The sequence below is a fragment of the Phyllobates terribilis genome, unplaced genomic scaffold (genome assembly GCF_046119375.1).
Source record: "Phyllobates terribilis strain yellow unplaced genomic scaffold, ASM4611937v1 Scaffold_83__1_contigs__length_6671269, whole genome shotgun sequence".
Taxonomy (NCBI): Eukaryota; Metazoa; Chordata; class Amphibia; order Anura; family Dendrobatidae; genus Phyllobates; species Phyllobates terribilis.
This window is the reverse complement of record NW_027362843.1, coordinates 1,735,686-2,024,043: the sequence shown is the minus strand read 5'-3', so window position 1 is coordinate 2,024,043 and position 288,358 is coordinate 1,735,686.

The window sequence follows — 288,358 nt, the reverse complement described above, 5'->3', positions numbered from 1 at the left end:
TCTCGGAATTCTGCTGACGTTTATAAATGCTTTGGAACTCTTCCATTGTTCTCGGAATTCTGCTGACGTTTAAAAATGCTTCAGAACACTCCCATTGTTCTCGGAATTGCACTGAAGTGTAAAAATGCTTCGGAACTCTTCCATTGTTCTCGGAATTCCGCTGTAGTGTAAAAATACTTCGGAACTCTTCCATTTTTCTCGGTATTCCGCTGAAGTTTAAAAATGCTTCCGAACTCTTCCATTGTTCTCGGAATTCCGCTGAAGTTTAAAAATGCTTCGGAACTCTTCCATTGTTCTCGGAATTCTGCTGGCGTTTAAAAATGGTTCCGAACTCTTCCATTGTTCTCAGAATTCTGCAGACATTTAAAAATGGTTCAGAATTCCGCTGAAGTTTAAAAATGCTTCGGAACTCTTCCATTGTTCTCGAAATTCCGCTGACATTTAATAATGCTTCGGAACTTTTCCTTTGTTCTCGGAATTCTGCTGACGTTTATTAATGCTTTGGAACTATTCCATTGTTCTCGGAATTCTGCTGACGTTTAAAAATGCTTCAGAATACTCCCATTGCTCTCGGAATTCCGCTGTAGTGTAAAAATGCTTCTGAACTCTTCCATTTTTCTTGGTATTCCGCTGAAGTTTAAAAATGCTTCGGACCTCTTCCAATGTTCTCGGAATTCTGCTGACATTTAAAAATGCTTCGGAACTCTTCCATTGTTCTCGGAATTCTGCTGGCGTTTAAAAATGGTTCCGAACTCTTCCATTGTTCTCGGAATTCTGCAGACATTTAAAAATGGTTCCGAACTCTTCCATTGTTCTCGGAATTCTGCTGACGTTTAAAAATGGTTCGGAACTCTTCCATTGTTCTCGGAATTCCGCTGACATTTAAAAATGCTTCGGAACTTTTCCATTGTTCTCGAAATTCTGCTGACGTTTATAAATGCTTTGGAACTCTTGCATTGTTCTCGGAATTCTGCTGACGTTTAAAAATACTTCAGAACAATCCCATTGTTCTCGGAATTCCACTGAAGTTTAAAAATGCTTCGGAACTCTTCCATTGTTCTTGGTATTCCGCTGAAGTTTAAAAATGCTTTTGAACTTTTCCATTGCTCTCGGAATTCTGTTGAAGTTTAAAAATGCTTTGGAACGTTTCTATTGTTCTCGGAATTCTGCTGAAGTGTAAAAATGCTTCGGAACTCTTCCATTGTTCTCGGAATTCTGCTGACATTTAAAAATGCTTCCGAACTCTTCCATTGTTCTCGGAATTCCGCTGAAGTTTAAAAATGCTTCGGAACTCTTCCATTGTTCTCGGAATTCTGCTGGCGTTTAAAAATGGTTCCGAACTCTTCCATTGTTCTCGGAATTCTGCAGACATTTAAAAATGGTTCAGAACTCTTCAATAATTCTCAGAATTCTGCTGTAGTTTAAAAATGCTTTGGAACTCTTCCATTGTTCTCGGAATTCTGCTGAAGTTTAAAAATGCTTCCAAACTCGTCCATTGTTCTCGGAATTCCGCTGAAGTTTAAAAATGCTTCGGAACTCTCCCATTGTTCTCGGAATTAAGCTGACATTTAAAAATGCTTTGGAACTTTTCCATTGCTCTCGGAATTCTGGTGAATTTTAAAAATGCTTTGGAACTTTTCCATTGTACTCAGAATTCTGCTGAAGTTTAAAAATGCTTCGGAACTTTTCCATTGTTCTCGGAATTTTGCTGGCATTTAAAAATGGTTCCGAACTCTTCCATTGTTTTCAGAATTCTGCTGACGTTTAAAAATCGTTCGGAACTCTTCAATAATTCTCAGAATTCTGCTGTAGTTTAAAAATGCTTTGGAACTCTTCCATTGTTCTCGGAATTCTGCTGAAGTTTAAAAATGCTTCCGAACTCGTCCACTGTTCCTGGAATTCCGCTGAAGTTGAAAAATGCTTCGGAATTCTTCCATTGTTCTCGGAATTAAGCTGACATTTAAAAATGCTTTGGAACTTTCCCATTGTTCTCGGAATTCTGCTGACGTTTATAAATGCTTTGGAACTCTTCCATTGTTCTCGGAATTCTGCTGACGTTTAAAAATACTTCAGCGCAATCCCATTGTTCTCGGAATTCCACTGAAGTTTAAAAATGCTTCGGAACTCTTCCATTGTTCTTGGTATTCCGCTGAAGTTTAAAAATGCTTTTGAACTTTTCCATTGCTCTCGGAATTCTGGTGAAGTTTAAAAATGCTTTGGAACTTTTCTATTGTACTCGGAAATCTGCTGAAGTTTAAAAATGCTTAGGAACTCTTCCATTGTTCTCGGAATTCTGCTGTCGTTTAAAAATGCTTCCGAACTCTTCCATTGTTCTCGGAATTCCACTGAAGTTTAAAAATGCTTCGGAACTCTTCCATTGTTCTCGGAATTCTGCTGGCGTTTAAAAATGGTTCCGAACTCTTCCATTGTTTTCGGAATTCTGCAGACATTTAAAAATGGTTCAGAACTCTTCATTAATTTTCAGAATTCTGCTGTAGTTTAAAAATGCTTTGGAACTCTTCCATTGTTCTCGGAATTCTGCTGAAGTTTAAAAATGCTTCCAAACTCGTCCATTGTTCTCGGAATTCCGCTGAAGTTTAAAAATGCTTCGGAACTCTTCCATTGTTCTCGGAAATAAGCTGACATTTAAAAATGCTTTGGAGCTTTCCCATTGTTCTCGGAATTCTGCTGAAGTATATAAATTCTTTGGAACTCTTCCAGTGTTCTCGGAATTCTTCTGACGTTTAAAAATGCTTCAGAACACTCCCATTGTTCTTGGAATTCCGCTGAAGTGTAAAAATGCTTCGGAACTCTTCCATTTTTCTCGGTATTCCGCTGAAGTTTAAAAATGCTTCGGATCTCTTCTATTGTTCTCGGAATTCTGCTGACATTGAAAAATGCTTCCGAACTCTTCCATTGTTCTCGGAATTCCGCTGAAGTTTAAAAATGCTTCGGAACTCTTCCATTGTTCTCAGAATTCTGCTGGCATTTAAAAATGGTTCCGAAAGCTTCCATTGTTTTCGGAATTCTGCAGACATTTAAAAATGGTTCAGAACTCTTCAATAATTCTCAGAATTCCGCTGAAGTTTAAAAATGCTTCGGAACTCTTCCATTGTTCTCGGAATTAAGCTGACATTTAAAAATGCTTTGGAACTTTCCCATTGTTCTCGGAATTCTGCCGACGTTTATAAATGCTTTGGAACTCTTCCATTGTTCTCGGAATTCTGCTGACGTTTAAAAATGCTTCAGAACACTCCCATTGTTCTCGGAATTCCACTGAAGTGTAAAAATGCTTCGGAACTCTTCCATTGTTCTCGGAATTCCGCTGATGTTTAAAAATGCTTTGGAACTCTTCCATTTTTCTCAGAATTCTGCTGACGTTTAAAAATGCTTCAGAACACTCCCATTATTCTCGGAATTCCACTGAAGTTTAAAAATGCTTCGGAACTCTTCCATTGTTCTCGGAATTCTGCTGGCGTTTAAAAATGGTTCCGAACTCTTCCATTGTTCTCGGAATTCTGCTGACATTTAAAAATATTTCGGAACTCTTCAATAATTCTCAGAATTCTGCTGTAGTTTAAAAATGCTTTGGAACTCTTCCATTGTTCTGAAATTCTGCTGACAATTAAAAATGCTTCGGAACTTTTCCTTTGTTCTCGAAATTCTGCTGACGTTTATTTATGCTTTGGAACTCTTCCATTGTTCTCGGAAATCTGATGACGTTTAAAAATGCTTCAGAACACTCCCATTGCTCTCGGAATTCCGCTGAAGTGTAAAAATGCTTCGGAACTCTTCCATTTTTCTCGGTATTCCGCTGAAGTTTAAAAATGCTTCGAACCTCTTCCATTGTTCTCGGAATATTGCTGATGTTTAAAAATGCTTCGGAACTCTTCCATTGTTCTCGGAATTCTGCTGGCGTTTAAAAATGGTTCCGAACTCTTCCATTGTTCTCGGTATTCTGCTGACGTTTAAAAATGGTTCGGAACTATTCAATTATTCTCAGAATTCTGCTGTAGTTTAAAAATGCTTTGGAACTCTTCCATAGTTCTTGGAATTCCGCTGAAGTTTAGAAATGCTTTTGAACTTTTCCATTGCTATCTGAATTCTGCTGAAGTTTAAAAATGCTTTGGAACTCTTCCATTGTTCTCAGAATTCTGCTGAAGTTTAAAAATGCTTCCGAACCCTTCCATTGTTCTCAGAATTCCGCTGAAGTTTAAAAATGCTTCGGAACTCTTCCATTGTTCTCGAAATTCCGCTGACATTTAATAATGCTTCGGAACTTTTCCTTTGTTCTCGGAATTCTGCTGACGTTTATTAATGCTTTGGTACTCTTCCATTGTTCTCGGAATTCTGCTGATGTTTAAAAATGCTTCAGAATACTCCCATTGCTCTCGGAATTCCGCTGTAGTGTAAAAATGCTTCGGACCTCTTCCATTGTTCTCGGAATTCTGCTGGCGTTTAAAAATGGTTCCGAACTCTTCCATTGTTCTCGGATTTCTGCTGACGTTTAAAAATGGTTCGGAACTCTTCCATTGTTCTCGGAATTCCGCTGATATTTAAAAATGCTTCGAAACTTTTCCATTGTTCTCGGAATTCTGCTGACGTTTATAAATGCTTTGGAACTCTTCCATTGTTCTCGGAATTCTGCTGACGGTTAAAAATACTTCAGAACAATCCCATTGTCCTCGGAATTCCACTGAAGCTTAAAAATGCTTCGGAACTCTTCCATTGTTCTTGGTATTGCGCTGAAGTTTAAAAATGCTTTGGAACTATTCCATTGTTCTCGGAATTCTGCTGACGTTTAAAACTGCTTCAGAATACTCCCATTGCTCTCGGAATTCCGCTGTAGTGTAAAAATACTTCCGAACTCTTCCATTGTTCTCGGAATTCTGCAGACATTTAAAAATGGTTCAGAATTCCGCTGAAGTTTAAAAATGCTTCAGAACTCTTCCATTGTTCTCGAAATTCCGCTGACATTTAATAATGCTTCGGAACTTTTCCTTTGTTCTCGGAATTCTGCTGACGTTTATTAATGCTTTGGAACTATTCCATTGTTCTCGGAATTCTGCTGACGTTTAAAAATGCTTCAGAATACTCCCATTGCTCTCGGAATTCCGCTGTAGTGTAAAAATGCTTCTGAACTCTTCCATTTTTCTTGGTATTCCGCTGAAGTTTAAAAATGCTTCGGACCTCTTCCAATGTTCTCGGAATTCTGCTGACATTTAAAAATGCTTCGGAACTCTTCCATTGTTCTCGGAATTCTGCTGGCGTTTAAAAATGGTTCCGAACTCTTCCATTGTTCTCGGAATTCTGCAGACATTTAAAAATGCTTCGGAACTCTTCCATTGTTCTCGGAATTCTGCTGACATTTAAAAATGCTTCCGAACTCTTCCATTGTTCTCGGAATTCCGCTGAAGTTTAAAAATGCTTCGGAACTCTTCCATTATTCTCGGAATTCTGCTGGCGTTTAAAAATGGTTCTGAACTCTTCCATTGTTATCGGAATTCTGCAGACATTTAAAAATGGTTCAGAACTCTTCAATAATTCTCAGAATTCTGCTGTAGTTTAAAAATGCTTTGGAACTCTTCCATTGTTCTCGGAATTCTGCTGAAGTTTAAAAATGCTTCCAAACTCGTCCATTGTTCTCGGAATTCCGCTGAAGTTTAAAAATGCTTCGGAACTCTCCCATTGTTCTCGGAATTAAGCTGACATTTAAAAATGCTTTGGAACTTTCCCATTGTTCTCGGAATTCTGCTGACGTTTATAAATGCTTTGGAACTGTTCCATTGTTCTTGGAATTCTGCTGACGTTTAAAAATACTTCAGCGCAATCCCATTGTTCTCGGAATTCCACTGAAGTTTAAAAATGCTTCGGAACTCCTCCATTGTTCTTGGTATTCCACTGAAGTTTAAAAATGCTTTTGAACTTTTCCATTGCTCTCGGAATTCTGGTGAAGTTTAAAAATGCTTTGGAACTTTTCTATTGTACTCGGAATTCTGCTGAAGTTTAAAAATGCTTAGGAACTCTTCCATTGTTCTCGGAATTCTGCTGTCGTTTAAAAATGCTTCCGAACTCTTCCATTGTTCTCGGAATTCCGCTGAAGTTTAAAAATGCTTCGGAACTCTTCCATTGTTCTCGGAATTCTGCTGGCGTTTAAAAATGGTTCCGAACTCTTCCATTGTTTTCGGAATTCTGCAGACATTTAAAAATGGTTCAGAACTCTTCAATAATTCTCAGAATTCTGCTGTAGTTTTAAAATGCTTTGGAACTCTTCCATTGTTCTCGGAATTCTGCTGAAGTTTAAAAATGCTTCCAAACTCGTCCATTGTTCTCGGAATTCCGCTGAAGTTTAAAAATGCTTCGGAACTCTTCCATTGTTCTCGGAAATAAGCTGACATTTAAAAATGCTTTGGAACTTTCCCATTGTTCTCGGAATTCTGCTGAAGTATATAAATTCTTTGGAACTCTTCCAGTGTTCTCGGAATTCTTCTGACGTTTAAAAATGCTTCAGAACACTCCCATTGTTCTTGGAATTCCGCTGAAGTGTAAAAATGCTTCGGAACTCTTCCATTTTTCTCGGTATTCCGCTGAAGTTTAAAAATGCTTCGGAACTCTTCCATTGTTCTCGGAATTCTGCTGACATTGAAAAATGCTTCCGAACTCTTCCATTGTTTTCGGAATTCCGCTGAAGTTTAAAAATGCTTCGGAACTCTTCCATTGTTCTCAGAATTCTGCTGGCATTTAAAAATGGTTCCGAAATCTTCCATTGTTTTCGGAATTCTGCAGACATTTAAAAATGGTTCAGAATTCTTCAATAATTCTCAGAATTCTGCTGAAGTTTAAAAATGCTTCGGAACTCTTCCATTGTTCTCGGAATTAAGCTGACATTTAAAAATGCTTTGGAACTTTCCCATTGTTCTCGGAATTCTGCTGACGTTTATAAATGCTTTGGAACTCTTCCATTGTTCTCGGAATTCCGCTGATGTTTAAAAATGCTTTGGAACTCTTCCATTTTTCTCAGAATTCTGCTGACGTTTAAAAATGCTTTAGAACACTCCCATTGTTCTCGGAATTCCACTGAAGTTTAAAAATGCTTCGGAACTCTTCCATTGTTCTCGGAATTCTGCTCGCGTTTAAAAATGGTTCCGAACTCTTCCATTGTTCTCGGAATTCTGCTGACATTTAAAAATGGTTCGGAACTCTTCAATAATTCTCAGAATTCTGCTGTAGTTTAAAAATGCTTTGGAACTCTTCCATTGTTCTGAAATTCTGCTGACATTTAAAAATGCTTCGGAACTTTTCCTTTGTTCTCGAAATTTTGCTGACGTTTATTTATGCTTTGGAACTCTTCCATTGTTCTCGGAAATCTGATGACGTTTAAAAATGCTTCAGAACACTCCCATTTCTCTCGGAATTCCGCTGAAGTGTAAAAATGCTTCGGAACTCTTCCATTGTTCTTGGTATTGCGCTGAAGTTTAAAAATGCTTTGGAACTATTCCATTGTTCTCAGAATTCTGCTGACGTTTAAAACTGCTTCAGAATACTCCCATTGCTCTCGGAATTCCGCTGTAGTGTAAAAATACTTCCGAACTCTTCCATTGTTCTCGGAATTCTGCAGACATTTAAAAATGGTTCAGAATTCCGCTGAAGTTTAAAAATGCTTCAGAACTCTTCCATTGTTCTCGAAATTCCGCTGACATTTAATAATGCTTCGGAACTTTTCCTTTGTTCTCGGAATTCTGCTGACGTTTATTAATGCTTTGTAACTATTCCATTGTTCTCGGAATTCTGCTGACGTTTAAAAATGCTTCAGAATACTCCCATTGCTCTCGGAATTCCGCTGTAGTGTAAAAATGCTTCTGAACTCTTCCATTTTTCTTGGTATTCCGGTGAAGTTTAAAAATGCTTCGGACCTCTTCCAATGTTCTCGGAATTCTGCTGACATTTAAAAATGCTTCGGAACTCTTCCATTGTTCTCGGAATTCTGCTGGCGTTTAAAAATGGTTCCGAACTCTTCCATTGTTCTCGGAATTCTGCAGACATTTAAAAATGGTTCCGAACTCTTCCATTGTTCTCGGAATTCTGCTGACGTTTAAAAATGGTTCGGAACTCTTCCATTGTTCTCGGAATTCCGCTGACATTTAAAAATGCTTCGGAACTTTTCCATTGTTCTCGAAATTCTGCTGACGTTTATAAATGCTTTGGAACACTTCCATTGTTCTCGGAATTCTGCTGACGTTTAAAAATACTTCAGAACAATCCCATTGTTCTCGGAATTCCACTGAAGTTTAAAAATGCTTCGGAACTCTTACATTGTTCTTGGTATTCCGCTGAAGTTTAAAAATGCTTTTGAACTTTTCCATTGCTCTCGGAATTCTGTTGAAGTTTAAAAATGCTTTGGAACGTTTCTATTGTTCTCGGAATTCTGCTGAAGTGTAAAAATGCTTCGGAACTCTTCCATTGTTCTCGGAATTCTGCTGACATTTAAACATGCTTCCGAACTCTTCCATTGTTCTCGGAATTCCGCTGAAGTTTAAAAATGCTTCGGATCTCTCCCATTGTTCTCGGAATTAAGCTGACATTTAAAAATGCTTTGGAACTTTTCCATTGCTCTCGGAATTCTGGTGAAGTTTAAAAATGCTTTGGAACTTTTCCATTGTACTCAGAATTCTGCTGAAGTTTAAAAATGCTTCGAACTTTTCCATTGTTCTCGGAATTTTGCTGGCATTTAAAAATGGTTCCGAACTCTTCCATTGTTCTCAGAATTCTGCTGACGTTTAAAAATCGTTCGGAACTCTTCAATAATTCTCAGAATTCTGCTGTAGTTTAAAAATGCTTTGGAACTCTTCCATTGTTCTCCGAATTCTGCTGAAGTTTAAAAATGCTTCCGAACTCGTCCACTGTTCCTGGAATTCCGCTGAAGTTGAAAAATGCTTCGGAACTCTTCCATTGTTCTCGGAATTAAGCTGACATTTAAAAATGCTTTGGAACTTTCCCATTGTTCTCGGAATTCTGCTGACGTTTATAAATGCTTTGGAACTCTTCCATTGTTCTTGGAATTCTGCTGACGTTTAAAAATACTTCAGCGCAATCCCATTGTTCTCGGAATTCCACTGAAGTTTAAAAATGCTTCGGAACTCTTCCATTGTTCTTGGTATTCCGCTGAAGTTTAAAAATGCTTTTGAACTTTTCCATTGCTCTCGGAATTCTGGTGAAGTTTAAAAATGCTTTGGAACTTTTCTATTGTACTCGGAATTCTGCTGAAGTTTAAAAATGCTTAGGAACTCTTCCATTGTTCTCGGAATTCTGCTGTCGTTTAAAAATGCTTCCGAACTCTTCCATTGTTCTCGGAATTCCGCTGAAGTTTAAAAATGCTTCGGAACTCTTCCATTGTTCTCGGAATTCTGCTGGCGTTTAAAAATGGTTCCGAACTCTTCCATTGTTTTCGGAATTCTGCAGACATTTAAAAATGGTTCAGAACTCTTCAATAATTCTCAGAATTCTGCTGTAGTTTAAAAATGCTTTGGAACTCTTCCATTGTTCTCGGAATTCTGCTGAAGTTTAAAAATGCTTCCAAACTCGTCCATTGTTCTCGGAATTCCGCTGAAGTTTAAAAATGCTTCGGAACTCTTCCATTGTTCTCGGAAATAAGCTGACATTTAAAAATGCTTTGGAACTTTCCCATTGTTCTCGGAATTCTGCTGAAGTATATAAATTCTTTGGAACTCTTCCAGTGTTCTCGGAATTCTTCTGACGTTTAAAAATGCTTCAGAACACTCCCATTGTTCTTGGAATTCCGCTGAAGTGTAAAAATGCTTCGGAACTCTTCCATTTTTCTCGGTATTCCGCTGAAGTTTAAAAATGCTTCGGAACTCTTCCATTGTTCTCGGAATTCTGCTGACATTGAAAAATTCTTCCGAACTCTTCCATTGTTTTCGGAATTCCGCTGAAGTTTAAAAATGCTTCGGAACTCTTCCATTGTTCTCAGAATTCTGCTGGCATTTAAAAATGGTTCCGAAATCTTCCATTGTTTTCGGAATTCTGCAGACATTTAAAAATGGTTCAGAACTCTTCAATAATTCTCAGAATTCCGCTGAAGTTTAAAAATGCTTCGGAACTCTTCCATTGTTCTCGGAATTAAGCTGACATTTAAAAATGCTTTGGAACTTTCCCATTGTTCTCGGAATTCAGCTGACGTTTATAAATGCTTTGGAACTCTTCCATTGTTCTCGGAATTCTGCTGGCGTTTAAAAATGGTTCCGAACTCTTCCATTGTTCTCGGATTTCTGCTGACGTTTAAAAATGGTTCGGAACTCTTCCATTGTTCTCGGAATTCCGCTGATATTTAAAAATGCTTCGGAACTTTTACATTGTTCTCGGAATTCTGCTGACGTTTATAAATGCTTTGGAACTCTTCCATTGTTCTCGGAATTCTGCTGACGGTTAAAAATACTTCAGAACAATCCCATTGTCCTCGGAATTCCAATGAAGCTTAAAAATGCTTCGGAACTCTTCCATTTTTCTTGGTATTGCGCTGAAGTTTAAAAATGCTTTGGAACTATTCCATTGTTCTCGGAATTCTGCTGACGTTTAAAACTGCTTCAGAATACTCCCGTTGCTCTCGGAATTCCGCTGTAGTGTAAAAATACTTCGGAACTCTTCCATTTTTCTCGGTATTCCGCTGAAGTTTAAAAATGCTTCCGAACTCTTCCATTGTTCTCGGAATTCCGCTGAAGTTTAAAAATGCTTCGGAACTCTTCCATTGTTCTCGGAATTCTGCTGGCGTTTAAAAATGGTTCCGAACTCTTCCATTGTTCTCGGAATTCTGCAGACATTTAAAAATGGTTCAGAATTCTGCTGAAGTTTAAAAATGCTTCGGAACTCTTCCATTGTTCTCGAAATTCCGCTGACATTTAATAATGCTTCGGAACTTTTCCTTTGTTCTCGGAATTCTGCTGACGTTTATTAATGCTTTGGAACTATTCCATTGTTCTCGCAATTCTGCTGACGTTTAAAAATGCTTCAGAATACTCCCATTGCTCTCGGAATTCCGATGTAGTGTAAAAATGCTTCTGAACTCTTCCATTTTTCTTGGCATTCCACTGAAGTTTAAAAATGCTTCGGACCTCTTCCATTGTTCTCGGAATTCCGCTGAAGTTTAAAAATGCTTCGGAACTCTTCCATTGTTCTCGGAATTCTGCTGGCGTTTAAAAATGGTTCCGAACTCTTCCATTGTTCTCGGAATTCTGCAGACATTTAAAAATGGTTCCGAACTCTTCCATTGTTCTCGGAATTCCGCTGACATTTAAAAATGCTTCGGAACTTTTCCATTGTTCTCGGAATTCTGCTGACGTTTATAAATGCTTTGGAACTCTTCCATTGTTCTCGGAATTCTGCTAACGTTTAAAAATACTTCAGAACAATCCCATTGTTCTCGGAATTCCACTGAAGTTTAAAAATGCTTCGGAACTCTTCCATTGCTCTCGGAATTCTGTTGAAGTTTAAAAATGCTTTGGAACGTTTCTATTGTTCTCGGAATTCTGCTGAAGTTTAAAAATGCTTCGGAACTCTTCCATTGTTCTCGGAATTCTGCTGCCGTTTAAAAATGCTTCCGAACTCTTCCATTGTTTTCGGAATTCCGCTGAAGTTTAAAAATGCTTCGGAACTCTTCCATTGTTCTCAGAATTCTGCTGGCGTTTAAAAATGGTTCCGAACTCTTCCATTGTTCTCGGAATTCTGCAGACATTTAAAAATGGTTCAGAACTCTTCAATAATTCTCAGAATTCTGCTGTAGTTTAAAAATGCTTTGGAACTCTTCCATTGTTCTCGGAATTCTGCTGAAGTTTAAAAATGCTTCCAAACTCGTCCATTGTTCTCGGAATTCCGCTGTAGTTTAAAAATGCTTCGGAACTCTCCCATTGTTCTCGGAATTAAGCTGACATTTAAAAATGCTTTGGAACTTTTCCATTGCTCTCGGAATTCTGGTGAAGTTTAAAAATGCTTTGGAACTTTTCCATTGTACTCAGAATTCTGCTGAAGTTTAAAAATGCTTCGGAACTTTTCCATTGTTCTCGGATTTTTGCTGGCGTTTAAAAATGGTTCCGAACTCTTCCATTGTTCTCGGAATTCTGCTGACGTTTAAAAATACTTCAGAGCAATCCCATTGTTCTCGGAATTCCACTGAAGTTTAAAAATGCTTCGGAACTCTTCCATTGTTCTTGGTATTCCGCTGAAGTTTAAAAATGCTTTTGAACTTTTCCATTGCTCTCGGAATTCTGGTGAAGTTTAAAAATGCTTTGGAACTTTTCTATTGTACTCGGAATTCTGCTGAAGTTTAAAAATGCTTAGGAACTCTTCCATTGCTCTCGGAATTCTGCTGTCGTTTAAAAATGCTTCCGAACTCTTCCATTGTTCTCGGAATTCCGTTGAAGTTTAAAAATGCTTCGGAACTCTTCCATTGTTCTCGGAATTCTGCTGGCGTTTAAATATGGTTCCGAACTCTTCCATTGTTTTCGGAATTCTGCAGACATTTAAAAATGGTTCAGAACTCTTCAATAATTCTCAGAATTCTGCTGTAGTTTAAAAATGCTTTGGAACTCTTCCATTGTTCTCGGAATTCTGCTGAAGATTAAAAATGCTTCCAAACTCGTCCATTGTTCTCGGAATTCCGCTGAAGTTTAAAAATGCTTCGGAACTCTTCCATTGTTCTCGGAAATAAGCTGACATTTAGAAATGCTTTGGAACTTTCCCATTGTTCTCGGAATTCTGCTGAAATTTAAAAATTCTTTGGAACTCTTCCAGTGTTCTCGGAATTCTGCTGATGTTTAAAAATGCTTCAGAACACTCCCATTGTTCTCGGAATTCCGCTGAAGTGTAAAAATGCTTCGGAACTCTTCCATTTTTCTCGGTATTCCGCTGAAGTTTAAAAATGCTTTGGAACACTTCCATTGTTCTCGGAATTCTGCTGACATTGAAAAATGCTTCCGAACTCTTCCATTGTTCTCGGAATTCCGCTGAAGTTTAAAAATGCTTCGGAACTCTTCCATTGTTCTCAGAATTCTGCTGGCATTTAAAAATGGTTCCGAACTCTTCCATTGTTCTCGGAATTCTGCAGACATTTAAAAATGGTTCAGAACTCTTCATTAATTCTCAGAATTCTGCTGTAGTTTAAAAATGCTTTGGAACTCTTCCATTGTTCTCGGAATTCTGCTGGAGTTTAAAAATGCTTCCAAACTCGTCCATTGTTCTCGGAATTCCGCTGTAGTTTAAAAATGCTTCGGAACTCTCCCATTGTTCTCGGAATTAAGCTGACATTTAAAAATGCTTTGGAACTTTTCCATTGCTCTCGGAATTCTGGTGAAGTTTAAAAATGCTTTGGAACTTTTCCATTGTACTCAGAATTCTGCTGAAGTTTAAAAATGCTTCGGAACTTTTCCATTGTTCTCGGATTTTTGCTGGCGTTTAAAAATGGTTCCGAACTCTTCCATTGTTCTCGGAATTCTGCTGACGTTTAAAAATACTTCAGAGCAATCCCATTGTTCTCGGAATTCCACTGAAGTTTAAAAATGCTTCGGAACTCTTCCATTGTTCTTGGTATTCCGCTGAAGTTTAAAAATGCTTTTGAACTTTTCCATTGCTCTCGGAATTCTGGTGAAGTTTAAAAATGCTTCGGAACTTTTCTATTGTACTCGGAATTCTGCTGAAGTTTAAAAATGCTTAGGAACTCTTCCATTGTTCTCGGAATTCTGCTGTCGTTTAAAAATGCTTCCGAACTCTTCCATTGTTCTCGGAATTCCGCTGAAGTTTAAAAATGCTTCGGAACTCTTCCATTGTTCTCGGAATTCTGCTGGCGTTTAAATATGGTTCCGAACTCTTCCATTGTTTTCGGAATTCTGCAGACATTTAAAAATGGTTCAGAACTCTTCAATAATTCTCAGAATTCTGCTGTAGTTTAAAAATGCTTTGGAACTCTTCCGTTGTTCTCGGAATTCTGCTGAAGATTAAAAATGCTTCCAAACTCGTCCATTGTTCTCGGAATTCCGCTGAAGTTTAAAAATGCTTCGGAACTCTTCCATTGTTCTCGGAAATAAGCTGACATTTAGAAATGCTTTGGAACTTTCCCATTGTTCTCGGAATTCTGCTGAAATTTAAAAATTCTTTGGAACTCTTCCAGTGTTCTCGGAATTCTGCTGATGTTTAAAAATGCTTCAGAACACTCCCATTGTTCTCGGAATTCCGCTGAAGTGTAAAAATGCTTCGGAACTCTTCCATTTTTCTCGGTATTCCGCTGAAGTTTAAAAATGCTTTGGAACACTTCCATTGTTCTCGGAATTCTGCTGACATTGAAAAATGCTTCCGAACTCTTCCATTGTTCTCGGAATTCCGCTGAAGTTTAAAAATGCTTCGGAACTCTTCCATTGTTCTCAGAATTCTGCTGGCATTTAAAAATGGTTCCGAAATCTTCCATTGTTTTCGGAATTCTGCAGACATTTAAAAATGGTTCAGAACTCTTCAATAATTCTCAGAATTCTGCTGTAGTTTAAAAATGCTTTGGAACTTTTCCATTGTTCTCGGAATTTTCTTGAAGTTTAAAAATGCTTCCAAACTCGTCATTTGTTCTCAGAATTCCCCTCAAGTTTAATAATGCTTTGGAACTCTTCCATTGTTCTCGGAAATAAGCTGACATTTAAAAATGCTTTGGAACTTTCCCATTGTTCTCGGAATTCTGCTGAAGTTTATAAATTCTTTGGAACTCTTCCAGTGTTCTCGGAATTCTGCTGACGTTTAAAAATGCTTCAGAAGACTCCCATTGTTCTCGGAATTCCGCTGAAGTGTAAAAATGCTTCGGAACTCTTCCATTTTTCTCGGTATTCCGCTGAAGTTTAAAAATGCTTCGGACCTCTTCCATTGTTCTCGGAATTTTGCTAATGTATAAAAATGCTTCAGAACTCTTCTATTGTTCTCGGAATTCCGCTGACATTTAAAAAAGCTTTGGAGCTTTTCCATTGTTCTCGGAATTCTGCTGACATTTAAAAATGGTTCGGAACTCTTCAATAATTCTCAGAATTCTGCTGTAGTTTAAAAATGCTTTGGAACTCTTCCATTGTTCTGAAATTCTGCTGAAGTTTAAAAATGCTTCCGAACGCATCCATTGTTCTCGGAATTCCGCTGAAGTTTAAAAATGCTTCGGAACTCTTCCATTGTTCTCGGAATTCCGCTGAAGTTTAAAGATGCTTCGGAACTCTTCCATTGTTCTCGGAATTCCGCTGACATTTAAAAATGGTTCGGAACTAATCAATTATTCTCAGAATTCTGCTGTAGTTTAAAAATGCTTTGGAACTCTTCCATAGTTCTTGGAATTCCGCTGAAGTTTAGAAATGCTTTTGAACTTTTCCATTGCTATCTGAATTCTGCTGAAGTTTAAAAATGCTTTGGAACTCTTCCATTGTTCTCAGAATTCCGCTGAAGTTTAAAAATGCTTCGGAACTCTTCCATTGTTCTCGAAATTCCGCTGACATTTAATAATGCTTCGGAACTTTTCCTTTGTTCTCGCAATTCTGCTGACGTTTAATAATGCTTTGGAACTCTTCCATTGTTCTCGGAATTCTGCTGATGTTTAAAAATGCTTCAGAATACTCCCATTGCTCTCGGAATTCCGCTATAGTGTAAAAATGCTTTGGAACTCTTCCATTTTTCTCGGTATTCCACTGAAGTTTAAAAATGCTTCGGACCTCTTCCATTGTTCTCGGAATTTCGCTGATGTTTAAAAATCCTTCAGAACTCTTCCATTGTTCTCGGAATTCTGCTGGCGTTTAAAAATGGTTCCGAACTCTTCCATTGTTCTCGGATTTCTGCTGACGTTTAAAAATGGTTCGGAACTCTTCCATTGTTCTCGGAATTCCGCTGAAATTTAAAAATGCTTCGGAACTTTTCCATTGTTCTCGGAATTCTGCTGATGTTTATAAATGCTTTGGAACTCTTCCATTTTTCTCGGAATTCTGCTGACCTTTAAAAATACTTCAGAACAATCCCATTGTTCTCGGAATTCCACTGAAGTTTAAAAATGCTTCTGAACTCTTCCATTGTTCTTGGTATTGCGCTGAAGTTTAAAAATGCTTTGGAACTATTCCATTGTTCTCGGAATTCTGCTGACGTTTAAAAATGCTTCAGAATACTCCCATTGCTCTCGGAATTCCGCTGTAGTGTAAGAATACTTCGGAACTCTTCCATTTTTCTCGGTATTCCGCTGAAGTTTAAAAATGCTTCCGAACTCTTCCATTGTTCTCGGAATTCCGCTGAAGTTTAAAAATGCTTCGGAACTCTTCCATTGTTCTCGGAATTCTGCTGGCGTTTAAAAATGGTTCCGAACTCTTCCATTGTTCTCGGAATTCTGCAGACATTTAAAAATGGTTCCGAACTCTTCCCTTGTTCTCGGAATTCTGCTGACGTTTAAAAATGGTTCGGAACTCTTCCATTGTTCTCGGAATTCCGCTGACATTTAAAAATGCTTCTGAACTTTTCCATTGTTCTCGGAATTCTGCTGACGTTTATAAATGCTTTGGAACTCTTCCATTGTTCTCGGAATTCTGCTGACTTTTAAAAATACTTCAGAACAATCCCATTGTTCTCGGAATTCCACTGAAGTTTAAAAATGCTTCGGAACTCTTCCATTGTTCTTGGTATTCCGCTGAAGTTTAAAAATGCTTTTGAACTTTTCCATTGCTCTCGGAATTCTGTTGAAGTTTAAAAATGCTTTGGAACATTTCTATTGTTCTCGGAAATCTGCTGAAGTTTAAAAATGCTTCAGAACTCTTCCATTGTTCTCGGAATTCTGCTGATGTTTAAAAATGCTTCCGAACTCTTCCATTGTTCTCGGAATTCCGCTGAAGTTTAAAAATGCTTCGGAACTCTTCCATTGTTCTCGGAATTCTGCTGGCGTTTAAAAATGGTTCCGAACTCTTCCATTGTTTTCGGAATTCTGCAGACATTTAAAAATGGTTCAGAACTCTTCAATAATTCTCAGAATTCTGCTGTAGTTTAAAAATGCTTTGGAACTCTTCCATTGTTCTCGGAATTCTGCTGAAGTTTAAAAATGCTTCCAAACTCGTCCATTGTTCTCGGAATTCCGCTGAAGTTTAAAAATGCTTCGGAACTCTTCCATTGTTCTCGGAAATAAGCTGACTTTTAAAAATGCTTTGGAACTTTCCCATTGTTCTCGGAATTCTGCTGAAGTTTATAAATTCTTTGGAACTCTTCCAGTGTTCTCGGAATTCTGCTGACGTTTAAAAATGCTTCAGAACACTCCCATTGTTCTCGGAATTCCGCTGAAGTGTAAAAATGCTTCGGAACTCTTCCATTTTTCTCGGTATTCCGCTGAAGTTTAAAAATGCTTCGGAACTCTTCCATTGTTCTCGGAATTCTGCTGACATTGAAAAATGCTTCCGAACTCTTCCATTGTTCTCGGAATTCCGCTGAAGTTTAAAAATGCTTGGGATCTCTTCCATTGTTCTCAGAATTCTGCTGGCATTTAAAAATGGTTCCGAAATCTTCCATTGTTTTCGGAATTCTGCAGACATTTAAAAATGGTTCAGAACTCTTCAATAATTCTAAGAATTCTGCTGTAGTTTAAAAATGCTTTGGAACTCTTCCATTGTTCTCGGAATTTTCTTGAAGTTTAAAAATGCTTCCAAACTCGTCCTTTGTTCTCGGAATTCCCCTCAAGTTTAATAATGCTTCGGAACTCTTCCATTGTTCTCGGAAATAAGCTGACATTTAAAAATGCTTTGGAACTTTCCCATTGTTCTCGGAATTCTGCTGAAGTTTATAAATTCTTTGGAACTCTTCCAGTGTTCTCGGAATTCTGCTGACGTTTAAAAATGCTTCAGAAGACTCCCATTGTTCTCGGAATTCCGCTGAAGTGTAAAAATGCTTCGGAACTCTTCCATTTTTCTCGGTATTCCGCTGAAGTTTAAAAATGCTTCGGACCTCTTCCATTGTTCTCGGAATTTTGCTAATGTATAAAAATGCTTCAGAACTCTTCTATTGTTCTCGGAATTCCGCTGACATTTAAAAAAGCTTTGGAGCTTTTCCATTGTTCTCGGAATTCTGCTGACGTTTATAAATGCTTTGGAACTCTTCCATTGTTCTCAGAATTCTGCTGATGTTTAAAAATGCTTCCGAACTCTTCCATTGTTCTCGGAATTCCGCTGAAGTTTAAAAATGCTTCGGAACTCTTCCATTGTTCTCGGAATTCTGCTGGCGTTTAAAAATGGTTCCGAACTCTTCCATTGTTCTCGGAATTCTGCTGACATTTAAAAATGGTTCGGAACTCTTCAATAATTCTCAGAATTCTGCTGTAGTTTAAAAATGCTTTGGAACTCTTCCATTGTTCTCGAAATTCTGCTGAAGTTTAAAAATGCTTCCGAACGCTTCCATTGTTCTCGGAATTCCGCTGAAGTTTAAAAATGCTTCGGAACTCTTCCATTGTTCTCGGAATTAAGCTGACATTTAAAAATGCTTTGGAACTTTCCCATTGTTCTCGGAATTCTGCTGATGTTTATAAATGCTTTGGAACTCTTCCATTGTTCTCGGAATTCTGCTGACGTTTAAAAATGTTTCAGAACACTCCCATTGTTCTCGGAATTCCACTGAAGTGTAAAAATGCTTCGGAACTCTTCCATTGTTCTTGGAATTCCGCTGATGTTTAAAAATGCTTTGGAACTCTTCCATTTTTCTCAGAAATCTGCTGACGTTTAAAAATGCTTTAGAACACTCCCATTGTTCTCGGAATTCCACTGAAGTTTAAAAATGCTTCGGAACTCTTCCATTGTTCCCGGAATTCTGCTGGCGTTTAAAAATGGTTCCGAACTCTTCCATTGTTCTCGGAATTCTGCTGACATTTAAAAATGGTTCGGAACTATTCAATAATTCTCAGAATTCTGCTGTAGTTTAAAAATGCTTTGGAACTCTTCCATTGTTCTGAAATTCTGCTGAAGTTTAAAAATGCTTCCGAACGCATCCATTGTTCTCGGAATTCCGCTGAAGTTTAAAAATGCTTCGGAACTCTTCCATTGTTCTCGGAATTCCGCTGAAGTTTAAAAATGCTTCGGAACTCTTCCATTGTTCTTGGAATTCCGCTGACATTTAAAAATGGTTGGGAACTATTCAATTATTCTCAGAATTCTGCTGTAGTTTAAAAATGCTTTGGAACTCTTCCATAGTTCTTGGAATTCCGCTGAAGTTTAGAAATGCTTTTGAACTTTTCCATTGCTATCTGAATTCTGCTGAAGTTTAAAAATGCTTTGGAACTCTTCCATTGTTCTCAGAATTCCGCTGAAGTTTAAAAATGCTTCAGAACTCTTCCATTGTTCTCGAAATTCCGCTGACATTTAATAATGCTTCGGAACTTTTCCTTTGTTCTCGCAATTCTGCTGACGTTTATTAATGCTTTGGAACTCTTCCATTGTTCTCGGAATTCTGCTGATGTTTAAAAATGCTTCAGAATACTCCCATTGCTCTCGGAATTCCGCTGTAGTGTAAAAATGCTTCGGAACTCTTCCATTTTTCTCGGTATTCCACTGAAGTTTAAAAATGCTTCGGACCTCTTCCATTGTTCTCGGAATTTTGCTGATGTTTAAAAATGCTTCAGAACTCTTCCATTGTTCTCGGATTTCTGCTGACGTTTAAAAATGTTTCGGAACTCTTCCATTGTTCTCGGAATTCCGCTGAAATTTAAAAATGCTTCGGAACTTTTCCATTGTTCTCGGAATTCTGCTGATGTTTATAAATGCTTTGGAACTCTTCCATTGTTCTCGGAATTCTGCTGACCTTTAAAAATACTTCAGAACAATCCCATTGTTCTCGGAATTCCACTGAAGTTTAAAAATGCTTCTGAACTCTTCCATTGTTCTTGGTATTGCGCTGAAGTTTAAAAATGCTTTGGAACTATTCCATTGTTCTCGGAATTCTGCTGACGTTTAAAAATGCTTCAGAATACTCCCATTACTCTCGGAATTCCGCTGTAGTGTAAGAATACTTCGGAACTCTTCCATTTTTCTCGGTATTCCGCTGAAGTTTAAAAATGCTTCCGAACTCTTCCATTGTTCTCGGAATTCCGCTGAAGTTTAAAAATGCTTCGGAACTCTTCCATTGTTCTCGGAATTCTGCTGGCGTTTAAAAATGGTTCCGAACTCTTCCATTGTTCTCGGAATTCTGCAGACATTTAAAAATGGTTCCGAACTCTTCCCTTGTTCTCGGAATTCTGCTGTCGTTTAAAAATGGTTCGGAACTCTTCCATTGTTCTCGGAATTCCGCTGACATTTAAAAATGCTTCGGAACTTTTCCATTGTTCTCGGAATTCTGCTGACGTTTATAAATGCTTTGGAACTCTTCCATTGTTCTCGGAATTCTGCTGACTTTTAAAAATACTTCAGAACAATCCCATTGTTCTCGGAATTTCACTGAAGTTTAAAAATGCTTCGGAACTCTTCCATTGTTCTTGGTATTCCGCTGAAGTTTAAAAATGCTTTTGAACTTTTCCATTGCTCTCGGAATTCTGTTGAAGTTTAAAAATGCTTTGGAACATTTCTATTGTTCTCGGAATTCTGCTGACGTTTAAAAATGCTTCCGAACTCTTCCATTGTTCTCGGAATTCCGCTGAAGTTTAAAAATGCTTCGGAACTCTTCCATTGTTCTCGGAATTCTGCTGGTGTTTAAAAATGTTTCCGAACTCTTCGATTGTTCTCGGAATTCTGCAGACATTTAAAAATGGTTCAGAACTCTTCAATAATTCTCAGAATTCTGCTGTAGTTTAAAAATGCTTTGGAACTCTTCCATTGTTCTCGGAATTCTGCTGAAGTTTAAAAATGCTTCCAAACTCGTCCATTGTTCTCGGAATTCCGCTGAAGTTTAAAAATGCTTCGGAACTCTCCCATTGTTCTCGGAATTAAGCTGACATTTAAAAATGCTTTGGAACGTTTCCATTGCTCTCGGAATTCTGGTGAAGTTTAAAAATGCTTTGGAACTTTTCCATTGTACTCAGAATTCTGCCGAAGTTTAAAAATGCTTCGGAACTTTTCCATTGTTCTCGGAAGTTTGCTGGCATTTAAAAATGGTACCGAACTCTTCCATTGTTCTTGGAATTCTGCTGACGTTTAAAAATGGTTCGGAACTCTTCAATAATTCTCAGAATTCTGCTGTAGTTTAAAAATGCTTTGGAACTCTTCCATTGTTCTCGGAATTCTGCTGAAGTTTAAAAATGTTCCGAACTCGTCCACTGTTCCCGGAATTCCGCTGAAGTTGAAAAATGCTTCGGAACTCTTCCATTGTTCTCGGATTTAAGCTGACATTTAAAAATGCTTTGGAACTTTCCCATTGTTCTCGGAATTCTGCTGACGTTTATAAATGCTTTGGAACTCTTCCATTGTTCTCGGAATTCTGCTGACGTTTAAAAATACTACAGAACAATCCAATTGTTCTCGGAATTCCACTGAAGTTTAAAAATGCTTCGGAACTCTTCCATTGTTCTTGGTATTCCACTGAAGTTTAAAAATGCTTTTGAACTTTTTCATTGCTCTCGGAATTCTGGTGAAGTTTAAAAATGCTTTGGAACTTTTCTATTGTACTCGGAATTCTGCTGAAGTTTAAAAATGCTTCGGAACTCTTCCATTGTTCTCGGAATTCTGCTGTCGTTTAAAAATGCTTCCGAACTCTTCCATTGTTCTCGGAATTCCGCTGAAGTTGAAAAATGCTTCGGAACTCTTCCATTGTTCTCGGAAATAAGCTGACTTTTAAAAATGCTTTGGAACTTTCCCATTGTTCTCGGAATTCTGCTGAAGTTTATAAATTCTTTGGAACTCTTCCAGTGTTCTCGGAATTCTGCTGACGTTTAAAAATGCTTCAGAACACTCCCATTGTTCTCGGAATTCCGCTGAAGTGTAAAAATGCTTCGGAACTCTTCCATTTTTCTCGGTATTCCGCTGAAGTTTAAAAATGCTTCGGAACTCTTCCATTGTTCTCGGAATTCTGCTGACATTGAAAAATGCTTCCGAACTCTTCCATTGTTCTCGGAATTCCGCTGAAGTTTAAAAATGCTTGGGAACTCTTCCATTGTTCTCAGAATTCTGCTGGCATTTAAAAATGGTTCCGAAATCTTCCATTGTTTTCGGAATTCTGCAGACATTTAAAAATGGTTCAGAACTCTTCAATAATTCTAAGAATTCTGCTGTAGTTTAAAAATGCTTTGGAACTCTTCCATTGTTCTCGGAATTTTCTTGAAGTTTAAAAATGCTTCCAAACTCGTCCTTTGTTCTCGGAATTCCCCTCAAGTTTAATAATGATTCGGAACTCTTCCATTGTTCTCGGAAATAAGCTGACATTTAAAAATGCTTTGGAACTTTCCCATTGTTCTCGGAATTCTGCTGAAGTTTATAAATTCTTTGGAACTCTTCCAGTGTTCTCGGAATTCTGCTGACATTTAAAAATGCTTCAGAACACTCCCATTGTTCTCGGAATTCCGCTGAAGTGTAAAAATGCTTCGGAACTCTTCCATTTTTCTCGGTATTCCGCTGAAGTTTAAAAATGCTTCGGAACACTTCCATTGTTCTCGGAATTCTGCTGACATTGAAAAATGCTTCCGAACTCTTCCATTGTTCTCGGAATTCCACTGAAGTTTAAAAATGCTTCGGAACTCTTCCATTGTTCTCAGAATTCTGCTGGCATTTAAAAATGGTTCCGAAATCTTCCATTGTTTTCGGAATTCTGCAGACATTTAAAAATGGTTCAGATCTCTTCAATAATTCTCAGAATTCTGCTGTAGTTTAAAAATGCTTTGGAACTTTTCCATTGTTCTCGGAATTTTCTTGAAGTTTAAAAATGCTTCCAAACTCGTCATTTGTTCTCGGAATTCCCCTCAAGTTTAATAATGCTTCGGAACTCTTCCATTGTTCTCGGAAATAAGCTGACATTTAAAAATGCTTTGGAACTTTCCCATTGTTCTCGGAATTCTGCTGAAGTTTATAAATTCTTTGGAACTCTTCCAGTGTTCTCGGAATTCTGCTGACGTTTAAAAATGCTTCAGAAGACTCCCATTGTTCTCGGAATTCCGCTGAAGTGTAAAAATGCTTCGGAACTCTTCCATTTTTCTCGGTATTCCGCTGAAGTTTAAAAATGCTTCGGACCTCTTCCATTGTTCTCGGAATTTTGCTAATGTATAAAAATGCTTCAGAACTCTTCTATTGTTCTCGGAATTCCGCTGACATTTAAAAAAGCTTTGGAGCTTTTCCATTGTTCTCGGAATTCTGCTGACGTTTATAAATGCTTTGGAACTCTTCCATTGTTCTCAGAATTCTGCTGATGTTTAAAAATGCTTCCGAACTCTTCCATTGTTCTCGGAATTCCGCTGAAGTTTAAAAATGCTTCGGAACTCTTCCATTGTTCTCGGAATTCTGCTGGCGTTTAAAAATGGTTCCAAACTCTTCCATTGTTCTCGGAATTCTGCTGACATTTAAAAATGGTTCGGAACTCCTCAATAATTCTCAGAATTCTGCTGTAGTTTAAAAATGCTTTGGAACTTTTCCATTGTTCTCGGAATTTTCTTGAAGTTTAAAAATGCTTCCAAACTCGTCATTTGTTCTCGGAATTCCCCTCAAGTTTAATAATGCTTCGGAACTCTTCCATTGTTCTCGGAAATAAGCTGACATTTAAAAATGCTTTGGAACTTTCCCATTGTTCTCGGAATTCTGCTGAAGTTTATAAATTCTTTGGAACTCTTCCAGTGTTCTCGGAATTCTGCTGACGTTTAAAAATGCTTCAGAAGACTCCCATTGTTCTCGGAATTCCGCTGAAGTGTAAAAATGCTTCGGAACTCTTCCATTTTTCTCGGTATTCCGCTGAAGTTTAAAAATGCTTCGGACCTCTTCCATTGTTCTCGGAATTTTGCTAATGTATAAAAATGCTTCAGAACTCTTCTATTGTTCTCGGAATTCCGCTGACATTTAAAAAAGCTTTGGAGCTTTTCCATTGTTCTCGGAATTCTGCTGACATTTATAAATGCTTTGGAACTCTTCCATTGTTCTCAGAATTCTGCTGATGTTTAAAAATGCTTCCGAACTCTTCCATTGTTCTCGGAATTCCGCTGAAGTTTAAAAATGCTTCGGAACTCTTCCATTGTTCTCGGAATTCTGCTGGCGTTTAAAAATGGTTCCGAACTCTTCCATTGTTCTCGGAATTCTGCTGACATTTAAAAATGGTTCGGAACTCTTCAATAATTCTCAGAATTCTGCTGTAGTTTAAAAATGCTTTGGAACTCTTCCATTGTTCTCGAAATTCTGCTGAAGTTTAAAAATGCTTCCGAACGCTTCCATTGTTCTCGGAATTCCGCTGAAGTTTAAAAATGCTTCGGAACTCTTCCATTGTTCTCGGAATTAAGCTGACATTTAAAAATGCTTTGGAACTTTCCCATTGTTCTCGGAATTCTGCTGATGTTTATAAATGCTTTGGAACTCTTCCATTGTTCTCGGAATTCTGCTGACATTTAAAAATGTTTCAGAACACTCCCATTGTTCTCGGAATTCCACTGAAGTGTAAAATGCTTCGGAACTCTTCCATTGTTCTCGGAATTCCGCTGCTGTTTAAAAATGCTTTGGAACTCTTCCATTTTTCTCAGAATTCTGCTGACGTTTAAAAATGCTTTAGAACACTCCCATTGTTCTCGGAATTCCACTGAAGTTTAAAAATGCTTCGGAACTCTTCCATTGTTCCCGGAATTCTGCTGGCGTTTAAAAATGGTTCCGAACTCTTCCATTGTTCTCGGAATTCTGCTGACATTTAAAAATGGTTCGGAACTCTTCAATAATTCTCAGAATTCTGCTGTAGTTTAAAAATGCTTTGGAACTCTTCCATTGTTCTGAAATTCTGCTGAAGTTTAAAAATGCTTCCGAACGCATCCATTGTTCTCGGAATTCCGCTGAAGTTTAAAAATGCTTCGGAACTCTTCCATTGTTCTCGGAATTCCGCTGAAGTTTAAAAATGCTTCGGAACTCTTCCATTGTTCTTGGAATTCCGCTGACATTTAAAAATGGTTCGGAACTATTCAATTATTCTCAGAATTCTGCTGTAGTTTAAAAATGCTTTGGAACTCTTCCATAGTTCTTGGAATTCCGCTGAAGTTTAGAAATGCTTTTGAACTTTTCCATTGCTATCTGAATTCTGCTGAAGTTTAAAAATGCTTTGGAACTCTTCCATTGTTCAAAGAATTCCGCTGAAGTTTAAAAATGCTTCAGAACTCTTCCATTGTTCTCGAAATTCCGCTGACATTTAATAATGCTTCGGAACTTTTCCTTTGTTCTCGCAATTCTGCTGACGTTTATTAATGCTTTGGAACTCTTCCATTGTTCTCGGAATTCTGCTGATGTTTAAAAATGCTTCAGAATACTCCCATTGCTCTCGGAATTCCGCTGTAGTGTAAAAATGCTTCGGAACTCTTCCATTTTTCTCGGTATTCCACTGAAGTTTAAAAATGCTTCGGACCTCTTCCATTGTTCTCGGAATTTTGCTGATGTTTAAAAATGCTTCAGAACTCTTCCATTTTTCTCGGAATTCTGCTGGCGTTTAAAAATGGTTCCGAACTCTTCCATTGTTCTCGGATTTCTGCTGACGTTTAAAAATGTTTCGGAACTCTTCCATTGTTCTCGGAATTCCGCTGAAATTTAAAAATGCTTCGGAACTTTTCCATTGTTCTCGGAATTCTGCTGATGTTTATAAATGCTTTGGAACTCTTCCATTGTTCTCGGAATTCTGCTGACCTTTAAAAATACTTCAGAACAATCCCATTGTTCTCGGAATTCCACTGAAGTTTAAAAATGCTTCTGAACTCTACCATTGTTCTTGGTATTGCGCTGAAGTTTAAAAATGCTTTGGAACTATTCAATTGTTCTCGGAATTCTGCTGACGTTTAAAAATGCTTCAGAATACTCCCATTGCTCTCGGAATTCCGCTGTAGTGTAAGAATACTTCGGAACTCTTCCATTTTTCTCGGTATTCCGCTGAAGTTTAAAAATGCTTCCGAACTCTTCCATTGTTCTCGGAATTCCGCTGAAGTTTAAAAATGCTTCGGAACTCTTCCATTGTTCTCGGAATTCTGCTGGCGTTTAAAAATGGTTCCGAACTCTTCCATTGTTCTCGGAATTCTGCAGACATTTAAAAATGGTTCCGAACTCTTCCCTTGTTCTCGGAATTCTGCTGACGTTTAAAAATGGTTCGGAACTCTTCCATTGTTCTCGGAATTCCGCTGACATTTAAAAATGCTTCGGAACTTTTCCATTGTTCTCGGAATTCTGCTGACGTTTATAAATGCTTTGGAACTCTTCCATTGTTCTCGGAATTCTGCTGACTTTTAAAAATACTTCAGAACAATCCCATTGTTCTCGGAATTTCACTGAAGTTTAAAAATGCTTCGGAACTCTTCCATTGCTCTTGGTATTCCACTGAAGTTTAAAAATGCTTTTGAACTTTTCCATTGCTCTCGGAATTCTGTTGAAGTTTAAAAATGCTTTGGAACATTTCTATTGTTCTCGGAAATCTGCTGAAGTTTAAAAATGCTTCGGAACTCTTCCATTGTTCTCGGAATTCTGCTGACGTTTAAAAATGCTTCCGAACTCTTCCATTGTTCTCGGAATTCCGCTGAAGTTTAAAAATGCTTCGGAACTCTTCCATTGTTCTCGGAATTCTGCTGGCGTTTAAAAATGGTTCCGAACTCTTCCATTGTTCTCGGAATTCTGCAGACATTTAAAAATGGTTCAGAACTCTTCAATAATTCTCAGAATTCTGCTGTAGTTTAAAAATGCTTTGGAACTCTTCCATTGTTCTCGGAATTCTGCTGAAGTTTTAAAATGCTTCCAAACTCGTCCATTGTTCTCGGAATTCCGCTGAAGTTTAAAAATGCTTCGGAACTCTCCCATTGTTCTCGGAATTAAGCTGACATTTAAAAATGCTTTGGAACGTTTCCATTGCTCTCGGAATTCTGGTGAAGTTTAAAAATGCTTTGGAACTTTTCCATTGTTCTCGGAATTTTCTTGAAGTTTAAAAATGCTTCCAAACTCGTCATTTGTTCTCGGAATTCCCCTCAAGTTTAATAATGCTTCGGAACTCTTCCATTGTTCTCGGAAATAAGCTGACATTTAAAAATGCTTTGGAACTTTCCCATTGTTCTCGGAATTCTGCTGAAGTTTATAAATTCTTTGGAACTCTTCCAGTGTTCTCGGAATTCTGCTGACGTTTAAAAATGCTTCAGAAGACTCCCATTGTTCTCGGAATTCCGCTGAAGTGTAAAAATGCTTCGGAACTCTTCCATTTTTCTCGGTATTCCGCTGAAGTTTAAAAATGCTTCGGACCTCTTCCATTGTTCTCGGAATTTTGCTAATGTATAAAAATGCTTCAGAACTCTTCTATTGTTCTCGGAATTCCGCTGACATTTAAAAAAGCTTTGGAGCTTTTCCATTGTTCTCGGAATTCTGCTGACATTTATAAATGCTTTGGAACTCTTCCATTGTTCTCAGAATTCTGCTGATGTTTAAAAATGCTTCCGAACTCTTCCATTGTTCTCGGAATTCCGCTGAAGTTTAAAAATGCTTCGGAACTCTTCCATTGTTCTCGGAATTCTGCTGGCGTTTAAAAATGGTTCCGAACTCTTCCATTGTTCTCGGAATTCTGCTGACATTTAAAAATGGTTCGGAACTCTTCAATAATTCTCAGAATTCTGCTGTAGTTTAAAAATGCTTTGGAACTCTTCCATTGTTCTCGAAATTCTGCTGAAGTTTAAAAATGCTTCCGAACGCTTCCATTGTTCTCGGAATTCCGCTGAAGTTTAAAAATGCTTCGGAACTCTTCCATTGTTCTCGGAATTAAGCTGACATTTAAAAATGCTTTGGAACTTTCCCATTGTTCTCGGAATTCTGCTGATGTTTATAAATGCTTTGGAACTCTTCCATTGTTCTCGGAATTCTGCTGACATTTAAAAATGTTTCAGAACACTCCCATTGTTCTCGGAATTCCACTGAAGTGTAAAATGCTTCGGAACTCTTCCATTGTTCTCGGAATTCCGCTGCTGTTTAAAAATGCTTTGGAACTCTTCCATTTTTCTCAGAATTCTGCTGACGTTTAAAAATGCTTTAGAACACTCCCATTGTTCTCGGAATTCCACTGAAGTTTAAAAATGCTTCGGAACTCTTCCATTGTTCCCGGAATTCTGCTGGCGTTTAAAAATGGTTCCGAACTCTTCCATTGTTCTCGGAATTCTGCTGACATTTAAAAATGGTTCGGAACTCTTCAATAATTCTCAGAATTCTGCTGTAGTTTAAAAATGCTTTGGAACTCTTCCATTGTTCTGAAATTCTGCTGAAGTTTAAAAATGCTTCCGAACGCATCCATTGTTCTCGGAATTCCGCTGAAGTTTAAAAATGCTTCGGAACTCTTCCATTGTTCTCGGAATTCCGCTGAAGTTTAAAAATGCTTCGGAACTCTTCCATTGTTCTTGGAATTCCGCTGACATTTAAAAATGGTTCGGAACTATTCAATTATTCTCAGAATTCTGCTGTAGTTTAAAAATGCTTTGGAACTCTTCCATAGTTCTTGGAATTCCGCTGAAGTTTAGAAATGCTTTTGAACTTTTCCATTGCTATCTGAATTCTGCTGAAGTTTAAAAATGCTTTGGAACTCTTCCATTGTTCAAAGAATTCCGCTGAAGTTTAAAAATGCTTCAGAACTCTTCCATTGTTCTCGAAATTCCGCTGACATTTAATAATGCTTCGGAACTTTTCCTTTGTTCTCGCAATTCTGCTGACGTTTATTAATGCTTTGGAACTCTTCCATTGTTCTCGGAATTCTGCTGATGTTTAAAAATGCTTCAGAATACTCCCATTGCTCTCGGAATTCCGCTGTAGTGTAAAAATGCTTCGGAACTCTTCCATTTTTCTCGGTATTCCACTGAAGTTTAAAAATGCTTCGGACCTCTTCCATTGTTCTCGGAATTTTGCTGATGTTTAAAAATGCTTCAGAACTCTTCCATTTTTCTCGGAATTCTGCTGGCGTTTAAAAATGGTTCCGAACTCTTCCATTGTTCTCGGATTTCTGCTGACGTTTAAAAATGTTTCGGAACTCTTCCATTGTTCTCGGAATTCCGCTGAAATTTAAAAATGCTTCGGAACTTTTCCATTGTTCTCGGAATTCTGCTGATGTTTATAAATGCTTTGGAACTCTTCCATTGTTCTCGGAATTCTGCTGACCTTTAAAAATACTTCAGAACAATCCCATTGTTCTCGGAATTCCACTGAAGTTTAAAAATGCTTCTGAACTCTACCATTGTTCTTGGTATTGCGCTGAAGTTTAAAAATGCTTTGGAACTATTCAATTGTTCTCGGAATTCTGCTGACGTTTAAAAATGCTTCAGAATACTCCCATTGCTCTCGGAATTCCGCTGTAGTGTAAGAATACTTCGGAACTCTTCCATTTTTCTCGGTATTCCGCTGAAGTTTAAAAATGCTTCCGAACTCTTCCATTGTTCTCGGAATTCCGCTGAAGTTTAAAAATGCTTCGGAACTCTTCCATTGTTCTCGGAATTCTGCTGGCGTTTAAAAATGGTTCCGAACTCTTCCATTGTTCTCGGAATTCTGCAGACATTTAAAAATGGTTCCGAACTCTTCCCTTGTTCTCGGAATTCTGCTGACGTTTAAAAATGGTTCGGAACTCTTCCATTGTTCTCGGAATTCCGCTGACATTTAAAAATGCTTCGGAACTTTTCCATTGTTCTCGGAATTCTGCTGACGTTTATAAATGCTTTGGAACTCTTCCATTGTTCTCGGAATTCTGCTGACTTTTAAAAATACTTCAGAACAATCCCATTGTTCTCGGAATTTCACTGAAGTTTAAAAATGCTTCGGAACTCTTCCATTGCTCTTGGTATTCCGCTGAAGTTTAAAAATGCTTTTGAACTTTTCCATTGCTCTCGGAATTCTGTTGAAGTTTAAAAATGCTTTGGAACATTTCTATTGTTCTCGGAAATCTGCTGAAGTTTAAAAATGCTTCGGAACTCTTCCATTGTTCTCGGAATTCTGCTGACGTTTAAAAATGCTTCCGAACTCTTCCATTGTTCTCGGAATTCCGCTGAAGTTTAAAAATGCTTCGGAACTCTTCCATTGTTCTCGGAATTCTGCTGGCGTTTAAAAATGGTTCCGAACTCTTCCATTGTTCTCGGAATTCTGCAGACATTTAAAAATGGTTCAGAACTCTTCAATAATTCTCAGAATTCTGCTGTAGTTTAAAAATGCTTTGGAACTCTTCCATTGTTCTCGGAATTCTGCTGAAGTTTTAAAATGCTTCCAAACTCGTCCATTGTTCTCGGAATTCCGCTGAAGTTTAAAAATGCTTCGGAACTCTCCCATTGTTCTCGGAATTAAGCTGACATTTAAAAATGCTTTGGAACGTTTCCATTGCTCTCGGAATTCTGGTGAAGTTTAAAAATGCTTTGGAACTTTTCCATTGTACTCAGAATTCTGCTGAAGTTTAAAAATGCTTCGGAACTTTTCCATTGTTCTCGGAATTTTGCTGGCGTTTAAAAATGGTACCGAACTCTTCCATTGTTCTTGGAATTCTGCTGACGTTTAAAAATCGTTCGGAACTCTTCAATAATTCTCAGAATTCTGCTGTAGTTTAAAAATGCTTTGGAACTCTTCCATTGTTCTCGGAATTCTGCTGGCGTTTAAAAATGGTTCCGAACTCTTCCATTGTTCTCGGAATTCTGCTGACATTTAAAAATGGTTCGGAACTCTTCAATAATTCTCAGAATTCTGCTGTAGTTTAAAAATGCTTTGGAACTCTTCCATTGTTCTTGAAATTCTGCTGAAGTTTAAAAATGCTTCCGAACGCTTCCATTGTTCTCGGAATTCCGCTGAAGTTTAAAAATGCTTCGGAACTCTTCCATTGTTCTCGGAATTAAGCTGACATTTAAAAATGCTTTGGAACTTTCCCATTGTTCTCGGAATTCTGCTGATGTTTATAAATGCTTTGGAACTCTTCCATTGTTCTCGGAATTCTGCTGACGTTTAAAAATGTTTCAGAACACTCCCATTGTTCTCGGAATTCCACTGAAGTGTAAAAATGCTTCGGAACTCTTCCATTGTTCTCGGAATTCCGCTGATGTTTAAAAATGCTTTGGAACTCTTCCATTTTTCTCAGAATTCTGCTGACGTTTAAAAATGCTTTAGAACACTCCCATTGTTCTCGGAATTCCACTGAAGTTTAAAAATGCTTCCGAACTCTTCCATTGTTCCCGGAATTCTGCTGGCGTTTAAAAATGGTTCCGAACTCTTCCATTGTTCTCGGAATTCTGCTGACATTTAAAAATGGTTCGGAACTCTTCAATAATTCTCAGAATTCTGCTGTAGTTTAAAAATGCTTTGGAACTCTTCCATTGTTCTGAAATTCTGCTGAAGTTTAAAAATGCTTCCGAACGCATCCATTGTTCTCGGAATTCCGCTGAAGTTTAAAAATGCTTCGGAACTCTTCCATTGTTCTCGGAATTCCGCTGAAGTTTAAAAATGCTTCGGAACTCTTCCATTGTTCTTGGAATTCCGCTGACATTTAAAAATGGTTCGGAACAATTCAATTATTCTCAGAATTCTGCTGTAGTTTAAAAATGCTTTGGAACTCTTCCATAGTTCTTGGAATTCCGCTGAAGTTTAGAAATGCTTTTGAACTTTTCCATTGCTATCTGAATTCTGCTGAAGTTTAAAAATGCTTTGGAACTCTTCCATTGTTCTCAGAATTCCGCTGAAGTTTAAAAATGCTTCAGAACTCTTCCATTGTTCTCGAAATTCCGCTGACATTTAATAATGCTTCGGAACTTTTCCTTTGTTCTCGCAATTCTGCTGACGTTTATTAATGCTTTGGAACTCTTCCATTGTTCTCGGAATTCTGCTGATGTTTAAAAATGCTTCAGAATACTCCCATTGCTCTCGGAATTCCGCTGTAGTGTAAAAATGCTTCGGAACTCTTCCATTTTTCTCGGTATTCCACTGAAGTTTAAAAATGCTTCGGACCTCTTCCATTGTTCTCGGAATTTTGCTGATGTTTAAAAATGCTTCAGAACTCTTCCATTGTTCTCGGAATTCTGCTGGCGTTTAAAAATGGTTCCGAACTCTTCCATTGTTCTCGGATTTCTGCTGACGTTTAAAAATGTTTCGGAACTCTTCCATTGTTCTCGGAATTCCGCTGAAATTTAAAAATGCTTCGGAACTTTTCCATTGTTCTCGGAATTCTGCTGATGTTTATAAATGCTTTGGAACTCTTCCATTGTTCTCGGAATTCTGCTGACCTTTAAAAATACTTCAGAACAATCCCATTGTTCTCGGAATTCCACTGAAGTTTAAAAATGCTTCTGAACTCTACCACTGTTCTTGGTATTGCGCTGAAGTTTAAAAATGCTTTGGAACTATTCAATTGTTCTCGTAATTCTGCTGACGTTTAAAAATGCTTCAGAATACTCCCATTGCTCTCGGAATTCCGCTGTAGTGTAAGAATACTTCGGAACTCTTCCATTTTTCTCGGTATTCCGCTGAAGTTTAAAAATGCTTCCGAACTCTTCCATTGTTCTCGGAATTCCGCTGAAGTTTAAAAATGCTTCGGAACTCTTCCATTGTTCTCGGAATTCTGCTGGCGTTTAAAAATGGTTCCGAACTCTTCCATTGTTCTCGGAATTCTGCAGACATTTAAAAATGGTTCCGAACTCTTCCCTTGTTCTCGGAATTCTGCTGACGTTTAAAAATGGTTCGGAACTCTTCCATTGTTCTCGGAATTCCGCTGACATTTAAAAATGCTTCGGAACTTTTCCATTGTTCTCGGAATTCTGCTGACGTTTATAAATGCTTTGGAACTCTTCCATTGTTCTCGGAATTCTGCTGACTTTTAAAAATACTTCAGAACAATCCCATTGTTCTCGGAATTTCACTGAAGTTTAAAAATGCTTCGGAACTCTTCCATTGCTCTTGGTATTCCGCTGAAGTTTAAAAATGCTTTTGAACTTTTCCATTGCTCTCGGAATTCTGTTGAAGTTTAAAAATGCTTTGGAACATTTCTATTGTTCTCGGAAATCTGCTGAAGTTTAAAAATGCTTCGGAACTCTTCCATTGTTCTCGGAATTCTGCTGACGTTTAAAAATGCTTCCGAACTCTTCCATTGTTCTCGGAATTCCACTGAAGTTTAAAAATGCTTCGGAACTCTTCCATTGTTCTCGGAATTCTGCTGGCGTTTAAAAATGGTTCCGAACTCTTCCATTGTTCTCGGAATTCTGCAGACATTTAAAAATGGTTCAGAACTCTTCAATAATTCTCAGAATTCTGCTGTAGTTTAAAAATGCTTTGGAACTCTTCCATTGTTCTCGGAATTCTGCTGAAGTTTTAAAATGCTTCCAAACTCGTCCATTGTTCTCGGAATTCCGCTGAAGTTTAAAAATGCTTCGGAACTCTCCCATTGTTCTCGCAATTAAGCTGACATTTAAAAATGCTTTGGAACGTTTCCATTGCTCTCGATATTCTGGTGAAGTTTAAAAATGCTTTGGAACTTTTCCATTGTACTCAGAATTCTGCTGAAGTTTAAAAATGCTTCGGAACTTTTCCATTGTTCTCGGAATTTTGCTGGCGTTTAAAAATGGTACCGAACTCTTCCATTGTTCTTGGAATTCTGCTGACGTTTAAAAATGGTTCGCAACTCTTCAATAATTCTCAGAATTCTGCTGTAGTTTAAAAATGCTTTGGAACTCTTCCATTGTTCTCGGAATTCTGCTGGCGTTTAAAAATGGTTCCGAACTCTTCCATTGTTCTCGGAATTCTGCTGACATTTAAAAATGGTTCGGAACTCTTCAATAATTCTCAGAATTCTGCTGTAGTTTAAAAATGCTTTGGAACTCTTCCATTGTTCTCGAAATTCTGCTGAAGTTTAAAAATGCTTCCGAACGCTTCCATTGTTCTCGGAATTCCGCTGAAGTTTAAAAATGCTTCGGAACTCTTCCATTGTTCTCGGAATTAAGCTGACATTTAAAAATGCTTTGGAACTTTCCCATTTTTCTCGGAATTCTGCTGATGTTTATAAATGCTTTGGAACTCTTCCATTGTTCTCGGAATTCTGCTGACGTTTAAAAATGTTTCAGAACACTCCCATTGTTCTCGGAATTCCAATGAAGTGTAAAAATGCTTCGGAACTCTTCCATTGTTCTCGGAATTCCGCTGATGTTTAAAAATGCTTTGGAACTCTTCCATTTTTCTCAGAATTCTGCTGACGTTTAAAAATGCTTTAGAACACTCCCATTGTTCTCGGAATTCCACTGAAGTTTAAAAATGCTTCGGAACTCTTCCATTGTTCCCGGAATTCTGCTGGCGTTTAAAAATGGTTCCGAACTCTTCCATTGTTCTCGGAATTCTGCTGACATTTAAAAATGGTTCGGAACTCTTCAATAATTCTCAGAATTCTGCTGTAGTTTAAAAATGCTTTGGAACTCTTCCATTGTTCTGAAATTCTGCTGAAGTTTAAAAATGCTTCCGAACGCATCCATTGTTCTCGGAATTCCGCTGAAGTTTAAAAATGCTTCGGAACTCTTCCATTGTTCTCGGAATTCCGCTGAAGTTTAAAAATGCTTCGGAACTCTTCCATTGTTCTTGGAATTCCGCTGACATTTAAAAATGGTTCGGAACAATTCAATTATTCTCAGAATTCTGCTGTAGTTTAAAAATGCTTTGGAACTCTTCCATAGTTCTTGGAATTCCGCTGAAGTTTAGAAATGCTTTTGAACTTTTCCATTGCTATCTGAATTCTGCTGAAGTTTAAAAATGCTTTGGAACTCTTCCATTGTTCTCAGAATTCCGCTGAAGTTTAAAAATGCTTCAGAACTCTTCCATTGTTCTCGAAATTCCGCTGACATTTAATAATGCTTCGGAACTTTTCCTTTGTTCTCGCAATTCTGCTGACGTTTATTAATGCTTTGGAACTCTTCCATTGTTCTCGGAATTCTGCTGATGTTTAAAAATGCTTCAGAATACTCCCATTGCTCTCGGAATTCCGCTGTAGTGTAAAAATGCTTCGGAACTCTTCCATTTTTCTCGGTATTCCACTGAAGTTTAAAAATGCTTCGGACCTCTTCCATTGTTCTCGGAATTTTGCTGATGTTTAAAAATGCTTCAGAACTCTTCCATTGTTCTCGGAATTCTGCTGGCGTTTAAAAATGGTTCCGAACTCTTCCATTGTTCTCGGATTTCTGCTGACGTTTAAAAATGTTTCGGAACTCTTCCATTGTTCTCGGAATTCCGCTGAAATTTAAAAATGCTTCGGAACCTTTCCATTGTTCTCGGAATTCTGCTGATGTTTATAAATGCTTTGGAACTCTTCCATTGTTCTCGGAATTCTGCTGACCTTTAAAAATACTTCAGAACAATCCCATTGTTCTCGGAATTCCACTGAAGTTTAAAAATGCTTCTGAACTCTACCATTGTTCTTGGTATTGCGCTGAAGTTTAAAAATGCTTTGGAACTATTCAATTGTTCTCGGAATTCTGCTGACGTTTAAAAATGCTTCAGAATACTCCCATTGCTCTCGGAATTCCGCTGTAGTGTAAGAATACTTCGGAACTCTTCCATTTTTCTCGGTATTCCGCTGAAGTTTAAAAATGCTTCCGAACTCTTCCATTGTTCTCGGAATTCCGCTGAAGTTTAAAAATGCTTCGGAACTCTTCCATTGTTCTCGGAATTCTGCTGGCGTTTAAAAATGGTTCCGAACTCTTCCATTGTTCTCGGAATTCTGCAGACATTTAAAAATGGTTCCGAACTCTTCCCTTGTTCTCGGAATTCTGCTGACGTTTAAAAATGGTTCGGAACTCTTCCATTGTTCTCGGAATTCCGCTGACATTTAAAAATGCTTCGGAACTTTTCCATTGTTCTCGGAATTCTGCTGACGTTTATAAATGCTTTGGAACTCTTCCATTGTTCTCGGAATTCTGCTGACTTTTAAAAATACTTCAGAACAATCCCATTGTTCTCGGAATTTCACTGAAGTTTAAAAATGCTTCGGAACTCTTCCATTGCTCTTGGTATTCCGCTGAAGTTTAAAAATGCTTTTGAACTTTTCCATTGCTCTCGGAATTCTGTTGAAGTTTAAAAATGCTTTGGAACATTTCTATTGTTCTCGGAAATCTGCTGAAGTTTAAAAATGCTTCGGAACTCTTCCATTGTTCTCGGAATTCTGCTGACGTTTAAAAATGCTTCGGAACTCTTCCATTGTTCTCGGAATTCCGCTGAAGTTTAAAAATGCTTCGGAACTCTTCCATTGTTCTCGGAATTCTGCTGGCGTTTAAAAATGGTTCCGAACTCTTCCATTGTTCTCGGAATTCTGCAGACATTTAAAAATGGTTCAGAACTCTTCAATAATTCTCAGAATTCTGCTGTAGTTTAAAAATGCTTTGGAACTCTTCCATTGTTCTCGGAATTCTGCTGGCGTTTAAAAATGGTTCCGAACTCTTCCATTGTTCTCGGAATTCTGCTGACATTTAAAAATGGTTCGGAACTCTTCAATAATTCTCAGAATTCTGCTGTAGTTTAAAAATGCTTTGGAACTCTTCCATTGTTCTCGAAATTCTGCTGAAGTTTAAAAATGCTTCCGAACGCTTCCATTGTTCTCGGAATTCCGCTGAAGTTTAAAAATGCTTCGGAACTCTTCCATTGTTCTCGGAATTAAGCTGACATTTAAAAATGCTTTGGAACTTTCCCATTTTTCTCGGAATTCTGCTGATGTTTATAAATGCTTTGGAACTCTTCCATTGTTCTCGGAATTCTGCTGACGTTTAAAAATGTTTCAGAACACTCCCATTGTTCTCGGAATTCCAATGAAGTGTAAAAATGCTTCGGAACTCTTCCATTGTTCTCGGAATTCCGCTGATGTTTAAAAATGCTTTGGAACTCTTCCATTTTTCTCAGAATTCTGCTGACGTTTAAAAATGCTTTAGAACACTCCCATTGTTCTCGGAATTCCACTGAAGTTTAAAAATGCTTCGGAACTCTTCCATTGTTCCCGGAATTCTGCTGGCGTTTAAAAATGGTTCCGAACTCTTCCATTGTTCTCGGAATTCTGCTGACATTTAAAAATGGTTCTGAACTCTTCAATAATTCTCAGAATTCTGCTGTAGTTTAAAAATGCTTTGGAACTCTTCCATTGTTCTGAAATTCTGCTGAAGTTTAAAAATGCTTCCGAACGCATCCATTGTTCTCGGAATTCCGCTGAAGTTTAAAAATGCTTCGGAACTCTTCCATTGTTCTCGGAATTCCGCTGAAGTTTAAAAATGCTTCGGAACTCTTCCATTGTTCTTGGAATTCCGCTGACATTTAAAAATGGTTCGGAACAATTCAATTATTCTCAGAATTCTGCTGTAGTTTAAAAATGCTTTGGAACTCTTCCATAGTTCTTGGAATTCCGCTGAAGTTTAGAAATGCTTTTGAACTTTTCCATTGCTATCTGAATTCTGCTGAAGTTTAAAAATGCTTTGGAACTCTTCCATTGTTCTCAGAATTCCGCTGAAGTTTAAAAATGCTTCAGAACTCTTCCATTGTTCTCGAAATTCCGCTGACATTTAATAATGCTTCGGAACTTTTCCTTTGTTCTCGCAATTCTGCTGACGTTTATTAATGCTTTGGAACTCTTCCATTGTTCTCGGAATTCTGCTGATGTTTAAAAATGCTTCAGAATACTCCCATTGCTCTCGGAATTCCGCTGTAGTGTAAAAATGCTTCGGAACTCTTCCATTTTTCTCGGTATTCCACTGAAGTTTAAAAATGCTTCGGACCTCTTCCATTGTTCTCGGAATTTTGCTGATGTTTAAAAATGCTTCAGAACTCTTCCATTGTTCTCGGAATTCTGCTGGCGTTTAAAAATGGTTCCGAACTCTTCCATTGTTCTCGGATTTCTGCTGACGTTTAAAAATGTTTCGGAACTCTTCCATTGTTCTCGGAATTCCGCTGAAATTTAAAAATGCTTCGGAACTTTTCCATTGTTCTCGGAATTCTGCTGATGTTTATAAATGCTTTGGAACTCTTCCATTGTTCTCGGAATTCTGCTGACCTTTAAAAATACTTCAGAACAATCCCATTGTTCTCGGAATTCCACTGAAGTTTAAAAATGCTTCTGAACTCTACCATTGTTCTTGGTATTGCGCTGAAGTTTAAAAATGCTTTGGAACTATTCAATTGTTCTCGGAATTCTGCTGACGTTTAAAAATGCTTCAGAATACTCCCATTGCTCTCGGAATTCCGCTGTAGTGTAAGAATACTTCGGAACTCTTCCATTTTTCTCGGTATTCCGCTGAAGTTTAAAAATGCTTCCGAACTCTTCCATTGTTCTCGGAATTCCGCTGAAGTTTAAAAATGCTTCGGAACTCTTCCATTGTTCTCGGAATTCTGCTGGCGTTTAAAAATGGTTCCGAACTCTTCCATTGTTCTCGGAATTCTGCAGACATTTAAAAATGGTTCCGAACTCTTCCCTTGTTCTCGGAATTCTGCTGACGTTTAAAAATGGTTCGGAACTCTTCCATTGTTCTCGGAATTCCGCTGACATTTAAAAATGCTTCGGAACTTTTCCATTGTTCTCGGAATTCTGCTGACGTTTATAAATGCTTTGGAACTCTTCCATTGTTCTCGGAATTCTGCTGACTTTTAAAAATACTTCAGAACAATCCCATTGTTCTCGGAATTTCACTGAAGTTTAAAAATGCTTCGGAACTCTTCCATTGCTCTTGGTATTCCGCTGAAGTTTAAAAATGCTTTTGAACTTTTCCATTGCTCTCGGAATTCTGTTGAAGTTTAAAAATGCTTTGGAACATTTCTATTGTTCTCGGAAATCTGCTGAAGTTTAAAAATGCTTCGGAACTCTTCCATTGTTCTCGGAATTCTGCTGACGTTTAAAAATGCTTCCGAACTCTTCCATTGTTCTCGGAATTCCGCTGAAGTTTAAAAATGCTTCGGAACTCTTCCATTGTTCTCGGAATTCTGCTGGCGTTTAAAAATGGTTCCGAACTCTTCCATTGTTCTCGGAATTCTGCAGACATTTAAAAATGGTTCAGAACTCTTCAATAATTCTCAGAATTCTGCTGTAGTTTAAAAATGCTTTGGAACTCTTCCATTGTACTCGGAATTCTGCTGGCGTTTAAAAATGGTTCCGAACTCTTCCATTGTTCTCGGAATTCTGCTGACATTTAAAAATGGTTCGGAACTCTTCAATAATTCTCAGAATTCTGCTGTAGTTTAAAAATGCTTTGGAACTCTTCCATTGTTCTCGAAATTCTGCTGAAGTTTAAAAATGCTTCCGAACGCTTCCATTGTTCTCGGAATTCCGCTGAAGTTTAAAAATGCTTCGGAACTCTTCCATTGTTCTCGGAATTAAGCTGACATTTAAAAATGCTTTGGAACTTTCCCATTTTTCTCGGAATTCTGCTGATGTTTATAAATGCTTTGGAACTCTTCCATTGTTCTCGGAATTCTGCTGACGTTTAAAAATGTTTCAGAACACTCCCATTGTTCTCGGAATTCCAATGAAGTGTAAAAATGCTTCGGAACTCTTCCATTGTTCTCGGAATTCCGCTGATGTTTAAAAATGCTTTGGAACTCTTCCATTTTTCTCAGAATTCTGCTGATGTTTAAAAATGCTTTAGAACACTCCCATTGTTCTCGGAATTCCACTGAAGTTTAAAAATGCTTCGGAACTCTTCCATTGTTCCCGGAATTCTGCTGGCGTTTAAAAATGGTTCCGAACTCTTCCATTGTTCTCGGAATTCTGCTGACATTTAAAAATGGTTCGGAACTCTTCAATAATTCTCAGAATTCTGCTGTAGTTTAAAAATGCTTTGGAACTCTTCCATTGTTCTGAAATTCTGCTGAAGTTTAAAAATGCTTCCGAACGCATCCATTGTTCTCGGAATTCCGCTGAAGTTTAAAAATGCTTCGGAACTCTTCCATTGTTCTCGGAATTCCGCTGAAGTTTAAAAATGCTTCGGAACTCTTCCATTGTTCTTGGAATTCCGCTGACATTTAAAAATGGTTCGGAACAATTCAATTATTCTCAGAATTCTGCTGTAGTTTAAAAATGCTTTGGAACTCTTCCATAGTTCTTGGAATTCCGCTGAAGTTTAGAAATGCTTTTGAACTTTTCCATTGCTATCTGAATTCTGCTGAAGTTTAAAAATGCTTTGGAACTCTTCCATTGTTCTCAGAATTCCGCTGAAGTTTAAAAATGCTTCAGAACTCTTCCATTGTTCTCGAAATTCCGCTGACATTTAATAATGCTTCGGAACTTTTCCTTTGTTCTCGCAATTCTGCTGACGTTTATTAATGCTTTGGAACTCTTCCATTGTTCTCGGAATTCTGCTGATGTTTAAAAATGCTTCAGAATACTCCCATTGCTCTCGGAATTCCGCTGTAGTGTAAAAATGCTTTGGAACTCTTCCATTTTTCTCGGTATTCCACTGAAGTTTAAAAATGCTTCGGACCTCTTCCATTGTTCTCGGAATTTTGCTGATGTTTAAAAATGCTTCAGAACTCTTCCATTGTTCTCGGAATTCTGCTGGCGTTTAAAAATGGTTCCGAACTCTTCCATTGTTCTCGGATTTCTGCTGACGTTTAAAAATGTTTCGGAACTCTTCCATTGTTCTCGGAATTCCGCTGAAATTTAAAAATGCTTCGGAACTTTTCCATTGTTCTCGGAATTCTGCTGATGTTTATAAATGCTTTGGAACTCTTCCATTGTTCTCGGAATTCTGCTGACCTTTAAAAATACTTCAGAACAATCCCATTGTTCTCGGAATTCCACTGAAGTTTAAAAATGCTTCTGAACTCTACCATTGTTCTTGGTATTGCGCTGAAGTTTAAAAATGCTTTGGAACTATTCAATTGTTCTCGGAATTCTGCTGACGTTTAAAAATGCTTCAGAATACTCCCATTGCTCTCGGAATTCCGCTGTAGTGTAAGAATACTTCGGAACTCTTCCATTTTTCTCGGTATTCCGCTGAAGTTTAAAAATGCTTCCGAACTCTTCCATTGTTCTCGGAATTCCGCTGAAGTTTAAAAATGCTTCGGAACTCTTCCATTGTTCTCGGAATTCTGCTGGCGTTTAAAAATGGTTCCGAACTCTTCCATTGTTCTCGGAATTCTGCAGACATTTAAAAATGGTTCCGAACTCTTCCCTTGTTCTCGGAATTCTGCTGACGTTTAAAAATGGTTCGGAACTCTTCCATTGTTCTCGGAATTCCGCTGACATTTAAAAATGCTTCGGAACTTTTCCATTGTTCTCGGAATTCTGCTGACGTTTATAAATGCTTTGGAACTCTTCCATTGTTCTCGGAATTCTGCTGACTTTTAAAAATACTTCAGAACAATCCCATTGTTCTCGGAATTTCACTGAAGTTTAAAAATGCTTCGGAACTCTTCCATTGCTCTTGGTATTCCGCTGAAGTTTAAAAATGCTTTTGAACTTTTCCATTGCTCTCGGAATTCTGTTGAAGTTTAAAAATGCTTTGGAACATTTCTATTGTTCTCGGAAATCTGCTGAAGTTTAAAAATGCTTCGGAACTCTTCCATTGTTCTCGGAATTCTGCTGACGTTTAAAAATGCTTCCGAACTCTTCCATTGTTCTCGGAATTCCGCTGAAGTTTAAAAATGCTTCGGAACTCTTCCATTGTTCTCGGAATTCTGCTGGCGTTTAAAAATGGTTCCGAACTCTTCCATTGTTCTCGGAATTCTGCAGACATTTAAAAATGGTTCAGAACTCTTCAATAATTCTCAGAATTCTGCTGTAGTTTAAAAATGCTTTGGAACTCTTCCATTGTTCTCGGAATTCTGCTGAAGTTTTAAAATGCTTCCAAACTCGTCCATTGTTCTCGGAATTCCGCTGAAGTTTAAAAATGCTTCGGAACTCTCCCATTGTTCTCGGAATTAAGCTGACATTTAAAAATGCTTTGGAACGTTTCCATTGCTCTCGGAATTCTGGTGAAGTTTAAAAATGCTTCGGAACTTTTCCATTGTTCTCGGAATTTTGCTGGCGTTTAAAAATGGTACCGAACTCTTCCATTGTTCTTGGAATTCTGCTGACGTTTAAAAATGGTTCGGAACTCTTCAATAATTCTCAGAATTCTGCTGTAGTTTAAAAATGCTTTGGAACTCTTCCATTGTTCTCGGAATTCTGCTGGCGTTTAAAAATGGTTCCGAACTCTTCCATTGTTCTCGGAATTCTGCTGACATTTAAAAATGGTTCGGAACTCTTCAATAATTCTCAGAATTCTGCTGTAGTTTAAAAATGCTTTGGAACTCTTCCATTGTTCTCGAAATTCTGCTGAAGTTTAAAAATGCTTCCGAACGCTTCTATTGTTCTCGGAATTCCGCTGAAGTTTAAAAATGCTTCGGAACTCTTCCATTGTTCTCGGAATTAAGCTGACATTTAAAAATGCTTTGGAACTTTCCCATTGTTCTCGGAATTCTGCTGATGTTTATAAATGCTTTGGAACTCTTCCATTGTTCTCGGAATTCTGCTGACGTTTAAAAATGTTTCAGAACACTCCCATTGTTCTCGGAATTCCACTGAAGTGTAAAAATGCTTCGGAACTCTTCCATTGTTCTCGGAATTCCGCTGATGTTTAAAAATGCTTTGGAACTCTTCCATTTTTCTCAGAATTCTGCTGACGTTTAAAAATGCTTTAGAACACTCCCATTGTTCTCGGAATTCCACTGAAGTTTAAAAATGCTTCGGAACTCTTCCATTGTTCCCGGAATTCTGCTGGCGTTTAAAAATGGTTCCGAACTCTTCCATTGTTCTCGGAATTCTGCTGACATTTAAAAATGGTTCGGAACTCTTCAATAATTCTCAGAATTCTGCTGTAGTTTAAAAATGCTTTGGAACTCTTCCATTGTTCTGAAATTCTGCTGAAGTTTAAAAATGCTTCCGAACGCATCCATTGTTCTCGGAATTCCGCTGAAGTTTAAAAATGCTTCGGAACTCTTCCATTGTTCTCGGAATTCCGCTGAAGTTTAAAAATGCTTCGGAACTCTTCCATTGTTCTTGGAATTCCGCTGACATTTAAAAATGGTTCGGAACAATTCAATTATTCTCAGAATTCTGCTGTAGTTTAAAAATGCTTTGGAACTCTTCCATAGTTCTTGGAATTCCGCTGAAGTTTAGAAATGCTTTTGAACTTTTCCATTGCTATCTGAATTCTGCTGAAGTTTAAAAATGCTTTGGAACTCTTCCATTGTTCTCAGAATTCCGCTGAAGTTTAAAAATGCTTCAGAACTCTTCCATTGTTCTCGAAATTCCGCTGACATTTAATAATGCTTCGGAACTTTTCCTTTGTTCTCGCAATTCTGCTGACGTTTATTAATGCTTTGGAACTCTTCCATTGTTCTCGGAATTCTGCTGATGTTTAAAAATGCTTCAGAATACTCCCATTGCTCTCGGAATTCCGCTGTAGTGTAAAAATGCTTCGGAACTCTTCCATTTTTCTCGGTATTCCACTGAAGTTTAAAAATGCTTCGGACCTCTTCCATTGTTCTCGGAATTTTGCTGATGTTTAAAAATGCTTCAGAACTCTTCCATTGTTCTCGGAATTCTGCTGGCGTTTAAAAATGGTTCCGAACTCTTCCATTGTTCTCGGATTTCTGCTGACGTTTAAAAATGTTTCGGAACTCTTCCATTGTTCTCGGAATTCCGCTGAAATTTAAAAATGCTTCGGAACTTTTCCATTGTTCTCGGAATTCTGCTGATGTTTATAAATGCTTTGGAACTCTTCCATTGTTCTCGGAATTCTGCTGACCTTTAAAAATACTTCAGAACAATCCCATTGTTCTCGGAATTCCACTGAAGTTTAAAAATGCTTCTGAACTCTACCATTGTTCTTGGTATTGCGCTGAAGTTTAAAAATGCTTTGGAACTATTCAATTGTTCTCGGAATTCTGCTGACGTTTAAAAATGCTTCAGAATACTCCCATTGCTCTCGGAATTCCGCTGTAGTGTAAGAATACTTCGGAACTCTTCCATTTTTCTCGGTATTCCGCTGAAGTTTAAAAATGCTTCCGAACTCTTCCATTGTTCTCGGAATTCCGCTGAAGTTTAAAAATGCTTCGGAACTCTTCCATTGTTCTCGGAATTCTGCTGGCGTTTAAAAATGGTTCCGAACTCTTCCATTGTTCTCGGAATTCTGCAGACATTTAAAAATGGTTCCGAACTCTTCCCTTGTTCTCGGAATTCTGCTGACGTTTAAAAATGGTTCGGAACTCTTCCATTGTTCTCGGAATTCCGCTGACATTTAAAAATGCTTCGGAACTTTTCCATTGTTCTCGGAATTCTGCTGACGTTTATAAATGCTTTGGAACTCTTCCATTGTTCTCGGAATTCTGCTGACTTTTAAAAATACTTCAGAACAATCCCATTGTTCTCGGAATTTCACTGAAGTTTAAAAATGCTTCGGAACTCTTCCATTGCTCTTGGTATTCCGCTGAAGTTTAAAAATGCTTTTGAACTTTTCCATTGCTCTCGGAATTCTGTTGAAGTTTAAAAATGCTTTGGAACATTTCTATTGTTCTCGGAAATCTGCTGAAGTTTAAAAATGCTTCGGAACTCTTCCATTGTTCTCGGAATTCTGCTGACGTTTAAAAATGCTTCCGAACTCTTCCATTGTTCTCGGAATTCCGCTGAAGTTTAAAAATGCTTCGGAACTCTTCCATTGTTCTTGGAATTCCGCTGACATTTAAAAATGGTTCGGAACAATTCAATTATTCTCAGAATTCTGCTGTAGTTTAAAAATGCTTTGGAACTCTTCCATAGTTCTTGGAATTCCGCTGAAGTTTAGAAATGCTTTTGAACTTTTCCATTGCTATCTGAATTCTGCTGAAGTTTAAAAATGCTTTGGAACTCTTCCATTGTTCTCAGAATTCCGCTGAAGTTTAAAAATGCTTCAGAACTCTTCCATTGTTCTCGAAATTCCGCTGACATTTAATAATGCTTCGGAACTTTTCCTTTGTTCTCGCAATTCTGCTGACGTTTATTAATGCTTTGGAACTCTTCCATTGTTCTCGGAATTCTGCTGATGTTTAAAAATGCTTCAGAATACTCCCATTGCTCTCGGAATTCCGCTGTAGTGTAAAAATGCTTCGGAACTCTTCCATTTTTCTCGGTATTCCACTGAAGTTTAAAAATGCTTCGGACCTCTTCCATTGTTCTCGGAATTTTGCTGATGTTTAAAAATGCTTCAGAACTCTTCCATTGTTCTCGGAATTCTGCTGGCGTTTAAAAATGGTTCCGAACTCTTCCATTGTTCTCGGATTTCTGCTGACGTTTAAAAATGTTTCGGAACTCTTCCATTGTTCTCGGAATTCCGCTGAAATTTAAAAATGCTTCGGAACTTTTCCATTGTTCTCGGAATTCTGCTGATGTTTATAAATGCTTTGGAACTCTTCCATTGTTCTCGGAATTCTGCTGACCTTTAAAAATACTTCAGAACAATCCCATTGTTCTCGGAATTCCACTGAAGTTTAAAAATGCTTCTGAACTCTACCATTGTTCTTGGTATTGCGCTGAAGTTTAAAAATGCTTTGGAACTATTCAATTGTTCTCGGAATTCTGCTGACGTTTAAAAATGCTTCAGAATACTCCCATTGCTCTCGGAATTCCACTGTAGTGTAAGAATACTTCGGAACTCTTCCATTTTTCTCGGTATTCCGCTGAAGTTTAAAAATGCTTCCGAACTCTTCCATTGTTCTCGGAATTCCGCTGAAGTTTAAAAATGCTTCGGAACTCTTCCATTGTTCTCGGAATTCTGCTGGCGTTTAAAAATGGTTCCGAACTCTTCCATTGTTCTCGGAATTCTGCAGACATTTAAAAATGGTTCCGAACTCTTCCCTTGTTCTCGGAATTCTGCTGACGTTTAAAAATGGTTCGGAACTCTTCCATTGTTCTCGGAATTCCGCTGACATTTAAAAATGCTTCGGAACTTTTCCATTGTTCTCGGAATTCTGCTGACGTTTATAAATGCTTTGGAACTCTTCCATTGTTCTCGGAATTCTGCTGACTTTTAAAAATACTTCAGAACAATCCCATTGTTCTCGGAATTTCACTGAAGTTTAAAAATGCTTCGGAACTCTTCCATTGCTCTTGGTATTCCGCTGAAGTTTAAAAATGCTTTTGAACTTTTCCATTGCTCTCGGAATTCTGGTGAAGTTTAAAAATGCTTTGGAACTTTTCCATTGTACTCAGAATTCTGCTGAAGTTTAAAAATGCTTCGGAACTTTTCCATTGTTCTCGGAATTTTGCTGGCGTTTAAAAATTGTACCGAACTCTTCCATTGTTCTTGGAATTCTGCTGACGTTTAAAAATGGTTCTGAACTCTTCAATAATTCTCAGAATTCTGCTGTAGTATAAAAATGCTTTGGAACTCTTCCATTGTTCTCGGAATTCTGCTGAAGTTTAAAAATGCTTCCGAACTCGTCCACTGTTCCCGGAATTCCGCTGAAGTTGAAAAATGCTTCGGAACTCTTCCATTGTTCTCGGATTTAAGCTGACATTTAAAAATGATTTGGAACTTTCCCATTGTTCTCGGAATTCTGCTGACGTTTATAAATGCTTTGGAACTCTTCCATTGTTCTCGGAATTCTGCTGACGTTTAAAAATACTTCAGAACAATCCAATTGTTCTCCGAATTCCACTGAAGTTTAAAAATGCTTCGGAACTCTTCCATTGTTCTTGGTATTCCACTGAAGTTTAAAAATGCTTTTGAACTTTTCCATTGCTCTCGGAATTCTGGTGAAGTTTAAAAATGCTTTGGAACTTTTCTATTGTACTCGGAATTCTGCTGAAGTTTAAAAATGCTTCGGAACTCTTCCATTGTTCTCGGAATTCTGCTGTCGTTTAAAAATGCTTCCGAACTCTTCCATTGTTCTCGGAATTCTGCAGACATTTAAAAATGGTTCAGAACTCTTCAATAATTCTCAGAATTCTGCTGTAGTTTAAAAATGCTTTGGAACTCTTCCATTGTTCTCGGAATTCTGCTGAAGTTTAAAAATGCTTCCAAACTCGTCCATTGTTCTCGGAATTCCGCTGAAGTTTAAAAATGCTTCGGAACTATTCCATTGTTCTCGGAAATAAGCTGACTTTTAAAAATGCTTTAGAACTTTCCCATTGTTCTCGGAATTCTGCTGAAGTTTATAAATTCTTTGGAACTCTTCCAGTGTTCTCGGAATTCTGCTGACGTTTAAAAATGCTTCAGAACACTCCCATTGTTCTCGGAATTCCGCTGAAGTGTAAAAATGCTTCGGAACTCTTCCATTTTTCTCGGTATTCCGCTGAAGTTTAAAAATGCTTCGGAACTCTTCCATTGTTCTCGGAATTCTGCTGACATTAAAAAATGCTTCCGAACTCTTCCATTGTTCTCGGAATTCCGCTGAAGTTTAAAAATGCTTGGGAACTCTTCCATTGTTCTCAGAATTCTGCTGGCATTTAAAAATGGTTCCGAAATCTTCCATTGTTTTCGGAATTCTGCAGACATTTAAAAATGGTTCAGAACTCTTCAATAATTCTAAGAATTCTGCTGTAGTTTAAAAATGCTTTGGAACTCTTCCATTGTTCTCGGAATTTTCTTGAAGTTTAAAAATGCTTCCAAACTCGTCCTTTGTTCTCGGAATTCCCCTCAAGTTTAATAATGCTTCGGAACTCTTCCATTGTTCTCGGAAATAAGCTGACATTTAAAAATGCTTTGAAACTTTCCCATTGTTCTCGGAATTCTGCTGAAGTTTATAAATTCTTTGGAACTCTTCCAGTGTTCTCGGAATTCTGCTGACGTTTAAAAATGCTTCAGAACACTCCCATTGTTCTCGGAATTCCGCTGAAGTGTAAAAATGCTTCGGAACTCTTCCATTTTTCTCGGTATTCCGCTGAAGTTTAAAAATGCTTCGGACCTCTTCCATTGTTCTCGGAATTTTGCTGATGTTTAAAAATGCTTCGGAACTCTTCCATTGTTCTCGGAATTATGCTGGCGTTTAAAAATCGTTCCGAACTCTTCCATTGTTCTCGGTATTCTGCTGACGTTTAAAAATGGTTCGGAACTATTCAATTATTCTCAGAATTCTGCTGTAGTTTAAAAATGCTTTGGAACTCTTCCATTGTTCCTGGAATTCCGCTGAAGTTTAGAAATGCTTTTGAACTTTTCCATTGCTATCTGAATTCTGCTGAAGATTAAAAATGCTTTGGAACTCTTCCATTGTTCTCAGAATTCTGCTGAAGTTTAAAAATGCTTCCGAACCCTTCCATTGTTCTCAGAATTCCGCTGAAGTTTAAAAATGCTTCGGAACTCTTCCATTGTTCTCGAAATTCCGCTGACATTTAATAATGCTTCGGAACTTTTCCTTTGTTCTCGGAATTCTGCTGACGTTTATTAATGCTTTGGAACTCTTCCATTGTTCTCGGAATTCTGCTGATGTTTAAAAATGCTTCAGAATACTCCCATTGCTCTTGGAATTCCGCTGTAGTGTAAAAATGCTTTGGAACTCTTCCATTGTTCTCGGAATTCTGCTGAAGTTTAAAAATGCTTCCAAACTCGTCCATTGTTCTCGGAATTCCGCTGAAGTTTAAAAATGCTTCGGAACTATTCCATTGTTCTCGGAAATAAGCTGACTTTTAAAAATGCTTTGGAACTTTCCCATTATTCTCGGAATTCTGCTGAAGTTTATAAATTCTTTGGAACTCTTCCAGTGTTCTCGGAATTCTGCTGACGTTTAAAAATGCTTCAGAACACTCCCATTGTTCTCGGAATTCCGCTGAAGTGTAAAAATGCTTCGGAACTCTTCCATTTTTCTCGGTATTCCGCTGAAGTTTAAAAATGCTTCGGAACTCTTCCATTGTTCTCGGAATTCTGCTGACATTAAAAAATGCTTCCGAACTCTTCCATTGTTCTCGGAATTCCGCTGAAGTTTAAAAATGCTTGGGTACTCTTCCATTGTTCTCAGAATTCTGCTGGCATTTAAAAATGGTTCCGAAATCTTCCATTGTTTTCGGAATTCTGCAGACATTTAAAAATGGTTCAGAACTCTTCAATAATTCTAAGAATTCTGCTGTAGTTTAAAAATGCTTTGGAACTCTTCCATTGTTCTCGGAATTTTCTTGAAGTTTAAAAATGCTTCCAAACTCGTCCTTTGTTCTCGGAATTCCCCTCAAGTTTAATAATGCTTCGGAACTCTTCCATTGTTCTCGGAAATAAGCTGACATTTAAAAATGCTTTGAAACTTTCCCATTGTTCTCGGAATTCTGCTGAAGTTTATAAATTCTTTGGAACTCTTCCAGTGTTCTCGGAATTCTGCTGACGTTTAAAAATGCTTCAGAACACTCCCATTGTTCTCGGAATTCCGCTGAAGTGTAAAAATGCTTCGGAACTCTTCCATTTTTCTCGGTATTCCGCTGAAGTTTAAAAATGCTTCGGACCTCTTCCATTGTTCTCGGAATTTTGCTGATGTTTAAAAATGCTTCGGAACTCTTCCATTGTTCTCGGAATTATGCTGGCGTTTAAAAATGGTTCCGAACTCTTCCATTGTTCTCGGTATTCTGCTGACGTTTAAAAATGGTTCGGAACTATTCAATTATTCTCAGAATTCTGCTGTAGTTTAAAAATGCTTTGGAACTCTTCCATTGTTCTTGGAATTCCGCTGAAGTTTAGAAATGCTTTTGAACTTTTCCATTGCTATCTGAATTCTGCTGAAGTTTAAAAATGCTTTGGAACTCTTCCATTGTTCTCAGAATTCTGCTGAAGTTTAAAAATGCTTCCGAACCCTTCCATTGTTCTCAGAATTCCGCTGAAGTTTAAAAATGCTTCGGAACTCTTCCATTGTTCTCGAAATTCCGCTGACATTTAATAATGCTTCGGAACTTTTCCTTTGTTCTCGGAATTCTGCTGACGTTTATTAATGCTTTGGAACTCTTCCATTGTTCTCGGAATTCTGCTGATGTTTAAAAATGCTTCAGAATACTCCCATTGCTCTTGGAATTCCGCTGTAGTGTAAAAATGCTTTGGAACTCTTCCATTGTTCTCGGAATTCTGCTGAAGTTTAAAAATGCTTCCAAACTCGTCCATTGTTCTCGGAATTCCGCTGAAGTTTAAAAATGCTTCGGAACTCTCCCATTGTTCTCGGAATTAAGCTGACATTTAAAAATGCTTTGGAACTTTTCCATTGCTCTCGGAATTCTGGTGAAGTTTAAAAATGCTTTGGAACTTTTCCATTGTACTCAGAATTCTGCTGAAGTTTAAAAATGCTTCGGAACTTTTCCATTGTTCTCGGAATTTTGCTGGCATTTAAAAATGGTTCCGAACTCTTCCAATGTTCTCGGAATTCTGCTGACGTTTAAAAATGGTTCGTAACTCTTCAATAATTCTCAGAATTCTGCTGTAGTTTAAAAATGCTTTGGAACTCTTCCATTGTTCTCGGAATTCTGCTGAAGTTTAAAAATGCTTCCGAACTCGTCCACTGTTCCCGGAATTCCGCTGAAGTTGAAAAATGCTTCGGAACTCTTCCATTGTTCTCGGAATTAAGCTGACATTTAAAAATGCTTTGGAACTTTCCCATTGTTCTCGGAATTCTGCTGACGTTTATAAATGCTTTGGAACTCTTCCATTGTTCTCGGAATTCTGCTGACGTTTAAAAATACTTCAGAACAATCCCATTGTTCTCGGAATTCCACTGAAGTTTAAAAATGCTTCGGAACTCTTCCATTGTTCTTGGTATTCCGCTGAAGTTTAAAAATGCTTTTGAACTTTTCCATTGCTCTCGGAATTCTGTTGAAGTTTAAAAATGCTTTGGAACGTTTCTATTGTTCTCGGAATTCTGCTGAAGTTTAAAAATGCTTCGGAACTCTTCCATTGTTCTCGGAATTCTGCTGACGTTTAAAAATGCTTCCGAACTCTTCCATTGTTCTCGGTATTCCGCTGAAGTTTAAAAATGCTTCGGAACTCTTCCATTGTTCTCGGAATTCTGCTGGCGTTTAAAAATGGTTCCGAACTCTTCCATTGTTCTCGGAATTCTGCAGACATTTAAAAATAGCTCAGAACTCTTCAATAATTCTCAGAATTCTGCTGTAGTTTAAAAATGCTTTGGAACTCTTCCATTGTTCTCGGAATTCTGCTGAAGTTTAAAAATGCTTCCAAACTCGTCCATTGTTCCCGGAATTCCGCTGAAGTTTAAAAATGCTTCGGAACTCTCCCATTGTTCTCGGAATTAAGCTGACATTTAAAAATGCTTTGGAACTTTTCCATTGCTCTCGGAATTCTGGTGAAGTTTAAAAATGCTTTGGAACTTTTCCATTGTACTCAGAATTCTGCTGAAGTTTAAAAATGCTTCGGAACTTTTCCATTGTTCTCGGAATTTTGCTGGCGTTTAAAAATGGTTCCGAACTCTTCCATTGTTCTCGGAATTCTGCTGACGTTTAAAAATGGTTCGGAACTCTTCAATAATTCTCAGAATTCTGCTGTAGTTTAAAAATGCTTTGGAACTCTTCCATTGTTCTCGGAATTCTGCTGAAGTTTAAAAATCCTTCCGAACTCGTCCACTGTTCCCGGAATTCCGCTGAAGTTGAAAAATGATTCGGAACTCTTCCATTGTTCTCGGAATTAAGCTGACATTTAAAAATGCTTTGGAACTTTCCCATTGTTCTCGGAATTCTGCTGACATTTATAAATGCTTTGGAACTCTTCCATTGTTCTCGGAATTCTGCTGACGTTTAAAAATACTTCAGAACAATCCCATTGTTCTCGGAATTCCACTGAAGATTAAAAATGCTTCGGAACTCTTCCATTGTTCTTGGTATTCCGCTGAAGTTTAAAAATGCTTTTGAGCTTTTCCATTGCTCGCAGAATTCTGGTGAAGTTTAAAAATGCTTTGGAACTTTTCTATTGTACTCGGAATTCTGCTGAAGTTTAAAAATGCTTCGGAACTCTTCCATTGTTCTCGGAATTCTGCTGTCGTTTAAAAATGCTTCCGAACTATTCCATTGTTCTCGGAATTCCGCTGAAGTTTAAAAATGCTTCGGAACTCTTCCATTGTTCTCGGAATTCTGCTGGCATTAAAAAATGGTTCCGAACTCTTCCATTGTTCTCGGAATTCCGCTGAAGTTTAAAAATGCTTCGGAACTCTTCCATTGTTCTCGGAAATAAGCTGACATTTAAAAATGCTTTGGAACTTTCCCATTGTTCTCGGAATTCTGCTGAAGTTTATAAATTCTTTGGAACTCTTCCAGTGTTCTCGGAATTCTGCTGACGTTTAAAAATGCTTCAGAACACTCCCATTGTTCTCGGAATTCCGCTGAAGTGTAAAAATGCTTCGGAACTCTTCCATTTTTCTCGGTATTCCGCTGAAGTTTAAAAATGCTTCGGACCTCTTCCATTGTTCTCGGAATTTTGCTGATGTATAAAAATGCTTCAGAATTCTTCCATTGTTCTCGGAATTCCGCTAACATTTAAAAATGCTTCGGAGCTTTTCCATTGTTCTCGGAATTCTGCTGACGTTTATAAATGCTTTGGAACTCTTCCATTGTTCTCGGAATTCTGCTGATGTTTAAAAATGATTCCGAACTCTTCCATTGTTCTCGGAATACCGCTGAAGTTTAAAAATGCTTCGGAACTCTTCCATTGTTCTCGGAATTCTGCTGGCATTTAAAAATGGTTCCGAACTCTTCCATTGTTCTCGGAATTCTGCAGACATTTAAAAATGGTTCAGAACTCTTCAATAATTCTCAGAATTCTGCTGTAGTTTAAAAATGCTTTGGAACTCTTCCATTGTTCTCGGAATTCTGCTGAAGTTTAAAAATGCTTCCAAACTCGTCCATTGTTCTCGGAATTCCGCTGAAGTTTAAAAATGCTTCGGAACTCTTCCATTGTTCTCGGAATTCTGCTGAAGTTTAAAAATACTTCCGAACTCGTCCACTGTTCCCGGAATTCCGCTGAAGTTGAAAAATGATTCGGAACTCTTCCATTGTTCTCGGAATTAAGCTGACATTTAAAAATGCTTTGGAACTTTCCCATTGTTCTCGGAATTCTGCTGACATTTATAAATGCTTTGGAACTCTTCCATTGTTCTCGGAATTCTGCTGACGTTTAAAAATACTTCAGAACAATCCCATTGTTCTCGGAATTCCACTGAAGATTAAAAATGCTTCGGAACTCTTCCATTGTTCTTGGTATTCCGCTGAAGTTTAAAAATGCTTTTGAGCTTTTCCATTGCTCTCAGAATTCTGGTGAAGTTTAAAAATGCTTTGGAACTTTACTATTGTACTCGGAATTCTGCTGAAGTTTAAAAATGCTTCGGAACTCTTCCATTGTTCTCGGAATTCTGCTGTCGTTTAAAAATGCTTCCGAACTATTCCATTGTTCTCGGAATTCCGCTGAAGTTTAAAAATGCTTCGGAACTCTTCCATTGTTCTCGGAATTCTGCTGGCATTAAAAAATGGTTCCGAACTCTTCCATTGTTCTCGGAATTCCGCTGAAGTTTAAAAATGCTTCGGAACTCTTCCATTGTTCTCGGAAATAAGCTGACATTTAAAAATGCTTTGGAACTTTCCCATTGTTCTCGGAATTCTGCTGAAGTTTATAAATTCTTTGGAACTCTTCCAGTGTTCTCGGAATTCTGCTGACGTTTAAAAATGCTTCAGAACACTCCCATTGTTCTCGGAATTCCGCTGAAGTGTAAAAATGCTTCGGAACTCTTCCATTTTTCTCGGTATTCCGCTGAAGTTTAAAAATGCTTCGGACCTCTTCCATTGTTCTCGGAATTTTGCTGATGTATAAAAATGCTTCAGAATTCTTCCATTGTTCTCGGAATTCCGCTAACATTTAAAAATGCTTCGGAGCTTTTCCATTGTTCTCGGAATTCTGCTGACGTTTATAAATGCTTTGGAACTCTTCCATTGTTCTCAGAATTCTGCTGATGTTTAAAAATGATTCCGAACTCTTCCATTGTTCTCGGAATACCGCTGAAGTTTAAAAATGCTTCGGAACTCTTCCATTGTTCTCGGAATTCTGCTGGCATTTAAAAATGGTTCCGAACTCTTCCATTGTTCTCGGAATTCTGCAGACATTTAAAAATGGTTCAGAACTCTTCAATAATTCTCAGAATTCTGCTGTAGTTTAAAAATGCTTTGGAACTCTTCCATTGTTCTCGGAATTCTGCTGAAGTTTAAAAATGCTTCCAAACTCGTCCATTGTTCTCGGAATTCCGCTGAAGTTTAAAAATGCTTCGGAACTCTCCCATTGTTCTCGTAATTAAGCTGACATTTAAAAATGCTTTGGAACTTTTCCATTGCTCTCGGAATTCTGGTGAAGTTTAAAAATGCTTCGGAACTCTTCCATTGTTCTCGGAATTAAGCTGACATTTAAAAATGCTTTGGAACTTTCCCATTGTTCTCGGAATTCTGCTGACGTTTATAAATGCTTTGGAACTCTTCCATTGTTCTCGGAATTCTGCTGACGTTTAAAAATACTTCAGAACAATCCCATTGTTCTCGGAATTCCACTGAAGTTTAAAAATGCTTCGGAACTCTTCCATTGTTCTTGGTATTCCGCTGAAGTTTAAAAATGCTTTTGAACTTTTCCATTGCTCTCGGAATTCTGTTGAAGTTTAAAAATGCTTTGGAACGTTTCTATTGTTCTCGGAATTCTGCTGAAGTTTAAAAATGCTTCGGAACTCTTCCATTGTTCTCGGAATTCTGCTGACGTTTAAAAATGCTTCCGAACTCTTCCATTGTTCTCGGTATTCCGCTGAAGTTTAAAAATGCTTCGGAACTCTTCCATTGTTCTCGGAATTCTGCTGGCGTTTAAAAATGGTTCCGAACTCTTCCATTGTTCTCGGAATTCTGCAGACATTTAAAAATGGTTCAGAACTCTTCAATAATTCTCAGAATTCTGCTGTAGTTTAAAAATGCTTTGGAACTCTTCCATTGTTCTCGGAATTCTGCTGAAGTTTAAAAATGCTTCCAAACTCGTCCATTGTTCTCGGAATTCCGCTGAAGTTTAAAAATGCTTCGGAATTCTCCCATTGTTCTCGGAATTAAGCTGACATTTAAAAATGCTTTGGAACTTTTCCATTGCTCTCGGAATTCTGGTGAAGTTTAAAAATGCTTTGGAACTTTTCCATTGTACTCAGAATTCTGCTGAAGTTTAAAAATGCTTCGGAACTTTTCCATTGTTCTCGGAATTTTGCTGGCGTTTAAAAATGTTTCCGAACTCTTCCATTGTTCTCGGAATTCTGCTGACGTTTAAAAATGGTTCGGAACTCTTCAATAATTCTCAGAATTCTGCTGTAGTTTAAAAATGCTTTGGAACTCTTCCATTGTTCTCGGAATTCTGCTGAAGTTTAAAAATGCTTCCGAACTCGTCCACTGTTCCCGGAATTCCGCTGAAGTTGAAAAATGATTCGGAACTCTTCCATTGTTCTCGGAATTAAGCTGACATTTAAAAATGCTTTGGAACTTTCCCATTGTTCTCGGAATTCTGCTGACATTTATAAATGCTTTGGAACTCTTCCATTGTTCTCGGAATTCTGCTGACGTTTAAAAATACTTCAGAACAATCCCATTGTTCTCGGAATTCCACTGAAGATTAAAAATGCTTCGGAACTCTTCCATTGTTCTTGGTTGGTATTCCGCTGAAGTTTAAAAATGCTTTTGAACTTTTCCATTGCTCTCAGAATTCTGGTGAAGTTTAAAAATGCTTTGGAACTTTTCTATTGTACTCGGAATTCTGCTGAAGTTTAAAAATGCTTCGGAACTCTTCCATTGTTCTCGGAATTCTGCTGTCGTTTAAAAATGCTTCCGAACTATTCCATTGTTCTCTGAATTCCGCTGAAGTTTAAAAATGCTTCGGAACTCTTCCATTGTTCTCGGAATTCTGCTGGCATTAAAAAATGGTTCCGAACTCTTCCATTGTTCTCGGAATTCCGCTGAAGTTTAAAAATGCTTCGGAACTCTTCCATTGTTCTCGGAAATAAGCTGACATTTAAAAATGCTTTGGAACTTTCCCATTGTTCTCGGAATTCTGCTGAAGTTTATAAATTCTTTGGAACTCTTCCAGTGTTCTCGGAATACTGCTGACGTTTAAAAATGCTTCAGAACACTCCCATTGTTCTCGGAATTCCGCTGAAGTGTAAAAATGCTTCGGAACTCTTCCATTTTTCTCGGTATTCCGCTGAAGTTTAAAAATGCTTCGGACCTCTTCCATTGTTCTCGGAATTTTGCTGATGTATAAAAATGCTTCAGAATTCTTCCATTGTTCTCGGAATTCCGCTAACATTTAAAAATGCTTCGGAGCTTTTCCATTGTTCTCGGAATTCTGCTGACGTTTATAAATGCTTTGGAACTCTTCCATTGTTCTCGGAATTCTGCTGATGTTTAAAAATGATTCCGAACACTTCCATTGTTCTCGGAATACCGCTGAAGTTTAAAAATGCTTCGGAACTCTTCCATTGTTCTCGGAATTCTGCTGGCGTTTAAAAATGGTTCCGAACTCTTCCATTGTTCTCGGAATTCTGCTGACATTTAAAAATGGTTCGGAACTCTTCAATAATTCTCAGAATTCTGCTGTAGTTTAAAAATGCTTTGGAACTCTTCCATTGTTCTCGAAATTCTGCTGAAGTTTAAAAATGCTTCCGAACGCTTCCATTGTTCTCGGAATTCCGCTGAAGTTTAAAAATGCTTCGGAACTCTTCCATTGTTCTCGGAATTAAGCTGACATTTAAAAATGCTTTGGAACTTTTCCATTGCTCTCGGAATTCTGGTGAAGTTTAAAAATGCTTTGGAACTTTTCCATTGTACTCAGAATTCTGCTGAAGTTTAAAAATGCTTCAGAACTTTTCCATTGTTCTCGGAATTTTGCTGGCGTTTTAAAATGGTTCCGAACTCTTCCATTGTTCTCGGAATTCTGCTGACGTTTAAAAATGGTTCGGAACTCTTCAATAATTCTCAGAATTCTGCTGTAGTTTAAAAATGCTTTGGAACTCCTCCATTGTTCTCGGAATTCTGCTGAAGTTTAAAAATGCTTCCGAACTCGTCCACTGGTCCCGGAATTCCGCTGAAGTTGAAAAATGCTTCGGAACTCTTCCATTGTTCTCGGAATTAAGCTGACATTTAAAAATGCTTTGGAACTTTCCCATTGTTCTCGGAATTCTGCTGACGTTTATAAATGCTTTGGAACTCTTCCATTGTTCTCGGAATTCTGCTGACGTTTAAAAATACTTCAGAACAATCCCATTGTTCTCGGAATTCCACTGAAGTTTAAAAATGCTTCGGAACTCTTCCATTGTTCTTGGTATTCCGCTGAAGTTTAAAAATGCTTTTGAACTTTTCCATTGCTCTCGGAATTCTGTTGAAGTTTAAAAATGCTTTGGAACGTTTCTATTGTTCTCGGAATTCTGCTGAAGTTTAAAAATGCTTCGGAACTCTTCCATTGTTCTCGGAATTCTGCTGAAGTTTAAAAATGCTTCCAAACTCGTCCATTGTTCTCAGAATTCCGCTGAAGTTTAAAAATGCTTCGGAACTCTCCCATTGTTCTCGGAATTAAGCTGACATTTAAAAATGCTTTGGAACGTTTCCATTGCTCTCGGAATTCTGGTGAAGTTTAAAAATGCTTTGGAACTTTTCCATTGTACTCAGAATTCTGCTGAAGTTTAAAAATGCTTCGGAACTTTTCCATTGTTCTCGGAATTTTGCTGGCGTTTAAAAATGGTACCGAACTCTTCCATTGTTCTTGGAATTCTGCTGACGTTTAAAAATGGTTCGGAACTCTTCAATAATTCTCAGAATTCTGCTGTAGTTTAAAAATGCTTTGGAACTCTTCCATTGTTCTCGGAATTCTGCTGAAGTTTAAAAATGCTTCCGAACTCGTCCACTGTTCCCGGAATTCCGCTGAAGTTGAAAAATGCTTCGGAACTCTTCCATTGTTCTCGGATTTAAGCTGACATTTAAAAATGATTTGGAACTTTCCCATTGTTCTCGGAATTCTGCTGACGTTTATAAATGCTTTGGAACTCTTCCATTGTTCTCGGAATTCTGCTGACGTTTAAAAATATTTCAGAACAATAAAATTGTTCTCCGAATTCCACTGAAGTTTAAAAATGCTTCGGAACTCTTCCATTGTTCTTGGTATTCCACTGAAGTTTAAAAATGCTTTTGAACTTTTCCATTGCTCTCGGAATTCTGGTGAAGTTTAAAAATGCTTTGGAACTTTTCTATTGTACTCGGAATTCTGCTGAAGTTTAAAAATGCTTCGGAACTCTTCCATTGTTCTCGGAATTCTGCTGTCGTTTAAAAATGCTTCCGAACTCTTCCATTGTTCTCGGAATTCTGCAGACATTTAAAAATGGTTCAGAACTCTTCAATAATTCTCAGAATTCTGCTGTAGTTTAAAAATGCTTTGGAACTCTTCCATTGTTCTCGGAATTCTGCTGAAGTTTAAAAATGCTTCCAAACTCGTCCATTGTTCTCGGAATTCCGCTGAAGTTTAAAAATGCTTCGGAACTCTTCCATTGTTCTCGGAAATAAGCTGACTTTTAAAAATGCTTTGGAACTTTCCCATTGTTCTCGGAATTCTGCTGAAGTTTATAAATTCTTTGGAACTCTTCCAGTGTTCTCGGAATTCTGCTGACGTTTAAAAATGCTTCAGAACACTCCCATTGTTCTCGGAATTCCGCTGAAGTGTAAAAATGCTTCGGAACTCTTCCATTTTTCTCGGTATTCCGCTGAAGTTTAAAAATGCTTCGGAACTCTTCCATTGTTCTCGGAATTCTGCTGACATTAAAAAATGCTTCCGAACTCTTCCATTGTTCTCGGAATTCCGCTGAAGTTTAAAAATGCTTGGGAACTCTTCCATTGTTCTCAGAATTCTGCTGGCATTTAAAAATGGTTCCGAAATCTTCCATTGTTTTCGGAATTCTGCAGACATTTAAAAATGGTTCAGAACTCTTCAATAATTCTAAGAATTCTGCTGTAGTTTAAAAATGCTTTGGAACTCTTCCATTGTTCTCGGAATTTTCTTGAAGTTTAAAAATGCTTCCAAACTCGTCCTTTGTTCTCGGAATTCCCCTCAAGTTTAATAATGCTTCGGAACTCTTCCATTGTTCTCGGAAATAAGCTGACATTTAAAAATGCTTTGAAACTTTCCCATTGTTCTCGGAATTCTGCTGAAGTTTATAAATTCTTTGGAACTCTTCCAGTGTTCTCGGAATTCTGCTGACGTTTAAAAATGCTTCAGAACACTCCCATTGTTCTCGGAATTCCGCTGAAGTGTAAAAATGCTTCGGAACTCTTCCATTTTTCTCGGTATTCCGCTGAAGTTTAAAAATGCTTCGGACCTCTTCCATTGTTCTCGGAATTTTGCTGATGTATAAAAATGCTTCAGAATTCTTCCATTGTTCTCGGAATTCCGCTAACATTTAAAAATGCTTCGGAGCTTTTCCATTGTTCTCGTAATTCTGCTGACGTTTATAAATGCTTTGGAACTCTTCCATTGTTCTCGGAATTCTGCTGATGTTTAAAAATGATTCCGAACTCTTCCATTGTTCTCGGAATTCTGCTGGCGTTTAAAAATGGTTCCGAACTCTTCCATTGTTCTCGGAATTCTGCTGACATTTAAAAATGGTTCGGAACTCTTCAATAATTCTCAGAATTCTGCTGTAGTTTAAAAATGCTTTGGAACTCTTCCATTGTTCTCGAAATTCTGCTGAAGTTTAAAAATGCTTCCGAACGCTTCCATTGTTCTCAGAATTCCGCTGAAGTTTAAAAATGCTTCGGAACTCTTCCATTGTTCTCGGAATTAAGCTGACATTTAAAAATGCTTTGGAACTTTTCCATTGCTCTCGGAATTCTGGTGAAGTTTAAAAATGCTTTGGAACTTTTCCATTGTACTCAGAATTCTGCTGAAGTTTAAAAATGCTTCGGAACTTTTCCATTGTTCTCGGAATTTTGCTGGCGTTTTAAAATGGTTCCGAACTCTTCCATTGTTCTCGGAATTCTGCTGACGTTTAAAAATGGTTCGGAACTCTTCAATAATTCTCAGAATTCTGCTGTAGTTTAAAAATGCTTTGGAACTCTTCCATTGTTCTCGGAATTCTGCTGAAGTTTAAAAATGCTTCCGAACTCGTCCACTGGTCCCGGAATTCCGCTGAAGTTGAAAAATGCTTCGGAACTCTTCCATTGTTCTCGGAATTAAGCTGACATTTAAAAATGCTTTGGAACTTTCCCATTGTTCTCGGAATTCTGCTGACGTTTATAAATGCTTTGGAACTCTTCCATTGTTCTCGGAATTCTGCTGACGTTTAAAAATACTTCAGAACAATCCCATTGTTCTCGGAATTCCACTGAAGTTTAAAAATGCTTCGGAACTCTTCCATTGTTCTTGGTATTCCGCTGAAGTTTAAAAATGCTTTTGAACTTTTCCATTGCTCTCGGAATTCTGTTGAAGTTTAAAAATGCTTTGGAACGTTTCTATTGTTCTCGGAATTCTGCTGAAGTTTAAAAATGCTTCGGAACTCTTCCATTGTTCTCGGAATTCTGCTGACGTTTAAAAATGCTTCGGAACTCTTCCATTGTTCTCGGAATTCTGCTGGCGTTTAAAAATGGTTCCGAACTCTTCCATTGTTCTCGGAATTCTGCAGACATTTAAAAATGGTTCAGAACTCTTCAATAATTCTCAGAATTCTGCTGTAGTTTAAAAATGCTTTGGAACTCTTCCATTGTTCTCGGAATTCTGCTGAAGTTTAAAAATGCTTCCAAACTCGTCCATTGTTCTCGGAATTCCGCTGAAGTTTAAAAATGCTTCGGAATTCTCCCATTGTTCTCGGAATTAAGCTGACATTTAAAAATGCTTTGGAACTTTTCCATTGCTCTCGGAATTCTGGTGAAGTTTAAAAATGCTTTGGAACTTTTCCATTGTACTCAGAATTCTGCTGAAGTTTAAAAATGCTTCGGAACTTTTCCATTGTTCTCGGAATTTTGCTGGCGTTTTAAAATGGTTCCGAACTCTTCCATTGTTCTCGGAATTCTGCTGACGTTTAAAAATGGTTCGGAACTCTTCAATAATTCTCAGAATTCTGCTGTAGTTTAAAAATGCTTTGGAACTCTTCCATTGTTCTCGGAATTCTGCTGAAGTTTAAAAATGCTTCCGAACTCGTCCACTGGTCCCGGAATTCCGCTGAAGTTGAAAAATGCTTCGGAACTCTTCCATTGTTCTCGGAATTAAGCTGACATTTAAAAATGCTTTGGAACTTTCCCATTGTTCTCGGAATTCTGCTGACGTTTATAAATGCTTTGGAACTCTTCCATTGTTCTCGGAATTCTGCTGACGTTTAAAAATACTTCAGAACAATCCCATTGTTCTCGGAATTCCACTGAAGTTTAAAAATGCTTCGGAACTCTTCCATTGTTCTTGGTATTCCGCTGAAGTTTAAAAATGCTTTTGAACTTTTCCATTGCTCTCGGAATTCTGTTGAAGTTTAAAAATGCTTTGGAACGTTTCTATTGTTCTCGGAATTCTGCTGAAGTTTAAAAATGCTTCGGAACTCTTCCATTGTTCTCGGAATTCTGCTGACGTTTAAAAATGCTTCGGAACTCTTCCATTGTTCTCGGAATTCTGCTGGCGTTTAAAAATGGTTCCGAACTCTTCCATTGTTCTCGGAATTCTGCAGACATTTAAAAATGGTTCAGAACTCTTCAATAATTCTCAGAATTCTGCTGTAGTTTAAAAATGCTTTGGAACTCTTCCATTGTTCTCGGAATTCTGCTGAAGTTTAAAAATGCTTCCAAACTCGTCCATTGTTCTCGGAATTCCGCTGAAGTTTAAAAATGCTTCGGAATTCTCCCATTGTTCTCGGAATTAAGCTGACATTTAAAAATGCTTCGGAACTTTTCCATTGTTCTCGGAATTTTGCTGGCGTTTAAAAATGGTTCCGAACTCTTCAATAATTCTCAGAATTCTGCTGTAGTTTAAAAATGCTTTGGAACTCTTCCATTGTTCTCGGAATTCTGCTGAAGTTTAAAAATGCTTCCGAACTCGTCCACTGTTCCCGGAATTCCGCTGAAGTTGAAAAATGATTCGGAACTCTTCCATTGTTCTCGGAATTAAGCTGACATTTAAAAATGCTTTGGAACTTTCCCATTGTTCTCGGAATTCTGCTGACATTTATAAATGCTTTGGAACTCTTCCATTGTTCTCGGAATTCTGCTGACGTTTAAAAATACTTCAGAACAATCCCATTGTTCTCGGAATTCCACTGAAGATTAAAAATGCTTCGGAACTCTTCCATTGTTCTTGGTATTCCGCTGAAGTTTAAAAATGCTTTTGAACTTTTCCATTGCTCTCAGAATTCTGGTGAAGTTTAAAAATGATTTGGAACTTTTCTATTGTACTCGGAATTCTGCTGAAGTTTAAAAATGCTTCGGAACTCTTCCATTGTTCTCGGAATTCTGCTGTCGTTTAAAAATGTTTCCGAACTATTCCATTGTTCTCAGAATTCCGCTGAAGTTTAAAAATGCTTCGGAACTCTTCCATTGTTCTCGGAATTCTGCTGGCATTAAAAAATGGTTCCGAACTCTTCCATTGTTCTCGGAATTCCGCTGAAGTTTAAAAATGCTTCGGAACTCTTCCATTGTTCTCGGAAATAAGCTGACATTTAAAAATGCTTTGGAACTTTCCCATTGTTCTCGGAATTCTGCTGAAGTTTATAAATTCTTTGGAACTCTTCCAGTGTTCTCGGAATACTGCTGACGTTTAAAAATGCTTCAGAACACTCCCATTGTTCTCGGAATTCCGCTGAAGTGTAAAAATGCTTCGGAACTCTTCCATTTTTCTCGGTATTCCGCTGAAGTTTAAAAATGCTTCGGACCTCTTCCATTGTTCTCGGAATTTTGCTGATGTATAAAAATGCTTCAGAATTCTTCCATTGTTCTCGGAATTCCGCTAACATTTAAAAATGCTTCGGAGCTTTTCCATTGTTCTCGGAATTCTGCTGACGTTTATAAATGCTTTGGAACTCTTCCATTGTTCTCGGAATTCTGCTGATGTTTAAAAATGATTCCGAACTCTTCCATTGTTCTCGGAATACCGCTGAAGTTTAAAAATGCTTCGGAACTCTTCCATTGTTCTCGGAATTCTGCTGGCGTTTAAAAATGTTTCCGAACTCTTCCATTGTTCTCGGAATTCTGCTGACATTTAAAAATGGTTCGGAACTCTTCAATAATTCTCAGAATTCTGCTGTAGTTTAAAAATGCTTTGGAACTCTTCCATTGTTCTCGAAATTCTGCTGAAGTTTAAAAATGCTTCCGAACGCTTCCATTGTTCTCGGAATTCCGCTGAAGTTTAAAAATGCTTCGGAACTCTTCCATTGTTCTCGGAATTAAGCTGACATTTAAAAATGCTTTGGAACTTTCCCATTGTTCTCGGAATTCTGCTGACGTTTATAAATGCTTTGGAACTCTTCCATTGTTCTCGGAATTCTGCTGACGTTTAAAAATGCTTCAGAACACTCCCATTGTTCTCGGAATTCCGCTGAAGTGAAAAAATGCTTCGGAACTCTTCCATAGTTCTCGGAATTCCGCTGATGTTTAAAAATGCTTTGGAACTCTTCCATTGTTCTCAGAATTCTGCTGATGTTTAAAAATGCTTTAGAACACTCCCATTGTTCTCGGAATTCCACAGAAGTTTAAATATGCTTCCGAACTCTTCCATTGTTCTCGGAATTCTGCTGGCGTTTAAAAATGGTTCCGAACTCTTCCATTGTTCTCGGAATTCTGCTTTCATTTAAAAATGGTTCGGAACTCTTCAATAATTCTCAGAATTCTGCTGTAGTTTAAAAATGCTTTGGAACTCTTCCATTGTTCTCGGAATTCTGCTGAAGTTTAAAAATGCTTCCGAACTCGTCCACTGTTCCCGGAATTCCGCTGAAGTTGAAAAATGATTCGGAACTCTTCCATTGTTCTCGGAATTAAGCTGACATTTAAAAATGCTTTGGAACTTTCCCATTGTTCTCGGAATTCTGCTGACATTTATAAATGCTTTGGAACTCTTCCATTGTTCTCGGAATTCTGCTGACGTTTAAAAATACTTCAGAACAATCCCATTGTTCTCGGAATTCCACTGAAGATTAAAAATGCTTCGGAACTCTTCCATTGTTCTTGGTATTCCGCTGAAGTTTAAAAATGCTTTTGAACTTTTCCATTGCTCTCAGAATTCTGGTGAAGTTTAAAAATGCTTTGGAACTTTTCTATTGTACTCGGAATTCTGCTGAAGTTTAAAAATGCTTCGGAACTCTTCCATTGTTCTCGGAATTCTGCTGTCGTTTAAAAATGCTTCCGAACTATTCCATTGTTCTCTGAATTCCGCTGAAGTTTAAAAATGCTTCGGAACTCTTCCATTGTTCTCGGAATTCTGCTGGCATTAAAAAATGGTTCCGAACTCTTCCATTGTTCTCGGAATTCCGCTGAAGTTTAAAAATGCTTCGGAACTCTTCCATTGTTCTCGGAAATAAGCTGACATTTAAAAATGCTTTGGAACTTTCCCATTGTTCTCAGAATTCTGCTGAAGTTTATAAATTCTTTGGAACTCTTCCAGTGTTCTCGGAATACTGCTGACGTTTAAAAATGCTTCAGAACACTCCCATTGTTCTCGGAATTCCGCTGAAGTGTAAAAATGCTTCGGAACTCTTCCATTTTTCTCGGTATTCCGCTGAAGTTTAAAAATGCTTCGGACCTCTTCCATTGTTCTCGGAATTTTGCTGATGTATAAAAATGCTTCAGAATTCTTCCATTGTTCTCGGAATTCCGCTAACATTTAAAAATGCTTCGGAGCTTTTCCATTGTTCTCGGAATTCTGCTGACGTTTATAAATGCTTTGGAACTCTTCCATTGTTCTCGGAATTCTGCTGATGTTTAAAAATGATTCCGAACTCTTCCATTGTTCTCGGAATTCTGCTGGCGTTTAAAAATGGTTCCGAACTCTTCCATTGTTCTCGGAATTCTGCTGACATTTAAAAATGGTTCGGAACTCTTCAATAATTCTCAGAATTCTGCTGTAGTTTAAAAATGCTTTGGAACTCTTCCATTGTTCTCGAAATTCTGCTGAAGTTTAAAAATGCTTCCGAACGCTTCCATTGTTCTCGGAATTCCGCTGAAGTTTAAAAATGCTTCGGAACTCTTCCATTGTTCTCGGAATTAAGCTGACATTTAAAAATGCTTTGGAACTTTTCCATTGCTCTCGGAATTCTGGTGAAGTTTAAAAATGCTTTGGAACTTTTCCATTGTACTCAGAATTCTGCTGAAGTTTAAAAATGCTTCGGAACTTTTCCATTGTTCTCGGAATTTTGCTGGCGTTTTAAAATGGTTCCGAACTCTTCCATTGTTCTCGGAATTCTGCTGACGTTTAAAAATGGTTCGGAACTCTTCAATAATTCTCAGAATTCTGCTGTAGTTTAAAAATGCTTTGGAACTCTTCCATTGTTCTCGGAATTCTGCTGAAGTTTAAAAATGCTTCCGAACTCGTCCACTGGTCCCGGAATTCCGCTGAAGTTGAAAAATGCTTCGGAACTCTTCCATTGTTCTCGGAATTAAGCTGACATTTAAAAATGCTTTGGAACTTTCCCATTGTCCTCGGAATTCTGCTGACGTTTATAAATGCTTTGGAACTCTTCCATTGTTCTCGGAATTCTGCTGACGTTTAAAAATACTTCAGAACAATCCCATTGTTCTCGGAATTCCACTGAAGTTTAAAAATGCTTCGGAACTCTTCCATTGTTCTTGGTATTCCGCTGAAGTTTAAAAATGCTTTTGAACTTTTCCATTGCTCTCGGAATTCTGTTGAAGTTTAAAAATGCTTTGGAACGTTTCTATTGTTCTCGGAATTCTGTTGAAGTTTAAAAATGCTTCGGAACTCTTCCATTGTTCTCGGAATTCTGCTGACGTTTAAAAATGCTTCGGAACTCTTCCATTGTTCTCGGAATTCTGCTGGCGTTTAAAAATGGTTCCGAACTCTTCCATTGTTCTCGGAATTCTGCAGACATTTAAAAATGGTTCAGAACTCTTCAATAATTCTCAGAATTCTGCTGTAGTTTAAAAATGCTTTGGAACTCTTCCATTGTTCTCGGAATTCTGCTGAAGTTTAAAAATGCTTCCAAACTCGTCCATTGTTCTCGGAATTCCGCTGAAGTTTAAAAATGCTTCGGAATTCTCCCATTGTTCTCGGAATTAAGCTGACATTTAAAATTGCTTTGGAACTTTTCCATTGCTCTCGGAATTCTGGTGAAGTTTAAAAATGCTTTGGAACTTTTCCATTGTACTCAGAATTCTGCTGAAGTTTAAAAATGCTTCGAAACTTTTCCATTGTTCTCGGAATTTTGCTGGCGTTTTAAAATGGTTCCGAACTCTTCCATTGTTCTCGGAATTCTGCTGACGTTTAAAAATGGTTCGGAACTCTTCAATAATTCTCAGAATTCTGCTGTAGTTTAAAAATGCTTTGGAACTCTTCCATTGTTCTCGGAATTCTGCTGAAGTTTAAAAATGCTTCCGAACTCGTCCACTGGTCCCGGAATTCCGCTGAAGTTGAAAAATGCTTCGGAACTCTTCCATTGTTCTCGGAATTAAGCTGACATTTAAAAATGCTTTGGAACTTTCCCATTGTTCTCGGAATTCTGCTGACGTTTATAAATGCTTTGGAACTCTTCCATTGTTCTCGGAATTCTGCTGACGTTTAAAAATACTTCAGAACAATCCCATTGTTCTCGGAATTCCACTGAAGTTTAAAAATGCTTCGGAACTCTTCCATTGTTCTTGGTATTCCGCTGAAGTTTAAAAATGCTTTTGAACTTTTCCATTGCTCTCGGAATTCTGTTGAAGTTTAAAAATGCTTTGGAACGTTTCTATTGTTCTCGGAATTCTGCTGAAGTTTAAAAATGCTTCGGAACTCTTCCATTGTTCTCGGAATTCTGCTGACGTTTAAAAATGCTTCGGAACTCTTCCATTGTTCTCGGAATTCTGCTGGCGTTTAAAAATGGTTCCGAACTCTTCCATTGTTCTCGGAATTCTGCAGACATTTAAAAATGGTTCAGAACTCTTCAATAATTCTCAGAATTCTGCTGTAGTTTAAAAATGCTTTGGAACTCTTCCATTGTTCTCGGAATTCTGCTGAAGTTTAAAAATGCTTCCAAACTCGTCCATTGTTCTCGGAATTCCGCTGAAGTTTAAAAATGCTTCGGAATTCTCCCATTGTTCTCGGAATTAAGCTGACATTTAAAAATGCTTTGGAACTTTTCCATTGCTCTCGGAATTCTGGTGAAGTTTAAAAATGCTTTGGAACTTTTCCATTGTACTCAGAATTCTGCTGAAGTTTAAAAATGCTTCGGAACTTTTCCATTGTTCTCGGAATTTTGCTGGCGTTTAAAAATGGTTCCGAACTCTTCCATTGTTCTCGGAATTCTGCTGACGTTTAAAAATGGTTCGGAACTCTTCAATAATTCTCAGAATTCTGCTGTAGTTTAAAAATGCTTTGGAACTCTTCCATTGTTCTCGGAATTCTGCTGAAGTTTAAAAATGCTTCCGAACTCGTCCACTGTTCCCGGAATTCCGCTGAAGTTGAAAAATGATTCGGAACTCTTCCATTGTTCTCGGAATTAAGCTGACATTTAAAAATGCTTTGGAACTTTCCCATTGTTCTCGGAATTCTGCTGACATTTATAAATGCTTTGGAACTCTTCCATTGTTCTCGGAATTCTGCTGACGTTTAAAAATACTTCAGAACAATCCCATTGTTCTCGGAATTCCACTGAAGATTAAAAATGCTTCGGAACTCTTCCATTGTTCTTGGTATTCCGCTGAAGTTTAAAAATGCTTTTGAACTTTTCCATTGCTCTCAGAATTCTGGTGAAGTTTAAAAATGATTTGGAACTTTTCTATTGTACTCGGAATTCTGCTGAAGTTTAAAAATGCTTCGGAACTCTTCCATTGTTCTCGGAATTCTGCTGTCGTTTAAAAATGTTTCCGAACTATTCCATTGTTCTCGGAATTCCGCTGAAGTTTAAAAATGCTTCGGAACTCTTCCATTGTTCTCGGAATTCTGCTGGCATTAAAAAATGGTTCCGAACTCTTCCATTGTTCTCGGAATTCCGCTGAAGTTTAAAAATGCTTCGGAACTCTTCCATTGTTCTCGGAAATAAGCTGACATTTAAAAATGCTTTGGAACTTTCCCATTGTTCTCGGAATTCTGCTGAAGTTTATAAATTCTTTGGAACTCTTCCAGTGTTCTCGGAATACTGCTGACGTTTAAAAATGCTTCAGAACACTCCCATTGTTCTCGGAATTCCGCTGAAGTGTAAAAATGCTTCGGAACTCTTCCATTTTTCTCGGTATTCCGCTGAAGTTTAAAAATGCTTCGGACCTCTTCCATTGTTCTCGGAATTTTGCTGATGTATAAAAATGCTTCAGAATTCTTCCATTGTTCTCGGAATTCCGCTAACATTTAAAAATGCTTCGGAGCTTTTCCATTGTTCTCGGAATTCTGCTGACGTTTATAAATGCTTTGGAACTCTTCCATTGTTCTCGGAATTCTGCTGACGTTTAAAAATGATTCCGAACTCTTCCATTGTTCTCGGAATACCGCTGAAGTTTAAAAATGCTTCGGAACTCTTCCATTGTTCTCGGAATTCTGCTGGCGTTTAAAAATGTTTCCGAACTCTTCCATTGTTCTCGGAAGTCTGCTGACATTTAAAAATGGTTCGGAACTCTTCAATAGTTCTCAGAATTCTGCTGTAGTTTAAAAATGCTTTGGAACTCTTCCATTGTTCTCGAAATTCTGCTGAAGTTTAAAAATGCTTCCGAACGCTTCCATTGTTCTCGGAATTCCGCTGAAGTTTAAAAATGCTTCGGAACTCTTCCATTGTTCTCGGAATTAAGCTGACATTTAAAAATGCTTTGGAACTTTCCCATTGTTCTCGGAATTCTGCTGACGTTTATAAATGCTTTGGAACTCTTCCATTGTTCTCGGAATTCTGCTGACGTTTAAAAATGCTTCAGAACACTCCCATTGTTCTCGGAATTCCGCTGAAGTGAAAAAATGCTTCGGAACTCTTCCATAGTTCTCGGAATTCCGCTGATGTTTAAAAATGCTTTGGAACTCTTCCATTGTTCTCAGAATTCTGCTGATGTTTAAAAATGCTTTAGAACACTCCCATTGTTCTCGGAATTCCACAGAAGTTTAAATATGCTTCCGAACTCTTCCATTGTTCTCGGAATTCTGCTGGCGTTTAAAAATGGTTCCGAACTCTTCCATTGTTCTCGGAATTCTGCTTTCATTTAAAAATGGTTCGGAACTCTTCAATAATTCTCAGAATTCTGCTGTAGTTTAAAAATGCTTTGGAACTCTTCCATTGTTCTCGGAATTCTGCTGGCGTTTAAAAATGCTTCAGAACACTTTCATTGCTCTCGGAATTCCGCTGTAGTGTAAAAATGCTTCGGACCTCTTCCATTTTTCTCGGTATTCCGCTGAAGTTTAAAAATGCTTCGGACCTCTTCCATTGTTCTAGGAATTTTACTGATGTTTATAAATGCTTCGGAACTCTTCCATTGTTCTCGGAATTCTGCTGTCATTTAAAAATGGTTCCGAAATCTTCCATTGTTCTCGGAATTCTGCTGACGTTTAAAAATGGTTCGGAACACTTCCATTGTTCTCGGAATTCCGCTGAAGTTTAAAAATGCTTTTGAACTTTTCCATTGCTATCTGAATTCTGCTGAAGTTTAAAAATGCTTTGGAACACTTCCATTGTTCTCAGAATTCTGCTGAAGTTTAAAAATGCTTCGGAACTTTTCCATTGTTCTCGGAATTTTGCTTGCGTTTAAAAATGGTTCCGAACTCTTCCATTGTTCTCGGAATTCTGCTGACGTTTAAAAATGGTTCGGAACTCTTCCATTGTTCTCGGAATTAAGCTGACATTTAAAAATGCTTTGGAACTTTCTCATTGTCCTTGGAATTCTGCTGACGTTTATAAATGCTTTGGAACTCTTCCATTGTTCTCAGAATTCTGCTGACGTTTAAAAATGCTTTAGAACACTCCCATTGTTCTCGGAATTCCACTGAAATTTAAAAATGCTTCGGAACTCTTCCATTGTTCTCGGAATTCTGCTGGCGTTTAAAAATGGTTCCGAACTCTTCCATTGTTCTCGGAATTAAGCTGACATTTAAAAATGCTTTGGAACTTTTCCATTGCTCTCGGAATTCTGGTGAAGTTTAAAAATGCTTTGGAACTTTTCCATTGCTCTCGGAATTCTGGTGAAGTTTAAAAATGCTTCGGAACTCTTCCATTTTTCTCGGTATTCAGCTGAAGTTTAAAAATGCTTCGGAGCTTTTCCATTGTTCTCGGAATTCTGATGACGTTTAAAAATGGTTCGGAACTCTTCAATAATTCTCAGAATTCTGCTGTAGTTTAAAAATGCTTTGGAACTCTTCCATTGTTCTCGGAATTCTGCTGAAGTTTAAAAATGCTTCCGAACTCGTCCACTGTTCCCGGAATTCCGCTGAAGTTTAAAAATGCTTCGGAACTCTTCCATTGTTCTCGGTATTCTGCTGAAGTTTAAAAATGCTTCGGACCTCTTCCATTGTTCTCGGAATTTTGCTGACATTTAAAAATGCTTCGGAACTCTTCCATTGTTCTTAGAATTCTGCTGGCGTTTAAAAATGGTTTGGAACTCTTCCATTGTTCTCGGAATTCCGCTGAAGTTTAAAAATGCTTTTGAACTTTTCCATTGCTCTCGGAATTCTGCTGAAGTTTAAAAATGCATCCGAACTCTTCCATTGTTCTCAGAATTCCGCTGAAGTCTAAAAATGCTTCGGAACTCTTCCATTGTTCTCAGAATTCCGCTGACATTTAGAAATGCTTCGGAACTTTTCCTTTGTTCTCGGAATTCTGCTGACGTTTATTAATGCTTTGGAACTCTTCCATTGTTCTCGGAATTCTGCTGGCATTTAAAAATGCTTCAGAACACTTTCTTTGCTCTCGGAATTCCGCTGTTGTGTAAAAATGCTTCGGAACTCTTCCATTTTTCTCGGTATTCCGCTGAAGTTTAAAAATGCTTCGGACCTCTTCCATTGTTCTCGGAATTTTATTGATGTTTAAAAATGCTTCGGTACTCTTCCATTGTTCTCGGAATTCTGCTGGCGTTTAAAAATGGTTCCGAACTCTTCCATTGTTCTCAGAATTCTGCTGACGTTTAAAAATGGTTTGGAACTCTTCCATTGTTCTCGGATTTCCGCTGTCATTTAAAAATGCTTCAGAACTTTTCCTTTGTTCTCGGAATTCTGCTGATGTATATAAATGCTTTGGAACTCTTCCATTGTTCTCGGAATTATGCTGACGTTTAAAAATGCTTCAGAACACTCCCATTGTTCTCGGAATTCCACTGAAGTTTAAAAATGCTTCGGTACTCTTCCATTGTTCTCGGTATTCCGCTGAAGTTTAAAAATGCTTTTGAACTTTTCCATTGCTCTCGGAATACTGGTGAAGTTTAAAAATGCTTTGGAACTTTTCCATTGTACTCGGAATTCTGCTGAAGTTTAAAAATGCTTCGGAACTCTTCCACTGTTCTCGGAATTCTGCTGACGTTTAAAAATGCTTCCGAACTCTTCCATTGTTCTTGGAATTCCGCTGAAGTTTAAAAATGCTTCTGAACTCTTCTATTGTTCTCGGAATTCTGCTGGCGTTTAAAAATGGTTCCGAACTCTTCCACTGTTCTCGGAATTCTGCGGACGTTTAAAAATGGTTCGGAACTCTTCAATAATTCTCAGAATTCTGCTTTAGTTTAAAAATGCTTTGGAACTCTTCCATTGTTCTCGAAATTCTGCTGAAGTTTAAAAATGCTTCCGAACTCTTCCATTGTTCTCGGAATTCCGTTGAAGTTTAAAAATGCTTCGGAGCTCTTCCATTGTTCTCGGAAATAAGCTGACATTTAAAAATGCTTTGGAACTTTCCCATTGTTCTCGGAATTCTGCTGACATTTATAAATGCTTTGGAACTCTTCCATTGTTCTCGGAATTCTGCTGACGTTTAAAAATACTTCAGAACAATCCCATTGTTCTCGGAATTCCACTGAAGATTAAAAATGCTTCGGAACTCTTCCATTGTTCTTGGTATTCCGCTGAAGTTTAAAAATGCTTTTCAACTTTTCCATTGCTCTCAGAATTCTGGTGAAGTTTAAAAATGCTTTGGAACTTTTCTATTGTACTCGGAATTCTGCTGAAGTTTAAAAATGCTTCGGAACTCTTCCATTGTTCTCGGAATTCTGCTGTCGTTTAAAAATGCTTCCGAACTCTTCCATTGTTCTCGGTATTCCGCTGAAGTTTAAAAATGCTTCGGAACTCTTCCATTGTTCTCGGAAATAAGCTGACATTTAAAAATGCTTTGGAACTTTCCCATTATTCTCGGAATTCTGCTGAAGTTTATAAATTCTTTGGAACTCTTCCAGTGTTCTCGGAATTCTGCTGACGTTTAAAAATGCTTCAGAACACTCCCATTGTTCTCGGAATTCCGCTGAAGTGTAAAAATGCTTCGGAACTCTTCCATTTTTCTCGGTATTCCGCTGAAGTTTAAAAATGCTTCGGACCTCTTCCATTGTTCTCGGAATTTTGCTGATGTATAAAAATGCTTCAGAATTCTTCCATTGTTCTCGGAATTCCGCTAACATTTAAAAATGCTTCGGAGCTTTTCCATTGTTCTCGGAATTCTGCTGACGTTTATAAATGCTTTGGAACTCTTCCATTGTTCTCGGAATTCTGCTGATGTTTAAAAATGATTCCAAACTCTTCCATTGTTCTCGGAATTCCGCTGAAGTTTAAAAATGCTTCGGAACTCTCCCATTTTTCTCGTAATTAAGCTGACATTTAAAAATGCTTTGGAACTTTTCCATTGCTCTCGGAATTCTGGTGAAGTTTAAAAATGCTTTGGAACTTTTCCATTGTACTCAGAATTCTGCTGAAGTTTAAAAATGCTTCAGAACTTTTCCATTGTTCTCGGAATTTTGCTGGCGTTTAAAAATGGTTCCGAACTCTTCCATTGTTCTCGGAATTCTGCTGACGTTTAAAAATGGTTCGGAACTCTTCAATAATTCTCAGAATTCTGCTGTAGTTTAAAAATGCTTTGGAACTCTTCCATTGTTCTCGGAATTCTGCTGAAGTTTAAAAATGCTTCCGAACTCGTCCACTGTTCCCGGAATTCCGCTGAAGTTGAAAAATGCTTCGGAACTCTTCCATTGTTCTCGGAATTAAGCTGACATTTAAAAATGCTTTGGAACTTTCCCATTGTTCTCGGAATTCTGCTGACGTTTATAAATGCTTTGGAACTCTTCCATTGTTCTCGGAATTCTGCTGACGTTTAAAAATACTTCAGAACAATCCCATTGTTCTCGGAATTCCACTGAAGTTTAAAAATGCTTCGGAACTCTTCCATTGTTCTTGGTATTCCGCTGAAGTTTAAAAATGCTTTTGAACTTTTCCATTGCTCTCGGAATTCTGTTGACGTTTAAAAATGCTTCCGAACTCTTCCATTGTTCTCGGTATTCCGCTGAAGTTTAAAAATGCTTCGGAACTCTTCCATTGTTCTCGGAATTCTGCTGGCGTTTAAAAATGGTTCCGAACTCTTCCATTGTTCTCGGAATTCTGCAGACATTTAAAAATGGTTCAGAACTCTTCAATAATTCTCAGAATTCTGCTGTAGTTTAAAAATGCTTTGGAACTCTTCCATTGCTCTCGGAATTCTGCTGAAGTTTAAAAATGCTTCCAAACTCGTCCATTGTTCTCGGAATTCCGCTGAAGTTTAAAAATGCTTCGGAATTCTCCCATTGTTCTCGGAATTAAGCTGACATTTAAAAATGCTTTGGAACTTTTACATTGCTCTCGGAATTCTGGTGAAGTTTAAAAATGCTTTGGAACTTTTCCATTGTACTCAGAATTCTGCTGAAGTTTAAAAATGCTTCGGAACTATTCCATTGTTCTCGGAATTTTGCTGGCGTTTAAAAATGGTTCCGAACTCTTCCATTGTTCTCGGAATTCTGCTGACGTTTAAAAATGGTTCGGAACTCTTCAATAATTCTCAGAATTCTGCTGTAGTTTAAAAATGCTTTGGAACTCTTCCATTGTTCTCGTAATTCTGCTGAAGTTTAAAAATGCTTCCGAACTCGTCCACTGTTCCCGGAATTCCGCTGAAGTTGAAAAATGATTCGGAACTCTTCCATTGTTCTCGGAATTAAGCTGACATTTAAAAATGCTTCCGAACTATTCCATTGTTCTCGGAATTCCGCTGAAGTTTAAAAATGCTTCGGAACTCTTCCATTGTTCTCGGAATTCTGCTGGCATTAAAAAATGGTTCCGAACTCTTCCATTGTTCTCGGAATTCCGCTGAAGTTTAAAAATGCTTCGGAACTCTTCCATTGTTCTCGGAAATAAGCTGACATTTAAAAATGCTTTGGAACTTTCCCATTGTTCTCGGAATTCTGCTGAAGTTTATAAATTCTTTGGAACTCTTCCAGTGTTCTCGGAATTCTGCTGACGTTTAAAAATGCTTCAGAACACTCCCATTGTTCTCGGAATTCCGCTGAAGTGTAAAAATGCTTCGGAACTCTTCCATTTTTCTCGGTATTCCGCTGAAGTTTAAAAATGCTTCGGACCTCTTCCATTGTTCTCGGAATTTTGCTGATGTATAAAAATGCTTCAGAATTCTTCCATTGTTCTCGGAATTCCGCTAACATTTAAAAATGCTTCGGAGCTTTTCCATTGTTCTCGGAATTCTGCTGACGTTTATAAATGCTTTGGAACTCTTCCATTGTTCTCGGTATTCTGCTGATGTTTAAAAATGATTCCGAACTCTTCCATTGTTCTCGGAATACCGCTGAAGTTTAAAAATGCTTCGGAACTCTTCCATTGTTCTCGGAATTCTGCTGGCGTTTAAAAATGGTTCCGAACTCTTCCATTGTTCTCGGAATTCTGCTGACATTTAAAAATGGTTCGGAACTCTTCAATAATTCTCAGAATTCTGCTGTAGTTTAAAAATGCTTTGGAACTCTTCCATTGTTCTCGAAATTCTGCTGAAGTTTAAAAATGCTTCCGAACGCTTCCATTGTTCTCGGAATTCCGCTGAAGTTTAAAAATGCTTCGGAACTCTTCCATTGTTCTCGGAATTAAGCTGACATTTAAAAATGCTTTGGAACTTTCCCATTGTTCTCGGAATTCTGCTGACGTTTATAAATGCTTTGGAACTCTTCCATTGTTCTCGGAATTCTGCTGACGTTTAAAAATGCTTCAGAACACTCCCATTGTTCTCGGAATTCCGCTGAAGTGTAAAAATGCTTCGGAACTCTTCCATAGTTCTCGGAATTCCGCTGATGTTTAAAAATGCTTTGGAACTCTTCCATTGTTCTCAGAATTCTGCTGATGTTTAAAAATGCTTTAGAACACTCCCATTGTTCTCGGAATTCCACTGAAGTTTAAAAATGCTTCCGAACTCTTCCATTGTTCTCGGAATTCTGCTGGCGTTTAAAAATGGTTCCGAACTCTTCCATTGTTCTCGGAATTCTGCAGACATTTAAAAATGGTTCAGAACTCTTCAATAATTCTCAGAATTCTGCTGTAGTTTAAAAATGCTTTGGAACTCTTCCATTGTTCTCGGAATTCTGCTGGCGTTTAAAAATGCTTCAGAACACTTTCATTGCTCTCGGAATTCCGCTGTAGTGTAAAAATGCTTCGGACCTCTTCCATTTTTCTCGGTATTCCGCTGAAGTTTAAAAATGCTTCGGACCTCTTCCATTGTTCTCGGAATTTTACTGATGTTTATAAATGCTTCGGAACTCTTCCATTGTTCTCGGAATTCTGCTGTCATTTAAAAATGGTTCCGAAATCTTCCATTGTTCTCGGAATTCTGCTGACGTTTAAAAATGGTTCGGAACACTTCCATTGTTCTCGGAATTCCGCTGAAGTCTAAAAATGCTTTTGAACTTTTCCATTGCTATCTGAATTCTGCTGAAGTTTAAAAATGCTTTGGAACTCTTCCATTGTTCTCAGAATTCTGCTGAAGTTTAAAAATGCTTCGGAACTTTTCCATTGTTCTCGGAATTTTGCTTGCGTTTAAAAATGGTTCCGAACTCTTCCATTGTTCTCGGAATTCTGCTGACGTTTAAAAATGGTTCGGAACTCTTCCATTGTTCTCGGAATTAAGCTGACATTTAAAAATGCTTTGGAACTTTCTCATTGTCCTTGGAATTCTGCTGACGTTTATAAATGCTTTGGAACTCTTCCATCGTTCTCAGAATTCTGCTGACGTTTAAAAATGCTTTAGAACACTCCCATTGTTTTCGGAATTCCACTGAAATTTAAAAATGCTTCGGAACTCTTCCATTGTTCTCGGAATTCTGCTGGCGTTTAAAAATGCTTCCGAACTATTCCATTGTTCTCGGAATTCCGCTGAAGTTTAAAAATGCTTCGGAACTCTTCCATTGTTCTCGGAATTCTGTTGGCATTAAAAAATGGTTCCGAACTCTTATATTGTTCTCGGAATTCCGCTGAAGTTTAAAAATGCTTCGGAACACTTCCATTGTTCTCGGAAATAAGCTGACATTTAAAAATGCTTTGGAACTTTCCCATTGTTCTCGGAATTCTGCTGAAGTTTATAAATTCTTTGGAACTCTTCCAGTGTTCTCGGAATTCTGCTGACATTTAAAAATGCTTCAGAACACTCCCATTGTTCTCGGAATTCCGCTGAAGTGTAAAAATGCTTCGGAACTCTTCCATTTTTCTCGGTATTCCGCTGAAGTTTAAAAATGCTTCGGACCTCTTCCATTGTTCTCGGAATTTTGCTGACATTTAAAAATGCTTCGGAACTCTTCCATTGTTCTTAGAATTCTGCTGGCATTTAAAAATGGTTTGGAACTCTTCCATTGTTCTCGGAATTCCGCTGAAGTTTAAAAATGCTTTTGAACTTTTCCATTGCTCTCGGAATTCTGCTGAAGTTTAAAAATGCATCCGAACTCTTCCATTGTTCTCAGAATTCCGCTGAAGTCTAAAAATGCTTCGGAACTCTTCCATTGTTCTCAGAATTCCGCTGACATTTAGAAATGCTTCGGAACTTTTCCTTTGTTCTCGGAATTCTGCTGACGTTTATTAATGCTTTGGAACTCTTCCATTGTTCTCGGAATTCTGCTGGCATTTAAAAATGCTTCAGAACACTTTCTTTGCTCTCGGAATTCCGCTGTTGTGTAAAAATGCTTCGGAACTCTTCCATTTTTCTCGGTATTCCGCTGAAGTTTAAAAATGCTTCGGACCTCTTCCATTGTTCTCGGAATTTTATTGATGTTTAAAAATGCTTCGGTACTCTTCCATTGTTCTCGGAATTCTGCTGGCGTTTAAAAATGGTTCCGAACTCTTCCATTGTTCTCGGAATTCTGCTGACGTTTAAAAATGGTTTGGAACTCTTCCATTGTTCTCGGATTTCCGCTGTCATTTAAAAATGCTTCAGAACTTTTCCTTTGTTCTCGGAATTCTGCTGATGTATATAAATGCTTTGGAACTCTTCCATTGTTCTCGGAATTATGCTGACGTTTAAAAATGCTTCAGAACACTCCCATTGTTCTCGGAATTCCACTGAAGTTTAAAAATGCTTCGGTACTCTTCCATTGTTCTCGGTATTCCGCTGAAGTTTAAAAATGCTTTTGAACTTTTCCATTGCTCTCGGAATACTGGTGAAGTTTAAAAATGCTTTGGAACTTTTCCATTGTACTCGGAATTCTGCTGAAGTTTAAAAATGCTTCGGAACTCTTCCACTGTTCTCGGAATTCTGCTGACGTTTAAAAATGCTTCCGAACTCTTCCATTGTTCTTGGAATTCCGCTGAAGTTTAAAAATGCTTCTGAACTCTTCTATTGTTCTCGGAATTCTGCTGGCGTTTAAAAATGGTTCCGAACTCTTCCATTGTTCTCGGAATTCTGCGGACGTTTAAAAATGGTTCGGAACTCTTCAATAATTCTCAGAATTCTGCTTTAGTTTAAAAATGCTTTGGAACTCTTCCATTGTTCTCGAAATTCTGCTGAAGTTTAAAAATGCTTCCGAACTCTTCCATTGTTCTCGGAATTCCGTTGAAGTTTAAAAATGCTTCGGAGCTCTTCCATTGTTCTCGGAAATAAGCTGACATTTAAAAATGCTTTGGAACTTTCCCATTGTTCTCGGAATTCTGCTGACATTTATAAATGCTTTGGAACTCTTCCATTGTTCTCGGAATTCTGCTGACGTTTAAAAATACTTCAGAACAATCCCATTGTTCTCGGAATTCCACTGAAGATTAAAAATGCTTCGGAACTCTTCCATTGTTCTTGGTATTCCGCTGAAGTTTAAAAATGCTTTTCAACTTTTCCATTGCTCTCAGAATTCTGGTGAAGTTTAAAAATGCTTTGGAACTTTTCTATTGTACTCGGAATTCTGCTGAAGTTTAAAAATGCTTCGGAACTCTTCCATTGTTCTCGGAATTCTGCTGTCGTTTAAAAATGCTTCCGAACTCTTCCATTGTTCTCGGTATTCCGCTGAAGTTTAAAAATGCTTCGGAACTCTTCCATTGTTCTCGGAAATAAGCTGACATTTAAAAATGCTTTGGAACTTTCCCATTGTTCTCGGAATTCTGCTGAAGTTTATAAATTCTTTGGAACTCTTCCAGTGTTCTCGGAATTCTGCTGACGTTTAAAAATGCTTCAGAACACTCCCATTGTTCTCGGAATTCCGCTGAAGTGTAAAAATGCTTCGGAACTCTTCCATTTTTCTCGGTATTCCGCTGAAGTTTAAAAATGCTTCGGACCTCTTCCATTGTTCTCGGAATTTTGCTGATGTATAAAAATGCTTCAGAATTCTTCCATTGTTCTCGGAATTCCGCTAACATTTAAAAATGCTTCGGAGCTTTTCCATTGTTCTCGGAATTCTGCTGACGTTTATAAATGCTTTGGAACTCTTCCATTGTTCTCGGAATTCTGCTGATGTTTAAAAATGATTCCAAACTCTTCCATTGTTCTCGGAATTCCGCTGAAGTTTAAAAATGCTTCGGAACTCTCCCATTTTTCTCGTAATTAAGCTGACATTTAAAAATGCTTTGGAACTTTTCCATTGCTCTCGGAATTCTGGTGAAGTTTAAAAATGCTTTGGAACTTTTCCATTGTACTCAGAATTCTGCTGAAGTTTAAAAATGCTTCAGAACTTTTCCATTGTTCTCGGAATTTTGCTGGCGTTTAAAAATGGTTCCGAACTCTTCCATTGTTCTCGGAATTCTGCTGACGTTTAAAAATGGTTCGGAACTCTTCAATAATTCTCAGAATTCTGCTGTAGTTTAAAAATGCTTTGGAACTCTTCCATTGTTCTCGGAATTCTGCTGAAGTTTAAAAATGCTTCCGAACTCGTCCACTGTTCCCGGAATTCCGCTGAAGTTGAAAAATGCTTCGGAACTCTTCCATTGTTCTCGGAATTAAGCTGACATTTAAAAATGCTTTGGAACTTTCCCATTGTTCTCGGAATTCTGCTGACGTTTATAAATGCTTTGGAACTCTTCCATTGTTCTCGGAATTCTGCTGACGTTTAAAAATACTTCAGAACAATCCCATTGTTCTCGGAATTCCACTGAAGTTTAAAAATGCTTCGGAACTCTTCCATTGTTCTTGGTATTCCGCTGAAGTTTAAAAATGCTTTTGAACTTTTCCATTGCTCTCGGAATTCTGTTGACGTTTAAAAATGCTTCCGAACTCTTCCATTGTTCTCGGTATTCCGCTGAAGTTTAAAAATGCTTCGGAACTCTTCCATTGTTCTCGGAATTCTGCTGGCGTTTAAAAATGGTTCCGAACTCTTCCATTGTTCTCGGAATTCTGCAGACATTTAAAAATGGTTCAGAACTCTTCAATAATTCTCAGAATTCTGCTGTAGTTTAAAAATGCTTTGGAACTCTTCCATTGCTCTCGGAATTCTGCTGAAGTTTAAAAATGCTTCCAAACTCGTCCATTGTTCTCGGAATTCCGCTGAAGTTTAAAAATGCTTCGGAATTCTCCCATTGTTCTCGGAATTAAGCTGACATTTAAAAATGCTTTGGAACTTTTCCATTGCTCTCGGAATTCTGGTGAAGTTTAAAAATGCTTTGGAACTTTTCCATTGTACTCAGAATTCTGCTGAAGTTTAAAAATGCTTCGGAACTATTCCATTGTTCTCGGAATTTTGCTGGCGTTTAAAAATGGTTCCGAACTCTTCCATTGTTCTCGGAATTCTGCTGACGTTTAAAAATGGTTCGGAACTCTTCAATAATTCTCAGAATTCTGCTGTAGTTTAAAAATGCTTTGGAACTCTTCCATTGTTCTCGTAATTCTGCTGAAGTTTAAAAATGCTTCCGAACTCGTCCACTGTTCCCGGAATTCCGCTGAAGTTGAAAAATGATTCGGAACTCTTCCATTGTTCTCGGAATTAAGCTGACATTTAAAAATGCTTCCGAACTATTCCATTGTTCTCGGAATTCCGCTGAAGTTTAAAAATGCTTCGGAACTCTTCCATTGTTCTCGGAATTCTGCTGGCATTAAAAAATGGTTCCGAACTCTTCCATTGTTCTCGGAATTCCGCTGAAGTTTAAAAATGCTTCGGAACTCTTCCATTGCTCTCGGAAATAAGCTGACATTTAAAAATGCTTTGGAACTTTCCCATTGTTCTGGGAATTCTGCTGAAGTTTATAAATTCTTTGGAACTCTTCCAGTGTTCTCGGAATTCTGCTGACGTTTAAAAATGCTTCAGAACACTCCCATTGTTCTCGGAATTCCGCTGAAGTGTAAAAATGCTTCGGAACTCTTCCATTTTTCTCGGTATTCCGCTGAAGTTTAAAAATGCTTCGGACCTCTTCCATTGTTCTCGGAATTTTGCTGATGTATAAAAATGCTTCAGAATTCTTCCATTGTTCTCGGAATTCCGCTAACATTTAAAAATGCTTCGGAGCTTTTCCATTGTTCTCGGAATTCTGCTGACGTTTATAAATGCTTTGGAACTCTTCCATTGTTCTCGGTATTCTGCTGATGTTTAAAAATGATTCCGAACTCTTCCATTGTTCTCGGAATACCGCTGAAGTTTAAAAATGCTTCGGAACTCTTCCATTGTTCTCGGAATTCTGCTGGCGTTTAAAAATGGTTCCGAACTCTTCCATTGTTCTCGGAATTCTGCTGACATTTAAAAATGGTTCGGAACTCTTCAATAATTCTCAGAATTCTGCTGTAGTTTAAAAATGCTTTGGAACTCTTCCATTGTTCTCGAAATTCTGCTGAAGTTTAAAAATGCTTCCGAACGCTTCCATTGTTCTCGGAATTCCGCTGAAGTTTAAAAATGCTTCGGAACTCTTCCATTGTTCTCGGAATTAAGCTGACATTTAAAAATGCTTTGGAACTTTCCCATTGTTCTCGGAATTCTGCTGACGTTTATAAATGCTTTGGAACTCTTCCATTGTTCTCGGAATTCTGCTGACGTTTAAAAATGCTTCAGAACACTCCCATTGTTCTCGGAATTCCGCTGAAGTGTAAAAATGCTTCGGAACTCTTCCATAGTTCTCGGAATTCCGCTGATGTTTAAAAATGCTTTGGAACTCTTCCATTGTTCTCAGAATTCTGCTGATGTTTAAAAATGCTTTAGAACACTCCCATTGTTCTCGGAATTCCACTGAAGTTTAAAAATGCTTCCGAACTCTTCCATTGTTCTCGGAATTCTGCTGGCGTTTAAAAATGGTTCCGAACTCTTCCATTGTTCTCGGAATTCTGCAGACATTTAAAAATGGTTCAGAACTCTTCAATAATTCTCAGAATTCTGCTGTAGTTTAAAAATGCTTTGGAACTCTTCCATTGTTCTCGGAATTCTGCTGGCGTTTAAAAATGCTTCAGAACACTTTCATTGCTCTCGGAATTCCGCTGTAGTGTAAAAATGCTTCGGACCTCTTCCATTTTTCTCGGTATTCCGCTGAAGTTTAAAAATGCTTCGGACCTCTTCCATTGTTCTCGGAATTTTACTGATGTTTATAAATGCTTCGGAACTCTTCCATTGTTCTCGGAATTCTGCTGTCATTTAAAAATGGTTCCGAAATCTTCCATTGTTCTCGGAATTCTGCTGACGTTTAAAAATGGTTCGGAACACTTCCATTGTTCTCGGAATTCCGCTGAAGTCTAAAAATGCTTTTGAACTTTTCCATTGCTATCTGAATTCTGCTGAAGTTTAAAAATGCTTTGGAACTCTTCCATTGTTCTCAGAATTCTGCTGAAGTTTAAAAATGCTTCGGAACTTTTCCATTGTTCTCGGAATTTTGCTTGCGTTTAAAAATGGTTCCGAACTCTTCCATTGTTCTCGGAATTCTGCTGACGTTTAAAAATGGTTCGGAACTCTTCCATTGTTCTCGGAATTAAGCTGACATTTAAAAATGCTTTGGAACTTTCTCATTGTCCTTGGAATTCTGCTGACGTTTATAAATGCTTTGGAACTCTTCCATCGTTCTCAGAATTCTGCTGACGTTTAAAAATGCTTTAGAACACTCCCATTGTTTTCGGAATTCCACTGAAATTTAAAAATGCTTCGGAACTCTTCCATTGTTCTCGGAATTCTGCTGGCGTTTAAAAATGCTTCCGAACTATTCCATTGTTCTCGGAATTCCGCTGAAGTTTAAAAATGCTTCGGAACTCTTCCATTGTTCTCGGAATTCTGTTGGCATTAAAAAATGGTTCCGAACACTTCCATTGTTCTCGGAATTCCGCTGAAGTTTAAAAATGCTTCGGAACACTTCCATTGTTCTCGGAAATAAGCTGACATTTAAAAATGCTTTGGAACTTTCCCATTGTTCTCGGAATTCTGCTGAAGTTTATAAATTCTTTGGAACTCTTCCAGTGTTCTCGGAATTCTGCTGACATTTAAAAATGCTTCAGAACACTCCCATTGTTCTCGGAATTCCGCTGAAGTGTAAAAATGCTTCGGAACTCTTCCATTTTTCTCGGTATTCCGCTGAAGTTTAAAAATGCTTCGGACCTCTTCCATTGTTCTCGGAATTTTGCTGATGTATAAAAATGCTTCAGAATTCTTCCATTGTTCTCGGAATTCCGCTAACATTTAAAAATGCTTCGGAGCTTTTCCATTGTTCTCGGAATTCTGCTGACGTTTATAAATGCTTTGGAACTCTTCCATTGTTCTCGGAATTCTGCTGATGTTTAAAAATGATTCCGAACTCTTCCATTGTTCTCGGAATACCGCTGAAGTTTAAAAATGCTTCGGAACTCTTCCATTGTTCTCGGAATTCTGCTGGCGTTTAAAAATGGTTCCGAACTCTTCCATTGTTCTCGGAATTCTGCTGACATTTAAAAATGGTTCGGAACTCTTCAATAATTCTCAGAATTCTGCTGTAGTTTAAAAATGCTTTGGAACTCTTCCATTGTTCTCGAAATTCTGCTGAAGTTTAAAAATGCTTCCGAACGCTTCCATTGTTCTCGGAATTCCGCTGAAGTTTAAAAATGCTTCGGAACTCTTCCATTGTTCTCGGAATTAAGCTGACATTTAAAAATGCTTTGGAACTTTCCCATTGTTCTCGGAATTCTGCTGACGTTTATAAATGCTTTGGAACTCTTCCATTGTTCTCGGAATTCTGCTGACGTTTAAAAATGCTTCAGAACACTCCCATTGTTCTCGGAATTCCGCTGAAGTGTAAAAATGCTTCGGAACTCTTCCATAGTTCTCGGAATTCCGCTGATGTTTAAAAATGCTTTGGAACTCTTCCATTGTTCTCAGAATTCTGCTGATGTTTAAAAATGCTTTAGAACACTCCCATTGTTCTCGGAATTCCACTGAAGTTTAAAAATGCTTCCGAACTCTTCCATTGTTCTCGGAATTCTGCTGGCGTTTAAAAATGGTTCCGAACTCTTCCATTGTTCTCGGAATTCTGCAGACATTTAAAAATGGTTCAGAACTCTTCAATAATTCTCAGAATTCTGCTGTAGTTTAAAAATGCTTTGGAACTCTTCCATTGTTCTCGGAATTCTGCTGGCGTTTAAAAATTCTTCAGAACACTTTCATTGCTCTCGGACTTCCGCTGTAGTGTAAAAATGCTTCGGACCTCTTCCATTTTTCTCGGTATTCCGCTGAAGTTTAAAAATGCTTCGGACCTCTTCCATTGTTCTCGGAATTTTACTGATGTTTATAAATGCTTCGGAACTCTTCCATTGTTCTCGGAATTCTGCTGTCATTTAAAAATGGTTCCGAAATCTTCCATTGTTCTCGGAATTCTGCTGACGTTTAAAAATGGTTCGGAACACTTCCATTGTTCTCGGAATTCCGCTGAAGTCTAAAAATGCTTTTGAACTTTTCCATTGCTATCTGAATTCTGCTGAAGTTTAAAAATGCTTTGGAACTCTTCCATTGTTCTCAGAATTCTGCTGAAGTTTAAAAATGCTTCGGAACTTTTCCATTGTTCTCGGAATTTTGCTTGCGTTTAAAAATGGTTCCGAACTCTTCCATTGTTCTCGGAATTCTGCTGACGTTTAAAAATGGTTCGGAACTCTTCCATTGTTCTCGGAATTAAGCTGACATTTAAAAATGCTTTGGAACTTTCTCATTGTCCTTGGAATTCTGCTGACGTTTATAAATGCTTTGGAACTCTTCCATTTTTCTCAGAATTCTGCTGACGTTTAAAAATGCTTTAGAACACTCCCATTGTTTTCGGAATTCCACTGAAATTTAAACATGCTTCGGAACTCTTCCATTGTTCTCGGAATTCTGCTGGCGTTTAAAAATGGTTCCGAACTCTTCCATTGTTCTCGGAATTAAGCTGACATTTAAAAATGCTTTGGAACTTTTCCATTGCTCTCGGAATTCTGGTGAAGTTTAAAAATGCTTTGGAACTTTTCCATTGTACTCGGAATTCTGCTGACGTTTAAAAATGGTTCGGAACTCTTCAATAATTCTCAGAATTCTGCTGTAGTTTAAAAATGCTTTGGAACTCTTCCATTGTTCCCGGAATTCCGCTGAAGTTTAAAAATGCTTTGGAACTCTTCCATTGTTCTCGTAATTAAGCTGGCATTTAAAAATGCTTTGGAACTTTCCCATTGTCATTGGAATTCTGCTGACGTTTATAAATGCTTTGGAACTCTTTCATTGTTCTCGGAATTCTGCTGACGTTTAAAAATGCTTCAGAACACTCCCATTGTTCTCGGAATTCTGCTGAAGTTTAAAAATGCTACGGAACTCTTCCATTGTTCTCGGTATTCTGCTGAAGTTTAAAAATGCTTCGGACCTCTTCCATTGTTCTCGGAATTTTGCTGACATTTAAAAATGCTTCGGAACTCTTCCATTGTTCTTAGAATTCTGCTGGCGTTTAAAAATGGTTTGGAACTCTTCCATTGTTCTCGGAATTCCGCTGAAGTTTAAAAATGCTTTTGAACTTTTCCATTGCTCTCGGAATTCTGCTGAAGTTTAAAAATGCATCCGAACTCTTCCATTGTTCTCAGAATTCCGCTGAAGTCTAAAAATGCTTCGGAACTCTTCCATTGTTCTCAGAATTCCGCTGACATTTAGAAATGCTTCGGAACTTTTCCTTTGTTCTCGGAATTCTGCTGACGTTTATTAATGCTTTGGAACTCTTCCATTGTTCTCGGAATTCTGCTGGCATTTAAAAATGCTTCAGAACACTTTCTTTGCTCTCAGAATTCCGCTGTTGTGTAAAAATGCTTCGGAACTCTTCCATTTTTCTCGGTATTCCGCTGAAGTTTAAAAATGCTTCGGACCTCTTCCATTGTTCTCGGAATTTTATTGATGTTTAAAAATGCTTCGGTACTCTTCCATTGTTCTCAGAATTCTGCTGGCGTTTAAAAATGGTTCCGAACTCTTCCATTGTTCTCCAAATTCTGCTGACGTTTAAAAATGGTTTGGAACTCTTCCATTGTTCTCGGATTTCCGCTGTCATTTAAAAATGCTTCAGAACTTTTCCTTTGTTCTCGGAATTCTGCTGATGTTTATAAATGCTTTGGAACTCTTCCATTGTTCTCGGAATTATGCTGACGTTTAAAAATGCTTCAGAACACTCCCATTGTTCTCGGAATTCCACTGAAGTTTAAAAATGCTTCGGTACTCTTCCATTGTTCTCGGTATTCCGCTGAAGTTTAAAAATGCTTTTGAACTTTTCCATTGCTCTCGGAATACTGGTGAAGTTTAAAAATGCTTTGGAACTTTTCCATTGTACTCGGAATTCTGCTGAAGTTTAAAAATGCTTCGGAACTCTTCCACTGTTCTCGGAATTCTGCTGACGTTTAAAAATGCTTCCGAACACTTCCATTGTTCTTGGAATTCCGCTGAAGTTTAAAAATGCTTCTGAACTCTTCCATTGTTCTCGGAATTCTGCTGGCGTTTAAAAATGGTTCCGAACTCTTCCATTGTTCTCGGAATTCTGCGGACGTTTAAAAATGGTTCGGAACTCTTCAATAATTCTCAGAATTCTGCTGTAGTTTAAAAATGCTTTGGAACTCTTCCATTGTTCTCGAAATTCTGCTGAAGTTTAAAAATGCTTCCGAACGCTTCCATTGTTCTCGGAATGCCGCTGAAGTTTAAAAATGCTTCGGAACTCTTCCATTGTTCTCGGAATTAAGCTGACATTTAAAAATGCTTTGGAACTTTCCCATTGTTCTCGGAATTCTGCTGACGTTTATAAATGCTTTGGAACTCTTCCATTGTTCTCGGAATTCTGCTGACGTTTAAAAATGCTTCAGAACACTCCCATTGTTCTCAGAATTCTGCTGTAGTTTAAAAATGCTTTTGAACTCTTCCATTGTTCTCGAAATTCTGCTGAAGTTTAAAAATGCTTCCGAACGCTTCCATTGTTCTCGGAATTCCGCTGAAGTTTAAAAATGCTTCGGAACTCTTCCATTGTTCTCGGAATTCCGCTGACATTTAAAAATGCTCCGGAACTTTTGCTTTGTTCTCGAAATTCTGCTGACGTTTATTTATGCTTTGGAACTCTTCCATTGTTCTCGGAATTCTGCTGACGTTTAAAAATGCTTCCGAACTCTTCCATTGTTCTTGGAATTCCGCTGAAGTTTAAAAATGCTTCTGAACTCTTCCATTGTTCTCGGAATTCTGCTGGCGTTTAAAAATGGTTCCGAACTCTTCCATTGTTCTCGGAATTCTGCGGACGTTTAAAAATGGTTCAGAACTCTTCAATAATTCTCAGAATTCTGCTTTAGTTTAAAAATGCTTTGGAACTCTTCCATTTTTCTCGAAATTCTGCTGAAGTTTAAAAATGCTTCCGAACTCTTCCATTGTTCTCGGAATTCCGTTGAAGTTTAAAAATGCTTCGGAGCTCTTCCATTGTTCTCGGAAATAAGCTGACATTTAAAAATGCTTTGGAACTTTCCCATTGTTCTCGGAATTCTGCTGACGTTTATAAATTCTTTGGAAGTCTTCCAGTGTTCTCGGAATTCTGCTGACATTTAAAAATGCTTCAGAACACTCCCATTGTTCTCGGAATTCCGCTGAAGTGTAAAAATGCTTCGGAACTCTTCCATTTTTCTCGGTATTCCGCTGAAGTTTAAAAATGCTTCGGACCTCTTCCATTGTTCTTGGAATTTTGCTGATGTATAAAAATGATTCAGAACTCTTCCATTGTTCTCGGAATTCCGCTGACATTTAAAAATGCTTCGGAGCTTTTCAATTGTTCTCGGAATTCTGCTGACGTTTATAAATGCTTTGGAACTCTTCCATTGTTCTCAGAATTCTGCTGACGTTTAAAAATGCTTTAGAACACTCCCATTGTTCTCGGAATTCCGCTGACATTTAAAAATGGTTCAGAACTCTTCAATAAATCTCAGAATTCTGCTGTAGTTTAAAAATGCTTTGGAACTCTTCCATTGTTCTCGAAATTCTGCTGAAGTTTAAAAATACTTCAGAACAATCCCATTGTTCTCGGAATTCCACTGAAGATTAAAAATGCTTCGGAACTCTTCCATTGTTCTTGGTATTCCGCTGAAGTTTAAAAATGCTTTTCAACTTTTCCATTGCTCTCAGAATTCTGGTGAAGTTTAAAAATGCTTTGGAACTTTTCTATTGTACTCGGAATTCTGCTGAAGTTTAAAAATGCTTCGGAACTCTTCCATTGTTCTCGGAATTCTGCTGTCGTTTAAAAATGCTTCCGAACTCTTCCATTGTTCTCGGTATTCCGCTGAAGTTTAAAAATGCTTCGGAACTCTTCCATTGTTCTCGGAAATAAGCTGACATTTAAAAATGCTTTGGAACTTTCCCATTGTTCTCGGAATTCTGCTGAAGTTTATAAATTCTTTGGAACTCTTCCAGTGTTCTCGGAATTCTGCTGACGTTTAAAAATGCTTCAGAACACTCCCATTGTTCTCGGAATTCCGCTGAAGTGTAAAAATGCTTCGGAACTCTTCCATTTTTCTCGGTATTCCGCTGAAGTTTAAAAATGCTTCGGACCTCTTCCATTGTTCTCGGAATTTTGCTGATGTATAAAAATGCTTCAGAATTCTTCCATTGTTCTCGGAATTCCGCTAACATTTAAAAATGCTTCGGAGCTTTTCCATTGTTCTCGGAATTCTGCTGACGTTTATAAATGCTTTGGAACTCTTCCATTGTTCTCGGAATTCTGCTGATGTTTAAAAATGATTCCAAACTCTTCCATTGTTCTCGGAATTCCGCTGAAGTTTAAAAATGCTTCGGAACTCTCCCATTTTTCTCGTAATTAAGCTGACATTTAAAAATGCTTTGGAACTTTTCCATTGCTCTCGGAATTCTGGTGAAGTTTAAAAATGCTTTGGAACTTTTCCATTGTACTCAGAATTCTGCTGAAGTTTAAAAATGCTTCAGAACTTTTCCATTGTTCTCGGAATTTTGCTGGCGTTTAAAAATGGTTCCGAACTCTTCCATTGTTCTCGGAATTCTGCTGACGTTTAAAAATGGTTCGGAACTCTTCAATAATTCTCAGAATTCTGCTGTAGTTTAAAAATGCTTTGGAACTCTTCCATTGTTCTCGGAATTCTGCTGAAGTTTAAAAATGCTTCCGAACTCGTCCACTGTTCCCGGAATTCCGCTGAAGTTGAAAAATGCTTCGGAACTCTTCCATTGTTCTCGGAATTAAGCTGACATTTAAAAATGCTTTGGAACTTTCCCATTGTTCTCGGAATTCTGCTGACGTTTATAAATGCTTTGGAACTCTTCCATTGTTCTCGGAATTCTGCTGACGTTTAAAAATACTTCAGAACAATCCCATTGTTCTCGGAATTCCACTGAAGTTTAAAAATGCTTCGGAACTCTTCCATTGTTCTTGGTATTCCGCTGAAGTTTAAAAATGCTTTTGAACTTTTCCATTGCTCTCGGAATTCTGTTGACGTTTAAAAATGCTTCCGAACTCTTCCATTGTTCTCGGTATTCCGCTGAAGTTTAAAAATGCTTCGGAACTCTTCCATTGTTCTCGGAATTCTGCTGGCGTTTAAAAATGGTTCCGAACTCTTCCATTGTTCTCGGAATTCTGCAGACATTTAAAAATGGTTCAGAACTCTTCAATAATTCTCAGAATTCTGCTGTAGTTTAAAAATGCTTTGGAACTCTTCCATTGCTCTCGGAATTCTGCTGAAGTTTAAAAATGCTTCCAAACTCGTCCATTGTTCTCGGAATTCCGCTGAAGTTTAAAAATGCTTCGGAATTCTCCCATTGTTCTCGGAATTAAGCTGACATTTAAAAATGCTTTGGAACTTTTCCATTGCTCTCGGAATTCTGGTGAAGTTTAAAAATGCTTTGGAACTTTTCCATTGTACTCAGAATTCTGCTGAAGTTTAAAAATGCTTCGGAACTATTCCATTGTTCTCGGAATTTTGCTGGCGTTTAAAAATGGTTCCGAACTCTTCCATTGTTCTCGGAATTCTGCTGACGTTTAAAAATGGTTCGGAACTCGTCCACTGTTCCCGGAATTCCGCTGAAGTTGAAAAATGATTCGGAACTCTTCCATTGTTCTCGGAATTAAGCTGACATTTAAAAATGCTTCCGAACTATTCCATTGTTCTCGGAATTCCGCTGAAGTTTAAAAATGCTTCGGAACTCTTCCATTGTTCTCGGAATTCTGCTGGCATTAAAAAATGGTTCCGAACTCTTCCATTGTTCTCGGAATTCCGCTGAAGTTTAAAAATGCTTCGGAACTCTTCCATTGTTCTCGGAAATAAGCTGACATTTAAAAATGCTTTGGAACTTTCCCATTGTTCTGGGAATTCTGCTGAAGTTTATAAATTCTTTGGAACTCTTCCAGTGTTCTCGGAATTCTGCTGACGTTTAAAAATGCTTCAGAACACTCCCATTGTTCTCGGAATTCCGCTGAAGTGTAAAAATGCTTCGGAACTCTTCCATTTTTCTCGGTATTCCGCTGAAGTTTAAAAATGCTTCGGACCTCTTCCATTGTTCTCGGAATTTTGCTGATGTATAAAAATGCTTCAGAATTCTTCCATTGTTCTCGGAATTCCGCTAACATTTAAAAATGCTTCGGAGCTTTTCCATTGTTCTCGGAATTCTGCTGACGTTTATAAATGCTTTGGAACTCTTCCATTGTTCTCGGTATTCTGCTGATGTTTAAAAATGATTCCGAACTCTTCCATTGTTCTCGGAATACCGCTGAAGTTTAAAAATGCTTCGGAACTCTTCCATTGTTCTCGGAATTCTGCTGGCGTTTAAAAATGGTTCCGAACTCTTCCATTGTTCTCGGAATTCTGCTGACATTTAAAAATGGTTCGGAACTCTTCAATAATTCTCAGAATTCTGCTGTAGTTTAAAAATGCTTTGGAACTCTTCCATTGTTCTCGAAATTCTGCTGAAGTTTAAAAATGCTTCCGAACGCTTCCATTGTTCTCGGAATTCCGCTGAAGTTTAAAAATGCTTCGGAACTCTTCCATTGTTCTCGGAATTAAGCTGACATTTAAAAATGCTTTGGAACTTTCCCATTGTTCTCGGAATTCTGCTGACGTTTATAAATGCTTTGGAACTCTTCCATTGTTCTCGGAATTCTGCTGACGTTTAAAAATGCTTCAGAACACTCCCATTGTTCTCGGAATTCCGCTGAAGTGTAAAAATGCTTCGGAACTCTTCCATAGTTCTCGGAATTCCGCTGATGTTTAAAAATGCTTTGGAACTCTTCCATTGTTCTCAGAATTCTGCTGATGTTTAAAAATGCTTTAGAACACTCCCATTGTTCTCGGAATTCCACTGAAGTTTAAAAATGCTTCCGAACTCTTCCATTGTTCTCGGAATTCTGCTGGCGTTTAAAAATGGTTCCGAACTCTTCCATTGTTCTCGGAATTCTGCAGACATTTAAAAATGGTTCAGAACTCTTCAATAATTCTCAGAATTCTGCTGTAGTTTAAAAATGCTTTGGAACTCTTCCATTGTTCTCGGAATTCTGCTGGCGTTTAAAAATGCTTCAGAACACTTTCATTGCTCTCGGAATTCCGCTGTAGTGTAAAAATGCTTCGGACCTCTTCCATTTTTCTCGGTATTCCGCTGAAGTTTAAAAATGCTTCGGACCTCTTCCATTGTTCTCGGAATTTTACTGATGTTTATAAATGCTTCGGAACTCTTCCATTGTTCTCGGAATTCTGCTGTCATTTAAAAATGGTTCCGAAATCTTCCATTGTTCTCGGAATTCTGCTGACGTTTAAAAATGGTTCGGAACACTTCCATTGTTCTCGGAATTCCGCTGAAGTCTAAAAATGCTTTTGAACTTTTCCATTGCTATCTGAATTCTGCTGAAGTTTAAAAATGCTTTGGAACTCTTCCATTGTTCTCAGAATTCTGCTGAAGTTTAAAAATGCTTCGGAACTTTTCCATTGTTCTCGGAATTTTGCTTGCGTTTAAAAATGGTTCCGAACTCTTCCATTGTTCTCGGAATTCTGCTGACGTTTAAAAATGGTTCGGAACTCTTCCATTGTTCTCGGAATTAAGCTGACATTTAAAAATGCTTTGGAACTTTCTCATTGTCCTTGGAATTCTGCTGACGTTTATAAATGCTTTGGAACTCTTCCATCGTTCTCAGAATTCTGCTGACGTTTAAAAATGCTTTAGAACACTCCCATTGTTTTCGGAATTCCACTGAAATTTAAAAATGCTTCGGAACTCTTCCATTGTTCTCGGAATTCTGCTGGCGTTTAAAAATGCTTCCGAACTATTCCATTGTTCTCGGAATTCCGCTGAAGTTTAAAAATGCTTCGGAACTCTTCCATTGTTCTCGGAATTCTGTTGGCATTAAAAAATGGTTCCGAACTCTTCCATTGTTCTCGGAATTCCGCTGAAGTTTAAAAATGCTTCGGAACACTTCCATTGTTCTCGGAAATAAGCTGACATTTAAAAATGCTTTGGAACTTTCCCATTGTTCTCGGAATTCTGCTGAAGTTTATAAATTCTTTGGAACTCTTCCAGTGTTCTCGGAATTCTGCTGACATTTAAAAATGCTTCAGAACACTCCCATTGTTCTCGGAATTCCGCTGAAGTGTAAAAATGCTTCGGAACTCTTCCATTTTTCTCGGTATTCCGCTGAAGTTTAAAAATGCTTCGGACCTCTTCCATTGTTCTCGGAATTTTGCTGATGTATAAAAATGCTTCAGAATTCTTCCATTGTTCTCGGAATTCCGCTAACATTTAAAAATGCTTCGGAGCTTTTCCATTGTTCTCGGAATTCTGCTGACGTTTATAAATGCTTTGGAACTCTTCCATTGTTCTCGGAATTCTGCTGATGTTTAAAAATGATTCCGAACTCTTCCATTGTTCTCGGAATACCGCTGAAGTTTAAAAATGCTTCGGAACTCTTCCATTGTTCTCGGAATTCTGCTGGCGTTTAAAAATGGTTCCGAACTCTTCCATTGTTCTCGGAATTCTGCTGACATTTAAAAATGGTTCGGAACTCTTCAATAATTCTCAGAATTCTGCTGTAGTTTAAAAATGCTTTGGAACTCTTCCATTGTTCTCGAAATTCTGCTGAAGTTTAAAAATGCTTCCGAACGCTTCCATTGTTCTCGGAATTCCGCTGAAGTTTAAAAATGCTTCGGAACTCTTCCATTGTTCTCGGAATTAAGCTGACATTTAAAAATGCTTTGGAACTTTCCCATTGTTCTCGGAATTCTGCTGACGTTTATAAATGCTTTGGAACTCTTCCATTGTTCTCGGAATTCTGCTGACGTTTAAAAATGCTTCAGAACACTCCCATTGTTCTCGGAATTCCGCTGAAGTGTAAAAATGCTTCGGAACTCTTCCATAGTTCTCGGAATTCCGCTGATGTTTAAAAATGCTTTGGAACTCTTCCATTGTTCTCAGAATTCTGCTGATGTTTAAAAATGCTTTAGAACACTCCCATTGTTCTCGGAATTCCACTGAAGTTTAAAAATGCTTCCGAACTCTTCCATTGTTCTCGGAATTCTGCTGGCGTTTAAAAATGGTTCCGAACTCTTCCATTGTTCTCGGAATTCTGCAGACATTTAAAAATGGTTCAGAACTCTTCAATAATTCTCAGAATTCTGCTGTAGTTTAAAAATGCTTTGGAACTCTTCCATTGTTCTCGGAATTCTGCTGGCGTTTAAAAATTCTTCAGAACACTTTCATTGCTCTCGGACTTCCGCTGTAGTGTAAAAATGCTTCGGACCTCTTCCATTTTTCTCGGTATTCCGCTGAAGTTTAAAAATGCTTCGGACCTCTTCCATTGTTCTCGGAATTTTACTGATGTTTATAAATGCTTCGGAACTCTTCCATTGTTCTCGGAATTCTGCTGTCATTTAAAAATGGTTCCGAAATCTTCCATTGTTCTCGGAATTCTGCTGACGTTTAAAAATGGTTCGGAACACTTCCATTGTTCTCGGAATTCCGCTGAAGTCTAAAAATGCTTTTGAACTTTTCCATTGCTATCTGAATTCTGCTGAAGTTTAAAAATGCTTTGGAACTCTTCCATTGTTCTCAGAATTCTGCTGAAGTTTAAAAATGCTTCGGAATTTTTCCATTGTTCTCGGAATTTTGCTTGCGTTTAAAAATGGTTCCGAACTCTTCCATTGTTCTCGGAATTCTGCTGACGTTTAAAAATGGTTCGGAACTCTTCCATTGTTCTCGGAATTAAGCTGACATTTAAAAATGCTTTGGAACTTTCTCATTGTCCTTGGAATTCTGCTGACGTTTATAAATGCTTTGGAACTCTTCCATTTTTCTCAGAATTCTGCTGACGTTTAAAAATGCTTTAGAACACTCCCATTGTTTTCGGAATTCCACTGAAATTTAAACATGCTTCGGAACTCTTCCATTGTTCTCGGAATTCTGCTGGCGTTTAAAAATGGTTCCGAACTCTTCCATTGTTCTCGGAATTAAGCTGACATTTAAAAATGCTTTGGAACTTTTCCATTGCTCTCGGAATTCTGGTGAAGTTTAAAAATGCTTTGGAACTTTTCCATTGTACTCGGAATTCTGCTGACGTTTAAAAATGGTTCGGAACTCTTCAATAATTCTCAGAATTCTGCTGTAGTTTAAAAATGCTTTGGAACTCTTCCATTGTTCTCGGAATTCTGCTGAAGTTTAAAAATGCTTCCGAACTCGTCCACTGTTCCCGGAATTCCGCTGAAGTTTAAAAATGCTTTGGAACTCTTCCATTGTTCTCGTAATTAAGCTGGCATTTAAAAATGCTTTGGAACTTTCCCATTGTCATTGGAATTCTGCTGACGTTTATAAATGCTTTGGAACTCTTTCATTGTTCTCGGAATTCTGCTGACGTTTAAAAATGCTTCAGAACACTCCCATTGTTCTCGGAATTCTGCTGAAGTTTAAAAATGCTACGGAACTCTTCCATTGTTCTCGGTATTCTGCTGAAGTTTAAAAATGCTTCGGACCTCTTCCATTGTTCTCGGAATTTTGCTGACATTTAAAAATGCTTCGGAACTCTTCCATTGTTCTTAGAATTCTGCTGGCGTTTAAAAATGGTTTGGAACTCTTCCATTGTTCTCGGAATTCCGCTGAAGTTTAAAAATGCTTTTGAACTTTTCCATTGCTCTCGGAATTCTGCTGAAGTTTAAAAATGCATCCGAACTCTTCCATTGTTCTCAGAATTCCGCTGAAGTCTAAAAATGCTTCGGAACTCTTCCATTGTTCTCAGAATTCCGCTGACATTTAGAAATGCTTCGGAACTTTTCCTTTGTTCTCGGAATTCTGCTGACGTTTATTAATGCTTTGGAACTCTTCCATTGTTCTCGGAATTCTGCTGGCATTTAAAAATGCTTCAGAACACTTTCTTTGCTCTCAGAATTCCGCTGTTGTGTAAAAATGCTTCGGAACTCTTCCATTTTTCTCGGTATTCCGCTGAAGTTTAAAAATGCTTCGGACCTCTTCCATTGTTCTCGGAATTTTATTGATGTTTAAAAATGCTTCGGTACTCTTCCATTGTTCTCAGAATTCTGCTGGCGTTTAAAAATGGTTCCGAACTCTTCCATTGTTCTCCGAATTCTGCTGACGTTTAAAAATGGTTTGGAACTCTTCCATTGTTCTCGGATTTCCGCTGTCATTTAAAAATGCTTCAGAACTTTTCCTTTGTTCTCGGAATTCTGCTGATGTTTATAAATGCTTTGGAACTCTTCCATTGTTCTCGGAATTATGCTGACGTTTAAAAATGCTTCAGAACACTCCCATTGTTCTCGGAATTCCACTGAAGTTTAAAAATGCTTCGGTACTCTTCCATTGTTCTCGGTATTCCGCTGAAGTTTAAAAATGCTTTTGAACTTTTCCATTGCTCTCGGAATACTGGTGAAGTTTAAAAATGCTTTGGAACTTTTCCATTGTACTCGGAATTCTGCTGAAGTTTAAAAATGCTTCGGAACTCTTCCACTGTTCTCGGAATTCTGCTGACGTTTAAAAATGCTTCCGAACACTTCCATTGTTCTTGGAATTCCGCTGAAGTTTAAAAATGCTTCTGAACTCTTCCATTGTTCTCGGAATTCTGCTGGCGTTTAAAAATGGTTCCGAACTCTTCCATTGTTCTCGGAATTCTGCGGACGTTTAAAAATGGTTCGGAACTCTTCAATAATTCTCAGAATTCTGCTGTAGTTTAAAAATGCTTTGGAACTCTTCCATTGTTCTCGAAATTCTGCTGAAGTTTAAAAATGCTTCCGAACGCTTCCATTGTTCTCGGAATGCCGCTGAAGTTTAAAAATGCTTCGGAACTCTTCCATTGTTCTCGGAATTAAGCTGACATTTAAAAATGCTTTGGAACTTTCCCATTGTTCTCGGAATTCTGCTGACGTTTATAAATGCTTTGGAACTCTTCCATTGTTCTCGGAATTCTGCTGACGTTTAAAAATGCTTCAGAACACTCCCATTGTTCTCAGAATTCTGCTGTAGTTTAAAAATGCTTTGGAACTCTTCCATTGTTCTCGAAATTCTGCTGAAGTTTAAAAATGCTTCCGAACGCTTCCATTGTTCTCGGAATTCCGCTGAAGTTTAAAAATGCTTCGGAACTCTTCCATTGTTCTCGGAATTCCGCTGACATTTAAAAATGCTCCGGAACTTTTGCTTTGTTCTCGAAATTCTGCTGACGTTTATTTATGCTTTGGAACTCTTCCATTGTTCTCGGAATTCTGCTGACGTTTAAAAATGCTTCCGAACTCTTCCATTGTTCTTGGAATTCCGCTGAAGTTTAAAAATGCTTCTGAACTCTTCCATTGTTCTCGGAATTCTGCTGGCGTTTAAAAATGGTTCCGAACTCTTCCATTGTTCTCGGAATTCTGCGGACGTTTAAAAATGGTTCAGAACTCTTCAATAATTCTCAGAATTCTGCTTTAGTTTAAAAATGCTTTGGAACTCTTCCATTTTTCTCGAAATTCTGCTGAAGTTTAAAAATGCTTCCGAACTCTTCCATTGTTCTCGGAATTCCGTTGAAGTTTAAAAATGCTTCGGAGCTCTTCCATTGTTCTCGGAAATAAGCTGACATTTAAAAATGCTTTGGAACTTTCCCATTGTTCTCGGAATTCTGCTGACGTTTATAAATTCTTTGGAAGTCTTCCAGTGTTCTCGGAATTCTGCTGACATTTAAAAATGCTTCAGAACACTCCCATTGTTCTCGGAATTCCGCTGAAGTGTAAAAATGCTTCGGAACTCTTCCATTTTTCTCGGTATTCCGCTGAAGTTTAAAAATGCTTCGGACCTCTTCCATTGTTCTTGGAATTTTGCTGATGTATAAAAATGATTCAGAACTCTTCCATTGTTCTCGGAATTCCGCTGACATTTAAAAATGCTTCGGAGCTTTTCAATTGTTCTCGGAATTCTGCTGACGTTTATAAATGCTTTGGAACTCTTCCATTGTTCTCAGAATTCTGCTGACGTTTAAAAATGCTTTAGAACACTCCCATTGTTCTCGGAATTCCGCTGACATTTAAAAATGGTTCAGAACTCTTCAATAAATCTCAGAATTCTGCTGTAGTTTAAAAATGCTTTGGAACTCTTCCATTGTTCTCGAAATTCTGCTGAAGTTTAAAAATGCTTCCGAACGCTTCCATTGTTCTCGGAATGCCGCTGAAGTTTAAAAATGCTTCGGAACTCTTCCATTGTTCTCGGAATTAAGCTGACATTTAAAAATGCTTTGGAACTTTCCCATTGTTCTCGGAATTCTGCTGACGTTTATAAATGCTTTGGAACTCTTCCATTGTTCTCGGAATTCTGCTGACGTTTAAAAATGCTTCAGAACACTCCCATTGTTCTCAGAATTCTGCTGTAGTTTAAAAATGCTTTGGAACTCTTCCATTGTTCTCGAAATTCTGCTGAAGTTTAAAAATGCTTCCGAACGCTTCCATTGTTCTCGGAATTCCGCTGAAGTTTAAAAATGCTTCGGAACTCTTCCATTGTTCTCGGAATTCCGCTGACATTTAAAAATGCTCCGGAACTTTTGCTTTGTTCTCGAAATTCTGCTGACGTTTATTTATGCTTTGGAACTCTTCCATTGTTCTCGGAAATCTGCTGACGTTTAAAAATGGTTCGGAACACTTCCATTGTTCTCGGAATTCCGCTGAAGTTTAAAAATGCTTCTGAACTCTTCCATTGTTCTCGGAATTCTGCTGGCGTTTAAAAATGGTTCCGAACTCTTCCATTGTTCTCGGAATTCTGCGGACGTTTAAAAATGGTTCGGAACTCTTCAATAATTCTCAGAATTCTGCTTTAGTTTAAAAATGCTTTGGAACTCTTCCATTTTTCTCGAAATTCTGCTGAAGTTTAAAAATGCTTCCGAACTCTTCCATTGTTCTCGGAATTCCGTTGAAGTTTAAAAATGCTTCGGAGCTCTTCCATTGTTCTCGGAAATAAGCTGACATTTAAAAATGCTTTGGAACTTTCCCATTGTTCTCGGAATTCTGCTGACGTTTATAAATTCTTTGGAAGTCTTCCAGTGTTCTCGGAATTCTGCTGACATTTAAAAATGCTTCAGAACACTCCCATTGTTCTCGGAATTCCGCTGAAGTGTAAAAATGCTTCGGAACTCTTCCATTTTTCTCGGTATTCCGCTGAAGTTTAAAAATGCTTCGGACCTCTTCCATTGTTCTTGGAATTTTGCTGATGTATAAAAATGATTCAGAACTCTTCCATTGTTCTCGGAATTCCGCTGACATTTAAAAATGCTTCGGAGCTTTTCAATTGTTCTCGGAATTCTGCTGACGTTTATAAATGCTTTGGAACTCTTCCATTGTTCTCAGAATTCTGCTGACGTTTAAAAATGCTTTAGAACACTCCCATTGTTCTCGGAATTCCGCTGACATTTAAAAATGGTTCAGAACTCTTCAATAAATCTCAGAATTCTGCTGTAGTTTAAAAATGCTTTGGAACTCTTCCATTGTTCTCGAAATTCTGCTGAAGTTTAAAAATGCTTCCGAACGCTTCCATTGTTCTCGGAATGCCGCTGAAGTTTAAAAATGCTTCGGAACTCTTCCATTGTTCTCGGAATTAAGCTGACATTTAAAAATGCTTTGGAACTTTCCCATTGTTCTCGGAATTCTGCTGACGTTTATAAATGCTTTGGAACTCTTCCATTGTTCTCGGAATTCTGCTGACGTTTAAAAATGCTTCAGAACACTCCCATTGTTCTCAGAATTCTGCTGTAGTTTAAAAATGCTTTGGAACTCTTCCATTGTTCTCGAAATTCTGCTGAAGTTTAAAAATGCTTCCGAACGCTTCCATTGTTCTCGGAATTCCGCTGAAGTTTAAAAATGCTTCGGAACTCTTCCATTGTTCTCGGAATTCCGCTGACATTTAAAAATGCTCCGGAACTTTTGCTTTGTTCTCGAAATTCTGCTGACGTTTATTTATGCTTTGGAACTCTTCCATTGTTCTCGGAAATCTGCTGACGTTTAAAAATGGTTCGGAACACTTCCATTGTTCTCGGAATTCCGCTGAAGTTTAAAAATGCTTCTGAACTCTTCCATTGTTCTCGGAATTCTGCTGGCGTTTAAAAATGGTTCCGAACTCTTCCATTGTTCTCGGAATTCTGCGGACGTTTAAAATGGTTCGGAACTCTTCAATAATTCTCAGAATTCTGCTTTAGTTTAAAAATGCTTTGGAACTCTTCCATTGTTCTCGAAATTCTGCTGAAGTTTAAAAATGCTTCCGAACTCTTCCATTGTTCTCGGAATTCCGTTGAAGTTTAAAAATGCTTCGGAGCTCTTCCATTGTTCTCGGAAATAAGCTGACATTTAAAAATGCTTTGGAACTTTCCCATTGTTCTCGGAATTCTGCTGACGTTTATAAATTCTTTGGAAGTCTTCCAGTGTTCTCGGAATTCTGCTGACATTTAAAAATGCTTCAGAACACTCCCATTGTTCTCGGAATTCCGCTGAAGTGTAAAAATGCTTCGGAACTCTTCCATTTTTCTCGGTATTCCGCTGAAGTTTAAAAATGCTTCGGACCTCTTCCGTTGTTCTTGGAATTTTGCTGATGTATAAAAATGATTCAGAACTCTTCCATTGTTCTCGGAATTCCGCTGACATTTAAAAATGCTTCGGAGCTTTTCCATTGTTCTCGGAATTCTGCTAACGTTTATAAATGCTTTGGAACTCTTCCATTGTTCTCAGAATTCTGCTGACGTTTAAAAATGCTTTAGAACTCTCCCATTGTTCTCGGAATTCCACTGAAATTTAAAAATGGTTCCGAACTCTTCCATTGTTCTCGGAATTAAGCTGACATTTAAAAATGCTTTGGAACTTTTCCATTGCTCTCGGAATTCTGGTGAAGTTTAAAAATGCTTTGGAACTTTTCCATTGTACTCAGAATTCTGCTGAAGTTTAAAAATGCTTCGGAGCTTTTCCATTGTTCTCGGAATTTTGCTGGCGTTTAAAAATGGTTCCGAACTCTTCCATTGTTCTCGGAATTCTGCTGACGTTTAAAAATGGTTCGGAACTCTTCAATAATTCTCAGAATTCTGCTGTAGTTTAAAAATGCTTTGGAACTCTTCCATTGTTCTCGGAATTCTGCTGAAGTTTAAAAATGCTTCCGAACTCGTCCACTGTTCCCGGAATTCCGCTGAAGTTTAAAAATGCTTCGGAACTCTTCCATTGTTCTCGGAATTAAGCTGGCATTTAAAAATGCTTTGGAACTTTCCCATTGTCATTGGAATTCTGCTGATGTTTATAAATGCTTTGGAACTCTTTCATTGTACTCGGAATTCTGCTGACGTTTAAAAATGCTTCAGAACACTCGCATTGTTCTCGGAATTCCGCTGAAGTTTAAAAATGCTTCGGAACTCTTCCATTGTTCTCGGTATTCTGCTGAAGTTTAAAAATGCTTCGGACCTCTTCCATTGTTCTCGGAATTTTGCTGACATTTAAAAATGCTTCGGAACTCTTCCATTGTTCTTAGAATTCTGCTGGCGTTTAAAAATGGTTTGGAACTCTTCCATTGCTCTCGGAATTCTGCTGAAGTTTAAAAATGCATCCGAACTCTTCCATTGTTCTCAGAATTCCGCTGAAGTCTAAAAATGCTTCGGAACTCTTCCATTGTTCTCAGAATTCCGCTGACATTTAGAAATGCTTCGGAACTTTTGCTTTGTTCTCGGAATTCTGCTGACGTTTATTAATGCTTTGGAACTCTTCCATTGTTCTCGGAATTCTGCTGGCGTTTAAAAATGCTTCAGAACAATTTCTTTGCTCTCGGAATTCCGCTGTTGTGTAAAAATGCTTCGGAACTCTTCCATTTTTCTCGGTATTCCGCTGAAGTTTAAAAATGCTTCGGACCTCTTCCATTGTTCTCGGAATTTTATTGATGTTTAAAAATGCTTCGGTACTCTTCCATTGTTCTCGGAATTCTGCTGGCGTTTAAAAATGGTTCCGAACTCTTCCATTGTTCTCCGAATTCTGCTGACGTTTAAAAATGGTTTGGAACTCTTCCATTGTTCTCGGATTTCCGCTGTCATTTAAAAATGCTTCAGAACTTTTCCTTTGTTCTCGGAATTCTGCTGATGTTTATAAATGCTTTGGAACTCTTCCATTGTTCTCGGAATTATGCTGACGTTTAAAAATGCTTCAGAACACTCCCATTGTTCTCGGAATTCCACTGAAGTTTAAAAATGCTTCGGTACTCTTCCATTGTTCTCGGTATTCCGCTGAAGTTTAAAAATGCTTTTGAACTTTTCCATTGCTCTCGGAATACTGGTGAAGTTTAAAAATGCTTTGGAACTTTTCCATTGTACTCGGAATTCTGCTGAAGTTTAAAAATGCTTCGGAACTCTTCCACTGTTCTCGGAATTCTGCTGACGTTTAAAAATGCTTCCGAACTCTTCCATTGTTCTTGGAATTCCGCTGAAGTTTAAAAATGCTTCTGAACTCTTCCATTGTTCTCGGAATTCTGCTGGCGTTTAAAAATGGTTCCGAACTCTTCCATTGTTCTCGGAATTCTGCGGACGTTTAAAAATGGTTCAGAACTCTTCAATAATTCTCAGAATTCTGCTTTAGTTTAAAAATGCTTTGGAACTCTTCCATTTTTCTCGAAATTCTGCTGAAGTTTAAAAATGCTTCCGAACTCTTCCATTGTTCTCGGAATTCCGTTGAAGTTTAAAAATGCTTCGGAGCTCTTCCATTGTTCTCGGAAATAAGCTGACATTTAAAAATGCTTTGGAACTTTCCCATTGTTCTCGGAATTCTGCTGACGTTTATAAATTCTTTGGAAGTCTTCCAGTGTTCTCGGAATTCTGCTGACATTTAAAAATGCTTCAGAACACTCCCATTGTTCTCGGAATTCCGCTGAAGTGTAAAAATGCTTCGGAACTCTTCCATTTTTCTCGGTATTCCGCTGAAGTTTAAAAATGCTTCGGACCTCTTCCATTGTTCTTGGAATTTTGCTGATGTATAAAAATGATTCAGAACTCTTCCATTGTTCTCGGAATTCCGCTGACATTTAAAAATGCTTCGGAGCTTTTCAATTGTTCTCGGAATTCTGCTGACGTTTATAAATGCTTTGGAACTCTTCCATTGTTCTCAGAATTCTGCTGACGTTTAAAAATGCTTTAGAACACTCCCATTGTTCTCGGAATTCCGCTGACATTTAAAAATGGTTCAGAACTCTTCAATAAATCTCAGAATTCTGCTGTAGTTTAAAAATGCTTTGGAACTCTTCCATTGTTCTCGAAATTCTGCTGAAGTTTAAAAATGCTTCCGAACGCTTCCATTGTTCTCGGAATGCCGCTGAAGTTTAAAAATGCTTCGGAACTCTTCCATTGTTCTCGGAATTAAGCTGACATTTAAAAATGCTTTGGAACTTTCCCATTGTTCTCGGAATTCTGCTGACGTTTATAAATGCTTTGGAACTCTTCCATTGTTCTCGGAATTCTGCTGACGTTTAAAAATGCTTCAGAACACTCCCATTGTTCTCAGAATTCTGCTGTAGTTTAAAAATGCTTTGGAACTCTTCCATTGTTCTCGAAATTCTGCTGAAGTTTAAAAATGCTTCCGAACGCTTCCATTGTTCTCGGAATTCCGCTGAAGTTTAAAAATGCTTCGGAACTCTTCCATTGTTCTCGGAATTCCGCTGACATTTAAAAATGCTCCGGAACTTTTGCTTTGTTCTCGAAATTCTGCTGACGTTTATTTATGCTTTGGAACTCTTCCATTGTTCTCGGAAATCTGCTGACGTTTAAAAATGGTTCGGAACACTTCCATTGTTCTCGGAATTCCGCTGAAGTCTAAAAATGCTTTTGAACTTTTCCATTGCTATCTGAATTCTGCTGAAGTTTAAAAATGCTTCGGAACTTTTCCATTGTTCTCGGAATTTTGCTTGCGTTTAAAAATGGTTCCGAACTCTTCCATTGTTCTCGGAATTCTGCTGACGTTTATTAATGCTTTGGAACTCTTCCATTGTTCTCGGAATTCTGCTGGCATTTAAAAATGCTTCAGAACACTTTCTTTGCTCTCAGAATTCCGCTGTTGTGTAAAAATGCTTCGGAACTCTTCCATTGTTCTCAGAATTCTGCTGACGTTTAAAAATGCTTTAGAACACTCCCATTGTTCTCGGAATTCCACTGAAATTTAAAAATGGTTCCGAACTCTTCCATTGTTCTCGGAATTAAGCTGACATTTAAAAATGCTTTGGAACTTTTCCATTGCTCTCGGAATTCTGGTGAAGTTTAAAAATGCTTTGGAACTTTTCCATTGTACTCAGAATTCTGCTGAAGTTTAAAAATGCTTCGGAGCTTTTCCATTGTTCTCGGAATTTTGCTGGCGTTTAAAAATGGTTCCGAACTCTTCCATTGTTCTCGGAATTCTGCTGACGTTTAAAAATGGTTCGGAACTCTTCAATAATTCTCAGAATTCTGCTGTAGTTTAAAAATGCTTTGGAACTCTTCCATTGTTCTCGGAATTCTGCTGAAGTTTAAAAATGCTTCCGAACTCGTCCACTGTTCCCGGAATTCCGCTGAAGTTTAAAAATGCTTCGGAACTCTTCCATTGTTCTCGGAATTAAGCTGGCATTTAAAAATGCTTTGGAACTTTCCCATTGTCATTGGAATTCTGCTGATGTTTATAAATGCTTTGGAACTCTTTCATTGTACTCGGAATTCTGCTGACGTTTAAAAATGCTTCAGAACACTCGCATTGTTCTCGGAATTCCGCTGAAGTTTAAAAATGCTTCGGAACTCTTCCATTGTTCTCGGTATTCTGCTGAAGTTTAATAATGCTTCGGACCTCTTCCATTGTTCTCGGAATTTTGCTGACATTTAAAAATGCTTCGGAACTCTTCCATTGTTCTTAGAATTCTGCTGGCGTTTAAAAATGGTTTGGAACTCTTCCATTGCTCTCGGAATTCTGCTGAAGTTTAAAAATGCATCCGAACTCTTCCATTGTTCTCAGAATTCCGCTGAAGTCTAAAAATGCTTCGGAACTCTTCCATTGTTCTCAGAATTCCGCTGACATTTAGAAATGCTTCGGAACTTTTCCTTTGTTCTCGGAATTCTGCTGACGTTTATTAATGCTTTGGAACTCTTCCATTGTTCTCGGAATTCTGCTGGCGTTTAAAAATGCTTCAGAACACTTTCTTTGCTCTCGGAATTCCGCTGTTGTGTAAAAATGCTTCGGAACTCTTCCATTTTTCTCGGTATTCCGCTGAAGTTTAAAAATGCTTCGGACCTCTTCCATTGTTCTCGGAATTTTATTGATGTTTAAAAATGCTTCGGTACTCTTCCATTGTTCTCGGAATTCTGCTGGCGTTTAAAAATGGTTCCGAACTCTTCCATTGTTCTCCGAATTCTGCTGACGTTTAAAAATGGTTTGGAACTCTTCCATTGTTCTCGGATTTCCGCTGTCATTTAAAAATGCTTCAGAACTTTTCCTTTGTTCTCGGAATTCTGCTGATGTTTATAAATGCTTTGGAACTCTTCCATTGTTCTCGGAATTATGCTGACGTTTAAAAATGCTTCAGAACACTCCCATTGTTCTCGGAATTCCACTGAAGTTTAAAAATGCTTCGGTACTCTTCCATTGTTCTCGGTATTCCGCTGAAGTTTAAAAATGCTTTTGAACTTTTCCATTGCTCTCGGAATACTGGTGAAGTTTAAAAATGCTTTGGAACTTTTCCATTGTACTCGGAATTCTGCTGACGTTTAAAAATGCTTCCGAACTCTTCCATTGTTCTTGGAATTCCGCTGAAGTTTAAAAATGCTTCTGAACTCTTCCATTGTTCTCGGAATTCTGCTGGCGTTTAAAAATGGTTCCGAACTCTTCCATTGTTCTCGGAATTCTGCGGACGTTTAAAAATGGTTCAGAACTCTTCAATAATTCTCAGAATTCTGCTTTAGTTTAAAAATGCTTTGGAACTCTTCCATTTTTCTCGAAATTCTGCTGAAGTTTAAAAATGCTTCCGAACTCTTCCATTGTTCTCGGAATTCCGTTGAAGTTTAAAAATGCTTCGGAGCTCTTCCATTGTTCTCGGAAATAAGCTGACATTTAAAAATGCTTTGGAACTTTCCCATTGTTCTCGGAATTCTGCTGACGTTTATAAATTCTTTGGAAGTCTTCCAGTGTTCTCGGAATTCTGCTGACATTTAAAAATGCTTCAGAACACTCCCATTGTTCTCGGAATTCCGCTGAAGTGTAAAAATGCTTCGGAACTCTTCCATTTTTCTCGGTATTCCGCTGAAGTTTAAAAATGCTTCGGACCTCTTCCATTGTTCTTGGAATTTTGCTGATGTATAAAAATGATTCAGAACTCTTCCATTGTTCTCGGAATTCCGCTGACATTTAAAAATGCTTCGGAGCTTTTCAATTGTTCTCGGAATTCTGCTGACGTTTATAAATGCTTTGGAACTCTTCCATTGTTCTCAGAATTCTGCTGACGTTTAAAAATGCTTTAGAACACTCCCATTGTTCTCGGAATTCCGCTGACATTTAAAAATGGTTCAGAACTCTTCAATAAATCTCAGAATTCTGCTGTAGTTTAAAAATGCTTTGGAACTCTTCCATTGTTCTCGAAATTCTGCTGAAGTTTAAAAATGCTTCCGAACGCTTCCATTGTTCTCGGAATGCCGCTGAAGTTTAAAAATGCTTCGGAACTCTTCCATTGTTCTCGGAATTAAGCTGACATTTAAAAATGCTTTGGAACTTTCCCATTGTTCTCGGAATTCTGCTGACGTTTATAAATGCTTTGGAACTCTTCCATTGTTCTCGGAATTCTGCTGACGTTTAAAAATGCTTCAGAACACTCCCATTGTTCTCAGAATTCTGCTGTAGTTTAAAAATGCTTTGGAACTCTTCCATTGTTCTCGAAATTCTGCTGAAGTTTAAAAATGCTTCCGAACGCTTCCATTGTTCTCGGAATTCCGCTGAAGTTTAAAAATGCTTCGGAACTCTTCCATTGTTCTCGGAATTCCGCTGACATTTAAAAATGCTCCGGAACTTTTGCTTTGTTCTCGAAATTCTGCTGACGTTTATTTATGCTTTGGAACTCTTCCATTGTTCTCGGAAATCTGCTGACGTTTAAAAATGCTTCAGAACACTCTCATTGCTCTCGGAATTCCGCTGAAGTGTAAAAATGCTTCGGAACTCTTCCATTTTTCTCGCTATTCCGCTGAAGTTTAAAAATGCTTCGGAACTCTTCCATTGTTCTCGGAATTCTGCTGGCGTTTAAAAATGGTTCCGAACTCTTCCATTGTTCTCGGAATTCTGCTGACATTTAAAAATGGTTCTCAACTCTTTAATAATTCTCAGAATTCTGCTGTAGTTTAAAAATGCTTTGGAACTCTTCCATTGTTCTCGAAATTCTGCTGAAGTTTAAAAATGCTTCCGAACGCTTCCATTGTTCTCGGAATTCCGCTGAAGTTTAAAAATGCTTCGGAACTCTTCCATTGTTCTCGGAATTCCGCTGACATTTAAAAATGCTTCGGAACTTTTCCTTTGTTCTCAAAATTCTGCTGATGTTTATTTATGCTTTGGAACTCTTCCATTGTTCTCCAAAATCTGCTGACGTTTAAAAATGCTTCAGAACTCTCCCATTGCTCTCGGAATTCCGCTGAAGTGTAAAAATGCTTCGGAACTCTTCCATTTTTCTCGGTATTCCGCTGAAGTTTAAAAATGCTTTGGACCTCTTCCATTGTTCTCGGAATTCCGCTGAAGTTTAAAAATGCTTCGGAACTCTTCCATTGTTCTCGGAATTCTGCTGGCGTTTAAAAATGGTTCCGAACTCTTCCATTGTTCTCGGAATTCTGCAGACATTTAAAAATGGTTCAGAACTCTTCAATAATTCTCAGAATTCTGCTGTAGTTTAAAAATGCTTTGGAACTCTTCCATTGTTCTCGGAATTCTGCTGAAGTTTAAAAATGCTTCCAAACTTGTCCATTGTTCTCGGAATTCCGCTGAAGTTTAAAAATGCTTCGGAATTCTCCCATTGTTCTCGGAATTAAGCTGACATTTAAAAATGCTTTGGAACTTTTCCATTGCTCTCGGAATTCTGGTGAAGTTTAAAAATGCTTTGGAACTTTTCCATTGTACTCAGAATTCTGCTGAAGTTTAAAAATGCTTCGGAACTTTTCCATTGTTCTCGGAATTTTGCTGGCGTTTAAAAATGGTTCCGAACTTTTCCATTGTTCTCGGAATTCTGCTGACATTTAAAAATGGTTCGGAACTCTTCAATAATTCTCAGAATTCTGCTGTAGTTTAAAAATGCTTTGGAACTCTTCCATTGTTCTCGGAATTCTGCTGAAGTTTAAAAATGCTTCCGAACTCGTCCACTGTTCCCGGAATTCCGCTGAAGTTTAAAAATGCTTCGGAACTCTTCCATTGTTCTCGGAATTAAGCTGACATTTAAAAATGCTTTGGAACTTTCCCATTGTCCTTGGAATTCTGCTGACATTTATAAATGCTTTGGAACTCTTCCATTGTTCTCGGAATTCTGCTGACGTTTAAAAGTGCTTCAGAACACTCACATTGTTCTCGGAATTCCGCTGAAGTTTAAAAATGCTTCGGACCTCTTCCATTGTTCTCGGAATTTTGCTGACATTTAAAAATGCTTCGGAACTCTTCCATTGTTCTGAGAATTCTGCTGGCGTTTAAAAATGGTTTGGAACTCTTCAATTGTTCTAAGAATTCTGCTGTAGTTTAAAAATGCTTTGGAACTTTTCCATTGCTCTCGGAATTCTGGTGAAGTTTAAAAATGCTTTGGAACTTTCCCATTGTCCTTGGAATTCTGCTGACATTTATAAATGCTTTGGAACTCTTCCATTGTTCTCGGAATTCTGCTGACGTTTAAAAGTGCTTCAGAACACTCACATTGTTCTCGGAATTCCGCTGAAGTTTAAAAATGCTTCGGAACTCTTCCATTCTTCTCGGTATTCTGCTGAAGTTTAAAAATGCTTCGGACCTCTTCCATTGTTCTCGGAATTTTGCTGACATTTAAAAATGCTTCGGAACTCTTCCATTGTTCTGAGAATTCTGCTGGCGTTTAAAAATGGTTTGGAACTCTTCAATTGTTCTAAGAATTCTGCTGTAGTTTAAAAATTCTTTGGAACTATTCCATTGTTCTCGGAATTCTGCTGAAGTTTAAAAATGCATCCGAACTCTTCCATTGTTCTCAGAATTCCGCTGAAGTCTAAAAATGCTTCGGAACTCTTCCATTGTTCTCAGAATTCCGCTGACATTTAAAAATGCTTCGGAACTTTTCCTTTGTTCTCGGAATTCTGCTGACGTTTATTAATGCTTTGGAACTCTTCCATTGTTCTCGGAATTCTGCTGGCGTTTAAAAATGCTTCAGAACACTTTCTTTGCTCTCGGAATTCCGCTGTTGTGTAAAAATGCTTCGGAACTCTTCCATTTTTCTCGGTATTCCGCTGAAGTTTAAAAATGCTTCGGACCTCTTCCATTGTTCTCGGAATTTTACTGATGTTTAAAAATGCTTCGGAACTCTTCCATTGTTCTCGGAATTCTGCTGGCGTTTAAAAATGGTTCCGAACTCTTCCATTGTTCTCGGAATTCTGCTGACGTTTAAAAATGGTTCGGAACTCTTCCATTGTTCTCGGAATTCCGTTGACATTTAAAAATGCTTCAGAACTTTTCCATTGTTCTCGGAATTCTGCTGACGTTTAAAAATGCTTCAGAACACTCCCATTGTTCTCAGAATTCTGCTGTAGTTTAAAAATGCTTTGGAACTCTTCCATTGTTCTCGAAATTCTGCTGAAGTTTAAAAATGCTTCCGAACGCTTCCATTGTTCTCGGAATTCCGCTGAAGTTTAAAAATGCTTCGGAACTCTTCCATTGTTCTCGGAATTCCGCTGACATTTAAAAATGCTCCGGAACTTTTGCTTTGTTCTCGAAATTCTGCTGACGTTTATTTATGCTTTGGAACTCTTCCATTGTTCTCGGAAATCTGCTGACGTTTAAAAATGCTTCAGAACACTCTCATTGCTCTCGGAATTCCGCTGAAGTGTAAAAATGCTTCGGAACTCTTCCATTTTTCTCGCTATTCCGCTGAAGTTTAAAAATGCTTCGGAACTCTTCCATTGTTCTCGGAATTCTGCTGGCGTTTAAAAATGGTTCCGAACTCTTCCATTGTTCTCGGAATTCTGCTGACATTTAAAAATGGTTCTGAACTCTTTAATAATTCTCAGAATTCTGCTGTAGTTTAAAAATGCTTTGGAACTCTTCCATTGTTCTCGAAATTCTGCTGAAGTTTAAAAATGCTTCCGAACGCTTCCATTGTTCTCGGAATTCCGCTGAAGTTTAAAAATGCTTCGGAACTCTTCCATTGTTCTCGGAATTCCGCTGACATTTAAAAATGCTTCGGAACTTTTCCTTTGTTCTCAAAATTCTGCTGATGTTTATTTATGCTTTGGAACTCTTCCATTGTTCTCCAAAATCTGATGACGTTTAAAAATGCTTCAGAACTCTCCCATTGCTCTCGGAATTCCGCTGAAGTGTAAAAATGCTTCGGAACTCTTCAATTTTTCTCGGTATTCCGCTGAAGTTTAAAAATGCTTTGGACCTCTTCCATTGTTCTCGGAATTCCGCTGAAGTTTAAAAATGCTTCGGAACTCTTCCATTGTTCTCGGAATTCTGCTGGCGTTTAAAGATGGTTCTGAACTCTTCCATTGTTCTCGGAATTCTGCAGACATTTAAAAATGGTTCAGAACTCTTCAATAATTCTCAGAATTCTGCTGTAGTTTAAAAATGCTTTGGAACTCTTCCATTGTTCTCGGAATTCTGCTGAAGTTTAAAAATGCTTCCAAACTCGTCCATTGTTCTCGGAATTCCGCTGAAGTTTAAAAATGCTTCGGAATTCTCCCATTGTTCTCTGAATTAAGCTGACATTTAAAAATGCTTTGGAACTTTTCCATTGCTCTAGGAATTCTGGTGAAGTTTAAAAATGCTTTGGAACTTTTCCATTGTACTCAGAATTCTGCTGAAGTTTAAAAATGCTTCGGAACTTTTCCATTGTTCTCGGAATTTTGCTGGCGTTTAAAAATGGTTCCGAACTTTTCCATTGTTCTCGGAATTCTGCTGACATTTAAAAATGGTTCGGAACTCTTCAATAATTCTCAGAATTCTGCTGTAGTTTAAAAATGCTTTGGAACTCTTCCATTGTTCTCGGAATTCTGCTGAAGTTTAAAAATGCTTCCGAACTCGTCCACTGTTCCCGGAATTCCGCTGAAGTTTAAAAATGCTTCGGAACTCTTCCATTGTTCTCGGAATTAAGCTGACATTTAAAAATGCTTTGGAACTTTCCCATTGTCCTTGGAATTCTGCTGACATTTATAAATGCTTTGGAACTCTTCCATTGTTCTCGGAATTCTGCTGACGTTTAAAAGTGCTTCAGAACACTCACATTGTTCTCGGAATTCCGCTGAAGTTTAAAAATGCTTCGGAACTCTTCCATTCTTCTCGGTATTCTGCTGAAGTTTAAAAATGCTTCGGACCTCTTCCATTGTTCTCGGAATTTTGCTGACATTTAAAAATGCTTCGGAACTCTTCCATTGTTCTGAGAATTCTGCTGGCGTTTAAAAATGGTTTGGAACTCTTCAATTGTTCTAAGAATTCTGCTGTAGTTTAAAAATTCTTTGGAACTATTCCATTGTTCTCGGAATTCTGCTGAAGTTTAAAAATGCATCCGAACTCTTCCATTGTTCTCAGAATTCCGCTGAAGTCTAAAAATGCTTCGGAACTCTTCCATTGTTCTCAGAATTCCGCTGACATTTAAAAATGCTTCGGAACTTTTCCTTTGTTCTCGGAATTCTGCTGACGTTTATTAATGCTTTGGAACTCTTCCATTGTTCTCGGAATTCTGCTGGCGTTTAAAAATGCTTCAGAACACTTTCTTTGCTCTCGGAATTCCGCTGTTGTGTAAAAATGCTTCGGAACTCTTCCATTTTTCTCGGTATTCCGCTGAAGTTTAAAAATGCTTCGGACCTCTTCCATTGTTCTCGGAATTTTACTGATGTTTAAAAATGCTTCGGAACTCTTCCATTGTTCTCGGAATTCTGCTGGCGTTTAAAAATGGTTCCGAACTCTTCCATTGTTCTCGGAATTCTGCTGACGTTTAAAAATGGTTCGGAACTCTTCCATTGTTCTCGGAATTCCGTTGACATTTAAAAATGCTTCAGAACTTTTCCTTTGTTCTCGGAATTCTGCTGATGTTTATAAATGCTTTGGAACTCTTCCATTGTTCTCGGAATTATGCTGACGTTTGAAAATGCTTCAGAACACTCCCATTGTTCTCGGAATTCCACTGTAGTTTAAAAATGCTTCGGAACTCTTCCACTGTTCTCGGTATTCCGCTGAAGTTTAAAAATGCTTTTGAACTTTTCCATTGCTCTCGGAATACTGGTGAAGTTTAAAAATGCTTTGGAACTTTTCCATTGTACTCGGAATTCTGCTGAAGTTTAAAAATGCTTCGGAACTCTTCCACTGTTCTCGGAAATCTGCTGAAGTTTAAAAATGCTTCCGAACTCTTCCATTGTTCTTGGAATTCCGCTGAAGTTTAAAAATGCTTCTGAACTCTTCCATTGTTCTAGGAATTCTGCTGACATTTAAAAATGGTTCGGAACTCTTCAATAATTCTCAGAATTCTGCTGTAGTTTAAAAATGCTTTGGAACTCTTCCATTGTTCTCGAAATTCTGCTGAAGTTTAAAAATGCTTCCGAACTCTTCCATTGTTCTCAGAATTCCGTTGAAGCTTAAAAATGCTTCGGAGGTCTTCCATTGTTCTCGGAAATAAGCTGACATTTAAAAATGCTTTGGAACTTTCCCATTGTTCTCGGAATTCTGCTGACGTTTATAAATTCTTTGGAAGTCTTCCAGTGTTCTCGGAATTCTGCTGACGTTTAAAAATGCTTCAGAACACTCCCATTGTTCTCGGAATTCCGCTGAAGTGTAAAAATGCTTCGGAACTCTTCCATTTTTCTCGGTATTCCGCTGAAGTTTAAAAATGCTTCGGACCTCTTCCATTGCTCTTGGAATTTTGCTGATGTATAAAAATGATTCAGAACTCTTCCATTGTTCTCGGAATTCCGCTGACATTGAAAAATGCTTCGGAGCTTTTCCATTGTTCTCGGAATACTGCTGACGTTTTTAAATGCTTTGGAACTCTTCCATTGTTCTCGGAATTCTGCTGGCGTTTAAAAATGTTTCGGAACTTTTCCATTTTTCTCGGTATTCCGCTGAAGTTTAAAAATGCTTTGGACCTCTTCCATTGTTCTCGGAATTCCGCTGAAGTATAAAAATGCTTCGGAACTCTTCCATTGTTCTCAGAATTCTGCTGGCGTTTAAAAATGGTTCCGAACTCTTCCATTGTTCTCGGAATTCTGCAGACATTTAAAAATGGTTCAGAACTCTTCAATAATTCTCAGAATTCTGCTGTAGTTTAAAAATGCTTTGGAACTCTTCCATTGTTCTCGGAATTCTGCTGAAGTTTAAAAATGCTTCCAAACTCGTCCATTGTTCTCGGAATTCCTGCTGAAGTTTAAAAATGCTTCGGAATTCTCCCATTGTTCTCGGAATTAAGCTGACATTTAAAAATGCTTTGGAACTTTTCCATTGCTCTCGGAATTCTGGTGAAGTTTAAAAATGCTTTGGAACTTTTCCATTGTACTCAGAATTCTGCTGAAGTTTAAAAATGCTTCGGAACTTTTCCATTGTACTCGGAATTCTGCTGAAGTTTAAAAATGCTTCGGAACTCTTCCATTGTTCTCGGAATTCTGCTGACGTTTAAAAATGGTTCGGAACTCTCCAATAATTCTCAGAATTCTGCAGTAGTTTAAAAATGCTTTGGAACTCTTCCATTGTTCTCGGAATTCCGCTGAAGTTTAAAAATGCTTCGGAACTCTTCCATTGTTCTCGGAATTAAGCTGACATTTAAAAATGCTTTGGAACTTTCCCATTGTCCTTGGAATTCTGCTGACGTTTATAAATGCTTTGGAACTCTTCCATTGTTCTCGGAATTCTGCTGACGTTTAAAAGTGCTTCAGAACACTCCCATTGTTCTCGGAATTCCGCTGAAGTTTAAAAATGCTTCGGAACTCTTCCATTCTTCTCGGTATCCTGCTGAAGTTTAAAAATGCTTCGGACCTCTTCCATTGTTCTCGGAATTTTGCTGACATTTAAAAATGCTTCGGAACTCTTCCATTGTTCTCAGAATTCTGCTGGCGTTTAAAAATGGTTTGGAACTCTTCAATTGTTCTCAGAATTCTGCTGTAGTTTAAAAATTCTTTGGAACTATTCCATTGTTCTCGGAATTCTGCTGAAGTTTAAAAATGCATCCGAACTCTTCCTTTGTTCTCAGAATTCCGCTGAAGTCTAAAAATGCTTCGGAACTCTTCCATTGTTCTCAGAATTCCGCTGACATTTAAAAATGCTTCGGAACTTTTCCTTTGTTCTCGGAATTCTGCTGACGTTTATTAATGCTTTTGAACTCTTCCATTGTTCTCGGAATTCTGCTGACGTTTAAAAATGCTTCAGAACACTCCCATTGTTCTCAGAATTCTGCTGTAGTTTAAAAATGCTTTGGAACTCTTCCATTGTTCTCGAAATTCTGCTGAAGTTTAAAAATGCTTCGGAACTCTTCCATTGTTCTCGGAATTCCGCTGACATTTAAAAATGCTTCGGAACTTTTCCTTTGTTCTCAAAATTCTGCTGACATTTATTTATGCTTTGGAACTCTTCCATTGTTCTCCAAAATCTGCTGACGTTTAAAAATGCTTCAGAACTCTCCCATTGCTCTCGGAATTCCGCTGAAGTGTAAAAATGCTTCGGCACTCTTCCATTTTTCTCGGTATTCCGCTGAAGTTTAAAAATGCTTTGGACTTCTTCCATTGTTCTCGGAATTCCGCTGAAGTATAAAAATGCTTCGGAACTCTTCCATTGTTCTCGGAATTCTGCTGGCGTTTAAAAATGGTTCCGAACTCTTCCATTGTTCTCGGAATTCTGCAGACATTTAAAAATGGTTCAGAACTCTTCAATAATTCTCAGAATTCTGCTGTAGTTTAAAAATGCTTTGGAACTCTTCCATTGTTCTCGGAATTCTGCTGAAGTATAAAAATGCTTCCAAACTCGTCCATTGTTCTCGGAATTCCGCTGAAGTTTAAAAATGCTTCGGAATTCTCCCATTGTTCTCGGAATTAAGCTGACATTTAAAAATGCTTTGGAACTTTTCCATTGCTCTCGGAATTCTGGTGAAGTTTAAAAATGCTTTGGAACTTTTCCATTGTACTCAGAATTCTGCTGAAGTTTAAAAATGCTTCGGAACTTTTCCATTGTACTCGGAATTCTGCTGAAGTTTAAAAATGCTTCGGAACTCTTCCATTGTTCTCGGAATTCTGCTGACGTTTAAAAATGGTTCGGAACTCTTCAATAATTCTCAGAATTCTGCAGTAGTTTAAAAATGCTTTGGAACTCTTCCATTGTTCTCGGAATTCCGCTGAAGTTTAAAAATGCTTCGGAACTCTTCCATTGTTCTCGGAATTAAGCTGACATTTAAAAATGCTTTGGAACTTTCCCATTGTCCTTGGAATTCTGCTGACGTTTATAAATGCTTTGGAACTCTTCCATTGTTCTCGGAATTCTGCTGACGTTTAAAAGTGCTTCAGAACACTCCCATTGTTCTCGGAATTCCGCTGAAGTTTAAAAATGCTTCGGAACTCTTCCATTCTTCTCGGTATTCTGCTGAAGTTTAAAAATGCTTCGGACCTCTTCCATTGTTCTCGGAATTTTGCTGACATTTAAAAATGCTTCGGAACTCTTCCCTTGTTCTCAGAATTCTGCTGGCGTTTAAAAATGGTTTGGAACTCTTCAATTGTTCTCAGAATTCTGCTGTAGTTTAAAAATTCTTTGGAACTATTCCATTGTTCTCGGAATTCTGCTGAAGTTTAAAAATGCATCCGAACTCTTCCTTTGTTCTCAGAATTCCGCTGAAGTCTAAAAATGCTTCGGAACTCTTCCATTGTTCTCAGAATTCCGCTGACATTTAAAAATGCTTCGGAACTTTTCCTTTGTTCTCGGAATTCTGCTGACGTTTATTAATGCTTTTGAACTCTTCCATTGTTCTCGGAATTCTGCTGACGTTTAAAAATGCTTCAGAACACTCCGATTGTTCTCAGAATTCTGCTGTAGTTTAAAAATGCTTTGGAACTCTTCCATTGTTCTCGAAATTCTGCTGAAGTTTAAAAATGCTTCCGAACGCTTCCATTGTTCTCGGAATTCCGCTGAAGTTTAAAAATGCTTCGGAACTCTTCCATTGTTCTCGGAATTCCGCTGACATTTAAAAATGCTTCGGAACTTTTCCTTTGTTCTCAAAATTCTGCTGACATTTATTTATGCTTTGGAACTTTTCCATTGTTCTCCAAAATCTGCTGACGTTTAAAAATGCTTCAGAACTCTCCCATTGCTCTCGGAATTCTGCTGAAGTGTAAAAATGCTTCGGCACTCTTCCATTTTTCTCGGTATTCCGCTGAAGTTTAAAAATGCTTTGGACCTCTTCCATTGTTCTCGGAATTCCGCTGAAGTATAAAAATGCTTCGGAACTCTTCCATTGTTCTCGGAATTCTGCTGGCGTTTAAAAATGGTTCCGAACTCTTCCATTGTTCTCGGAATTCTGCAGACATTTAAAAATGGTTCAGAACTCTTCAATAATTCTCAGAATTCTGCTGTAGTTTAAAAATGCTTTGGAACTCTTCCATTGTTCTCAGAATTCTGCTGAAGTTTAAAAATGCTTCCAAACTCGTCCATTGTTCTCGGAATTCCGCTGAAGTTTAAAAATGCTTCGGAATTCTCCCATTGTTCTCGGAATTAAGCTGACATTTAAAAATGCTTTGGAACTTTTCCATTGCTCTCGGAATTCTGGTGAAGTTTAAAAATGCTTTGGAACTTTTCCATTGTACTCAGAATTCTGCTGAAGTTTAAAAATGCTTCGGAACTTTTCCATTGTACTCGGAATTCTGCTGAAGTTTAAAAATGCTTCGGAACTCTTCCATTGTTCTCGGAATTCTGCTGACGTTTAAAAATGGTTCGGAACTCTTCAATAATTCTCAGAATTCTGCAGTAGTTTAAAAATGCTTTGGAACTCTTCCATTGTTCTCAGAATTCTGCTGAAGTTTAAAAATGGTTCCGAACTCTTCCATTGTTCTCGGAATTCTGCAGACATTTAAAAATGGTTCAGAACTCTTCAATAATTCTCAGAATTCTGCTGTAGTTTAAAAATGCTTTGGAACTCTTCCATTGTTCTCGGAATTCTGCTGAAGTTTAAAAATGCTTCCAAACTCGTCCATTGTTCTCGGAATTCCTGCTGAAGTTTAAAAATGCTTCGGAATTCTCCCATTGTTCTCGGAATTAAGCTGACATTTAAAAATGCTTTGGAACTTTTCCATTGCTCTCGGAATTCTGGTGAAGTTTAAAAATGCTTTGGAACTTTTCCATTGTACTCAGAATTCTGCTGAAGTTTAAAAATGCTTCGGAACTTTTCCATTGTACTCGGAATTCTGCTGAAGTTTAAAAATGCTTCGGAACTCTTCCATTGTTCTCGGAATTCTGCTGACGTTTAAAAATGCTTCGGAACTCTTCAATAATTCTCAGAATTCTGCAGTAGTTAAAAAATGCTTTGGAACTCTTCCATTGTTCTCGGAATTAAGCTGACATTTAAAAATGCTTTGGAACTTTTCCATTGCTCTCGGAATTCTGGTGAAGTTTAAAAATGCTTTGGAACTTTTCCATTGTACTCAGAATTCTGCTGAAGTTTAAAAATGCTTCGGAACTTTTCCATTGTACTCAGAATTCTGCTGAAGTTTAAAAATGCTTCGGAACTTTTCCATTGTACTCGGAATTCTGCTGAAGTTTAAAAATGCTTCGGAACTCTTCCATTGTTCTCGGAATTCTGCTGAAGTTTAAAAATGCTTCGGAACTCTTCCATTGTTCTCGGAATTCCGCTGAAGTTTAAAAATGCTTCGGAACTCTTCCATTGTTCTCGGAATTAAGCTGACATTTAAAAATGCTTTGGAACTTTCCCATTGTCCTTGGAATTCTGATGACGTTTATAAATGCTTTGGAACTCTTCCATTGTTCTCGGAATTCTGCTGACGTTTAAAAGTGCTTCAGAACACTCCCATTGTTCTCGGAATTCCGCTGAAGTTTAAAAATGCTTCGGAACTCTTCCATTCTTCTCGGTATTCTGCTGAAGTTTAAAAATGCTTCGGACCTCTTCCATTGTTCTCGGAATTTTGCTGACATTTAAAAATGCTTCGGAACTCTTCCATTATTCTCAGAATTCTGCTGGCGTTTAAAAATGGTTTGGAACTCTTCAATTGTTCTCAGAATTCTGCTGTAGTTTAAAAATTCTTTGGAAATATTCCATTGTTCTCGGAATTCTGCTGAAGTTTAAAAATGCATCCGAACTCTTCCTTTGTTCTCAGAATTCCGCTGAAGTCTAAAAATGCTTCGGAACTCTTCCATTGTTCTCAGAATTCCGCTGACATTTAAAAATGCTTCGGAACTTTTCCTTTGTTCTCGGAATTCTGCTGACGTTTATTAATGCTTTTGAACTCTTCCATTGTTCTCGGAATTCTGCTGACGTTTAAAAATGCTTCAGAACACTCCCATTGTTCTCAGAATTCTGCTGTAGTTTAAAAATGCTTTGGAACTCTTCCATTGTTCTCGAAATTCTGCTGAAGTTTAAAAATGCTTCCGAACGCTTCCATTGTTCTCGGAATTCCGCTGAAGTTTAAAAATGCTTCGGAACTCTTCCATTGTTCTCGGAATTCCGCTGACATTTAAAAATGCTTCGGAACTTTTCCTTTGTTCTCAAAATTCTGCTGACATTTATTTATGCTTTGGAACTTTTCCATTGTTCTCCAAAATCTGCTGACGTTTAAAAATGCTTCAGAACTCTCCCATTGCTCTCGGAATTCTGCTGAAGTGTAAAAATGCTTCGGCACTCTTCCATTTTTCTCGGTATTCCGCTGAAGTTTAAAAATGCTTTGGACCTCTTCCATTGTTCTCGGAATTCCGCTGAAGTATAAAAATGCTTCGGAACTCTTCCATTGTTCTCGGAATTCTGCAGACATTTAAAAATGGTTCAGAACTCTTCAATAATTCTCAGAATTCTGCTGTAGTTTAAAAATGCTTTGGAACTCTTCCATTGTTCTCGGAATTCTGCTGAAGTTTAAAAATGCTTCCAAACTCGTCCATTGTTCTCGGAATTCCGCTGAAGTTTAAAAATGCTTCGGAATTCTCCCATTGTTCTCGGAATTAAGCTGACATTTAAAAATGCTTTGGAACTTTTCCATTGCTCTCGGAATTCTGGTGAAGTTTAAAAATGCTTTGGAACTTTTCCATTGTACTCAGAATTCTGCTGAAGTTTAAAAATGCTTCGGAACTTTTCCATTGTACTCGGAATTCTGCTGAAGTTTAAAAATGCTTCGGAACTCTTCCATTGTTCTCGGAATTCTGCTGACGTTTAAAAATGGTTCGGAACTCTTCAATAATTCTCAGAATTCTGCAGTAGTTTAAAAATGCTTTGGAACTCTTCCATTGTTCTCAGAATTCTGCTGAAGTTTAAAAATGGTTCCGAACTCTTCCATTGTTCTCGGAATTCTGCAGACATTTAAAAATGGTTCAGAACTCTTCAATAATTCTCAGAATTCTGCTGTAGTTTAAAAATGCTTTGGAACTCTTCCATTGTTCTCGGAATTCTGCTGAAGTTTAAAAATGCTTCCAAACTCGTCCATTGTTCTCGGAATTCCTGCTGAAGTTTAAAAATGCTTCGGAATTCTCCCATTGTTCTCGGAATTAAGCTGACATTTAAAAATGCTTTGGAACTTTTCCATTGCTCTCGGAATTCTGGTGAAGTTTAAAAATGCTTTGGAACTTTTCCATTGTACTCAGAATTCTGCTGAAGTTTAAAAATGCTTCGGAACTTTTCCATTGTACTCGGAATTCTGCTGAAGTTTAAAAATGCTTCGGAACTCTTCCATTGTTCTCGGAATTCTGCTGACGTTTAAAAATGCTTCGGAACTCTTCAATAATTCTCAGAATTCTGCAGTAGTTTAAAAATGCTTTGTAACTCTTCCATTGTTCTCGGAATTAAGCTGACATTTAAAAATGCTTTGGAACTTTTCCATTGCTCTCGGAATTCTGGTGAAGTTTAAAAATGCTTTGGAACTTTTCCATTGTACTCAGAATTCTGCTGAAGTTTAAAAATGCTTCGGAACTTTTCCATTGTACTCAGAATTCTGCTGAAGTTTAAAAATGCTTCGGAACTTTTCCATTGTACTCGGAATTCTGCTGAAGTTTAAAAATGCTTCGGAACTCTTCCATTGTTCTCGGAATTCTGCTGAAGTTTAAAAATGCTTCGGAACTCTTCCATTGTTCTCGGAATTCCGCTGAAGTTTAAAAATGCTTCGGAACTCTTCCATTGTTCTCGGAATTAAGCTGACATTTAAAAATGCTTTGGAACTTTCCCATTGTCCTTGGAATTCTGATGACGTTTATAAATGCTTTGGAACTCTTCCATTGTTCTCGGAATTCTGCTGACGTTTAAAAGTGCTTCAGAACACTCCCATTGTTCTCGGAATTCCGCTGAAGTTTAAAAATGCTTCGGAACTCTTCCATTCTTCTCGGTATTCTGCTGAAGTTTAAAAATGCTTCGGACCTCTTCCATTGTTCTCGGAATTTTGCTGACATTTAAAAATGCTTCGGAACTCTTCCATTGTTCTCAGAATTCTGCTGGCGTTTAAAAATGGTTTGGAACTCTTCAATTGTTCTCAGAATTCTGCTGTAGTTTAAAAATTCTTTGGAACTATTCCATTGTTCTCGGAATTCTGCTGAAGTTTAAAAATGCATCCGAACTCTTCCTTTGTTCTCAGAATTCCGCTGAAGTCTAAAAATGCTTCGGAACTCTTCCATTGTTCTCAGAATTCCGCTGACATTTAAAAATGCTTCGGAACTTTTCCTTTGTTCTCGGAATTCTGCTGACGTTTATTAATGCTTTTGAACTCTTCCATTGTTCTCGGAATTCTGCTGACGTTTAAAAATGCTTCAGAACACTCCCATTGTTCTCAGAATTCTGCTGTAGTTTAAAAATGCTTTGGAACTCTTCCATTGTTCTCGAAATTCTGCTGAAGTTTAAAAATGCTTCCGAACGCTTCCATTGTTCTCGGAATTCCGCTGAAGTTTAAAAATGCTTCGGAACTCTTCCATTGTTCTCGGAATTCCGCTGACATTTAAAAATGCTTCGGAACTTTTCCTTTGTTCTCAAAATTCTGCTGACATTTATTTATGCTTTGGAACTCTTCCATTGTTCTCCAAAATCTGCTGACATTTAAAAATGCTTCAGAACTCTCCCATTGCTCTCGGAATTCCGCTGAAGTGTAAAAATGCTTCGGCACTCTTCCATTTTTCTCGGTATTCCGCTGAAGTTTAAAAATGCTTTGGACCTCTTCCATTGTTCTCGGAATTCCGCTGAAGTATAAAAATGCTTCGGAACTCTTCCATTGTTCTCGGAATTCTGCTGGCGTTTAAAAATGGTTCCGAACTCTTCCATTGTTCTCGGAATTCTGCAGACATTTAAAAATGGTTCAGAACTCTTCAATAATTCTCAGAATTCTGCTGTAGTTTAAAAATGCTTTGGAACTCTTCCATTGTTCTCGGAATTCTGCTGAAGTTTAAAAATGCTTCCAAACTTGTGAATTGTTCTCGGAATTCCGCTGAAGTTTAAAAATGCTTCGGAATTCTCCCATTGTTCTCGGAATTAAGCTGACATTTAAAAATGCTTTGGAACTTTTCCATTGCTCTCGGAATTCTGGTGAAGTTTAAAAATGCTTTGGAACTTTTCCATTGTACTCAGAATTCTGCTGAAGTTTAAAAATGCTTCGGAATTTTTCCATTGTACTCGGAATTCTGCTGAAGTTTAAAAATGCTTCGGAACTCTTCCATTGTTCTCGGAATTCTGCTGACGTTTAAAAATGGTTCGGAACTCTTCAATAATTCTCAGAATTCTGCAGTAGTTTAAAAATGCTTTGGAACTCTTCCATTGTTCTCAGAATTCTGCTGGTGTTTAAAAATGGTTTGGAACTCTTCAATTGTTCTCAGAATTCTGCTGTAGTTTAAAAATTCTTTGGAACTATTCCATTGTTCTCGGAATTCTGCTGAAGTTTAAAAATGCATCCGAACTCTACCTTTGTTCTCAGAATTCCGCTGAAGTCTAAAAATGCTTCGGAACTCTTACATTGTTCTCAGAATTCCGCTGACATTTAAAAATGCTTCGGAACTTTTCCTTTGTTCTTGGAATTCTGCTAACGTTTATTAATGCTTTTGAACTCTTCCATTGTTCTCGGAATTCTGCTGGCGTTTAAAAATGCTTCAGAACACTTTCATTGCTCTCGGTAATCCGCTGTAGTGTAAAAATGCTTCGGAACTCTTCCATTTTTCTCGGTATTCCGCTGAAGTTTAAAAATGCTTCGGACCTCTTCCATTGTTCTCGGAATTTTACTGATGTTTAAAAATGCTTCGGAACTCTTCCATTGTTCTCGGAATTCTGCTGGCGTTTAAAAATGGTTCGGAACTCTTCCATTGTTCTCGGAATTCTGCTGATGTTTAAAAATGGTTCGGAACTCTTCCATTGTTCTCGGAATTCCGCTGACATTTAAAAATGCTTCGGAACTTTTCCTTTGTTCTCGGAATTCTGCTGATGTTTATAAATGCTTTGGAACTCTTCCATTGTTCTCGGAATTCTGCTGATGTTTAAAAATGCTTCTGAACTCTTCCATTGTTCTTGGAATTCCGCTGAAGTTTAAAAATGCTTCTGAACTCTTCCATTGTTCTCGGAATTCTGCTGGCGTTTAAAAATGGTTCCGAACTCTTCAATAATTCTCAGAATTCTGCTGTAGTTTAAAAATGCTTTGGAACTCTTCCATTGTACTCGAAATTCTGCTGAAGTTTAAAAATGCTTCTGAACACTTCCATTGTTCTCGGAATTCCGCTGAAGTTTAAAAATGCTTCGGAACTCTTCCATTGTTCTCGGAAATAAGCTGACATTTAAAAATGCTTTGGAACTTTCCCATTGTTCTCGGAATTCTGCTGACGTTTATAAATTCTTTGGAAGTCTTCCAGTGTTCTCGGAATGCTGCTGACGTTTAAAAATGCTTCAGAACACTCCCATTGTTCTCGGAATTCCGCTGAAGTGTAAAAATGCTTCGGAACTCTTCCATTTTTCTCGGTATTCCGCTGAAGTTTAAAAATGCTTCGGAACTCTTCCATTGTTCTCGGAATTTTGCTGATGTATAAAAATGCTTCAGAACTCTTCCATTGTTCTCGGAATTCCACTGACATTTAAAAATGCTTCGGAGCTTTTCCATTGTTCTCGGAATTCTGCAGACGTTTATAAATGCTTTGGAACTCTTCCATTGTTCTCAGAATTCCGCTGAAGTTTAAAAATGCTTCGGAACTCTTCCATTGTTCTCGGAATTCTGCTGGCGTTTAAAAATGGTTCCGAACTCTTCCATTGTTCTCGGAATTCCGCTGAAGTTTAAAAATGCTTCGGAACTCTTCCAATGTTCTCGGAATTCTACTGACGCTTAGAAATGCTCCCGAACTCTTCCATTGTTCTCGGAATTCTGCTGGCGTTTAAAAATTCTTCCGAACTCTTCCATTGTTCTCGGAATTCTGCTGACATTTAAAAATGGTTCGGAACTCTTCAATAATTCTCAGAATTCTGCTGTAGTTTAAAAATGCTTTGGAACTCTTCCATTGTTCTCGGAATTCTGCTGAAGTTTAAAAATGCTTCAGAACTCGTCCATTGTTCTCGGAATTCCGCTGAAGTTAAAAAATGCTTCGGAACTCTTCCATTGTTCTCGGAATTAAGCTGACATTTAAAAAAGCTTTGGAACTTTCCCATTGTTCTCCGAATTCTGCTGACGTTTATAAATGCTTTGGAACTCTTCCATTGTTATCGGAATTCTGCTGACGTTTAAAAATGCTTCAGAACACTCCCATTGTTCTCGGACTTCCGGTGAAGTGTAAAAATGCTTCGGAACTCTTCCATTTTTCTCGGTATTCCACTGTAGTTTAAAAATGCTTCTGACCTCTTCCATTGTTCTCGGAATTTTGCTGTTGTATAAAAATGATTCGGAACTCTTCCATTGTTCTTGGAATTCTGCTGGCGTTTAAAAATGTTTCGGAACTTTTCCATTTTTCTCGGTATTCCACTGAAGTTTAAAAATGCTTTGGAACTTTCCATTGCTTTTGGAATTCTGGTGAAGTTTAAAAATGCTTTTGAACTTTTCAATTGTACTCGGAATTCTGCTGAAGTTTAAAAATGCTTCGGAACCCTTCCATTGTTCTCGGAATTCTGCTGACGTTTAAAAATGCTTCCGAACACTTCCATTGTTCTTGGAATTCCGCTGACATTCAAAAATGCTTCAAAACTCTTCCATTGTTCTCAGAATTCCGCTGAAGTTTAAAAATGCTTTTGAACTTTTCCATTGCTCTCGGAATTCCGCTGAAGTTTAAAAATGCTTCGGAACTCTTCCATTGTTCTCGGAATTCCGCTGACATTTAAAAATGCTTCGGAACTTTTCCTTTGTTCTCGCAATTCTGCTGACGTTTATTTATGCTTTGGAGCTCTTCCATTGTTCTCCGAATTCTGCTGACATTTAAAAATGCTTCAGAACACTTTCATTCTCTCGGTATTCCGCTGTAGTGTAAAAATGCTTCGGAACTCTTCCATTTTTCTCGGTATTCCGCTGAAGTTTAAAAATGCTTCGGACCTCTTCCATTGTTCTCGGAATTTTACTGATGTTTAAAAATGCTTCGGAACTCTTCCATTGTTCTCGGAATTCTGCTGGCGTTTAAAAATGGTTCGGAACTCTTCCATTGTTCTCGGAATTCTGCTGATGTTTAAAAATGGTTCGGAACTCTTCCATTGTTCTCGGAATTCCGCTGACATTTAAAAATGCTTCGGAACTTTTCCTTTGTTCTCGGAATTCTGCTGATGTTTATAAATGCTTTGGAACTCTTCCATTGTTCTCGGAATTCTGCTGATGTTTAAAAATGCTTCTGAACTCTTCCATTGTTCTTGGAATTCCGCTGAAGTTTAAAAATGCTTCTGAACTCTTCCAATGTTCTCGGAATTCTGCTGGCGTTTAAAAATGGTTCCGAACTCTTCCATTGTTCTCGGAATTCTGCTGACATTTAAAAATGGTTTGGAACTCTTCAATAATTCTCAGAATTCTGCTGTAGTTTAAAAATGCTTTGGAACTCTTCCATTGTTCTCGAAATTCTGCTGAAGTTTAAAAATGCTTCCGAACACTTCCATTGTTCTCGGAATTCCGCTGAAGTTTAAAAATGCTTCGGAACTCTTCCATTGTTCTCGGAAATAAGCTGACATTTAAAAATGCTTTGGAACTTTCCCATTGTTCTCGGAATTCTGCTGACGTTTATAAATTCTTTGGAACTCTTCCAGTGTTCTCGGAATTCTGCTGACGTTTAAAAATGCTTCAGAACACTCCCATTGTTCTCGGAATTCCGCTGAAGTGTAAAAATGCTTCGGAACTCTTCCATTTTTCTCGGTATTACGCTGAAGTTTAAAAATGCTTCGGACCTCTTCCATTGTTCTCGGAATTTTGCTGATGTATAAAAATGCTTCAGAACTCTTCCATTGTTCTCGGAAATCCACTGACATTTAAAAATGCTTCGGAGCTTTTCCATTGTTCTCGGAATTCTGCAGACGTTTATAAATGCTTTGGAACTCTTCCATTTTTCTCGGAATTCTGCTGATGTTTAAAAATGCTTCCGAACTCTTCCATTGTTCTCGGAATTCCGCTGAAGTTTAAAAATGCTTCGGAACTCTTCCATTGTTCTCGGAATTCTGCTGGCGTTTAAAAATGGTTCCGAACTCTTCCATTGTTCTCGGAATTCTGCTGACATTTAAAAATGGTTCGGAACTCTTCAATAATTCTCAGAATTCTGCTGTAGCTTAAAAATGCTTCGGAACTCTTCCATTGTTCTCGATATTCTGCTGAAGTTTAAAAATGCTTCCGAACGCTTTCATTGTTCTCGGACTTCCGCTGAAGTTTAAAAATGCTTCGGAACTCTTCCATTGTTCTCGGAATTAAGCTGACATTTAAAAATGCTTTGGAACTTTCCCATTGTTCTCGGAATTCTGCTGACGTTTATAAATGCTTTGGAACTCTTCCATTGTTCTCGGAATACTGCTGATGTTTAAAAATGCTTCAGAACACTCCCATTGTTCTCGGAATTCCGCTGAAGTGTAAAAATGCTTCGGAACTCTTCCATTTTTCTCGGTATTCTGCTGAAGTTTAAAAATGCTTCGGAGCTCTTCCATTGTTCTCGGAATTTTGCTGATATATAAAAATGCTTCAGAACTCTTCCATTGTTCTCGGAATTCCGCTGACATTTAAAAATGCTTCGGAGCTTTTCCATTGTTCTCGGAATTCTGCTGACGTTTATAAATGCTTTGGAACGCTTCCATTGTTCTCAGAATTCTGCTGACGTTTAAAAATGCTTTAGAACACTCCCATTGTTCTCGGAATTCCACTGAAGTTTAAAAATGCTTCGGAACTCTTCCATTGCTCTCGGAATTCTGGTGAAGTTTAAAAATGCTTTGGAACTTTTCCATTGTACTCGGAATTCTGCTGAAGTTTAAAAATGCTTCGGAACTCTTCCAATGTTCTCGGAATTCTACTGACGCTTAGAAATGCTCCCGAACTCTTCCATTGTTCTCGGAATTCTGCTGGCGTTTAAAAATTCTTCCGAACTCTTCCATTGTTCTCGGAATTCTGCTGACATTTAAAAATGGTTCGGAACTCTTCAATAATTCTCAGAATTCTGCTGTAGTTTAAAAATGCTTTGGAACTCTTCCATTGTTCTCGGAATTCTGCTGAAGTTTAAAAATGCTTCAGAACTCGTCCATTGTTCTCGGAATTCCGCTGAAGTTAAAAAATGCTTCGGAACTCTTCCATTGTTCTCGGAATTAAGCTGACATTTAAAAAAGCTTTGGAACTTTCCCATTGTTCTCCGAATTCTGCTGACGTTTATAAATGCTTTGGAACTCTTCCATTGTTATCGGAATTCTGCTGACGTTTAAAAATGCTTCAGAACACTCCCATTGTTCTCGGACTTCCGGTGAAGTGTAAAAATGCTTCGGAACTCTTCCATTTTTCTCGGTATTCCACTGTAGTTTAAAAATGCTTCTGACCTCTTCCATTGTTCTCGGAATTTTGCTGTTGTATAAAAATGCTTCGGAACTCTTCCATTGTTCTTGGAATTCTGCTGGCATTTAAAAATGTTTCGGAACTTTTCCATTTTTCTCGGTATTCCACTGAAGTTTAAAAATGCTTTGGAACTTTCCATTGCTTTTGGAATTCTGGTGAAGTTTAAAAATGCTTTTGAACTTTTCCATTGTACTCGGAATTCTGCTGAAGTTTAAAAATGCTTCGGAACCCTTCCATTGTTCTCGGAATTCTGCTGACGTTTAAAAATGCTTCCGAACACTTCCATTGTTCTTGGAATTCCGCTGACATTCAAAAATGCTTCAAAACTCTTCCATTGTTCTCAGAATTCCGCTGAAGTTTAAAAATGCTTTTGAACTTTTCCATTGCTCTCGGAATTCCGCTGAAGTTTAAAAATGCTTCGGAACTCTTCCATTTTTCTCGGTATTCCGCTGAAGTTTAAAAATGCTTCGGACCTCTTCCATTGTTCTCGGAATTTTGCTGATGTATAAAAATGCTTCAGAACTCTTCCATTGTTCTCGGAATTCCACTGACATTTAAAAATGCTTCGGAGCTTTTCCATTGTTCTCGGAATTCTGCAGACGTTTATAAATGCTTTGGAACTCTTCCATTTTTCTCGGAATTCTGCTGATGTTTAAAAATGCTTCCGAACTCTTCCATTGTTCTCGGAATTCCGCTGAAGTTTAAAAATGCTTCGGAACTCTTCCATTGTTCTCGGAATTCTGCTGACGTTTAAAAATGGTTACGAACTCTTCCATTGTTCTCGGAATTCTGCTGACATTTAAAAATGGTTCGGAACTCTTCAATAATTCTCAGAATTCTGCTGTAGCTTAAAAATGCTTCGGAACTCTTCCATTGTTCTCGATATTCTGCTGAAGTTTAAAAATGCTTCCGAACGCTTCCATTGTTCTCGGACTTCCGCTGAAGTTTAAAAATGCTTCGGAACTCTTCCATTGTTCTCGGAATTAAGCTGACATTTAAAAATGCTTTGGAACTTTCCCATTGTTCTCGGAATTCTGCTGACGTTTATAAATGCTTTGGAACTCTTCCATTGTTCTCGGAATACTGCTGACGTTTAAAAATGCTTCAGAACACTCCCATTGTTCTTGGAATTCCGCTGAAGTTTAAAAATGCTTCGGAACTCTTCCATTTTTCTCGGTATTCTGCTGAAGTTTAAAAATGCTTCGGACCTCTTCCATTGTTCTCGGAATTTTGCTGATATATAAAAATGCTTCAGAACTCTTCCATTGTTCTCGGAATTCCGCTGACATTTAAAAATGCTTCGGAGCTTTTCCATTGTTCTCGGAATTCAGCTGACGTTTATAAATGCTTTGGAACGCTTCCATTGTTCTCAGAATTCTGCTGACGTTTAAAAATGCTTTAGAACACTCCCATTGTTCTCGGAATTCCACTGAAGTTTAAAAATGCTTCGGAACTCTTCCATTGCTCTCGGAATTCTGGTGAAGTTTAAAAATGCTTTGGAACTTTTCCATTGTACTCGGAATTCTGCTGAAGTTTAAAAATGCTTCGGAACTCTTCCAATGTTCTCGGAATTCTACTGACGCTTAGAAATGCTCCCGAACTCTTCCATTGTTCTCGGAATTCTGCTGGCGTTTAAAAATTCTTCCGAACTCTTCCATTGTTCTCGGAATTCTGCTGACATTTAAAAATGGTTCGGAACTCTTCAATAATTCTCAGAATTCTGCTGTAGTTTAAAAATGCTTTGGAACTCTTCCATTGTTCTCGGAATTCTGCTGAAGTTTAAAAATGCTTCAGAACTCGTCCATTGTTCTCGGAATTCCGCTGAAGTTAAAAAATGCTTCGGAACTCTTCCATTGTTCTCGGAATTAAGCTGACATTTAAAAAAGCTTTGGAACTTTCCCATTGTTCTCCGAATTCTGCTGACGTTTATAAATGCTTTGGAACTCTTCCATTGTTATCGGAATTCTGCTGACGTTTAAAAATGCTTCAGAACACTCCCATTGTTCTCGGACTTCCGGTGAAGTGTAAAAATGCTTCGGAACTCTTCCATTTTTCTCGGTATTCCACTGTAGTTTAAAAATGCTTCTGACCTCTTCCATTGTTCTCGGAATTTTGCTGTTGTATAAAAATGCTTCGGAACTCTTCCATTGTTCTTGGAATTCTGCTGGCATTTAAAAATGTTTCGGAACTTTTCCATTTTTCTCGGTATTCCACTGAAGTTTAAAAATGCTTTGGAACTTTCCATTGCTTTTGGAATTCTGGTGAAGTTTAAAAATGCTTTTGAACTTTTCCATTGTACTCGGAATTCTGCTGAAGTTTAAAAATGCTTCGGAACCCTTCCATTGTTCTCGGAATTCTGCTGACGTTTAAAAATGCTTCCGAACACTTCCATTGTTCTTGGAATTCCGCTGACATTCAAAAATGCTTCAAAACTCTTCCATTGTTCTCAGAATTCCGCTGAAGTTTAAAAATGCTTTTGAACTTTTCCATTGCTCTCGGAATTCCGCTGAAGTTTAAAAATGCTTCGGAACTCTTCCATTTTTCTCGGTATTCCGCTGAAGTTTAAAAATGCTTCGGACCTCTTCCATTGTTCTCGGAATTTTGCTGATGTATAAAAATGCTTCAGAACTCTTCCATTGTTCTCGGAATTCCACTGACATTTAAAAATGCTTCGGAGCTTTTCCATTGTTCTCGGAATTCTGCAGACGTTTATAAATGCTTTGGAACTCTTCCATTTTTCTCGGAATTCTGCTGATGTTTAAAAATGCTTCCGAACTCTTCCATTGTTCTCGGAATTCCGCTGAAGTTTAAAAATGCTTCGGAACTCTTCCATTGTTCTCGGAATTCTGCTGACGTTTAAAAATGGTTACGAACTCTTCCATTGTTCTCGGAATTCTGCTGACATTTAAAAATGGTTCGGAACTCTTCAATAATTCTCAGAATTCTGCTGTAGCTTAAAAATGCTTCGGAACTCTTCCATTGTTCTCGATATTCTGCTGAAGTTTAAAAATGCTTCCGAACGCTTCCATTGTTCTCGGACTTCCGCTGAAGTTTAAAAATGCTTCGGAACTCTTCCATTGTTCTCGGAATTAAGCTGACATTTAAAAATGCTTTGGAACTTTCCCATTGTTCTCGGAATTCTGCTGACGTTTATAAATGCTTTGGAACTCTTCCATTGTTCTCGGAATACTGCTGACGTTTAAAAATGCTTCAGAACACTCCCATTGTTCTTGGAATTCCGCTGAAGTTTAAAAATGCTTCGGAACTCTTCCATTTTTCTCGGTATTCTGCTGAAGTTTAAAAATGCTTCGGACCTCTTCCATTGTTCTCGGAATTTTGCTGATATATAAAAATGCTTCAGAACTCTTCCATTGTTCTCGGAATTCCGCTGACATTTAAAAATGCTTCGGAGCTTTTCCATTGTTCTCGGAATTCAGCTGACGTTTATAAATGCTTTGGAACGCTTCCATTGTTCTCAGAATTCTGCTGACGTTTAAAAATGCTTTAGAACACTCCCATTGTTCTCGGAATTCCACTGAAGTTTAAAAATGCTTCGGAACTCTTCCATTGCTCTCGGAATTCTGGTGAAGTTTAAAAATGCTTTGGAACTTTTCCATTGTACTCGGAATTCTGCTGAAGTTTAAAAATGCTTCGGAACTCTTCCAATGTTCTCGGAATTCTACTGACGCTTAGAAATGCTCCCGAACACTTCCATTGTTCTCGGAATTCTGCTGGCGTTTAAAAATTCTTCCGAACTCTTCCATTGTTCTCGGAATTCTGCTGACATTTAAAAATGGTTCGGAACACTTCAATAATTCTCAGAATTCTGCTGACGTTTATAAATGCTTTGGAACTCTTCCATTGTTATCGGAATTCTGCTGACGTTTAAAAATGCTTCAGAACACTCCCATTGTTCTCGGACTTCCGGTGAAGTGCAAAAATGCTTCGGAACTCTTCCATTTTTCTCGGTATTCCACTGTAGTTTAAAAATGCTTCTGACCTCTTCCATTGTTCTCGGAATTTTGCTGTTGTATAAAAATGCTTCGGAACTCTTCCATTGTTCTTGGAATTCTGCTGGCGTTTAAAAATGTTTCGGAACTTTTCCATTTTTCTCGGTATTCCACTGAAGTTTAAAAATGCTTTGGAACTTTCCATTGCTTTTGGAATTCTGGTGAAGTTTAAAAATGCTTTTGAACTTTTCCATTGTACTCGGAATTCTGCTGAAGTTTAAAAATGCTTCGGAACCCTTCCATTGTTTTCGGAATTCTGCTGACGTTTAAAAATGCTTCCGAACACTTCCATTGTTCTTGGAATTCCGCTGACATTCAAAAAATGCTTCAAAACTCTTCCATTGTTCTCGGAATTCTGCTGACGTTTAACAATGGTTTGGAACTCTTCAATTGTTCTCTGGATTCTGCTGTAGTTTAAAAATGCTTTGGAACTCTTCCATTGTTCTCGGAATTCTGCTGAAGTTTAAAAATGCTTCCGAACACTTCCATTGTTCTTGGAATTCCGCTGACATTCAAAAAATGCTTCAAAACTCTTCCATTGTTCTCAGAATTCCGCTGAAGTTTAAAAATGCTTTTGAACTTTTCCATTGCTCTCGGAATTCCGCTGAAGTTTAAAAATGCTTCGGAACTCTTCCATTGTTCTCGGAAATCCGCTGACATTTAAAAATGCTTCGGAACTTTTCCTTTGTTCTCGCAATTCTGCTGACGTTTATTTATGCTTTGGAGCTCTTCCATTGTTCTCGGAATTCTGCTGACGTTTAAAAATGCTTCAGAACACTCCCATTGCTCTTGGAATTCCGCTGAAGTGTAAAAATGCTTCAGAACTCTTCCACTTTTCTCGGTATTCCGCTGAAGTTTAAAAATGCTTCGGACCTCTTCCATTGTTCTCGGAATTTTGCTGATGTTTAAAAATGCTTCGGAACTCTTCCATTTTTCTCGGAATTCTGCTGGCGTTTAAAAATGGTTCCGAACTCTTCCATTGTTCTCGGAATTCTGCTGGCGTTTAAAAATGGTTCGGAACTCTTCAATTATTCTCAGAATTCTGCTGTAGTTTAAAAATGCTTTGGAACTCTTCCATTGTTCAAGGAATTCTGCTGAAGTTTAAAAATGCTTTTGAACTTTTCCATTGTTCAAGGAATTCTGCTGAAGTTTAAAAATGCTTTTGAACTTTTCCATTGCTCTCAGAATTCTGCTGAAGTTTAAAAATGGTTCAGAACTCTTCCATTGTTCTCGGAATTCTGCTGACGTTTAAAAATGCTTCCGAACTCTTCCATTCTTCTCGGAATTCTGCTGATGTTTAAAAATGCTTCGGAACACTACAATTGTTCTCAGAATTCCGCTGAAGTTTAAAAATGCTTCGGAACTCTTCCATTGTTTTCGGAATTCCGCTGACGTTTAAAAATGATTCTGAATGCTTCCATTGTTCTTGGAATTCCGCTGAAGTTTAAAAATGCTTCGGAACTCTTCCATTGTTCTCGAAATTCCACTGACGTTTTAAAATTCTTCGGAACTGTTCCGTTATTCTCGGAATTCCGCTGACATATAAAAATGCTTTGGAACTCTTCCATTGTTCTCCGAATTCCATGGAAGTTTAAAAATGCTTCGGAACTCTTCCATTGTTCTCAGAATTCCGCTGAAGTTTAAAAATGATTCGGAACTCTTCCATTGTTCTCGGAATTCCGCTGACGTGTAAAAATTCTTCGGAACTCTACCATTGTTCTCGGAATTCCGCTAACGTGTGAAAATGCTTCAGAACTCTTCCATTGTTCTCGGAATTCCGCTGACATTAAAAAATGCTTCAGAACACTCCCATTGTTCTCGGAATTCCGCTGAAGTTTAAAAATGCTTCGGAACTCTTCCATTGTTCTCGGAATTTTGCTGACGTTTAAAAATGCTTTGGAACTCTTCCATTGTTCTTGGAATTCTGCTGGCGTTTAAAAATGGTTCCGAACTCTTCCATTGTTCTCGGAATTCTGCTGACGTTTAACAATGGTTTGGAACTCTTCAATTGTTCTCTGGATTCTGCTGTAGTTTAAAAATGCTTTGGAACTCTTCCATTGTTCTCGGAATTCTGCTGAAGTTTAAAAAAGCTTTTGAACTTTTCCATTGCTCTCGGAATTCTGCTGAAGTTTAAAAATGCTTTGAAACTCTTCCATTTTTCTTGGAATTCTGCTGAAGTTTAAAAATGCTTCAGAAATCTTCCATTGTTCTCGGAATTCCACTGATATTTAAAAATGCTTCGGAACTATTCCATTGTTCTCGCAATTCTGCTGACGTTTATAAATGCTTTGGAACCCTTCCGTTGTTCTCGGAATTCTGCTGATGTTTAAAAATGGTTCGGAACTCTTCCATTGTTCTCAGAATTCTGCTGTATTTTAAAAATGCTTCGGAACTCTTCCATTGTTCTTGGAATTCTGCTGATGTTTAAAAATGCTTCAGAATTCTTCCAGTGTTCTCGGAATTCTGCTGAAGTTTAAAAATGCTTTGTTACTTTTTCATTGTTCTCGGAATTCTGCTGACGTTTAAAAATGCTTCGGAACTCTTCCATTGTTCTCAGTATTCCACTGAAGTTTAAAAATGCTTCGGGACTCATCAATTGTTCTCGGAATTCCACTGAAGTTTTGAAATCCTTCAGAACTCTTACATTATTCTCGGAATTCCGCTGACGTTTAAAAATGCTTCGGAACTCTTCCATTGTTCTCAGAATTCCGTTGAAGTTTAAAAATGCTTCGCAACTCTTCGATTTTTCTCGGAATTCTGCTGACGTTTAAAAATGCTTCTGAACTCTTCCATTGTTCTCGAAATTCTGCTGACGTTTAAAAATGCTTCGGAACTCTTCCATTGTTCTCGGAATTCCGCTGAAGTTTAAAAATGCTTTGGAACTCTTCCATTGTTTTCGGAATTCCGCTGCAGTTTAAAAATGCGTCGGAACTCTTCCATTGTTCTCAGAATTCCGCTGAAGTTTAAAAATGCTTCGGAACTCTTCCATTGTTCTCGGAATTCCGCTGATGTGTAAAAATGCTTCAGAACTCTACATTGTTCTCGGAATTCCGCTGAAAGTAAAAATGCTTCGGCACTCTTCCATTGTTCTCGGAATTCCGCTGACATTCAAAAATGCTTTGGAACTCTTCCGTTGTTCTCGGAATTCCTCTGACGTTTAAAAATGCTTCGAAACACTCCCATTATTCTTGGAATTCTGCTGACGTTTAAAAATGGTTCGGAACTCTTCCCTTGTTCTCGGAATTCTGCTGACATTTAAAAATGGTTTGGAACTCTTAAATTGTTCTCAGAATTCTGCTTTAGTTTAAAAATGCTTTGGATCTCTTCCATTGTTCTCGGAATTCCGCTGAAGTTTTAAAATGCTTTTGAACTTTTCCATTGTACTCGGAGTTCTGCTGAAGATTAAAAATGGTTTGGAACTCTTCCATTGTTCTCGGAATTCTGCTGAAGTTTAAAAATGCTTAGGAACTCTCCCATTGATCTCGGAATTCTGCTGACATTTAAAAATGGTTCGGAACTCTTCCATTGTTCTCGGAATGCCGCTGACGTTTAAAAATGCTTCGGAACTATTCCATTGTTCTCGGAATTCTGCTGACGTTTAAAAATGCTTTGGAACTCTTCCATTGTTCTTGAAATTCTGCTGATGTTTAAAAATGGTTTGGAACTCTTCCATTTTTCTCAGAATTCTGCTGTAGTTTAAAAATGCTTCGGAAATCTTCCATTGTTCTCGGAATTCTGCTGATGTTTAAAAATGCTTCAAAATTCTTCCATTGTTCAAGGAATTCTGCTGAAGTTTAAAAATGCTTTTGAACTTTTCCATTGCTCTCAGAATTCTGCTGAAGTTTAAAAATGGTTCGGAACTCTTCCATTGTTCTCGAAATTCCACTGACGTTTTAAAATTCTTCGGAACTGTTCCATTATTCTCGGAATTCCGCTGACATATAAAAATGCTTTGGAACTCTTCCATTGTTCTCCGAATTCCATGGAAGTTTAAAAATGATTCGGAACACTTCCATTTTTCTCGGAATTCCGCTGAAGTTTAAAAATGCTTCGGAACTCTTCCAATGTTCTCGGTATTCCGCTGAAGTTTAAAAATGCTTCATACCTCTTCCATTGTTCTCGGAATTTTGCTGACGTTTAAAAATGCTTTGGAACTCTTCCATTGTTCTTGGAATTCTGCTGGCGTTTAAAAATGGTTCCGAACTCTTCCATTGTTCTCGGAATTCTGCAGACGTTTAACCCCTTCAGGACCCAGCCTATTTTGACCCTAAAGACCTTGGCATTTTTGTCAATTCTGACCAGTGTCCCTTTACGAAGTAAAAACTCTGGAACACTTCAACGGATCCTAGCGATTCTGAGATTGTTTTTTCGTGACATATTGGGCTTCATGTTAGTATTAAATTTAGGTCGATAATATTTGCGTTTATTTGTGAAAAAATCAAAAATATGGGAAAAATTTTGAAAATTTTGCAATTTTCAAATTTTTAATTTTTATTCTGCTAAACTAGAGAGTGATGTGACACAAAATAGTTAATAAATAACATTTTCCACATGTCTACTTTACATCAGCACAATTTTGGAAAAAAAAAATTTTGGTAGGAAGTTAGAAGGGTTCAAAGTTCATCAGCAAATTTTCTTTTTTCCAGCAAAATTTGCAAAGCCATTTTTTTTAGTGACCACATCACATTTAAAGTCCCTTTGAGGGGTGTACATGACAGAAAACACCCAAAAGTGACACCATTCCAAAAACTGCACCCCTCAAGCTACTCAAAACTACATTCAAGAAGATTATTAACCCTTCAGGTGCATCACAGGAACTAAAGCCACATGGAAGAAAAAAATGAACATTTTTATTTTTCTAACAAAAATTTTCTTTTAGCCTAAATTTTTTAATTTTCACATGGGTAACAGGATAAAATGCATCCTAAAATTTGTTGGTCAATTTCTCCTGAGTACACTGATACCTCATATGTGGTCATAAACCACTGTTTGGGCACACGGCAGGGCTCTGAAGGGAAGGAGCGCCATTTTACTTTTTGAATGGAAAATTAGCTCCAAAAGTCAAATTGCGCTCCTTCTCTTCTGAGCCCTGCCATGCGCCCAAACAGTGGTTTATGACAACATATGAGGTATCAGTGTACTCAGGAGAAATTGACCAACACATTTTAGGATGCATTTTATCCTGTTACCCATGTGAAAATTAAAAAATTTAGGCTAAAAGAAAATTTTTGTGAAAAAAAAAGTACTTTTTTGTTTTCACAGATCATTTTGTGAAGCACCTGGGGGTTCCAAGTGCTCACTATGCATCTAGATAGGTGCCTTGGGGGGTCTAGTTTCCAAAATGGGGTCACTTGTGGGGGAGCTCCACTTTTTAGTCACATTAGGGGCTCTCCAAACGCAACATGGTGTCCGCTAACAATTTGAGCCGATTTTCCATTCAATTTGTTTGCGGACACCATGTCCCGTTTGGAGAGCCGCTGTGTGCCCAAACATTGGAGCTCACCTACAAGTGACCCCATTTTGGAAACTATACCCCCCAAGGCACTTACCTAGATGCATAGTGAGCACTTGAAACTCCCAGGTCCTTCATAAATTAATCCGTAAAAATAAAAAAGTGTTTTTTTTTCCACTTTTTCATTTTTATGAATCAATTTGTACCTAGATGCATAGTTTTTATGAATCAATTTGTGAAGCACCTGGGGGTTCCAAGTGCTCACTATGCATCTTGATAGGTGCCTTGGGGGGTCTAGTTTCCAAAATGGGGTCACTTGTGGGGGAGCACCAATGTTTGGGCACACAGCGGCTCTCCAAAAGCAACATGGTGTCCGCTAACAAATTGTCGACTCAAATTGTTAGAAGACACCATGTTGCGTTTGGAGAGCCGCTGTGTGCCCAAACATTGGAGCTCCCCCACAAGTGACCCCATTTTGGAAACTAGACCCCCCAAGGCACTTACCTAGATGCATAGTGAGCACTTGAAACCCCCAGGTCCTTCATAAATTAATCCGTAAAAATAAAAAAGTGTTTTTTTTTCCACTTTTTCATTTTTATGAATCAATTTGTGAAGCACCTGGGGTTTCCAAGTGCTCACTATGCATCTAGATAGGTGCCTTGGGGGGTCTAGTTTCCAAAATGGGGTCACTTGTGGGGGAGCTCCAATGTTTGGGCACACAGCGGCTCTCCAAATGCAACATGGTGTCCGCTAACAAATTGTCGGCTCAAATTGTTAGAAGACACCATGTTGCGTTTGGAGAGCCGCTGTGTGCCCAAACATTGGAGCTCCCCCACAAGTGACCCCATTTTGGAAACTAGACCCCCCAAGGCACCTATTTAGATGCATAGTGAGCACTTGGGACCCCCAGGTCCTTAGGAAATTAATCCGTAAAAATAAAAAAGTGTTGTTTTTTTTTCACTTTTTCATTTTTATCAATCAATTTGTGAAGCACCTGGGGGTTCCAAGTGCTCACTATGCATCTATATAGGTGCATTGGGGGGTCTAGTTTCCAAAATGGGGCCACTTGTTGGTGAGCTCCAATGTTTGGGCACACAGGGACTTTCCAAACGCAAAGGGTTCCAATTTGTTAGCGGACACCATTCTGTAGTTCATGTCAGGTTGGTGTGCGGTGTGGTATATTGTAGTGCATACACCACACACACACACACACACAACACACACACACAATCTCATACACTACAACACACACACACCAACCTGACATAGCCTCCTCAGCTGAGTACGCCCTAGACTGGGATGAGCGGGACGGGCAGGACATTTTGTGTGCTTTGTGCGTGTGTAAAAACAAAATAAAACAAAACTTTATTATAGTGTGAGTGTACGTGTGTGTGCTTGGTGTAACCTTCTGCAGTCACGTGTGGGGGCGGTCAGGCGTAGGGGCCGGTCAGGCGTAGGGGGCGGTCAGGCGTAGGGGGCGGTCAGGAGTAGGTGGCGGTCAGGCGTAGGGGGCGGTCAGGCGTAGGGGGCGGTCAGGAGTAGGGGCGGTCAGGAGTAGGGGGCGGTCAGGAGTAGGGGGCGGTCAGGCGTAGGGGGCGGTCAGGCGTAGGGGGCGGTCAGGAGTAGGGGCGGTCAGGAGTAGGGGGCGGTCAGGAGTAGGGGGTGGTCAGTCGTAGGGGGCGGTCAGGCGTAGGGGGCGGTCAGACGTAGGGGGCGGTCAGACGTATGGGGCGGTCAGACGTAGGAGGGGGCTGAGGAGATGGAGGAGCCAGAAGCAGCAGCAAGGGGGGTGATCACTGGGGCAGGAGCCGGCAGCAGTAAGGGGGGATAGGAGGCCGGCAGCATCGGGGGGTGATTACTGGGGCAGAAAGGGGAGCAGGAGCTGGCAGGAGCAGGGGGCTGATCACTGGGTTTTCGGGGGGGGTGATCACTGGGAACAGGGGGGTGAACACTGGGAACAGGGGGGGTGAACACTGGGGGGGTGAACACTGGGGACAGGGGGGTGAACACTGGGGGAGGGGGTGATTATTGGGAGGTGGGGGGTGATATCACTGGGACTGGGGGATGGTGGGTTTGATCACAGGAGCAGGGCATTTACACTGAGCCTGCTGCTGCTGTGATCACAGTCCACCGGCTGTCAGAAGGAGAGAAGCAGCCGGTGGATGAAGACGTGGGAGAGGGAGCGGAGGTCGGGGTGCAGGTATGAAAGTGGAGGGGGGGTGGAGAGGGGGGTGGGGGGGTCGCGGGGGGAGGTGTAGGGGGGTCGGGGGGAGTGGCGGCAATACTTACCGCTGATCAGCGGTGGCGGCGGCAAACGCAATCCACAGGGTCCACAGCAGGGGGTCCGCAGCAGGGGGTCCACAGCAGGGGGTCCGCATCAGGGGGTCCACAGCAGGGGGTCCACAGCAGACAATCTAGGGTTGGGAAGGTGCTGGGAGGTTTCAGCCATCCCTCCATATCTGATTGGGGCTAGTATCCATGTGACGCTAGCCCCCCAATCAGATCTGGGGGGAGGGGGGAACAGAGGTGACACTCCCCCCAGCCAATGGCTGATGCTGTAAGCATCAGGCAATGCCCAGATTTAAATATTACTCCAATTGTCATTGGTGAAATATTTAATTCATACCGATTGGCAGTTTCCCTAAAAGTGAAAATGAAACAGCCAATCGGAGGGGTCCCAGGCACGTGGGGGTTAATCCACCCCCCGGGGGGTCGACTTCAGGATGTCCAGTTGCAGAAGCAACTGTGACACCTGAGCGACCCCGCTCGCAGGCGCTGCAGGGGCTCTTTCCCTGCATGTCACAGATGCTGTGACATGGGTCGGGAACAAACTGTTTTCCATGTCACAAACGGTGTGACACGGGTCGGGAAGGAGATAAAAAGGGTTCGGAACTCTTCAATTGTTCTCTGGATTCTGCTGTAGTTTAAAAATGCTTTGGAACTCTTCCATTGTTCTTGGAATTCCGCTGAAGTTTTAAAATGCTTTTGAACTTTTCCATTGCTCTCGGAATTCTGCTGAAGTTTAAAAATGCTTTGAAACTCTTCCAATTTTCTCGGAATTCTGCTGAAGTTTAAAAATGCTTCGGAACTCTTCCATTGTTCTCGGAATTCCACTGACATTTAAAAATGCTTCGGAACTTTTCCTTTGTTCTCGAAATTCTGCTGACGTTTATTTATGCTTTGGAACTCTTCCATTGTTCTCGGAAATCTGCTGACGTTTAAAAATGCTTCAGAACACTCCCATTGCTCTCGGAATTCCGCTGAAGTGTAAAAATGCTTCGGAACTCTTCCATTTTTCTCGGTTTTCTGCTGAAGTTTAAAAATGCTTCGGACCTCTTTCATTGTTCTCGGAATTCCGCTGAAGTTTAAAAATGCTTCGGAACTCTTCCATTGTTCTCGGAATTCTGCTGGCGTTTAAAAATGGTTCCGAACTCTTCCATTGTTCTCGGAATTCTGCAGACATTTAAAAATGGTTCAGAACTCTTCAATAATTCTCAGAATTCTGCTGTAGTTTAAAAATGCTTTGGAACTCTTCCATTGTTCTCGGAATTGTGCTGAAGTTTAAAAATGCTTCCGAACTCGTCCACTGTTCCCGGAATTCCACTGAAGTTTAAAAATGCTTTGGAACTCTTCCATTGTTCTCGTAATTAAGCTGGCATTTAAAAATGCTTTGGAACTTTCCCATTGTCATTGGAATTCTGCTGACGTTTATAAATGCTTTGGAACTCTTTCATTGTTCTCGGAATTCTGCTGACGTTTAAAAATGCTTCAGAACACTCCCATTGTTCTCGGAATTCTGCTGAAGTTTAAAAATGCTTCGGAACTCTTCCATTGTTCTCGGTATTCTGCTGAAGTTTAAAAATGCTTCGGACCTCTTCCATTGTTCTCGGAATTTTGCTGACATTTAAAAATGCTTCGGAACTCTTCCATTGTTCTTAGAATTCTGCTGGCGTTTAAAAATGGTTTGGAACTCTTCCATTGTTCTCGGAATTCCGCTGAAGTTTAAAAATGCTTTTGAACTTTTCCATTGCTCTCGGAATTCTGCTGAAGTTTAAAAATGCATCCGAACTCTTCCATTGTTCTCAGAATTCCGCTGACATTTAGAAATGCTTCGGAACTTTTCCTTTGTTCTCGGAATTCTGCTGATGTTTAATAATGCTTTGGAACTCTTCCATTGTTCTCGGAATTCTGCTGGCATTTAAAAATGCTTCAGAACACTTTCTTTGCTCTCGGAATTCCGCTGTTGTGTAAAAATGCTTCGGAACTCTTCCATTTTTCTCGGTATTCCGCTGAAGTTTAAAAATGCTTCGGACCTCTTCCATTGTTCTCGGAATTTTATTGATGTTTAAAAATGCTTCGGTACTCTTCCATTGTTCTCGGAATTCTGCTGGCGTTTAAAAATGGTTCCGAACTCTTCCATTGTTCTCGGAATTCTGCTGACGTTTAAAAATGGTTTGGAACTCTTCCATTGTTCTCGGATTTCCGCTGTCATTTAAAAATGCTTCAGAACTTTTCCTTTGTTCTCGGAATTCTGCTGATGTTTATAAATGCTTTGGAACTCTTCCATTGTTCTCGGAATTATGCTGACGTTTAAAAATGCTTCAAAACACTCCCATTGTTCTCGGAATTCCACTGAAGTTTAAAAATGCTTCGGTACTCTTCCATTGTTCTCGGTATTCCGCTGAAGTTTAAAAATGCTTTTGAACTTTTCCATTGCTCTCGGAATACTGGTGAAGTTTAAAAATGCTTTGGAACTTTTCCATTGTACTCGGAATTCTGCTGAAGTTTAAAAATGCTTCGGAACTCTTCCACTGTTCTCGGAATTCTGCTGACGTTTAAAAATGCTTCCGAACTCTTCCATTGTTCTTGGAATTCCGCTGAAGTTTAAAAATGCTTCTGAACTCTTCCATTGTTCTCGGAATTCTGCTGGCGTTTAAAAATGGTTCCGAACTCTTCCATTGTTCTCGGAATTCTGCGGACGTTTAAAAATGGTTCGGAACTCTTCAATAATTCTCAGAATTCTGCTTTAGTTTAAAAATGCTTTGGAACTCTTCCATTGTTCTCGAAATTCTGCTGAAGTTTAAAAATGCTTCCGAACTCTTCCATTGTTCTCGGAATTCCGTTGAAGTTTAAAAATGCTTCGGAGCTCTTCCATTGTTCTCGGAAATAAGCTGACATTTAAAAATGCTTTGGAACTTTCCCATTGTTCTCGGAATTCTGCTGACGTTTATAAATTCTTTGGAAGTCTTCCAGTGTTCTCGGAATTCTGCTGACATTTAAAAATGCTTCAGAACACTCCCATTGTTCTCGGAATTCCGCTGAAGTGTAAAAATGCTTCGGAACTCTTCCATTTTTCTCGGTATTCCGCTGAAGTTTAAAAATGCTTCGGACCTCTTCCATTGTTCTTGGAATTTTGCTGATGTATAAAAATGATTCAGAACTCTTCCATTGTTCTCGGAATTCCGCTGACATTTAAAAATGCTTCGGAGCTTTTCCATTGTTCTCGGAATTCTGCTGACGTTTATAAATGCTTTGTAACTCTTCCATTGTTCTCAGAATTCTGCTGACGTATAAAAATGCTTTAGAACACTCCCATTGTTCTCGGAATTCCACTGAAATTTAAAAATGGTTCCGAACTCTTCCATTGTTCTCGGAATTAAGCTGACATTTAAAAATGCTTTGGAACTTTTCCATTGCTCTCGGAATTCTGGTGAAGTTTAAAAATGCTTTGGAACTTTTCCATTGTACTCAGAATTCTGCTGAAGTTTAAAAATGCTTCGGAGCTTTTCCATTGTTCTCGGAATTTTGCTGGCGTTTAAAAATGGTTCCGAACTCTTCCATTGTTCTCGGAATTCTGCTGACGTTTAAAAATGGTTCGGAACTCTTCAATAATTCTCAGAATTCTGCTGTAGTTTAAAAATGCTTTGGAACTCTTCCATTGTTCTCGGAATTCTGCTGAAGTTTAAAAATGCTTCCGAACTCGTCCACTATTCCCGGAATTCCGCTGAAGTTTAAAAATGCTTCGGAACTCTTCCATTGTTCTCGGAATTAAGCTGGCATTTAAAAATGCTTTGGAACTTTCCCATTGTCATTGGAATTCTGCTGATGTTTATAAATGCTTTGGAACTCTTTCATTGTACTCGGAATTCTGCTGACGTTTAAAAATGCTTCAGAACACTCGCATTGTTCTCGGAATTCCGCTGAAGTTTAAAAATGCTTCGGAACTCTTCCATTGTTCTCGGTATTCTGCTGAAGTTTAAAAATGCTTCGGACCTCTTCCATTGTTCTCGGAATTTTGCTGACATTTAAAAATGCTTCGGAACTCTTCCATTGTTCTTAGAATTCTGCTGGCGTTTAAAAATGGTTTGGAACTCTTCCATTGCTCTCGGAATTCTGCTGAAGTTTAAAAATGCATCCGAACTCTTCCATTGTTCTCAGAATTCCGCTGAAGTCTAAAAATGCTTCGGAACTCTTCCATTGTTCTCAGAATTCCGCTGACATTTAGAAATGCTTCGGAACTTTTCCTTTGTTCTCGGAATTCTGCTGACGTTTATTAATGCTTTGGAACTCTTCCATTGTTCTCGGAATTCTGCTGGCATTTAAAAATGCTTCAGAACACTTTCTTTGCTCTCGGAATTCCGCTGTTGTGTAAAAATGCTTCGGAACTCTTCCATTTTTCTCGGTAATCCGCTGAAGTTTAAAAATGCTTCGGACCTCTTCCATTGTTCTCGGAATTTTACTGATGTTTAAAAATGCTTCGGAACTCTTCCATTGTTCTCGGAATTCTGCTGGCGTTTAAAAATGGTTCCGAACTCTTCCATTGTTCTCGGAATTCTGCTGACGTTTAAAAATGGTTTGGAACTCTTCCATTGTTCTCGGAATTCCGCTGACATTTAAAAATGCTTCAGAACATTTCCTTTGTTCTCGGAATTCTGCTGATGTTTATAAATGCTTTAGAACTCTTCCATTGTTCTCAGAATTATGATGACGTTTAAAAATGCTTCAGAACACTCCCATTGTTCTCGGAATTCCACTGTAGTTTAAAAATGCTTCGGAACTCTTCCACTGTTCTCGGTATTCCGCTGAAGTTTAAAAATGCTTTTGAACTTTTCCATTGCTCTCGGAATACTGGTGAAGTTTAAAAATGCTTTGGAACTTTTCCATTGTACTCGGAATTCTGCTGAAGTTTAAAAATGCTTCGGAACTCTTCCACTGTTCTCGGAAATCTGCTGAAGTTTAAAAATGCTTCCGAACTCTTCCATTGTTCTTGGAATTCCGCTGAAGTTTAAAAATGCTTCTGAACTCTTCCATTGTTCTCGGAATTCTGCTGGCGTTTAAAAATGGTTCCGAACTCTTCCATTGTTCTCGGAATTCTGCTGACATTTAAAAATGGTTCGGAACTCTTCAATAATTCTCAGAATTCTGCTGTAGTTTAAAAATGCTTTGGAACTCTTCCATTGTTCTCAAAATTCTGCTGAAGTTTAAAAATGCTTCCGAACTTTTCCATTGTTCTCGAAATTCCGTTGAAGCTTAAAAATGCTTCGGAGGTCTTCCATTGTTCTCGGAAATAAGCTGACATTTAAAAATGCTTTGGAACTTTCCCATTGTTCTCGGAATTCTGCTGACGTTTATAAATTCTTTGGAAGTCTTCCAGTGTTCTCGGAATTCTGCTGACGTTAAAAAATGCTTCAGAACACTCCCATTGTTCTCGGAATTCCGCTGAAGTGTAAAAATGCTTCGGAACTCTTCCATTTTTCTCGGTATTCCGCTGAAGTTTAAAAATGCTTCGGACCTCTTCCATTGCTCTTGGAATTTTGCTGATGTATAAAAATGATTCAGAACTCTTCCATTGTTCTCGGAATTCCGCTGACATTTAAAAATGCTTCGGAGCTTTTCCATTGTTCTCGGAATTCTGCTGACGTTTATAAATGCTTTGGAACTCTTCCATTGTTCTCGGAATTCTGCTGATGTTTAAAAATGCTTCCGAATTCTTCCATTGTTCTCGGAATTCCGCTGAAGTTTAAAATTGCTTCGGAACTCTTCTATTGTTCTCGGAATTCTGCTGGCGTTTAAAAATGGTTCCGAACTCTTCAATAAATCTCAGAATTCTGCTGTAGTTTAAAAATGCTTTGGAACTCTTCCATTGTTCTCGAAATTCTGCTGAAGTTTAAAAATGCTTCCGAACGCTTCCATTGTTCTCGGAATGCCGCTGAAGTTTAAAAATGCTTCGGAACTCTTCCATTGTTCTCGGAATTAAGCTGACATTTAAAAATGCTTTGGAACTTTCCCATTGTTCTCGGAATTCTGCTGACGTTTATAAATGCTTTGGAACTCTTCCATTGTTCTCGGAATTCTGCTGACGTTTAAAAATGCTTCAGAACACTCCCATTGTTCTCAGAATTCTGCTGTAGTTTAAAAATGCTTTGGAACTCTTCCATTGTTCTCGAAATTCTGCTGAAGTTTAAAAATGCTTCCGAACGCTTCCATTGTTCTCGGAATTCCGCTGAAGTTTAAAAATGCTTCGGAACTCTTCCATTGTTCTTGGAATTCCGCTGACATTTAAAAATGCTCCGGAACTTTTGCTTTGTTCTCGAAATTCTGCTGACGTTTATTTATGCTTTGGAACTCTTCCATTGTTCTCGGAAATCTGCTGACGTTTAAAAATGCTTCAGAACACTCTCATTCCTCTCGGAATTCCGCTGAAGTGTAAAAATGCTTCGGAACTCTTCCATTTTTCTCGCTATTCCGCTGAAGTTTAAAAATGCTTCGGACCTCTTCCATTGTTCTCGGAATTCCGCTGAAGTTTAAAAATGCTTCGGAACTCTTCCATTGTTCTCGGAATTCTGCTGGCGTTTAAAAATTGTTCCGAACTCTTCCATTGTTCTCGGAATTCTGCTGACATTTAAAAATGGTTCTGAACTCTTTAATAATTCTCAGAATTCTGCTGTAGTTTAAAAATGCTTTGGAACTCTTCCATTGTTCTCGAAATTCTGCTGAAGTTTAAAAATGCTTCCGAACGCTTCCATTGTTCTCGGAATTCCGCTGAAGTTTAAAAATGCTTCGGAACTCTTCCATTGTTCTCGGAATTACGCAGACATTTAAAAATGCTTCGGAACTTTTCCTTTGTTCTCAAAATTCTGCTGATGTTTATTTATGCTTTGGAACTCTTCCATTGTTCTCCAAAATCTGCTGACGTTTAAAAATGCTTCAGAACTCTCCCATTGCTCTCGGAATTCCGCTGAAGTGTAAAAATGCTTCGGAGCTCTTCCATTTTTCTCGGTATTCCGCTGAAGTTTAAAAATGCTTTGGACCTCTTCCATTGTTCTCGGAATTCCGCTGAAGTTTAAAAATGCTTCGGAACTCTTCCATTGTTCTCGGAATTCTGCTGGCGTTTAAAAATGGTTCCGAACTCTTCCATTGTTCTCGGAATTCTGCAGACATTTAAAAATGGTTCAGAACTCTTCAATAATTCTCAGAATTCTGCTGTAGTTTAAAAATGCTTTGGAACTCTTCCATTGTTCTCGGAATTCTGCTGAAGTTTAAAAATGCTTCCAAACTCGTCCATTGTTCTCGGAATTCCGCTGAAGTTTAAAAATGCTTCGGAATTCTCCCATTGTTCTCGGAATTAAGCTGACATTTAAAAATGCTTTGGAACTTTTCCATTGCTCTCGGAATTCTGGTGAAGTTTAAAAATGCTTTGGAACTTTTCCATTGTACTCAGAATTCTGCTGAAGTTTAAAAATGCTTCGGAACTTTTCCATTGTTCTCGGAATTTTGCTGGCGTTTAAAAATGGTTCCGAACTTTTCCATTGTTCTCGGAATTCTGCTGACATTTAAAAATGGTTCGGAACTCTTCAATAATTCTCAGAAATCTGCTGTAGTTTAAAAATGCTTTGGAACTCTTCCATTGTTCTCGGAATTCTGCTGAAGTTTAAAAATGCTTCCGAACTCATCCACTGTTCCCGGAATTCCGCTGAAGTTTAAAAATGCTTCGGAACTCTTCCATTGTTCTCGGAATTAAGCTGACATTTAAAAATGCTTTGGAACTTTCCCATTGTCCTTGGAATTCTGCTGACATTTATAAATGCTTTGGAACTCTTCCATTGTTCTCGGAATTCTGCTGACGTTTAAAAGTGCTTCAGAACACTCACATTGTTCTCGGAATTCCGCTGAAGTTTAAAAATGCTTCGGAACTCTTCCATTCTTCTCGGTATTCTGCTGAAGTTTAAAAATGCTTCGGACCTCTTCCATTGTTCTCGGAATTTTGCTGACATTTAAAAATGCTTCGGAACTCTTCCATTGTTCTGAGAATTCTGCTGGCGTTTAAAAATGGTTTGGAACTCTTCAATTGTTCTAAGAATTCTGCTGTAGTTTAAAAATTCTTTGGAACTATTCCATTGTTCTCGGAATTCTGCTGAAGTTTAAAAATGCATCCGAACTCTTCCATTGTTCTCAGAATTCCGCTGAAGTCTAAAAATGCTTCGGAACTCTTCCATTGTTCTCAGAATTCCGCTGACATTTAAAAATGCTTCGGAACTTTTCCTTTGTTCTCGGAATTCTGCTGACGTTAATTAATGCTTTGGAACTCTTCCATTGTTCTCGGAATTCTGCTGGCGTTTAAAAATGCTTCAGAACACTTTCTTTGCTCTCGGAATTCCGCTGTTGTGTAAAAATGCTTCGGAACTCTTCCATTTTTCTCGGTATTCCGCTGAAGTTTAAAAATGCTTCGGACCTCTTCCATTGTTCTCGGAATTTTACTGATGTTTAAAAATGCTTCGGAACTCTTCCATTGTTCTCGGAATTCTGCTGGCGTTTAAAAATGGTTCCGAACTCTTCCATTGTTCTCGGAATTCTGCTGACGTTTAAAAACGGTTCGGAACTCTTCCATTGTTCTCGGAATTCCGTTGACATTTAAAAATGCTTCAGAACTTTTCCTTTGTTCTCGGAATTCTGCTGATGTTTATAAATGCTCTGGAACTCTTCCATTGTTCTCGGAATTATGCTGACGTTTAAAAATGCTTCAGAACACTCCCATTGTTCTCGGAATTCCACTGTAGTTTAAAAATGCTTCGGAACTCTTCCACTGTTCTCGGTATTCCGCTGAAGTTTAAAAATGCTTTTGAACTTTTCCATTGCTCTCGGAATACTGGTGAAGTTTAAAAATGCTTTGGAACTTTTACATTGTACTCGGAATTCTGCTGAAGTTTAAAAATGCTTCGGAACTCTTCCACTGTTCTCGGAAATCTGCTGAAGTTTAAAAATGCTTCCGAACTCTTCCATTGTTCTTGGAATTCCGCTGAAGTTTAAAAATGCTTCTGAACTCTTCCATTGTTCTCGGAATTCTGCTGGCGTTTAAAAATGGTTCCGAACTCTTCCATTGTTCTCGGAATTCTGCTGACATTTAAAAATGGTTCGGAACTCTTCAATAATTCTCAGAATTCTGCTGTAGTTTAAAAATGCTTTGGAACTCTTCCATTGTTCTCGAAATTCTGCTGAAGTTTAAAAATGCTTCCGAACTCTTCCATTGTTCTCGGAATTCCGTTGAAGCTTAAAAATGCTTCGGAGGTCTTCCATTGTTCTCGGAAATAAGCTGACATTTAAAAATGCTTTGGAACTTTCCCATTGTTCTCGGAATTCTGCTGAAGTTTATAAATTCTTTGGAAGTCTTCTAGTGTTCTCGGAATTCTGCTGACGTTTAAAAATGCTTCAGAACACTCCCATTGTTCTCAGAATTCCGCTGAAGTGTAAAAATGCTCCGGAACTCTTCCATTTTTCTCGGTATTCCGCTGAAGTTTAAAAATGCTTCGGACCTCTTCCATTGCTCTTGGAATTTTGCTGATGTATAAAAATGATTCAGAACTCTTCCATTGTTCTCATAATTCCGCTGACATTTAAAAATGCTTCGGAACTTTTCCTTTGTTCTCAAAATTCTGCTGACATTTATTTATGCTTTGGAACTCTTCCATTGTTCTCCAAAATCTGCTGACGTTTAAAAATGCTTCAGAACTCTCCCATTGCTCTCGGAATTCCGCTGAAGTGTAAAAATGCTTCGGCACTCTTCCATTTTTCTCGGTATTCCGCTGAAGTTTAAAAATGCTTTGGACCTCTTCCATTGTTCTCGGAATTCCGCTGAAGTTTAAAAATGCTTCGGAACTCTTCCATTGTTCTCGGAATTCTGCTGGCGTTTAAAAATGGTTCCGAACTCTTCCATTGTTCTCGGTATTCTGCAGACATTTAAAAATGGTTCAGAACTCTTCAATAATTCTCAGAATTCTGCTGTAGTTTAAAAATGCTTTGGAACTCTTCCATTGTTCTCGGAATTCTGCTGAAGTTTAAAAATGCTTCCAAACTCGTCCATTGTTCTCGGAATTCCGCTGAAGTTTAAAAATGGTTCGGAATTCTCCCATTGTTCTCGGAATTAAGCTGACATTTAAAAATGCTTTGGAACTTTTCCATTGCTCTCGGAATTCTGGTGAAGTTTAAAAATGCTTTGGAACTTTTCCATTGTACTCAGAATTCTGCTGAAGTTTAAAAATGCTTCGGAACTTTTCCATTGTACTCGGAATTCTGCTGAAGTTTAAAAATGCTTCGGAACTCTTCCATTGTTCTCGGAATTCTGCTGACGTTTAAAAATGGTTCGGAACTCTTCAATAATTCTCAGAATTCTGCAGTAGTTTAAAAATGCTTTGGAACTCTTCCATTGTTCTCAGAATTCTGCTGAAGTTTAAAAATGCTTCCGAACTCGTCCACTGTTCCCGGAATTCCGCTGAAGTTTAAAAATGCTTCGGATCTCTTCCATTGTTCTCGGAATTAAGCTGACATTTAAAAATGCTTCGGAACTTTTCCTTTGTTCTCGGAATTCTGCTGACGTTTATTAATGCTTTTGAACTCTTCCATTGTTCTCGGAATTCTGCTGGCATTTAAAAATGCTTCAGAACACTTTCATTGCTCTCGGTATTCCGCTGTAGTGTAAAAATGCTTCGGAACTCTTCCATTTTTCTCGGTATTCCGCTGAAGTTTAAAAATGCTTCGGAACTCTTCCATTGTTCTCGGAATTCTGCTGATGTTTAAAAATGGTTCGGAACTCTTCCATTGTTCTCGGAATTCCGCTGACATTTAAAAATGCTTCGGAACTTTTCCTTTGTTCTCGGAATTCTGCTGATGTTTATAAATGCTTTGGAACTCTTCCATTGTTCTCGGAATTCTGCTGATGTTTAAAAATGGTTCTGAACTCTTCCATTGTTCTTGGAATTCCGCTGAAGTTTAAAAATGCTTCTGAACTCTTCCATTGTTCTCGGAATTCTGCTGGCGTTTAAAAATGGTTCCGAACTCTTCCATTGTTCTCGGAATTCTGCTGACATTTAAAAATGGTTCGGAACTCTTCAATAATTCTCAGAATTCTGCTGTAGCTTAAAAATGCTTCGGAACTCTTCCATTGTTCTCGATATTCTGCTGAAGTTTAAAAATGCTTCCGAACGCTTCCATTGTTCTCGGACTTCCGCTGAAGTTTAAAAATGCTTCGGAACTCTTCCATTGTTCTCGGAATTAAGCTGACATTTAAAAATGCTTTGGAACTTTCCCATTGTTCTCGGAATTCTGCTGACGTTTATAAATGCTTTGGAACTCTTCCATTGTTCTCGGAATACTGCTGACGTTTAAAAATGCTTCAGAACACTCCCATTGTTCTCGGAATTCCGCTGAAGTGTAAAAATGCTTCGGAACTCTTCCATTTTTCTCGGTATTCTGCTGAAGTTTAAAAATGCTTCGGACCTCTTCCATTGTTCTCGGAATTTTGCTGATATATAAAAATGCTTCAGAACTCTTCCATTGTTCTCGGAATTCCGCTGACATTTAAAAATGCTTCGGAGCTTTTCCATTGTTCTCGGAATTCTGCTGACGTTTATAAATGCTTTGGAACGCTTCCATTGTTCTCAGAATTCTGCTGACATTTAAAAATGCTTTAGAACACTCCCATTGTTCTCGGAATTCCACTGAAGTTTAAAAATGCTTCGGAACTCTTCCATTGCTCTCGGAATTCTGGTGAAGTTTAAAAATGCTTTGGAACTTTTCCATTGTACTCGGAATTCTGCTGAAGTTTAAAAATGCTTCGGAACTCTTCCAATGTTCTCGGAATTCTACTGACGCTTAGAAATGCTCCCGAACTCTTCCATTGTTCTCGGAATTCTGCTGGCGTTTAAAATTTCTTCCGAACTCTTCCATTGTTCTCGGAATTCTGCTGACATTTAAAAATGGTTCGGAACTCTTCAATAATTCTCAGAATTCTGCTGTAGTTTAAAAATGCTTTGGAACTCTTCCATTGTTCTCGGAATTCTGCTGAAGTTTAAAAATGCTTCAGAACTCGTCCATTGTTCTCGGAATTCCGCTGAAGTTAAAAAATGCTACGGAACTCTTCCATTGTTCTCGGAATTAAGCTGACATTTAAAAAAGCTTTGGAACTTTCCCATTGTTCTCCGAATTCTGCTGACGTTTATAAATGCTTTGGAACTCTTCCATTGTTATCGGAATTCTGCTGACGTTTAAAAATGCTTCAGAACACTCCCATTGTTCTCGGACTTCCGGTGAAGTGTAAAAATGCTTCGGAACTCTTCCATTTTTCTCGGTATTCCACTGTAGTTTAAAAATGCTTCTGACCTCTTCCATTGTTCTCGGAATTTTGCTGTTGTATAAAAATGCTTCGGAACTCTTCCATTGTTCTTGGAATTCTGCTGGCGTTTAAAAATGTTTCGGAACTTTTCCATTTTTCTCGGTATTCCACTGAAGTTTAAAAATGCTTTGGAACTTTCCATTGCTTTTGGAATACTGGTGAAGTTTAAAAATGCTTCGGAACTCTTCCATTGTTCTCGGAATTCCGCTGACATTTAAAAATGCTTCGGAACTTTTCCTTTGTTCTCGCAATTCTGCTGACGTTTATTTATGCTTTGGAGCTCTTCCATTGTTCTCGGAATTCTGCTGACGTTTAAAAATGCTTCAGAACACTTTCATTGCTCTCGGTATTCCGCTGTAGTGTAAAAATGCTTCGGAACTCTTCCATTTTTCTCGGTATTCCGCTGAAGTTTAAAAATGCTTCGGACCTCTTCCATTGTTCTCGGAATTTTACTGATGTTTAAAAATGCTTCGGAACTCTTCCATTGTTCTCGGAATTCTGCTGGCGTTTAAAAATGGTTCGGAACTCTTCCATTGTTCTCGGAATTCTGCTGATGTTTAAAAATGCTTCGGAACTCTTCCACTGTTCTCGGAAATCTGCTGAAGTTTAAAAATGCTTCCGAACTCTTCCATTGTTCTTGGAATTCCGCTGAAGTTTAAAAATGCTTCTGAACTCTTCCATTGTTCTCGGAATTCTGCTGGCGTTTAAAAATGGTTCGGAACTCTTCAATAATTCTCAGAATTCTGCTGTAGTTTAAAAATGCTTTGGAACTCTTCCATTGTTCTCGAAATTCTGCTGAAGTTGAAAAATGCTTCCGAACTCTTCCATTGTTCTCGGAATTCCGTTGAAGCTTAAAAATGCTTCGGAGGTCTTCCATTGTTCTCGGAAATAAGCTGACATTTAAAAATGCTTTGGAACTTTCCCATTGTTCTCGGAATTCTGCTGAAGTTTATAAATTCTTTGGAAGTCTTCTAGTGTTCTCGGAATTTTGCTGACGTTTAAAAATGCTTCAGAACACTCCCATTGTTCTCAGAATTCCGCTGAAGTGTAAAAATGCTCCGGAACTCTTCCATTTTTCTCGGTATTCCGCTGAAGTTTAAAAATGCTTCGGACCTCTTCCATTGCTCTTGGAATTTTGCTGATGTATAAAAATGATTCAGAACTCTTCCATTGTTCTCATAATTCCGCTGACATTTAAAAATGCTTCGGAACTTTTCCTTTGTTCTCAAAATTCTGCTGACATTTATTTATGCTTTGGAACTCTTCCATTGTTCTCCAAAATCTGCTGACGTTTAAAAATGCTTCAGAACTCTCCCATTGCTCTCGGAATTCCGCTGAAGTGTAAAAATGCTTCGGCACTCTTCCATTTTTCTCGGTATTCCGCTGAAGTTTAAAAATGCTTTGGACCTCTTCCATTGTTCTCGGAATTCCGCTGAAGTTTAAAAATGCTTCGGAACTCTTCCATTGTTCTCGGAATTCTGCTGGCGTTTAAAAATGGTTCCGAACTCTTCCATTGTTCTCGGTATTCTGCAGACATTTAAAAATGGTTCAGAACTCTTCAATAATTCTCAGAATTCTGCTGTAGTTTAAAAATGCTTTGGAACTCTTCCATTGTTCTCGGAATTCTGCTGAAGTTTAAAAATGCTTCCAAACTCGTCCATTGTTCTCGGAATTCCGCTGAAGTTTAAAAATGGTTCGGAATTCTCCCATTGTTCTCGGAATTAAGCTGACATTTAAAAATGCTTTGGAACTTTTCCATTGCTCTCGGAATTCTGGTGAAGTTTAAAAATGCTTTGGAACTTTTCCATTGTACTCAGAATTCTGCTGAAGTTTAAAAATGCTTCGGAACTTTTCCATTGTACTCGGAATTCTGCTGAAGTTTAAAAATGCTTCGGAACTCTTCCATTGTTCTCGGAATTCTGCTGACGTTTAAAAATGGTTCGGAACTCTTCAATAATTCTCAGAATTCTGCAGTAGTTTAAAAATGCTTTGGAACTCTTCCATTGTTCTCAGAATTCTGCTGAAGTTTAAAAATGCTTCCGAACTCGTCCACTGTTCCCGGAATTCCGCTGAAGTTTAAAAATGCTTCGGATCTCTTCCATTGTTCTCGGAATTAAGCTGACATTTAAAAATGCTTCGGAACTTTTCCTTTGTTCTCGGAATTCTGCTGACGTTTATTAATGCTTTTGAACTCTTCCATTGTTCTCGGAATTCTGCTGGCATTTAAAAATGCTTCAGAACACTTTCATTGCTCTCGGTATTCCGCTGTAGTGTAAAAATGCTTCGGAACTCTTCCATTTTTCTCGGTATTCCGCTGAAGTTTAAAAATGGTTCGGAACTCTTCCATTGTTCTCGGAATTCTGCTGATGTTTAAAAATGGTTCGGAACTCTTCCATTGTTCTCGGAATTCCGCTGACATTTAAAAATGCTTCGGAACTTTTCCTTTGTTCTCGGAATTCTGCTGATGTTTATAAATGCTTTGGAACTCTTCCATTGTTCTCGGAATTCCGCTGATGTTTAAAAATGCTTCTGAACTCTTCCATTGTTCTTGGAATTCCGCTGATGTTTAAAAATGCTTCTGAACTCTTCCATTGTTCTTGGAATTCCGCTGAAGTTTAAAAATGCTTCTGAACTCTTCCATTGTTCTCGGAATTCTGCTGACATTTAAAAATGGTTCGGAACTCTTCAATAATTCTCAGAATTCTGCTGTAGTTTAAAAATGCTTTGGAACTCTTCCATTGTTCTCGAAATTCTGCTGAAGTTTAAAAATGCTTCCGAACACTTCCATTGTTCTCGGAATTCCGCTGAAGTTTAAAAATGCTTCGGAACTCTTCCATTGTTCTCGGAAATAAGCTGACATTTAAAAATGCTTTGGAACTTTCCCATTGTTCTCGGAATTCTGCTGACGTTTATAAATTCTTTGGAACTCTTCCAGTGTTCTCGGAATTCTGCTGACGTTTAAAAATGCTTCAGAACACTCCCATTGTTCTCGGAATTCCGCTGAAGTGTAAAAATGCTTCGGAACTCTTCCATTTTTCTCGGTATTCCGCTGAAGTTTAAAAATGCTTCGGACCTCTTCCATTGTTCTCGGAATTCCACTGACATTTAAAAATGCTTCGGAGCTTTTCCATTGTTCTCGGAATTCTGCAGACGTTTATAAATGCTTTGGAACTCTTCCATTTTTCTCGGAATTCTGCTGATGTTTAAAAATGCTTCCGAACTCTTCCATTGTTCTCGGAATTCCGCTGAAGTTTAAAAATGCTTCGGAACTCTTCCATTGTTCTCGGAATTCTGCTGGCGTTTAAAAATGGTTCCGAACTCTTCCATTGTTCTCGGAATTCTGCTGACATTTAAAAATGGTTCGGAACTCTTCAATAATTCTCAGAATTCTGCTGTAGCTTAAAAATGCTTCGGAACTCTTCCATTGTTCTCGATATTCTGCTGAAGTTTAAAAATGCTTCCGAACACTTCCATTGTTCTCGGACTTCCGCTGAAGTTTAAAAATGCTTCGGAACTCTTCCATTGTTCTCGGAATTAAGCTGACATTTAAAAATGCTTTGGAACTTTCCCATTGTTCTCGGAATTCTGCTGACGTTTATAAATGCTTTGGAACTCTTCCATTGTTCTCGGAATACTGCTGACGTTTAAAAATGCTTCAGAACACTCCCATTGTTCTCGGAATTCCGCTGAAGTGTAAAAATGCTTCGGAACTCTTCCATTTTTCTCGGTATTCTGCTGAAGTTTAAAAATGCTTCGGACCTCTTCCATTGTTCTCGGAATTTTGCTGATATATAAAAATGCTTCAGAACTCTTCCATTGTTCTCGGAATTCCGCTGACATTTAAAAATGCTTCGGAGCTTTTCCATTGTTCTCGGAATTCTGCTGACGTTTATAAATGCTTTGGAACGCTTCCATTGTTCTCAGAATTCTGCTGACGTTTAAAAATGCTTTAGAACACTCCCATTGTTCTCGGAATTCCACTGAAGTTTAAAAATGCTTCGGAACTCTTCCATTGCTCTCGGAATTCTGGTGAAGTTTAAAAATGCTTTGGAACTTTTCCATTGTACTCGGAATTCTGCTGAAGTTTAAAAATGCTTCGGAACTCTTCCAATGTTCTCGGAATTCTACTGACGCTTAGAAATGCTCCCGAACTCTTCCATTGTTCTCGGAATTCTACTGGCGTTTAAAAATGGTTCGGAACTCTTCAATAATTCTCAGAATTCTGCTGTAGCTTAAAAATGCTTCGGAACTCTTCCATTGTTCTCGATATTCTGCTGAAGTTTAAAAATGCTTCCGAACGCTTCCATTGTTCTCGGACTTCCGCTGAAGTTTAAAAATGCTTCGGAACTCTTCCATTGTTCTCGGAATTAAGCTGACATTTAAAAATGCTTTGGAACTTTCCCATTGTTCTCGGAATTCTGCTGACGTTTATAAATGCTTTGGAACTCTTCCATTGTTCTCGGAATACTGCTGACGTTTAAAAATGCTTCAGAACACTCCCATTGTTCTTGGAATTCCGCTGAAGTTTAAAAATGCTTCGGAACTCTTCCATTGTTCTCGGAATTCCGCTGACATTTAAAAATGCTTCGGAACTTTTCCTTTGTTCTCGCAATTCTGCTGACGTTTATTTATGCTTTGGAGCTCTTCCATTGTTCTCGGAAATCTGCTGACGTTTAAAAATGCTTCAGAACACTTTCATTGCTCTCGGTATTCCGCTGTAGTGTAAAAATGCTTCGGAACTCTTCCATTTTTCTCGGTATTCCGCTGAAGTTTAAAAATGCTTCGGACCTCTTCCATTGTTCTCGGAATTTTACTGATGTTTAAAAATGCTTCGGAACTCTTCCATTGTTCTCGGAATTCTGCTGGCGTTTAAAAATGGTTCAGAACTCTTCCATTGTTCTCGGAATTCTGCTGATGTTTAAAAATGGTTCGGAACTCTTCCATTGTTCTCGGAATTCCGCTGACATTTAAAAATGCTTCGGAACTTTTCCTTTGTTCTCGGAATTCTGCTGATGTTTATAAATGCTTTGGAACTCTTCCATTGTTCTCGGAATTCTGCTGATGTTTAAAAATGCTTCTGAACTCTTCCATTGTTCTTGGAATTCCGCTGAAGTTTAAAAATGCTTCTGAACTCTTCCATTGTTCTCGGAATTCTGCTGGCGTTTAAAAATGGTTCCGAACTCTTCCATTGTTCTCGCAATTCTGCTGACATTTAAAAATGGTTCGGAACTCTTCAATAATTCTCAGAATTCTGCTGTAGTTTAAAAATGCTTTGGAACTCTTCCATTGTTCTCGAAATTCTGCTGAAGTTTAAAAATGCTTCCGAACACTTCCATTGTTCTCGGAATACTGCTGACGTTTAAAAATGCTTCAGAACACTCCCATTGTTCTCGGAATTCCGCTGAAGTGTAAAAATGCTTCGGAACTCTTCCATTTTTCTCGGTATTCTGCTGAAGTTTAAAAATGCTTCGGACCTCTTCCATTGTTCTCGGAATTTTGCTGATATATAAAAATGCTTCAGAACTCTTCCATTGTTCTCGGAATTCCGCTGACATTTAAAAATGCTTCGGAGCTTTTCCATTGTTCTCGGAATTCTGCTGACGTTTATAAATGCTTTGGAACGCTTCCATTGTTCTCAGAATTCTGCTGACATTTAAAAATGCTTTAGAACACTCCCATTGTTCTCGGAATTCCACTGAAGTTTAAAAATGCTTCGGAACTCTTCCATTGCTCTCGGAATTCTGGTGAAGTTTAAAAATGCTTTGGAACTTTTCCATTGTACTCGGAATTCTGCTGAAGTTTAAAAATGCTTCGGAACTCTTCCAATGTTCTCGGAATTCTACTGACGCTTAGAAATGCTCCCGAACTCTTCCATTGTTCTCGGAATTCTGCTGGCGTTTAAAAATTCTTCCGAACTCTTCCATTGTTCTCGGAATTCTGCTGACATTTAAAAATGGTTCGGAACTCTTCAATAATTCTCAGAATTCTGCTGTAGTTTAAAAATGCTTTGTAACTCTTCCATTGTTCTCGGAATTCTGCTGAAGTTTAAAAATGCTTCAGAACTCGTCCATTGTTCTCGGAATTCCGCTGAAGTTTAAAAATGCTTCTGAACTCTTCCATTGTTCTCGGAATTCTGCTGGCGTTTAAAAATGGTTCCGAACTCTTCCATTGTTCTCGGAATTCTGCTGACATTTAAAAATGGTTCGGAACTCTTCCATTGTTCTCGGAATTCCGCTGACATTTAAAAATGCTTCGGAACTTTTCCTTTATTCTCGGAATTCTGCTGATGTTTATAAATGCTTTGGAACTCTTCCATTGTTCTCGGAATTCTGCTGATGTTTAAAAATGCTTCTGAACTCTTCCATTGTTCTTGGAATTCCGTTGAAGTTTAAAAATGCTTCTGAACTCTTCCATTGTTCTCGGAATTCTGCTGGCGTTTAAAAATGGTTCCGAACTCTTCCATTGTTCTCGCAATTCTGCTGTCATTTAAAAATGGTTCGGAACTCTTCAATAATTCTCAGAATTCTGCTGTAGTTTAAAAATGCTTTGGAACTCTTCCATTGTTCTCGAAATTCTGCTGAAGTTTAAAAATGCTTCCGAACACTTCCATTGTTCTCGGAATTCCGCTGAAGTTTAAAAATGCTTCGGAACTCTTCCATTGTTCTCGGAAATAAGCTGACATTTAAAAATGCTTTGGAACTTTCCCATTGTTCTCGGAATTCTGCTGACGTTTATAAATTCTTTGGAACTCTTCCAGTGTTCTCGGAATTCTGCTGACGTTTAAAAATGCTTCAGAACACTCCCATTGTTCTCGGAATTCCGCTGAAGTGTAAAAATGCTTCGGAACTCTTCCATTTTTCTCGGTATTCCGCTGAAGTTTAAAAATGCTTCGGACCTCTTCCATTGTTCTCGGAATTCCACTGACATTTAAAAATGCTTCGGAGCTTTTCCATTGTTCTCGGAATTCTGCAGACGTTTATAAATGCTTTGGAACTCTTCCATTTTTCTCGGAATTCTGCTGATGTTTAAAAATGCTTCCGAACTCTTCCATTGTTCTCGGAATTCTGCTGGCGTTTAAAAATGGTTCCGAACTCTTCCATTGTTCTCGAAATTCTGCTGACATTTAAAAATGGTTTGGAACTCTTCAATAATTCTCAGAATTCTGCTGTAGCTTAAAAATGCTTCGGAACTCTTCCATTGTTCTCGATATTCTGCTGAAGTTTAAAAATGCTTCCGAACGCTTCCATTGTTCTCGGACTTCCGCTGAAGTTTAAAAATGCTTCGGAACTCTTCCATTGTTCTCGGAATTAAGCTGACATTTAAAAATGCTTTGGAACTTTCCCATTGTTCTCGGAATTCTGCTGACGTTTACAAATGCTTTGGAACTCTTCCATTGTTCTCGGAATACTGCTGACGTTTAAAAATGCTTCAGAACACTCCCATTGTTCTCGGAATTCCGCTGAAGTGTAAAAATGCTTCGGAACTCTTCCATTTTTCTCGGTATTCTGCTGAAGTTTAAAAATGCTTCGGACCTCTTCCATTGTTCTCGGAATTTTGCTGATATATAAAAATGCTTCAGAACTCTTCCATTGTTCTCGGAATTCCGCTGACATTTAAAAATGCTTCGGAGCTTTTCCATTGTTCTCGGAATTCTGCTGACGTTTATAAATGCTTTGGAACGCTTCCATTGTTCTCAGAATTCTGCTGACGTTTAAAAATGCTTTAGAACACTCCCATTGTTCTCGGAATTCCACTGAAGTTTAAAAATGCTTCGGAACTCTTCCATTGCTCTCGGAATTCTGGTGAAGTTTAAAAATGCTTTGGAACTTTTCCATTGTACTCGGAATTCTGCTGAAGTTTAAAAATGCTTCGGAACTCTTCCAATGTTCTCGGAATTCTACTGACGCTTAGAAATGCTCCCGAACTCTTCCATTGTTCTCGGAATTCTGCTGGCGTTTAAAAATTCTTCCGAACTCTTCCATTGTTCTCGGAATTCTGCTGACATTTAAAAATGGTTCGGAACTCTTCAATAATTCTCAGAATTCTGCTGTAGTTTAAAAATGCTTTGGAACTCTTCCATTGTTCTCGGAATTCTGCTGAAGTTTAAAAATGCTTCAGAACTCGTCCATTGTTCTCGGAATTCCGCTGAAGTTAAAAAATGCTTCGGAACTCTTCCATTGTTCTCGGAATTAAGCTGACATTTAAAAAAGCTTTGGAACTTTCCCATTGTTCTCCGAATTCTGCTGACATTTATAAATGCTTTGGAACTCTTCCATTGTTATCGGAATTCTGCTGACGTTTAAAAATGCTTCAGAACACTCCCATTGTTCTCGGACTTCCGGTGAAGTGTAAAAATGCTTCGGAACTCTTCCATTTTTCTCGGTATTCCACTGTAGTTTAAAAATGCTTCTGACCTCTTCCATTGTTCTCGGAATTTTGCTGTTGTATAAAAATGCTTCGGAACTCTTCCATTGTTCTTGGAATTCTGCTGGCGTTTAAAAATGTTTCGGAACTTTTCCATTTTTCTCGGTATTCCACTGAAGTTTAAAAATGCTTTGGAACTTTCCATTGCTTTTGGAATACTGGTGAAGTTTAAAAATGCTTTTGAACTTTTCCATTGTACTCGGAATTCTGCTGAAGTTTAAAAATGCTTCGGAACCCTTCCATTGTTCTCGGAATTCTGCTGACGTTTAAAAATGCTTCCGAACACTTCCATTGTTCTTGGAATTCCGCTGACATTCAAAAATGCTTCAAAACTCTTCCATTGTTCTCAGAATTCCGCTGAAGTTTAAAAATGCTTTTGAACTTTTCCATTGCTCTCGGAATTCCGCTGAAGTTTAAAAATGCTTCGGAACTCTTCCATTTTTCTCGGTATTCCGCTGAAGTTTAAAAATGCTTCGGACCTCTTCCATTGTTCTCGGAATTTTGCTGATGTATAAAAATGCTTCAGAACTCTTCCATTGTTCTCGGAATTCCACTGACATTTAAAAATGCTTCGGAGCTTTTCCATTGTTCTTGGAATTCTGCAGACGTTTATAAATGCTTTGGAACTCTTCCATTTTTCTCGGAATTCTGCTGATGTTTAAAAATGCTTCCGAACTCTTCCATTGTTCTCGGAATTCCGCTGAAGTTTAAAAATGCTTCGGAACTCTTCCATTGTTCTCGGAATTCTGCTGACGTTTAAAAATGGTTCCGAACTCTTCCATTGTTCTCGGAATTCTGCTGACATTTAAAAATGGTTCGGAACTCTTCAATAATTCTCAGAATTCTGCTGTAGCTTAAAAATGCTTCGGAACTCTTCCATTGTTCTCGATATTCTGCTGAAGTTTAAAAATGCTTCCGAACGCTTCCATTGTTCTCGGACTTCCGCTGAAGTTTAAAAATGCTTCGGAACTCTTCCATTGTTCTCGGAATTAAGCTGACATTTAAAAATGCTTTGGAACTTTCCCATTGTTCTCGGAATTCTGCTGACGTTTATAAATGCTTTGGAACTCTTCCATTGTTCTCGGAATACTGCTGACGTTTAAAAATGCTTCAGAACACTCCCATTGTTCTTGGAATTCCGCTGAAGTTTAAAAATGCTTCGGAACTCTTCCATTTTTCTCGGTATTCTGCTGAAGTTTAAAAATGCTTCGGACCTCTTCCATTGTTCTCGGAATTTTGCTGATATATAAAAATGCTTCAGAACTCTTCCATTGTTCTCGGAATTCCGCTGACATTTAAAAATGCTTCGGAGCTTTTCCATTGTTCTCGGAATTCTGCTGACATTTAAAAAAGCTTTGGAACTTTCCCATTGTTCTCTGAATTCTGCTGACGTTTATAAATGCTTTGGAACTCTTCCATTGTTATCGGAATTCTGCTGACGTTTAAAAATGCTTCAGAACACTCCCATTGCTCTTGGAATTCCGCTGAAGTGTAAAAATGCTTCAGAACTCTTCCACTTTTCTCGGTATTCCGCTGAAGTTTAAAAATGGTTCGGACCTCTTCCATTGTTCTAGGAATTTTGCTGATGTTTAAAAATGCTTCGGAACTCTTCCATTTTTCACGGAATTCTGCTGGCGTTTAAAAATGGTTCCGAACTCTTCCACTGTTCTCGGAATTCTGCTGGCGTTTAAAAATGGTTCGGAACTCTTCAATTATTCTCAGAATTCTGCTGTAGTTTAAAAATGCTTTGGAACTCTTCCATTGTTCTTGGAATTCCGCTGAAGTTTAGAAATGCTTTTGAACTTTTCCATTGCTCTCTGAATTCTGCTGAAGTTTAAAAATGATTTGGAACTCTACCATTGTTCTCAGAATTCTGGTGAAGTTTAAAAATGCTTCCGAACCCTTCCATTGCTCTCAGAATTCCGCTGAAGTTTAAAAATGCTTCGGAACTCTTCCATTGTTCTCGGAATTCCGCTGACATTCAAAAATGCTTCGGAACTCTTCCATTGTTCTCAGAATTCCTCTGATGTTTAAAAATGCTTCAGAACACTCCCATTGTTCTCGGAATTCCGCTGAAGTTTAAAAATGCTTCGGAACTCTTCCATTGTTCTATGTATTCCGCTGAAGTTTAAAAATGCTTCGGACCTCTTCCATGGTTCTCGGAATTTTGCTGACGTTTAAAATTGCTTCGGAACTCTTCCATTGTTCTCAGAATTCTGCTGAAGTTTAAAAATGATTCGGAACTCTTCCATTGTTCTCGGAATTCTGCTGACGTTTATAAATGCTTTGGAACGCTTCCATTGTTCTCAGAATTCTGCTGACGTTTAAAAATGCTTTAGAACACTCCCATTGTTCTCGGAATTCCACTGAAGTTTAAAAATGCTTCGGAACTCTTCCATTGCTCTCGGAATTCTGGTGAAGTTTAAAAATGCTTTGGAACTTTTCCATTGTACTCGGAATTCTGCTGAAGTTTAAAAATGCTTCGGAACTCTTCCAATGTTCTCGGAATTCTACTGACGCTTAGAAATGCTCCCGAACTCTTCCATTGTTCTCGGAATTCTGCTGGCGTTTAAAAATTCTTCCGAACTCTTCCATTGTTCTCGGAATTCTGCTGACATTTAAAAATGGTTCGGAACTCTTCAATAATTCTCAGAATTCTGCTGTAGTTTAAAAATGCTTTGGAACTCTTCCATTGTTCTCGGAATTCTGCTGAAGTTTAAAAATGCTTCAGAACTCGTCCATTGTTCTCGGAATTCCGCTGAAGTTAAAAAATGCTTCGGAACTCTTCCATTGTTCTCGGAATTAAGCTGACATTTAAAAAAGCTTTGGAACTTTCCCATTGTTCTCCGAATTCTGCTGACATTTATAAATGCTTTGGAACTCTTCCATTGTTATCGGAATTCTGCTGACGTTTAAAAATGCTTCAGAACACTCCCATTGTTCTCGGACTTCCGGTGAAGTGTAAAAATGCTTCGGAACTCTTCCATTTTTCTCGGTATTCCACTGTAGTTTAAAAATGCTTCTGACCTCTTCCATTGTTCTCGGAATTTTGCTGTTGTATAAAAATGCTTCGGAACTCTTCCATTGTTCTTGGAATTCTGCTGGCGTTTAAAAATGTTTCGGAACTTTTCCATTTTTCTCGGTATTCCACTGAAGTTTAAAAATGCTTTGGAACTTTCCATTGCTTTTGGAATACTGGTGAAGTTTAAAAATGCTTTTGAACTTTTCCATTGTACTCGGAATTCTGCTGAAGTTTAAAAATGCTTCGGAACCCTTCCATTGTTCTCGGAATTCTGCTGACGTTTAAAAATGCTTCCGAACACTTCCATTGTTCTTGGAATTCCGCTGACATTCAAAAATGCTTCAAAACTCTTCCATTGTTCTCAGAATTCCGCTGAAGTTTAAAAATGCTTTTGAACTTTTCCATTGCTCTCGGAATTCCGCTGAAGTTTAAAAATGCTTCGGAACTCTTCCATTTTTCTCGGTATTCCGCTGAAGTTTAAAAATGCTTCGGACCTCTTCCATTGTTCTCGGAATTTTGCTGATGTATAAAAATGCTTCAGAACTCTTCCATTGTTCTCGGAATTCCACTGACATTTAAAAATGCTTCGGAGCTTTTCCATTGTTCTTGGAATTCTGCAGACGTTTATAAATGCTTTGGAACTCTTCCATTTTTCTCGGAATTCTGCTGATGTTTAAAAATGCTTCCGAACTCTTCCATTGTTCTCGGAATTCCGCTGAAGTTTAAAAATGCTTCGGAACTCTTCCATTGTTCTCGGAATTCTGCTGACGTTTAAAAATGGTTCCGAACTCTTCCATTGTTCTCGGAATTCTGCTGACATTTAAAAATGGTTCGGAACTCTTCAATAATTCTCAGAATTCTGCTGTAGCTTAAAAATGCTTCGGAACTCTTCCATTGTTCTCGATATTCTGCTGAAGTTTAAAAATGCTTCCGAACGCTTCCATTGTTCTCGGACTTCCGCTGAAGTTTAAAAATGCTTCGGAACTCTTCCATTGTTCTCGGAATTAAGCTGACATTTAAAAATGCTTTGGAACTTTCCCATTGTTCTCGGAATTCTGCTGACGTTTATAAATGCTTTGGAACTCTTCCATTGTTCTCGGAATACTGCTGACGTTTAAAAATGCTTCAGAACACTCCCATTGTTCTTGGAATTCCGCTGAAGTTTAAAAATGCTTCGGAACTCTTCCATTTTTCTCGGTATTCTGCTGAAGTTTAAAAATGCTTCGGACCTCTTCCATTGTTCTCGGAATTTTGCTGATATATAAAAATGCTTCAGAACTCTTCCATTGTTCTCGGAATTCCGCTGACATTTAAAAATGCTTCGGAGCTTTTCCATTGTTCTCGGAATTCTGCTGACATTTAAAAAAGCTTTGGAACTTTCCCATTGTTCTCTGAATTCTGCTGACGTTTATAAATGCTTTGGAACTCTTCCATTGTTATCGGAATTCTGCTGACGTTTAAAAATGCTTCAGAACACTCCCATTGCTCTTGGAATTCCGCTGAAGTGTAAAAATGCTTCAGAACTCTTCCACTTTTCTCGGTATTCCGCTGAAGTTTAAAAATGGTTCGGACCTCTTCCATTGTTCTAGGAATTTTGCTGATGTTTAAAAATGCTTCGGAACTCTTCCATTTTTCACGGAATTCTGCTGGCGTTTAAAAATGGTTCCGAACTCTTCCACTGTTCTCGGAATTCTGCTGGCGTTTAAAAATGGTTCGGAACTCTTCAATTATTCTCAGAATTCTGCTGTAGTTTAAAAATGCTTTGGAACTCTTCCATTGTTCTTGGAATTCCGCTGAAGTTTAGAAATGCTTTTGAACTTTTCCATTGCTCTCTGAATTCTGCTGAAGTTTAAAAATGATTTGGAACTCTACCATTGTTCTCAGAATTCTGGTGAAGTTTAAAAATGCTTCCGAACCCTTCCATTGCTCTCAGAATTCCGCTGAAGTTTAAAAATGCTTCGGAACTCTTCCATTGTTCTCGGAATTCCGCTGACATTCAAAAATGCTTCGGAACTCTTCCATTGTTCTCAGAATTCCTCTGATGTTTAAAAATGCTTCAGAACACTCCCATTGTTCTCGGAATTCCGCTGAAGTTTAAAAATGCTTCGGAACTCTTCCATTGTTCTATGTATTCCGCTGAAGTTTAAAAATGCTTCGGACCTCTTCCATGGTTCTCGGAATTTTGCTGACGTTTAAAATTGCTTCGGAACTCTTCCATTGTTCTCAGAATTCTGCTGAAGTTTAAAAATGATTCGGAACTCTTCCATTGTTCTCGGAATTCCGCTGACGTGTAAAAATGCTTCGGAACTCTACAATTGTTCTCGGAATTCCGCTAATGTGTAAAAATGCTTCAGAACTCTTCAATTGTTCTCGGAATTCCGCTGACATTCAAAAATGCTTCAGAACACTCCCATTGTTCTCGGAATTCCGCTGAAGTTTAAAAATGCTTCGGAACTCTTCCATTGTTCTATATATTCCGCTGCAGTTTAAAAATGCTTCGGACCTCTTCCATTGTTCTCGGAATTTTGCTGACGTTTAAAAATGCTTTGGAACTATTCCATTGTTCTTGGAATTCTGCTGGCGTTTAAAAATGGTTCCGAACTCTTCCATTGTTCTTGGAATTCTGCTGACGTTTAGAAATGGTTTGGAACTCTTCAATTGTTCTCTGGATTCTGCTGTAGTTTAAAAATGCTTTGGAACTCTTCCATTGTTCTTGGAATTCCGCTGAAGTTTAAAAATGCTTTTGAACTTTTCCATTGCTCTAGGAATTCTGCTGAAGTTTAAAAATGCTTCATTATTCTTCCAGTGTTCTCGGAATTCTGCTGAAGTTTAAAAATGCTTCGGTACTTTTTCATTGTTCTCAGAATTCTGCTGACGTTTAAAAATGCTTCGGAACTCTTCCATTGTTCTCAGTATTCCACTGAAGTTTAAAAATGCTTCGGGACTCATCAATTGTTCTCGGAATTCCACTGAAGTTTTGAAATCCTTCAGAACTCTTACATTATTCTCCGAATTCCGCTGACATTTAAAAATGCTTCGCAACTCTTCGATTTTTCTCGGAATTCTGCTGACGTTTAAAAATGCTTCTGAACTCTTCCATTGTTCTCGAAATTCTGCTGATGTTTAAAAATGCTTCGGAACTCCTCCATTGTTCTCGGAATTCCGCTGACGTTTAAAAATGTTTCGGAACTCTTCCATTGTTTTCGGAATTCCGCTGAAGTTTGAAAATGCGTCGGAATTCTTCCATTGTTCTCAGAATTCCGCTGAAGTTTAAAAATGCTGCGGAACTCTTCCATTGTTCTCGGAATTCCGCTGATGTGTAAAATTGCTTCGGAACTCTACCATTGTTCTCGGAATTCCGCTGAAAGTAAAAATGCTTCGGCACTCTTCCATTGTTCTCGGAATTCCGCTGACATTCAAAAATGCTTTGGAACTCTTCCATTGTTCTCGGAATTCCTCTGATGTTTAAAAATGCTTTGGAATACTCCCATTATTCTTGGAATTCTGCTGACTTTTAAAAATGGTTTGGAACTCTTCCCTTGTTCTCGGAATTCTGCTGGCATTTTAAAATGGTTCCGAACTCTTCCATTGTTCTCGGAATTCTGCTGACGTTTAAAAATGGTTTGGAATTCTTCAATTGTTCTCAGAATTCTGCTTTAGTTTAAAAATGCTTTGGATCTCTTCCATTGTTCTCGGAATTCCGCTGAAGTTTAAAAATGCTTTTGAACTTTTCCATTGTACTCGGAGTTCTGCTGAAGATTAAAAATGGTTTGGAACTCTTCCATTGTTCTCGGAATTCTGCTGAAGTTTAAAAATGCTTCGGAACTATTCCATTGTTCTCGGAATTCTGCTGACGTTTATAAATGCTTTGGAACTCTTCCATTGTTCTTGAAATTCTGCTGATGTTTAAAAATGGTTTGGAACTCTTCCATTTTTCTCAGAATTCTGCTGTAGTTTAAAAATGCTTCGGAACTCTTCCATTATTCTCGGAATTCTGCTGATGTTTAAAAATGCTTCAGAATTCTTCCATTGTTCTCGGAATTCTGCTGAAGTTTAAAAATGCTTCGGAACTCTTCCATTGTTCAAGGAATTCTGCTGAAGTTTAAAAATGCTTTTGAACTTTTCCATTGTTCAAGGAATTCTGCTGAAGTTTAAAAATGCTTTTGAACTTTTCCATTGCTCTCAGAATTCTGCTGAAGTTTAAAAATGGTTCAGAAATCTTCCATTGTTCTCGGAATTCTGCTGACGTTTAAAAATGCTTCCGAACTCTTCCATTCTTCTCGGAATTCTGCTGATGTTTAAAAATGCTTCGGAACACTACAATTGTTCTCAGAATTCCGCTGAAGTTTAAAAATGCTTCGGAACTCTTCCATTGTTTTCGGAATTCCGCTGACGTTTAAAAATTATTCTGAATGCTTCCATTGTTCTTGGAATTCCGCTGAAGTTTAAAAATGCTTCCGAACTCTTCCATTGTTCTCGGAATTCCGCTGAAGTTTAAAAATGCTTCGGAACTCTTCCATTGTTCTCGGAATTCTGCTGGCGTTTAAAAATGGTTCCGAACTCTTCCATTGTTCTCGGAATTCTGCTGACATTTAAAAATGGTTTGGAACTCTTCAATAATTCTCAGAATTCTGCTGTAGCTTAAAAATGCTTCGGAACTCTTCCATTGTTCTCGATATTCTGCTGAAGTTTAAAAATGCTTCCGAACGCTTCCATTGTTCTCGGACTTCCGCTGAAGTTTAAAAATGCTTCGGAACTCTTCCATTGTTCTCGGAATTAAGCTGACATTTAAAAATGCTTTGGAACTTTCCCATTGTTCTCGGAATTCTGCTGACGTTTACAAATGCTTTGGAACTCTTCCATTGTTCTCGGAATACTGCTGACGTTTAAAAATGCTTCAGAACACTCCCATTGTTCTCGGAATTCCGCTGAAGTGTAAAAATGCTTCGGAACTCTTCCATTTTTCTCGGTATTCTGCTGAAGTTTAAAAATGCTTCGGACCTCTTCCATTGTTCTCGGAATTTTGCTGATATATAAAAATGCTTCAGAACTCTTCCATTGTTCTCGGAATTCCGCTGACATTTAAAAATGCTTCGGAGCTTTTCCATTGTTCTCGGAATTCTGCTGACGTTTATAAATGCTTTGGAACGCTTCCATTGTTCTCAGAATTCTGCTGACGTTTAAAAATGCTTTAGAACACTCCCATTGTTCTCGGAATTCCACTGAAGTTTAAAAATGCTTCGGAACTCTTCCATTGCTCTCGGAATTCTGGTGAAGTTTAAAAATGCTTTGGAACTTTTCCATTGTACTCGGAATTCTGCTGAAGTTTAAAAATGCTTCGGAACTCTTCCAATGTTCTCGGAATTCTACTGACGCTTAGAAATGCTCCCGAACTCTTCCATTGTTCTCGGAATTCTGCTGGCGTTTAAAAATTCTTCCGAACTCTTCCATTGTTCTCGGAATTCTGCTGACATTTAAAAATGGTTCGGAACTCTTCAATAATTCTCAGAATTCTGCTGTAGTTTAAAAATGCTTTGGAACTCTTCCATTGTTCTCGGAATTCTGCTGAAGTTTAAAAATGCTTCAGAACTCGTCCATTGTTCTCGGAATTCCGCTGAAGTTAAAAAATGCTTCGGAACTCTTCCATTGTTCTCGGAATTAAGCTGACATTTAAAAAAGCTTTGGAACTTTCCCATTGTTCTCCGAATTCTGCTGACATTTATAAATGCTTTGGAACTCTTCCATTGTTATCGGAATTCTGCTGACGTTTAAAAATGCTTCAGAACACTCCCATTGTTCTCGGACTTCCGGTGAAGTGTAAAAATGCTTCGGAACTCTTCCATTTTTCTCGGTATTCCACTGTAGTTTAAAAATGCTTCTGACCTCTTCCATTGTTCTCGGAATTTTGCTGTTGTATAAAAATGCTTCGGAACTCTTCCATTGTTCTTGGAATTCTGCTGGCGTTTAAAAATGTTTCGGAACTTTTCCATTTTTCTCGGTATTCCACTGAAGTTTAAAAATGCTTTGGAACTTTCCATTGCTTTTGGAATACTGGTGAAGTTTAAAAATGCTTTTGAACTTTTCCATTGTACTCGGAATTCTGCTGAAGTTTAAAAATGCTTCGGAACCCTTCCATTGTTCTCGGAATTCTGCTGACGTTTAAAAATGCTTCCGAACACTTCCATTGTTCTTGGAATTCCGCTGACATTCAAAAATGCTTCAAAACTCTTCCATTGTTCTCAGAATTCCGCTGAAGTTTAAAAATGCTTTTGAACTTTTCCATTGCTCTCGGAATTCCGCTGAAGTTTAAAAATGCTTCGGAACTCTTCCATTTTTCTCGGTATTCCGCTGAAGTTTAAAAATGCTTCGGACCTCTTCCATTGTTCTCGGAATTTTGCTGATGTATAAAAATGCTTCAGAACTCTTCCATTGTTCTCGGAATTCCACTGACATTTAAAAATGCTTCGGAGCTTTTCCATTGTTCTTGGAATTCTGCAGACGTTTATAAATGCTTTGGAACTCTTCCATTTTTCTCGGAATTCTGCTGATGTTTAAAAATGCTTCCGAACTCTTCCATTGTTCTCGGAATTCCGCTGAAGTTTAAAAATGCTTCGGAACTCTTCCATTGTTCTCGGAATTCTGCTGACGTTTAAAAATGGTTCCGAACTCTTCCATTGTTCTCGGAATTCTGCTGACATTTAAAAATGGTTCGGAACTCTTCAATAATTCTCAGAATTCTGCTGTAGCTTAAAAATGCTTCGGAACTCTTCCATTGTTCTCGATATTCTGCTGAAGTTTAAAAATGCTTCCGAACGCTTCCATTGTTCTCGGACTTCCGCTGAAGTTTAAAAATGCTTCGGAACTCTTCCATTGTTCTCGGAATTAAGCTGACATTTAAAAATGCTTTGGAACTTTCCCATTGTTCTCGGAATTCTGCTGACGTTTATAAATGCTTTGGAACTCTTCCATTGTTCTCGGAATACTGCTGACGTTTAAAAATGCTTCAGAACACTCCCATTGTTCTTGGAATTCCGCTGAAGTTTAAAAATGCTTCGGAACTCTTCCATTTTTCTCGGTATTCTGCTGAAGTTTAAAAATGCTTCGGACCTCTTCCATTGTTCTCGGAATTTTGCTGATATATAAAAATGCTTCAGAACTCTTCCATTGTTCTCGGAATTCCGCTGACATTTAAAAATGCTTCGGAGCTTTTCCATTGTTCTCGGAATTCTGCTGACATTTAAAAAAGCTTTGGAACTTTCCCATTGTTCTCTGAATTCTGCTGACGTTTATAAATGCTTTGGAACTCTTCCATTGTTATCGGAATTCTGCTGACGTTTAAAAATGCTTCAGAACACTCCCATTGCTCTTGGAATTCCGCTGAAGTGTAAAAATGCTTCAGAACTCTTCCACTTTTCTCGGTATTCCGCTGAAGTTTAAAAATGGTTCGGACCTCTTCCATTGTTCTAGGAATTTTGCTGATGTTTAAAAATGCTTCGGAACTCTTCCATTTTTCACGGAATTCTGCTGGCGTTTAAAAATGGTTCCGAACTCTTCCACTGTTCTCGGAATTCTGCTGGCGTTTAAAAATGGTTCGGAACTCTTCAATTATTCTCAGAATTCTGCTGTAGTTTAAAAATGCTTTGGAACTCTTCCATTGTTCTTGGAATTCCGCTGAAGTTTAGAAATGCTTTTGAACTTTTCCATTGCTCTCTGAATTCTGCTGAAGTTTAAAAATGATTTGGAACTCTACCATTGTTCTCAGAATTCTGGTGAAGTTTAAAAATGCTTCCGAACCCTTCCATTGCTCTCAGAATTCCGCTGAAGTTTAAAAATGCTTCGGAACTCTTCCATTGTTCTCGGAATTCCGCTGACATTCAAAAATGCTTCGGAACTCTTCCATTGTTCTCAGAATTCCTCTGATGTTTAAAAATGCTTCAGAACACTCCCATTGTTCTCGGAATTCCGCTGAAGTTTAAAAATGCTTCGGAACTCTTCCATTGTTCTATGTATTCCGCTGAAGTTTAAAAATGCTTCGGACCTCTTCCATGGTTCTCGGAATTTTGCTGACGTTTAAAATTGCTTCGGAACTCTTCCATTGTTCTCAGAATTCTGCTGAAGTTTAAAAATGATTCGGAACTCTTCCATTGTTCTCGGAATTCTGCTGACGTTTATAAATGCTTTGGAACGCTTCCATTGTTCTCAGAATTCTGCTGACGTTTAAAAATGCTTTAGAACACTCCCATTGTTCTCGGAATTCCACTGAAGTTTAAAAATGCTTCGGAACTCTTCCATTGCTCTCGGAATTCTGGTGAAGTTTAAAAATGCTTTGGAACTTTTCCATTGTACTCGGAATTCTGCTGAAGTTTAAAAATGCTTCGGAACTCTTCCAATGTTCTCGGAATTCTACTGACGCTTAGAAATGCTCCCGAACTCTTCCATTGTTCTCGGAATTCTGCTGGCGTTTAAAAATTCTTCCGAACTCTTCCATTGTTCTCGGAATTCTGCTGACATTTAAAAATGGTTCGGAACTCTTCAATAATTCTCAGAATTCTGCTGTAGTTTAAAAATGCTTTGGAACTCTTCCATTGTTCTCGGAATTCTGCTGAAGTTTAAAAATGCTTCAGAACTCGTCCATTGTTCTCGGAATTCCGCTGAAGTTAAAAAATGCTTCGGAACTCTTCCATTGTTCTCGGAATTAAGCTGACATTTAAAAATGCTTCGGAGCTTTTCCATTGTTCTCGGAATTCTGCTGACATTTAAAAAAGCTTTGGAACTTTCCCATTGTTCTCTGAATTCTGCTGACGTTTATAAATGCTTTGGAACTCTTCCATTGTTATCGGAATTCTGCTGACGTTTAAAAATGCTTCAGAACACTCCCATTGCTCTTGGAATTCCGCTGAAGTGTAAAAATGCTTCAGAACTCTTCCACTTTTCTCGGTATTCCGCTGAAGTTTAAAAATGGTTCGGACCTCTTCCATTGTTCTAGGAATTTTGCTGATGTTTAAAAATGCTTCGGAACTCTTCCATTTTTCACGGAATTCTGCTGGCGTTAAAAAAATGGTTCCGAACTCTTCCACTGTTCTCGGAATTCTGCTGGCGTTTAAAAATGGTTCGGAACTCTTCAATTATTCTCAGAATTCTGCTGTAGTTTAAAAATGCTTTGGAACTCTTCCATTGTTCTTGGAATTCCGCTGAAGTTTAGAAATGCTTTTGAACTTTTCCATTGCTCTCTGAATTCTGCTGAAGTTTAAAAATGATTTGGAACTCTACCATTGTTCTCAGAATTCTGGTGAAGTTTAAAAATGCTTCCGAACCCTTCCATTGCTCTCAGAATTCCGCTGAAGTTTAAAAATGCTTCGGAACTCTTCCATTGTTCTCGGAATTCCGCTGACATTCAAAAATGCTTCGGAACTCTTCCATTGTTCTCAGAATTCCTCTGATGTTTAAAAATTCTTCAGAACACTCCCATTGTTCTCGGAATTCCGCTGAAGTTTAAAAATGCTTCGGAACTCTTCCATTGTTCTATGTATTCCGCTGAAGTTTAAAAATGCTTCGGACCTCTTCCATGGTTCTCGGAATTTTGCTGACGTTTAAAATTGCTTCGGAACTCTTCCATTGTTCTCAGAATTCTGCTGAAGTTTAAAAATGATTCGGAACTCTTCCATTGTTCTCGGAATTCCGCTGACGTGTAAAAATGCTTCGGAACTCTACAATTGTTCTCGGAATTCCGCTAATGTGTAAAAATGCTTCAGAACTCTTCAATTGTTCTCGGAATTCCGCTGACATTCAAAAATGCTTCAGAACACTCCCATTGTTCTCGGAATTCCGCTGAAGTTTAAAAATGCTTCGGAACTCTTCCATTGTTCTATATATTCCGCTGCAGTTTAAAAATGCTTCGGACCTCTTCCATTGTTCTCGGAATTTTGCTGACGTTTAAAAATGCTTTGGAACTATTCCATTGTTCTTGGAATTCTGCTGGCGTTTAAAAATGGTTCCAAACTCTTCCATTGTTCTTGGAATTCTGCTGACGTTTAGAAATGGTTTGGAACTCTTCAATTGTTCTCTGGATTCTGCTGTAGTTTAAAAATGCTTTGGAACTCTTCCATTGTTCTTGGAATTCCGCTGAAGTTTAAAAATGCTTTTGAACTTTTCCATTGCTCTAGGAATTCTGCTGAAGTTTAAAAATGCTTCATTATTCTTCCAGTGTTCTCGGAATTCTGCTGAAGTTTAAAAATGCTTCGGTACTTTTTCATTGTTCTCAGAATTCTGCTGACGTTTAAAAATGCTTCGGAACTCTTCCATTGTTCTCAGTATTCCACTGAAGTTTAAAAATGCTTCGGGACTCATCAATTGTTCTCGGAATTCCACTGAAGTTTTGAAATCCTTCAGAACTCTTACATTATTCTCCGAATTCCGCTGACATTTAAAAATGCTTCGCAACTCTTCGATTTTTCTCGGAATTCTGCTGACGTTTAAAAATGCTTCTGAACTCTTCCATTGTTCTCGAAATTCTGCTGATGTTTAAAAATGCTTCGGAACTCCTCCATTGTTCTCGGAATTCCGCTGACGTTTAAAAATGTTTCGGAACTCTTCCATTGTTTTCGGAATTCCGCTGAAGTTTGAAAATGCGTCGGAATTCTTCCATTGTTCTCAGAATTCCGCTGAAGTTTAAAAATGCTGCGGAACTCTTCCATTGTTCTCGGAATTCCGCTGATGTGTAAAATTGCTTCGGAACTCTACCATTGTTCTCGGAATTCCGCTGAAAGTAAAAATGCTTCGGCACTCTTCCATTGTTCTCGGAATTCCGCTGACATTCAAAAATGCTTTGGAACTCTTCCATTGTTCTCGGAATTCCTCTGACGTTTAAAAATGCTTTGGAATACTCCCATTATTCTTGGAATTCTGCTGACTTTTAAAAATGGTTTGGAACTCTTCCCTTGTTCTCGGAATTCTGCTGGCATTTTAAAATGGTTCCGAACTCTTCCATTGTTCTCGGAATTCTGCTGACGTTTAAAAATGGTTTGGAATTCTTCAATTGTTCTCAGAATTCTGCTTTAGTTTAAAAATGCTTTGGATCTCTTCCATTGTTCTCGGAATTCCGCTGAAGTTTAAAAATGCTTTTGAACTTTTCCATTGTACTCGGAGTTCTGCTGAAGATTAAAAATGGTTTGGAACTCTTCCATTGTTCTCGGAATTCTGCTGAAGTTTAAAAATGCTTCGGAACTATTCCATTGTTCTCGGAATTCTGCTGACGTTTATAAATGCTTTGGAACTCTTCCATTGTTCTTGAAATTCTGCTGATGTTTAAAAATGGTTTGGAACTCTTCCATTTTTCTCAGAATTCTGCTGTAGTTTAAAAATGCTTCGGAACTCTTCCATTATTCTCGGAATTCTGCTGATGTTTAAAAATGCTTCAGAATTCTTCCATTGTTCTCGGAATTCTGCTGAAGTTTAAAAATGCTTCGGAACTCTTCCATTGTTCAAGGAATTCTGCTGAAGTTTAAAAATGCTTTTGAACTTTTCCATTGTTCAAGGAATTCTGCTGAAGTTTAAAAATGCTTTTGAACTTTTCCATTGCTCTCAGAATTCTGCTGAAGTTTAAAAATGGTTCAGAAATCTTCCATTGTTCTCGGAATTCTGCTGACGTTTAAAAATGCTTCCGAACTCTTCCATTCTTCTCGGAATTCTGCTGATGTTTAAAAATGCTTCGGAACACTACAATTGTTCTCAGAATTCCGCTGAAGTTTAAAAATGCTTCGGAACTCTTCCATTGTTTTCGGAATTCCGCTGACGTTTAAAAATTATTCTGAATGCTTCCATTGTTCTTGGAATTCCGCTGAAGTTTAAAAATGCTTCGGAACTCTTCCATTGTTCTCGAAATTCCACTGACGTTTTAAAATTCTTCGGAACTGTTCCATTATTCTCGGAATTCCGCTGACATATAAAAATGCTTTGGAACTCTTCCATTGTTCTCCGAATTCCATGGAAGTTTAAAAATGCTTCGGAACTCTTCCATTGTTCTCAGAATTCCGCTGAAGTTTAAAAATGATTCGGAACTCTTCCATTGTTCTCGGAATTCCGCTGACGTGTAAAAATGCTTCGGAACTCTACCATTGTTCTCGGAATTCCGCTAACGTGTGAAAATGCTTCAGAACTCTTCCATTGTTCTCGGAATTCCGCTGACATTAAAAAATGCTTCAGAACACTCCCATTGTTCTCGGAATTCCGCTGAAGTTTAAAAATGCTTCGGAACTCTTCCATTGTTCTATGTATTCCGCTGAAGTTTAAAAATGCTTCGGACCTCTTCCATTGTTCTCGGAATTTTGCTGACGTTTAAAAATGCTTTGGAACTCTTCCATTGTTCTTGGAATTCTGCTGGCGTTTAAAAATGGTTCCGAACTCTTCCATTGTTCTCGGAATTCTGCTGACGTTTAACAATGGTTTGGAACTCTTCAATTGTTCTCTGGATTCTGCTGTAGTTTAAAAATGCTTTGGAACTCTTCCATTGTTCTCGGAATTCTGCTGAAGTTTAAAAAAGCTTTTGAACTTTTCCATTGCTCTCGGAATTCTGCTGAAGTTTAAAAATGCTTTGAAACTCTTCCATTTTTCTTGGAATTCTGCTGAAGTTTAAAAATGCTTCAGAAATCTTCCATTGTTCTCGGAATTCCACTGATATTTAAAAATGCTTCGGAACTATTCCATTGTTCTCGCAATTCTCCTGACGTTTATAAGTGCTTTGGAACCCTTCCGTTGTTCTCGGAATTCTGCTGATGTTTAAAAATGGTTCGGAACTCTTCCATTGTTCTCAGTATTCCACTGAAGTTTAAAAATGCTTCGGGACTCATCAATTGTTCTCGAAATTCCACTGAAGTTTTGAAATCCTTCAGAACTCTTATATTATTCTCGGAATTCCGCTGACGTTTAAAAATGCTTCGGAACTCTTCCATTGTTCTCAGAATTCCGTTGAAGTTTAAAAATGCTTCGCAACTCTTCGATTTTTCTCGGAATTCTGCTGACGTTTAAAAATGCTTCTGAACTCTTCCATTGTTCTCGAAATTCTGCTGATGTTTAAAAATGGTTCGGAACTCTTCCATTGTTCTCAGAATTCTGCTGTATTTTAAAAATGCTTCGGAACTCTTCCATTGTTCTTGGAATTCTGCTGATGTTTAAAAATGCTTCAGAATTCTTCCAGTGTTCTCGGAATTCTGCTGAAGTTTAAAAATGCTTTGTTACTTTTTCATTGTTCTCGGAATTCTGCTGACGTTTAAAAATGCTTCGGAACTCTTCCATTGTTCTCAGTATTCCACTGAAGTTTAAAAATGCTTCGGGACTCATCAATTGTTCTCGGAATTCCACTGAAGTTTTGAAATCCTTCAGAACTCTTATATTATTCTCGGAATTCCGCTGACGTTTAAAAATGCTTCGGAACTCTTCCATTGTTCTCAGAATTCCGTTGAAGTTTAAAAATGCTTCGCAACTCTTCGATTTTTCTCGGAATTCTGCTGACGTTTAAAAATGCTTCTGAACTCTTCCATTGTTCTCGAAATTCTGCTGATGTTTAAAAATGCTTCGGAACTCCTCCAATGTTCTCGGAATTCCGCTGACGTTTAAAAATGCTTCGGAACTCTTCCATTGTTCTCGGAATTCCGCTGAAGTTTAAAAATGCTTTGGAACTCTTCCATTGTTTTCGGAATTCCGCTGAAGTTTAAAAATGCGTCGGAACTCTTCCATTGTTCTCAGAATTCCGCTGAAGTTTAAAAATGCTTCGGAACTCTTCCATTGTTCTCGGAATTCCGCTGATGTGTAAAAATGCTTCAGAACTCTACCATTGTTCTCGGAATTCCGCTGAAAGTAAAAATGCTTCGGCACTCTTCCATTGTTCTCGGAATTCCGCTGACATTCAAAAATGCTTTGGAACTCTTCCGTTGTTCTCGGAATTCCTCTGACGTTTAAAAATGCTTCGGAACACTCCCATTATTCTTGGAATTCTGCTGACGTTTAAAAATGGTTCGGAACTCTTCCCTTGTTCTCGGAATTCTGCTGACGTTTAAAAATGGTTTGGAACTCTTCAATTGTTCTCAGAATTCTGCTTTAGTTTAAAAATGCTTTGGATCTCTTCCATTGTTCTCGGAATTCCGCTGAAGTTTTAAAATGCTTTTGAACTTTTCCATTGTACTCGGAGTTCTGCTGAAGATTAAAAATGGTTTGGAACTCTTCCATTGTTCTCGGAATTCTGCTGAAGTTTAAAAATGCTTAGGAACTCTCCCATTGATCTCGGAATTCTGCTGACATTTAAAAATGGTTCGGAACTCTTCCATTGTTCTCGGAATGCCGCTGACGTTTAAAAATGCTTCGGAACTATTCCATTGTTCTCGGAATTCTGCTGACGTTTAAAAATGCTTTGGAACTCTTCCATTGTTCTTGAAATTCTGCTGATGTTTAAAAATGGTTTGGAACTCTTCCATTTTTCTCAGAATTCTGCTGTAGTTTAAAAATGCTTCGGAAATCTTCCATTGTTCTCGGAATTCTGCTGATGTTTAAAAATGCTTCAAAATTCTTCCATTGTTCAAGGAATTCTGCTGAAGTTTAAAAATGCTTTTGAACTTTTCCATTGCTCTCAGAATTCTGCTGAAGTTTAAAAATGGTTCGGAACTCTTCCATTGTTCTCGAAATTCCACTGACGTTTTAAAATTCTTCGGAACTGTTCCATTATTCTCGGAATTCCGCTGACATATAAAAATGCTTTGGAACTCTTCCATTGTTCTCCGAATTCCATGGAAGTTTGAAAATGATTCGGAACACTTCCATTTTTCTCGGAATTCCGCTGAAGTTTAAAAATGCTTCGGAACTCTTCCAATGTTCTCGGTATTCCGCTGAAGTTTAAAAATGCTTCATACCTCTTCCATTGTTCTCGGAATTTTGCTGACGTTTAAAAATGCTTTGGAACTCTTCCATTGTTCTTGGAATTCTGCTGGCATTTAAAAATGGTTCCGAACTCTTCCATTGTTCTCGGAATTCTGCAGACGTTTAACCCCTTCAGGACCCAGCCTATTTTGACCCTAAAGACCTTGGCATTTTTGTCAATTCTGACCAGTGTCCCTTTACGAAGTAAAAACTCTGGAACAGTTCAACGGATCCTAGCGATTCTGAGATTGTTTTTTCGTGACATATTGCGCTTCATGTTAGTATTAAATTTAGGTCGATAATATTTGCGTTTATTTGTGAAAAAATCAAAAATATGGGAAAAATTTTGAAAATTTTGCAATTTTCAAATTTTGAATTTTTATTCTGCTAAACTAGAGAGTGATGTGACACAAAATAGTTAATAAATAACATTTTCCACATGTCTACTTTACATCAGCACAATTTTGGAAAAAAAAAAATTTTGGTAGGAAGTTCATCAGCAAATTTTCTTTTTTCCAGCAAAATTTGCAAAGCCATTTTTTTTAGTGACCACATCACATTTAAAGTCCCTTTGAGGGGTGTACATGACAGAAAACACCCAAAAGTGACACCATTCCAAAAACTGCACCCCTCAAGCTACTCAAAACTACATTCAAGAAGATTATTAACCCTTCAGGTGCATCACAGGAACTAAAGCCACATGGAAGAAAAAAATGAACATTTTTATTTTTCTAACAAAAATTTTCTTTTAGCCTAAATTTTTTAATTTTCACATGGGTAACAGGATAAAATGCATCCTAAAATTTGTTGGTCAATTTCTCCTGAGTACACTGATACCTCATATGTGGTCATAAACCACTGTTTGGGCACACGGCAGGGCTCTGAAGGGAAGGAGCGCCATTTTACTTTTTGAATGGAAAATTAGCTCCAAAAGTCAAATTGCGCTCCTTCTCTTCTGAGCCCTGCCATGCGCCCAAACAGTGGTTTATGACAACATATGAGGTATCAGTGTACTCAGGAGAAATTGACCAACACATTTTAGGATGCATTTTATCCTGTTACCCATGTGAAAATTAAAAAATTTAGGCTAAAAGAAAATTTTTGTGAAAAAAAAAGTACTTTTTTGTTTTCACAGATCATTTTGTGAAGCACCTTGGGGTTCCAAGTGCTCACTATGCATCTAGATAGGTGCCTTGGGGGGTCTAGTTTCCAAAATGGGGTCACTTGTGGGGGAGCTCCACTTTTTAGGCACATTAGGGGCTCTCCAAACGCAACATGGTGTCCGCTAACAATTTGAGCCGATTTTCCATTCAATTTGTTTGCGGACACCATGTCCCGTTTGGAGAGCCGCTGTGTGCCCAAACATTGGAGCTCACCTACAAGTGACCCCATTTTGGAAACTATACCCCCCTAGGCACTTACCTAGATGCATAGTGAGCACTTGAAACCCCCAGGTCCTTCATAAATTAATCCGTAAAAATAAAAAAGTGTTTTTTTTTCCACTTTTTCATTTTTATGAATCAATTTGTACCTAGATGCATAGTTTTTATGAATCAATTTGTGAAGCACCTGGGGGTTCCAAGTGCTCACTATGCATCTAGATAGGTGCCTTGGGGGGTCTAGTTTCCAAAATGGGGTCACTTGTGGGGGAGCTCCAATGTTTGGGCACACAGCGGCTCTCCAAATGCAACATGGTGTCCGCTAACAAATTGTCGGCTCAAATTGTTAGAAGACACCATGTTGCGTTTGGAGAGCCGCTGTGTGCCCAAACATTGGAGCTCCCCCACAAGTGACCCCATTTTGGAAACTAGACCCCCCAAGGCACCTATTTAGATGCATAGTGAGCACTTGGGACCCCCAGGTCCTTAGGAAATTAATCCGTAAAAATAAAAAAGTGTTGTTTTTTTTTCACTTTTTCATTTTTATCAATCAATTTGTGAAGCACCTGGGGGTTCCAAGTGCTCACTATGCATCTATATAGGTGCATTGGGGGGTCTAGTTTCCAAAATGGGGCCACTTGTTGGTGAGCTCCAATGTTTGGGCACACAGGGACTTTCCAAACGCAAAGGGTTCCAATTTGTTAGCGGACACCATTCTGTAGTTCATGTCAGGTTGGTGTGCGGTGTGGTATATTGTAGTGCATACACCACACACACACACACACACAACACACACACACAATCTCATACACTACAACACACACACACCAACCTGACATAGCCTCCTCAGCTGAGTACGCCCTAGACTGGGATGAGCGGGACGGGCAGGACATTTTGTGTGCTTTGTGCGTGTGTAAAAAAAAAAAAAAAAAAAACTTTATTATAGTGTGAGTGTACGTGTGTGTGCTTGGTGTAACCTTCTGCAGTCACGTGTGGGGGCGGTCAGGCGTAGGGGCCGGTCAGGCGTAGGGGGCGGTCAGGCGTAGGGGGCGGTCAGGATTAGGTGGCGGTCAGGCGTAGGGGGCGGTCAGGCGTAGGGGGCGGTCAGGAGTAGGGGCGGTCAGGAGTAGGGGGCGGTCAGGAGTAGGGGGCGGTCAGGCGTAGGGGGCGGTCAGGCGTAGGGGCGTCAGGAGTAGGGGCGGTCAGGAGTAGGGGGCGGTCAGGAGTAGGGGGTGGTCAGTCGTAGGGGGCGGTCAGGCGTAGGGGGCGGTCAGACGTAGGGGGCGGTCAGACGTATGGGGCGGTCAGACGTAGGAGGGGGCTGAGGAGATGGAGGAGCCAGAAGCAGCAGCAAGGGGGGTGATCACTGGGGCAGGAGCCGGCAGCAGTAAGGGGGGATAGGAGGCCGGCAGCATCGGGGGGTGATTACTGGGGCAGAAAGGGGAGCAGGAGCTGGCAGGAGCAGGGGGCTGATTACTGGGTTTTCGGGGGGGTGATCACTGGGAACAGGGGGGTGAACACTGGGAACAGGGGGGGTGAACACTGGGGGGGGTGAACACTGGGGACAGGGGGGTGAACACTGGGGGAGGGGGTGATTATTGGGAGGTGGGGGGTGATATCACTGGGACTGGGGGATGGTGGGTTTGATCACAGGAGCAGGGCATTTACACTGAGCCTGCTGCTGCTGTGATCACAGTCCACCGGCTGTCAGAAGGAGAGCAGCAGCCGGTGGATGAAGTCGTGGGAGAGGGAGCGGAGGTCGGGGTGCAGGTATGAAAGTGGAGGGGGGGTGGAGAGGGGGGCGGGGGGGTCGCGGGGGGAGGTGTAGGGGGGTCGGGGGGAGTGGCGGCAATACTTACCGCTGATCAGCGGTGGCGGCGGCAAACGCAATCCACAGGGTCCACAGCAGGGGGTCCGCAGCAGGGGGTCCACAGCAGGGGGTCCGCATCAGGGGGTCCACAGCAGGGGGTCCACAGCAGACGATCTAGGGTTGGGAAGGTGCTGGGAGGTTTCAGCCATCCCTCCATATCTGATTGGGGCTAGTATCCATGTGACGCTAGCCCCCCAATCAGATCTGGGGGGAGGGGGGAACAGCCAATGGCTGATGCTGTAAGCATCAGGCAATGCCCAGATTTAAATATTACTCCAATTGTCATTGGTGAAATATTTAATTCATACCGATTGGCAGTTTCCCTAAAAGTGAAAATAAAACAGCCAATCGGAGGGGTCCCAGGAACGGGGGGGTTAATCCACCCCCCGGGGGGTCGACTTCAGGATGTCCAGTTGCAGAAGCAACTGTGACACCTGAGCGACCCCGCTCGCAGGCGCTGCAGGGGCTCTTTCCCTGCATGTCACAGATGCTGTGACATGGGTCGGGAACAAACTGTTTTCCATGTCACAAACGGTGTGACACGGGTCGGGAAGGAGTTAAAAAGGGTTCGGAACTCTTCAATTGTTCTCTGGATTCTGCTGTAGTTTAAAAATGCTTTGGAACTCTTCCATTGTTCTCGGAATTCCGCTGAAGTTTTAAAATGCTTTTGAACTTTTCCATTGCTCTCGGAATTCTGCTGAAGTTTAAAAATGCTTTGAAACTCTTCCAATTTTCTCGGAATTCTGCTGAAGTTTAAAAATGCTTCGGAACTCTTCCATTGTTCTCGGAATTCCGCTGACATTTAAAAATGCTTCGGAACTTTTCCTTTGTTCTCGAAATTCTGCTGACGTTTATTTATGCTTTGGAACTCTTCCATTGTTCTCGGAAATCTGTTGACGTTTAAAAATGCTTCAGAACACTCCCATTGCTCTCGGAATTCCGCTGAAGTGTAAAAATGCTTCGGAACTCTTCCATTTTTCTCGGTTTTCTGCTGAAGTTTAAAAATGCTTCGGACCTCTTTCATTGTTCTCGGAATTCCGCTGAAGTTTAAAAATGCTTCGGAACTCTTCCATTGTTCTCGGAATTCTGCTGGCGTTTAAAAATGGTTCCGAACTCTTCCATTGTTCTCGGAATTCTGCAGACATTTAAAAATGGTTCAGAACTCTTCAATAATTCTAAGAATTCTGCTGTAGTTTAAAAATGCTTTGGAACTCTTCCATTGTTCTCGGAATTCTGCTGAAGTTTAAAAATGCTTCCAAACTCGTCCATTGTTCTCGGAATTCCGCTGAAGTTTAAAAATACTTCGTAACTCTCCCATTGTTCTCGGAATTAAGCTGACATTTAAAAATGCTATGGAACTTTTCCATTGCTCTCGGAATTCTGGTGAAGTTGAAAAATGTTTTGGAACTTTTCCATTGTGCTCAGAATTCTGCTGAAGTTTAAAAATGCTTTGGAACTTTTCCATTGTTCTCGGAATTTTGCTGGCATTTAAAAATGGTTCTGAACTCTTCCATTGTTCTCGGAATTCTGCTGACGTTTAAAAATGGTTCGGAACTCTTCAATAATTCTCAGAATTCTTCTGTAGTTTAAAAATGCTTTGGAACTCTTCCATTGTTCTCGGAATTCTGCTGAAGTTTAAAAATGCTTCCGAACTCGTCCACTGTTCCAGGAATTCCGCTGAAGTTTAAAAATGCTTCGGAACTCTTCCATTGTTCTCGGAATTAAGCTGACATTTAAAAATGCTTTGGAACTTTCCCATTGTCCTTGGAATTCTGCTGACGTTTATAAATGCTTTGGAACTCTTCCATTGTTCTCGGAATTCTGCTGACGTTTAAAAATGCTTCAGAACACTCCCATTGTTCTCGGAATTCCGCTGAAGTTTAAAAGTGCTTCGGAACTCTTCCATTGTTCTCGGTATTCTGCTGAAGTTTAAAAATGCTTCGGACCTCTTCCATTGTTCTCAGAATTTTGCTGACATTTAAAAATGCTTCGGATCTCTTCCATTGTTCTCAGAATTCTGCTGGCGTTTAAAAATGGTTTGGAACTCTTCAATTGTTCTCAGAATTCTGCTGTAGTTTAAAAATTCTTTGGAACTCTTCCATTGTTCTCGGAATTCTGCTGAAGTTTAAAAATGCTTTTGAACTTTTCCATTGCTCTCGGAATTCTGCTGAAGTTTAAAAATGCATCCGAACTCTTCCATTGTTCTCAGAATTCCGCTGAAGTCTAAAAATGCTTCGGAACTCATCCATTGTACTCAGAATTCCGCTGACATTTAAAAATGCTTCGGAACTTTTCCTTTGTTCTCGGAATTCTGCTGACATTTATTAATGCTTTGGAACTCTTCCATTGTTCTTGGAATTCTGCTGGCGTTTAAAAATGCTTCAGAACACTTTCATTGCTCTCGGTATTCCGCTGTAGTGTAAAAATGCTTCGGAACTCTTCCATTTTTCTCGGTATTCCGCTGAAGTTTAAAAATGCTTCGGACCTCTTCCATTGTTCTCGGAATTTTACTGATGTTTAAAAATGCTTCGGAACTCTTCCATTGTTCTCGGAATTCTGCTGGTGTTTAAAAATGCTTCCGAACTCGTCCACTGTTCCAGGAATTCCGCTGAAGTTTAAAAATGCTTCGGAACTCTTCCATTGTTCTCGGAATTAAGCTGACATTTAAAAATGCTTTGGAACTTTCCCATTGTCCTTGGAATTCTGCTGACGTTTATAAATGCTTTGGAACTCTTCCATTGTTCTCGGAATTCTGCTGACGTTTAAAAATGCTTCAGAACACTCCCATTGTTCTCGGAATTCCGTTGAAGTTTAAAAGTGCTTCGGAACTCTTCCATTGTTCTCGGTATTCTGCTGAAGTTTAAAAATGCTTCGGACCTCTTCCATTGTTCTCGGAATTTTGCTGACATTTAAAAATGCTTCGGATCTCTTCCATTGTTCTCAGAATTCTGCTGGCGTTTAAAAATGGTTTGGAACTCTTCAATTGTTCTCAGAATTCTGCTGTAGTTTAAAAATTCTTTGGAACTCTTCCATTGTTCTCGGAATTCTGCTGAAGTTTAAAAATGCTTTTGAACTTTTCCATTGCTCTCGGAATTCTGCTGAAGTTTAAAAATGCATCCGAACTCTTCCATTGTTCTCAGAATTCCGCTGAAGTCTAAAAATGCTTCGGAACTCATCCATTGTACTCAGAATTCCGCTGACATTTAAAAATGCTTCGGAACTTTTCCTTTGTTCTCGGAATTCTGCTGACATTTATTAATGCTTTGGAACTCTTCCATTGTTCTTGGAATTCTGCTGGCGTTTAAAAATGCTTCAGAACACTTTCATTGCTCTCGGTATTCCGCTGTAGTGTAAAAATGCTTCGGAACTCTTCCATTTTTCTCGGTATTCCGCTGAAGTTTAAAAATGCTTCGGACCTCTTCCATTGTTCTCGGAATTTTACTGATGTTTAAAAATGCTTCGGAACTCTTCCATTGTTCTCGGAATTCTGCTGGCGTTTAAAAATGGTTCGGAACTCTTCCATTGTTCTCGGAATTCTGCTGACGTTTAAAAATGGTTCGGAACTCTTCCATTGTTCTCGGAATTCCGCTGACATTTAAAAATGCTTCGGAACTTTTCCTTTGTTCTCGGAATTTTACTGATGTTTAAAAATGCTTTGGAACTCTTCCATTGTTCTCGGTATTCCGCTGAAGTTTAAAAATGCTTTTGAACTTTTCAATTGCTCTCGGAATACTGGTGAAGTTTAAAAATGCTTTGGAACTTTTCCATTGTACTCGGAATTCTGCTGAAGTTTAAAAATGCTTCGGAACTCTTCCATTGTTCTCGGAATTCTGCTGACGTTTAAAAATGCTTCCGAACTCTTCCATTGTTCTTGGAATTCCGCTGAAGTTTAAAAATGCTTCTGAACTCTTCCATTGTTCTCGGAATTCTGCTGGCGTTTAAAAATGGTTCCGAACTCTTCAATTGGTCTCGGAATTCTGCTGACATTTAAAAATGGTTCGGAACTCTTCAATATTTCTCAGAATTCTGCTGTAGTTTAAAAATGCTTTGGAACTCTTCCATTGTTCTCGAAATTCTGCTGAAGTTTAAAAATGCTTCCGAACTCTTCCATTGTTCTCGGAATTCCGCTGAAGTTTAAAAATGCTTCGGAACTCTTCCATTGTTCTCAGAAATAAGCTGATATTTAAAAATGCTTTGGAACTTTCCCATTGTTCTCGGAATTCTGCTGACGTTTATAAATTCTTTGGAACTCTTCCAGTGTTCTCGGAATTCTGCTGACGTTTAAAAATGCTTCAGAACACTCCCATTGTTCTCGCAATTCCGCTGAAGTGTAAAAATGCTTCGGAACTCTTCCATTTTTCTCGGTATTCCGCTGAAGTTTAAAAATGCTTCGGACCTCTTCCATTGTTCTCGGAATTTTGCTGATGTATAAAAATGCTTCAGAACTCTTCCATTGTTCTCGGAATTCCGCTGACATTTAAAAATGCTTCGGAGCTTTTCCATTGTTCTCGGAATTCTGCTGACGTTTATAAATTCTTTGGAACTCTTCCAGTGTTCTCGGAATTCTGCTGACGTTTAAAAATGCTTCAGAAGACTCCCATTGTTCTCGGAATTCCGCTGAAGTGTAAAAATGCTTCGGAACTCTTCCATTTTTCTCGGTATTCCGCTGAAGTTTAAAAATGTTTCGGACCTCTTCCATTGTTCTCGGAATTCTGCTGATGTTTATAAATGCTTTGGAACTCTTCCATTGTTCTCGGAATTTTGCTGATGTATAAAAATGCTTCAGAACTCTTCCATTGTTCTCGGAATTCCGCTGACATTTAAAAATGCTTCGGAGCTTTTCCATTGTTCTCGGAATTCTGCTGATGTTTATAAATGCTTTGGAACTCTTCCATTGTTCTCGGAATTTTGCTGATGTATAAAAATGCTTCAGAACTCTTCCATTGTTCTCGGAATTCCGCTGACATTTAAAAATGCTTCGGAGCTTTTCCATTGTTCTCGGAATTCTGCTGATGTTTATAAATGCTTTGGAACTCTTCCATTGTTCTCGGAATTCTGCTGACGTTTAAAAATGCTTCCGAACTCTTCCATTGTTCTTGGAATTCCGCTGACATTCAAAAATGCTTCAAAACTCTTCCATTGTTCTCAGAATTCCGCTGAAGTTTAAAAATGCTTTTGAACTTTTCCATTGCTCTCGGAATTCTGCTGAAGTTTAAAAATGCTTCCGAACCCTTCCATTGTTCTCAGAATTCCGCTGAAGTTTAAAAATGCTTCGGAACTCTTCCATTGTTCTCGGAATTCCGCTGACATTTAAAATTGCTTCGGAACATTTCCTTTGTTCACGCAATTCTGCTGACGTTTATTTATGCTTTGGAACTCTTCCATTGTTCTCGGAATTCTGCTGACGTTTAAAAATGCTTCAGAACACTCCCATTTCTCTTGGAATTCTGCTGAAGTGTAAAAATGCTTCGGAACTCTTCCACTTTTCTCGGTATTCCACTGAAGTTTAAAAATGCTTCGGACCTCTTCCATTGTTCTCGGAATTTTGCTGATGTTTAAAAATTCTTCGGAACTCTTCCATTGTTCTCGGAATTCTGCTGGCGTTTAAAAATGGTTCGGAACTCTTCAATTATTCTCAGAATTCTGCTGTAGTTTAAAAATGCTTTGGAACTCTTCCATTGTTCTTGGAATTCCGCTGAAGTTTAGAAATGCTTTTGAACTTTTCCATTGCTCTCTGAATTCTGCTGAAGTTTAAAAATGCTTTGGAACTCTACCATTGTTCTCAGAATTCCGCTGAAGTTTAAAAATGCTTCGGAACTCTTCCATTGTTCTCGAAATTCCGATGACATTTAATAATGCTTCGGAACTTTTCCTTTGTTCTCGGAATTCTGCTGACGTTTATTAATGCTTTGGAACTCTTGCATTGTTCTTCGAATTCTGCTGACGTTTAAAAATGCTTCAGAACACTCCCATTGCGCTCGGAATTCCGCTGTAGTGTAAAAATGCTTCGTAACTCTTCCATTTTTCTCAGAATTCTGCTGGCGTTTAAAAATGGTTTGGAACTCTTCAATTGTTCTCAGAATTCTGCTGTAGTTTAAAAATTCTTTGGAACTCTTCCATTGTTCTCGGAATTCTGCTGAAGTTTAAAAATGATTTTGAACTTTTCCATTGCTCTCGGAATTCTGCTGAAGTTTAAAAATGCATCCGAACTCTTCCATTGTTCTCAGAATTCCGCTGAAGTCTAAAAATGCTTCGGAACTCTTCCATTGTTCTCAGAATTCCGCTGACATTTAAAAATGCTTCGGAACTTTTCCTTTGTTCTCGGAATTCTGCTGACGTTTATTAATGCTTTGGAACACTTCCATTTTGCTCGGTATTCCGCTGAAGTTTAAAAATGCTTCGGACCTCTTCATTGTTCTCGGAATTTTACTGATGTTTAAAAATGCTTCGGAACTCTTCCATTATTCTCGGAATTCTGCTGGCGTTTAAAAATGGTTCGGAACTCTTCCATTGTTCTCGGAATTCTGCTGACGTTTAAAAATGCTTCGGAACTCTTCCATTGTTCTCGGAATTCCGCTGACATTTAAAAATGCTTCGGAACTTTTCCTTTGTTCTCGGAATTCTGCTGATGTTTATAAATGCTTTGGAACTCTTCCATTGTTCTCGGAATTATGCTGACGTTTAAAAATGCTTCAGAACACTTCCATTGTTCTCGGAATTCCACTGAAGTTTAAAAATCCTTCGTAACTCTTCCATTGTTCTCGGTATTCCGCTGAAGTTTAAAAATGCTTTTGAACTTTTCAATTGCTCTCGGAATACTGGTGAAGTTTAAAAATGCTTTGGAACTTTTCCATTGTTCTCGGAATTCTGCTGAAGTTTAAAAATGCTTCGGAACTCTTCCATTGTTCTCGGAATTCTGCTGACGTTTAAAAATGCTTCGGAACTCTTCCATTGTTCTCAGAAACAAGCTGACATTTAAAAATGCTTTGGAACTTTCCCATTGTTCTCGGAATTCTGCTGACGTTTATAAATTCTTTGGAACTCTTCCAGTGTTCTCGGAATTCTGCTGACGTTTAAAAATGCTTCAGAACACTACCATTGTTCTCGGAATTCCGCTGAAGTTTAAAAATGCTTCGGAACTCTTCCATTTTTCTCGGTATTCCGCTGAAGTTTAAAAATGCTTCGGACCTCTTCCATTGTTCTCGGAATTTTGCTGATGTATAAAAATTCTTCAGAACTCTTCCATTGTTCTCGGAATTCCGCTGACATTTAAAAATGCTTCGGAGCTTTTCCATTGTTCTCGGAATTCTGCTGATGTTTATAAATGCTTTGGAACTCTTCCATTGTTCTCGGAATTCTGCTGACGTTTAAAAATGCTTCCGAACTCTTCCATTGTTCTTGGAATTCCGCTGACATTCAAAAATGCTTCAAAACTCTTCCATTGTTCTCAGAATTCCGCTGATGTTTAAAAATGCTTTTGAACTTTTCCATTGCTCTCGGAATTCTGCTGAAGTTTAATAATGCTTCCGAACCCTTCCATTGTTCTCAGAATTCCGCTGAAGTTTAAAAATGCTTCGGAACTCTTCCATTGTTCTCGGAATTCCGCTGACATTTAAAATTGCTTCGGAACTTTTCCTTTGTACTCGCAATTCTGCTGACGTTTATTTATGCTTTGGAACTCTTCCATTGTTCTCGGAATTCTGCTGACGTTTAAAAATGCTTCAGAACACTCCCATTTCTCTTGGAATTCCGCTGAAGTGTAAAAATGCTTCGGAACTCTTCCACTTTTCTCGGTATTCCACTGAAGTTTAAAAATGCTTCGGACCTCTTCCATTGTTGTCGGAATTTTGCTGATGTTTAAAAATTCTTCGGAACTCTTCCATTGTTCTCGGAATTCTGCTGGCGTTTAAAAATGGTTCCGAACTCTTCCATTGTTCTCGGAATTCTGCTGACGTTTAAGAATGGTTCGGAACTCTTCAATTATTCTCAGAATTCTGCTGTAGTTTAAAAATGCTTTGGAACTCTTCCATTGTTCTTGGAATTCCACTGAAGTTTAGAAATGCTTTTGAACTTTTCCATTGCTCTCTGAATTCTGCTGAAGTTTAAAAATGCTTTGGAACTCTACCATTGTTCTCAGAATTCTGGTGAAGTTTAAAAATGCTTCCGAACCCTTCCAGTGTTCTCAGAATTCCACTGAAGTTTAAAAATGCTTCGGAACTCTTCCATTGTTCTCGAAATTCCGATGACATTTAATAATGCTTCGGGAACTTTTCCTTTGTTCTCGGAATTCTGCTGACGTTTATTAGTGCTTTGGAACTCTTGCATTGTTCTTCGAATTCTGCTGACATTTAAAAATGCTTCAGAACACTCCCATTGCGCTCGGAATTCCGCTGTAGTGTAAAAATGCTTCGGAACTCTTCCATTTTTCTCAGAATTCTGCTGGCGTTTAAAAATGGTTTGGAACTCTTCAATTGTTCTCAGAATTCTGCTGTAGTTTAAAAATTCTTTGGAACTCTTCCATTGTTCTCGGAATTCTGCTGAAGTTTAAAAATGCTTTTGAACTTTTCCATTGCTCTCGGAATTCTGCTGAAGTTTAAAAATGCATCCGAACTCTTCCATTTTTCTCAGAATTCCGCTGAAGTCTAAAAATGCTTCGGAACTCTTCCATTGTTCTCAGAATTCCGCTGACATTTAAAAATGCTTCGGAACTTTTCCTTTGTTCTCGGAATTCTGCTGACGTTTATTAATGCTTTGGAACTCTTCCATTGTTCTCGGAATTCTGCTGGCGTTTAAAAATGCTTCAGAACACTTTCATTGCTCTCGGTATTCCGCTGTAGTGTAAAAATGCTTCGGACCTCTTCCTTTGTTCTCGGAATTTTACTGATGTTTAAAAATGCTTTGGAACTCTTCCATTGTTCTCGGAATTCTGATGGCGTTTAAAAATGGTTCACAACTCTTCCATTGTTCTCGGAATTCTGCTGACGTTTAAAAATGGTTCGGAACTCTTCCATTGTTCTCGGAATTCCGCTGACATTTAAAAATGCTTCGGAACTTTTCCTTTGTTCTCGGAATTCTGCTGATGTTTATAAATGCTTTGAAACTCTTCCATTGTTCTCGGAGTTATGCTGACGTTTAAAAATGCTTCAGAACACTCCCATTGTTCTCGGAATTCCACTGAAGTTTAAAAATGCGTCGTAACTCTTCCATTGTTCTCGGTATTCCGCTGAAGTTTAAAAATGCTTTTGAACTTTTCAATTGCTCTCGAAATACTGGTGAAGTTTAAAAATGATTTGGAACTTTTCCATTGTACTCGGAATTCTGCTGAAGTTTAAAAATGCTTCGGAACTCTTCCATTGTTCTCGGAATTCTGCTGACGTTTAAAAATGCTTCCGAACTGTTCCATTGTTCTTGGAATTCCGCTGAAGTTTAAAAATGCTTCTGAACTCTTTCATTGTTCTCGGAATTCTGCTGGCGTTTAAAAATGGTTCCGAAATCTTCCTTTGTTCTCGGAATTCTGCTGACATTTAAAAATGGTTCGGAACTCTTCAATATTTCTCAGAATTCTGCTGTAGTTTAAAAATGCTTTGGAACTCTTCCATTGTTCTCGAAATTCTGCTGAAGTTTAAAAATGCTCCCGAACTCTTCCATTGTTCTCGGAATTCCGCTGAAGTTTAAAAATGCTTCGGACCTCTTCATTGTTCTCGGAATTTTACTGATGTTTAAAAATGCTTCGGAACTCTTCCATTGTTCTCGGAATTCTGCTGGCGTTTAAAAATGGTTCGGAACTCTTCCTTTGTTCTCGGAATTCTGCTGACGTTTAAAAATGCTTCGGAACTCTTCCATTGTTCTCGGAATTCCGCTGACATTTAAAAATGCTTCGGAACTTTTCCTTTGTTCTCGGAATTCTGCTGATGTTTATAAATGCTTTGGAACTCTTCCATTGTTCTCGGAATTATGCTGACGTTTAAAAATGCTTCAGAACACTTGCATTGTTCTCGGAATTCCACTGAAGTTTAAAAATGCTTCGTAACTCTTCCATTGTTCTCGGTATTCCGCTGAAGTTTAAAAATGCTTTTGAACTTTTCAATTGCTCTCGGAATACTGGTGAAGTTTAAAAATGCTTTGGAACTTTTCCATTGTACTCGGAATTCTGCTGAAGTTTAAAAATGCTTCGGAACTCTTCCATTGTTCTCGGAATTCTGCTGACGTTTAAAAATGCTTCCGAACTTTTCCATTGTTCTTGGAATTCAGCTGAAGTTTAAAAATGCTTCTGAACTCTTCCATTGTTCTCGGAATTCTGCTGGCGTTTAAAAATGGTTCCGAACTCTTCCATTGTTATTGGAATTCTGCTGACATTTAAAAATGGTTCGGAACTCTTCAATATTTCTCAGAATTCTGCTGTAGTTTAAAAATGCTTTGGAACTCTTCCATTGTTCTCGAAATTCTGCTGAAGTTTAAAAATGCTTCCGAACTCTTCCATTGTTCTCGGAATTCCGCTGAAGCTTAAAAATGCTTCGGAACTCTTCCATTGTTCTCAGAAATAAGCTGACATTTAAAAATGCTTTGGAACTTTCCCATTGTTCTCGGAATTCTGCTGACGTTTATAAATTCTTTGGAACTCTTCCAGTGTTCTCGGAATTCTGCTGACGTTTAAAAATGCTTCAGAACACTCCCATTGTTCTCAGAATTCCGCTGAAGTGTAAAAATGCTTCGGAACTCTTCCATTTTTCTCGGTATTCCGCTGAAGTTTAAAAATGCTTCGGACCACTTCCATTGTTCTCGGAATTTTTCTGATGTATAAAAATGCTTCAGAACTCTTCCATTGTTCTCGGAATTCCGCTGACATTTAAAAATGCTTCGGAGCTTTTCCATTGTTCTCGGAATTCTGCTGATGTTTATAAATGCTTTGGAACTCTTCCATTGTTCTCGGAATTCTGCTGATGTTTAAAAATGCTTCCGAACTCTTCCATTGTTCTCGGAATTCCGCTGAAGTTTAAAAATGCTTCGGAACTCTTCCATTGTTCTCGGAATTCTGCTGGCGTTTAAAAATGGTTCCGAACTCTTCCATTGTTCTCAGAATTCTGCTGACATTTAAAAATGGTTCGGAACTCTTCAATAATTCTCAGAATTCTGCTGTAGTTTAAAAATGCTTTGGAACTCTTCCATTGTTCTCGAAATTCTGCTGAAGTTTAAAAATGCTTCCGAACGCTTCCATTGTTCTCGGAATTCCGCTGAAGTTTAAAAATGCTTTAGAACACTCCCATTGTTCTCGGAATTACACTGAAGTTTAAAAATGCTTCGGAACTCTTCCATTGTTCTCGGTATTCCGCTGAACTTTAAAAATGCTTTTGAACTTTTCCATTGCTCTCGAAATTCTGGTGAAGTTTAAAAATGCTTTGGAACTTTTCCATTGTACTCGGAATTCTGCTGAAGTTTAAAAATGCTTTGGAACTCTTCCATTGTTCTCAGAATTCTGCTGACGTTTAGAAATGCTCCCAAACTCTTCCATTGTTCTCGGAATTCTGCTGGCGTTTAAAAATTCTTCCGAACTCTTCCATTGTTCTCGGAATTCTGCTGACATTTAAAAATGGTCCGGAACTCTTCAATAATTCTCAGAATTCTGCTGTAGTTTAAAATTGCTGTGGAACTCTTCCATTGTTCTCGGAATTCTGCTGAAGTTTAAAAATGCTTCAGAACTCATCCATTGTTCTCGGAATTCCGCTGAAGTTAAAAAATGATTTGGAACTCTTCCATTGTTCTCGGAATTCTGCTGACATTTAAAAAAGCTTTGGAACTTTCCCATTGTTCTCCGAATTCTGCTGACGTTTATAAATGCTTTGGAACTCTTCCATTGTTATCGGAATTCTGCTGACGTTTAAAAATGCTTCAGAACACTCCCATTGTTCTCGGACTTCCGGTGAAGTGTAAACATGCTTCGGAACTCTTCCATTTTTCTCGGTATTCCACTGTAGTTTAAAAATGATTCGGACCTCTTCCATTGTTCTCGGAATTTTGCTGTTTTATAAAAATGATTCGGAACTCTTCCATTGTTCTTGGAATTCTGCTGGCGTTTAAAAATGCTTCAGAACACTCCCATTGCGCTCGGAATTCCGCTGTAGTGTAAAAATGCTTCGGAACTCTTACATTGTTCTCGGAATTAAGCTGACATTTAAAAATGCTTTGGAACTTTCCCATTGTCCTTGGAATTCTGCTGACGTTTATAAATGCTTTGGAACTCTTCCATTGTTCTCGGAATTCTGCTGACGTTTAAAAATGCTTCAGAACACTCCCATTGTTCTCGGAATTCCGCTGAAGTTTAAAAGTGCTTCGGAACTCTTCCATTGTTCTCGGTATTCTGCTGAAGTTCAAAAATGCTTTGGACCTCTTCCATTGTTCTCGGAATTTTGCTGACATTTAAAAATGCTTCGGATCTCTTCCATTGTTCTCAGAATTCTGCTGGGGTTTAAAAATGGTTTGGAACGCTTCAATTGTTCTCAGAATTCTGCTGTAGTTTAAAAATTCTTTGGAACTCTTCCATTGTTCTCGGAATTCTGCTGAAGTTTAAAAATGCTTTTGAACTTTTCCATTGCTCTCGGAATTCTGCTGAAGTTTAAAAATGCATCCGAACTCTTCCATTGTTCTCAGAATTCCGCTGAAGTCTAAAAATGCTTCGGAACTCTTCCATTGTTCTCAGAATTCCGCTGACATTTAAAAATGCTTCGGAACTTTTCCTTTGTTCTCGGAATTCTGCTGACGTTTATTAATGCTTTGGAACTCTTCCATTGTTCTCGGAATTCTGCTGGCGTTTAAAAATGCTTCAGAACACTTTCATTGCTCTCGGTATTCCGCTGTAGTGTAAAAATGCTTCGGAACTCTTCCATTTTTCTCGGTATTCCGCTGAAGTTTAAAAATGCTTCGGACCTCTTCCTTTGTTCTCGGAATTTTACTGATGTTTAAAAATGCTTTGGAACTCTTCCATTGTTCTCGGAATTCTGCTGGCGTTTAAAAATGGTTCGCAACTCTTCCATTGTTCTCGGAATTCTGCTGACGTTTAAAAATGGTTCGGAACTCTTCCAGTGTTCTCGGAATTCTGCTGACGTTTAAAAATGCTTCAGAAGACTCCCATTGTTCTCGGAATTCCGCTGAAGTGTAAAAATGCTTCGGAACTCTTCCATTTTTCTCGGTATTCCGCTGAAGTTTAAAAATGCTTCGGACCTCTTCCATTGTTCTCGGAATTCTGCTGATGTTTATAAATGCTTTGGAACTCTTCCATTGTTCTCGGAATTTTGCTGATGTATAAAAATGCTTCAGAACTCTTCCATTGTTCTCGGAATTCCGCTGACATTTAAAAATGCTTCGGAGCTTTTCCATTGTTCTCGGAATTCTGCTGATGTTTATAAATGCTTTGGAACTCTTCCATTGTTCTCGGAATTTTGCTGATGTATAAAAATGCTTCAGAACTCTTCCATTGTTCTCGGAATTCCGCTGACATTTAAAAATGCTTCGGAGCTTTTCCATTGTTCTCGGAATTCTGCTGATGTTTATAAATGCTTTGGAACTCTTCCATTGTTCTCGGAATTCTGCTGACGTTTAAAAATGCTTCAGAACACTCCCATTGTTCTCGGAATTCCACTGAAGTTTAAAAATGCTTCGTAACTCTTCCATTGTTCTCGGTATTCCGCTGAAGTTTAAAAATGCTTTTGAACTTTTCAATTGCTCTCGGAATACTGGTGAAGTTTAAAAATGCTTTGGAACTTTTCCATTGTACTCGGAATTCTGCTGAAGTTTAAAAATGCTTCGGAACTCTTCCATTGTTCTCGGAATTCTGCTGACGTTTAAAAATGCTTCCGAACTCTTCCTTTGTTCTTGGAATTCCGCTGAAGTTTAAAAATGCTTCTGAACTCTTCCATTGTTCTCGGAATTCTGCTGGCGTTTAAAAATGGTTCCGAACTCTTCCATTGTTATCGGAATTCTGCTGACATTTAAAAATGGTTCGGAACTCTTCAATATTTCTCAGAATTCTGCTGTAGTTTAAAAATGCTTCCGAACTCTTCCATTGTTCTCGGAATTCCGCTGAAGCTTAAAAATGCTTCGGAACTCTTCCATTGTTCTCAGAAATAAGCTGACATTTAAAAATGCTTTGGATTTTTCCCATTGTTCTCGGAATTCTGCTGACGTTTATAAATTCTTTGGAACTCTTCCAGTGTTCTCGGAATTCTGCTGACGTTTAAAAATGCTTCAGAACACTCCCATTTTTCTCGGAATTCCGCTGAAGTGTAAAAATGCTTCGGAACTCTTCCATTTTTCTCGGTATTACGCTGAAGTTTAAAAATGCTTCGGACCTCTTCCTTTGTTCTCGGAATTTTACTGATGTTTAAAAATGCTTTGGAACTCTTCCATTGTTCTCGGAATTCTGCTGGCGTTTAAAAATGGTTCGCAACTCTTCCATTGTTCTCGGAATTCTGCTGACGTTTAAAAATGGTTCGGAACTCTTCCATTGTTCTCGGAATTCCGCTGACATTTAAAAATGCTTCGGAACTTTTCCTTTGTTCTCGGAATTCTGCTGATGTTTATAAATGCTTTGGAACTCTTCCATTGTTCTCGGAATTATGCTGACGTTTAAAAATGCTTCAGAACACTTCCATTGTTCTCGGAATTCCACTGAAGTTTAAAAATGCTTCGTAACTCTTCCATTGTTCTCGGTATTCCGCTGAAGTTTAAAAATGCTTTTGAACTTTTCAATTGCTCTCGGAATACTGGTGAAGTTTAAAAATGCTTTGGAACTTTTCCATTGTACTCGGAATTCTGCTGAAGTTTAAAAATGCTTCGGAACTCTTCCATTGTTCTCGGAATTCTGCTGACGTTTAAAAATGCTTCCGAACTGTTCCATTGTTCTTGGAATTCCGCTGAAGTTTAAAAATGCTTCTGAACTCTTCCATTGTTCTCGGAATTCTGCTGGCGTTTAAAAATGGTTCCGAACTCTTCCATTGTTCTCGGAATTCTGCTGACATTTAAAAATGGTTCGGAACTCTTCAATATTTCTCAGAATTCTGCTGTAGTTTAAAAATGCTTTGGAACTCTTCCATTGTTCTCGAAATTCTGCTGAAGTTTAAAAATGCTTTTGAACTTTTCAATTGCTCTCGGAATACTGGTGAAGTTTAAAAATGCTTTGGAACTTTTCCATTGTACTCGGAATTCTGCTGAAGTTTAAAAATGCTTCGGAACTATTCCATTGTTCTCGGAATTCTGCTGACGTTTAAAAATGCTTCCGAACTGTTCCATTGTTCTTGGAATTCCGCTGAAGTTTAAAAATGCTTTTGAACTTTTCAATTGCTCTCGGAATACTGGTGAAGTTTAAAAATGCTTTGGAACTTTTCCATTGTACTCGGAATTCTGCTGAAGTTTAAAAATGCTTCGGAACTCTTCCATTGTTCTCGGAATTCTGCTGACGTTTAAAAATGCTTCCGAACTCTTCCATTGTTCTTGGAATTCCGCTGAAGTTTAAAAATGCTTCTGAACTCTTCCATTGTTCTCGGAATTCTGCTGGCGTTTAAAAATGGTTCCGAACTCTTCCATTGTTATCGGAATTCTGCTGACATTTAAAAATGGTTCGGAACTCTTCAATATTTCTCAGAATTCTGCTGTAGTTTAAAAATGCTTCCGAACTCTTCCATTGTTCTCGGAATTCCGCTGAAGCTTAAAAATGCTTCGGAACTCTTCCATTGTTCTCAGAAATAAGCTGACATTTAAAAATGCTTTGGATTTTTCCCATTGTTCTCGGAATTCTGCTGACGTTTATAAATTCTTTGGAACTCTTCCAGTGTTCTCGGAATTCTGCTGACGTTTAAAAATGCTTCAGAACACTCCCATTGTTCTCGGAATTCCGCTGAAGTGTAAAAATGCTTCGGAACTCTTCCATTTTTCTCGGTATTCCGCTGAAGTTTAAAAATGCTTCGGACCTCTTCCTTTGTTCTCGGAATTTTACTGATGTTTAAAAATGCTTTGGAACTCTTCCATTGTTCTCGGAATTCTGCTGGCGTTTAAAAATGGTTCGCAACTCTTCCATTGTTCTCGGAATTCTGCTGACGTTTAAAAATGGTTCGGAACTCTTCCATTGTTCTCGGAATTCCGCTGACATTTAAAAATGCTTCGGAACTTTTCCTTTGTTCTCGGAATTCTGCTGATGTTTATAAATGCTTTGGAACTCTTCCATTGTTCTCGGAATTATGCTGACGTTTAAAAATGCTTCAGAACACTTCCATTGTTCTCGGAATTCCACTGAAGTTTAAAAATGCTTCGTAACTCTTCCATTGTTCTCGGTATTCCGCTGAAGTTTAAAAATGCTTTTGAACTTTTCAATTGCTCTCGGAATACTGGTGAAGTTTAAAAATGCTTTGGAACTTTTCCATTGTACTCGGAATTCTGCTGAAGTTTAAAAATGCTTCGGAACTCTTCCATTGTTCTCGGAATTCTGCTGACGTTTAAAAATGCTTCCGAACTGTTCCATTGTTCTTGGAATTCCGCTGAAGTTTAAAAATGCTTCTGAACTCTTCCATTGTTCTCGGAATTCTGCTGGCGTTTAAAAATGGTTCCGAACTCTTCCATTGTTCTCGGAATTCTGCTGACATTTAAAAATGGTTCGGAACTCTTCAATATTTCTCAGAATTCTGCTGTAGTTTAAAAATGCTTTGGAACTCTTCCATTGTTCTCGAAATTCTGCTGAAGTTTAAAAATGCTTTTGAACTTTTCAATTGCTCTCGGAATACTGGTGAAGTTTAAAAATGCTTTGGAACTTTTCCATTGTACTCGGAATTCTGCTGAAGTTTAAAAATGCTTCGGAACTCTTCCATTGTTCTCGGAATTCTGCTGACGTTTAAAAATGCTTCCGAACTGTTCCATTGTTCTTGGAATTCCGCTGAAGTTTAAAAATGCTTTTGAACTTTTCAATTGCTCTCGGAATACTGGTGAAGTTTAAAAATGCTTTGGAACTTTTCCATTGTACTCGGAATTCTGCTGAAGTTTAAAAATGCTTCGGAACTCTTCCATTGTTCTCGGAATTCTGCTGACGTTTAAAAATGCTTCCGAACTCTTCCATTGTTCTTGGAATTCCGCTGAAGTTTAAAAATGCTTCTGAACTCTTCCATTGTTCTCGGAATTCTGCTGGCGTTTAAAAATGGTTCCGAACTCTTCCATTGTTCTCGGAATTCTGCTGAAGTTTAAAAATGCTTTTGAACTTTTCCATTGCTCTCGGAATTCTGCTGAAGTTTAAAAATGCTTTTGAACTTTTCCATTGCTCTCGGAATTCTGCTGAAGTTTAAAAATGCATCCGAACTCTTCCATTGTTCTCAGAATTCCGCTGAAGTCTAAAAATGCTTCGGAACTCTTCCATTGTTCTCAGAATTCCGCTGACATTTAAAAATGCTTCGGAACTTTTCCTTTGTTCTCGGAATTCTGCTGACGTTTATTAATGCTTTGGAACTCTTCCATTGTTCTCGGAATTCTGCTGGCGTTTAAAAATGCTTCAGAACACTTTCATTGCTCTCGGTATTCCGCTGTAGTGTAAAAATGCTTCGGAACTCTTCCATTTTTCTCGGTATTCCGCTGAAGTTTAAAAATGCTTCGGACCTCTTCCTTTGTTCTCGGAATTTTACTGATGTTTAAAAATGCTTTGGAACTCTTCCATTGTTCTCGGAATTCTGCTGGCGTTTAAAAATGGTTCGCAACTCTTCCATTGTTCTCGGAATTCTGCTGACGTTTAAAAATGGTTCGGAACTCTTCCAGTGTTCTCGGAATTCTGCTGACGTTTAAAAATGCTTCAGAAGACTCCCATTGTTCTCGGAATTCCGCTGAAGTGTAAAAATGCTTCGGAACTCTTCCATTTTTCTCGGTATTCCGCTGAAGTTTAAAAATGCTTCGGACCTCTTCCATTGTTCTCGGAATTCTGCTGATGTTTATAAATGCTTTGGAACTCTTCCATTGTTCTCGGAATTTTGCTGATGTATAAAAATGCTTCAGAACTCTTCCATTGTTCTCGGAATTCCGCTGACATTTAAAAATGCTTCGGAGCTTTTCCATTGTTCTCGGAATTCTGCTGATGTTTATAAATGCTTTGGAACTCTTCCATTGTTCTCGGAATTTTGCTGATGTATAAAAATGCTTCAGAACTCTTCCATTGTTCTCGGAATTCCGCTGACATTTAAAAATGCTTCGGAGCTTTTCCATTGTTCTCGGAATTCTGCTGATGTTTATAAATGCTTTGGAACTCTTCCATTGTTCTCGGAATTCTGCTGACGTTTAAAAATGCTTCAGAACACTCCCATTGTTCTCGGAATTCCACTGAAGTTTAAAAATGCTTCGTAACTCTTCCATTGTTCTCGGTATTCCGCTGAAGTTTAAAAATGCTTTTGAACTTTTCAATTGCTCTCGGAATACTGGTGAAGTTTAAAAATGCTTTGGAACTTTTCCATTGTACTCGGAATTCTGCTGAAGTTTAAAAATGCTTCGGAACTCTTCCATTGTTCTCGGAATTCTGCTGACGTTTAAAAATGCTTCCGAACTCTTCCTTTGTTCTTGGAATTCCGCTGAAGTTTAAAAATGCTTCTGAACTCTTCCATTGTTCTCGGAATTCTGCTGGCGTTTAAAAATGGTTCCGAACTCTTCCATTGTTATCGGAATTCTGCTGACATTTAAAAATGGTTCGGAACTCTTCAATATTTCTCAGAATTCTGCTGTAGTTTAAAAATGCTTCCGAACTCTTCCATTGTTCTCGGAATTCCGCTGAAGCTTAAAAATGCTTCGGAACTCTTCCATTGTTCTCAGAAATAAGCTGACATTTAAAAATGCTTTGGATTTTTCCCATTGTTCTCGGAATTCTGCTGACGTTTATAAATTCTTTGGAACTCTTCCAGTGTTCTCGGAATTCTGCTGACGTTTAAAAATGCTTCAGAACACTCCCATTTTTCTCGGAATTCCGCTGAAGTGTAAAAATGCTTCGGAACTCTTCCATTTTTCTCGGTATTACGCTGAAGTTTAAAAATGCTTCGGACCTCTTCCTTTGTTCTCGGAATTTTACTGATGTTTAAAAATGCTTTGGAACTCTTCCATTGTTCTCGGAATTCTGCTGGCGTTTAAAAATGGTTCGCAACTCTTCCATTGTTCTCGGAATTCTGCTGACGTTTAAAAATGGTTCGGAACTCTTCCATTGTTCTCGGAATTCCGCTGACATTTAAAAATGCTTCGGAACTTTTCCTTTGTTCTCGGAATTCTGCTGATGTTTATAAATGCTTTGGAACTCTTCCATTGTTCTCGGAATTATGCTGACGTTTAAAAATGCTTCAGAACACTTCCATTGTTCTCGGAATTCCACTGAAGTTTAAAAATGCTTCGTAACTCTTCCATTGTTCTCGGTATTCCGCTGAAGTTTAAAAATGCTTTTGAACTTTTCAATTGCTCTCGGAATACTGGTGAAGTTTAAAAATGCTTTGGAACTTTTCCATTGTACTCGGAATTCTGCTGAAGTTTAAAAATGCTTCGGAACTCTTCCATTGTTCTCGGAATTCTGCTGACGTTTAAAAATGCTTCCGAACTGTTCCATTGTTCTTGGAATTCCGCTGAAGTTTAAAAATGCTTCTGAACTCTTCCATTGTTCTCGGAATTCTGCTGGCGTTTAAAAATGGTTCCGAACTCTTCCATTGTTCTCGGAATTCTGCTGACATTTAAAAATGGTTCGGAACTCTTCAATATTTCTCAGAATTCTGCTGTAGTTTAAAAATGCTTTGGAACTCTTCCATTGTTCTCGAAATTCTGCTGAAGTTTAAAAATGCTTTTGAACTTTTCAATTGCTCTCGGAATACTGGTGAAGTTTAAAAATGCTTTGGAACTTTTCCATTGTACTCGGAATTCTGCTGAAGTTTAAAAATGCTTCGGAACTATTCCATTGTTCTCGGAATTCTGCTGACGTTTAAAAATGCTTCCGAACTGTTCCATTGTTCTTGGAATTCCGCTGAAGTTTAAAAATGCTTTTGAACTTTTCAATTGCTCTCGGAATACTGGTGAAGTTTAAAAATGCTTTGGAACTTTTCCATTGTACTCGGAATTCTGCTGAAGTTTAAAAATGCTTCGGAACTCTTCCATTGTTCTCGGAATTCTGCTGACGTTTAAAAATGCTTCCGAACTCTTCCATTGTTCTTGGAATTCCGCTGAAGTTTAAAAATGCTTCTGAACTCTTCCATTGTTCTCGGAATTCTGCTGGCGTTTAAAAATGGTTCCGAACTCTTCCATTGTTATCGGAATTCTGCTGACATTTAAAAATGGTTCGGAACTCTTCAATATTTCTCAGAATTCTGCTGTAGTTTAAAAATGCTTCCGAACTCTTCCATTGTTCTCGGAATTCCGCTGAAGCTTAAAAATGCTTCGGAACTCTTCCATTGTTCTCAGAAATAAGCTGACATTTAAAAATGCTTTGGATTTTTCCCATTGTTCTCGGAATTCTGCTGACGTTTATAAATTCTTTGGAACTCTTCCAGTGTTCTCGGAATTCTGCTGACGTTTAAAAATGCTTCAGAACACTCCCATTGTTCTCGGAATTCCGCTGAAGTGTAAAAATGCTTCGGAACTCTTCCATTTTTCTCGGTATTCCGCTGAAGTTTAAAAATGCTTCGGACCTCTTCCTTTGTTCTCGGAATTTTACTGATGTTTAAAAATGCTTTGGAACTCTTCCATTGTTCTCGGAATTCTGCTGGCGTTTAAAAATGGTTCGCAACTCTTCCATTGTTCTCGGAATTCTGCTGACGTTTAAAAATGGTTCGGAACTCTTCCATTGTTCTCGGAATTCCGCTGACATTTAAAAATGCTTCGGAACTTTTCCTTTGTTCTCGGAATTCTGCTGATGTTTATAAATGCTTTGGAACTCTTCCATTGTTCTCGGAATTATGCTGACGTTTAAAAATGCTTCAGAACACTTCCATTGTTCTCGGAATTCCACTGAAGTTTAAAAATGCTTCGTAACTCTTCCATTGTTCTCGGTATTCCGCTGAAGTTTAAAAATGCTTTTGAACTTTTCAATTGCTCTCGGAATACTGGTGAAGTTTAAAAATGCTTTGGAACTTTTCCATTGTACTCGGAATTCTGCTGAAGTTTAAAAATGCTTCGGAACTCTTCCATTGTTCTCGGAATTCTGCTGACGTTTAAAAATGCTTCCGAACTGTTCCATTGTTCTTGGAATTCCGCTGAAGTTTAAAAATGCTTCTGAACTCTTCCATTGTTCTCGGAATTCTGCTGGCGTTTAAAAATGGTTCCGAACTCTTCCATTGTTCTCGGAATTCTGCTGACATTTAAAAATGGTTCGGAACTCTTCAATATTTCTCAGAATTCTGCTGTAGTTTAAAAATGCTTTGGAACTCTTCCATTGTTCTCGAAATTCTGCTGAAGTTTAAAAATGCTTTTGAACTTTTCAATTGCTCTCGGAATACTGGTGAAGTTTAAAAATGCTTTGGAACTTTTCCATTGTACTCGGAATTCTGCTGAAGTTTAAAAATGCTTCGGAACTCTTCCATTGTTCTCGGAATTCTGCTGACGTTTAAAAATGCTTCCGAACTGTTCCATTGTTCTTGGAATTCCGCTGAAGTTTAAAAATGCTTTTGAACTTTTCAATTGCTCTCGGAATACTGGTGAAGTTTAAAAATGCTTTGGAACTTTTCCATTGTACTCGGAATTCTGCTGAAGTTTAAAAATGCTTCGGAACTCTTCCATTGTTCTCGGAATTCTGCTGACGTTTAAAAATGCTTCCGAACTCTTCCATTGTTCTTGGAATTCCGCTGAAGTTTAAAAATGCTTCTGAACTCTTCCATTGTTCTCGGAATTCTGCTGGCGTTTAAAAATGGTTCCGAACTCTTCCATTGTTCTCGGAATTCTGCTGAAGTTTAAAAATGCTTTTGAACTTTTCCATTGCTCTCGGAATTCTGCTGAAGTTTAAAAATGCATCCGAACTCTTCCATTGTTCTCAGAATTCCGCTGAAGTCTAAAAATGCTTCGGAACTCTTCCATTGTTCTCAGAATTCCGCTGACATTTAAAAATGCTTCGGAACTTTTCCTTTGTTCTCGGAATTCTGCTGACGTTTATTAATGCTTTGGAACTCTTCCATTGTTCTCGGAATTCTGCTGGCGTTTAAAAATGCTTCAGAACACTTTCATTGCTCTCGGTATTCCGCTGTAGTGTAAAAATGCTTCGGAACTCTTCCATTTTTCTCGGTATTCCGCTGAAGTTTAAAAATGCTTCGGACCTCTTCCTTTGTTCTCGGAATTTTACTGATGTTTAAAAATGCTTTGGAACTCTTCCATTGTTCTCGGAATTCTGCTGGCGTTTAAAAATGGTTCGCAACTCTTCCATTGTTCTCGGAATTCTGCTGACGTTTAAAAATGGTTCGGAACTCTTCCAGTGTTCTCGGAATTCTGCTGACGTTTAAAAATGCTTCAGAAGACTCCCATTGTTCTCGGAATTCCGCTGAAGTGTAAAAATGCTTCGGAACTCTTCCATTTTTCTCGGTATTCCGCTGAAGTTTAAAAATGCTTCGGACCTCTTCCATTGTTCTCGGAATTCTGCTGATGTTTATAAATGCTTTGGAACTCTTCCATTGTTCTCGGAATTTTGCTGATGTATAAAAATGCTTCAGAACTCTTCCATTGTTCTCGGAATTCCGCTGACATTTAAAAATGCTTCGGAGCTTTTCCATTGTTCTCGGAATTCTGCTGATGTTTATAAATGCTTTGGAACTCTTCCATTGTTCTCGGAATTTTGCTGATGTGTAAAAATGCTTCAGAACTCTTCCATTGTTCTCGGAATTCCGCTGACATTTAAAAATGCTTCGGAGCTTTTCCATTGTTCTCGGAATTCTGCTGATGTTTATAAATGCTTTGGAACTCTTCCATTGTTCTCGGAATTCTGCTGACGTTTAAAAATGCTTCAGAACACTCCCATTGTTCTCGGAATTCCACTGAAGTTTAAAAATGCTTCGTAACTCTTCCATTGTTCTCGGTATTCCGCTGAAGTTTAAAAATGCTTTTGAACTTTTCAATTGCTCTCGGAATACTGGTGAAGTTTAAAAATGCTTTGGAACTTTTCCATTGTACTCGGAATTCTGCTGAAGTTTAAAAATGCTTCGGAACTCTTCCATTGTTCTCGGAATTCTGCTGACGTTTAAAAATGCTTCCGAACTGTTCCATTGTTCTTGGAATTCCGCTGAAGTTTAAAAATGCTTTTGAACTTTTCAATTGCTCTCGGAATACTGGTGAAGTTTAAAAATGCTTTGGAACTTTTCCATTGTACTCGGAATTCTGCTGAAGTTTAAAAATGCTTCGGAACTCTTCCATTGTTCTCGGAATTCTGCTGACGTTTAAAAATGCTTCCGAACTCTTCCTTTGTTCTTGGAATTCCGCTGAAGTTTAAAAATGCTTCTGAACTCTTCCATTGTTCTCGGAATTCTGCTGGCGTTTAAAAATGGTTCCGAACTCTTCCATTGTTATCGGAATTCTGCTGACATTTAAAAATGGTTCGGAACTCTTCAATATTTCTCAGAATTCTGCTGTAGTTTAAAAATGCTTCCGAACTCTTCCATTGTTCTCGGAATTCCGCTGAAGCTTAAAAATGCTTCGGAACTCTTCCATTGTTCTCAGAAATAAGCTGACATTTAAAAATGCTTTGGATTTTTCCCATTGTTCTCGGAATTCTGCTGACGTTTATAAATTCTTTGGAAGTCTTCCAGTGTTCTCGGAATTCTGCTGACGTTTAAAAATGCTTCAGAACACTCCCATTTTTCTCGGAATTCCGCTGAAGTGTAAAAATGCTTCGGAACTCTTCCATTTTTCTCGGTATTACGCTGAAGTTTAAAAATGCTTCGGACCTCTTCCTTTGTTCTCGGAATTTTACTGATGTTTAAAAATGCTTTGGAACTCTTCCATTGTTCTCGGAATTCTGCTGGCGTTTAAAAATGGTTCGCAACTCTTCCATTGTTCTCGGAATTCTGCTGACGTTTAAAAATGGTTCGGAACTCTTCCATTGTTCTCGGAATTCCGCTGACATTTAAAAATGCTTCGGAACTTTTCCTTTGTTCTCGGAATTCTGCTGATGTTTATAAATGCTTTGGAACTCTTCCATTGTTCTCGGAATTATGCTGACGTTTAAAAATGCTTCAGAACACTTCCATTGTTCTCGGAATTCCACTGAAGTTTAAAAATGCTTCGTAACTCTTCCATTGTTCTCGGTATTCCGCTGAAGTTTAAAAATGCTTTTGAACTTTTCAATTGCTCTCGGAATACTGGTGAAGTTTAAAAATGCTTTGGAACTTTTCCATTGTACTCGGAATTCTGCTGAAGTTTAAAAATGCTTCGGAACTCTTCCATTGTTCTCGGAATTCTGCTGACGTTTAAAAATGCTTCCGAACTGTTCCATTGTTCTTGGAATTCCGCTGAAGTTTAAAAATGCTTCTGAACTCTTCCATTGTTCTCGGAATTCTGCTGGCGTTTAAAAATGGTTCCGAACTCTTCCATTGTTCTCGGAATTCTGCTGACATTTAAAAATGGTTCGGAACTCTTCAATATTTCTCAGAATTCTGCTGTAGTTTAAAAATGCTTTGGAACTCTTCCATTGTTCTCGAAATTCTGCTGAAGTTTAAAAATGCTTTTGAACTTTTCAATTGCTCTCGGAATACTGGTGAAGTTTAAAAATGCTTTGGAACTTTTCCATTGTACTCGGAATTCTGCTGAAGTTTAAAAATGCTTCGGAACTATTCCATTGTTCTCGGAATTCTGCTGACGTTTAAAAATGCTTCCGAACTGTTCCATTGTTCTTGGAATTCCGCTGAAGTTTAAAAATGCTTTTGAACTTTTCAATTGCTCTCGGAATACTGGTGAAGTTTAAAAATGCTTTGGAACTTTTCCATTGTACTCGGAATTCTGCTGAAGTTTAAAAATGCTTCGGAACTCTTCCATTGTTCTCGGAATTCTGCTGACGTTTAAAAATGCTTCCGAACTCTTCCATTGTTCTTGGAATTCCGCTGAAGTTTAAAAATGCTTCTGAACTCTTCCATTGTTCTCGGAATTCTGCTGGCGTTTAAAAATGGTTCCGAACTCTTCCATTGTTATCGGAATTCTGCTGACATTTAAAAATGGTTCGGAACTCTTCAATATTTCTCAGAATTCTGCTGTAGTTTAAAAATGCTTCCGAACTCTTCCATTGTTCTCGGAATTCCGCTGAAGCTTAAAAATGCTTCGGAACTCTTCCATTGTTCTCAGAAATAAGCTGACATTTAAAAATGCTTTGGATTTTTCCCATTGTTCTCGGAATTCTGCTGACGTTTATAAATTCTTTGGAACTCTTCCAGTGTTCTCGGAATTCTGCTGACGTTTAAAAATGCTTCAGAACACTCCCATTGTTCTCGGAATTCCGCTGAAGTGTAAAAATGCTTCGGAACTCTTCCATTTTTCTCGGTATTCCGCTGAAGTTTAAAAATGCTTTGGAACTCTTCCATTGTTCTCGGAATTCTGCTGGCGTTTAAAAATGGTTCGCAACTCTTCCATTGTTCTCGGAATTCTGCTGACGTTTAAAAATGGTTCGGAACTCTTCCATTGTTCTCGGAATTCCGCTGACATTTAAAAATGCTTCGGAACTTTTCCTTTGTTCTCGGAATTCTGCTGATGTTTATAAATGCTTTGGAACTCTTCCATTGTTCTCGGAATTATGCTGACGTTTAAAAATGCTTCAGAACACTTCCATTGTTCTCGGAATTCCACTGAAGTTTAAAAATGCTTCGTAACTCTTCCATTGTTCTCGGTATTCCGCTGAAGTTTAAAAATGCTTTTGAACTTTTCAATTGCTCTCGGAATACTGGTGAAGTTTAAAAATGCTTTGGAACTTTTCCATTGTACTCGGAATTCTGCTGAAGTTTAAAAATGCTTCGGAACTCTTCCATTGTTCTCGGAATTCTGCTGACGTTTAAAAATGCTTCCGAACTGTTCCATTGTTCTTGGAATTCCGCTGAAGTTTAAAAATGCTTCTGAACTCTTCCATTGTTCTCGGAATTCTGCTGGCGTTTAAAAATGGTTCCGAACTCTTCCATTGTTCTCGGAATTCTGCTGACATTTAAAAATGGATCGGAACTCTTCAATATTTCTCAGAATTCTGCTGTAGTTTAAAAATGCTTTGGAACTCTTCCATTGTTCTCGAAATTCTGCTGAAGTTTAAAAATGCTTTTGAACTTTTCAATTGCTCTCGGAATACTGGTGAAGTTTAAAAATGCTTTGGAACTTTTCCATTGTACTCGGAATTCTGCTGAAGTTTAAAAATGCTTCGGAACTATTCCATTGTTCTCGGAATTCTGCTGACGTTTAAAAATGCTTCCGAACTGTTCCATTGTTCTTGGAATTCCGCTGAAGTTTAAAAATGCTTTTGAACTTTTCAATTGCTCTCGGAATACTGGTGAAGTTTAAAAATGCTTTGGAACTTTTCCATTGTACTCGGAATTCTGCTGAAGTTTAAAAATGCTTCGGAACTCTTCCATTGTTCTCGGAATTCTGCTGACGTTTAAAAATGCTTCCGAACTCTTCCATTGTTCTTGGAATTCCGCTGAAGTTTAAAAATGCTTCTGAACTCTTCCATTGTTCTCGGAATTCTGCTGGCGTTTAAAAATGGTTCCGAACTCTTCCATTGTTATCGGAATTCTGCTGACATTTAAAAATGGTTCGGAACTCTTCAATATTTCTCAGAATTCTGCTGTAGTTTAAAAATGCTTCCGAACTCTTCCATTGTTCTCGGAATTCCGCTGAAGCTTAAAAATGCTTCGGAACTCTTCCATTGTTCTCAGAAATAAGCTGACATTTAAAAATGCTTTGGATTTTTCCCATTGTTCTCGGAATTCTGCTGACGTTTATAAATTCTTTGGAACTCTTCCAGTGTTCTCGGAATTCTGCTGACGTTTAAAAATGCTTCAGAACACTCCCATTGTTCTCGGAATTCCGCTGAAGTGTAAAAATGCTTCGGAACTCTTCCATTTTTCTCGGTATTCCGCTGAAGTTTAAAAATGCTTCGGACCTCTTCCTTTGTTCTCGGAATTTTACTGATGTTTAAAAATGCTTTGGAACTCTTCCATTGTTCTCGGAATTCTGCTGGCGTTTAAAAATGGTTCGCAACTCTTCCATTGTTCTCGGAATTCTGCTGACGTTTAAAAATGGTTCGGAACTCTTCCATTGTTCTCGGAATTCCGCTGACATTTAAAAATGCTTCGGAACTTTTCCTTTGTTCTCGGAATTCTGCTGATGTTTATAAATGCTTTGGAACTCTTCCATTGTTCTCGGAATTATGCTGACGTTTAAAAATGCTTCAGAACACTTCCATTGTTCTCGGAATTCCACTGAAGTTTAAAAATGCTTCGTAACTCTTCCATTGTTCTCGGTATTCCGCTGAAGTTTAAAAATGCTTTTGAACTTTTCAATTGCTCTCGGAATACTGGTGAAGTTTAAAAATGCTTTGGAACTTTTCCATTGTACTCGGAATTCTGCTGAAGTTTAAAAATGCTTCGGAACTCTTCCATTGTTCTCGGAATTCTGCTGACGTTTAAAAATGCTTCCGAACTGTTCCATTGTTCTTGGAATTCCGCTGAAGTTTAAAAATGCTTCTGAACTCTTCCATTGTTCTCGGAATTCTGCTGGCGTTTAAAAATGGTTCCGAACTCTTCCATTGTTCTCGGAATTCTGCTGACATTTAAAAATGGTTCGGAACTCTTCAATATTTCTCAGAATTCTGCTGTAGTTTAAAAATGCTTTGGAACTCTTCCATTGTTCTCGAAATTCTGCTGAAGTTTAAAAATGCTTTTGAACTTTTCAATTGCTCTCGGAATACTGGTGAAGTTTAAAAATGCTTTGGAACTTTTCCATTGTACTCGGAATTCTGCTGAAGTTTAAAAATGCTTCGGAACTATTCCATTGTTCTCGGAATTCTGCTGACGTTTAAAAATGCTTCCGAACTGTTCCATTGTTCTTGGAATTCCGCTGAAGTTTAAAAATGCTTTTGAACTTTTCAATTGCTCTCGGAATACTGGTGAAGTTTAAAAATGCTTTGGAACTTTTCCATTGTACTCGGAATTCTGCTGAAGTTTAAAAATGCTTCGGAACTCTTCCATTGTTCTCGGAATTCTGCTGACGTTTAAAAATGCTTCCGAACTCTTCCATTGTTCTTGGAATTCCGCTGAAGTTTAAAAATGCTTCTGAACTCTTCCATTGTTCTCGGAATTCTGCTGGCGTTTAAAAATGGTTCCGAACTCTTCCATTGTTATCGGAATTCTGCTGACATTTAAAAATGGTTCGGAACTCTTCAATATTTCTCAGAATTCTGCTGTAGTTTAAAAATGCTTCCGAACTCTTCCATTGTTCTCGGAATTCCGCTGAAGCTTAAAAATGCTTCGGAACTCTTCCATTGTTCTCAGAAATAAGCTGACATTTAAAAATGCTTTGGATTTTTCCCATTGTTCTCGGAATTCTGCTGACGTTTATAAATTCTTTGGAACTCTTCCAGTGTTCTCGGAATTCTGCTGACGTTTAAAAATGCTTCAGAACACTCCCATTGTTCTCGGAATTCCGCTGAAGTGTAAAAATGCTTCGGAACTCTTCCATTTTTCTCGGTATTCCGCTGAAGTTTAAAAATGCTTCGGACCTCTTCCTTTGTTCTCGGAATTTTACTGATGTTTAAAAATGCTTTGGAACTCTTCCATTGTTCTCGGAATTCTGCTGGCGTTTAAAAATGGTTCGCAACTCTTCCATTGTTCTCGGAATTCTGCTGACGTTTAAAAATGGTTCGGAACTCTTCCATTGTTCTCGGAATTCCGCTGACATTTAAAAATGCTTCGGAACTTTTCCTTTGTTCTCGGAATTCTGCTGATGTTTATATATGCTTTGGAACTCTTCCATTGTTCTCGGAATTATGCTGACGTTTAAAAATGCTTCAGAACACTTCCATTGTTCTCGGAATTCCACTGAAGTTTAAAAATGCTTCGTAACTCTTCCATTGTTCTCGGTATTCCGCTGAAGTTTAAAAATGCTTTTGAACTTTTCAATTGCTCTCGGAATACTGGTGAAGTTTAAAAATGCTTTGGAACTTTTCCATTGTACTCGGAATTCTGCTGAAGTTTAAAAATGCTTCGGAACTCTTCCATTGTTCTCGGAATTCTGCTGACGTTTAAAAATGCTTCCGAACTGTTCCATTGTTCTTGGAATTCCGCTGAAGTTTAAAAATGCTTCTGAACTCTTCCATTGTTCTCGGAATTCTGCTGGCGTTTAAAAATGGTTCCGAACTCTTCCATTGTTCTCGGAATTCTGCTGACATTTAAAAATGGTTCGGAACTCTTCAATATTTCTCAGAATTCTGCTGTAGTTTAAAAATGCTTTGGAACTCTTCCATTGTTCTCGAAATTCTGCTGAAGTTTAAAAATGCTTTTGAACTTTTCAATTGCTCTCGGAATACTGGTGAAGTTTAAAAATGCTTTGGAACTTTTCCATTGTACTCGGAATTCTGCTGAAGTTTAAAAATGCTTCGGAACTCTTCCATTGTTCTCGGAATTCTGCTGACGTTTAAAAATGCTTCCGAACTGTTCCATTGTTCTTGGAATTCCGCTGAAGTTTAAAAATGCTTTTGAACTTTTCAATTGCTCTCGGAATACTGGTGAAGTTTAAAAATGCTTTGGAACTTTTCCATTGTACTCGGAATTCTGCTGAAGTTTAAAAATGCTTCGGAACTCTTCCATTGTTCTCGGAATTCTGCTGACGTTTAAAAATGCTTCCGAACTCTTCCATTGTTCTTGGAATTCCGCTGAAGTTTAAAAATGCTTCTGAACTCTTCCATTGTTCTCGGAATTCTGCTGGCGTTTAAAAATGGTTCCGAACTCTTCCATTGTTATCGGAATTCTGCTGACATTTAAAAATGGTTCGGAACTCTTCAATATTTCTCAGAATTCTGCTGTAGTTTAAAAATGCTTCCGAACTCTTCCATTGTTCTCGGAATTCCGCTGAAGCTTAAAAATGCTTCGGAACTCTTCCATTGTTCTCAGAAATAAGCTGACATTTAAAAATGCTTTGGATTTTTCCCATTGTTCTCGGAATTCTGCTGACATTTATAAATTCTTTGGAACTCTTCCAGTGTTCTCGGAATTCTGCTGACGTTTAAAAATGCTTCAGAACACTCCCATTGTTCTCGGAATTCCGCTGAAGTGTAAAAATGCTTCGGAACTCTTCCATTTTTCTCGGTATTCCGCTGAAGTTTAAAAATGCTTCGGACCTCTTCCTTTGTTCTCGGAATTTTACTGATGTTTAAAAATGCTTTGGAACTCTTCCATTGTTCTCGGAATTCTGCTGGCGTTTAAAAATGGTTCGCAACTCTTCCATTGTTCTCGGAATTCTGCTGACGTTTAAAAATGGTTCGGAACTCTTCCATTGTTCTCGGAATTCCCTGACATTTAAAAATGCTTCGGAACTTTTCCTTTGTTCTCGGAATTCTGCTGATGTTTATAAATGCTTTGGAACTCTTCCATTGTTCTCGGAATTATGCTGACGTTTAAAAATGCTTCAGAACACTTCCATTGTTCTCGGAATTCCACTGAAGTTTAAAAATGCTTCGTAACTCTTCCATTGTTCTCGGTATTCCGCTGAAGTTTAAAAATGCTTTTGAACTTTTCAATTGCTCTCGGAATACTGGTGAAATTTAAAAATGCTTTGGAACTTTTCCATTGTACTCGGAATTCTGCTGAAGTTTAAAAATGCTTCGGAACTCTTCCATTGTTCTCGGAATTCTGCTGACGTTTAAAAATGCTTCCGAACTGTTCCATTGTTCTTGGAATTCCGCTGAAGTTTAAAAATGCTTCTGAACTCTTCCATTGTTCTCGGAATTCTGCTGGCGTTTAAAAATGGTTCCGAACTCTTCCATTGTTCTCGGAATTCTGCTGACATTTAAAAATGGTTCGGAACTCTTCAATATTTCTCAGAATTCTGCTGTAGTTTAAAAATGCTTTGGAACTCTTCCATTGTTCTCGAAATTCTGCTGAAGTTTAAAAATGCTTCCGAACTCTTCCATTGTTCTCGGAATTCCGCTGAAGTTTAAAAATGCTTCGGAACTCTTCCATTGTTCTTAGAAATAAGCTGACATTTAAAAATGCTTTGGAACTTTCCCATTGTTCTCGGAATTCTGCTGACGTTTATAAATTCTTTGGAACTCTTCCATTGTTCTCGGAATTCTGCTGACGTTTAAAAATGCTTCAGAACACTTTCATTGCTCTCGGTATTCCGCTGTAGTGTAAAAATGCTTCGGAACTCTTCCATTTTTCTCGGTATTCCGCTGAAGTTTAAAAATGCTTCGGACCTCTTCCATTGTTCTCGGAATTTTACTGATGTTTAAAAATGCTTCGGAACTCTTCCATTGTTCTCGGAATTCTGCTGGCGTTTAAAAATGGTTCGGAACTCTTCCATTGTTCTCGGAATTCTGCTGACGTTTAAAAATGCTTCGGAAGTCTTCCATTGTTCTCGGAATTCCGCTGACATTTAAAAATGCTTCGGAACTTTTCCTTTGTTCTCGGAATTCTGCTGATGTTTATAAATGCTTTGGAACTCTTCCATTGTTCTCGGAATTATGCTGACGTTTAAAATTGCTTCAGAACACTTCCATTGTTCTCGGTATTCCGCTGAAGTTTAAAAATGCTTTTGAACTTTTCAATTGCTCTCGGAATACTGGTGAAGTTTAAAAATGCTTTTTAACTTTTCCATTGTACTCGGAATTCTGCTGAAGTTTAAAAATGCTTCGGAACTCTTCCATTGTTCTCGGAATTCTGCTGACGTTTAAAAATGCTTCCGAACTCTTCCATTGTTCTTGGAATTCCGCTGAAGTTTAAAAATGCTTCTGAACTCTTCCATTGTTCTCGGAATTCTGCTGGCGTTTAAAAATGGTTCCGAACTCTTCCATTGTTATCGGAATTCTGCTGACATTTAAAAATGGTTCGGAACTCTTCAATATTTCTCAGAATTCTGCTGTAGTTTAAAAATGCTTTGGAACTCTTCCATTGTTCTCGAAATTCTGCTGAAGTTTAAAATTGCTTCCGAACTCTTCCATTGTTCTCGGAATTCCGCTGAAGCTTAAAAATGCTTCGGAACTCTTCCATTGTTCTCAGAAATAAGCTGACATTTAAAAATGCTTTGGATTTTTCCCATTGTTCTCGGAATTCTGCTGACGTTTATAAATTCTTTGGAACTCTTCCAGTGTTCTCGGAATTCTGCTGACGTTTAAAAATGCTTCAGAACACTCCCATTGTTCTCGGAATTCCGCTGAAGTGTAAAAATGCTTCGGAACTCTTCCATTTTTCTCGGTATTCCGCTGAAGTTTAAAAATGCTTCGGACCTCTTCCATTGTTCTCGGAATTTTGCTGATGTATAAAAATGCTTCAGAACTCTTCCATTGTTCTCGGAATTCCGCTGACATTTAAAAATGCTTCGGAGCTTTTCCATTGTTCTCGGAATCCTGCTGATGTTTATAAATGCTTTGGAACTCTTCCATTGTTCTCGGAATTCTGCTGATGTTTAAAAATGCTTCCGAACTCTTCCATTGTTCTCAGAATTCCGCTGAAGTTTAAAAATGCTTCGGAACTCTTCCATTGTTCTCGGAATTCTGCTGGCGTTTAAAAATGGTTCCGAACTCTTCCATTGTTCTCGGAATTCTGCTGACATTTAAAAATGGTTCGGAACTCTTCAATAATTCTCAGAATTCTGCTGTAGTTTAAAAATGCTTTAGAACTCTTCCATTGTTCTCGAAATTCTGCTGAAGTTTAAAAATGCTTCCGAACGCTTCCATTGTTCTCGGAATTCCGCTGAAGTTTAAAATTGCTTTAGAACACTCCCATTGTTCTCGGAATTACACTGAAGTTTAAAAATGCTTCGGAACTCTTCCATTGTTCTCGGTATTCCGCTGAACTTTAAAAATGCTTTTGAACTTTTCCATTGCTCTCGGAATTCTGGTGAAGTTTAAAAATGCTTTGGAACTTTTCCATTGTACTCGGACTTCTGCTGAAGTTTAAAAATGCTTCGGAACTCTTCCATTGTTCTCGGAATTCTGCTGACGTTTAGAAATGCTCCCAAACTCTTCCATTGTTCTCGGAATTCTGCTGGCGTTTAAAAATTCTTCCGAACTCTTCCATTGTTCTCGGAATTCTGCTGACATTTAAAAATGGTCCGGAACTCTTCAATAATTCTCAGAATTCTGCTGTAGTTTAAAATTGCTTTGGAACTCTTCCATTGTTCTCGGAATTCTGCTGAAGTTTAAAAATGCTTCAGAATTCATCCATTGTTCTCGGAATTCCGCTGAAGTTAAAAAATGATTTGGAACTCTTCCATTGTTCTCGGAATTCTGCTGACATTTAAAAAAGCTTTGGAACTTTCCCATTGTTCTCCGAATTCTGCTGACGTTTATAAATGCTTTGGAACTCTTCCATTGTTATCGGAATTCTGCTGATGTTTAAAAATGCTTCAGAACACTCCCATTGTTCTCGGACTTCCGGTGAAGTGTAAACATGCTTCGGAACTCTTCCATTTTTCTCGGTATTCCACTGTAGTTTAAAAATGATTCGGACCTCTTCCATTGTTCTCGGAATTTTGCTGTTGTATAAAAATGATTCGGAACTCTTCCATTGTTCTTGGAATTCTGCTGGCGTTTAAAAATGCTTCGGAACTTTTCCATTTTTCTCGGTATTCCGCTGAAGTTTAAAAATGCTTTTGAACTTTCCATTGCTTTCGGAATTCTGGTGAAGTTTAAAAATGCTTTGGAACTTTTCCATTGCTCTCGCAATTCTGCTGAAGCTTAAAAATGCTTCCGAACCCTTCCATTGTTCTCAGAATTCCGCTGAAGTTTAAAAATGTTTCGGAACTCTTCCATTGTTCTCGGAATTCTGCTGGCGTTTAAAAATGGTTCCGAACTCTTCCATTGTTCTCGGAATTCTGCTGACATTTAAAAATGGTTCGGAACTCTTCAATAATTCTCAGAATTCTGCTGTAGTTTAAAAATGCTTTAGAACTCTTCCATTGTTCTCGAAATTCTGCTGAAGTTTAAAAATGCTTCCGAACGCTTCCATTGTTCTCGGAATTCCGCTGAAGTTTAAAATTGCTTTAGAACACTCCCATTGTTCTCGAAATTCCGATGACATTTAATAATGCTTCGGAACTTTTCCCTTGTTCTCGGAATTCTGCTGATGTTTATTAAGCTTTGGAACTCTTGCATTGTTCTCGGAATTCTGCTGACGTTTAAAAATGCTTCAGAACACTCCCATTGCGCTCGGAATTCCGCTGTAGTGTAAAAATGCTTCGGAACTCTTCCATTTTTCTCGGTATTCCGCTGAAGTTTAAAAATGCTTCGGACCTCTTCGATTGTTATCGGAATTTTGCTGATGTTTAAAAATGCTTCGGAACTCTTCCATTGTTCTCGGAATTCTGCTGGCGTTTAAAAATGTTTCAGAACTCTTCCATTGTTCTCGGAATTCTGCTGACATTTAAAAATGCTTTGGAACTCTTTCATTGTTCTCGGAATTCTGCTGACGTTTAAAAATGCTTCTGAACTCTTCCATTGTTATCGGAATTCTGCTGATGTTTAAAAATGCTTCGGTACTCTTCCATTGTTCTTGGAATTCCGCTGAATTTTTAAAATGCTTCGGAACTCTTCCATTGTTTTCGGAATTCCGCTGAAGTTTAAAAATGCTTCGGAACACTTCCATTGTTCTCAGAATTCCGCTGAAGTTTAAAAATGCTTCGGAACTCTTCCATTTTCTCGGAATTCCGCTGACATTCAAAAATGCTTCGGAACTCTTCCATTGTTCTCGGAATTCCTCTGATGTTTAAAATGCTTCAGAACACTCCCATTGTTCTCGGAATTCCGCTGAAGTTTAAAAATGCTTTGGAACTCTTCCATTGTTCTATGTATTCCGCTGAAGTTTAAAAATGCTTCGGACCTCTTCCATTGTTCTCGGAATTTTGCTGATGTTTAAAAATGCTTCGGAACTCTTCCATTGTTCTCAGAATTCCGCTGAAGTTTAAAAATGCTTCGGAACTCTACAATTGTTCTCGGAATTCCGCTAACGTGTAAAAATGCTTCAGAACTCTTCAATTGTTCTCGGAATTCCGCTGACATTCAAAAATGCTTCAGAACACTCCCTTTGTTCTCGGAATTCCGCTGAAGTTTAAAAATGCTTTGGAACTCTTCCATTGTTCTATGTATTCCGCTGAAGTTTAAAAATGCTTCGGACCTCTTCCATTATTCTCGGAATTTTGCTGACATTTAAAAATGCTTTGGAACTATTCCTTTGTTCTTGGAATTCTGCTGGCGTTTAAAAATGGTTCCGAACTCTTCCATTGTTCTCGGAATTCTGCTGACGTTTAAAAATGGTTTGGAACTCTTCAATTGTTCTCTGGATTCTGCTGTAGTTTAAAAATGGTTTGGAACTCTTCCATTGTTCTCGGAATTCCACTGAAGCTTAAAAATGCTTTTGAACTTTTCCATTGCTCTCGGAATTCTGCTGAATTTTAAAAATGCTTCAGAATTCTTCCAGTGTTCTCGGAATTCTGCTGAAGTTTAAAAATGCTTCAGAATTCTTCCATTGTTCTCGGAATTCTGCTGACATTTAAAAATGCTTTGGAACTCTTTCATTGTTCTCGGAATTCTGCTGACGTTTAAAAATGCTTCTGAACTCTTCCATTGTTATCGGAATTCTGCGAATGTTTAAAAATGCTTCGGTACTCTTCCATTGTTCTTGGAATTCCGCTGAATTTTTAAAATGCTTCGGAACTCTTCCATTGTTTTCGGAATTCCGCTGAAGTTTAAAAATGCTTCGGAACTCTTCCATTGTTCTCAGAATTCCGCTGAAGTTTAAAAATGCTTCGGAACTCTTCCATTGTTCTCGGAATTCCGCTGACATTCAAAAATGCTTCGGAACTCTTCCATTGTTCTCGGAATTCCGCTGATGTTTAAAATGCTTCAGAACACTCCCATTGTTCTCGGAATTCCGCTGAAGTTTAAAAATGTTTCTGAACTCTTCCATTGTTCTATGTATTCCGCTGAAGTTTAAAAATGCTTCGGACCTCTTCCATTGTTCTCGGAATTTTGCTGATGTTTAAAAATGCTTCGGAACTCTTCCATTGTTCTCAGAATTCCGCTGAAGTTTAAAAATGCTTCGGAACTCTACAATTGTTCTCGGAATTCCGCTAACGTGTAAAAATGCTTCAGAACTCTTCAATTGTTCTCGGAATTCCGCTGACATTCAAAAATGCTTCAGAACACTCCCTTTGTTCTCGGAATTCTGCTGAAGTTTAAAAATGCTTCGGAACTCTTCCATTGTTCTATGTATTCCGCTGAAGTTTAAAAATGCTTCGGACCACTTCTATTGTTCTCGGAATTTTGCTGACGTTTAAAAATGCTTTCGAACTATTCCATTGTTCTCGGAATTCTGCTGACGTTTAAAAATGGTTTGGAACTCTTCAATTGTTCTCTGGATTCTGCTGTAGTTTAAAAATGGTTTGGAACTCTTCCATTGTTCTCGGAATTCCACTGAAGTTTAAAAATGCTTTTGAACTTTTCCATTGCTCTCGGAATTCTGCTGAAGTTTAAAAATGCTTGAGAATTCTTCCAGTGTTCTCGGAATTCTGCTGAAGTTTAAAAATGCTTCGGTACTTTTTCATTGTTCTCGGAATTCTGCTGACGTTTAAAAATTCTTCGGAACTCTTCCATTGTTCTCAGTATTCCACTGAAGTTTAAAAATGCTTCGGGACTCATCAATTGTTCTCGGAATTCCACTGAAGTTTTGAAATCCTTCAGAACTCTTACATTATTCTAGGAATTCCGCTGACGTTTAAAAATGCTTCGGAACTCTTCCATTGTTCTCGGAATTCCGTTGAAGTTTAAAAATGCTTCGCAACTCTTCGAATTTTCTCGGAATTCTGCTGACTTTTAAAAATGCTTCTGAACTCTTCCATTGTTCTCGAAATTCTGCTGATGTTTAAAAATGCTTCTAAACTCCTCCATTGTTCTCGGAATTCCGCTGACGTTTAAAAATGCTTCGGAACTCTTCCATTGTTTTCGGAATTCCGCTGAAGTTTAAAAATGCGTCGGAACTCTTCCATTGTTCTCAGAATTCCGCTGATGTGTAAAAATGCTTCGGAACTCTACCATTGTTCTCGGAATTCCGCTGAAAGTAAAAATGCTTCGGCACTCTTCCATTGTTCTCGGAATGCCGCTGACATTCAAAAATGCTTTGGAACTCTTCCATTGTTCTCGGAATAACTCTGACGTTTAAAAATGCTTCGGAATACTCCCATTATTCTTGGAATTCTGCTGACGTTTAAAAATTGTTCGGAACTCTTCCCTTGTTCTCGGAATTATGCTGGCGTTTAAAAATGGTTCCGAACTCTTCCATTGTTCTCGGAACTCTGCTGACGTTTAAAAATGGTTTGGAACTCTTCAATTGTTCTCAGAATTCTGCTTTAGTTTAAAAATGCTTTGGATCTCTTCCATTGTTCTCGGAATTCCGCTGAAGTTTAAAAATGCTTTTGAACTTTTCCATTGTACTCGGAGTTCTGCTGAAGATTAAAAATGGTTTGGAACTCTTCCATAGTTCTCGGAATTCTGCTGAAGTTTAAAAATGCTTCGGAACTATTCCATTGTTCTCGGAATTCTGCTGACGTTTATAAATCCTTTGGAACTCTTCCATTGTTCCTGAAATTCTGCTGATGTTTAAAAATGGTTTGGAACTCTTCCATTTTTCTCAGAATTCTGCTGTAGTTTAAAAATGCTTCGGAACTCTTCCATTGTTCTCGGAATTCTGCTGATGTTTAAAAATGCTTCAGAATTCTTCCATTGTTCTCGGAATTCTGCTGAAGTTTAAAAATGCTTCGGAACTCTTCCATTGTTCAAGGAATTCTGCTGAATTTTAAAAATGCTTTTGAACTTTTCCATTGCTCTCAGAATTCTGCTGAAGTTGAAAAATGGTTTGGAACTCTTCCATTTTTCTCAGAGTTCTGCTGTAGTTTAAAAATGCTTCGGAACTCTTCCATTGCTCTCAGAATTCTGCTGAAGTTTAAAAATGGTTCGGAACTCTTCCATTGTTCTCGGAATTCTGCTGATGTTTAAAAATGCTTCCGAACTCTTCCATTCTTCTCAGAATTCCGCTGATGTTTAAAAATGCTTCGGAACACTACAATTGTTCTCGGAATTCCGCTGAAGTTTAAAAATGCTTCGGAACTCTTCCATTGTTTTCGGAATTCCGCTGACGTTTAAAAATGATTCTGAATGCTTCCATTGTTCTTGGAATTCCGCTGAAGTTTAAAAATGCTTCGAAACGCTTCCATTGTTCTCGAAATTCCACTGACGTTTTAAAATTCTTCGGAACTGTTCCATTATTCTCGGAATTCCGCTGACATATAAAAATGCTTTGGAACTCTTCCATTGTTCTCCGAATTCCATGGAAGTTTAAAAATGCTTCGGAACTCTTCCATTGTTCTCAGAATTCCGCTGAAGTTTAAAAATGATTCGGAACTCTTCCATTGTTCTCGGAATTCCGCTGACGTATAAAAATGCTTCGGAACTCTACCATTGTTCTCGGAATTCCGCTAACGTGTGAAAATGCTTCAGAACTCTTCCATTGTTCTCGGAATTCCGCTGACATTAAAAAATGCTTCAGAACACTCCCATTGTTCTCGGAATTCCGCTGAAGTTTAAAAATGCTTCGGAACTCTTCCATTGTTCTATGTATTCCGCTGAAGTTTAAAATTGCTTCGGACCTCTTCCATTGTTCTCGGAATTTTGCTGTCGTTTAAAAATGCTTTGGAACTCTTCCATTGTTCTTGGAATTCTGCTGGCGTTTAAAAATGGTTCCGAACTCTTAAATTGTTCTCGGAATTCTGCTGACGTTTAAAAATGGTTCGGAACTCTTCAATTGTTCTCTGGATTCTGCTGTAGTTTAAAAAGGCTTTGGAACTCTTCCATTGTTCTCGGAATTCTGCTGAAGTTTAAAAATGCTTTTGAACTTTTCCATTGCTCTCGGAATTCTGCTGAAGTTTAAAAATGCTTTGAAACTCTTCCATTTTTCTCGGAATTCTACTGAAGTTTAAAAATGCTTCAGAAATCTTCCATTGTTCTCGGAATTCCACTGATATTTAAAAATGCTTTGGAACTATTCCATTGTTCTCGCAATTCTGCTGACGTTTATAAATGCTTTGGAACCCTTCCGTTGTTCTCGGAATTCTGCTGATGTTTAAAAATGGTTCGGAACTCTTCCATTGTTCTCAGAATTCTGCTGTATTTTAAAAATGCTTCGGAACTCTTCCATTGTTCTCAGTATTCCACTGAAGTTTAAAAATGCTTCGGGACTCATCAATTGTTCTCGGAATTCCACTGAAGATTTGAAATCCTTCAGAACTCTTACATTATTCTCGGAATTCCGCTGACGTTTAAAAATGCTTCGGAGCTCTTCCATTGTTCTCGGAATTCCGTTGAAGTTTAAAAATGCTTCGCAACTCTTCGATTTTCTCGGAATTCTGCTGACGTTTAAAAATGCTTCTGAACTCTTCCATTGTTCTCGAAATTCTGCTGATGTTTAAAAATGCTTCGGAACTCCTCCAATGTTCTCGGAATTCCGCTGACATTTAAAAATGCTTCGGAACTCTTCCATTGTTCTCAGAATTCCGCTGAAGTTTAAAAATGCTTTGGAACTCTTCCATTGTTTTTAGAATTCCGCTGAAGTTTAAAAATGCTTTGGAACTCTTCCATTGTTCTCAGAATTCCGCTGAAGTTTAAAAATGCTTCGGAACTCTTCCATTGTTCTCGAAATTCTGCTGATGTTTAAAAATGCTTCGGAACTCCTCCATTGTTCTCGGAATTCCGCTGACGTTTAAAAATGCTTCGGAACTCTTCCATTGTTTTCGGAATTTTGCTGAAGTTTAAAAATGCGTCGGAACTCTTCCATTGTTCTCGGAATTCCGCTGATGTGTAAAAATGCTTCGGAACTCTACCATTGTTCTCGGAATTCCGCTGAAAGTAAAAATGCTTTGGCACTCTTCCATTGTTCTCGGAATTCCGCTGACATTCAAAAATGCTTCGGAATACTCCCATTATTCTTGGAATTCTGCTGACGTTTAAAAATGGTTCGGAACTCTTCCCTTGGTCTCGGAATGCTGCTGGCGTTTAAAAATGGTTCCGAACTCTTCCATTGTTCTCGGAATTCTGCTGACGTTTAAAAATGGTTTGGAACTCTTCAATTGTTCTCAGAATTCTGCTTTAGTTTAAAAATGCTTTGGATCTCTTCCATTGTTCTCGGAATTCCGCTGAAGTTTAAAAATGCTTTTGAACTTTTCCATTGTACTCGGAGTTCTGCTGAAGATTAAAAATGGTTTGGAACTCTTCCATTGTTCTCGGAATTCTGCTGAAGTTTAAAAATGCTTCGGAACTAATCCATTGTTCTCAGAATTCTGCTGACGTTTATAAATCCTTTGGAACTCTTCCATTGTTCTTGAAATTCTGCTGATGTTTAAAAATGGTTTGGAACTCTTCCATTTTTCTCAGAACTCTGCTGTAGTTTAAAAATGCTTCGGAACTCTTCCATTGTTTTCGGAATCCTGCTGATGTTTAAAAATGCTTCAGAATTCTTCCATTGTTCTCGGAATTCTGCTGAAGTTTAAAAATGCTTCGGAACTCTTCCATTGTTCAAGGAATTCTGCTGAAGTTTAAAAATGCTTTTGAACTTTTCCATTGTTCAAGGAATTCTGCTGAAGTTTAAAAATGCTTTTGAACTTTTCCATTGCTCTCAGAATTCTGCTGAAGTTTAAAAATGGTTCGGAACTCTTCCATTGTTCTCGGAATTCTGCTGACGTTTAAAAATGCTTCCGAACTCTTCCATTCTTCTCGGAATTGTGCTGATGTTTAAAAATGCTTCGGAACACTACAATTGTTATCGGAATTCCGCTGAAGTTTAAAAATGCTTCGGAACTCTTCCATTGTTTTCGGAATTCCGCTGACGTTTAAAAATGATTCTGAATGCTTCCATTGTTCTTGGAATTCCGCTGAAGTTTAAAAATGCTTCAGAACTCTTCCATTGTTCTCGAAATTCCACTGACATTTTAAAATTCTTCGGAACTGTTCCATTATTCTCGGAATTCCGCTGACATATAAAAATGCTTTGGAACTCTTCCATTGTTCTCTGAATTCCATGGAAGTTTAAAAATGCTTCGGAACTCTTCCATTGTTCTCAGAATTCCGCTGAAGTTTAAAAATGCTTCGGACCTCTTCCATTGTTCTCGGAATTTTGCTGACGTTTAAAAATGCTTTGGAACTCTTCCATTGTTCTTGGAATTCTGCTGGCGTTTAAAAATGGTTCCGAACTCTTCCATTGTTCTCGGAATTCTGCTGTAGTTTAAAAATGCTTTGGAACTCTTCCATTGTTCTCGGACTTCTGCTGAAGTTTAAAAAAGCTTTTGAACTTTTCCATTGCTCTCGGAATTCTGCTGAAGTTTAAAAATGCTTTGAAACTTCCATTTTTCTTGGAATTCTGCTGAAGTTTAAAAATGCTTCAGAAATCTTCCATTTTTCTCGGAATTCCACTGATATTTAAAAATGCTTCGGAACTATTCCATTGCTCTCGCAATTCTGCTGACGTTTATAAATGCTTTGGAACCCTTCCGTTGTTCTCGGAATTCTGCTGATGTTTAAAAATGGTTCGGAACTCTTCCATTGTTCACAGAATTCTGCTGTATTTTAAAAATGCTTCGGAACTCTTCCATTGTTCTTGGAATTCTGCTGATGTTTAAAAATGCTTCAGAATTCTTCCAGTGTTCTCGGAATTCTGCTGAAGTTTAAAAATGCTTTGTTACTTTTTCATTGTTCTCGGAATTCTGCTGACGTTTAAAAATGCTTCGGAACTCTTCCATTGTTCTCAGTATTCCACTGAAGTTTAAAAATGCTTCGGGACTCATCAATTGTTCTCGGAATTCCACTGAAGTTTTGAAATCCTTCAGAACTCTTACATTATTCTCGGAATTCCGCTGACGTTTAAAAATTCTTCGGAACTCTTCCATTGTTCTCGGAATTCCGTTGAAGTTTAAAAATGCTTCGCAACTCTTCGATTTTTCTCGGAATTCTGCTGACGTTTAAAAATGCTTCTGAACTCTTCCATTGTTCTCGAAATTCTGCTGATGTTTAAAAATGCTTCGGAACTCCTCCAATGTTCTCGGAATTCCGCTGACGTTTAAAAATGCTTCGGAACTCTTCCATTGTTCTCGGAATTCCGCTGAAGTTTAAAAATGCTTTGGAACTCTTACATTGTATTCGGAATTCCGCTGAAGTTTAAAAATGCGTCGGAACTCTTCCATTGTTCTCAGAATTCCGCTGAAGTTTAAAAATGCTTCGGAACTCTTCCATTGTTCTCGGAATTCCGCTGATGTGTAAAAATGCTTCAGAACTCTACCATTTTTCTCGGAATTCCGCTGAAAGTAAAAATGCTTCGGCACTCTTCCATTGTTCTCGGAATTCCGCTGACATTCAAAAATGCTTTGGAATTCTTCCGTTGTTCTCGGAATTCCTCTGACGTTTAAAAATGCTTCGGAACACTCCCATTATTCTTGGAATTCTGCTGACGTTTAAAAATGGTTCGGAACTCTTCCCTTGTTCTCGGAATTCTGCTGGCGTTTAAAAATGGTTCCGAACTCTTCCATTGTTCTCGGAATTCTGCTGACGTTTAAAAATGGTTTGGAACTCTTCAATTGTTCTCAGAATTCTGCTTTAGTTTAAAAATGCTTTGGAACTCTTCCATTGTTCTCGGAATTCTGCTGAAGTTTAAAAATGCTTCCGAACTCGTCCACTGTTCCCGGAATTCCGCTGAAGTTTAAAAATGCTTCGGAACTCTTCCATTGTTCTCGGAATTAAGCTGACATTTAAAAATGCTTTGGAACTTTCCCATTGTCCTTGGAATTCTGCTGACGTTTATAAATGCTTTGGAACTCTTCCATTGTTCTCGGAATTCTGCTGACGTTTAAAAATGCTTCAGAACACGCCCATTGTTCTCAGAATTCCGCTGAAGTTTAAAAATGCTTCGGAACTATTCCATTGTTCTCGGTATTCTGCTGAAGTTTAAAAATGCTTCGGACCTCTTCCATTGTTCTCGGAATTTTGCTGACATTTAAAAATGCTTCGGAACTCTTCCATTGTTCTCAGAATTCTGCTGGCGTTTAAAAATGGTTTGGAACTCTTCAATTGTTCTCAGAATTCTGCTGTAGTTTAAAAATTCTTTGGAACTCTTCCATTGTTCTCGGAATTCTGCTGACGTTTATTAATGCTTTGGAACTCTTCCATTGTTCTCGGAATTCTGCTGGCGTTTAAAAATGCTTCAGAACACTTTCATTGCTCTCGGTATTCCGCTGTAGTGTAAAAATGCTTCGGAACTCTTCCATTTTTCTCGGTATTCCGCTGAAGTTTAAAAATGCTTCGGACCTCTTCCATTGTTCTCGGAATTTTACTGATGTTTAAAAATGCTTCGGAACTCTTCCATTGTTCTCGGAATTCTGCTGGCGTTTAAAAATGGTTCGGAACTCTTCCATTGTTCTCGGAATTCTGCTGACGTTTAAAAATGGTTCGGAACTCTTCCATTGTTCTCGGAATTCCGCTGACATTTAAAAATGCTTCGGAACTTTTCCTTTGTTCTCGGAATTCTGCTGATGTTTATAAATACTTTGGAACTCTTCCATTGTTCTCGGAATTATGCTGACGTTTAAAAATGCTTCAGAACACTCCCATTGTTCTCGGAATTCCACTGAAGTTTAAAAATGCTTCGTAACTCTTCCATTGTTCTCGGTATTCCGCTGAAGTTTAAAAATGCTTTTGAACTTTTCAATTGCTCTCGGAATACTGGTGAAGTTTAAAAATGCTTTGGAACTTTTCCATTGTACTCGGAATTCTGCTGAAGTTTAAAAATGCTTCGGAACTCTTCCATTGTTCTCGGAATTCTGCTGACGTTTAAAAATGCTTCCGAACTCTTCCATTGTTCTTGGAATTCCGCTGAAGTTTAAAAATGCTTCTGAACTCTTCCATTGTTCTCGGAATTCTGCTGGCGTTTAAAAATGGTTCCGAGCTCTTCCATTGTTCTCGGAATTCTGCTGACATTTAAAAATGGTTCGGAACTCTTCAATATTTCTCAGAATTCTGCTGTAGTTTAAAATTGCTTTGGAACTCTTCCATTGTTCTCGAAATTCTGCTGAAGTTTAAAAATGCTTCCGAACTCTTCCATTGTTCTCGGAATTCCGCTGAAGTTTAAAAATGCTTCGGAACTCTTCCATTGTTCTCAGAAATAAGCTGACATTTAAAAATGCTTTGGAACTTTCCCATTGTTCTCGGAATTCTGCTGACGTTTATACATTCTTTGGAACTCTTCCAGTGTTCTCGGAATTCTGCTGACGTTTAAAAATGCTTCAGAACACTCCCATTGTTCTCGGAATTCCGCTGAAGTGTAAAAATGCTTCGGAACTCTTCCATTTTTCTCGGTATTCCGCTGAAGTTTAAAAATGCTTCGGACCTCTTCCATTGTTCTCGGAATTTTGCTGATGTATAAAAATGCTTCAGAACTCTTCCATTGTTCTCGGAATTCCGCTGACATTTAAAAATGCTTCGGAGCTTTTCCATTGTTCTCGGAATTCTGCTGATGTTTATAAATGATTTGGAACTCTTCCATTGTTCTCGGAATTCTGCTGACGTTTAAAAATGCTTCCGAACTCTTCCATTGTTCTTGGAATTCCGCTGACATTCAAAAATGCTTCAAAACTCTTCCATTGTTCTGAGATTTCCGCTGAAGTTTAAAAATGCTTTTGAACTTTTCCATTGCTCTCGGAATTCTGCTGAAGTTTTAAAATGCTTCCGAACCCTTCCATTGTTCTAAGAATTCCGCTGATGTTTAAAAATGCTTCGGAACTCTTCCATTGTTCTCGGAATTCCGCTGACATTTAAAAATGCTTCGGAACTTTTCCTTTGTTCTCGCAATTCTGCTGACGTTTATTTATGCTTTGGAACTCTTCCATTGTTCTCGGAATTCTGCTGAAGTTTAAAAATGCTTCAGAACACTCCCATTGCTCTTGGAATTCCGCTGAAGTGTAAAAATGCTTCGGAACTCTTCCACTTTTCTCGGTATTCCGCTGAAGTTTAAAAATGCTTCGGACCTCTTCCATTGTTCTCGGAATTTTGCTGATGTTTAAAAATGCTTCAGAACTCTTCCATTGTTCTCGGAATTCTGCTGGCGTTTAAAAATGGTTCCGAACTCTTCCATTGTTATCGGAATTCTGCTGACGTTTAAAAATGGTTCGGAACTCTTCAATTATTCTCAGAATTCTGCTGTAGTTTAAAAATGCTTTGGAACTCTTCCATTGTTCTTGGAATTCCGCTGAAGTTTAGAAATGCTTTTGAACTTTTCCATTGCTCTCTGAATTCTGCTGAAGTTTAAAAATGCTTTGGAACTCTACCATTGTTCTCAGAATTCTGGTGAAGTTTAAAAATGCTTCCGAACCCTTCCAGTGTTCTCAGAATTCCGCTGAAGTTTAAAAATGCTTCGGAACTCTTCCATTGTTCTCGAAATTCCGATGACATTTAATAATGCTTCGGAACTTTTCCTTTGTTCTCGGAATTCTGCTGACGTTTATTAATGCTTTGGAACTCTTGCATTGTTCTTGGAATTCTGCTGACGTTTAAAAATGCTTCAGAACACTCCCATTGCGCTCGGAATTCCGCTGTAGTGTAAAAATGCTTCGGAACTCTTCCATTTTTCTCAGAATTCTGCTGAAGTTTAAAAATGCATCCGAACTCTTCCATTGTTCTCAGAAATCCGCTGAAGTCTAAAAATGCTTCGGAACTCTTCCATTGTTCTCAGAATTCCGCTGACATTTAAAAATGCTTCGGAACTTTTCCTTTGTTCTCGGAATTCTGCTGACGTTTATTAATGCTTTGGAACTCTTCCATTGTTCTCGGAATTCTGCTGGCGTTTAAAAATGCTTCAGAACACTTTCATTGCTCTCGGTATTCCGCTGTAGTGTAAAAATGCTTCGGAACTCTTCCATTTTTCTCGGTATTCCGCTGAAGTTTAAAAATGCTTCGGACCTCTTCCTTTGTTCTCTGAATTTTACTGATGTTTAAAAATGCTTTGGAACTCTTCCATTGTTCTCGGAATTCTGCTGGCGTTTAAAAATGGTTCGCAACTCTTCCATTGTTCTCGGAATTCTGCTGACGTTTAAAAATGGTTCGGAACTCTTCCATTGTTCTCGGAATTCCGCTGACATTTAAAAATGCTTCGGAACTTTTCCTTTGTTCTCGGAATTCTGCTGATGTTTATAAATGCTTTGGAACTCTTCCATTGTTCTCGGAATTATGCTGACGTTTAAAAATGCTTCAGAACACTCCCATTGTTCTCGGAATTCCACTGAAGTTTAAAAATGCTTCGTAACTCTTCCATTGTTCTCGGTATTCCGCTGAAGTTTAAAAATGCTTTTGAACTTTTAAATTGCTCTCGGAATACTGGTGAAGTTTAAAAATGCTTTGGAACTTTTCCATTGTACTCGGAATTCTGCTGAAGTTTAAAAATGCATCCGAACTCTTCCATTGTTCTCAGAATTCCGCTGAAGTCTAAAAATGCTTCGGAACTCTTCCATTGTTCTCAGAATTCCGCTGACATTTAAAAATGCTTCGGAACTTTTCCTTTGTTCTCGGAATTCTGCTGACGTTTATTAATGCTTTGGAACTCTTCCATTGTTCTCGGAATTCTGCTGGCGTTTAAAAATGCTTCAGAACACTTTCATTGCTCTCGGTATTCCGCTGTAGTGTAAAATGCTTCGGAACTCTTCCATTTTTCTCGGTATTCCGCTGAAGTTTAAAAATGCTTCGGACCTCTTCCATTGTTCTCGGAATTTTACTGATGTTTAAAAATGCTTCGGAACTCTTCCATTGTTCTCGGAATTCTGCTGGCGTTTAAAAATGGTTCGGAACTCTTCCATTGTTCTCGGAATTCTGCTGACGTTTAAAAATGGTTCGGAACTCTTCCATTGTTCTCGGAATTCCGCTGACATTTAAAAATGCTTCGGAACTTTTCCTTTGTTCTCGGAATTCTGCTGATGTTTATAAATGCTTTGGAACTCTTCCATTGTTCACGGAATTATGCTGACGTTTAAAAATGCTTCAGAACACTCCCATTGTTCTCGGAATTCCACTGAAGTTTAAAAATGCTTCGTAACTCTTCCATTGTTCTCGGTATTCCGCTGAAGTTTAAAAATGCTTTTGAACTTTTCAATTGCTCTCGGAATACTGGTGAAGTTTAAAAATGCTCTGGAACTTTTCCATTGTACTCGGAATTCTGCTGAAGTTTAAAAATGCTTCGGAACTCTTCCATTGTTCTCGGAATTCTGCTGACGTTTAAAAATGCTTCCGAACTCTTCCATTGCTCTTGGAATTCCGCTGAAGTTTAAAAATGCTTCTGAACTCTTCCATTGTTCTCGGAATTCTGCTGGCGTTTAAAAATGGTTCCGAACTCTTCCATTGTTCTCGGAATTCTGCTGACATTTAAAAATGGTTCGGAACTCTTCAATATTTCTCAGAATTCTGCTGTAGTTTAAAATTGCTTTGGAACTCTTCCATTGTTCTCGAAATTCTGCTGAAGTTTAAAAATGCTTCCGAACTCTTCCATTGTTCTCGGAATTCCGCTGAAGTTTAAAAATGCTTCGGAACTCTTCCATTGTTCTCAGAAATAAGCTGACATTTAAAAATGCTTTGGAACTTTCCCATTGTTCTCGGAATTCTGCTGACGTTTATAAATTCTTTGGAACTCTTCCAGTGTTCTCGGAATTCTGCTGACGTTTAAAAATGCTTCAGAACACTCCCATTGTTCTCGGAATTCCGCTGAAGTGTAAAAATGCTTCGTAACTCTTCCATTTTTCTCGGTATTCCGCTGAAGTTTAAAAATGCTTCGGACCTCTTCCATTGTTCTCGGAATTTTGCTGATGTATAAAAATGCTTCAGAACTCTTCCATTGTTCTCGGAATTCCGCTGACATTTAAAAATGCTTCGGAGCTTTTCCATTGTTCTCGGAATTCTGCTGATGTTTATAAATGATTTGGAACTCTTCCATTGTTCTCGGAATTCTGCTGACGTTTAAAAATGCTTCCGAACTCTTCCATTGTTCTTGGAATTCCGCTGACATTCAAAAATGCTTCAAAACTCTTCCATTGTTCTCAGATTTCCGCTGAAGTTTAAAAATGCTTTTGAACTTTTCCATTGCTCTCGGAATTCTGCTGAAGTTTAAAAATGCTTCCGAACCCTTCCATTGTTCTCAGAATTCCGCTGATGTTTAAAAATGCTTCGGAACTCTTCCATTGTTCTCGGAATTCCGCTGACATTTAAAAATGCTTCGGAACTTTTCCTTTGTTCTCGCAATTCTGCTGACGTTTATTTATGCTTTGGAACTCTTCCATTGTTCTCGGAATTCTGCTGACGTTTAAAAATGCTTCAGAACACTCCCATTGCTCTTGGAATTCCGCTGAAGTGTAAAAATGCTTCGGAACTCTTCCACTTTTCTCGGTATTCCGCTGAAGTTTAAAAATGCTTCGGACCTCTTCCATTGTTCTCGGAATTTTGCTGATGTTTAAAAATGCTTCGGAACTCTTCCATTGTTCTCGGAATTCTGCTGGCGTTTAAAAATGCTTCAGAACTCTTCCATTGTTCTCGGAATTCTGCTGACGTTTAAAAATGGTTCGGAACTCTTCAATTATTCTCAGAATTCTGCTGTAGTTTAAAAATGCTTTGGAACTCTTCCATTGTTCTTGGAATTCCGCTGAAGTTTAGAAATGGTTTTGAACTTTTCCATTGCTCTCTGAATTCTGCTGAAGTTTAAAAATGCTTTGGAACTCTACCATTGTTCTCAGAATTCTGGTGAAGTTTAAAAATGCTTCCGAACCCTTCCAGTGTTCTCAGAATTCCGCTGAAGTTTAAAAATGCTTCGGAACTCTTCCATTGTTCTCGAAATTCCGATGACATTTAATAATGCTTCAGAACTTTTCCTTTGTTCTCGGAATTCTGCTGACGTTTATTAATGCTTTGGAACTCTTACATTGTTCTTGGAATTCTGCTGACGTTAAAAAATGCTTCAGAACACTCCCATTGCGCTCGGAATTCCGCTGTAGTGTAAAAATGCTTTGGAACTCTTCCATTTTTCTCAGAATTCTGCTGGCGTTTAAAAATGGTTTGGAACTCTTCAATTGTTCTCAGAATTCTGCTGTAGTTTAAAAATTCTTTGGAACTCTTCCATTGTTCTCGGAATTCTGCTGAAGTTTTAAAATGCTTTTGAACTTTTCCATTGCTCTCGGAATTCTGCTGAAGTTTAAAAATGCATCCGAACTCTTCCATTGTTCTCAGAATTCCGCTGAAGTCTAAAAATGCTTCGGAACTCTTCCATTGTTCTCAGAATTCCGCTGACATTTAAAAATGCTTCGGAACTTTTCCTTTGTTCTCGGAATTCTGCTGACGTTTATTAATGCTTTGGAACTCTTCCATTGTTCTCGGAATTCTGCTGGCGTTTAAAAATGCTTCAGAACACTTTCATTGCTCTCGGTATTCCGCTGTAGTGTAAAAATGCTTCAGAACTCTTCCATTTTTCTCGGTATTCCGCTGAAGTTTAAAAATGCTTCGGAACTCTTCCATTGTTCTCGGAATTCTGCTGGCGTTTAAAAATGGTTCGGAACTCTTCCATTGTTCTCGGAATTCTGCTGACGTTTAAAAATGGTTCGGAACTCTTCCATTGTTCTCGGAATTCCGCTGACATTTAAAAATGCTTCGGAACTTTTCCTTTGTTCTCGGAATTCTGCTGATGTTTATAAATGCTTTGGAACTCTTCCATTGTTCTCGGAATTATGCTGACGTTTAAAAATGCTTCAGAACACTCCCATTGTTCTCGGAATTCCACTGAAGTTTAAAAATGCTTCGTAACTCTTCCATTGTTCTCGGTATTCCGCTGAAGTTTAAAAATGCTTTTGAACTTTTCAATTGCTCTCGGAATACTGGTGAAGTTTAAAAATGCTTTGGAACTTTTCCATTGTACTCGGAATTCTGCTGAAGTTTAAAAATGCTTCGGAACTCTTCCATTGTTCTCGGAATTCTGCTGACGTTTAAAAATGCTTCCGAACTCTTCCATTGTTCTTGGAATTCCGCTGAAGTTTAAAAATGCTTCTGAACTCTTCCATTGTTCTCGGAATTCTGCTGGCGTTTAAAAATGGTTCCGAACTCTTCCATTGTTCTCGGAATTCTGCTGACATTTAAAAATGGTTCGGAACTCTTCAATATTTCTCAGAATTCTGCTGTAGTTTAAAATTGCTTTGGAACTCTTCCATTGTTCTCAAAATTCTGCTGAAGTTTAAAAATGCTTCCGAACTCTTCCATTGTTCTCGGAATTCCGCTGAAGTTTAAAAATGCTTCGGAACTCTTCCATTGTTCTCAGAAATAAGCTGACATTTAAAAATGCTTTGGAACTTTCCCATTGTTCTTGGAATTCTGCTGACGTTTATAAATTCTTTGGAACTCTTCCAGTGTTCTCGGAATTCTGCTGACGTTTAAAAATGCTTCAGAACACTCCCATTGTTCTCGGAATTCCGCTGAAGTGTAAAAATGCTTCGGAACTCTTCCATTTTTCTCGGTATTCCGCTGAAGTTTAAAAATGCTTTGGAACTCTTCCATTGTTCTCGGAATTCCGCTGAAGTTTAAAAATGCTTTGGAACTCTTCCATTGCTCTCGGAATTCTGCTGAAGTTTAAAATGCTTTGAAACTCTTCCATACTTCCCGGAATTCTGCTGAAGTTTAAAAATGCTTCGGAAATCTTCCATTGTTCTCGGAATTCAGCTGATATTTAAAAATGCTACCGAACTCTTCCATTGTTCTCGGTATTCCGCTGAAGTTTAAAAACGCTTCGGAACTCTTCCTTTGTTCTCGGAATTCCACTGATATTTAAAAATGCTTCGGAACTCTTCCATTGTTCAAGGAATTCTGCTGAAGTTTAAAAATGCTTTTGAACTTTTTCATTGCTTTCAGAATTCTGCTGAAGTTTAAAAATGGTTCGGAACTCTTCCATTGTTCTCGGAATTCTGCTGACGTTTAAAAATGCTTCCGGACTCTTCCATTCTTCTCGGATGTCTGCTGACGTTTAAAAATGCTTCGGAACACTACAATTTTTCTCGGATTTCCGCTGAAGTTTAAAAATGCTTTGGAACTCTTCCATTGTTTTCGGAATTCCGCTGACGTTTAAAAATAATTCTGAACGCTTCCATTGTTCTTGGAATTCCGCTGAAGTTTAAAAATGCTTCGGAACTCTTCCATTGTTCTCGAAATTCCACTGACGTTTTAAAATTCTTCGGAACTGTTCCATCATTATTTTTGGAATTCCGCTGACATATAAAAATGCTTTGGAACTCTTCCATTGTTCTCCGAATTCCATGGAAGTTTAAAAATGCTTCGGAACACTTCCATTTTTCTCGGAATTCCGCTGAAGTTTAAAAATGCTTCGGAACTCTTCCATTTTTCTCGGAATTCTGCTGACATTTAAAAATGCTTCTGAACTCTTCCATTGTTCTCGGAATTCCGCTGACATTTAAAAATGCTTCGGAACTTTTTCCATTGTTCTCGCAATTCTGCTGACGTTTATAAATGATTTGGAAATCTTCCATTGTTCTCCGAATTCCATGGAAGTTTGAAAATGCTTCGGAACACTACCATTTTTCTCGGAATTCCACTGATATTTAAAAATGCTTCGGAACTATTTCATTGTTCTCGCAATTCTGCTGACGTTTATAAATGCTTTGGTACCCTTCCATTGTTCTCGGAATTCTGCTGATGTTTAAAAATGGTTGGGAACTCTTCCATTGTTCTCAGAATTCTGCTGGAGTTTAAATTTGCTTCGGAACTCTTCCATTGTTCTCGGAATTCTGCTGATGTTTAAAAATGCTTCAGAATTCTTCCAGTGTTCTCGGAATTCTGCTGAAGTTTAAAAATGATTCGGTACTTTTTCATTGTTCAAGGAATTCTGCTGATGTTTAAAAATGCTTCGGAACTCTTCCATTGGTCTCAGTATTCCACTGAAGTTTAAAAATGCTTCGGGACTCATCAATTGTTCTCGGAATTACACTGAAGTTTTGAAATCCTTCAGAACTCTTCCATTATTCTCGGAATTCCGCTGACGTTTAAAAATGCTTCGGAACTCTTCCATTGTTCTCGGAATTCCGTTGAAGTTTAAAAATGCTTCGCAACTCTTCCATTTTTCTCGGAATTCTGCTGACGTTTAAAAATGGTTCGGAACTCTTCCATTGTTCTCGTAATTCTGCTGACATTTAAAAATGATTCCAAACTCTTCCATTCTTCTCGGAATTCCGCTGACGTTTAAAAATGCTTCGGAACACTACAATTGTTCTCGGAATACCGCTGAAGTTTAAAAATGCTTTGGAACTCCTCCATTGTTTTCGGAATTCCGCTGAAGTTTAAAAACGCGTCGGAACTCTTCCATTGTTCTCAGAATTCCGCTGAAGTTTAAAAATGCTTTGGAACTCTTCCATTGTTCTTGGAGTTCTGCTGACGTTTAAAAATGGTTCGGAACTCTTCCCTTGTTCTCGGAATTCTGCTGGCGTTTAAAAATGGTTCCGAACTCTTCCATTGTTCTCGGAATTCTGCTGACGTTTAAAAATGGTTTGGAACTCTTCAATTGTTCTCAGAATTCTGCTTTAGATTAAAAATGCTTTGGAACTCTGCCATTGTTCTCGGAATTCTGCTGAAGTTTAAAAATTCTTCGGAACTCTTCCTTTGGTCTCGGAATTCTGCGGAAGTTTAAAAATGCTTCGGAACTCTTCCATTGTTCTCAGAATTCTGCTGACATTTAAAAATGATTCCGAACTCTTCCATTCTTCTCGTAATTCTGCTGACGTTTAAAAATGGTTCGGAACTCTTCAATTATTCTCAGAATTCTGCTGTAGTTTAAAAATGCTTTGGAACTCTTCCATTGTTCTCGGAATTCCGCTGAAGCTTAAAAATGCTTTTGAACTTTTCCATTGCTCTCGGAATTCTGCTGAAGTTTAAAAATGCTTTGGAACTCTGCCATTGTTCTCGGAATTCTGCTGAAGTTTAAAAATGCGTCGGAACTCTTCCATTGTTCTCAGAATTCCGCTGAAGTTTAAAAATGCTTTGGAACTCTTCCATTGTTCTTGGAGTTCTGCTGACGTTTAAAAATGCTTCCAAACTCTTCTATTGTTCTCGGAAATCCACTGAAGTTTAAAAATGCTTCGGAACTTTTCCATTGTTCTCGGAATTCTGCTGAAGTTTAAAAATTCTTCGGAACTCTTCCTTTGTTCTCGGAATTCTGTTGATGTTTAAAAATGGTTCGTAACTCTTCCATTGTTCTCGGAATTCTGCTGACATTTAAAAATGATTCCGAACTCTTCCATTGTTCTCGGAATTCTGCTGAAGTTTAAAAATGGTTCGGAACTCTTCAATTGTTCTCTGGATTCTGCTGTAGTTTAAAATGCTTTGGAACTCTTCCATTGTTCTCGGAATTCTGCTGAAGTTTAAAAATGCTTTTGAACCCTTCCATTGCTCTCGGAATTCTGCTGAAGTTTAAAAATGCTTCGGAAATCTTCCATTGTTCTCGGAATTCAGCTGATGTTTAAAAATGCTACCGAACTTTTCAATTGTTCTCGGAATTCCGCTGAAGTTTAAAAATGCTTCGGAACTCTTCCATTGTTCTGGAATTCCACCGATATTTAAAACTGCTTCGGAACTATTCCATTGTTCTCGCAATTCTGCTGACGTTTATAAATGCTTTGGAACTCTTCCATTGTTCTCGGAATTCTGCTGATGTTTAAAAATGGTTCGGAACTCTTCCATTGTTCTCGGAATTCTGCTGACGTTTAAAAATGCTTCGGAACTCTTCCATTGTTCTCGGAATTCCGCTGATGTGTAAAAATGCTTCGGAACTCTAGCATTGTTCTCGGAATTCCGCTGACAAGTAAAAATGCTTCGGCACTCTTCAATTGTTCTCAATATTCCGCTGACATTCAAAAATGCTTTTTAACTCTTCCATTGTTCTCGGAATTCCTCTGACATTTAAAAATGCTTCGGAACACTCCCATTGTTCTCGGAATTCTGCTGACGTTTAAAAGTGGTTCGGAACTCTTCACTTGTTCTCGGAATTCTACAGGCGTTTAAAAATGGTTCCGAACTCTTCCATTGTTCTCGGAATTCTGCTGACATTTAAAAATGGTTTGGAACTCTTCAATTGTTCTCAGAATTCTGCTGTAGTTTAAAAATGCTTTTGAACTCTTCCATTGTTCTCGGAATTCCGCTGAAGTTTAAAAATGCTTTTGAACTTTTCCATTGCTCTCGGAGTTCTGCTGAAGATTAAAAATGGTTTCGAACTCTTCCATTTTTCTCGGAATTCTGCTGAAGTTTAAAAATGCTTCGGAACTCTTCCATTGTTCTCGGAATTCCGCTGAAGTTTAAAAATTATTCGGTACTCTTCCATTGTTCTCGGAATTCCGCTGACATTTAAAAATGCTTCGGAACTTTTCCATTGTTCTCGGAATTCTGCTAAAGTTTAAAAATGCTTCGGAACTCTTCCATTGTTCTTGGAATTCTGCTGACATTTAATAATGGTTCGGTACTCTTCCATTGTTCTCGTAATGCCGCTGACGTTTAAAAATGCTTCGAAACTATTCCATTGTTCTTGTAATTCTGCTGACGTTTATAAATGCTTTGGAACTCTTCCATTGTTCTCGGAATTCTGCTGACATTTAAAAATGATTCCGAATTCTTCCATTCTTCTCGGAATTCTGCTGAAGTTTAAAAATGGTTCGGAACTCTTCAATTGTTCTCTGGATTCTGCTGTAGTTTAAAATGCTTTGGAACTCTTCCATTGTTCTCGGAATTCCGCTGAAGTTTAAAAATGCTTTTGAACCTTTCCATTGCTCTCGGAATTATGCTGAAGTTTAAAAATGCTTTGGAACTCCTCCATTTTTCTCGGAATTCTGCTGAAGTTTAAAAATGCTTCGGAAATCTTCCATTGTTCTCGGAATTCAGCTGATGTTTAAAAATGCTTCCGAACTTTTCAATTGTTCTCGGAATTCCGCTGAAGTTTAAAAATGCTTCGGAACTCTTCCATTGTTCTCGGAATTCCACTGATATTTAAAAATGCTTCGGAACTATTCCATTGTTCTCGCAATTCTGCTGACGTTTATAAATGCTTTGGAACTCTTCCATTGTTCTCGGAATTCTGCTGATGTTTAAAAATGGTTCGGAACTCTTCCATTGTTCTCAGTATTCTGCTGTAGTTTAAAAATGCTTCGGAACTCTTCCATTGTTCTCGGAATTCTGTTGATGTTTAAAAATGCTTCAGAATTCTTCCAGTGTTCTCGGAATTCTGCTGAAGTTTAAAAATGATTCGGTACTTTTTCTTTGTTCAAGGAATTCTGCTGACATTTAAAAATGCTTCGGAACTCTTCAATTTTTCTCGGAATTCTACTGATGTTTAAAAATGCTTCGGAACTCCACCATTGTGCTCGGAAATATTCTGACGTTTAAAAATGCTTCGGAACACTTCCATTGTTCTCGGAATTCCGCTGAAGTTTAAAAATGCTTTGGAACTCTTCCATTGTTCTCGGAATTCCACTTAAGTTTTGAAATCCTTCAGAACTCTTCCATTATTCTCGGAATTCCGCTGACGTTTAAAAATGCTTCGGAACTCTTCCATTTTTCTCGGAATTCTGCTGACGTTTAAAAATGCTTCGGAACTGTTCCATTGTTCTCGGAATTCCGCTGAAGTTTAAAAATGCTTTGGAACTCTTCCATTGTTCTCGGAATTCCACTTAAGTTTTGAAATCCTTCAGAACTCTTCCATTATTCTCGGAATTCCGCTGATGTGTAAAAATGCTTCGGAACTCTAGCATTGTTCTCGGAATTCCGCTGACAAGTAAAAATGTTTCGGCACTCTTCCATTGTTCTCAATATTCCGCTGACATTCAAAAATGCTTTGGAACTCTTCCATTGTTCTCGGAATTCCTCTGACATTTAAAAATGCTTCGGAACACTCCCATTGTTCTCGGAATTCTGCTGACGTTTAAAAGTGGTTCGGAACTCTTCACTTGTTCTCGGAATTCTACTGGCGTTTAAAAATGGTTCCGAACTCTTCCATTGTTCTCGGAATTCTGCTGACATTTAAAAATGGTTTGGAACTCTTCAATTGTTCTCAGAATTCTGCTGTAGTTTAAAAATGCTTTGGAACTCTTCCATTGTTCTCGGAATTCCGCAGAAGTTTAAAAATGCTTTTGAACTTTTCCATTGCTCTCGGAGTTCTGCTGAAGATTAAAAATGGTTTGTAACTCTTCCAATTTTCTGGGAATTCTGCTGAAGCTTAAAAATGCTTCGGAACTCTTCCATTGTTCTCGGAATTCTGCTGACGTTTAGATATGCTTTGAAACTCTTCCATTGTTCTCAGAATTCTGCTGACATTTAAAAATGGTTTGGAACTCTTCAATTGTTCTCAGAATTCTGCTGTAGTTTAAAAATGCTTTGGAACTCTTCCATTGTTCTCGGAGTTCTGCTGAAGATTAAAAATGGTTTGGAACTCTTCCATTGTTCTCGGAATTCCGCTGAAGTTTAAAAATTATTCGGTACTCTTCCATTGTTCTCGGAATTCCGCTGAAGTTTAAAAATTATTCGGTACTCTTCCATTGTTCTCGGAATTCCGCTGACATTTAAAAATGCTTCGGAACTTTTCCATTGTTCTCGGAATTCTGCTGAAGTTTAAAAATGTTTCGGAACTCTTCCATTGTTCTTGGAATTCTGCTGACATTTAACAATGGTTCGGAACTCTTCCATTGTTCTCGGAATGCCGCTGACGTTTAAAAATGCTTTGAAACTATTCCATTGTTCTTGTAATTCTGCTGACGTTTATAAATGCTTTGGAACTCTTCCATTGTTCTCGGAATTCTGCTGATGTTTAAAAATGGTGTGGAACTCTTCCATTTTTCTCAGAATTCTGCTGTAGTTTAAAAATGCATCGGAACTCTTCCATTGTTCTCGGAATTCTGCTGATGTTTAAAAATGCTTCAGAGTTCTTCCATTGTTCTCGGAATTCTGCTGAAGTTTAAAAATGCTTCGGAACGCTTCCATTGTTCAAGGAATTCTGCTGAAGTTTAAAAATGCTTTTGAACTTTTCCATTGCTCTCAGAATTCTGCTGACGTTTATAAATGCTTTGGAACTCTTCCATTGTTCTCGGAAATCTGCTGATGTTTATAAATGTTTCGGAACTGTTCCATTGTTCTCAGAATTCTGCTGTATTTTAAAAATGTTTCGGAACTCTTCTATTGTTTCGGAATTCTGCTGATTTTTAAAAATGCTTCAGAATTCTTCCAGTGTTCTCGGAATTCTGATGAAGTTTAAAAATGATTCGGTACTTTTTCTTTGTTCAAGGAATTCTGCTGACGTTTAAAAATGCTTCGGAACTCTTCCATTTTTCTCGGAATTCTGCTGACGTTTAAAAATGCTTCGGAACTCTTCCTTTCTTCTCGGAATTCCGCTGAAGTTTAAAAATGCTTTGGAACTCTTCCATTGTTTTCAGAATTCCGCTGAAGTTTAAAAATGCTTCGGAACTCTTACATTGTTCTCAGAATTCCGCTGAAGTTAAAAAATGCTTCGGAACTCTTCCCTTGTTCTCGGAATTCCGCCGATGTGTAAAAATGCTTCGGAACTCTACCATTGTTCTCGGAATTCCGTTGACAAGTAAGAATGCTTCGGCACTCTTCCATTGTTCTCAAAATTCCGCTGACATTCAAAAATGCTTTGGAACTCTTCCATTGTTCTCGGAATTCCTCTGACGTTTAAAAATGCTTCGGAACACTCCCATTGTTCTCGGAATTCTGCTGACGTTTAAAAGTGGTTCGGAACTCTTCACTTGTTCTTGGAATTCTGCTGGCATTTAAAAATCGTTCCGAACTCTTCCATTGTTCAAGGAATTCTGCTGACGTTTAAAAATGCTTCGGAACTCTTTCATTGTTCTCGGTATTCCACTGAAGTTTAAAAATGCTTCAGAAATCATCAATTGTTCTAGGAATTTCGCTGAAGTTTTAAAATCCTTCAGAACTCTTCCATTATTCTCAGAGTTCCGCTGACGTTTAAAAATGGTTCGGAACTCTTCCATTGTTCTCGAAATTCCGCTGAAGTTTTGAAATCCTTCAGATCTCTTCCATTATTCTCGGAATTCCGCTGACGTTTAAAAATGCTTCGGAACTCTTCCATTTTTCTTGGAATTCTGCTGACGTTTAAAAATGCTTCTGAACTCTTCCATTGTTCTCGAAAATTCTGCTGATGTTTAAAAATGCTTCGGAACTCCTCCATTGTTCTCGGAATTCCACTGACGTTTAAAAATGCTTCGGAACTCTTCCATTGTTCTCGGAATTCCACTGAAGTTTAAAAATGCTTCGGAACACTCACATTGTTCTCGGAATTCTGCTGATGTTTAAAAGTGGTTCGGAACTCTTCACTTGTTCTCGGAATTCTGCTGGCGTTTAAAAATGGTTCCGAACTCTTCCATTGTTCTCGGAATTCTGCTGACGTTTAAAAATGGTTTGGAACTCTTCCATTGTTCTCAGAATTCCGCTGAAGTTTAAAAATGCTTTTGAACTTTTTCATTGCTCTCGGAGTTCTGCTGAAGATTAAAAATGGTTTGGAACTCTTCCATTGTTCTCGGAATTCTGCTGAAGTTTAAAAATGCTTCGGAACTCTTCCATTGTTCTCGGAATTCTGCTGACATTTAAAAATGCTTCGGCACTCTTCCATTGTTCTCAAAATTCCGCTGACATTCAAAAATGCTTTGGAACTCTTCCATTGTTCTCGGAATTCCTCTGACATTTAAAAATGCTTCGGAACACTCCCATTGTTCTCGGAATTCTGCTGACGTTTAAAAGTGGTTCGGAACTCTTCACTTGTTCTCGGAATTCTACAGGCGTTTAAAAATGGTTCCGAACTCTTCCATTGTTCTCGGAATTCTGCTGACATTTAAAAATGGTTTGGAACTCTTCAATTGTTCTCAGAATTCTGCTGTAGTTTAAAAATGCTTTTGAACTCTTCCATTGTTCTCAGAATTCTGCTGAAGTTTAAAAATGCTTTTGAACTTTTCCATTGCTCTCGGAGTTCTGCTGAAGATTAAAAATGGTTCGGAACTCTTCCATTTTTCTCGGAATTCTGCTGAAGTTTAAAAATGCTTCGGAACTCTTCCATTGTTCTCGGAATTCCGCTGAAGTTTAAAAATTATTCGGTACTCTTCCATTGTTCTCGGAATTCCGCTGACATTTAAAAATGCTTCGGAACTTTTCCATTGTTCTCGGAATTCTGCTGAAGTTTAAAAATGCTTCGGAACTCTTCCATTGTTCTTGGAATTCTGCTGACATTTAACAATGGTTCGGAACTCTTATATTGTTCTCGTAATGCCGCTGACGTTTAAAAATGCTTCGAAACTATTCCATTGTTCTTGTAATTCTGCTGACGTTTATAAATGCTTTGGAACTCTTCCATTGTTCTCGGTATTCTGCTGACATTTAAAAATGATTCCGAACTCTTCCATTCTTCTCGGAATTCTGCTGAAGTTTAAAAATGGTTCGGAACTCTTCAATTGTTCTCTGGATTCTGCTGTAGTTTAAAATGCTTTGGAACTCTTCCATTGTTCTCGGAATTCCGCTGAAGTTTAAAAATGCTTTTGAACCTTTCCATTGCTCTCGGAATTATGCTGAAGTTTAAAAATGCTTTGGAACTCTTCCATTTTTCTCGGAATTCTGCTGAAGTTTAAAAATGCTTCGGAAATCTTCCATTGTTCTCGGAATTCAGCTGATGTTTAAAAATGCTACCGAACTTTTCAATTGTTCTCGGAATTCCGCTGAAGTTTAAAAATGCTTCGGAACTCTTCCATTGTTCTCGGAATTCCACTGATATTTAAAAATGCTTCGGAACTATTCCATTGTTCTCGCAATTCTGCTGATGTTTATAAATGCTTTGGAACTCTTCCATTGTTCTCGGAATTCTGCTGATGTTTAAAAATGGTTCGGAACTCTTCCATTGTTCTCAGTATTCTGCTGTAGTTTAAAAATGCTTCGGAACTCTTCCATTGTTCTCGGAATTCTGTTGATGTTTAAAAATGCTTCAGAATTCTTCCAGTGTTCTCGGAATTCTGCTGAAGTTTAAAAATGATTCGGTACTTTTTCTTTGTTCAAGGAATTCTGCTGACATTTAAAAATGCTTCGGAACTCTTCAATTTTTCTCGGAATTCTGCTGATGTTTAAAAATGCTTCGGAAATCCACCATTGTGCTCGGAAATCCTCTGACGTTTAAAAATGCTTCGGAACTCTTCCATTGTTCTCGGAATTCCGCTGAAGTTTAAAAATGCTTTGGAACTCTTCCATTGTTCTCGGAATTCCACTTAAGTTTTGAAATCCTTCAGAACTGTTCCATTATTCTCGGAATTCCGCTGACGTTTAAAAATGCCTCAGAACTCTTCCATTTTTCTCGGAATTCTGCTGACGTTTAAAAATGCTTCGGAACTCTTCCATTGTTCTCGGAATTCCGCTGAAGTTTAAAAATGCTTTGGAACTCTTCCATTGTTCTCGGAATTCCACTTAAGTTTTGAAATCCTTCAGAACTCTTCCATTATTCTCGGAATTCCGCTGATGTGTAAAAATGCTTCGGAACTCTAGCATTGTTCTCGGAATTCCGCTGACAAGTAAAAATGCTTTGGCACTCTTCCATTGTTCTCAATATTCCGCTGACATTCAAAAATGCTTTGGAACTCTTCCATTGTTCTCGGAATTCCTCTGACATTTAAAAATGCTTCGGAACTCTCCCATTGTTCTCGGAATTCTGCTGACGTTTAAAAGTGGTTCGGAACTCTTCACTTGTTCTCGGAATTCTACTGGCGTTTAAAAATGGTTCCGAACTCTTCCATTGTTCTCGGAATTCTGCTGACATTTAAAAATGGTTTGGAACTCTTCAATTGTTCTCAGAATTCTGCTGTAGTTTAAAAATGCTTTGGAACTCTTCCATTGTTCTCGGAATTCCGCTGAAGTTTAAAAATGCTTTTGAACTTTTCCATTGCTCTCGGAGTTCTGCTGAAGATTTAAAATGGTTTGTAACTCTTCCAATTTTCTCGGAATTCTGCTGAAGCTTAAAAATGCTTCGGAACTCTTCCATTGTTCTCGGAATTCTTCTGACGTTTAGATATGCTTTGAAACTCTTCCATTGTTCTCGGAATTCTGCTGACATTTAAAAATGGTTTGGAACTCTTCAATTGTTCTCAGAATTCTGCTGTAGTTTAAAAATGCTTTGGAACTCTTCCATTGTTCTCGGAGTTCTGCTGAAGATTAAAAATGGTTTGGAACTCTTCCATTGTTCTCGGAATTCCGCTGAAGTTTAAAAATTATTCGGTACTCTTCCATTGTTCTCGGAATTCCGCTGAAGTTTAAAAATTATTCGGTACTCTTCCATTGTTCTCGGAATTCCGCTGACATTTAAAAATGCTTCGGAACTTTTCCATTGTTCTCGGAATTCTGCTGAACTTTAAAAATGTTTCGGAACTCTTCCATTGTTCTTGGAATTCTGCTGACATTTAACAATGGTTCGGAACTCTTCCATTGTTCTCGGAATGCCGCTGACGTTTAAAAATGCTTCGAAACTATTCCATTGTTCTTGTAATTCTGATGACGTTTATAAATGCTTCGGAACTCTTCCATTGTTCTCGGAATTCTGCTGATGTTTAAAAATGGTGTGGAACTCTTCCATTTTTCTCAGAATTCTGCTGTAGTTTAAAAATGCATCGGAACTCTTCCATTGTTCTCGGAATTCTGCTGATGTTTAAAAATGCTTCAGAGTTCTTCCATTGTTCTCGGAATTCTGCTGAAGTTTAAAAATGCTTCGGAACGCTTCCATTGTTCAAGGAATTCTGCTGAAGTTTAAAAATGCTTTTGAACTTTTCCATTGCTCTCAGAATTCTGCTGACGTTTATAAATGCTTTGGAACTCTTCCATTGTTCTCGGAATTCTGCTGATGTTTAAAAATGTTTCGGAACTGTTCCATTGTTCTCAGAATTCTGCTGTAGTTTAAAAATGTTTCGGAACTCTTCTATTGTTTCGGAATTCTGCTGATGTTTAAAAATGCTTCGGAATTCTTCCAGTGTTCTCGGAATTCTGATGAAGTTTAAAAATGATTCGGTACTTTTTCTTTGTTCAAGGAATTCTGCTGACGTTTAAAAATGCTTCGGTACTCTTCCATTTTTCTCGGAATTCTGCTGACGTTTAAAAATGCTTCGGAACTCTTCCATTTTTCTCGGAATTCTGCTGACGTTTAAAAATGCTTCAGAACTCTTCCATTGTTCTCGAAATTCTGCTGATGTTTAAAAATGCTTCGGAACTCCTCCATTGTTCTCGGAATTCCGCTGACGTTTAAAAATGCTTCAGAACTCTTCCTTTGTTCTCGAAATTCCGCTGAAGTTTAAAAATGCTTTGGAACTCTTCCATTGTTTTCAGAATTCCGCTGAAGTTTAAAAATGCTTCGGAACTCTTACATTGTTCTCAGAATTCCGCTGAAGTTAAAAAATGCTTCGGAACTCTTCCCTTGTTCTCGGAATTCCGCCGATGTGTAAAAATGCTTCGGAACTCTACCATTGTTCTCGGAATTCCGCTGACAAGTAAGAATGCTTCGGCACTCTTCCATTGTTCTCAAAATTCCGCTGACATTCAAAAATGCTTTGGAACTCTTCCATTGTTCTCGGAATTCCTCTGACGTTTAAAAATGCTTCGGAACACTCCCATTGTTCTCGGAATTCTGCTGACGTTTAAAAGTGGTTCGGAACTCTTCACTTGTTCTTGGAATTCTGCTGGCATTTAAAAATCGTTCCGAACTCTTCCATTGTTCAAGGAATTCTGCTGACGTTTAAAAATGCTTCGGAACTCTTCCATTGTTCTCGGTATTCCACTGAAGTTTAAAAATGCTTCAGAAATCATCAATTGTTCTAGGAATTTCGCTGTAGTTTTAAAATCCTTCAGAACTCTTCCATTATTCTCAGAGTTCCGCTGACGTTTAAAAATGGTTCGGAACTCTTCCATTGTTCTCGAAATTCCGCTGAAGTTTTGAAATCCTTCAGATCTCTTCCATTATTCTCGGAATTCCGCTGACGTTTAAAAATGCTTCGGAACTCTTCCATTTTTCTTGGATTTCTGCTGACGTTTAAAAATGCTTCTGAACTCTTCCATTGTTCTCGAAAATTCTGCTGATGTTTAAAAATGCTTCGGAACTCCTCCATTGTTCTCGGAATTCCGCTGACGTTTAAAAATGCTTCGGAACTCTTCCATTGTTCTCGGAATTCCGCTGAAGTTTAAAAATGCTTCGGAACACTCCCATGTTCTCGGAATTCTGCTGATGTTTAAAAGTGGTTCGGAACTCTTCACTTGTTCTCGGAATTCTGCTGGCGATTAAAAATGGTTCCGAACTCTTCCATTGTTCTCGGAATTCTGCTGACGTTTAAAAATGGTTTGGAACTCTTCAATTGTTCTCAGAATTCTGCTGTAGTTTAAAAATGCTTTTGAACTTTTTCATTGCTCTCGGAGTTCTGCTGAAGATTAAAAATGGTTTGGAACTCTTCCATTGTTCTCGGAATTCTGCTGAAGTTTAAAAATGCTTCGGAACTCTTCCATTGTTCTCGGAATTCTGCTGACATTTAAAAATGCTTCGGCACTCTTCCATTGTTCTCAAAATTCCGCTGACATTCAAAAATGCTTTGGAACTCTTCCATTGTTCTCGGAATTCCTCTGACGTTTAAAAATGCTTCGGAACACTCCCATTGTTCCCGGAATTCTGCTGACGTTTAAAAGTGGTTCGGAACTCTTCACTTGTTCTCGGAATTCTGCTGACATTTAAAAATGATTCCGAACTCTTCCATTCTTCTCGGAATTCTGCTGAAGTTGAAAAATGGTTCCGAACTCTTCAATTGTTCTCTGGATTCTGCTGTAGTTTAAAAATGCTTTGGAACTCTTCCATTGTTCTCGGAGTTCTGCTGAAGATTAAAAATGGTTTGGAACTCTTCCATTGTTCTCGGAATTCCGCTGAAGTTTAAAAATTATTCGGTACTCTTCCATTGTTCTCGGAATTCCGCTGAAGTTTAAAAATTATTCGGTACTCTTCCATTGTTCTCGGAATTCCGCTGACATTTAAAAATGCTTCGGAACTTTTCCATTGTTCTCGGAATTCTGCTGAACTTTAAAAATGTTTCGGAACTCTTCCATTGTTCTCGGAATTCTGCTGATGTTTAAAAATGGTGTGGAACTCTTCCATTTTTCTCAGAATTCTGCTGTAGTTTAAAAATGCATCGGAACTCTTCCATTGTTCTCGGAATTCTGCTGATGTTTAAAAATGCTTCAGAGTTCTTCCATTGTTCTCGGAATTCTGCTGAAGTTTAAAAATGCTTCGGAACGCTTCCATTGTTCAAGGAATTCTGCTGAAGTTTAAAAATGCTTTTGAACTTTTCCATTGCTCTCAGAATTCTGCTGACGTTTATAAATGCTTTGGAACTCTTCCATTGTTCTCGGAATTCTGCTGATGTTTAAAAATGTTTCGGAACTGTTCCATTGTTCTCAGAATTCTGCTGTAGTTTAAAAATGTTTCGGAACTCTTCTATTGTTTCGGAATTCTGCTGATGTTTAAAAATGCTTCGGAATTCTTCCAGTGTTCTCGGAATTCTGATGAAGTTTAAAAATGATTCGGTACTTTTTCTTTGTTCAAGGAATTCTGCTGACGTTTAAAAATGCTTCGGAACTCTTCCATTTTTCTCGGAATTCTGCTGACGTTTAAAAATGCTTCGGAACTCTTCCATTTTTCTCGGAATTCTGCTGACGTTTAGAAATGCTTCAGAACTCTTCCATTGTTCTCGAAATTCTGCTGATGTTTAAAAATGCTTCGGAACTCCTCCATTGTTCTCGGAATTCCGCTGACGTTTAAAAATGCTTCAGAACTCTTCCTTTGTTCTCGAAATTCCGCTGAAGTTTAAAAATGCTTTGGAACTCTTCCATTGTTTTCAGAATTCCGCTGAAGTTTAAAAATGCTTCGGAACTCTTACATTGTTCTCAGAATTCCGCTGAAGTTAAAAAATGCTTCGGAACTCTTCCCTTGTTCTCGGAATTCCGCCGATGTGTAAAAATGCTTCGGAACTCTACCATTGTTCTCGGAATTCCGCTGACAAGTAAGAATGCTTCGGGACTCTTCCATTGTTCTCAAAATTCCGCTGACATTCAAAAATGCTTTGGAACTCTTCCATTGTTCTCGGAATTCCTCTGACGTTTAAAAATGCTTCGGAACACTCCCATTGTTCTCGGAATTCTGCTGACGTTTAAAAGTGGTTCGGAACTCTTCACTTGTTCTTGGAATTCTGCTGGCATTTAAAAATCGTTCCGAACTCTTCCATTGTTCAAGGAATTCTGCTGACGTTTAAAAATGCTTCGGAACTCTTCCATTGTTCTCGGTATTCCACTGAAGTTTAAAAATGCTTCAGAAATCATCAATTGTTCTAGGAATTTCGCTGTAGTTTTAAAATCCTTCAGAACTCTTCCATTATTCTCAGAGATCCGCTGACGTTTAAAAATGGTTCGGAACTCTTCCATTGTTCTCGAAATTCCGCTGAAGTTTTGAAATCCTTCAGATCTCTTCCATTATTCTCGGAATTCCGCTGACGTTTAAAAATGCTTCGGAACTCTTCCATTTTTCTTGGATTTCTGCTGACGTTTAAAAATGCTTCTGAACTCTTCCATTGTTCTCGAAAATTCTGCTGATGTTTAAAAATGCTTCGGAACTCCTCCATTGTTCTCGGAATTCCGCTGACGTTTAAAAATGCTTCGGAACTCTTCCATTGTTCTCGGAATTCCGCTGAAGTTTAAAAATGCTTCGGAACACTCCCATGTTCTCGGAATTCTGCTGATGTTTAAAAGTGGTTCGGAACTCTTCACTTGTTCTCGGAATTCTGCTGGCGTTTAAAAATGGTTCCGAACTCTTCCATTGTTCTCGGAATTCTGCTGACGTTTAAAAATGGTTTGGAACTCTTCAATTGTTCTCAGAATTCTGCTGTAGTTTAAAAATGCTTTTGAACTTTTTCATTGCTCTCGGAGTTCTGCTGAAGATTAAAAATGGTTTGGAACTCTTCCATTGTTCTCGGAATTCTGCTGAAGTTTAAAAATGCTTCGGAACTCTTCCATTGTTCTCGGAATTCTGCTGACATTTAAAAATGCTTCGGCACTCTTCCATTGTTCTCAAAATTCCGCTGACATTCAAAAATGCTTTGGAACTCTTCCATTGTTCTCGGAATTCCTCTGACGTTTAAAAATGCTTCGGAACACTCCCATTGTTCCCGGAATTCTGCTGACGTTTAAAAGTGGTTCGGAACTCTTCACTTGTTCTCGGAATTCTGCTGACATTTAAAAATGATTCCGAACTCTTCCATTCTTCTCGGAATTCTGCTGAAGTTGAAAAATGGTTCCGAACTCTTCAATTGTTCTCTGGATTCTGCTGTAGTTTAAAATGCTTTGGAACTCTTCCATTGTTCTCGGAATTCCGCTGAAGTTTAAAAATGCTTTTGAACCTTTCCATTGCTCTCGGAATTCTGCTGAAGTTTAAAAATGCTTTGGAACTCTTCCATTTTTCTCAGAATTCTGCTGAAGTTTAAAAATGCTTCGGAAATCTTCCATTGTTCTCGGAATTCAGCTGATGTTTAAAAATGCTACCGAACTTTTCAATTGTTCTCGGAATTCCGCTGAAGTTTAAAAATGCTTCAAAACACTTCCATTGTTCTCGGAATTCCACTGATATTTAAAAATGCTTCGGAACTATTCCATTGTTCTCGCAATTCTGCTGACGTTTATAAATGCTTTGGAACTCTTCCATTGTTCTGGGAATTCCACTTAAGTTTTGAAATCCTTCAGAACTCTTCCATTATTCTCGGAATTCCGCTGACGTTTAAAAATGCTTCGGAACTCTTCCATTTTTCTCGGAATTCTGCTGACATTTAAAAATGCTTCTGAACTCTTCCATTGTTCTCGAAATTCTGCTGATGTTTAAAAATGCTTCGGAACTCTTCCATTGTTCTCGGAATTCCGCTGATGTGTAAAAATGCTTCGGAACTCTAGCATTGTTCTCGGAATTCCGCTGACAATTAAAATGCTTCGGCACTCTTCCATTGTTCTCAAAATTCCGCTGACATTCAAAAATGCTTTGGAACTCTTCCATTGTTCTCGTAATTCCTCTGACGTTTAAAAATGCTTCGGAACACTCCCATTGTTCTCGGAATTCTGCTGACGTTTAAAAGTGTTTCGGAACTCTTCACTTGTTCTCGGAATTCTGCTGGCGTTTAAAAATGGTTTCGAACTCTTCCATTGTTCTCGGAATTCTGCTGACGTTTAAAAATGGTTTGGAACTCTTCAATTGTTCTTAGAATTCTGCTGTAGTTTAAAAATGCTTTGGAACTCTTCCATTGTTCTCGGAATTCCGCTGAAGTTTAAAAATGCTTTTGAACTTTTTCATTGCTCTCGGAGTTCTGCTGAAGATTAAAAATGGTTTGGAACTCTTCCATTGTTCTCGGAATTCTGCTGAAGTTTAAAAATGCTTCGGAACTCTTCCATTGTTCTCGGAATTCTGCTGACATTTAAAAATGCTTCGGCACTCTTCCATTGTTCTCAAAATTCCGCTGACATTCAAAAATGCTTTGGAACTCTTCCATTGTTCTCGGAATTCCTCTGACGTTTAAAAATGCTTCGGAACACTCCCATTGTTCCCGGAATTCTGCTGACGTTTAAAAGTGGTTCGGAACTCTTCACTTGTTCTCGGAATTCTGCTGACATTTAAAAATGATTCCGAACTCTTCCATTCTTCTCGGAATTCTGCTGAAGTTTAAAAATGGTTCCGAACTCTTCAATTGTTCTCTGGATTCTGCTGTAGTTTAAAATGCTTTGGAACTCTTCCATTGTTCTCGGAATTCCGCTGAAGTTTAAAAATGCTTTTGAACCTTTCCATTGCTCTCGGAATTCTGCTGAAGTTTAAAAATGCTTTGGAACTCTTCCATTTTTCTCAGAATTCTGCTGAAGTTTAAAAATGCTTCGGAAATCTTCCATTGTCCTCGGAATTCAGCTGATGTTTAAAAATGCTACCAAACTTTTCAATTGTTCTCGGAATTCCGCTGAAGTTTAAAAATGCTTCAGAACACTTCCATTGTTCTCGGAATTCCACTGATATTTAAAAATGCTTCGGAACTATTCCATTGTTCTCGCAATTCTGCTGACGTTTATAAATGCTTTGGAACTCTTCCATTGTTCTCGGAATTCCACTTAAGTTTTGAAATCCTTCAGAACTCTTCCATTATTCTCGGAATTCCGCTGACGTTTAAAAATGCTTCGGAACTCTTCCATTTTTCTCGGAATTCTGCTGACGTTTAAAAATGCTTCTGAACTCTTCCATTGTTCTCGAAATTCTGCTGATGTTTAAAAATGCTTCGCAACTCTTCCATTGTTCTCGGAATTCCGCTGACATGTAAAAATGCTTCGGCACTCTTCCATTGTTCTCGAAATTCCGCTGACATTCAAAAATGCTTTGGAACTCTTCCATTGTTCTCGGAATTCCTCTGCCATTTAAAAATGCTTCGTAACACTCCCATTGTTCTCGGAATTCTGCTGACGTTTAAAAGTGGTTCGGAACTCTTCACTTGTTCTCGGAATTCTGCTGACGTTTAAAAATGGTTTGGAACTCTTCAATTGTTCTCAGAATTCTGCTGTAGTTTAAAAATGCTTTGGAACTCTTCCATTGTTTTCGGAATTCCGCTGAAGTTTAAAAATGCTATTGAACTTTTCCATTGCTCTCGGAGTTCTGCTGAAGATTAAAAATGGTTTGGAACTCTACCATTTTTCTCAGAATTCTGCTGTAGTTTAAAAATGCTTCGGAACTCTTCCATTGTTCTCGGAATTCTGCTGATGTTTAAAAATGCTTCAGAATTCTTCCATTGTTCTCGGAATTCTGCTGAAGTTTAAAAATGCTTCGGAACGCTTCCATTGTTCAAGGAATCCTGCTGAAGTTTAAAAATGCTTTTGAACTTTTCCATTGCTCTCAGAATTCTGCTGAAGTTTAAAAATGCTTCGGAACTCTTCCATTGTTCTCGGAATTCCACTGACATTTAAAAATGCTTCGGAACTATTCCATTGTTCTCGCAATTCTGCTGACGTTTATAAATGCTTTGGAACTCTTCCATTGTTCTCGGAATTCTGCTGATGTTTAAAAATGGTTCGGTACTCTTCCATTCTTCTCGGAATTCTGCTGAAGTTTAAAAATGGTTCCGAACTCTTCAATTGTTCTCTGGATTCTGCTGTAGTTTAAAATGCTTTGGAACTCTTCCATTGTTCTCGGAATTCCGCTGAAGTTTAAAAATGCTTTTGAACCTTTCCATTGCTCTCGGAATTCTGCTGAAGTTTAAAAATGCTTTGGAACTCTTCCATTTTTCTCGGAATTCTGCTGAAGTTTAAAAATGCTTCGGAAATCTTCCATTGTTCTCGGAATTCAGCTGATGTTTAAAAATGCTACCGAACTTTTCAATTGTTCTCGGAATTCCGCTGAAGTTTAAAAATGCTTCAGAACTCTTCCATTGTTCTCGGAATTCCACTGATATTTAAAAATGCTTCGGAACTATTCCATTGTTCTCGCAATTCTGCTGACGTTTATAAATGCTTCGGAACTCTTCGATTGTTCTCGGAATTCTGCTGATGTTTGAAAATGCTTCAGAATTCTTCCAGTGTTCTCAGAATTCTGCTGAAGTTTAAAAATGATTCGGTACTTTTTCTTTGTTCAAGGAATTCTGCTGACATTTAAAAATGCTTCGGAACTCTTCCATTTTTCTCGGAATTCTGCTGATGTTTAAAAATGCTTCAGAACTCCTCCATTGTGCTCGGAATTCCTCTGATGTTTAAAAATGCTTCGGAACTCTTCCATTGTTCTCGGAATTTCGCTGAAGTTTAAAAATGCTTTGGAACTCTTCCATTGTTCTCGTAGTTTCACTTAAGTTTTGAAATCCTTCAGAACTCTTCCATTTTTCTCAGAATTCCGCTGACGTTTAAAAATGCTTCGGAACTCTTCCATTTTTCTCGAAATTCTGCTGACATTTAAAAATGCTTCTGAACTCTTCCATTGTTCTCGAAATTCTGCTGATGTTTAAAAATGCTTCGGAACTCTTCCATTGTTCTCGGAGTTCTGCTGAAGATTAAAAATGGTTTGGAACTCTTCCATTGTTCTCGGAATTCCGCTGAAGTTTAAAAATTATTCGGTACTCTTCCATTGTTCTCGGAATTCCGCTGAAGTTTAAAAATTATTCGGTACTCTTCCATTTTTCTCGGAATTCCGCTGACATTTAAAAATGCTTCGGAACTTTTCCATTGTTCTCGAAATTCTGCTGAAGTTTAAAAATGTTTCGGAACTCTTCCATTGTTCTTGGAATTCTGCTGACATTTAACAATGGTTCGGAACTCTTCCATTGTTCTCGGAATGCTGCTGACGTTTAAAAATGCTTCGAAACTATTCCATTGTTCTTGTAATTCTGCTGACGTTTATAAATGCTTTGGAACTCTTCCATTGTTCTCGGAATTCTGCTGATGTTTAAAAATGGTGTGGAACTCTTCCATTTTTCTCAGAATTCTGCTGTAGTTTAAAAATGCATCGGAACTCTTCCATTGTTCTCGGAATTCTGCTGATGTTTAAAAATGCTTCAGAGTTCTTCCATTGTTCTCGGAATTCTGCTGAAGTTTAAAAATGCTTCGGAACGCTTCCATTGTTCAAGGAATTCTGCTGAAGTTTAAAAATGCTTTTGAACTTTTCCATTGCTCTCAGAATTCTGCTGACGTTTATAAATGCTTTGGAACTCTTCCATTGTTCTCGGAATTCTGCTGATGTTTAAAAATGTTTCGGAACTGTTCCATTGTTCTCAGAATTCTGCTGTAGTTTAAAAATGTTTCGGAACTCTTCTATTGTTTCGGAATTCTGCTGATGTTTAAAAATGCTTCAGAATTCTTCCAGTGTTCTCGGAATTCTGATGAAGTTTAAAAATGATTCGGTACTTTTTCTTTGTTCAAGGAATTCTGCTGACGTTTAAAAATGCTTCGGAACTCTTCCATTTTTCTCGAAATTCTGCTGACGTTTAAAAATGCTTCGGAACTCTTCCATTTTTCTCGGAATTCTGCTGACGTTTAAAAATGCTTCAGAACTCTTCCATTGTTCTCGAAATTCTGCTGATGTTTAAAAATGCTTCGGAACTCCTCCATTGTTCTCGGAATTCCGCTGACGCTTAAAAATGCTTCAGAACTCTTCCTTTGTTCTCGGAATTCCGCTGAAGTTTAAAAATGCTTTGGAACTCTTCCATTGTTTTCAGAATTCCGCTGAAGTTTAAAAATGCTTCGGAACTCTTACATTGTTCTCAGAATTCCGCTGAAGATAAAAAATGCTTCGGAACTCTTCCCTTGTTCTCGGAATTCCGCCGATGTGTAAAAATGCTTCGGAACTCTACCATTGTTCTCGGAATTCCGCTGACAAGTAAGAATGCTTCGGCACTCTTCCATTGTTCTCAAAATTCCGCTGACATTCAAAAATGCTTTGGAACTCTTCCATTGTTCTCGGAATTCCTCTGACGTTTAAAAATGCTTCGGAACACTCCCATTGTTCTCGGAATTCTGCTGACGTTTAAAAGTGGTTCGGAACTCTTCACTTGTTCTTGGAATTCTGCTGGCATTTAAAAATCGTTCCGAACTCTTCCATTGTTCAAGGAATTCTGCTGACGTTTAAAAATGCTTCTGAACTCTTCCATTGTTCTCGAAATTCTGCTGATGTTTAAAAATGCTTCGCAACTCTTCCATTGTTCTCGGAATTCCGCTGATGTGTAAAAATGCTTCGGAACTCTAGCATTGTTCTCGAAATTCCGCTGACATTCAAAAATGCTTTGGAACTCTTCCATTGTTCTCGGAATTCCTCTGCCATTTAAAAATGCTTCGTAACACTCCCATTGTTCTCGGAATTCTGCTGACGTTTAAAAGTGGTTCGGAACTCTTCACTTGTTCTCGGAATTCTGCTGACGTTTAAAAATGGTTTGGAACTCTTCAATTGTTCTCAGAATTCTGCTGTAGTTTAAAAATGCTTTGGAACTCTTCCATTGTTCTCGGAATTCCGCTGAAGTTTAAAAATGCTATTGAACTTTTCCATTGCTCTCGGAGTTCTGCTGAAGATTAAAAATGGTTTGGAACTCTACCATTTTTCTCAGAATTCTGCTGTAGTTTAAAAATGCTTCGGAACTCTTCCATTGTTCTCGGAATTCTGCTGATGTTTAAAAATGCTTCAGAATTCTTCCATTGTTCTCGGAATTCTGCTGAAGTTTAAAAATGCTTCGGAACGCTTCCATTGTTCAAGGAATCCTGCTGAAGTTTAAAAATGCTTTTGAACTTTTCCATTGCTCTCAGAATTCTGCTGAAGTTTAAAAATGCTTCGGAACTCTTCCATTGTTCTCGGAATTCCACTGACATTTAAAAATGCTTCGGAACTATTCCATTGTTCTCGCAATTCTGCTGACGTTTATAAATGCTTTGGAACTCTTCCATTGTTCTCGGAATTCTGCTGATGTTTAAAAATGGTTCGGTACTCTTCCATTCTTCTCGGAATTCTGCTGAAGTTTAAAAATGGTTCCGAACTCTTCAATTGTTCTCTGGATTCTGCTGTAGTTTAAAATGCTTTGGAACTCTTCCATTGTTCTCGGAATTCCGCTGAAGTTTAAAAATGCTTTTGAACCTTTCCATTGCTCTCGGAATTCTGCTGAAGTTTAAAAATGCTTTGGAACTCTTCCATTTTTCTCGGAATTCTGCTGAAGTTTAAAAATGCTTCGGAAATCTTCCATTGTTCTCGGAATTCAGCTGATGTTTAAAAATGCTACCGAACTTTTCAATTGTTCTCGGAATTCCGCTGAAGTTTAAAAATGCTTCAGAACTCTTCCATTGTTCTCGGAATTCCACTGATATTTAAAAATGCTTCGGAACTATTCCATTGTTCTCGCAATTCTGCTGACGTTTATAAATGCTTCGGAACTCTTCGATTGTTCTCGGAATTCTGCTGATGTTTAAAAATGCTTCAGAATTCTTCCAGTGTTCTCAGAATTCTGCTGAAGTTTAAAAATGATTCGGTACTTTTTCTTTGTTCAAGGAATTCTGCTGACATTTAAAAATGCTTCGGAACTCTTCCATTTTTCTCGGAATTCTGCTGATGTTTAAAAATGCTTCAGAACTCCTCCATTGTGCTCGGAATTCCTCTGATGTTTAAAAATGCTTCGGAACTCTTCCATTGTTCTCGGAATTTCGCTGAAGTTTAAAAATGCTTTGGAACTCTTCCATTGTTCTCGTAGTTTCACTTAAGTTTTGAAATCCTTCAGAACTCTTCCATTATTCTCAGAATTCCGCTGACATTTAAAAATGCTTCGGAACTCTTCCATTTTTCTCGAAATTCTGCTGACGTTTAAAAATGCTTCTGAACTCTTCCATTGTTCTCGAAATTCTGCTGATGTTTAAAAATGCTTCGGAACTCTTCCATTGTTCTCGGAGTTCTGCTGAAGATTAAAAATGGTTTGGAACTCTTCCATTCTTCTCGGAATTCCGCTGAAGTTTAAAAATTATTCGGTACTCTTCCATTGTTCTCGGAATTCCGCTGAAGTTTAAAAATTATTCGGTACTCTTCCATTGTTCTCGGAATTCCGCTGACATTTAAAAATGCTTCGGAACTTTTCCATTGTTCTCGGAATTCTGCTGAAGTTTAAAAATGTTCCGGAACTCTTCCATTGTTCTTGGAATTCTGCTGACATTTAACAATGGTTCGGAACTCTTCCATTGTTCTCGGAATGCCGCTGACGTTTAAAAATGCTTCGAAACTATTCCATTGTTCTTGTAATTCTGCTGACGTTTATAAATGCTTTGGAACTCTTCCATTGTTCTCGGAATTCTGCTGATGTTTAAAAATGGTGTGGAACTCTTCCATTTTTCTCAGAATTCTGCTGTAATTTAAAAATGCATCGGAACTCTTCCATTGTTCTCGGAATTCTGCTGATGTTTAAAAATGCTTCAGAATTCTTCCAGTGTTCTCGGAACTCTGATGAAGTTTAAAAATGATTCGGTACTTTTTCTTTGTTCAAGGAATTCTGCTGACGTTTAAAAATGCTTCGGAACTCTTCCATTTTTCTCGGAATTCTGCTGACGTTTAAAAATGCTTCGGAACTCTTCCATTTTTCTCGGAATTCTGCTGACATTTAAAAATGCTTCAGAACTCTTCCATTGTTCTCGAAATTCTGCTGATGTTTAAAAATGCTTCGGAACTCCTCCATTGTTCTCGGAATTCCGCTGACGTTTAAAAATGCTTCAGAACTCTTCCTTTGTTCTCGGAATTCCGCTGAAGTTTAAAAATGCTTTGGAACTCTTCCATTGTTTTCAGAATTCCGCTGAAGTTTAAAAATGCTTCGGAACTCTTACATTGTTCTCAGAATTCCGCTGAAGTTAAAAAATGCTTCGGAACTCTTCCCTTGTTCTCGGAATTCCGCCGATGTGTAAAAATGCTTCGGAACTCTACCATTGTTCTCGGAATTCCGCTGACAAGTAAGAATGCTTCGGCACTCTTCCATTGTTCTCAAAATTCCGCTGACATTCAAAAATGCTTTGGAACTCTTCCATTGTTCTCGGAATTCCTCTGACGTTTAAAAATGCTTCGGAACACTCCCATTGTTCTCGGAATTCTGCTGACGTTTAAAAGTGGTTCGGAACTCTTCACTTGTTCTTGGAATTCTGCTGGCATTTAAAAATCGTTCCGAACTCTTCCATTGTTCAAGGAATTCTGCTGACATTTAAAAATGCTTCGGAACTCTTCCATTGTTCTCGGTATTCCACTGAAGTTTAAAAATGCTTCAGAAATCATCAATTGTTCTAGGAATTTCGCTGTAGTTTTAAAATCCTTCAGAACTCTTCCATTATTCTCAGAGTTCCGCTGACGTTTAAAAATGCTTCGGAACTCTTCCATTGTTCTCGAAATTCCGCTGAAGTTTTGAAATCCTTCAGATCTCTTCCATTATTCTCGGAATTCCGCTGACGTTTAAAAATGCTTCGGAACTCTTCCATTTTTCTTGGAATTCTGCTGACGTTTAAAAATGCTTCTGAACTCTTCCATTGTTCTCGAAAATTCTGCTGATGTTTAAAAATGCTTCGGAACTCCTCCATTGTTCTCGGAATTCCGCTGACGTTTAAAAATGCTTCGGAACTCTTCCATTGTTCTCGGAATTCCGCTGAAGTTTAAAAATGCTTCGGAACACTCCCATTGTTCTCGGAATTCTGCTGATGTTTAAAAGTGGTTCGGAACTCTTCACTTGTTCTCGGAATTCTGCTGGCGTTTAAAAATGGTTCCGAACTCTTCCATTGTTCTCGGAATTCTGCTGACGTTTAAAAATGGTTTGGAACTCTTCAATTGTTCTCAGAATTCTGCTGTAGTTTAAAAATGCTTTGGAACTCTTCCATTGTTCTCGGAATTCCGCTGAAGTTTAAAAATGCTTTTGAACTTTTTCATTGCTCTCGGAGTTCTGCTGAAGATTAAAAATGGTTTGGAACTCTTCCATTGTTCTCGGAATTCTGCTGAAGTTTAAAAATGCTTCGGAACTCTTCCATTGTTCTCGGAATTCTGCTGACATTTAAAAATGCTTCGGCACTCTTCCATTGTTCTCAAAATTCCGCTGACATTCAAAAATGCTTTGGAACTCTTCCATTATTCTCGTTATTCCGCTGACGTTTAAAAATGCTTCAGAACTCTTCCATTTTTCTCGGAATTCTGCTGATGTTTAAAAATGCTTCTGAACTCTACTATTGTTCTTGAAATTCTGCTGATGTTTAAAAATGCTTCGGAACTGCTCCATTGTTCTCGGAATTCCGCTGACGTTTAAAAATGCTTCGGAACTCTTCCATTGTTCTCGGAATTCCGCTGAAGTTTAAAAATGCTTTGGAACTCTTCCATTGTTTTCGGAATTCCGCTGAAGTTTAAAAATGCTTCGGAACTCTTCCATTGTTCTCGGAATTCCTCTGACGTTTAAAAATGCTTCGGAACACTCCCATTGTTCTCAGAATTCTGCTGGCGTTTAAAAATGTTTCCGAACTCTTCCATTGTTCTCGGAATTCTGCGTTCTCAGAATTCTGCTGTAGTTTACAAATGCTTTGGAACTCTTCCATTGTTCTCGGAATTCCGCTGAAGTTTAAAAATGCTTTTGAACTTTTTCACTGCTCTCGGAGTTCTGCTGAAGATTAAAAATGGTTTGGAACTCTTCCTTTGTTCTCAGAATTCTGCTGTAGTTTAAAAATGCTTCGGAACTCTTCCATTGTTCTCGGAATTCTGCTGATGTTTAAAAATGCTTCAGAATTCTTCCATTGTTCTCGGAATTCTGCTTAAGTTTAAAAATGCTTCGGAATGCTTCCATTGTTCAAGGAATTCTGCTGAAGTTTAAAAATGCTTTTGAACTTTTCCATTGCTCTCAGAATTCTGCTGAAGTTTAAAAATGCTTCGGAACTCTTCCATTGTTCTCGGAATTCCGCTGACATTTAAAAATGCTTTGGAACTTTTCCATTGTTTTCGGAATTCTGCTGACGTTTAGATATGCTTTGAAACTCTTCCATTGTTCTCGGAATTCCACTGATATTTAAAAATGCTTCGGAACTATTCAATTGTTCTCGCAATTCTGCTGACGTTTATAAATGCTTTGGAATTTTTCCATTGTTCTCGGAATTCTGCTGATGTTTAAAAATGGTTTGGAACTCTTCCATTGTTCTCAGAATTCTGCTGTAGTTTAAAAATGTTTCGGAACTCTTCTATTGTTCTCGGAATTCTGCTGATGTTTAAAAATGCTTCAGAATTCTTCCAGTGTTCTCGGAATTCTGCTGAAGTTTAAAAATGATTTGGTACTTTTTCTTTGTTCAAGGAATTCTGCTGACATTTAAAAATGCTTCGGAACTCTTCCATTTTTCTCGGAATTCTGCTGACGTTTAAAAATGCTTCGGAACTCTTCCATTTTTCTCGGAATTCTGCTGACGTTTAAAAATGCATCGGAACTCTTCCATTATTCTCGAAATTCCGCTGACGTTTAAAAATGCTTCAGAACTCTTCCTTTGTTCTCGGAATTCCGCTGAAGTTTAAAAATGCTTTGGAACTCTTCCATTGTTTTCAAAATTCCGCTGAAGTTTAAAAATGCTTCGGAACTCTTACATTGTTCTCAGAATTCCGCTGAAGTTTAAAAATGCTTCGGAACTCTTCCATTGTTCTCGGAATTCCGCCGATGTGTAAAAATGCTTCGGAACTCTACCATTGTTCTCGGAATTCCGCTGACAAGTAAAAATGCTTCGGCACTCTTCCATTGTGCTCGAAATTCCGCTGACATTCAAAAATGCTTTGGAACTCTTCCATTGTTCTCGGAATTCCTCTGACGTTTAAAAATGCTTCGGAACACTCCCATTGTTCTCAGAATTCTGCTGGCGTTTAAAAATGGTTCTGAACTCTTCCATTGTTCTCGGAATTCTGCTGACGTTTAAAAATGGTTTGGAACTCTTCAATTGTTCTCAGAATTCTGCTGTAGTTTACAAATGCTTTGGAACTCTTCCATTGTTCTCGGAATTCCGCTGAAGTTTAAAAATGCTTTTGAACTTTTTCATTGCTCTCGGAGTTCTGCTGAAGATTAAAAATGGTTTGGAACTCTTCCTTTTTTCTCAGAATTCTGCTGTAGTTTAAAAATGCTTCGGAACTCTTCCATTGTTCTCGGAATTCTGCTGATGTTTAAAAATGCTTCAGAATTCTTCCTTTGTTCTCGGAATTCTGCTGAAGTTTAAAAATGCTTCGGAACTCTTCCATTGTTCTCGGAATTCCGCCGATGTGTAAAAATGCTTCGGAACTCTACCATTGTTCTCGGAATTCCGCTGACAAATAAAAATGCTTCGGAACTCTTCCATTGTGCTCGAAATTCCGCTGACATTCAAAAATGCTTTGGAACTCTTCCATTGTTCTCGGAATTCCTCTGACGTTTAAAAATGCTTCGGAACACTCCCATTGTTCTCGGAATTCTGCTGACGATTAAAAGTGGTTCGGAACTCTTCACTTGTTCTCGGAATTCTGCTGGCGTTTAAAAATCGTTCCGAACTCTTCCATTGTGCTCGGAATTCTGCTGACGTTTAAAAATGCTTCGAAACTTTTTCATTGTTCTCGGAATTCTGCTGACGTTTAAAAATGCTTCGGAACTCTTCCGTTGTTCTCGATATTCCGCTGAAGTTTAAAAATGCTTCAGAAATCATCAATTGTTCTCGGAATTTTGCTGAAGTTTTAAAATCCTTCAGAACTCTTCCATTATTCTCAGAGTTCCGCTGACGTTTAAAAATGCTTCGGAACTTTTCCATTGTTCTCAAAATTCCGTTGAAGTTTTGAAATCCTTCAGAACTCTTCCATTATTCTCGGAATTCCGCTGACGTTTAAAAATGCTTCGGAACTCTTCCATTTTTCTCGGAATTCCGCTGAAGTTTAAAAATGCTTTGGAACTCTTCCATTGTTCTCGGAATTCCATTTAAGTTTTGAAATCCTTCAGAACTCTTCCATTATTCTCGGAATTCCGCTGAAGTTTAAAAATGATTCCGAACTCTTCCATTTTTCTCGGAATTCTGCTGACATTTAAAAATGCTTCTGAACTCTTCCATTGTTCTCGAAATTCTGCTGATGTTTAAAAATGCTTCGGAACTCTTCCATTGTTCTCGGAATTCCGCTGATGTGTAAAAATGCTTCGGAACTCTAGGATTGTTCTCGGAATTCCGCTGACATGTAAAAATGCTACGCCACTCTTCCATTGTTCTCGAAATTCCGCTGACATTCAAAAATGCTTTGGACCTCTTCCATTGTTCTCGGAATTCCTCTGCCATTTAAAAATGCTTCGTAACACTCCCATTGTTCTCGGAATTCTGCAGACGTTTAAAAGTGGTTCGGAACTCTTCACTTGTTCTCGGAATTCTACTGGCGTTTAAAAATGGTATGGAACTCTTCAATTGTTCTCAGAATTCTGCTGTAGTTTAAAAATGCTTTGGAACTCTTCCATTGTTCTCGGAATTCCGCTGAAGTTTAAAAATGCTTTTGAACTTTTCCATTGCTCTTGGAGTTCTGCTGAAGATTAAAAATGGTTTGGAACTCTTCCATTTTTCTCAGAATTCTGCTGTAGTTTAAAAATGCTTCGGAACTCTTCCATTGTTCTCGGAATTCTGCTGATGTTTAAAAATGTTTTAGAATTCTTCCATTGTTCTCGGAATTCTGCTGAAGTTTAAAAATGCTTCGGAACACTTCCATTGTTCAAGGAATTCTGCTGAAGTTTAAAAATGCTTTTGAACTTCTCCATTGCTCTCAGAATGCTGCTGAAGTTTAAAAATGCTTTGGAACTTTTCCATTGTTTTCGGAATTCTGCTGACGTTTAGATATGCTTTGAAACTTTTCCATTGTTCTCGGAATTCTGTTGATGTTTAAAAATGCTTCAGAATTCTTCCAGTGTTCTCGGAATTCTGATGAAGTTTAAAAATGATTTGTTACTTTTTCTTTGTTCAAGGAATTCTGCTGACGTTTAAAAATGCTTCAGAACTCTTCCATTTTTCTCGGAATTCTGCTGACGTTTAAAAATGGTTCGGAACTCTTCCATTTTTCTCGGAATTCTGCTGACGTTTAAAAATGCTTCGGAACTCTTCCATTGTTCTCGAAATTCTGCTGATGTTTAAAAATGCTTCGGAACTCCTGCATTGTTCTCGGAAGTCCGCTGACGTTTAAAAATGCTTCAGAACTCTTCCTTTGTTCTCGGAATTCCGCTGAAGTTTAAAAATGCTTTGGAACTCTTCCATTGTTTTCAGAATTCCGCTGAAGTTTAAAAATGCTTCGGAACTCTTACATTGTTCTCGGAATTCCTCTGACGTTTAAAAATGCTTCGGAACACTCCCATTGTTCTCGGAATTCTGCTGACGTTTAAAAATCGTTCTGAACTCTTCCATTGTGCTCGGAATTCTGCTGACGTTAAAAAATGCTTCGGAACTTTTTCATTGTTCAAGGAATTCTGCTGACGTTTAAAAATGCTTCGGAACTCTTCCATTGTTCTCGGTATTCCGCTGAAGTTTAAAAATGCTTCGGAACTCTTACATTGTTCTCAGAATTCCGCTGAAGTTAAAAAATGCTTCGGAACTCTTCCCTTGTTCTCGGAATTCCGCCGATGTGTAAAAATGCTTCGGAACTCTACCATTGTTCTCGGAATTCCGCTGACAAGTAAGAATGCTTCGGCACTCTTCCATTGTTCTCAAAATTCCGCTGACATTCAAAAATGCTTTGGAACTCTTCCATTGTTCTCGGAATTCCTCTGACGTTTAAAAATGCTTCGGAACACTCCCATTGTTCTCGGAATTCTGCTGACGTTTAAAAGTGGTTCGGAACTCTTCACTTGTTCTTGGAATTCTGCTGGCATTTAAAAATCGTTCCGAACTCTTCCATTGTTCAAGGAATTCTGCTGACGTTTAAAAATGCTTCGGAACTCTTCCATTGTTCTCGGTATTCCACTGAAGTTTAAAAATGCTTCAGAAATCATCAATTGTTCTAGGAATTTCGCTGTAGTTTTAAAATCCTTCAGAACTCTTCCATTATTCTCAGAGTTCCGCTGACGTTTAAAAATGCTTCGGAACTCTTCCATTGTTCTCGAAATTCCGCTGAAGTTTTGAAATCCTTCAGATCTCTTCCATTATTCTCGGAATTCCGCTGACGTTTAAAAATGCTTCGGAACTCTTCCATTTTTCTTGGAATTCTGCTGACGTTTAAAAATGCTTCTGAACTCTTCCATTGTTCTCGAAAATTCTGCTGATGTTTAAAAATGCTTCGGAACTCCTCCATTGTTCTCGGAATTCCGCTGACGTTTAAAAATGCTTCGGAACTCTTCCATTGTTCTCGGAATTCCGCTGAAGTTTAAAAATGCTTCGGAACACTCCCATTGTTCTCGGAATTCTGCTGATGTTTAAAAGTGGTTCGGAACTCTTCACTTGTTCTCGGAATTCTGCTGGCGTTTAAAAATGGTTCCGAACTCTTCCATTGTTCTCGGAATTCTGCTGACGTTTAAAAATGGTTTGGAACTCTTCAATTGTTCTCAGAATTCTGCTGTAGTTTAAAAATGCTTTGGAACTCTTCCATTGTTCTCGGAATTCCGCTGAAGTTTAAAAATGCTTTTGAACTTTTTCATTGCTCTCGGAGTTCTGCTGAAGATTAAAAATGGTTTGGAACTCTTCCATTGTTCTCGGAATTCTGCTGAAGTTTAAAAATGCTTCGGAACTCTTCCATTGTTCTCGGAATTCTGCTGACATTTAAAAATGCTTCGGCACTCTTCCATTGTTCTCAAAATTCCGCTGACATTCAAAAATGCTTTGGAACTCTTCCATTATTCTCGTTATTCCGCTGACGTTTAAAAATGCTTCAGAACTCTTCCATTTTTCTCGGAATTCTGCTGATGTTTAAAAATGCTTCTGAACTCTACTATTGTTCTTGAAATTCTGCTGATGTTTAAAAATGCTTCGGAACTGCTCCATTGTTCTCGGAATTCCGCTGACGTTTAAAAATGCTTCGGAACTCTTCCATTGTTCTCGGAATTCCGCTGAAGTTTAAAAATGCTTTGGAACTCTTCCATTGTTTTCGGAATTCCGCTGAAGTTTAAAAATGCTTCGGAACTCTTCCATTGTTCTCGGAATTCCTCTGACGTTTAAAAATGCTTCGGAACACTCCCATTGTTCTCAGAATTCTGCTGGCGTTTAAAAATGTTTCCGAACTCTTCCATTGTTCTCGGAATTCTGCGTTCTCAGAATTCTGCTGTAGTTTACAAATGCTTTGGAACTCTTCCATTGTTCTCGGAATTCCGCTGAAGTTTAAAAATGCTTTTGAACTTTTTCATTGCTCTCGGAGTTCTGCTGAAGATTAAAAATGGTTTGGAACTCTTCCTTTGTTCTCAGAATTCTGCTGTAGTTTAAAAATGCTTCGGAACTCTTCCATTGTTCTCGGAATTCTGCTGATGTTTAAAAATGCTTCAGAATTCTTCCATTGTTCTCGGAATTCTGCTTAAGTTTAAAAATGCTTCGGAATGCTTCCATTGTTCAAGGAATTCTGCTGAACTTTAAAAATGCTTTTGAACTTTTCCATTGCTCTCAGAATTCTGCTGAAGTTTAAAAATGCTTCGGAACTCTTCCATTGTTCTCGGAATTCCGCTGACATTTAAAAATGCTTTGGAACTTTTCCATTGTTTTCGGAATTCTGCTGACGTTTAGATATGCTTTGAAACTCTTCCATTGTTCTCGGAATTCCACTGATATTTAAAAATGCTTCGGAACTATTCAATTGTTCTCGCAATTCTGCTGACGTTTATAAATGCTTTGGAATTTTTCCATTGTTCTCGGAATTCTGCTGATGTTTAAAAATGGTTTGGAACTCTTCCATTGTTCTCAGAATTCTGCTGTAGTTTAAAAATGTTTCGGAACTCTTCTATTGTTCTCGGAATTCTGCTGATGTTTAAAAATGCTTCAGAATTCTTCCAGTGTTCTCGGAATTCTGCTGAAGTTTAAAAATGATTTGGTACTTTTTCTTTGTTCAAGGAATTCTGCTGACATTTAAAAATGCTTCGGAACTCTTCCATTTTTCTCGGAATTCTGCTGACGTTTAAAAATGCTTCGGAACTCTTCCATTTTTCTCGGAATTCTGCTGACGTTTAAAAATGCATCGGAACTCTTCCATTATTCTCGAAATTCCGCTGACGTTTAAAAATGCTTCAGAACTCTTCCTTTGTTCTCGGAATTCCGCTGAAGTTTAAAAATGCTTTGGAACTCTTCCATTGTTTTCAAAATTCCGCTGAAGTTTAAAAATGCTTCGGAACTCTTACATTGTTCTCAGAATTCCGCTGAAGTTTAAAAATGCTTCGGAACTCTTCCATTGTTCTCGGAATTCCGCCGATGTGTAAAAATGCTTCGGAACTCTACCATTGTTCTCGGAATTCCGCTGACAAGTAAAAATGCTTCGGCACTCTTCCATTGTGCTCGAAATTCCGCTGACATTCAAAAATGCTTTGGAACTCTTCCATTGTTCTCGGAATTCCTCTGACGTTTAAAAATGCTTCGGAACACTCCCATTGTTCTCAGAATTCTGCTGGCGTTTAAAAATGGTTCTGAACTCTTCCATTGTTCTCGGAATTCTGCTGACGTTTAAAAATGGTTTGGAACTCTTCAATTGTTCTCAGAATTCTGCTGTAGTTTACAAATGCTTTGGAACTCTTCCATTGTTCTCGGAATTCCGCTGAAGTTTAAAAATGCTTTTGAACTTTTTCATTGCTCTCGGAGTTCTGCTGAAGATTAAAAATGGTTTGGAACTCTTCCTTTTTTCTCAGAATTCTGCTGTAGTTTAAAAATGCTTCGGAACTCTTCCATTGTTCTCGGAATTCTGCTGATGTTTAAAAATGCTTCAGAATTCTTCCTTTGTTCTCGGAATTCTGCTGAAGTTTAAAAATGCTTCGGAACTCTTCCATTGTTCTCGGAATTCCGCCGATGTGTAAAAATGCTTCGGAACTCTACCATTGTTCTCGGAATTCCGCTGACAAATAAAAATGCTTCGGAACTCTTCCATTGTGCTCGAAATTCCGCTGACATTCAAAAATGCTTTGGAACTCTTCCATTGTTCTCGGAATTCCTCTGACGTTTAAAAATGCTTCGGAACACTCCCATTGTTCTCGGAATTCTGCTGACGATTAAAAGTGGTTCGGAACTCTTCACTTGTTCTCGGAATTCTGCTGGCGTTTAAAAATCGTTCCGAACTCTTCCATTGTGCTCGGAATTCTGCTGACGTTTAAAAATGCTTCGAAACTTTTTCATTGTTCTCGGAATTCTGCTGACGTTTAAAAATGCTTCGGAACTCTTCCGTTGTTCTCGATATTCCGCTGAAGTTTAAAAATGCTTCAGAAATCATCAATTGTTCTCGGAATTTTGCTGAAGTTTTAAAATCGTTCAGAACTCTTCCATTATTCTCAGAGTTCCGCTGACGTTTAAAAATGCTTCGGAACTTTTCCATTGTTCTCAAAATTCCGTTGAAGTTTTGAAATCCTTCAGAACTCTTCCATTATTCTCGGAATTCCGCTGACGTTTAAAAATGCTTCGGAACTCTTCCATTTTTCTCGGAATTCCGCTGAAGTTTAAAAATGCTTTGGAACTCTTCCATTGTTCTCGGAATTCCATTTAAGTTTTGAAATCCTTCAGAACTCTTCCATTATTCTCGGAATTCCGCTGAAGTTTAAAAATGATTCCGAACTCTTCCATTTTTCTCGGAATTCTGCTGACATTTAAAAATGCTTCTGAACTCTTCCATTGTTCTCGAAATTCTGCTGATGTTTAAAAATGCTTCGGAACTCTTCCATTGTTCTCGGAATTCCGCTGATGTGTAAAAATGCTTCGGAACTCTAGGATTGTTCTCGGAATTCCGCTGACATGTAAAAATGCTACGCCACTCTTCCATTGTTCTCGAAATTCCGCTGACATTCAAAAATGCTTTGGACCTCTTCCATTGTTCTCGGAATTCCTCTGCCATTTAAAAATGCTTCGTAACACTCCCATTGTTCTCGGAATTCTGCAGACGTTTAAAAGTGGTTCGGAACTCTTCACTTGTTCTCGGAATTCTACTGGCGTTTAAAAATGGTATGGAACTCTTCAATTGTTCTCAGAATTCTGCTGTAGTTTAAAAATGCTTTGGAACTCTTCCATTGTTCTCGGAATTCCGCTGAAGTTTAAAAATGCTTTTGAACTTTTCCATTGCTCTTGGAGTTCTGCTGAAGATTAAAAATGGTTTGGAACTCTTCCATTTTTCTCAGAATTCTGCTGTAGTTTAAAAATGCTTCGGAACTCTTCCATTGTTCTCGGAATTCTGCTGATGTTTAAAAATGCTTTAGAATTCTTCCATTGTTCTCGGAATTCTGCTGAAGTTTAAAAATGCTTCGGAACACTTCCATTGTTCAAGGAATTCTGCTGAAGTTTAAAAATGCTTTTGAACTTCTCCATTGCTCTCAGAATGCTGCTGAAGTTTAAAAATGCTTTGGAACTTTTCCATTGTTTTCGGAATTCTGCTGACGTTTAGATATGCTTTGAAACTTTTCCATTGTTCTCGGAATTCTGTTGATGTTTAAAAATGCTTCAGAATTCTTCCAGTGTTCTCGGAATTCTGATGAAGTTTAAAAATGATTTGTTACTTTTTCTTTGTTCAAGGAATTCTGCTGACGTTTAAAAATGCTTCAGAACTCTTCCATTTTTCTCGGAATTCTGCTGACGTTTAAAAATGGTTCGGAACTCTTCCATTTTTCTCGGAATTCTGCTGACGTTTAAAAATGCTTCGGAACTCTTCCATTGTTCTCGAAATTCTGCTGATGTTTAAAAATGCTTCGGAACTCCTGCATTGTTCTCGGAAGTCCGCTGACGTTTAAAAATGCTTCAGAACTCTTCCTTTGTTCTCGGAATTCCGCTGAAGTTTAAAAATGCTTTGGAACTCTTCCATTGTTTTCAGAATTCCGCTGAAGTTTAAAAATGCTTCGGAACTCTTACATTGTTCTCGGAATTCCTCTGACGTTTAAAAATGCTTCGGAACACTCCCATTGTTCTCGGAATTCTGCTGACGTTTAAAAGTGGTTCGGAACTCTTCACTTGTTCTCGGAATTCTGCTGGCGTTTAAAAATCGTTCTGAACTCTTCCATTGTGCTCGGAATTCTGCTGACGTTAAAAAATGCTTCGGAACTTTTTCATTGTTCAAGGAATTCTGCTGACGTTTAAAAATGCTTCGGAACTCTTCCATTGTTCTCGGTATTCCGCTGAAGTTTAAAAATGCTTCGGAACTCTTACATTGTTCTCAGAATTCCGCTGAAGTTAAAAAATGCTTCGGAACTCTTCCCTTGTTCTCGGAATTCCGCCGATGTGTAAAAATGCTTCGGAACTCTACCATTGTTCTCGGAATTCCGCTGACAAGTAAGAATGCTTCGGCACTCTTCCATTGTTCTCAAAATTCCGCTGACATTCAAAAATGCTTTGGAACTCTTCCATTGTTCTCGGAATTCCTCTGACGTTTAAAAATGCTTCGGAACACTCCCATTGTTCTCGGAATTCTGCTGACGTTTAAAAGTGGTTCGGAACTCTTCACTTGTTCTTGGAATTCTGCTGGCATTTAAAAATCGTTCCGAACTCTTCCATTGTTCAAGGAATTCTGCTGACGTTTAAAAATGCTTCGGAACTCTTCCATTGTTCTCGGTATTCCACTGAAGTTTAAAAATGCTTCAGAAATCATCAATTGTTCTAGGAATTTCGCTGTAGTTTTAAAATCCTTCAGAACTCTTCCATTATTCTCAGAGTTCCGCTGACGTTTAAAAATGCTTCGGAACTCTTCCATTGTTCTCGAAATTCCGCTGAAGTTTTGAAATCCTTCAGATCTCTTCCATTATTCTCGGAATTCCGCTGACGTTTAAAAATGCTTCGGAACTCTTCCATTTTTCTTGGAATTCTGCTGACGTTTAAAAATGCTTCTGAACTCTTCCATTGTTCTCGAAAATTCTGCTGATGTTTAAAAATGCTTCGGAACTCCTCCATTGTTCTCGGAATTCCGCTGACGTTTAAAAATGCTTCGGAACTCTTCCATTGTTCTCGGAATTCCGCTGAAGTTTAAAAATGCTTCGGAACACTCCCATTGTTCTCGGAATTCTGCTGATGTTTAAAAGTGGTTCGGAACTCTTCACTTGTTCTCGGAATTCTGCTGGCGTTTAAAAATGGTTCCGAACTCTTCCATTGTTCTCGGAATTCTGCTGACGTTTAAAAATGGTTTGGAACTCTTCAATTGTTCTCAGAATTCTGCTGTAGTTTAAAAATGCTTTGGAACTCTTCCATTGTTCTCGGAATTCCGCTGAAGTTTAAAAATGCTTTTGAACTTTTTCATTGCTCTCGGAGTTCTGCTGAAGATTAAAAATGGTTTGGAACTCTTCCATTGTTCTCGGAATTCTGCTGAAGTTTAAAAATGCTTCGGAACTCTTCCATTGTTCTCGGAATTCTGCTGACATTTAAAAATGCTTCGGCACTCTTCCATTGTTCTCAAAATTCCGCTGACATTCAAAAATGCTTTGGAACTCTTCCATTATTCTCGTTATTCCGCTGACGTTTAAAAATGCTTCAGAACTCTTCCATTTTTCTCGGAATTCTGCTGATGTTTAAAAATGCTTCTGAACTCTACTATTGTTCTTGAAATTCTGCTGATGTTTAAAAATGCTTCGGAACTGCTCCATTGTTCTCGGAATTCCGCTGACGTTTAAAAATGCTTCGGAACTCTTCCATTGTTCTCGGAATTCCGCTGAAGTTTAAAAATGCTTTGGAACTCTTCCATTGTTTTCGGAATTCCGCTGAAGTTTAAAAATGCTTCGGAACTCTTCCATTGTTCTCGGAATTCCTCTGACGTTTAAAAATGCTTCGGAACACTCCCATTGTTCTCAGAATTCTGCTGGCGTTTAAAAATGTTTCCGAACTCTTCCATTGTTCTCGGAATTCTGCGTTCTCAGAATTCTGCTGTAGTTTACAAATGCTTTGGAACTCTTCCATTGTTCTCGGAATTCCGCTGAAGTTTAAAAATGCTTTTGAACTTTTTCATTGCTCTCGGAGTTCTGCTGAAGATTAAAAATGGTTTGGAACTCTTCCTTTGTTCTCAGAATTCTGCTGTAGTTTAAAAATGCTTCGGAACTCTTCCATTGTTCTCGGAATTCTGCTGATGTTTAAAAATGCTTCAGAATTCTTCCATTGTTCTCGGAATTCTGCTTAAGTTTAAAAATGCTTCGGAATGCTTCCATTGTTCAAGGAATTCTGCTGAACTTTAAAAATGCTTTTGAACTTTTCCATTGCTCTCAGAATTCTGCTGAAGTTTAAAAATGCTTCGGAACTCTTCCATTGTTCTCGGAATTCCGCTGACATTTAAAAATGCTTTGGAACTTTTCCATTGTTTTCGGAATTCTGCTGACGTTTAGATATGCTTTGAAACTCTTCCATTGTTCTCGGAATTCCACTGATATTTAAAAATGCTTCGGAACTATTCAATTGTTCTCGCAATTCTGCTGACGTTTATAAATGCTTTGGAATTCTTCCATTGTTCTCGGAATTCTGCTGATGTTTAAAAATGGTTTGGAACTCTTCCATTGTTCTCAGAATTCTGCTGTAGTTTAAAAATGTTTCGGAACTCTTCTATTGTTCTCGGAATTCTGCTGATGTTTAAAAATGCTTCAGAATTCTTCCAGTGTTCTCGGAATTCTGCTGAAGTTTAAAAATGATTTGGTACTTTTTCTTTGTTCAAGGAATTCTGCTGACATTTAAAAATGCTTCGGAACTCTTCCATTTTTCTCGGAATTCTGCTGACGTTTAAAAATGCTTCGGAACTCTTCCATTTTTCTCGGAATTCTGCTGACGTTTAAAAATGCATCGGAACTCTTCCATTATTCTCGAAATTCCGCTGACGTTTAAAAATGCTTCAGAACTCTTCCTTTGTTCTCGGAATTCCGCTGAAGTTTAAAAATGCTTTGGAACTCTTCCATTGTTTTCAAAATTCCGCTGAAGTTTAAAAATGCTTCGGAACTCTTACATTGTTCTCAGAATTCCGCTGAAGTTTAAAAATGCTTCGGAACTCTTCCATTGTTCTCGGAATTCCGCCGATGTGTAAAAATGCTTCGGAACTCTACCATTGTTCTCGGAATTCCGCTGACAAGTAAAAATGCTTCGGCACTCTTCCATTGTGCTCGAAATTCCGCTGACATTCAAAAATGCTTTGGAACTCTTCCATTGTTCTCGGAATTCCTCTGACGTTTAAAAATGCTTCGGAACACTCCCATTGTTCTCAGAATTCTGCTGGCGTTTAAAAATGGTTCTGAACTCTTCCATTGTTCTCGGAATTCTGCTGACGTTTAAAAATGGTTTGGAACTCTTCAATTGTTCTCAGAATTCTGCTGTAGTTTACAAATGCTTTGGAACTCTTCCATTGTTCTCGGAATTCCGCTGAAGTTTAAAAATGCTTTTGAACTTTTTCATTGCTCTCGGAGTTCTGCTGAAGATTAAAAATGGTTTGGAACTCTTCCTTTTTTCTCAGAATTCTGCTGTAGTTTAAAAATGCTTCGGAACTCTTCCATTGTTCTCGGAATTCTGCTGATGTTTAAAAATGCTTCAGAATTCTTCCTTTGTTCTCGGAATTCTGCTGAAGTTTAAAAATGCTTCGGAACTCTTCCATTGTTCTCGGAATTCCGCCGATGTGTAAAAATGCTTCGGAACTCTACCATTGTTCTCGGAATTCCGCTGACAAATAAAAATGCTTCGGAACTCTTCCATTGTGCTCGAAATTCCGCTGACATTCAAAAATGCTTTGGAACTCTTCCATTGTTCTCGGAATTCCTCTGACGTTTAAAAATGCTTCGGAACACTCCCATTGTTCTCGGAATTCTGCTGACGATTAAAAGTGGTTCGGAACTCTTCACTTGTTCTCGGAATTCTGCTGGCGTTTAAAAATCGTTCCGAACTCTTCCATTGTGCTCGGAATTCTGCTGACGTTTAAAAATGCTTCGAAACTTTTTCATTGTTCTCGGAATTCTGCTGACGTTTAAAAATGCTTCGGAACTCTTCCGTTGTTCTCGATATTCCGCTGAAGTTTAAAAATGCTTCAGAAATCATCAATTGTTCTCGGAATTTTGCTGAAGTTTTAAAATCCTTCAGAACTCTTCCATTATTCTCAGAGTTCCGCTGACGTTTAAAAATGCTTCGGAACTTTTCCATTGTTCTCAAAATTACGTTGAAGTTTTGAAATCCTTCAGAACTCTTCCATTATTCTCGGAATTCCGCTGACGTTTAAAAATGCTTCGGAACTCTTCCATTTTTCTCGGAATTCCGCTGAAGTTTAAAAATGCTTTGGAACTCTTCCATTGTTCTCGGAATTCCATTTAAGTTTTGAAATCCTTCAGAACTCTTCCATTATTCTCGGAATTCCGCTGAAGTTTAAAAATGATTCCGAACTCTTCCATTTTTCTCGGAATTCTGCTGACATTTAAAAATGCTTCTGAACTCTTCCATTGTTCTCGAAATTCTGCTGATGTTTAAAAATGCTTCGGAACTCTTCCATTGTTCTCGGAATTCCGCTGATGTGTAAAAATGCTTCGGAACTCTAGGATTGTTCTCGGAATTCCGCTGACATGTAAAAATGCTACGCCACTCTTCCATTGTTCTCGAAATTCCGCTGACATTCAAAAATGCTTTGGACCTCTTCCATTGTTCTCGGAATTCCTCTGCCATTTAAAAATGCTTCGTAACACTCCCATTGTTCTCGGAATTCTGCAGACGTTTAAAAGTGGTTCGGAACTCTTCACTTGTTCTCGGAATTCTACTGGCGTTTAAAAATGGTATGGAACTCTTCAATTGTTCTCAGAATTCTGCTGTAGTTTAAAAATGCTTTGGAACTCTTCCATTGTTCTCGGAATTCCGCTGAAGTTTAAAAATGCTTTTGAACTTTTCCATTGCTCTTGGAGTTCTGCTGAAGATTAAAAATGGTTTGGAACTCTTCCATTTTTCTCAGAATTCTGCTGTAGTTTAAAAATGCTTCGGAACTCTTCCATTGTTCTCGGAATTCTGCTGATGTTTAAAAATGCTTTAGAATTCTTCCATTGTTCTCGGAATTCTGCTGAAGTTTAAAAATGCTTCGGAACACTTCCATTGTTCAAGGAATTCTGCTGAAGTTTAAAAATGCTTTTGAACTTCTCCATTGCTCTCAGAATGCTGCTGAAGTTTAAAAATGCTTTGGAACTTTTCCATTGTTTTCGGAATTCTGCTGACGTTTAGATATGCTTTGAAACTTTTCCATTGTTCTCGGAATTCTGTTGATGTTTAAAAATGCTTCAGAATTCTTCCAGTGTTCTCGGAATTCTGATGAAGTTTAAAAATGATTTGTTACTTTTTCTTTGTTCAAGGAATTCTGCTGACGTTTAAAAATGCTTCAGAACTCTTCCATTTTTCTCGGAATTCTGCTGACGTTTAAAAATGGTTCGGAACTCTTCCATTTTTCTCGGAATTCTGCTGACGTTTAAAAATGCTTCGGAACTCTTCCATTGTTCTCGAAATTCTGCTGATGTTTAAAAATGCTTCGGAACTCCTGCATTGTTCTCGGAAGTCCGCTGACGTTTAAAAATGCTTCAGAACTCTTCCTTTGTTCTCGGAATTCCGCTGAAGTTTAAAAATGCTTTGGAACTCTTCCATTGTTTTCAGAATTCCGCTGAAGTTTAAAAATGCTTCGGAACTCTTACATTGTTCTCGGAATTCCTCTGACGTTTAAAAATGCTTCGGAACACTCCCATTGTTCTCGGAATTCTGCTGACGTTTAAAAGTGGTTCGGAACTCTTCACTTGTTCTCGGAATTCTGCTGGCGTTTAAAAATCGTTCTGAACTCTTCCATTGTGCTCGGAATTCTGCTGACGTTAAAAAATGCTTCGGAACTTTTTCATTGTTCAAGGAATTCTGCTGACGTTTAAAAATGCTTCGGAACTCTTCCATTGTTCTCGGTATTCCGCTGAAGTTTAAAAATGCTTCAGAAATCATCAATTGTTCTCGGAGTTTCGCTGAAGTTTTAAAATCCTTCAGAACTCTTCCATTATTCTCAGAGTTCCGCTGACGTTTAAAAATGTTTCGGAACTCTTCCATTGTTCTTGAAATTCCGCTGAAGTTTTGAAATCCTTCAGAACTCTTCCATTATTCTCGGAATTCCGCTGACGTTTAAAAATGCTTTGGAACTCTTCCATTTTTCTCGGAATTCTGCTGACGTTTAAAAATGCTTCGGAACTCTTCCATTGTTCTCGGAATTCTGCTGATGTTTAAAAATGCTTCAGAATTCTTCCATTGTTCTCGGAATTCTGCTTAAGTTTAAAAATGCTTCGGAATGCTTCCATTGTTCAAGGAATTCTGCTGAACTTTAAAAATGCTTTTGAACTTTTCCATTGCTCTCAGAATTCTGCTGAAGTTTAAAAATGCTTCGGAACTCTTCCATTGTTCTCGGAATTCCGCTGACATTTAAAAATGCTTTGGAACTTTTCCATTGTTTTCGGAATTCTGCTGACGTTTAGATATGCTTTGAAACTCTTCCATTGTTCTCGGAATTCCACTGATATTTAAAAATGCTTCGGAACTATTCAATTGTTCTCGCAATTCTGCTGACGTTTATAAATGCTTTGGAATTCTTCCATTGTTCTCGGAATTCTGCTGATGTTTAAAAATGGTTTGGAACTCTTCCATTGTTCTCAGAATTCTGCTGTAGTTTAAAAATGTTTCGGAACTCTTCTATTGTTCTCGGAATTCTGCTGATGTTTAAAAATGCTTCAGAATTCTTCCAGTGTTCTCGGAATTCTGCTGAAGTTTAAAAATGATTTGGTACTTTTTCTTTGTTCAAGGAATTCTGCTGACATTTAAAAATGCTTCGGAACTCTTCCATTTTTCTCGGAATTCTGCTGACGTTTAAAAATGCTTCGGAACTCTTCCATTTTTCTCGGAATTCTGCTGACGTTTAAAAATGCATCGGAACTCTTCCATTATTCTCGAAATTCCGCTGACGTTTAAAAATGCTTCAGAACTCTTCCTTTGTTCTCGGAATTCCGCTGAAGTTTAAAAATGCTTTGGAACTCTTCCATTGTTTTCAAAATTCCGCTGAAGTTTAAAAATGCTTCGGAACTCTTACATTGTTCTCAGAATTCCGCTGAAGTTTAAAAATGCTTCGGAACTCTTCCATTGTTCTCGGAATTCCGCCGATGTGTAAAAATGCTTCGGAACTCTACCATTGTTCTCGGAATTCCGCTGACAAGTAAAAATGCTTCGGCACTCTTCCATTGTGCTCGAAATTCCGCTGACATTCAAAAATGCTTTGGAACTCTTCCATTGTTCTCGGAATTCCTCTGACGTTTAAAAATGCTTCGGAACACTCCCATTGTTCTCAGAATTCTGCTGGCGTTTAAAAATGGTTCTGAACTCTTCCATTGTTCTCGGAATTCTGCTGACGTTTAAAAATGGTTTGGAACTCTTCAATTGTTCTCAGAATTCTGCTGTAGTTTACAAATGCTTTGGAACTCTTCCATTGTTCTCGGAATTCCGCTGAAGTTTAAAAATGCTTTTGAACTTTTTCATTGCTCTCGGAGTTCTGCTGAAGATTAAAAATGGTTTGGAACTCTTCCTTTTTTCTCAGAATTCTGCTGTAGTTTAAAAATGCTTCGGAACTCTTCCATTGTTCTCGGAATTCTGCTGATGTTTAAAAATGCTTCAGAATTCTTCCTTTGTTCTCGGAATTCTGCTGAAGTTTAAAAATGCTTCGGAACTCTTCCATTGTTCTCGGAATTCCGCCGATGTGTAAAAATGCTTCGGAACTCTACCATTGTTCTCGGAATTCCGCTGACAAATAAAAATGCTTCGGAACTCTTCCATTGTGCTCGAAATTCCGCTGACATTCAAAAATGCTTTGGAACTCTTCCATTGTTCTCGGAATTCCTCTGACGTTTAAAAATGCTTCGGAACACTCCCATTGTTCTCGGAATTCTGCTGACGATTAAAAGTGGTTCGGAACTCTTCACTTGTTCTCGGAATTCTGCTGGCGTTTAAAAATCGTTCCGAACTCTTCCATTGTGCTCGGAATTCTGCTGACGTTTAAAAATGCTTCGAAACTTTTTCATTGTTCTCGGAATTCTGCTGACGTTTAAAAATGCTTCGGAACTCTTCCGTTGTTCTCGATATTCCGCTGAAGTTTAAAAATGCTTCAGAAATCATCAATTGTTCTCGGAATTTTGCTGAAGTTTTAAAATCCTTCAGAACTCTTCCATTATTCTCAGAGTTCCGCTGACGTTTAAAAATGCTTCGGAACTTTTCCATTGTTCTCAAAATTCCGTTGAAGTTTTGAAATCCTTCAGAACTCTTCCATTATTCTCGGAATTCCGCTGACGTTTAAAAATGCTTCGGAACTCTTCCATTTTTCTCGGAATTCCGCTGAAGTTTAAAAATGCTTTGGAACTCTTCCATTGTTCTCGGAATTCCATTTAAGTTTTGAAATCCTTCAGAACTCTTCCATTATTCTCGGAATTCCGCTGAAGTTTAAAAATGATTCCGAACTCTTCCATTTTTCTCGGAATTCTGCTGACATTTAAAAATGCTTCTGAACTCTTCCATTGTTCTCGAAATTCTGCTGATGTTTAAAAATGCTTTAGAATTCTTCCATTGTTCTCGGAATTCTGCTGAAGTTTAAAAATGCTTCGGAACACTTCCATTGTTCAAGGAATTCTGCTGAAGTTTAAAAATGCTTTTGAACTTCTCCATTGCTCTCAGAATGCTGCTGAAGTTTAAAAATGCTTTGGAACTTTTCCATTGTTTTCGGAATTCTGCTGACGTTTAGATATGCTTTGAAACTTTTCCATTGTTCTCGGAATTCTGTTGATGTTTAAAAATGCTTCAGAATTCTTCCAGTGTTCTCGGAATTCTGATGAAGTTTAAAAATGATTTGTTACTTTTTCTTTGTTCAAGGAATTCTGCTGACGTTTAAAAATGCTTCAGAACTCTTCCATTTTTCTCGGAATTCTGCTGACGTTTAAAAATGGTTCGGAACTCTTCCATTTTTCTCGGAATTCTGCTGACGTTTAAAAATGCTTCGGAACTCTTCCATTGTTCTCGAAATTCTGCTGATGTTTAAAAATGCTTCGGAACTCCTGCATTGTTCTCGGAAGTCCGCTGACGTTTAAAAATGCTTCAGAACTCTTCCTTTGTTCTCGGAATTCCGCTGAAGTTTAAAAATGCTTTGGAACTCTTCCATTGTTTTCAGAATTCCGCTGAAGTTTAAAAATGCTTCGGAACTCTTACATTGTTCTCGGAATTCCTCTGACGTTTAAAAATGCTTCGGAACACTCCCATTGTTCTCGGAATTCTGCTGACGTTTAAAAGTGGTTCGGAACTCTTCACTTGTTCTCGGAATTCTGCTGGCGTTTAAAAATCGTTCTGAACTCTTCCATTGTGCTCGGAATTCTGCTGACGTTAAAAAATGCTTCGGAACTTTTTCATTGTTCAAGGAATTCTGCTGACGTTTAAAAATGCTTCGGAACTCTTCCATTGTTCTCGGTATTCCGCTGAAGTTTAAAAATGCTTCAGAAATCATCAATTGTTCTCGGAGTTTCGCTGAAGTTTTAAAATCCTTCAGAACTCTTCCATTATTCTCAGAGTTCCGCTGATGTTTAAAAATGCTTCGGAACTTTTCCATTGTTCTCAAAATTCCGTTGAAGTTTTGAAATCCTTCAGAACTCTTCCATTATTCTCGGAATTCCGCTGACGTTTAAAAATGCTTCGGAACTCTTCCATTTTTCTCGGAATTCCGCTGAAGTTTAAAAATGCTTTGGAACTCTTCCATTGTTCTCGGAATTCCATTTAAGTTTTGAAATCCTTCAGAACTCTTCCATTATTCTCGGAATTCCGCTGAAGTTTAAAAATGATTCCGAACTCTTCCATTTTTCTCGGAATTCTGCTGACATTTAAAAATGCTTCTGAACTCTTCCATTGTTCTCGAAATTCTGCTGATGTTTAAAAATGCTTCGGAACTCTTCCATTGTTCTCGGAATTCCGCTGATGTGTAAAAATGCTTCGGAACTCTAGGATTGTTCTCGGAATTCCGCTGACATGTAAAAATGCTACGCCACTCTTCCATTGTTCTCGAAATTCCGCTGACATTCAAAAATGCTTTGGACCTCTTCCATTGTTCTCGGAATTCCTCTGCCATTTAAAAATGCTTCGTAACACTCCCATTGTTCTCGGAATTCTGCAGACGTTTAAAAGTGGTTCGGAACTCTTCACTTGTTCTCGGAATTCTACTGGCGTTTAAAAATGGTATGGAACTCTTCAATTGTTCTCAGAATTCTGCTGTAGTTTAAAAATGCTTTGGAACTCTTCCATTGTTCTCGGAATTCCGCTGAAGTTTAAAAATGCTTTTGAACTTTTCCATTGCTCTTGGAGTTCTGCTGAAGATTAAAAATGGTTTGGAACTCTTCCATTTTTCTCAGAATTCTGCTGTAGTTTAAAAATGCTTCGGAACTCTTCCATTGTTCTCGGAATTCTGCTGATGTTTAAAAATGCTTTAGAATTCTTCCATTGTTCTCGGAATTCTGCTGAAGTTTAAAAATGCTTCGGAACACTTCCATTGTTCAAGGAATTCTGCTGAAGTTTAAAAATGCTTTTGAACTTCTCCATTGCTCTCAGAATGCTGCTGAAGTTTAAAAATGCTTTGGAACTTTTCCATTGTTTTCGGAATTCTGCTGACGTTTAGATATGCTTTGAAACTTTTCCATTGTTCTCGGAATTCTGTTGATGTTTAAAAATGCTTCAGAATTCTTCCAGTGTTCTCGGAATTCTGATGAAGTTTAAAAATGATTTGTTACTTTTTCTTTGTTCAAGGAATTCTGCTGACGTTTAAAAATGCTTCAGAACTCTTCCATTTTTCTCGGAATTCTGCTGACGTTTAAAAATGGTTCGGAACTCTTCCATTTTTCTCGGAATTCTGCTGACGTTTAAAAATGCTTCGGAACTCTTCCATTGTTCTCGAAATTCTGCTGATGTTTAAAAATGCTTCGGAACTCCTGCATTGTTCTCGGAAGTCCGCTGACGTTTAAAAATGCTTCAGAACTCTTCCTTTGTTCTCGGAATTCCGCTGAAGTTTAAAAATGCTTTGGAACTCTTCCATTGTTTTCAGAATTCCGCTGAAGTTTAAAAATGCTTCGGAACTCTTACATTGTTCTCGGAATTCCTCTGACGTTTAAAAATGCTTCGGAACACTCCCATTGTTCTCGGAATTCTGCTGACGTTTAAAAGTGGTTCGGAACTCTTCACTTGTTCTCGGAATTCTGCTGGCGTTTAAAAATCGTTCTGAACTCTTCCATTGTGCTCGGAATTCTGCTGACGTTAAAAAATGCTTCGGAACTTTTTCATTGTTCAAGGAATTCTGCTGACGTTTAAAAATGCTTCGGAGCTCTTCCATTGTTCTCGGTATTCCGCTGAAGTTTAAAAATGCTTCAGAAATCATCAATTGTTCTCGGAGTTTCGCTGAAGTTTTAAAATCCTTCAGAACTCTTCCATTATTCTCAGAGTTCCGCTGACGTTTAAAAATGTTTCGGAACTCTTCCATTGTTCTCGAAATTCCGCTGAAGTTTTGAAATCCTTCAGAACTCTTCCATTATTCTCGGAATTCCGCTGACGTTTAAAAATGCTTTGGAACTCTTCCATTTTTCTCGGAATTCTGCTGACGTTTAAAAATGCTTCGGAACTCTTCCATTGTTCTCGGAATTCTGCTGATGTTTAAAAATGCTTCAGAATTCTTCCATTGTTCTCGGAATTCTGCTTAAGTTTAAAAATGCTTCGGAATGCTTCCATTGTTCAAGGAATTCTGCTGAACTTTAAAAATGCTTTTGAACTTTTCCATTGCTCTCAGAATTCTGCTGAAGTTTAAAAATGCTTCGGAACTCTTCCATTGTTCTCGGAATTCCGCTGACATTTAAAAATGCTTTGGAACTTTTCCATTGTTTTCGGAATTCTGCTGACGTTTAGATATGCTTTGAAACTCTTCCATTGTTCTCGGAATTCCACTGATATTTAAAAATGCTTCGGAACTATTCAATTGTTCTCGCAATTCTGCTGACGTTTATAAATGCTTTGGAATTCTTCCATTGTTCTCGGAATTCTGCTGATGTTTAAAAATGGTTTGGAACTCTTCCATTGTTCTCAGAATTCTGCTGTAGTTTAAAAATGTTTCGGAACTCTTCTATTGTTCTCGGAATTCTGCTGATGTTTAAAAATGCTTCAGAATTCTTCCAGTGTTCTCGGAATTCTGCTGAAGTTTAAAAATGATTTGGTACTTTTTCTTTGTTCAAGGAATTCTGCTGACATTTAAAAATGCTTCGGAACTCTTCCATTTTTCTCGGAATTCTGCTGACGTTTAAAAATGCTTCGGAACTCTTCCATTTTTCTCGGAATTCTGCTGACGTTTAAAAATGCATCGGAACTCTTCCATTATTCTCGAAATTCCGCTGACGTTTAAAAATGCTTCAGAACTCTTCCTTTGTTCTCGGAATTCCGCTGAAGTTTAAAAATGCTTTGGAACTCTTCCATTGTTTTCAAAATTCCGCTGAAGTTTAAAAATGCTTCGGAACTCTTCCATTGTTCTCGGAATTCCGCTGAAGTTTAAAAATGCTTTTGAACTTTTTCATTGCTCTCGGAGTTCTGCTGAAGATTAAAAATGGTTTGGAACTCTTCCTTTTTTCTCAGAATTCTGCTGTAGTTTAAAAATGCTTCGGAACTCTTCCATTGTTCTCGGAATTCTGCTGATGTTTAAAAATGCTTCAGAATTCTTCCTTTGTTCTCGGAATTCTGCTGAAGTTTAAAAATGCTTCGGAACTCTTCCATTGTTCTCGGAATTCCGCCGATGTGTAAAAATGCTTCGGAACTCTACCATTGTTCTCGGAATTCCGCTGACAAATAAAAATGCTTCGGAACTCTTCCATTGTGCTCGAAATTCCGCTGACATTCAAAAATGCTTTGGAACTCTTCCATTGTTCTCGGAATTCCTCTGACGTTTAAAAATGCTTCGGAACACTCCCATTGTTCTCGGAATTCTGCTGACGATTAAAAGTGGTTCGGAACTCTTCACTTGTTCTCGGAATTCTGCTGGCGTTTAAAAATCGTTCCGAACTCTTCCATTGTGCTCGGAATTCTGCTGACGTTTAAAAATGCTTCGAAACTTTTTCATTGTTCTCGGAATTCTGCTGACGTTTAAAAATGCTTCGGAACTCTTCCGTTGTTCTCGATATTCCGCTGAAGTTTAAAAATGCTTCAGAAATCATCAATTGTTCTCGGAATTTTGCTGAAGTTTTAAAATCCTTCAGAACTCTTCCATTATTCTCAGAGTTCCGCTGACGTTTAAAAATGCTTCGGAACTTTTCCATTGTTCTCAAAATTCCGTTGAAGTTTTGAAATCCTTCAGAACTCTTCCATTATTCTCGGAATTCCGCTGACGTTTAAAAATGCTTCGGAACTCTTCCATTTTTCTCGGAATTCCGCTGAAGTTTAAAAATGCTTTGGAACTCTTCCATTGTTCTCGGAATTCCATTTAAGTTTTGAAATCCTTCAGAACTCTTCCATTATTCTCGGAATTCCGCTGAAGTTTAAAAATGATTCCGAACTCTTCCATTTTTCTCGGAATTCTGCTGACATTTAAAAATGCTTCTGAACTCTTCCATTGTTCTCGAAATTCTGCTGATGTTTAAAAATGCTTTAGAATTCTTCCATTGTTCTCGGAATTCTGCTGAAGTTTAAAAATGCTTCGGAACACTTCCATTGTTCAAGGAATTCTGCTGAAGTTTAAAAATGCTTTTGAACTTCTCCATTGCTCTCAGAATGCTGCTGAAGTTTAAAAATGCTTTGGAACTTTTCCATTGTTTTCGGAATTCTGCTGACGTTTAGATATGCTTTGAAACTTTTCCATTGTTCTCGGAATTCTGTTGATGTTTAAAAATGCTTCAGAATTCTTCCAGTGTTCTCGGAATTCTGATGAAGTTTAAAAATGATTTGTTACTTTTTCTTTGTTCAAGGAATTCTGCTGACGTTTAAAAATGCTTCAGAACTCTTCCATTTTTCTCGGAATTCTGCTGACGTTTAAAAATGGTTCGGAACTCTTCCATTTTTCTCGGAATTCTGCTGACGTTTAAAAATGCTTCGGAACTCTTCCATTGTTCTCGAAATTCTGCTGATGTTTAAAAATGCTTCGGAACTCCTGCATTGTTCTCGGAAGTCCGCTGACGTTTAAAAATGCTTCAGAACTCTTCCTTTGTTCTCGGAATTCCGCTGAAGTTTAAAAATGCTTTGGAACTCTTCCATTGTTTTCAGAATTCCGCTGAAGTTTAAAAATGCTTCGGAACTCTTACATTGTTCTCGGAATTCCTCTGACGTTTAAAAATGCTTCGGAACACTCCCATTGTTCTCGGAATTCTGCTGACGTTTAAAAGTGGTTCGGAACTCTTCACTTGTTCTCGGAATTCTGCTGGCGTTTAAAAATCGTTCTGAACTCTTCCATTGTGCTCGGAATTCTGCTGACGTTAAAAAATGCTTCGGAACTTTTTCATTGTTCAAGGAATTCTGCTGACGTTTAAAAATGCTTCGGAACTCTTCCATTGTTCTCGGTATTCCGCTGAAGTTTAAAAATGCTTCAGAAATCATCAATTGTTCTCGGAGTTTCGCTGAAGTTTTAAAATCCTTCAGAACTCTTCCATTATTCTCAGAGTTCCGCTGACGTTTAAAAATGCTTCGGAACTTTTCCATTGTTCTCAAAATTCCGTTGAAGTTTTGAAATCCTTCAGAACTCTTCCATTATTCTCGGAATTCCGCTGACGTTTAAAAATGCTTCGGAACTCTTCCATTTTTCTCGGAATTCCGCTGAAGTTTAAAAATGCTTTGGAACTCTTCCATTGTTCTCGGAATTCCATTTAAGTTTTGAAATCCTTCAGAACTCTTCCATTATTCTCGGAATTCCGCTGAAGTTTAAAAATGATTCCGAACTCTTCCATTTTTCTCGGAATTCTGCTGACATTTAAAAATGCTTCTGAACTCTTCCATTGTTCTCGAAATTCTGCTGATGTTTAAAAATGCTTCGGAACTCTTCCATTGTTCTCGGAATTCCGCTGATGTGTAAAAATGCTTCGGAACTCTAGGATTGTTCTCGGAATTCCGCTGACATGTAAAAATGCTACGCCACTCTTCCATTGTTCTCGAAATTCCGCTGACATTCAAAAATGCTTTGGACCTCTTCCATTGTTCTCGGAATTCCTCTGCCATTTAAAAATGCTTCGTAACACTCCCATTGTTCTCGGAATTCTGCAGACGTTTAAAAGTGGTTCGGAACTCTTCACTTGTTCTCGGAATTCTACTGGCGTTTAAAAATGGTATGGAACTCTTCAATTGTTCTCAGAATTCTGCTGTAGTTTAAAAATGCTTTGGAACTCTTCCATTGTTCTCGGAATTCCGCTGAAGTTTAAAAATGCTTTTGAACTTTTCCATTGCTCTTGGAGTTCTGCTGAAGATTAAAAATGGTTTGGAACTCTTCCATTTTTCTCAGAATTCTGCTGTAGTTTAAAAATGCTTCGGAACTCTTCCATTGTTCTCGGAATTCTGCTGATGTTTAAAAATGCTTTAGAATTCTTCCATTGTTCTCGGAATTCTGCTGAAGTTTAAAAATGCTTCGGAACACTTCCATTGTTCAAGGAATTCTGCTGAAGTTTAAAAATGCTTTTGAACTTCTCCATTGCTCTCAGAATGCTGCTGAAGTTTAAAAATGCTTTGGAACTTTTCCATTGTTTTCGGAATTCTGCTGACGTTTAGATATGCTTTGAAACTTTTCCATTGTTCTCGGAATTCTGTTGATGTTTAAAAATGCTTCAGAATTCTTCCAGTGTTCTCGGAATTCTGATGAAGTTTAAAAATGATTTGTTACTTTTTCTTTGTTCAAGGAATTCTGCTGACGTTTAAAAATGCTTCAGAACTCTTCCATTTTTCTCGGAATTCTGCTGACGTTTAAAAATGGTTCGGAACTCTTCCATTTTTCTCGGAATTCTGCTGACGTTTAAAAATGCTTCGGAACTCTTCCATTGTTCTCGAAATTCTGCTGATGTTTAAAAATGCTTCGGAACTCCTGCATTGTTCTCGGAAGTCCGCTGACGTTTAAAAATGCTTCAGAACTCTTCCTTTGTTCTCGGAATTCCGCTGAAGTTTAAAAATGCTTTGGAACTCTTCCATTGTTTTCAGAATTCCGCTGAAGTTTAAAAATGCTTCGGAACTCTTACATTGTTCTCGGAATTCCTCTGACGTTTAAAAATGCTTCGGAACACTCCCATTGTTCTCGGAATTCTGCTGACGTTTAAAAGTGGTTCGGAACTCTTCACTTGTTCTCGGAATTCTGCTGGCGTTTAAAAATCGTTCTGAACTCTTCCATTGTGCTCGGAATTCTGCTGACGTTAAAAAATGCTTCGGAACTTTTTCATTGTTCAAGGAATTCTGCTGACGTTTAAAAATGCTTCGGAACTCTTCCATTGTTCTCGGTATTCCGCTGAAGTTTAAAAATGCTTCAGAAATCATCAATTGTTCTCGGAGTTTCGCTGAAGTTTTAAAATCCTTCAGAACTCTTCCATTATTCTCAGAGTTCCGCTGACGTTTAAAAATGTTTCGGAACTCTTCCATTGTTCTCGAAATTCCGCTGAAGTTTTGAAATCCTTCAGAACTCTTCCATTATTCTCGGAATTCCGCTGACGTTTAAAAATGCTTTGGAACTCTTCCATTTTTCTCGGAATTCTGCTGACGTTTAAAAATGCTTCGGAACTCTTCCATTGTTCTCGGAATTCTGCTGATGTTTAAAAATGCTTCAGAATTCTTCCATTGTTCTCGGAATTCTGCTTAAGTTTAAAAATGCTTCGGAATGCTTCCATTGTTCAAGGAATTCTGCTGAACTTTAAAAATGCTTTTGAACTTTTCCATTGCTCTCAGAATTCTGCTGAAGTTTAAAAATGCTTCGGAACTCTTCCATTGTTCTCGGAATTCCGCTGACATTTAAAAATGCTTTGGAACTTTTCCATTGTTTTCGGAATTCTGCTGACGTTTAGATATGCTTTGAAACTCTTCCATTGTTCTCGGAATTCCACTGATATTTAAAAATGCTTCGGAACTATTCAATTGTTCTCGCAATTCTGCTGACGTTTATAAATGCTTTGGAATTCTTCCATTGTTCTCGGAATTCTGCTGATGTTTAAAAATGGTTTGGAACTCTTCCATTGTTCTCAGAATTCTGCTGTAGTTTAAAAATGTTTCGGAACTCTTCTATTGTTCTCGGAATTCTGCTGATGTTTAAAAATGCTTCAGAATTCTTCCAGTGTTCTCGGAATTCTGCTGAAGTTTAAAAATGATTTGGTACTTTTTCTTTGTTCAAGGAATTCTGCTGACATTTAAAAATGCTTCGGAACTCTTCCATTTTTCTCGGAATTCTGCTGACGTTTAAAAATGCTTCGGAACTCTTCCATTTTTCTCGGAATTCTGCTGACGTTTAAAAATGCATCGGAACTCTTCCATTATTCTCGAAATTCCGCTGACGTTTAAAAATGCTTCAGAACTCTTCCTTTGTTCTCGGAATTCCGCTGAAGTTTAAAAATGCTTTGGAACTCTTCCATTGTTTTCAAAATTCCGCTGAAGTTTAAAAATGCTTCGGAACTCTTACATTGTTCTCAGAATTCCGCTGAAGTTTAAAAATGCTTCGGAACTCTTCCATTGTTCTCGGAATTCCGCCGATGTGTAAAAATGCTTCGGAACTCTACCATTGTTCTCGGAATTCCGCTGACAAGTAAAAATGCTTCGGCACTCTTCCATTGTGCTCGAAATTCCGCTGACATTCAAAAATGCTTTGGAACTCTTCCATTGTTCTCGGAATTCCTCTGACGTTTAAAAATGCTTCGGAACACTCCCATTGTTCTCAGAATTCTGCTGGCGTTTAAAAATGGTTCTGAACTCTTCCATTGTTCTCGGAATTCTGCTGACGTTTAAAAATGGTTTGGAACTCTTCAATTGTTCTCAGAATTCTGCTGTAGTTTACAAATGCTTTGGAACTCTTCCATTGTTCTCGGAATTCCGCTGAAGTTTAAAAATGCTTTTGAACTTTTTCATTGCTCTCGGAGTTCTGCTGAAGATTAAAAATGGTTTGGAACTCTTCCTTTTTTCTCAGAATTCTGCTGTAGTTTAAAAATGCTTCGGAACTCTTCCATTGTTCTCGGAATTCTGCTGATGTTTAAAAATGCTTCAGAATTCTTCCTTTGTTCTCGGAATTCTGCTGAAGTTTAAAAATGCTTCGGAACTCTTCCATTGTTCTCGGAATTCCGCCGATGTGTAAAAATGCTTCGGAACTCTACCATTGTTCTCGGAATTCCGCTGACAAATAAAAATGCTTCGGAACTCTTCCATTGTGCTCGAAATTCCGCTGACATTCAAAAATGCTTTGGAACTCTTCCATTGTTCTCGGAATTCCTCTGACGTTTAAAAATGCTTCGGAACACTCCCATTGTTCTCGGAATTCTGCTGACGATTAAAAGTGGTTCGGAACTCTTCACTTGTTCTCGGAATTCTGCTGGCGTTTAAAAATCGTTCCGAACTCTTCCATTGTGCTCGGAATTCTGCTGACGTTTAAAAATGCTTCGAAACTTTTTCATTGTTCTCGGAATTCTGCTGACGTTTAAAAATGCTTCGGAACTCTTCCGTTGTTCTCGATATTCCGCTGAAGTTTAAAAATGCTTCAGAAATCATCAATTGTTCTCGGAATTTTGCTGAAGTTTTAAAATCCTTCAGAACTCTTCCATTATTCTCAGAGTTCCGCTGACGTTTAAAAATGCTTCGGAACTTTTCCATTGTTCTCAAAATTCCGTTGAAGTTTTGAAATCCTTCAGAACTCTTCCATTATTCTCGGAATTCCGCTGACGTTTAAAAATGCTTCGGAACTCTTCCATTTTTCTCGGAATTCCGCTGAAGTTTAAAAATGCTTTGGAACTCTTCCATTGTTCTCGGAATTCCATTTAAGTTTTGAAATCCTTCAGAACTCTTCCATTATTCTCGGAATTCCGCTGAAGTTTAAAAATGATTCCGAACTCTTCCATTTTTCTCGGAATTCTGCTGACATTTAAAAATGCTTCTGAACTCTTCCATTGTTCTCGAAATTCTGCTGATGTTTAAAAATGCTTTAGAATTCTTCCATTGTTCTCGGAATTCTGCTGAAGTTTAAAAATGCTTCGGAACACTTCCATTGTTCAAGGAATTCTGCTGAAGTTTAAAAATGCTTTTGAACTTCTCCATTGCTCTCAGAATGCTGCTGAAGTTTAAAAATGCTTTGGAACTTTTCCATTGTTTTCGGAATTCTGCTGACGTTTAGATATGCTTTGAAACTTTTCCATTGTTCTCGGAATTCTGTTGATGTTTAAAAATGCTTCAGAATTCTTCCAGTGTTCTCGGAATTCTGATGAAGTTTAAAAATGATTTGTTACTTTTTCTTTGTTCAAGGAATTCTGCTGACGTTTAAAAATGCTTCAGAACTCTTCCATTTTTCTCGGAATTCTGCTGACGTTTAAAAATGGTTCGGAACTCTTCCATTTTTCTCGGAATTCTGCTGACGTTTAAAAATGCTTCGGAACTCTTCCATTGTTCTCGAAATTCTGCTGATGTTTAAAAATGCTTCGGAACTCCTGCATTGTTCTCGGAAGTCCGCTGACGTTTAAAAATGCTTCAGAACTCTTCCTTTGTTCTCGGAATTCCGCTGAAGTTTAAAAATGCTTTGGAACTCTTCCATTGTTTTCAGAATTCCGCTGAAGTTTAAAAATGCTTCGGAACTCTTACATTGTTCTCGGAATTCCTCTGACGTTTAAAAATGCTTCGGAACACTCCCATTGTTCTCGGAATTCTGCTGACGTTTAAAAGTGGTTCGGAACTCTTCACTTGTTCTCGGAATTCTGCTGGCGTTTAAAAATCGTTCTGAACTCTTCCATTGTGCTCGGAATTCTGCTGACGTTAAAAAATGCTTCGGAACTTTTTCATTGTTCAAGGAATTCTGCTGACGTTTAAAAATGCTTCGGAACTCTTCCATTGTTCTCGGTATTCCGCTGAAGTTTAAAAATGCTTCAGAAATCATCAATTGTTCTCGGAGTTTCGCTGAAGTTTTAAAATCCTTCAGAACTCTTCCATTATTCTCAGAGTTCCGCTGACGTTTAAAAATGTTTCGGAACTCTTCCATTGTTCTCGAAATTCCGCTGAAGTTTTGAAATCCTTCAGAACTCTTCCATTATTCTCGGAATTCCGCTGACGTTTAAAAATGCTTTGGAACTCTTCCATTTTTCTCGGAATTCTGCTGACGTTTAAAAATGCTTCGGAACTCTTCCCTTGTTCAAGGAATTCTGCTGACGTTTAAAAATGCTTCGGAACTCTACCCTTGTTCTCGGAATTCTGCTGACATTTAAAAATTCTTCGGCACGCTTCCATTGTTCTCAAAATTCCGTTGACATTCAAAAATGCTTTGGAACTCTTCCATTGTTCTCGGAATTCCTCTGACGTTTAAAAATGCTTCGGAACACTTCCATTGTTCTCGGAATTCTGCTGACGTTTAAAAGTGGTTCGGAACTCTTCACTTGTTCTCGGAATTCTGCTGGCGTTTAAACATGGTTCCGAACTCTTCCATTGTTCTCGGAATTCTGCTGACGTTTAAAAATGCTTCGGAACTTTTTCATTGTTCAAGGAATTCTGCTGACGTTTAAAAATGCTTCGGAACTCTTTCATTGTTCTCGGAATTCTGCTGACGTTTAAAAATGCTTCAGAACTCTTCCTTTGTTCTCGGAATTCCGCTGAAGTTTAAAAATGCTTTGGAACTCTTCCATTGTTTTCAGAATTCCGCTGAAGTTTAAAAATGCTTCGGAACTCATACATTGTTCTCGGAATTCCTCTGACGTTTAAAAATTCTTCGGAACACTCCCATTGTTCTCGGAATTCTGCTGACGTTTAAAAGTGGTTCGGAACTCTTCACTTGTTCTCGGAATTCTGCTGGCATTTAAAAATCGTTCCGAACTCTTCCATTGTGCTCGGAATTCTGCTGACGTTTAAAAATGCTTCGGAACTTTTTCATTGTTCAAGGAATTCTGCTGACGTTTAAAAATGCTTCGGAACTCTTCCATTGTTCTCGGTATTCTGCTGAAGTTTAAAAATGCTTCGGAAATCATGAATTGTTCTCGGAATTTCGCTGAAGTTTTAAAATCCTTCAGAACTCTTCCATTATTCTCAGAGTTCCGCTGACGTTTAAAAATGATTCGGAACTCTTCCATTGTTCTCGGAATTCCGCTGACATTTAAAAATGCTTCGGAACTTTTCCATTGTTCTCGGAATTCTGCTGAAGTTTAAAAATGCTTCGGAACTCTTCCATTGTTCTCGGAATTCTGCTGACATTTAAAAATGCTTCGGAACACTCCCATTGTTCTCGGAATTCTGCTGACATTTAAAAGTGGTTCGGAACTCTTCACTTGTTCTCGGAAATCTGCTGGCGTTTAAACATGATTCCGAACTCATCCATTGTTCTCGGAATTTTGCTGACGTTTAAAAATGCTTCGGAACTTTTCCATTGTTCTCGGAATTCCGCTGACATTTAAAAATGCTTCGGAACTTTTCAATTGTTCTCTGAATTCTGCTGAAGTTTAAAAATGCTTCGGAACTCTTCCATTGTTCTCGATATTCCGCTGACATTCAAAAATGCTTTGGAACTCTTCCATTGTTCTCGGAATTCCTCTGACGTTTAAAAATGCTTCGGAACACTCCCATTGTTCTCGGAATTCTGCTGACGTTTAAAAGTGGTTAGGAACTCTTCACTTGTTCTCGGAAATCTGCTGGCGTTTAAACATGGTT